The sequence below is a fragment of the Drosophila yakuba genome, unplaced genomic scaffold (assembly GCF_016746365.2).
Source record: "Drosophila yakuba strain Tai18E2 unplaced genomic scaffold, Prin_Dyak_Tai18E2_2.1 Segkk50_quiver_pilon_scaf, whole genome shotgun sequence".
NCBI classification, from domain to species: domain Eukaryota; kingdom Metazoa; phylum Arthropoda; class Insecta; order Diptera; family Drosophilidae; genus Drosophila; species Drosophila yakuba.
Window position 1 is genome coordinate 1,304,941 of NW_025048817.1, and position 288,358 is coordinate 1,593,298.

Consider the following 288,358-nt stretch of genomic DNA (forward strand, 5'->3'; position numbering starts at 1 on the left):
GCGAGTTCTTAAAACAAGAGACAACTTTCTTAGGACATGTTATTACTAAAGACGGGATTAAACCAAACCCGGATAAAATCAAAGCTATAGTTAAATATCCGTTACCAAGAAAAACTAAAGAAATTAAAGCCTTTTTAGGACTTACAGGATATTATAGGAAATTTATACCTAACTTTTCAGACATTGCCAAACCCCTGACCAAGTGCCTAAAGAAAGGAGCAACAATAAATATAAACAGTTTAGAATACTTAGAAGCATTCCAAAAGTTAAAATTATTAATCTCTGAAGATCCGATCCTAAAATTACCGAATTTCGAGAGGAAATTTACATTGACAACAGATGCCAGCAATGTAGCTTTAGGAGCTGTTTTATCACAAGACGGACACCCTATTAGTTACATCAGCAGAACACTAAATGAACATTTAATCAATTACAGCGCTATAGAAAAGGAATTATTAGCAATAGTTTGGGCAACCAAAACTTTCAGACATTATCTATTAGGGCGACACTTCGAAGTAGCTTCTGACCATCAACCATTGTGCTGGCTACACAAACTAAAAGAGCCTAACTCCAAGTTGACTAGATGGAAGATTAGACTATCGGAGTACGACTTCGACATAAGGTACATCAAAGGGAAAGAAAACCATGTCGCGGACGCACTGTCTAGAACCAAAATAGAACAGACATTTTTCGGAGAATCCACGCAACATAGCACGGAAGAAGATAGTAGCGGACTAATAGGACTATCTGAAAAAGCAATAAACTACCATAAAAGACAAATCATTTTTTCGAAAGGCCCCAATAATAATACAGAATATGAAACCTATTTCAAGAAACAAATAGTACGTATCTCCTATGCAGAAATGACCTTCGAAACAGCCAAACAATACTTACTCAACCACTTTTGTTCGAAGAATAGCGCCCTTTACATCGAAAGCGATGCAGACTTTGAAGTGATTCAAAGCGCGTACACAGAAACCATGAATCCAAAGTGTACAAAGATTTTCCGAAGTCTCGTCTTATTAAAAAACATTCCTACTTATGCAAAATTCAAAGAATTAATCCTAAAAACACACGAAAAGTTATTACACCCAGGAATTCAAAAAACTGTAAAACTCTTTAGCGAAACTTACTACTTTCCTAATAGCCAACTCCTTATTCAAAATATAATCAATGAATGTCAAGTTTGTAACTTAGCCAAGACAGAACACCGCAATACAAAAATGCCAATGAAAATTACCCCTAAACCCGAACATTGCCGCGATAAGTTTGTAATAGATATCTATTCTTCTGAAGGGAATCACTATTTGAGCTGTATCGATGTTTACTCCAAATTCGCCACTCTCGAACAGATAAAGACAAAGGACTGGATAGAATGTAAAAACGCCTTAATGCGTATATTTAATCAGTTGGGGAAACCTAGACTTCTTAAAGCAGACAGAGACGGCGCATTCTCCAGCCTAGCCCTTAAACGTTGGCTCGAAACCGAAGACGTAGAATTACAACTTAACACTACGAAAACAGGTGTCGCTGACATAGAGAGGCTACACAAGACTATAAATGAAAAAATTCGCATCATAAAAAATTCTGACGACAACGAGACCAAGTTAAGTAAAATAGAAACAATCCTTTACATCTACAATCACAAGACCAAACACGACACTACTGGACAAACCCCGCTCACATATTCATTTATGCCGGACAACCAATTCTAGATACACAACACGATAAGGAAGTTAGAATTAACGAAATAAACAAAAACAGAACCGAATACAATGTTGACACTAGATACAGAAAGGGACCATTACAAAAAGGAAAATTAGAAAACCCTTTTAAATTAACAAAAAACGTCGAACAAACTGACGAAGACCATTATAAAATCACCAATAGGAATAGAGAGACACATTACTACAAAACTCAATTTAAAAAACAGAAAAAAATTAATGAACTTCCCATTCTGCAGGCCCCTGGTTCATCATAATACTCCTCCTCACGTCTACAAAATTATGCCAAACCCAACAACTTCAAATCAACAACATTGACACTAACCACGGATACCTCCTATTTTCCGATAAATCGATTCAAATCCCTTCAGAATACGAACGTCATTGTCTTCGCGTAAACCTTTCCGATATAGATAACCTAACCCACTATTTTAACAATAAGATAACTAACTACACTAATATTCCCCAAATTGACCTTTTGTACAATAAAATGCGAAGAGAACTTAGCGGAATAACTTTACACCAGACAAATAGACAGAAACGAGGACTAATCAACATAGTAGGATCAGCGTTTAAATATTTATTTGGAACATTAGATAACAATGACCGAACAAAGATTGAAAAACAATTAGAATCAGTAGCAACAAGTTCAATAAATCTACATGAAATAAATGACATAATTCAACTCATTAACAGAAACATACAAAGAACAAAAGAATTCTTAGACGAACATAGTAACAGAGAACAGTTAATATACGAACTTATCCAATTTACCGAGTATATAGAAGACATTGCAATGGGAATGCAACTTTCACGACTAGGACTATTTAATCCCAAATTACTCAATTACGACAGACTAGAGAACGTTGACAACAGTAACATCTTACAAATTAAAACATCAACCTGGATTAGTACTAACCAAATACTTATCATAGCACATATCCCCATTAAGCAAAAAACTGTCCACACAATTAACATAATACCTTACCCAGATAATAACGGGTACCAACTCGATCACAACGAAAAAGATACTTATTTTGAAGAAAATGGAAAAATTTATAATCAAAATAGTAAAGAAATAAGTAACGAATGTATTAAGAACATTATAAAAAGAACTAAACCAATTTGCAATTTTGTCCCCACAACAGTTAACCAGATAATTAAATACGTTGAACCAAACAATATCCTTACTTGGAACATAAAGAATACTATTATAGAACAAGATTGCCTAGAAATAAATAAAAATGTAACAATTAACGGCAATAAAATAATAACAATAAAACAATGTAAAATTAAAATAGGAAAGATAACATTAAACGAAAACCAGCTAAATCCCGAAATAAATCTAACCCCATTGTACACACCCATTGAACTAATAAAAATAAAACCAATAGAACATAAGGACATTGTAAAACTAATATCAAATAATAATATTACAGTCTCTATTATTGTATCACTCATTAGCCTCACATTTTGTATAGTTTGTATCTACTTAAAACTAAAAACAACAAAAACAATTATGGAAACACAGGATACAAACCCAACTGCATTACCAAGATTATATACGTCAACCCCAATAGAAGCATAAGCTTCCTTTTAAGGGGAGGGAAGTAGCATAATATGCTTCTCATATTATGCTTACATAAACTTAAACCTAACAAAAACAATGCGCATACAATCTTGCGCGTGCATAAATACACAGCATAACGTAACGAAACTTGAATCCACAAAAAAGTAAAGCGCATGATTGTTGTATAACTTCATCATTCTTTTTGCATGCACTTAAACACAAATAAATAAAAATGCTGACAAACATATTTCCGTTTCTCGCGACTCACTTCGAGCCGATCAAAACTCTGTACATTCAGTCTTAAGCTGACAGTTTTAAAATAAAGACGCTCACCGAAATCGTTCGTGTTTTAATTTATACTTGGCTTCAGCGTTGATCTTAGTCTTCGTTACAGACGGATCATTTATTTGACTCAAGAAAATAGTAACTACGTAAGTATATATGGTCCGCCTACACCGCTAGTCTATATCATATAATGGTCTATAATTCTCAATAATAAAGCACATAAAATACAATTTTACTTGCAATATTTATAAAATGAATAAGAAAATTTTAAGTAAAATACTAAAATTATGGAATGGAAAGAAATCCGTACCATCTTTTTAGATATTAAAACAAGAGAGAACGCTATAGTCGAGTTCCCCGACTATCTGATACCCGTTACTCAGCTAGTGTAAGTGCGAAGGACAGTTTTTGGCGGTTTGTGGGCGTTAGAGTGGGCGTGGCCAAAAATTTTTTGGCGAATAGATAGAAATTTACAAGACTAATACAAAAATGAAAAAAATCAAAACATTTTTCAAAAGTGTGGGGGTGGCAGTTTTGGGCGGTTTGTGGGCGTTAGAGTGGGCGTGGCAAAAAGTTTTTTGGCAAATCGATAGAAATTTACAAGACCAATACAAAAATAAAAAAATATTAAAACATTTTTCAAAAATGTGGGTGTCGCAGTTTTGGGCGGTTTGTGGGCGTTAGAGTGGGCGTGGCAGCATGATTCGACAAACTTGCGCTGCGTCTATGTCCCTGGAGTCTGTATGCCTAATCTCAACTTTCTAGCTTTTGTAGTTCCTGAGATCTCGACGTTCATACGGACAGACAGACGGACAGACGGACAGACGGACGGACGGACAGACGGACAGACGGACAGACGGACGGACAGACGGACATGGCCAAATCGACTCCGCTATTGATCCTGATCAAGAATATATATACTTTATATGGTCGGAAACGCTTCCTTCTGCCTGTTACATACTTTTCAACGAATCTAGTATACCCTTTTACTCTACGAGTAACGGGTATAAAAAGCTTCGATAAATCTTATAAGTCATTAGCGCAAAGCAAACCAATTCAAAAAACAACTGTTAACCAACACGCTAGAGTACTAGAAGAATGCTTTAATGAAGCACGAATACTAATATTTGACCATAAGAGAAACCTAAAAACTAAGAACTGGTCAGAGGTATCTGTAGAAAACAGAGGCCCTGTATATTTTCCATATGATACAATGCGGGTTATGAAGTGTGACGTCAGGAGAGGTAACAGCAACGAACGTTCCAGAGGGTCATAGCTTTGTGGCCTTGGACAATAAGGCGTTAGCAACAATAACACTGAGTGTAAAGACATCTCAGTTGACCTACATCAAGAATTGCTCGACTGCTGTGGAGGCATGGAATAAATTGAGGGACGTACATAAGCCAAGCGGGCCTGTACGAAAGGTACAGTTGTACAAGAAGCTTCTTAACAAACGGATGGAGCAGGGTCAGAGCATGTCGACATACAAAAGCGATTTTGTCTAGCTGGAGTTGGAATAGAACTAAACGATGAGTTACGAACTATCGTTGTGCTGTCTAGCCTTCCTGAACAATTCGAACATTTCGTGGTGGCCATGAAAACACGAGATCAGTTGCCCACTTTCGAGATTCTGACCATAACGTTAAAGTAAGAGAGCGAACGAAAAGGAATTGCAGAAGAGCGAATTGACAATACTAAGGCATTCTCTGCAACACAGAGCCAAAATTGGCAGACAAAGACGTATGGGCAGAAGAAACGCAAAAATATCGTTTGTTTTAGGTGCGGTGAACAAGGGCACATTAGGTCCCAGTGTCGGAGTGCGTGCGAGCAATCGCACGGTGCCAAAAAATTTAGTGAATCGACAAAGCAGTCTGCTGCATGCTTGTGATGTCAACCACTTAAAGAACTCGATGTGGTGCTTATATAGCGGTGCAAGAAGCCATATGTGTTGTCCACGGGAGTTTGAGTCATAAAGTTTGAGAAGCACACAGAGCAGATCGGACTGGCCGATGCTGGATTTCTTCAAGCGAAAGGTATAGGTGACGTCAAGATTCAGATAGACCTATGCATGTTGACCCTCAAGAATGTTCTCTACGTGCCGAAGATGACAGGAAACTTCAGGTCCTTGAGCAGTGCTGTGCAGAACAGATGCAAGGTGACATTTGACCTAGAGAAAGCCATGGTGGTGCAAGATGGAGAACGCATCGTGAAAGCCAAAAAGATTGGCACTTTGTATTTGTTCGAAGATGGTCGAAGCAGGTGTTTCGCCATGTCAGCAGTTGATGGGATTTTAGTGTACAAAAGATACGGACACATTAATTTCTCCAGCATAAAAGAAATTGTATCAAAAGGGATGGTGCGCGGCATAGAAAATATTGGTTTGCCGGAAAATATTAATTGCAAAACGTGTATGGTTTGCTAACCATAGATCCATGTTCAACCATTCGCAAGGGCAACGTGTAATCGGGCTAAGGAGCTTTTGGATGTGATACACGCGGATGTGTGTGGACCTTTTCCAACACTGTCTCTGGGAGGTTCAAAATATTTTATACGCCGCAGCAAAATGACGTGGCGGAAAGGGCAATCGGACGCTAGTGGAAATGGCGAGATGTCTTTTGGTCCAGACGGGGCTAGGAGATAGTTATTGTGCAGAAGCTGTCAACTCTTCGGTTTATCTGCGTAACCGATCTCCTACTAGCGCGGTTAATAGTATGACCCATGTTGCTCTGGACAAGGGCCCGAGGAAGGGCGGCAAGTTCCAACCCTGTGGCAGCCAAAGGTTATCGGCCGTATGACTCAGCAGCTCGACAACTGGTCGAGAAACGGGATGTTTTGTTTGATGTATGTCGACACTGGCAGCTCGAATGAGAGTAAAGATCAGTATGAGAGTGCAGACGATAAGGAGGAGCAGGTCGAAGAAGAGTCACGCAGAGGTCCTGGTCATCCGAGGAATCAATATAACATCTTGGGCGCTCTTGTTTCGGATAACGTTTCGATCCCTTTGACTTGCAAAGAGGCGGTGGAAAGTTCGCATGCTTTGGAATGGCGCGAAGCTATGGCTAAGGAATATGATTCCCTGATTCAAACTTAGCAGATTACTGATTTACCGAAGAATCAGAGAGCAATTGGTTGCAAATGCGTTTTCAACGTGAAACAAGATAAGGATGGGCAAATAGAACGATTCAAATCTCGTCTAGTAGCAAAGGGATGCTCCCAGCAGTTTGCCGTAGATTACCTGGAAACTTTTTCACCGGTATGCCGACTGGATAGTGGGCGTATGATGATAGCACTGGCGGCGGAGCTTAAGCTATATCTTCATCAGATGGATGTATGCACGGCATATCGCAACAGTGATCTAAGAGAGACGGTTTACAGGAAGCAGCCGGAGGGATATATTGACGAGAAGAATCCTGACAAGGTATTGGTGCTGAGGAAAGCAATATACGGCTTAAAGCAGTCAGGAAGGGCCTGAAATGAAAAGCTAAATGGCGTTTTGGTGGATGTGGGATTTATTTCTTCCAACAACAAGCCATGTTTATACAAACAGAGCGGACAAGGTAACCTTTCACTAATTCTTGTAAATGTTGACGATATACTTATAGCTTGCCAATCGCACGAGGATTTGTTGGAAATTAAAAACAGCATTTTACAATCGTTTGAGTGCGTTGACAAGGGTCCGTTAAGCCACTTCCTGGGAATGGAAATCGAGCGAGAAGGCGACCTTGGAGCGAGCCATTGCTTTGGGGCATTCGCAATATATCAAGGATTTATTGCGAACCCATGGAAGCGAATCATGCAAGTCGGCAAAAACTCCCCTGGATGCAGGTTTCCAGTTAGATTGCATCAACAATTGCAAAAATGTGGATTCCACGGTCTATCAATCTGTGGTGGGAGAGCTTATGTGGCTAGCTCTGACAACAAGACCGGGCATACTGCATTCGGTGTCCAAATTGGCTCAACGAAACCAAAATCCGCATGCTGAGCACATGGCTGGCATAAAGCACATCCTAAGGTATCTCTCGTCCACGGTTGACATAAAATCACATTATCAGCAATGATGTCAATTGTTCTGTGGATACGTAGATGCTGATTGGGCAGGCGATAGGCATGACAGGAAGTCTTACACTGGCTACACCTACTTGTTGGCCGGTGAACCAATTTCTTGGCGTTCAGAAAAGCAGCGAAGCGTGACGTTAAGCAGTACCGAGGCGGCGTACATGGCACTGTCGGCGGCTTTTAAGGAGGCGACAGTAGTCATGCGAAATTGAGTGCGAGGAAGACAACACCCCGATCGTCGTGTAACTAAGAATCCTGGTAACCATTCCTGAACGAAGCATATTGATATACGTTTTTACAGATGTCGTAAAGGAAGGGAAAGTTTTGTTAAAATATAAATGTACAATGAAATGATAGCAATGATATTTTGACCAAGAAAGGCCCTGTATATTTTCTATACGATACAATGCACGCTTGTATTCGTTACCGATCATAGCCTATAGGTTTGTCCCTCTTTAACGAATCAGGAATAAGAAAATATATATAACCATTTTGTCACTTCTTTCATTCCTTACTCAGTCGCAAATAAAATTCCGCAGCAAACACACGTTGTTTTACTTAGCTCTCTTGGGATTCTGCCGCTTAATAGTATCAAAAGATAGTCAGATTTCGATTAAACTTAATTTCAATAAAGGGAAAATACAATTTCAAAATTAATATCCCAATAATATTGAACACCTCTTTAAAAATAGAAACATTTAAAAAACCTGAATGGATAGACCAGCAAGGGATCGACTCGGAAAACAATTCAGATACCGAAATCGAAGAAAAGGATCTAAACGATCAAACCATTCCAGCGGTCTTAACAATACCACCAACACAGGAAGAGGTATTAGAGTCGGACGAATCTGTTTCGTTAATAGGTTTACTACAATAGAAACCATCATAACAGAGAAAATACCAGGCAACAATAACACAACGGCACAAACAAATATTGACTTTATTAATGCCGCATCTAAGCTTATACCAGTTTTTGATGGTAAAGCCGAAAAGGTAAGATGATTCATAGATATATTGGAAATAATTCAGTCAGTTAAAGGCGAACACGAACAATTAACTATTTCACAGCTGTAAACAAAGCTAAAAGTTCGTATCGTTCGTGAGTCAGCAGTCCTCACTGCCCCCTTTTGGAAATCATTTTGTTGTAGTTAAAATAATAGCATAATTTTATTGAGTAATAAATTCTTGGCTAGTGCCACGTGTAATGTGTAATACAAAAATTAAAGGCTAGCATACAAATATTATGATAAGTTGACTATAATTGTTCTTAGCGAGGAGTATCGTATTCATCACCAAGCTACGGTGCGCACGTCAACAAAAATTGTTGGCTATTCACGGCTACAAACGTCGCTCTAAGGCTTTTGTTTTTGCATAACAAAAACAAGGCGGATACTCGCCGCTGATAAGTAATTTTTATTTCAAACAATATCGAACATAAAATATTTAATTCCTATCAATGAAATACATTGCCTGGAAGAGGGTAACAATAACATATTTTTCTTTAAACCTGACACCCTTCGGTTACCATTTTTACAAAAATACACTTATATTTACTAATTGTGGGAAAATAAAATAAGCACAAGAGTATATGCATATATAAAAATATAGAGAAAACTCGGGAACTGTGTTCCGTGAAACTTACCACTTTAATCTGGAGCGATGAGATCTCCACGCGTTGGATCCTGGGTGCTGCTATATAAATGATAATGGATTTATACATACATATACATTCGTGCATCAATAATTTGTATCCGAAAAATAAGAAAATATACACAAACAAATATAAAAAAAATATACACTAAAGAAGGTCATCTTTATTTTAGATATATATATGAATGATTGAATGAGTTGTTTTTCTGCGGCACGCTTCGGCTGCTATCCGACTCTCAGATTACTTGGATTAAGCACTTGTTTGGAAAGTCAACGCTGTTAATTTGTTTTTGCTGATATCCACATTAACAAAAATGCACCGATTCACTTGTTTTTTGTTTATTTTTTTGCCGTTTGCGGGATACGATTCTTTCCAGGGTATGGTGATGGTCCCGCCTCCGCTGTACTGATCTTTTGTACATTTTTACTAGCTTTAATAGTGCCAGCAATATTAATAGGATGGCGATGAACTCCAGGGTATGCTGCACGCCTGCTATTTCCTCTTTGTGCTCAACGACCTCCACGGTGTTGATCACATTGGCGGCTTTAGACTCCTTGCCGCCCATCTTGAGACTTCTATAGAATGAGAGTTTTCCTTCAAGCGTGTTTCTTGTATTGGTCCTGGATCCTTCAAAACTACGCCCGGTTATCCTGGGGTTTAATAGAGTCCTCGCTCCTCGACACTCTTCCTTTGACGGAAGTTATTCCGAATATTGGCTCAGTTCGGGTAGTCAGTCTTCCCGGATATTCACTTTCGGGTGTTCACTTTGAGTCTACCCGGCTATGGACTAACGGATATTCGCCCGGGTAGTGACTGGGGGTATTTACCCGGGTATTGACTGCGGGTATTATCCGGGTATTGACAGCGGGTATTCTCCCAGGTATTGACTATTTTATCGGTGGGCCACGGTGCTCCCACCTAGGAGTCATATTTTTACATTTTTCCTATTTTGGGTGAACTCGGTGAACTGTGCCCGTAACTGGAGTAGGTTTTTTTTTCTGCGACCTATTGCGACCGCAGAACTGGTCATCGGACACTCTTTTGTTATCGACTTGCATTTTCTTTGTCGCAATCCGTCTGACTCAACGTGATGATCGTACCCCTTCCCATGCTTTAGATTCTGGTTGTGAATCTTTAAAGTCTTATGATCTCACGAAAAGGGTGTACGTAACAAGGTTGAGCAGCTGAGAAAAGTTTTGGAGGGTGCATATATAACAGATGGTTTACCCATGGAGTTAGCCAGAAGTTATTCAACTCAACACGCAGTTAAAGCAGTTACCAAAAATTGAACAATATATAAGGTTATGTCCATATAAAAATTCGTAAATAGTTGCACAAAAGCAACTCGACAGTTAAAGTTACCACAACAGTTACCACAACAACTACAATAAGGCTGGAATAGGCCAATATAGAGGAAACCCTAAAGGCCGTGGCAACTCTAACCGAGGCCACGGGCAGAAACAACAACAACGATGGAAATGTAAGAGTAGCCCAAAATAACTCGGGAAACAACTCAACAATAAATAATTACAAGGTTCACACAATTAATGTGAGCTAAAACATATTTGTTAATGTTGTCAATGTAAAAACAAATGAAAAACTTGTCTTTTTAGGTGCAGATATTTCCCTTTTAAAAGAAAATTCTGATATCTTCAATGATATTCAAGAAAACAATAAAATTAATATCCAAGGAATAAGGCAAGAATAAATTCAAACCAAAGGATTAATTTCAATTGAGCTACAGACAGACAATTACATAACTCCACGTGTTTTTCATATAGTAGATCCACATTTCTTAATCCCATGTGATGGAATATTAGGCATTGATTTCATAAAAAATGCGATTGCCAATTAGATTTCAATCAAACAGAAGATTGGCTCAAGATGAGACCAAATAATTTAAATTTCCCAATTTATGTTCCAATAACATACAGTTCTGGTAATAACTCAATAATTATACCAGCAAGATCCCAGGTTGTCAGAAAAATACAACTATCCTCAAATGAAGACAGTGTTTTAATACCTAAAAAGAAAATTCCAAATGACATTTATGTTGCAAACACAGATGCAACAACCAAAAATGCATTTGATCAATTCCTAAATACAACGTAAAGATCAGATGTTAAATATAAAATATTTAAAATATGAATCACGTTCGAACTATGAAATAGTCTAAACCAATTCAAGCAAGAAATAAAACTCTCATATCTCAATTATCGAAAAATGTTCCACCACAATTCAAATCCACACCAATAGATTTATGCACAAAATATAGTGATGTATTCGGACTTGAAACCGAATCCAAGTCAAAGTGGCACCGTGGGAAAATACCTTAGAACATGTTTTAATTGATAATTCCAAAATAATGGGCAATAAAACATTAAATTCATTGAGAGTAGCGCTACTCAACGCGGTGACCCTAATAGAAAAATTAAAAGAAAAAAAAGCTATACTCTCTACATTTCATGACGATCCAATTCTGGAAAGGTATGTCTAAAGATATAACTGAGTACATTAAAAAATGTCAGAAATGCCAAAAATCAAAAGTGACAAGAAGTAAAACAACCCCCTTGTAATGGTTGACTTAAGCATGAGAAGCCGAGGGGTATAACAGTACCCAAACACTGGTGATTCGTGCTCTCACTCTTCTACTCGATTATGAATAATGGCGGGCGGAATCCTCTGGTGCCTTAGCTCCTTCGGCAAAGGGGTGGGTCGGATTGCCTTTCATAACGGTCCACACATATTTAATTGTTAGGATTCCTACGGAAACTATAAGTTACTAGGCTTGTACATTCCATACTAAAAGAAGAAAACTAAAAAATAAAACGGAACTCGCCATGTGAAAAAAAAGAAGAATGTTACAGACGACAGCAAGACTAAACGGTAGCAAGGTCTTTGGTGGAATTTGAACCTCGCTTTCTCTACCCAATCATAGATATATTGGAAATAATTCAGTCAGTTAAAGGCGAACACGAACAATTAACTATTTCACAGCTGTAAACAAAGCTAAAAGTTCGTATCGTTCGTGAGTCAGCAGTCCTCACTGCCCCCTTTTGGAAATCATTTTGTTGTAGTTAAAATAATAGCATAATTTTATTGAGTAATAAATTCTTGGCTAGTGCCACGTGTAATGTGTAATACAAAAATTAAAGTCTAGCATACAAATATTATGATAAGTTGACTATAATTGTTCTTAGCGAGGAGTATCGTATTCATCACCAAGCTACGGTGCGCACGTCAACAAAAATTGTTGGCTATTCACGGCTACAAACGTCGCTCTAAGGCTTTTGTTTTTGCATAACAAAAACAAGGCGGATACTCGCCGCTGATAAGTAATTTTTATTTCAAACAATATCGAACATAAAATATTTAATTCCTATCAATGAAATACATTGCCTGGAAGAGGGTAACAATAACATATTTTTCTTTAAACCTGACACCCTTCGGTTACCATTTTTACAAAAATACACTTATATTTACTAATTGTGGGAAAATAAAATAAGCACAAGAGTATATGCATATATAAAAATATAGAGAAAACTCGGGAACTGTGTTCCGTGAAACTTACCACTTTAATCTGGAGCGATGAGATCTCCACGCGTTGGATCCTGGGTGCTGCTATATAAATGATAATGGATTTATACATACATATACATTCGTGCATCAATAATTTGTATCCGAAAAATAAGAAAATATACACAAACAAATATAAAAAAAATATACACTAAAAGAAGGTCATCTTTATTTTAGATATATATATGAATGATTGAATGAGTTGTTTTTCTGCGGCACGCTTCGGCTGCTATCCGACTCTCAGATTACTTGGATTAAGCACTTGTTTGGAAAGTCAACGCTGTTAATTTGTTTTTGCTGATATCCACATTAACAAAAATGCACCGATTCACTTGTTTTTTGTTTATTTTTTTGCCGTTTGCGGGATACGATTCTTTCCAGGGTATGGTGATGGTCCCGCCTCCGCTGTACTGATCTTTTGTACATTTTTACTAGCTTTAATAGTGCCAGCAATATTAATAGGATGGCGATGAACTCCAGGGTATGCTGCACGCCTGCTATTTCCTCTTTGTGCTCAACGACCTCCACGGTGTTGATCACATTGGCGGCTTTAGACTCCTTGCCGCCCATCTTGAGACTTCTATAGAATGAGAGTTTTCCTTCAAGCGTGTTTCTTGTATTGGTCCTGGATCCTTCAAAACTACGCCCGGTTATCCTGGGGTTTAATAGAGTCCTCGCTCCTCGACACTCTTCCTTTGACGGAAGTTATTCCGAATATTGGCTCAGTTCGGGTAGTCAGTCTTCCCGGATATTCACTTTCGGGTGTTCACTTTGAGTCTACCCGGCTATGGACTAACGGATATTCGCCCGGGTAGTGACTGGGGGTATTTACCCGGGTATTGACTGCGGGTATTATCCGGGTATTGACAGCGGGTATTCTCCCAGGTATTGACTATTTTATCGGTGGGCCACGGTGCTCCCACCTAGGAGTCATATTTTTACATTTTTCCTATTTTGGGTGAACTCGGTGAACTGTGCCCGTAACTGGAGTAGGTTTTTTTTTCTGCGACCTATTGCGACCGCAGAACTGGTCATCGGACACTCTTTTGTTATCGACTTGCATTTTCTTTGTCGCAATCCGTCTGACTCAACGTGATGATCGTACCCCTTCCCATGCTTTAGATTCTGGTTGTGAATCTTTAAAGTCTTATGATCTCACGAAAAGGGTGTACGTAACAAGGTTGAGCAGCTGAGAAAAGTTTTGGAGGGTGCATATATAACAGATGGTTTACCCATGGAGTTAGCCAGAAGTTATTCAACTCAACACGCAGTTAAAGCAGTTACCAAAAATTGAACAATATATAAGGTTATGTCCATATAAAAATTCGTAAATAGTTGCACAAAAGCAACTCGACAGTTAAAGTTACCACAACAGTTACCACAACAACTACAATAAGGCTGGAATAGGCCAATATAGAGGAAACCCTAAAGGCCGTGGCAACTCTAACCGAGGCCACGGGCAGAAACAACAACAACGATGGAAATGTAAGAGTAGCCCAAAATAACTCGGGAAACAACTCAACAATAAATAATTACAAGGTTCACACAATTAATGTGAGCTAAAACATATTTGTTAATGTTGTCAATGTAAAAACAAATGAAAAACTTGTCTTTTTAGGTGCAGATATTTCCCTTTTAAAAGAAAATTCTGATATCTTCAATGATATTCAAGAAAACAATAAAATTAATATCCAAGGAATAAGGCAAGAATAAATTCAAACCAAAGGATTAATTTCAATTACAGACAATTACATAACTCCACGTGTTTTTCATATAGTAGATCCACATTTCTTAATCCCATGTGATGGAATATTAGGCATTGATTTCATAAAAAATGCGATTGCCAATTAGATTTCAATCAAACAGAAGATTGGCTCAAGATGAGACCAAATAATTTAAATTTCCCAATTTATGTTCCAATAACATACAGTTCTGGTAATAACTCAATAATTATACCAGCAAGATCCCAGGTTGTCAGAAAAATACAACTATCCTCAAATGAAGACAGTGTTTTAATACCTAAAAAGAAAATTCCAAATGACATTTATGTTGCAAACACAGATGCAACAACCAAAAATGCATTTGATCAATTCCTAAATACAACGTAAAGATCAGATGTTAAATATAAAATATTTAAAATATGAATCACGTTCGAACTATGAAATAGTCTAAACCAATTCAAGCAAGAAATAAAACTCTCATATCTCAATTATCGAAAAATGTTCCACCACAATTCAAATCCACACCAATAGATTTATGCACAAAATATAGTGATGTATTCGGACTTGAAACCGAATCCAAGTCAAAGTGGCACCGTGGGAAAATACCTTAGAACATGTTTTAATTGATAATTCCAAAATAATGGGCAATAAAACATTAAATTCATTGAGAGTAGCGCTACTCAACGCGGTGACCCTAATAGAAAAATTAAAAGAAAAAAAAGCTATACTCTCTACATTTCATGACGATCCAATTCTGGAAAGGTATGTCTAAAGATATAACTGAGTACATTAAAAAATGTCAGAAATGCCAAAAATCAAAAGTGACAAGAAGTAAAACAACCCCCTTGTAATGGTTGACTTAAGCATGAGAAGCCGAGGGGTATAACAGTACCCAAACACTGGTGATTCGTGCTCTCACTCTTCTACTCGATTATGAATAATGGCGGGCGGAATCCTCTGGTGCCTTAGCTCCTTCGGCAAAGGGGTGGGTCGGATTGCCTTTCATAACGGTCCACACATATTTAATTGTTAGGATTCCTACGGAAACTATAAGTTACTAGGCTTGTACATTCCATACTAAAAGAAGAAAACTAAAAAATAAAACGGAACTCGCCATGTGAAAAAAAAGAAGAATGTTACAGACGACAGCAAGACTAAACGGTAGCAAGGTCTTTGGTGGAATTTGAACCTCGCTTTCTCTACCCAACCCGACCATAATCTTCACGATAGCATCTTCGAAAATTCCCTATAGAGACTTCCGATTTTATTTAAGCTGCCATGTCAACTCAGGATAATTACAGGTTTAGCAATTCATGATTTTTTTTAAGCTCATATAATAAATTTATTTACAAAAGAGGCTGGATTGCCGAACAAATAAGAAGTAGTAATAGTATTCATTTATGCAACTTCACTGAGCGCTTACTCAAAACAAATTAAAAAAACTAAAAAAAATCTCCTTCATTTACTTAAATTACTATCAAAATTTTCATTCAGTACATTTCCTTAGATCTAAAAGTATTTCATTTAATTCATTTTGTGGTGTCTTATCTTAATATTTATGGTTAAATGTTGAGATTTTTATCAAACGAACTATGCATAAGGTAAGAAATATTTTTTTGAATAAGAATGCTAGGCCATATGGAGTCGCGTTATGGAAAAATAAAAATTAAAAAAATTTCCTTTCGTAACGGGCTCTCTAGTATTTAAATTTCGTTTAATTTCAAGGTTTAGATATATAACTTTTTTTTTTCTTTCTGTCACCCCCTAATCTTTATATTCATTTGAAATGTTCTTGTAAGAATGTAGGTATGGCATACTCTACGACAATACGAAATTACTCTTAGCTTTACGAACTCACATGTGTCCAGTTCCAGCGTTGAAAGGCCTTCCAGCGGTGAAATGATGGATGCTAGCGGAGATTAATTGAAGTATAAAAATTACGGGGCTACATGACGGCGGTTACGAAAAAACACTCTCGCAAGTCGACGCAAGTATGGTCTAGCAACCTGCACTACTTTTATCCTAATCCCTTATCCGCTGACGGTCCAGGTTTTGGTTTCCATAAATGATCCTGACTGGGAAAAGTAACTGGTGCGGCTAAGCTCATCCTGCGGTGCGAAGTTAGTTGTAGTTGTTCTACTGCGCACCGATCTATACATATCTAGATAGGTCGGGGTGTCCAATCAGTGATTAATCGAAGGGTAAGGCTTCGGGAACTTGGCGTAGCTCCCAGAAAGACAATTGCTTCAATTATCCGTAGCCAGGGGTTGTCCTACGCAGTATAATAACGCTAGTGGGTAGTCAGAATCCCTCCGACCGGCCAGTATTTGCAGAGGCCCGGTGGCCAGATGAAAACTTGATACTGCCAACAGAGCGGGTTTTAGTTGGGGGCACTAGTGCAAGTCGGCGACATACCTATTCTCTTGGGAGAATTCCCTCCGAGGGGGTTATGCGAATCACGTGGTTGGGGCTCCAAGGCGAGGCAACCACCGCGAAAACCCAGTTGTCACTTAAAATTTTGGGGCAGTTTCGTTTTTCCCTCCAGTATGTGATCAGATCACGTCACCGATCAGACGACGCTAGTAAGTAGTGGCGCTTAATCTTTAACTCTATTAAGAGGACTTGCACAATGATTTAGCCGGAATATGTTTCTGGTTACGAAAAGAGCGGGACTGTAGCCGCGTGGGCATTTATATACCACCAAATTCCAATAATTATAGCTGTGCTTCTATTGGAAAGTTGGAAGACGCTCTCAGTGTTGGGCAACGTTTTCGGACATGTTAATCGATAATTAGACTGAGGTTATCGACCACAGCCTAAAAGCATACCCACTGAATGAACTAACCCATCCCTAGAGTCAAGTTCTCAGTTGTAAGTGGCCAACATTTATAATTTTTTCTATTTGCAAATTCTTTTCGCTTACCATGCCGACCATTACACCACCCGATAATATTTCTTCGTTAGATGCAATATTAGCGGGAATTAGCTTCGAATGTCCTTTGCATGATACGTTCCTACCTCTTTTCCTTGTAAATTTTCAAGCTGGTAATAACAATTTCCTAGTTTCTTCTTGATTCGGGACTTTACAAATTGTGGGCCTAATTTCGAGTTAAAATTCTGCGCGAATTTGCTTTGGGCAAAATTTCGACGGAATACTTCCTGTCCTTCCTTAAAGGAAATTGGTTTCGCGCGTAGGTTATATTGCCGCACATTGCTATCATAGGCACGACAAATATTGGCCTGAATGTCTTTTCGAATGATGGCTAAATTGTCAGATCGGGAAATCGGTGTTATCGGTTCTTCCAATAGGGATAAATTTTTTAGCAGTTTATAATCAGATCCATGGGTAATCATATCTAATCCTAAGAAAGGCAGCTTTAAATTGGACTCCATTGTCGCTCACGATGGTTTCGGGAACACCTACACTATGAAAGACATGTTTTAAAAGAAAATCTATGATTGCCGTTGAGGTAAATCTTTTTAGGGGTTGTAACCAAGGATATTTGCTAAAGTGGTCTAATACTATAAGCAATCCCACATGTCCTTGCTTACTACGGGGATAGGGTCCGAGCAAGTCAATATATAGCCGTTGAAATGGTCGGTACGATGGACAATGCTCACCCATGGGTGGACGTAACGTATAATTCGGGGCTTTGTTCTCCTTACATGCGTCACAGGATCGAATGTAATCTCTAACATCTTTTGCTAACCCGGGCCAAAATAGATTCCGGCGTAGCCTTGCGATGGTCTTCTGCATTCCGGCATGGGAGGACGTAAGACTATCGTGTGCCTGTCGAAGCACTTTCGGTCTTAACGTTTCGGGAACCCAGAGTTTCCAGGACTGTTTGTCGTGAAACTCATTTCGGTCAGCGTGTTCTGTACGAATGTACAAAAATTTATCTACTATTTTGGATGTCGGGAAATTTTTCTTTGCTATTCGTAAATTTAGTTTTTAGCGTCGTGTAAGTGTCCTCGTTAAACGCTTCCGAGCTAATGTCGATTATAGGGGCCATGTCTAATGCATTTATTTCGTTCTCGAATAGTCTAGACAAAGCGTCAGGGACAACATGATCTTTTCCTTTTCGATGCGAGAATGAAAATTTGAACTGTTGCAATCTAAAAATCCACCTAGCCAGTCTTCCTGTTACATTCTGTTGGCGCATGAGCCATAATAAGCTAGAATGATCGGTAACTACTTCAAAGTCCTGCAGTTCTAAGTAGCAGCGAAACTTTTCAATGGCTAATACCACTGCTAAGCATTCTCGTTCGGTGACGCTATAATTACGTTGTGATCGACTTAATTTTTTTGACATATAGGCAATGGGCTTTTCAGCTTTATCTTCCGCTAGTTGAACCAACACTGCACCGATGCCGAAATCACTGGCGTCACAGTGAAGATAAAACTTCTTCTCAAAGTCTGGGTTTGTTAAAACCGGTGCAGAGGTCAATATGATTTTTAGTCTATCCATCGCTACTTGAGCTTCTGGAGGCCAAGCAAATTTTAACTTTTTAGAAAGCACATCTGTGATTGGACATGTGAGATCCGCGAAATTGGGTATGAACCGACGGTACCAGCCACAAACTCCAAGAAATCCCCTTACTTGTTTCAGATTTCTGGGAGCTGGCCAATTTACTATACAGATTTTAGCTGGGTCCGAACAAATACCTCCACTACCAATGACGTAACCCAAATAATTGATGCTTGTTACTCCAAACTGGCTTTTGTCCATGTTAAGAGTAAGATTGGCTTTGCGAAATTCCTCGGCCAATCGAATCAGTACTACGGAGTGAGACTCAAAATCTTCGGACACAACGCAAAGATCGTCTAAGTATCCAAAGACACAATAGCGCAGATCGGCTGGAATGATCTGATCCATTAAGCGACACATCGTAGATGGTGCATTACAAAGCCCGAATGGCATAACCTTAAACTGGTATAACGGTCGCCCTGGCAACGTGAATGCAGTTAAAGGTTTTGATTCAGCACTGAGCTGTATTTGCCAATAAGCATCTTTTAAATCGAGCTTAGATATGATGTTAGCTTTGGGCAATCGGGAAAATATTCCGTCAATGCTGGGCAACGGATAAGCATCCTTCTTGGTAGCATCGTTAAGCCTGCGTGCATCCAGGCAAAGTCGAATTTTATTAGGTTTGACGACCAGACGCAATGGAGAACTCCATGGGCTTACAGAAGGCTCAATAACATCTAATCGCAGCATTCGATCAGTTTCCGCATACAGTAATTTCTCTACTGCGGGACTGACTGGATAGAATCTCTGTTTAACGGGCTTTGCATTTCCGACGTCAATGCAATGTTCAATAAGTGAGGTGCGACCTAATCTCTCTGAAGCTTTTGGAAATAATTGCTTCACTACTGCTAGACGCTGACTTTCAGACGACGTTAAGGGATACATGTTTTCCCCGGCCAACTTATTGTCTTCGATTGGTACGTGTACGGATGATATAATATTTGGAGCAATTTGGAAAGTTCTCCAAAAGTCGTGGCCAAGAATAAGTCTTTGTTTGATACTGGGAATTATATACAACCGTAGGGGTTTCCTAACTTTATTATAGGTTAGTTCGATGTCTAGGAACCCTATTATGGTTTGATTTTCACCACTTGCTGTCTTAGCTCGCGATTTGATAGGTTTAAATTGAGGATGACTTAAAAAATCCTGTTGTGCTAGCTCTTCTCCGACAACTAATGTTCGCTCCTGTGTCCAACACACCAAGTTCTGTATACCCCATGAACGATACTTCAGCATAGCTTCGCAAGTCACACGATTTGTTAAAGATAGTGGAAATTTGTAATTGTTTATTTCTCCTAACCTCGGCATAAAATGACTTTAATCTAAGTGTGCGCCGATTGCGGTGCGGCTTTATATCCGGAAATAGTCGCTTCCTTACTTCAGCATAGTTTTTGACCCGTTCTTCATATGGGCGCAATCGCATCGGAATGCAGTTAGCCATCGTTGGCTTATGTAATGTGGCCTTTTCATTTAAATTTTCGGGGGCATTCGGTTCTTGTTGAATGCTCCCGTAGGTCGGTTTTCCGATTGCTTTTGAAGGCAATTTTGACATTGCGGCTTGTAGGTGTCTGGCCTGCCACAGCCGTAGCAAATTACTCGACGATCTGCTAAGCAGTTCTCCCAGATGTGACCTATTTCTTCGCAGTTCCAGCACTTTAGCTTTTCCGTAGATCTACGTAAAGCAGCAATTTCTGCACCCGTTGGAGAAATTTCTTCTACCTCCGAGCTATGATCTTCTAACGCAAAAACCTGTCGGCGATTTGGAATTGATTTTGTCTTAACTTGTTCTGTCCGGCAACGTTGACGGAGTGACGCACAAATGTTAGACCAAACTATTCCATCTACCTGCTTGTGGTATCTCCAATACCATGATCTAGCCTTACCGGTGAACAATACATGCATGTTCTTACACATACTTGTAAAGTCACTGCCCAAGGTTTCGTCTGTGAGCGCTTTAATTCTATATATAAATTCTTCAACGCCTAACCCGTCAGTAGATCCATCCAAATGTACTCCCCACTTTTGCATGATGTCGACTGTCTGCCGAGAACTTATTGAGGACGAACTGAAAGAGGCTTGCTCCCGAGTCATGTCCGGCCCTTGGGAGTTGCTTGGTGGTGGAAGGTGCTGTATGGATAAGGACGATAAAACCCTGGTAATGGTTTGCTCTATCATATCTTGAATTGTATTATAATCCACCGCTTGAGTTCGACGTGAGTCGATGGTTCTGACTGGTCGACCCGAACGGGGCCTTCCACGAGGGGGTCTAGCAATACCCTCACGATGCTCGGTACTTTGACTAGCATCCAATACAGAAGACGGAGCACCACTGGTATTCAAAGGAAGTGGTTCCGGTATGTTGGCCGGATTAGCTTCTTCTAACTGGGCTAGAGCTCTGGCTAAGTTTCTAGTAGTTACTCCACACTGAACCGGCGCTGTCGGCACAGGCAATGGTTGCGCTCGAAATGGCGAACAATTTCCAACCACTACTTTAATTTCTTTTTTATTAATTGGAGCATTACAAGAATAACAACACGAATTCTCGGTTAACCAGGCTTCTACACAATTTTTATGAAAGACATGCTTACACGCTAAATGATAACAAGGATTGGTGTTATCCATAACCGTTGAGCAAGGAGCGCAATTATTCTCCATATTACCTTCAGAAGAAGTTCTGGGAGGCGTATTCACTACTGGCATTGCTGGTCATCTTAATTTTTTTTTTCCTTTAGATTTTTATCCTGAATTTGACATTTGATGGCAATTTAATAAAATGGAGGTAATTGTATTAGCCTGCCGTATCTATAACTAGCGTTGAGGATTGGACTATTGAAAGTCTGATTTCCCGATTGAAATGAGTGCGTTGACTAACTTTCTACAGGTTTCTGTTCGGCAAGTGGAAGCATTAAGCTGCATCCTCACAAGTTCCAGACAACAGATACTTCTAGATCGTATTTTTACTGACAACTCGCAACTCACAGAGCTATCAGATGTGTTTTAAGGAATTTGCAGCAGTAGCGGCCTGTGGAAACAACACTCTACCAGCTGAGCGATCATTAAGTATTGATATTCGATCAGAGTCAATTCATCAATATTCTTTAAGTGCTCGTCCCTTTCGCTTGCAAATAAGCGACTGGGATTCTGCACAAACTCCTACCACTGAAGCATTGATAGTTAGGGACACAAGATTTCCGAATAGCTGATGTTTTGCTAAATTCATGGGTTGGTGTACACTTCAGGTTTCTCGGTTTGATATCCGCGTCCGAATAGCAACGTCGTAGGCCTTATTAATGGTCGCACTTCTCCTCTGAAATGCGATAGAAAGATCACGCCGATCTAACTACTTCCACACTTCAGTATCCTTGGGAAATCCATAAAGGACAATAAATTGGATTAGGAAATCTATACCACTGAACGTTGTAATCGTACCGTGGCCTGCCCCACGTTGGGCGCCAAAAGTTATGTAATGGTTGACTTAAGCATGAGAAGCCGAGGGGTATAACAGTACCCAACACTGGTGATTCGTGCTCTCACTCTTCTACTCGATTATGAATAATGGCGGCGGAATCCTCTGGTGCCTTAGCTCTTTCGGCGATGGGGTGGGTCGGATTGCCTTTCATAACGGTCCACACATATTTAATTGTTAGGATTCCTACGGAAACTATAAGTTACTAGGCTTGTACATTCCATACTAAAAGAAGAAAACTAAAAAATAAAACGGAACTCGCCATGTGAAAAAAAAGAAGAATGTTACAGACGACAGCAAGACTAAACGGTAGCAAGGTCTTTGGTGGAATTTGAACCTCGCATTCTCTACCCAACCCGACCATAATCTTCACGATAGCATCTTCGAAAATTCCCTATAGAGACTTCCGATTTTATTTAAGCTGCCATGTCAACTCAAGATAATTACAGGTTTAGCAATTCATGATTTTTTTTAAGTTCATATAATAAATTTATTTACAAAAGAGGCTGGATTGCCGAACAAATAAGAAGTAGTAATAGTATTCATTTATGCAACTTCATTGAGCGCTTACTCAAAACAAATTAAAAAAACTAAAAAAAATCTCCTTCATTTACTTAAATTACTATCAAAATTTTCATTCAGTACATTTCCTTAGATCTAAAAGTATTTCATTTAAATCATTTTGTGATGTCTTATCTTAATATTTATGGTTAAATGTTGAGATTTTTATCAAACGAACTATGCATAAGGTTAGAAATATTTTTTTGAATAAGAATGCTAGGCCATATGGAGTCGCGTTATGGAAAAATAAAAATTAAAAAAATTTCCTTTCGTAACGGGCTCTCTAGTATTTAAATTTCGTTTAATTTCAAGGTTTAGATATATAACTTTTTTTTTCTTTCTGTCACCCCCTAATCTTTATATTCATTTGAAATGTTCTTGTAAGAATGTAGGTATGGCATACTCTACGACAATACGAAATTACTCTTAGCTTTACGAACTCACATGTGTCCAGTTCCAGCGTTGAAAGGCCTTCCAGCGGTGAAATGATGGATGCTAGCGGAGATTAATTGAAGTATAAAAATTACGGGGCTACATGACGGCGGTTACGAAAAAACACTCTCGCAAGTCGACGCAAGTATGGTCTAGCAACCTGCACTACTTTTATCCTAATCCCTTATCCGCTGACGGTCCAGGTTTTGGTTTCCATAAATGATCCTGACTGGGAAAAGTAACTGGTGCGGCTAAGCTCATCCTGCGGTGCGAAGTTAGTTGTAGTTGTTCTACTGCGCACCGATCTATACATATCTAGATAGGTCGGGGTGTCCAATCAGTGATTAATCGAAGGGTAAGGCTTCGGGAACTTGGCGTAGCTCCCAGAAAGATAATTGCTTCAATTATCCGTAGCCAGGGGTTGTCCTACGCAGTATAATAACGCTAGTGGGTAGTCAGAATCCCTCCGACCGGCCAGTATTTGCAGAGGCCCGGTGGCCAGATGAAAACTTGATACTGCCAACAGAGCGGGTTTTAGTTGGGGGCACTAGTGCAAGTCGGCGACATACCTATTCTCTTGGGAGAATTCCCTCCGAGGGGGTTATGCGAATCACGTGGTTGGGGCTCCAAGGCGAGGCAACCACCGCGAAAACCCAGTTGTCACTTAAAATTTTGGGGCAGTTTCGTTTTTCCCTCCAGTATGTGATCAGATCACGTCACCGATCAGACGACGCTAGTAAGTAGTGGCGCTTAATCTTTAACTCTATTAAGAGGACTTGCACAATGATTTAGCCGGAATATGTTTCTGGTTACGAAAAGAGCGGGACTGTAGCCGCGTGGGCATTTATATACCACCAAATTCCAATAATTATAGCTGTGCTTCTATTGGAAAGTTGGAAGACGCTCTCAGTGTTGGGCAACGTTTTCGGACATGTTAATCGATAATTAGACTGAGGTTATCGACCACAGCCTAAAAGCATACCCACTGAATGAACTAACCCATCCCTAGAGTCAAGTTCTCAGTTGTAAGTGGCCAACATTTATAATTTTTTCTATTTGCAAATTCTTTTCGCTTACCATGCCGACCATTACACCACCCGATAATATTTCTTCGTTAGATGCAATATTAGCGGGAATTAGCTTCGAATGTCCTTTGCATGATACGTTCCTACCTCTTTTCCTTGTAAATTTTCAAGCTGGTAATAACAATTTCCTAGTTTCTTCTTGATTCGGGACTTTACAAATTGTGGGCCTAATTTTGAGTTAAAATTCTGCGCGAATTTGCTTTGGGCAAAATTTCGACGGAATACTTCCTGTCCTTCCTTAAAGGAAATTGGTTTCGCGCGTAGGTTATATTGCCGCACATTGCTATCATAGGCACGACAAATATTGGCCTGAATGTCTTTTCGAATGATGGCTAAATTGTCAGATCGGGAAATCGGTGTTATCGGTTCTTCCAATAGGGATAAATTTTTTAGCAGTTTATAATCAGATCCATGGGTAATCATATCTAATCCTAAGAAAGGCAGCTTTAAATTGGACTCCATTGTCGCTCACGATGGTTTCGGGAACACCTACACTATGAAAGACATGTTTTAAAAGAAAATCTATGATTGCCGTTGAGGTAAATCTTTTTAGGGGTTGTAACCAAGGATATTTGCTAAAGTGGTCTAATACTATAAGCAATCCCACATGTCCTTGCTTACTACGGGGATAGGGTCCGAGCAAGTCAATATATAGCCGTTGAAATGGTCGGTACGATGGACAATGCTCACCCATGGGTGGACGTAACGTATAATTCGGGGCTTTGTTCTCCTTACATGCGTCACAGGATCGAATGTAATCTCTAACATCTTTTGCTAACCCGGGCCAAAATAGATTCCGGCGTAGCCTTGCGATGGTCTTCTGCATTCCGGCATGGGAGGACGTAAGACTATCGTGTGCCTGTCGAAGCACTTTCGGTCTTAACGTTTCGGGAACCCAAGGTTTCCAGGACTGTTTGTCGTGAAACTCATTTCGGTCAGCGTGTTCTGTACGAATGTACAAAAATTTATCTACTATTTTGGATGTCGGGAAATTTTTCTTTGCTATTCGTAAATTTAGTTTTTAGCGTCGTGTAAGTGTCCTCGTTAAACGCTTCCGAGCTAATGTCGATTATAGGGGCCATGTCTAATGCATTTATTTCGTTCTCGAATAGTCTAGACAAAGCGTCAGGGACAACATGATCTTTTCCTTTTCGATGCGAGAATGAAAATTTGAACTGTTGCAATCTAAAAATCCACCTAGCCAGTCTTCCTGTTACATTCTGTTGGCGCATGAGCCATAATAAGCTAGAATGATCGGTAACTACTTCAAAGTCCTGCAGTTCTAAGTAGCAGCGAAACTTTTCAATGGCTAATACCATTGCTAAGCATTCTCGTTCGGTGACGCTATAATTACGTTGTGATCGACTTAATTTTTTTGACATATAGGCAATGGGCTTTTCAGCTTTATCTTCCGCTAGTTGAACCAACACTGCACCGATGCCGAAATCACTGGCGTCACAGTGAAGATAAAACTTCTTCTCAAAGTCTGGGTTTGTTAAAACCGGTGCAGAGGTCAATATGATTTTTAGTCTATCCATCGCTACTTGAGCTTCTGGAGGCCAAGCAAATTTTAACTTTTTAGAAAGCACATCTGTGATTGGACATGTGAGATCCGCGAAATTGGGTATGAACCGACGGTACCAGCCACAAACTCCAAGAAATCCCCTTACTTGTTTCAGATTTCTGGGAGCTGGCCAATTTACTATACACGAGATTTTAGCTGGGTCCGAACAAATACCTCCACTACCAATGACGTAACCCAAATAATTGATGCTTGTTACTCCAAACTGGCTTTTGTCCATGTTAAGAGTAAGATTGGCTTTGCGAAATTCCTCGGCCAATCGAATCAGTACTACGGAGTGAGACTCAAAATCTTCGGACACAACGCAAAGATCGTCTAAGTATCCAAAGACACAATAGCGCAGATCGGCTGGAATGATCTGATCCATTAAGCGACACATCGTAGATGGTGCATTACAAAGCCCGAATGGCATAACCTTAAACTGGTATAACGGTCGCCCTGGCAACGTGAATGCAGTTAAAGGTTTTGATTCAGCACTGAGCTGTATTTGCCAATAAGCATCTTTTAAATCGAGCTTAGATATGATGTTAGCTTTGGGCAATCGGGAAAATATTCCGTCAATGCTGGGCAACGGATAAGCATCCTTCTTGGTAGCATCGTTAAGCCTGCGTGCATCCAGGCAAAGTCGAATTTTATTAGGTTTGACGACCAGACGCAATGGAGAACTCCATGGGCTTACAGAAGGCTCAATAACATCTAATCGCAGCATTCGATCAGTTTCTGCATACAGTAATTTCTCTACTGCGGGACTGACTGGATAGAATCTCTGTTTAACGGGCTTTGCATTTCCGACGTCAATGCAATGTTCAATAAGTGAGGTGCGACCTAATCTCTCTGAAGCTTTTGGAAATAATTGCTTCACTACTGCTAGACGCTGACTTTCAGACGACGTTAAGGGATACATGTTTTCCCCGGCCAACTTATTGTCTTCGATTGGTACGTGTACGGATGATATAATATTTGGAGCAATTTGGAAAGTTCTCCAAAAGTCGTGGCCAAGAATAAGTCTTTGTTTGATACTGGGAATTATATACAACCGTAGGGGTTTCCTAACTTTATTATAGGTTAGTTCGATGTCTAGGAACCCTATTATGGTTTGATTTTCACCACTTGCTGTCTTAGCTCGCGATTTGATAGGTTTAAATTGAGGATGACTTAAAAAATCCTGTTGTGCTAGCTCTTCTCCGACAACTAATGTTCGCTCCTGTGTCCAACACACCAAGTTCTGTATACCCCATGAACGATACTTCAGCATAGCTTCGCAAGTCACACGATTTGTTAAAGATAGTGGAAATTTGTAATTGTTTATTTCTCCTAACCTCGGCATAAAATGACTTTAATCTAAGTGTGCGCCGATTGCGGTGCGGCTTTATATCCGGAAATAGTCGCTTCCTTACTTCAGCATAGTTTTTGACCCGTTCTTCATATGGGCGCAATCGCATCGGAATGCAGTTAGCCATCGTTGGCTTATGTAATGTGGCCTTTTCATTTAAATTTTCGGGGGCATTCGGTTCTTGTTGAATGCTCCCGTAGGTCGGTTTTCCGATTGCTTTTGAAGGCAATTTTGACATTGCGGCTTGTAGGTGTCTGGCCTGCCACAGCCGTAGCAAATTACTCGACGATCTGCTAAGCAGTTCTCCCAGATGTGACCTTTTTCTTCGCAGTTCCAGCACTTTAGCTTTTCCGTAGATCTACGTAAAGCAGCAATTTCTGCACCCGTTGGAGAAATTTCTTCTACCTCCGAGCTATGATCTTCTAACGCAAAAACCTGTCGGCGATTTGGAATTGATTTTGTCTTAACTTGTTCTGTCCGGCAACGTTGACGGAGTGACGCACAAATGTTAGACCAAACTATTCCATCTACCTGCTTGTGGTATCTCCAATACCATGATCTAGCCTTACCGGTGAACAATACATGCATGTTCTTACACATACTTGTAAAGTCACTGCCCAAGGTTTCGTCTGTGAGCGCTTTAATTCTATATATAAATTCTTCAACGCCTAACCCGTCAGTAGATCCATCAAAATGTACTCCCCACTTTTGCATGATGTCGACTGTCTGCCGAGAACTTATTGAGGACGAACTGAAAGAGGCTTGCTCACGAGTCATGTCCGGCCCTTGGGAGTTGCTTGGTGGTGGAAGGTGCTGTATGGATAAGGACGATAAAACCCTGGTAATGGTTTGCTCTATCATATCTTGAATTGTATTATAATCCACCGCTTGAGTTCGACGTGAGTCGATGGTTCTGACTGGTCGACCCGAACGGGGCCTTCCACGAGGGGGTCTAGCAATACCCTCACGATGCTCGGTACTTTGACTAGCATCCAATACAGAAGACGGAGCACCACTGGTATTCAAAGGAAGTGGTTCCGGTATGTTGGCCGGATTAGCTTCTTCTAACTGGGCTAGAGCTCTGGCTAAGTTTCTAGTAGTTACTCCACACTGAACCGTCGCTGTCGGCACAGGCAATGGTTGCGCTCGAAATGGCGAACAATTTCCAACCACTACTTTAATTTCTTTTTTATTAATTGGAGCATTACAAGAATAACAACACGAATTCTCGGTTAACCAGGCTTCTACACAATTTTTATGAAAGACATGCTTGCACGCTAAATGATAACAAGGATTGGTGTTATCCATAACCGTTGAGCAAGGAGCGCAATTATTCTCCATGTTACCTTCAGAAGAAGTTCTGGGAGGCGTATTCACTACTGGCATTGCTGGTCATCTTAATTTTTTTTTTCCTGAATTTGACATTTGATGGCAATTTAATAAAATGGAGGTAATTGTATTAGCCTGCCGTATCTATAACTAGCGTTGAGGATTGGACTATTGAAAGTCTGATTTCCCGATTGAAATGAGTGCGTTGACTAACTTTCTACAGGTTTCTGTTCGGCAAGTGGAAGCATTAAGCTGCATCCTCACAAGTTCCAGACAACAGATACTTCTAGATCGTATTTTTACTGACAACTCGCAACTCACAGAGCTATCAGATGTGTTTTAAGGAATTTGCAGCAGTAGCGGCCTGTGGAAACAACACTCTACCAGCTGAGCGATCATTAAGTATTGATATTCGATCAGAGTCAATTCATCAATATTCTTTAAGTGCTCGTCCCTTTCGCTTGCAAATAAGCGACTGGGATTCTGCACAAACTCCTACCACTGAACAGTAGAGCATTGATAGTTAGGGACACAAGATTTCCGAATAGCTGATGTTTTGCTAAATTCATGGGTTGGTGTACACTTCAGGTTTCTCGGTTTGATATCCGGGTCCGAATAGCAACGTCGTAGGCCTTATTAATGGTCGCACTTCTCCCTCTGAAATGCGATAGAAAGATCACGCCGATCTAACTACTTCCACACTTCAGTATCCTTGGGAAATCCCATAAAGGACAATAAATTGGATTAGGAAATCTATACCACTGAACGTTGTAATCGTACCGTGGCCTGCCCCACGTTGGGCGCCAAAAGTTATGTAATGGTTGACTTAAGCATGAGAAGCCGAGGGGTATAACAGTACCCAAGCACTGGTGATTCGTGCTCTCACTCTTCTACTCGATTATGAATAATGGCGGGCGGAATCCTCTGGTGCCTTAGCTCTTTCGGCGATGGGGTGGGTCGGATTGCCTTTCATAACGGTCCACACATATTTAATTGTTAGGATTCCTACGGAAACTATAAGTTACTAGGCTTGTACATTCCATACTAAAAGAAGAAAACTAAAAAATAAAACGGAACTCGCCATGTGAAAAAAAAGAAGAATGTTACAGACGACAGCAAGACTAAACGGTAGCAAGGTGTTTGGTGGAATTTGAACCTCGCTTTCTCTACCCAACCCGACCATAATCTTCACGATAGCATCTTCGAAAATTCCCTATAGAGACTTCCGATTTTATTTAAGCTGCCATGTCAACTCAGGATAATTACAGGTTTAGCAATTCATGATTTTTTTTAAGTTCATATAATAAATTTATTTACAAAAGAGGCTGGATTGCCGAACAAATAAGAAGTAGTAATAGTATTCATTTATGCAACTTCATTGAGCGCTTACTCAAAACAAATTAAAAAAACTAAAAAAAATCTCCTTCATTTACTTAAATTACTATCAAAATTTTCATTCAGTACATTTCCTTAGATCTAAAAGTATTTCATTTAATTCATTTTGTGATGTCTTATCTTAATATTTATGGTTAAATGTTGAGATTTTTATCAAACGAACTATGCATAAGGTTAGAAATATTTTTTTGAATAAGAATGCTAGGCCATATGGAGTCGCGTTATGGAAAAATAAAAATTAAAAAAATTTCCTTTCGTAACGGGCTCTCTAGTATTTAAATTTCGTTTAATTTCAAGGTTTAGATATATAACTTTTTTTTTCTTTCTGTCACCCCCTAATCTTTATATTCATTTGAAATGTTCTTGTAAGAATGTAGGTATGGCATACTCTACGACAATACGAAATTACTCTTAGCTTTACGAACTCACATGTGTCCAGTTCCAGCGTTGAAAGGCCTTCCAGCGGTGAAATGATGGATGCTAGCGGAGATTAATTGAAGTATAAAAATTACGGGGCTACATGACGGCGGTTACGAAAAAACACTCTCGCAAGTCGACGCAAGTATGGTCTAGCAACCTGCACTACTTTTATCCTAATCCCTTATCCGCTGACGGTCCAGGTTTTGGTTTCCATAAATGATCCTGACTGGGAAAAGTAACTGGTGCGGCTAAGCTCATCCTGCGGTGCGAAGTTAGTTGTAGTTGTTCTACTGCGCACCGATCTATACATATATAGATAGGTCGGGGTGTCCAATCAGTGATTAATCGAAGGGTAAGGCTTCGGGAACTTGGCGTAGCTCCCAGAAAGACAATTGCTTCAATTATCCGTAGCCAGGGGTTGTTCTACGCAGTATAATAACACTAGTGGGTAGTCAGAATCCCTCCGACCGGCCAGTATTTGCAGAGGCCCGGTGGCCAGATGAAAACTTGATACTGCCAACAGAGCGGGTTTTAGTTGGGGGCACTAGTGCAAGTCGGCGACATACCTATTCTCTTGGGAGAATTCCCTCCGAGGGGGTTATGCGAATCACGTGGTTGGGGCTCCAAGGCGAGGCAACCACCGCGAAAACCCAGTTGTCACTTAAAATTTTGGGGCAGTTTCGTTTTTCCCTCCAGTATGTGATCAGATCACGTCACCGATCAGACGACGCTAGTAAGTAGTGGCGCTTAATCTTTAACTCTATTAAGAGGACTTGCACAATGATTTAGCCGGAATATGTTTCTGGTTACGAAAAGAGCGGGACTGTAGCCGCGTGGGCATTTATATACCACCAAATTCCAATAATTATAGCTGTGCTTCTATTGGAAAGTATGAAGACGCTCTTAGTGTTGGACAACGTTTTCGGACATGTTAATCGATGATTAGACTGAGGTTATCGACCACAGCCTAAAAGCATACCCACTGAATGAACTAACCCATCCCTAGAGTCAAGTTCTCAGTTGTAAGTGGCCAACATTGCATTTATAATTTTTTCTATTTGCAAATTCTTTTCGCTTACCATGCCGACCATTACACATTTTACAATAAGAGAAACTCCAATAAAAGCTTTCGGCCGGGTAATAGTGGACACTATTGGTCCGCTACCAAAATGAGAAAATGGCAACGAACATGTAATCACACTAATATGTAATTTAACTAAATATATAGTTGCCATACCAGTCGCAATTAAAAGCGCAAATACTGTCGCTAAAGCTATTTATGAATCTTTTATTCTAAAGTACGCTCCAATAAAGAAGTTCATTACGGACATGGGAACAGAATATAATAATTCAGTTATAAATGACTTGTGCAAATGTCTTAAAACAGTTGGAACAGTAGAAAAAAGTCACCGTACGTTCAATTAATATATACGTTCATACATATCGGTTAATAAAACTGATTGGGACGTAGGCTTCAATATTTCGTATACTGTTTCAACACAACCCCATCAATGGCACATAACCATTGTCCATATGAAATTGTCTTTGGTAAAAAAAATAATTTACCAAAACATTTTATTAGCATAAGTAATATAGAACCCATATATAATATAGATGATTATGCTAAGGATTGTAAATATAGATTAGAAGTAGTCCATAAAAGAGCTAGAGTTATGATAGATGAACATAAAGAACAAATTAAGAATCTTTATGATCAGAAAGCAAAAAACTTAGATATATCAGTAGGAGATAAAGTTCTATTAAAAAACCAAACAGGACATAAGTTAGAATCTCAATATATAGCGGTCCATATAAAGTAACGGAAATAGGAGACTATAATAACATTATAACAGTTTACGTTTGGCAGCCGATGCGATCAGTTGTACATCTCTCCCAAATCAAACTTCTAAGCGTGTCAAGCTTAAGTGGCAAATAAACAACTTTCTATAAATAGATCGCGCTTATCAGTTAGGACACCAGTCGTTACAAGCTTACAACAAATTTAAGAAGCTTAAAACCCAACCGAAATGCGTCCTCCACCAGACATTTGGAAGGAAAAGCCTTCACCAACAAGCAAATTTCTGATAATAACCAGAACCGATGAAACAACTTTCGCAGGAGTCTCACCGTTCACGATCAAAAATGTAATTGACCTCACGGCCGAAGGTGCAGTCGTTAGTTGTAAGAGACTACGCGACGGAAACCTTCTCCTACAAACAAAGACAACCATTCTGCACATACCCGTAGCAGTCTCAGAGCACCGAACTCTGAACTACTCAAAGGGTGTAATATACTTCAACGATCTACGGGGAATTGAGGAAGAAGAGATTCTTCATCACCTGAAAAGCCAAAAAGTTTCCGCCGTAAGAAAAATTATGAAGACTCTTACAGTAGAGCCGACAGAAACTGGACTTATTACCCTGACATTCGAAAAACTAGACCTCCCGGAATACGTCTATATTGGATACGAAAGAGTCCAAGTTCGTCCTGATATACCAGCCCCAATGAGATGCAACAACTGTCTACGTCTAGGCCATCTCCAAAAATTCTGTAAGAACACAGAGACCTGCTTTATGTGCAGCCAACCTGCACATATCGACTTCACATCAGGGGAAAAATGCGAACGCGGAGTCTGCTGCATCAACTGTACCGGAAAAAGGATGCCGGATAATAAACACCATCCTAGAGACAGAAATTGCCCAGTATTTTTTAGCAATAAAGAAATACAAGCTATAAAAACCCTCCAAAAAGTGGACAACAGAACTGCCTGGTCGCTATACAGGAAGAGACACCATCATGATGGATCCCTTTACGCATCGGTGGCAATACACAACGATTGACACAGAATCCGCCCTCGACATCAGCATCAACCTCCCATCACACACCATCATTAGAAGACACTTGCAGACCCATCATAGGATATGACGACAAAGAAGATGAAATTATGCTATCGGGCTCATCCTCTACCGAGGAAAGAAACATTAAGGATAGGACAAACTGTAAAGTAAATATACTCCCTAGAAATATAAGTAACAGAACTAAAAGAAATCTTATTAATAGAGAAAAACCAAGTAGCACAATAATAACAAGATCAAAGCTTAAAAATATTACAGAATTAACTCAAAACTAATCGAAAAATCCAAATAAGCACAAAAACTAGATATAAATATGGCCCTTAAAGGAACATTAACGGCTACACAAACAATTATAATGAACTCTTAATTCTTATAAAACAACATAAACCCAAAGTTATTTCCCTTTAGGAAACACACATAACTCTCTCCCTACAATTCCCCATCCCTGTAAATTACATAATGTACAATACTACGTCAATCATAGGAAAATGTGGAGTCGCCTTGCTGATCCACAAATCTCCTCAACATAAACCAATTCCAGTAGGCTATACTTTCGATGCCATTGCGTTAGAAAATCACTCATAACAAAAATTTAACATCTTTTCTGCGTATATTCACCTTCACAAAAATTCACTACTTTGGATTTAGAAAACACACTACCTCAGTCACCAACTCCTTCGTTGATCACTGGTGACTTAAATGGTTGGCATACTCTCTGGGGTTCCCCCATGAGCAATCGCAGGGGTCGGATTCTCGGAGATTACATTCTTCAAAACAACTTCATCATTTTAAACAATGGCCAACCACACACAGCTCCTACACCCACATCGATATAGCCTTATGTTCACAAAGCCTCCAAAACCACTGTAAATTCAAAGTCATGGACTCACCCCAGGGTAGTGACCATTTCCCAATAACAATCAACCTTTTTACCCAATAAAACAGATATTTAATTACAAAAGAAGATTTATAACTAAAAGAGCAAATTGGACAAAATTTGAAAGCCTAACAAACTGTGTTAATAGCAAAATCCCGGCTTCAACCAACACAAACATAGAACATAGTAACATAAATAAAATCATACTAACTGGCGCTTACAGTAGTATTCCCCAATCTCAACCACCAAAAACTCAACACAATGTGCCATGGTGGAACAAAAAATTAAGTAAGTTGAAATTAAACAAAAACCGAGCCTGGAGATTGTTTAATAGAGATATGAGTCAAGAAAACTTAATACAATTTAAAAAAGCTAATGCGCAGCTCAGAAGAGAAATTCGACTTAGTAAGAAAGAAAGTTTACACGCACTGATTTCCACAATTTCAAGCCAATCCAAGAATGAATTGGTTTGGAACAACATTAGACAATTTTGCGGTATTAGACAATTTTTGCAGTATTAAAAACAAGAGAGAACGCTATAGTCGAGTTCCCCGACTATCTGATACCCGTTACTCAGCTAGTGGAAGTGTGAAGGAGAGTCTTCAACACTGACAGTTTTTGGAAGTTTGTGGGCGTTAGAGTGGGCGTGGCAAAAAGTTTTTTTGCAAATCAATAGAAATTTACAGGATTAATTCAAAAATGAAAAAATATTAAATTATTTTTCAAAAGTGTAGGCGTGGCAGTTTTGGGCGGTTTGTGGGCGTTAGAGTGGGCGTGGCAACATGAATCGACAAACTTGCGCTGCGTCTATGTCTCTGGAGTCTGTATGCCTAATCTCAACTTTCTAGCTTTTATAGTTCCTGAGATCTCGACGTTCATACGGACAGACAGACGGACGAACAGACGGACGGACAGACGGACATGGCCAGATCGACTTGGCTATTGATCCTGATCAAGAATATATATATGCTCGGAAACGCTTCCTTCTGCCTGTTACATACTTTTCAACGAATCTAGTATACCCTTTTACTCTACGAGTAACGGGTATAACAATAAAAACCCTACTTAATAACGCTCTTCGGACCGCGATAGGCGTCTTCTGCTCAACACCTCTTTATGATATCTACGTTGAATCCAATGTCACCCCTCTAGAAACCAGAATACAAAACCTTCAAGCTAAATTATCGAAAACAATAACCCAATCAACTGAAACAATCATCGGCAAAATCATAAAAAACAATATCACAAAATACAGAAACTCAGCCATACAGAATTCTATTACCGTTTGCGCTAACCTAGATTTCCCTGTCACCCCAATAAAACTCATAAAAAAATCAAAACCGCCCTGGCACTTACAATCAGAATCCATAGACACAGGATTAAGCAAATACAATAAAGATCAAACCAATATGAGAATATTCCCAAAAGAATTTTTAGAAATAAAAGCAAAAATGAACAACTATACAATTATTTATACCGACGGATCACAATGTAACCACATAACTGCTTATGCTATAACCACAGAAAACACTATTCTTAAAACGGCCATTCTCCCGATCTACTCATCAGTTTTTGCAGCAGAAATAGTCGCGATATTAGAAGCCCTTGAGATAGGTCGCTTAATTAAGGGAACAATTTGCATCTGCTCGGACTCACTGTCTGCCTTAAACGCAATAAAAACAAGAGAGAACGCTATAGTCGAGTTCCCCGACTATCTGATACCCGTTACTCAGCTAGTGTAAGTGCGAAGGACAGTTTTTGGCGGTTTGTGGGCGTTAGAGTGGGCGTGGCCAAAAGTTTTTTGGCAAATAGATAGAAATTTACAAGACTAATACAAAAATGAAAAAATATCAAAACATTTTTCAAAAGTGTGGGCGTGGCAGCTTTGGGCGGTTTGTGGGCGTTAGAGTGGGCGTGGCCAAAAGTTTTTTAGCAAATAGATAGAAATTTACAAGACTAATACAAATATGAAAAAATATCGAAACATTTTTCAAAAGTGTGGGCGTGGCAGCTTTGGGCGGTTTGTGGGCGTTAGAGTGGGCGTGGCAAAAAGTTTTTTTGCAAATCGATAGAAATTTACAAGACCAATACAAAAATGAAAAAATATTAAAACATTTTTCAAAAATGTGGGCGTGGCAGTTTTGGGCGGTTTGTGGGCGTTAGAGTGGGCGTGGCAACCTGAATCGACAAACTTGCGCTGCGCCTATGTCCCTGGAGTCTGTATACTTAATCTCAACTTTCTAGCTTTTGTAGTTCCTGAGATCTCGACGTTCATACGGACAGACGGACAGACGGACAGACGGACAGACGGACAGACGGACAGACGGACAGACGGACAGACGGACGGACAGACGGACATGGCCAGATCGACTCGGCTACTGATCCTGATCAAGAATATATATACTTTATATGGTCGGAAACGCTTCCTTCTGCCTGTTACATACTTTTCAACGAATCTAGTATACCCTTTTACTCTACGAGTAACGGGTATAAATATCGACAACTCCTCATATTACCCTACACTAATTCGAAGACTACTTACAAACCTCCAACCAATATTAAAAATCCTGTGGATCCCAAGCCATGTGGGAATCACAGGAAATGAATTTGCAGACGACTCCGCAAAATACGCAACTACAGCGCCTCTGATCACCACTTTAAATCTCAACCAGACCGATATAAACAGATGCATAAAGTCAGACAACTCCCTAAACCTATTACAACATGCTTCAAGCTGGTACCAATCTATAAACATACAAAAATTTAATATCAATGACTACTCAAAACACAAGGAAATCACTAGATTATCAAGACGTGATCAAACTAAGTTTATTCGACTACGTCTAGGCCACACAAGACTCACCAATCAATATAGATTATTGCAGGCAACATCTAACCCCTGCCATTTCTGCAACCAAAACACAATGACCTTGATTCACATACTTAATGAGTGTCCAGCATTTAATACAGCCCGCATCCACTTCCCTAATGGTAACCTCAACTCCTCCCTCTCCGAGCCTTCAACTACTAACATCCATAAAATCCTAAACTTCCTCGAAAATAAAAATATTATCAATTCTCTACAACAATTAAGCGTTAACTTTGACTAGCATTACAATTAGTAGACTCTAAAAATACAGAAAAATGAAATCATGCCAAAATTATTTAAATCCCGTTTAAAACAATTATACATACCATAGATACTAAGATTATTAATAAAAAAAAAAAAATAAATAAATAAACAAAAAGAGTGCCTAAAGCCTTAGTACTATAACTATATAATTATTAACAATCATAACATACAAACACATTGTAGCACTCTGTTGCAAAATGTACATAAACAGTCCAGCCCAAGTGCACGCGTAATACGAGCGTCTACTTGAAGGCCAACATACATAATTGCATAGTCAGCGTTCTCACACTGGCCAAACGCTGATCGCCTACTATGTGTGCCTACAGCACTCCCCCTCCTCCAGCGCCGTCGTATTCATATATATGTACATAAGATTTGCATATAAGCTCCTCGAATTCGGCTAAGAAACCTTTGTATGAAGAACTCAAGAAAATTGACAAATGTACTTTGAACGGAGCGGGACCTTTCCTGTTCCAAAAATAAAATAATCAAATCGAACAACAAATACAAAGAGGCCTTTTTACTTAATACAGACGTCTGATGAGTTTTCTTCACTCCTCCAAAATTGACCTCGGGATCGTCGTTCTCGAAGCGTCAAGTCCTTTCCCAAATTGCCAAGTTATTCGATCTAGCCGGCTGGCTAGACCCCTTCATTGCTCGAGCAGAGATGGTTATGCAGGACATTTGGCTCCATGATTTAGGCTGGGACGATGTCCTCCCCCAAGAATTCTGCAAGAGATGGGTTGACTTCCGGCAAATTTACTCGACGCTCGATCACATCCGCATTCCCCGCTGGGTCGCGTTCCGACCACACTTGAAAGTAGAATATCATGGGTTCTGTGACGCCACACAAAAGGCGTATGGCGCCGCCATTTACGTCCGAGTTGAGGTCTGGTCCACGGTAGCGGTGAACTTGCTAACGGCAAAGACACGGGTGTCCCCAGACAAGACGATGTCGCTCCCGCGGCTAGAGTTGTGCGGAGCCGATCTGTTGTCCGATATGGCCAACGCCATTCTTCCAAAGATGCCCGGGCCTGCGTCCGGCCTATATTGTTGGACAGATTCAACTATTGCTCTCGCCTGGTTGCACGGCCGACAACAATCGTGGCAAATCGGGTCACATGGATCACTTAGGTCACGGAGGTGGAGAAATTGGCACATGTCCGCTCCGAGCATAATTTGGCTGATCTCGCTAGCCGGGGGGTAGGGCTTTAAGACCTCGCGGACAGTCACCTGTGGTGGCATGGTCCAGACTGGCTCCCAGGGCAATGACTCAAGGCAATGACTCCCCCGAGACGGAACTCGAGAAGTGAGCAGGCCCCCCCGGAAGATATTCTTGAGCGTTTTTCCACCCCCGACAAGGCGTTGCGAGTCCTCACTTATGTTCGTCGCTTTATCAAGCGATCGCGAAAGATCAAAGCTTTGCTTGAGAACCACTTGATATCTAGTGAGATTGCGTCGCCCGAACGTCTTTTAATTTCCGTCACGCTACGCAAGCATTTCATCCATGAGATTGGCTGTTTAAGCCAACAGCGGCCAGTGCCTGAATCCAGTCCTGTTCAAAACTTGAACCCGTTTCTTGATTCTGAAGGTCTCATGAGAGCTTGCGTCCGGGTTACGGCCTCCGAACTTCTCCAACATGACGAACGGCATCCGGTAAACTTTTCGTACAGCGTACTGTCTTGAATCCTCGTTCATTTTACTCATCGTATTACGGTGCACGGCGGTAATCAATTGATGATCCGTCTGCTCCGTTCCAAATTTTAGATTCCGAAGGTGAGGAATTTGATCAAGTCCGTTATCTATTCGTGCAAGGTATGCGTCATTCACAAAAAGATGTTGCAAACTCAACTCATGGGAAGGGCCCAAGGAACGGGAGTCCCTCTCGCATCCCTTCACCCTTACCGGTATGGACTTTGCCGGACACGGGGGCTCATCAAACGTCCCATAGCAAAAGGTCATCCTTCTTCCGATGGCAGCAGCTGGCTGCCCTCAATAATCACTAGCCTGTCCACTCCAATGTTCGTCACTGTGCTGTTTTATGGCTAGTCTAATCCGTGGTTTTACCATTGCTGATTTCCGCTTATCATCCGTTACTGAAATGTCGCCGATTTCGCCAATCAGTACTCTCCCAGGTGTCTGGCCCACAAGTACTCCGATGGGACGACCCTCTGTCTAAGGCGTTGGTGTTCGGTTCTTTTATCATTGTGTCCAGCAAGCAGCTCGTGTGGTGTTATTCTTTTCCTCAGCGCCGTTAAAAATGCGCTTTGGTGTCGGTGCATATTCCTGCTCTCGTTGTTCTAGAGTCTTATGGGTTGGGTAAGTTTGCCTGTAATGGAGAGCATTTACGGGTTTGACAAGTTTCCGGTCCGCCTGGTTTTCCGTGCACCTACCGTCTTTACCTGACTTCTCTTAAAAACGACAGGTGACCTCGTGGAATCGAGACGCGCATGGATTCTTGTTGGTGTATCCAGACACATAGCAGACCATATCGCACAAAGGGTTTCAGCACCCAGGCTAGTCTGTTGGACTCGCGGCTGTCTCCCGGCTTGCGTTTGAATTCTTCTACAACGACACCATCGGGAATACGTCCTTGCACGTCTACGCATTGGATCCCATATACTGGTCTACTTCGCATCGGTTTCCCATGGGTTTCTAACCACCGATCCACTCTGAGCCCCTCCTTTTTATGCTCTGCCAGATATCTTGTTGGGGTCGTCAACAATAAACCACCCATTTGGAAGTTCATGTTGTCTTTTAAAAGCTCTACAAACTCATCTTCGGCGATCTTGTGTTTCAATTTAAAGTGCAAGTTGTGCATGTCGGAGACATAAGCTTTTACTTGGTTCCATATGTGAACTGGTCCACCTAAGACAGTGTATGTCCGAAAACCCCCTCCCGCCAGTCATCGGAAAATCAAACGGTTTGACCACAATCAGTTTCCACAACAGTTTTCCTATTTCCCTGGCCCCGAGCCTTACAAACGACCTGGCTACTTGGCCTAGTTCGTCGGCAGCGTGAACCAAAGAAACTAAAATCGTCCCCCGCAAAAAAGTAGTCATGGAAATTAATTAATTGCAAATAACGTGGATCCGCACTTAGTTGGTTAAAATTATAACAAGAAAATCTCCTATATTTTTGATTTAAGGAATTTTCACAAATCAATTTTTCTAATGACAAAACAAAGGACTTACGATTTTGAAAGGATGATAAACAATAGTGATCTCAAAGTCATACCTCTATGTGATCTCGGTTGCTGAAGCTGGGGACTTTAATTTATGATAAATAGTAAAAGAGTTAATAGGCGTGCACTGATTCTATAAATAGTCAAATTAATTATGACATTAAATGATGAAATGTATGCCTATTTAGGTGCCCTTATCTGTAGTCGTGAATAATGAATAATAAAAAAAAATTAATGAATGAATAAATTATTTGTTTTTCTGCGGCACGATTCAGCTCCTATCCGACTCTCAGACTACTTGGATTATGCACTTGTTTGAAAAGTCCACGCTGTTACTTTGCCTTTGCTGATATCAACATTAACAAAAATGCACTCTTTGTTTTGGGATTCTGGATACGATTCTTTCCAGGGTATGCTGATGGTCCCGTCTCCGCTGTACTGATCTTTTGTACATTTTTACTAGCTTTAAAAGCTTTATTAGGGCGACGATGAACTCCAGGGTATGCTGCACACCTGCCATTTCCTCTTTGTGCTCAACGACCTCCACGGTGTTGATCACATTGGCGGCGTTGTCGGAGGCTTTAGACTCCTTGCCGACAATCTTAAGACTTCTATAAAATTAGGGTTTTTCTTGAAGCGTGTTCCTCGTATTGGTCCTGGATCCTTCCAAACTACGCCCGGTTATCCTGGGGGATTGATGGAGTCCTCGCTTCTCGACACTTTTCCTTTGATTCAAGTTATTCTCGACTATTGGCTTTCGGGAAGTCAGTTCGAGTCTTCCCGGATATTCACTTTCGGGTATTCCCTTCGAGTCTTTTCGGTTATAGACTAACGGGTATTCACCCGGGTATTGACTTACGGGTATTCACCTGGGTATTGGTTCGGGTATTAACTATCTTATCGGTGAGCCACGGTCTTTTTATACAGGCTTAGAACTTTTCTGAGCTATCGGTCTTCTATGCCAAGTGTTCCCACCTAGGGGTCGTATTTCTAAATTTCCCCTATTTTGGAAGTCAACGCCTCCTTGCTGAACTGTGCCCGTAACTGGTAGGTTTTTTTTTCTGCGACCTATTGCAACCGCTGAACTGACACTTGTTTATTGTCGACTTGCGTTTTCGTTGTCGCTTTCCGTCTGACTCAACGCGATGATAGTACCCCTTCCCCTGCTTAATATTCTGTTTGTAAATTTTCAAAGTCTTAAGATCTTACAAAAAGAGTATACGTAACACGTATTTATTTCGCTAGTCCGCCCAATACTTGCGTATGAATCACCTGTTTGGAAGCCATAATAGATGGAGTTCACTCGGACCGACTGTTTGCCTAACGGCGCTTATTCCAGTAGACATTAACATTAGTTAATTAGGTTATTTTTCCTAACCCCACCGGAAAAGTTCATATAATACTGTAGGCGTGCGTCTGACTGTCCGTCTGGTGCTCCGTCTGACACTCCGTCTGACTGTCCGTCTGACACTCCGTCTGACTGTCCGTCTGTATAAACGCCTTGATCTCAGGAACTATAAACGCTAGAAAGTTGAGAGTAGATTCCAGGGACATTGACGCAGCACAAGTGTGTTTCCGGATGTTGCAACGCCCACAGTTTTACAAAATTTGTATTTTATTATTTTTTTTGCCAATTTCTATCGATATACAGAAAAATAGAAAAATCTATCGTTCGCACATCCACTATCTGAGTAACGGGTATTTCAAACGTTAGCGCTGATGCAAACAGGGTAAAAGTTTTAAGGCGCTTGCCATTTGTAAAAGAGTGGAACGTTGATCGAACATCCATTAAATTCGTGTGACGTCCGTTGTTCCAGTAAAATTGGATCTGATCGATAAGCATCAACAAACATTAAGACAAATTATCAATATGTTCGAAGAACGGAAATTAAAAATTAAATTCGAAGTAATTGGAGTGAGAAAATTTATGACTCTTTCGACAGACGAGAAATTGAATTAACGGATTACAAGAAAATTGGTAAGAAAATGGACTATTATAACAAAATAATAATAAATTTAATTTTCATTTGGTATGGGCGTGTCAGTGTTTTGCGGCATATTGGCACTAGAGTGGGCGGGGGCAAAATATATATGGCATATCGATAGAAACACATAAAAAATGAAAAAAAAGAATTATTGTAAAGGGTGTTACAGTTTTGAACATTTGAAACAGACTAACACAAAGTATTTTCATGTAAAAAATTCGAGGAGATTTTTTCCAAATAAAAAACGATTATTTAAATGCGACTCCAACTTAGCAGCCTAGCTGAGGATTTTCCAATATAAAAAAGCGGTTGCAAGTTGTCTTCAGATTTATTGCGCTGGCGCAGCTTCACTCCTCTATATATACGAAACGACTGCTTTAACAATTCAAATTTCAAGTATTTCTTTCTAAATTAACAACTGCTCCAACATTCCGACCCCGTTGAAGGCCACCGGCTCTTCAACCTTTTGGTCGCTGCTAATTGGCAGCAACGCGAGTTTGTGGATGGACCGTTTAATGACGTCCAGATGGGACGAGAATTGAGCAATGTCGAGGTATGGAAATCTTGTCTTACTCTATCAAATTCTGTTTCAACTGGTTTCAACTTTATGGGCACCGATTTATCCCAGTCCAGTTTTGGTCGCCACAGCTTCTCAAGCAAGATTTTTGGTCTTGTGATCAACGGGCACAACAACCCCAAAGAATCAAACAAACGTAATTCGACGAAAAAAATGTTGCGTTTAGTTGGTGGCAATAAATTAAATGAATCCTCCAATCTATAATAAAACACATCATTCTGAGGATTCTATATCATACCCTACGTTTTTATAAAAGCTAAAGAGTCAAATCTAAGCGACTTCTCTGGACTCTCTCTCTACTCGCCAGAGTTTTGGATGATTTGTGGCCCATTTGGCCGGATCAAAACCTCCTAAGGACCTCCTTAAGGACTAACAATTAGTATTCGAATCTTAATCTAGCTTAGTTACCATTACCTTGGTGATAGTGTTTGCGAATAATGCCCTAATTAGTTTATTGCTGGTCTGGGAGGTCGTTGCGGTGCAGCCGGCTTTGACTGCATACTCAAATTAGTTCTTTTGCGAGGGGACTTGTATAGGTGGTCAGCTTTTGTTGGTATTTACTTTTTTTCTCTGTTATTACTTCGATTACTAATTTGATTTTCAGGTCTCTGTGTATGTCATCGTGCCGAAGGTACCACGACGCTCCAGTGATAGTTCTCAGCCGTGTTTACTGTGCTCGCTGATTAATGTCTATGTTATTTCTGGATGCGTTACCCCATAGCTCGGAGCCATGAGTGTAGATGGGTTTTAAGACGGAATTGTATAGAAGGGCTTTAAACTCCAGACTAAGTGGAGAGCAAGCATTTATGAGCCAGTGGAGGTTCCTTGCTTGAAGTCTAAGTTTTATCGTCTTGGCTTGTATATAATTACGCCAAGTAAGCCACCTGTCCAGATGGACACCCAGATATGTTACCTTGTCGGCTTGTGGAATACATATGTTATTCAGGACCAGTGGTGAACATGTTTGTTTGGTTAAAGTAAAGGTTACTTGCTTGCATTTTTTACATTTATTGTAATTCTCCAGTCGGGAAGCCATCGTTTTACAGATGTTAAGTGTCGGGATTGGATTGGCTTTTGTGGGCATTTGGAGTGACTGAGTATCGCCGTATCATCAGAGAACGTGGAGGATGTTAGATTGTAGTCTGTGGGGAAATTCGCCGTATATAGGGTGTATAGGATAGGACCCAGACGCTGCCTTGTGGCACTTCAGCTTCGATTACGCAATCGCATGAGGTCCTTGTATTTCATCTTATGCAAACACTCTGTTGTATAGGTACGACTTCAGTATCTTATGTGTGTTTTGGGGCAACAGCTTGATTATTTTAAACAAAAGTCCTTCCAGCCACACTCTGTCAAATGCCTGCGTGACTTTTTCCATTTTTGCGGGAAGTATTCAAGCTTGGCAATTGCGTTGAACAACAAGCAGATGTGCAGAATAGCACACTTTGGGAGTGCATTTTTGAGCATTTTTGGAGTTATTAAGTCGAAGCCAGGTGATTTTTTTGGTATCAGTTGCTCTTTGATAACCTTTTCTAATTCACATGGTCGGAATTCAATGGGTTCTTGAGGTTCTACATTTGCAGCTATTAAAGGAGGGAGAATTTATGAGTTGGTAGCGAGATTTGGTCGGAATACATTTTGTATATGAGAATGAGGCTCTTTCCAAATCACTGCGAAACCAGGCGCTAGAGGGACTTCGTAGTGGCATTATTGACGCTGATGGAGTCTTTAGGTTTCTGTGAGTTCTCCACAAACCGACTCTAGAATATTTTTAAGAATGTCTGTTGACTGGTCTATATTCTCCTCAGTAGATAATGCCGGCGTTAGTTCTATGTGTGAACAGACATACTTTTTATATTTTGGACAGTTTGCTCAAAAGTTTGTGAGTCTATAGGGTGGGTCGACTATATGGGGCGATTTAGTATATTTAGAAGAACAGGTTTAGTGATCTGATGATAAATCTACTAGTGCTTTGGCGGTGACCATGCTGCGGAGGACTGCTTTAGTAATTGCAAAATCGATCAGGTCTAGGATTTTTCTTGGGTCTGCTGGCCAGTATGTCGGGCTACCCGGGGCTACATAGTATAACTTGTTTTTCGGCTTCAAAAGCGCATTTGGCGTCTCAAGTCGTGATCCCCAATGGGTGTGCTTGGCGTTATAGTAGCCCGCTGCGATGAATCTAATGTGTTAAAAAATTCCATGAATTGATCCTCGGAGATTGGAAAGCGTGCTGGGCAGTAGGCTGCGGCTAGAGTCATTAAACCATGATTTCGTTGTAATGCTATGGAAGTAGATTGTAAGTGGATTTTGCCTCCATGAGCCTTACCATCTGGATGATTTGTACCATAAAACAAGTAATACAATTGTATTTATTTGTGAGGTTCGTTTCTGATAGTAGCATTACGTCGATGTTTTTTTATTAACGGACTGTGTGTGCCATTAGGGGGATTTTGTAAATACACGGATATTTTGGTTTTCATGAGCTCTTGCAAAATATTTTGCATGAACGTCATGAAGTCTTTCATGCTTTGCTGTAGGAATAGCATTAGGGGGATTTTGTAAATACACTGATATTTTGGGTTTTTATCAGCTCTTGCAAAGTATTTTGCATGAACGTCATGAAGTAGTTCATGCTTTGCTGTGGGAATAGCATCATAGTTTCGTTGCAACTTTTTGGAGTCTGTTGGAGTTCTTGTTGGTGGGTCGGACATTTCTAGTCCGGATTTTAAGGCGCCAGCGAAAGAAATTCTAGGAGTAGTGCTTGGGACAGTTAAGGGTTGTTGAAATATTTTAACACGAACATACATAAATATGTAAACACATAGTGCACAGCGGTCCTCTTCATTTTTCCTACATTGACAAAAAGCACAAAAGTCCGATTTTAAAATGTGTGCATTGTGTTAAGAAATTTTAAAACTTTTGATAAAATTGATGATCACTTTTTCACTACGCTATCTACTATTGTTTTAATAAATTTCTTTGGATTTCCTTTCGGTATATCGTGCTTTTGTTTCCATGGACACTACAAAAAAAATTTTGCCATTGCATCTTTATCTTGAATATTGGATTTTCTTAATAAAAAAAAAAGAATTGAGAGAAATAATAATAAGCAAAGGAAAATAAACTCAAATGAAAGAGCACTTTAATAATAAAGGGTGGTTAAATTTCAAGGGCCGACTCCAGCATTGATGACGCGGTCGTGTGAAGTCGAACTGTTACACCTGATTGAGAACACTCTTTTGAAGAGATAAGATTCGAACACTTTGTGGGTATTCTGCGGAAGCAGTTTTGTTATCTTGTACATTAGTCCTTCCAGCCAGACTCGGTCAAATGCTTGTGCGACATCTAAAAATATTGCTGAGCAGTATTCCCGGTGCTCAAAACCAGTACGAATTTCGTTTGTGATGCGATTGACCTGTTCGATCGTTCCATGATTTTTGCGAAAACCAAATTGATGGGATGGTATTGTGTTTCGCATTCTTAAGTAGGGAGCTAGGTGTTTTAAGAATGCCTTTTCAAACAGTTTCGAGAGACACGATAGGAGACTGATTGGTCTGTAGGATGAGGGTTGCGTTTTGTCTTTGCCTGGTTTGGGAATCATCACTATGACCGCCTTTTTCCACCTTTGGGGATAGTATCCAAGTTTCGTAATAGCGTTAAAGAGATTGCATAAGGTCAGAACCGCACACGGTGGGAGTTCTATGATTATTTTTGGTGTCACCAAGTCGTGTCCAGGTGATTTTTTGGGCTCAAGATCTTTTATTATAGATGCTATCTCACGTTGACTCAATGTTATTGGATTTATTGGTGGCTGGATTTTAATTGCTACAGGTAGGACAAATGAGTTGCTAGCAGTATTTGGCTGGAATACGCCTTGAAGGTGATCGGCGAATGCACTTGCTCTATCTTGTTCGCTGCGTATCCAGCTTCCTGAGGGGCCTCGCAGTGGAACGACTGTTTCTGCTGGTGGCTGAATATTTTTGTGTGCGTTTCACAAAGGGTTCTTTTTGCTGGTGGGCGATAGTTGTTCGATATATAGATGCTGGGCGTTTGCTTCCTTAAGCTTAAGTGCCCTGGTTAGTCTACGTGTTGCTATTTTTAGCTGTACCTTAGCCTTTGGGGATCTGTGATTCTGCCATTCTCTTCTTAGTCTTCGTTTTTCAAGTACTAGCTGTTCGATTTCGCGAGTTGTCTTGGTATGATTTGTCATTTTGTGTGTGTCTAGAGGGGTAGAGGCCTTGGCTGCAGCAACAAGATTTTCCTCCATCGATTCGGTCAGGCGGTCAATATCCTCATGGGTAGACACTGTTTAAGTTGGTACCATGTGAGTACAAACATATTTCGTGTACCTTGCCCAGTTGGTCCTGTTGCCTGTCAGCCTGTCAGTTGTATGTGGTCGATGCCTGGTGAGTGATCTGATGATAGTTCTGCAGGTGACTCAGCCGTAATATTATTTCTAGGGATCTTTCTTATTATTGCGAAGTCAATGAGATCCGGGAGCTTATTTGGATCTGCTGGCCAGTATGTAGGCCTACCCGGAGTGACATAATCGAGCTTATTTCGAGGCTTAATGAGTTGTTTACCCTTTGGGTAAATCGCTCACCGAGTCAGTTGAAAAATTCCAAGAATTGGTCCCCAGAAACTGCAAAATGTGTAAATTAAATGGAAATAAAACTATATATGGAAATAAACAAAATTAAAAAAAAAAACAAGAGAGAACGCTATAGTCGAGTTCCCCGACTATCTGATACCCGTTACTCAGCTAGTGATAGTGCGAAGGAGATCTTCTGACAGTTTTTGGCGGTTTGTGGGCGTTAGAGTGGGCGTGGCAAAAAGTTTTTTGGCAAATCAATAGAAATTTACAACACCAATACAAAAATGAAAAAATATTAAAACATTTTTCAAAAGTGTGAACGTGGCAGCTTTGGGCGGTTTGTGGGCGTTAGAGTAGGCGTGGCAGCATGATTCGACAAACTTGCGCTGCGTCTATATCCCTGGAGTCTGTATGCCCAATCTCAACTTTCTAGCTTTTGTAGTTCCTGAGATCTCGACGTTCATACGGACAGACAGACGGACGGACAGACGGACATGGCCAAATCGACTCGGCTATTGATCCTGATCAAGAATATATATACTTTATATGGTCGGAAACGCTTCCTTCTGCCTGTTACATACTTTTCAACGAATCTAGTATACCCTTTTACTATACGAGTAACGGGTATAAATATGTCGGAGCGCTAAAAGTTGTTTTATGATTGTGTAGCGAGTCCCTTGATAGCTTTTTCAATTGTTCTTCCACTGCTTGTGTGTTTCTTCTTAACTTTTTCCTTAGAGAAGAACCACCACTCTAAACCAGGGCCACACTCGATCTTTTTGTATGTCAAGATCTCACAACCAATTACAAACCGTCCTATCGATTAGTATCGTAAGCAAGTTAACCATCGATAAGGCGCTCATTTCAAAATAACATTTCCTTCTCCGACACGGCCATTCTGATAAATTACACGCCCTCGTGTATGAGCTACGTCCTGCCATAAATCAGAGATTCACACACTGCATTCAGACTTCAGTTCTAATTTTAATGTGACAATCAACTTAGTCTTAGTCTTAGTCATTAACATCGTTGTTTTCCTTTAACATAATCTTTAGTTTACATTAACCAACGTTATACTTCATCATTTGTTCTAATACTTCAAGTTCTTAACTATTTCGTTTTACATCTTTCTCCTTAAATCCTTCGTTAAAGATTTTTTTTTTTTTGTAATTTTTCATATTTCAAATCAAAGTATTCCTTAACTTTTCATAATACAACTCAAATCTTTCTTTTAATAATTCTTTACATTTTTCTCTCCATAGTTCAACTAATTTGAATTCAATTCAATTCATTCGTTTCATTTCTTACTTAATTTCTCTCTTCTTTTATCTCAACTTTTAATCATTCTCTTTTTTTTTTTCTTTCCAAACAATAACATCATTATAATACCACTCTAGGGTCAGGTACCGCCACGTAGCCATCGACAACTGTGTACTTCCATACACCTTTCGCCATTCTACTCTCTATTTCAACATCTCGATTCACTTTCTCTTTCATCAACTTCCATACCGTCTCTTTCAACGGCTTCACTACTGTCTCTTTCAACAGCTTCCATACCGTCTCTTTCAACGGTTTCACTACTGTCTCTTTCAACAGCTTCCTCTGACGGGCTAACATCGATCTATATTCGACCTCTATATTTAGCATCTAATTTAGTCTGGTTTCTCTCACTATTATTAAGCAACACAAAATCTCCAACACTAAATTTTACTACCTTAGCTCTGCCTTTATCAAACCTTTCCTTCTCATACTTTGCCGATCTTTCTATATTTTCTAAAGCTTGAGTTCTTATTTTGGTCAGATCTATTTCTGTTTCTGGATCATGAATTGGAACAAGACCTAAAGGACGAGCAACCTTTCCCATTAATAATTCTAACGGGCTCGCTTTGGTTATCTTATTAGCAGTACAATTAATAGCTAACTGCACGTCACCCAATGCCTCTTGCCAAGATCTAGAACTTGCTTCAACATCTGTCAATAAATTTTTTAAGGTACTCATAACCCTCTCAACCTGGCCATTACCTCGGCTTGCTCCTGTTGCTATCAAATGTAGTTTTATGTTTTAGGAAGAGCAAAATTCAACAAACTTGGCACCTGTGAAACTTCTTCCCTGATCAGCCACAATACGAATAGGGACTCCAAACAAAGAAATTGATGATTTCAACGCCATTACACAACTTTCTGCACTTAATGTGAAAGTGTGGTAAAGATAAACGTACTTGGTAAATGCATCGATCTGTACAATTACATATTCCTTACGATCGCTTTTACCACTAAGCTTGCCTGTTATGTCTATGTGGATAGTATGCCATGGAACTTTTATTTTGGGAATAGGATGTAATTCCATTTGTACTTTCCCAGAGGATGATTTGGAAACTCTGCACGTTATGCAATTTTCAATAAATCTTCGAACGTATTTGGCCATGCCCTCAAACCAATAGTAATCGTATACCTTGTCGAGTGTTTTCTCCCAGCCCAGATGCATTATGGATTCATGTACTTGGTTAATAACCGACCATCTAAATCCGCGAGGCACTACTGGCAAACACAGCGTCTTGCCATTTCTTTGTATCACTCTATACAAAACTCCACCTCTCAAATCATATGTCTTAGACAGCTCGAATGGTAATTCATCATCGTTCAACTTGGTAATGATTTCTACAATATCTTGATCATTCTGTTGCTCTGCACGAATCCAATCCTCAGATACTTCAGTTAATTCGATTCGCTTCTCAACGATCTTTGCATATTCAGGGGAATTTTCCGGAGGAAGTGGATTTCTGGAAAAGAAATCAGCATGGGCCATACGCTTGCCTTCCCTATACTGTATATCAAAATAGAAGGACTGCAAATAAGCCCACCAGCGATAGACTCTAGGCAACAACTCAATCTTATTTCGTGATGATTTTAACGAATTACAGTCAGTGAATATTACAAACTTTCTGCCATGTAAGTAGTGCCGAAAATGCTTTACAGCATTAACCACGGCAAGTGTTTCCAACTCATATGAGGTATATTTGGATTCACATACACTTGTTGTCTTGCTATAATATTCCACTACATACGGTTTATTTTCAATTCTGTGTAAGAGTATAGCATAATATCCGACTGCACTGGCATCGGTATGCAATTCGATTGGATACTGCGGGTCAAAGATAATTAAGACAGGTTTATTTGTAAGAATGTGAATAATTTTTCTTCGAATTGCCTCGTGTTCTGTATTCCACTCAAACTTATTTTTCTCTGAGGTGAGAAAATATAAAGGCTTCATTAGCTGAGAAAATCCGGGAACAAACTGTCAAAAGTACGATGCTAGCCCAATAAACTGTCTCAATGTTGTTACAGACCTCGGAGGGGGCAAAGCATTCAGAGATTCTACCTTGCGATTATTTGGGCTAATCTCCCCTGCTCGTACTTCAAATCCTAAATATTGGACAGAAGTCCGTAAAAAGAAACATTTTTCAACATTAAATGAGAATCCAGCCTTTGATAAAATATCCAAAACAATTTTTAGTCTTTCAAGTGCCAATTCCTTGGTTGGAGCTACAATCATTATGTCGTCCATATACACAATGACATACGAATAGGCGAGATCACCCAAGGCCTTTATGACTGCTCTTTAAAAAACTGACGGTGCATTCTTGAGTCCGAATGGCATCGACAGGAACTCGTACTGTCCATCAGGGGTGACGAATGCCGTATATTCGACAGAGTTCGGATGCATAGGAACTTGGTAATATCCACTTGCCATGTCTAAGCAGGTGAAAAACTTTGCACCGCGCAGCCTGGCTATCTGATCAGATATTAAAGGCAAGGGAAACTTGTCGGCAACTGTATTGGAATTCAATTCTCTATAATCCACGCAAAGTCTGGCTGATCCATTCTTCTTCTTCACCAATAAAACAGGGCTCGCAAAAGGGGAGCTACTCGGTCTGATAACCTTGCAATCTAACAATTCTTGAACTTTTTGTCGAACTATATCTCTCTCGCTGGGACTCAATCTATATGGCCTTCTCTGTACCGTTTTGGTCTGATCAATCAATCGAATTTGCATTTCACCAGAATTGACGCGAGTCTGAGACGTACTCTGTATAAAAGAATCTGAGTAGGATTTTAACAATGTTATTTTTTCGTTTTTGTTTTCTCCATTTACATTGCTTTCTATTATATCAAATGAGTTGTCTATGAATTTAGAGCACGTTTTAACAATTTTTGTTTCATCCTTAATTATTTCAACCCCTTTACAAGATACTACTGCAGCATATCCCTGAGCCAACACTTCTCGTCCCAGTACAATATTATTTGACATACAGTCATCGGGTACAACATGAAATGTTACATTTAAACTATTTCCATTAATAAGAATATTGTTATCAATCTGCATTGTACTACAAACATTTGCATTTCCGATACCTTTTAAGCTAACTACGTTATTTACTTTTCTACCGCTTAGCTTCCTGCAAAACTCTCTTTAACCAAAGAGCACTCTGCTCCAAAATCGAAAAAGATTGGAAAGTCCTCACCTCGTAACAGCATACTTGTCTTCGGTTCATCCACCACGCACAGCTCAGCTCTCTTTTCGTTCCGCAATCCAGCTCCACCACCTGTCATATTTTTTGGGCATTGTAAGGCTATATGACCTTGCTCTCGGCCACGATAGCAAGTTATATTGTCTTTAAAATGCTGCTGAAATGGTTGGCTTCCTCGTTGATCCTGTCTCGACATGCCGGCGCTCTGCTTCTTGTTTCGGCGATCAATCATTTTGTGCCCCATCTTTCCGCAAAGATGGCACTTCAGTGACGCCAACTTAGCTCTCTTTGCTCCAGATTCCTCATTTCCAGAATGATGTGTGCGCTTGTCAAAAGCGAAGACCTGCAACTCAGCCTTTAGGTCACGTCTATTTTTGATCTCGGCAGTGTATGCAATTCTTTGCACTCGGCGGTCAAAGTTGGCCAAATGTCCCAAAACCACGGACACCGCAATCCTCTCAGCATCCAAGCCCTTCCACTTGTTAACAAGCGAAGTCACCATGCGACTAGCGTATATCGCAAGGCATTCACTGTTGCCGGGGCGACTGTTTAATAACTGCAAAAACATGGCGGCTGGCGTTTCAGTATTTGCATAGCGTTGTTGAAATAACTGTTTAAATTCCGGCCAAGTCACGCCTGCGTAGCACACTTCAGAAAGCCATTGGGACGCGCTTCCTTCCAACGATTTTGTTAAGGCCAATATTAAAGCACTGCCTTTCAGCGGTTTTTCAACCAAAATAATGTCAACCGTAGCACACCATTGAGTAGCGTCGGCGCCAGGAATGTCGGCGTTAAATTTCGGCAATGTGACGACGCAAGTTTGTGCCTGTTCTCGTACAGACGCTTGCAGAGTTTTTGCCAATTCCAGGAAACTTTGGCTTTGGTGCTCCATCAAGATGCGCAGTTGGTCTTCCATGATTAGTAGACGAAAGTACAATCCCACTTCTGATGTCGGAGTGCTAAAAGTTGTTTTATGATTGTGTAGCGAGTCCCTTGATAGCTTTTTCAATTGTTCTTTCACTGCTTGTGTGTTTCTTCTTAACTTTTTCCTTAGAGAAGAACCACCACGCTAAACCAGGGCCACACTCGATCTTTTTGTATGTCAAGATCTCACAACCAAATACAAACCGTCCTATCGATTAGTATCGTAAGCAAGTTAACGATCGATAGAAATTTACAAGACTAATACAAAAATAAAAAAATATTAAAACATTTTGGGCGTTAGAGTGGACTTGGAAAAAAGTTTTTTCGCACGATAATGAAAATGCTAAGTTTTTCCAGCTAATTTGCAACTTGCGATGGCGATAAAACAGTGTACCTTCACACATTTAGCTAACAAATCCTTTCACATTTAAACTAGTTCACAACATAATTCACTTAAAAATACTAACTATTGATTACAATGTTCAATCCGGGACATTCCCGACCTCGTGAAGAACCGCTACACCCAAATCCAAAACTGCAAGTTTAGAGACGGTTCGAATCATTGTCCTTGATAGATCATTGTCGTTCACTTGAACTTGAGCGCGTCTGACGACTCCATCAGCTCGGCTGTAGACCTCCTCCACGATGCCCTTGTACCACTCACGTCGGGGCAAGGCAGGATCGCAGACGAAGACCATATCACCCTGGTGGATGGGCTCCGTCCTTCGGCACCACTTCCCGCGGCGAACAAGCGTAGGCAGATACTCCAGGACCCACCTCCTCCAGAAACGGTCTCGGAGCAGCAATTCTCTACTGCTTTCTCCTAGAACCCTCCTTGGGCAGATCCGTATCCAATCCAGGCGTATCCGGCAGATTGTCCACTCCCTTGAGTAAATCTTTTGGCGTTAACGGCGCCTCTCAGCACTCTTTTAGTCTGTCCATAACACTAGGTCCGTGAAGACCACACTGTGCTCCTACTTAACAGTGTTCATCAGCCTGGTTCCAAGGACAGCTGCCTCGTCATCGTCATCGTTTTCATTGGGGCACACTTCGTCATCGCGCATACGAAGCTCACAAGCATGCCATCGTCCTCATACGTGAGGAACATGCACATGTCCAAAGTAATGGCGAGGGCATCGGAAATGTCCCACGGCGTCCACCTTTTTGTGCCAAGTCGCAAAGGCCATGCTAGTTCCTCCGGTAGCGGTTCGTCCCACTGGATCTCCCGCCTTCAAATCCCGCGCAACAGCAGCCATGAGTAAGTAACCATGAAATCAGTAACCATGAGGCAGCACAGGATCCCATGGGATCAAGCCTCGACATCACCTGGCTCAAATATTCCCTCTTCGTAGGGACTTGATCTCCACTCAGGACGCTGAGTGCTACCTGCCAAGGCATTCCGAGGATCTTCTGCTCAGCCTCAGCCCATCCGAAGCTCTTGACTTGCCCAGGTCCTAAAGCCTTCCCAGTGGGCAAGCTGGATGAAAACTGGCATAGCTTGAATCCAGCATCCGTGTGTATCTCCTTCACTATGGTAGAGCCGCGGATAGCCTTGCTCTCTGTAGCGAAGCTGTTCACGTAGTCGTCGACATATTGGTAGTCGGTGATGGCCTTGACTGCTCTCGGATCCGAATCTCAAAACTTCAGGGCATTCAGAGTCTTCACTTAAAGTGCAGCGCTCGGCAAAGATGCTGCTCCAAATGTCATTACCTCCATCTCGAATACATCCGAATCTCTCTTGTCGTCGCCATCTCTCCAGAGGATTCGTTGGGGACATCTATCTACGGTGGAACATCTCTTTGATGTCACCGCAGACTTCGACTGCTCTCTCTCTAAAGTGGAGGAATATCCTTTATGATTTCATCATATGCCAACGCCAACGGCTTATTGCGCTTCAATATCTTTTCAACGTTGACCAGCCTCTAGTATGCCAGCCTTTCGTAGCTCTGTGGCAACACAACGTCATCGTCCTTCCAGAGCAATCCCGTCTGGTAGCGACGCCCTACTCTCACCGTGGTGTCTCCGAGCTTCCTTTGTGCCCGCTCGTCGTCGCTGGGTGCCACCTGTGACGCGAGCTTCACTCCGTTGCGGCCGCGTGCGGTCTCTAGCGAACCGCCTCGTTCTGAGTGGCAATCCGAAATGGACATCCTATCGACTTAATGTCTGCATCGGCAGACTTAGGGTCGAAACAGAATAAACGTTCTTTAGCGCACGGACACCACGTTACCACGCGGAGCACTTGATCTCGTCCGCGTCATGTAGCAGACGATGATGCATTCTCCGGCATGGACTGATCTGGCACTCAGATGGCATATAACAAGATCTGGTAGCTTGCCCGCTTCGTAGGCATGTGAAGCACAGTCCGTGCCTCCTCACAAGGATCCACCTTCCAAGCGGCGAAGCTCCAACGTATTCGGGATTGTTCATCCTTTTTGCCATCGTATTAGTCGACGCTCGCATGCAGAACTCGACGGTTCGACACCATTCCTTCGACATCCAAGACAGTGCAACTGCGATTGGCGCGAAATTGGCTGTGCTCGCCCTTTCCCGGGCTCTGACTTTCTCTAGCTCCTTCTCCAACGCTGTGATCCTCTCCATTAGATCCAACGTGAGAGACTGGTTCATCCCTGCCGAGTACCCGTTCCACAACACGCCTGCTGCTGATCCGCTCTCGGTATAGGGGTGGCTTCCCCTCCATTCAGCCGGGCACTCTTTCCTTGGGATTGCTGCATCTTCTCCAGCTTCAATATGGCGGCGCCTGTGGGAGCTCCAAAATGGCGTCTCCGACGCTTTGTGACTTGGCCTTCACTGTGTCTCGTGATAGTCGTCTTCGGTCTCCGCAAATGCTCCACTGCGTCTCGTCGCCGCTGGCTGCGACCGGTTGTACCGCGCTCGGCAATGGCTGCGCCTTTCTATGTCGCTGGCGCGACTGACTAGTCGATTTGTCAAAAAATTTTTGCCACGCCTACTCTAACGCCCACAAACCGCCAAAGCTTCCACGCCCACACTTTTGAAAAATGTTTTGATATTTTTTTATTTTTGTATTGGTCTTATAAATTTCTATCGATTTGCCAAAAAACTTTTTGCCACGCCCACTCTAACGCTCACAAACCGCCTAAAGCTGCCACGCCCACACTTTTGAAAAATGTTTTGATATTTTTTGATTTTTGTATTGGTCTTGTAAATTTCTATCGATTGGCCAAAAAACTTTTTGCCACGCCCACTCTAACGCCCACAAACCGTCAAAAACTGTCAGTGTTGAAGACTCTCCTTCGCACTTCCACTAGCTTAGTAACGGGTATCAGATAGTCGGGGAACTCGACTATAGCGTTCTCTCTTGTTTTATACTTAGCAACTAAGCAAGAACAGGCGTTACCTTTAAAACTTGCAAATGAGGCTATAATTCTATCAGCATGATAACCCGTCGTCTTGGCAGGTTCTTTATTATTTGTTGTTAAATTGAAGGCTTTTTCTTGTTTATAGTTCGATATTTTATAAGTTTATAAAAATGATTTTCAGAGGATAAGTCTGAATCCATGTATATCATTTTCATTGAAGGACTTTTATGTAAATCAAAATTATAACATACCTCTAAGACAGCAACTCCAATTTAAATTGGGTTATCATAAGCAGTTTTAGATTGTATTGATTCAGTTGCAGGTAAATCTTTACCGAGATTTTTACATTGAAATCGTTGACTCAATTGCATGTAAATCTTTACCGAGATTTTTACGTTGAAATCGCTTTGGAAATCATGCCACCTATACGTTGCCTAAAGCCTGGAGAATCATATGGTTTTATAATAATGCATTTCTACGCTTTTCTATATTTTCCATAGTCTTACCGTAAACGGAATTCATTAACATTTTTTCAAATTAATTTTGGTCTATCTTTTTGGGATTAGTATTTAGTATTTAAGTATGGCTTTAACCAACAAGCTTGGGTAAAATATAAAACCGTATGTACGTTTTTATCGAGTAAATCTATAATGAATTTATTTTTTTTCGTCAAGTCTGCTATCACTCTGCATACCATCTCCAGGAGGAACTTTGTTTTCTGGACAAAAAGAAAGCCAATTATGGGAATCATAATGAACGAAAGGATATTCCAGGTCAACTTCAAGCATGTCAGAACCCTCTGAAAACGAGTTTTAATTAACAAAATTTTCCAATTTATTTATATTCAAAAATTTGAAATCTGATAGCGGTAAAGATCCACTCATAGCCCAGCCGTATAAATTGTTTGCATCCATATAACTTAAAAAATTATTGGACTTACTAAGATCGAAGTTATTAAGATATTTATTTTTTGCTATGAAAACATTTGATAATAAATATTTAGCAATATCATACAAACTGGTTATAGGATCTGAATATTCAAGCTACTGTAGTAAACATAGAATAAAAGTCTTAAAAATTAGAATAGGCTTGGGCAAATCTCTGATATTTTAGTGGGTGAAACGAAGGCACGTTATGCCGAAGAGGACGCTGCCAATGGACGCACTGGTATAAGAGCCGTCAGCTAAGGTTGAATGGGTTGCGTAATTTCCTTAAAAGATTTTCAAGCTTATTGAGAAATTTTCTAAATGTGACCCCTATTTCAATCAATATGCGGTGAACAAAGAGGGATTAATCAGCATTCAATGCTATCAGTCAAGCATTCGTGTACTGCAGTTTGATGTGATGTGTTCAGGATCAAACGCCTAAGATCCTTCAGCTTATTCCGAGCGACGTCGTCCGACCATATGCGCGCAGGCTTTCCACGAGTCAGTATAAATCGACGCAATGCATTTTGAAATGCAGAAGTGGAGAGATCCTGTACCAGGTCAAGGTGGACAGCCTTTGTAGAAAAGCAGATAAAAATGCAGATATAGCATGGGCCGCAAAAGTCCAGACCAGTGAAGGAATGTGATGCTGTTACGCGGTCCTCAGGAAGATCACCCATAGTATGACCTTCTTTATGTGGCTTGGCTCGAAAACATTTGATACATACGCTGACTGTACTTGCAGTTGTCTTGCGACCGACAATGAATCAGAACTTCAGTTGAATGGAAGCGAGTAGTTCGCGAGGTCCAGAATGCAGATTGCGACGATGATAGTCCAATAAGATGGCACAAGTCACTGGGTGCTGACGTGACTAAGTGCTTTAGTCCGACACCAACTGGCATGAGTCTAGAGTTGATGGGTGCGAGAAATGCAATTAAACTCAAGAGCAGATGTATCCAAAATTTGTTGCCAAATTTAAAACTGGTTAGGATCTGAAAGTGATGAAGGCCTTCTTTCTTAGCTCAGGGAGAACCTTTGGAGCGAGATAAGATTCTAGCCAGTGCGATTTGTCTTTTTTAAGATTGTCAGGACCTCTGGAAAGTATGTCCGCTGGATTGCAGGCTGTGGGAAAATAATGCCATTCTATGCCATTTAATAGCTCCTGGATTAAAGAGATGAGATTAGAATTTAAAATTTGAAAGCGTGACGACTTATTTTGAATCCAGGACGGCAACACAGCAGAATCTGACCATCAATAAACAGGGCATGAAAAAAAACGCATCAGTTGAGCCAGTAATACAATTTGGGAACCGTGACGGCCTTCAATGTGGCAACTCGAGATGTAGCGTAAAAAAGGTGGGCTACTTGTTGACTTTAAGACATGTAGACTTTGTAGATGCATCCTCCATAGTCGTCAATGCTGGCATCACTGAATCCATGGATTTCAACAACGCTATTGGGTACCAGTGCAAAACGAGGAAACTGCATCTTCTGGGTGAGGCAGATATCAGCCGAAAAATTTAGCCAAGCAGAATAAAGCGCCGAAGGTAAACTTTCGTCCCAGTCAAGTTTTTCTATTCATTTTCTGAAGCAGGATTTTGGCCTTCGTTATAGATAGGACCAAGAGGGTCGTAAGAGCGAGTAATTGTAGACAAGACAAAGCCCTTGCTGGGTTTTAGAACTGCTTTCATGGGCGATGTGAAGAATAGCAGAATATCCAAGATTGAATCCCAGGCGATACCAAGAGTTTTGGTAATGTCGCTGCCATCATCAAATTTTAGAAAGGAATCCTTTTCTGAATCGGGAATCTGCTTTAAAGTATTAGGATCATTTGCACCATTTTCTTAATTTAAAATGACCTTTATCTAATGGTCTGTAGCATGATCTCCAAGAAGACTTTGGTTGAGTGTCCTCCTGTGATGAGGTCATCAACATAAAATTCTCCTAGAAAAACTTTAGAGCCAATTGGAAACGTCTTCTACTAGCTGATGCATGGATCTGACAAATAGATAGATATGAAGCAGACTTTGTTTCATAGGTGACCGTATTGAGCTTAAATACTTGTACCTTTTCCTAGGGTGTGTCACGCCACAAAATGATTTGTAAATAGCTGTCCGGTTTCTTGACCCGGACACATCGATACATCTAACAGATGTCACCAGTTAATGCAACAGGGAAGGTTAAAAACTGTAACAAAGTGTAAAACAGTTTGGGCTGCAAAGTGGGACCTGACATGAGTACTGAAAGATACTGAAGGAGTATCCAGAAGAAGTTTTGGCAGATGCATTAAAGACAACATGTAGCTTAGTTGTTGTGCTGTCTTTCTTCAAAATGCAGTGATGACATGTGATTGAAAGATAAGTACTCATGAATAAAGGGTGAATACTTTTCTTTGAGCTGGCGATGGCGTTCAAGATGGTTTTCCAGATTTAAAAGTCGGCGATATTGCTGTTGATAGGAATCTCCCAATATTTCCTTGCTGTGCTTTGCAGGAAGTCGGCTTGAATATTCTCCAGATGGAAGCCTAGAAATGTAGACTTGAAGTGGGCCTCGCAGTCGAATTCTTTCTTTGTGCGCTTAGAGACATCCGTCTTAGCAGTGGTTTCTATCTCCCAAACATTGCACACCAGTTCCTCCAGACGGATGTCATTATCAGGCATTTAAGGCGCATTTGATTTAACAGTCAATGATGAAGCCTTTTTAGGGTTGGACATACCACCAGTGCCAATCCATCCAAATCGTTTTTTGGATAATGGAAAGTCCATCGGCCAATTTTATTTGGCCTACTCACAGCAGATCAAAGAATATACTAGCGCCTATTAGTAAGTCAGTTGTTTGGGCCCTGAAGAATTGGGGATCGGGCCGACGAAGATTAGCTGGTATTTTCAAGTCTTCAGAGTCTTGAGATTTGAGATTAATATTTACCATACATCCATTTAAGCTAAATCTGGCATCACCAATTCCAGAAACTGTAGCTGCAGACTTGTACTTGGGCAATTGTAAAGTGAGTGCCAGACGAGAGGTGATTATATGTAAGCGATCTTGGGACGACTGTCTTCTGAATTGTGGGCAATCAAAAAATAAGTGGTCTGCAGCATTGCAGACATTGCAGAGTAATTTATGATGTACAGTGACCTCCCAAGCACCAACGGCTTGTATAACATACTGCGTTTCAAAGACAATGTCTTTGAACTGGTCACCCAACTAACTTCCCATTTGATCGAGGTCCAGTTCCTCCAGAGAAACATGAGTCAAGGCGATCGAAGCCTCTGTTTGGTTTATTACATCCAGCTTTTAATGCAGACCATCATCATAAGGGGTAGTGGCCGATTCGGTGGTTAAACTTGTATAGCCTTGCTCTCTGTAGCGAAGCTGTTCACGTAGTCGTCGACATATTGGTAGTCGGTGATGGCCTTGACTGCTCTCGGATCCGAATCTCAAAACTTCAGGGCATTCAGAGTCTTCACGTAAAGTGCAGCGCTCGGCAAAGATGCTGCTCCAAATGTCATTACCTCCATCTCGAATACATCCGAATCTCTCTTGTCGTCGCCATCTTTCCAGAGGATTCGTTGGGGACATCTATCTACGGTGGAACATCTCTTTGATGTCACCGCAGACTTCGACTGCTCTCTCTCTAAAGTGGAGGAATATCCTTTATGATTTCATCATATGCCAACGCCAACGGCTTATTGCGCTTCAATATCTTTTCAACGTTGACCAGCCTCTAGTATGCCAGCCTTTCGTAGCTCTGTGGCAACACAACGTCATCGTCCTTCCAGAGCAATCCCGTCTGGTAGCGACGCCCTACTCTCACCGTGGTGTCTCCGAGCTTCCTTTGTGCCCGCTCGTCGTCGCTGGGTGCCACCTGTGACCTTCACTCCGTTGCGGCCGCGTGCGGTCTCTAGCGAACCGCCTCGTTCTGAGTGGCAATCCGAAATGGACATCCTATCGACTTAATGTCTGCATCGGCAGACTTAGGGTCGAAACAGAATAAACGTTCTTTAGCGCACGGACACCACGTTACCACGCGGAGCACTTGATCTCGTCCGCGTCATGTAGCAGACGATGATGCATTCTCCGGCATGGACTGATCTGGCACTCAGATGGCATATAACAAGATCTGGTAGCTTGCCCGCTTCGTAGGCATGTGAAGCACAGTCCGTGCCTCCTCACAAGGATCCACCTTCCAAGCGGCGAAGCTCCAACGTATTCGGGATTGTTCATCCTTTTTGCCATCGTATTAGTCGACGCTCGCATGCAGAACTCGACGGTTCGACACCATTCCTTCGACATCCAAGACAGTGCAACTGCGATTGGCGCGAAATTGGCTGTGCTCGCCCTTTCCCGGGCTCTGACTTTCTCTATCTCCTTCTCCAACGCTGTGATCCTCTCCATTAGATCCAACGTGAGAGACTGGTTCATCCCTGCCGAGTACCCGTTCCACAACACGCCTGCTGCTGATCCGCTCTCGGTATAGGGGTGGCTTCCCCTCCATTCAGCCGGGCACTCTTTCCTAGGGATTGCTGCATCTTCTCCAGCTTCAATATGGCGGCGCCTGTGGGAGCTCCAAAATGGCGTCTCCGACGCTTTGTGACTTGGCCTTCACTGTGTCTCGTGATAGTCGTCTTCGGTCTCCGCAAATGCTCCACTGCGTCTCGTCGCCGCTGGCTGCGACCGGTTGTACCGCGCTCGGCAATGGCTGCGCCTTTCTATGTCGCTGGCGCGACTGACTAGTCGATTTGTCAAAAAATTTTTGCCACGCCTACTCTAACGCCCACAAACCGCCAAAGCTTCCACGCCCACACTTTTGAAAAATGTTTTGATATTTTTTTATTTTTGTATTGGTCTTATAAATTTCTATCGATTTGCCAAAAAACTTTTTGCCACGCCCACTCTAACGCTCACAAACCGCCTAAAGCTGCCACGCCCACACTTTTGAAAAATGTTTTGATATTTTTTGATTTTTGTATTGGTCTTGTAAATTTCTATCGATTGGCCAAAAAACTTTTTGCCACGCCCACTCTAACGCCCACAAACCGTCAAAAACTGTCAGTGTTGAAGACTCTCCTTCGCACTTCCACTAGCTTAGTAACGGGTATCAGATAGTCGGGGAACTCGACTATAGCGTTCTCTCTTGTTTTATACTTAGCAACTAAGCAAGAACAGGCGTTACCTTTAAAACTTGCAAATGAGGCTATAATTCTATCAGCATGATAACCCGTCGTCTTGGCAGGTTCTTTATTATTTGTTGTTAAATTGAAGGCTTTTTCTTGTTTATAGTTCGATATTTTATAAGTTTATAAAAATGATTTTCAGAGGATAAGTCTGAATCCATGTATATCATTTTCATTGAAGGACTTTTATGTAAATCAAAATTATAACATACCTCTAAGACAGCAACTCCAATTTAAATTGGGTTATCATAAGCAGTTTTAGATTGTATTGATTCAGTTGCAGCTAAATCTTTACCGAGATTTTTACATTGAAATCGTTGACTCAATTGCATGTAAATCTTTACCGAGATTTTTACGTTGAAATCGCTTTGGAAATCATGCCACCTATACGTTGCCTAAAGCCTGGAGAATCATATGGTTTTATAATAATGCATTTCTACGCTTTTCTATATTTTCCATAGTCTTACCGTAAACGGAATTCATTAACATTTTTTCAAATTAATTTTGGTCTATCTTTTTGGGATTAGTATTTAGTATTTAAGTATGGCTTTAACCAACAAGCTTGGGTAAAATATAAAACCGTATGTACGTTTTTAACGAGTAAATCTATAATGAATTTATTTTTTTTCGTCAAGTCTGCTATCACTCTGCATACCATCTCCAGGAGGAACTTTGTTTTCTGGACAAAAAGAAAGCCAATTATGGGAATCATAATGAACGAAAGGATATTCCAGGTCAACTTCAAGCATGTCAGAACCCTCTGAAAACGAGTTTTAATTAACAAAATTTTCCAATTTATTTATATTCAAAAATTTGAAATCTGATAGCGGTAAAGATCCACTCATAGCCCAGCCGTATAAATTGTTTGCATCCATATAACTTAAAAAATTATTGGACTTACTAAGATCGAAGTTATTAAGATATTTATTTTTTGCTATGAAAACATTTGATAATAAATATTTAGCAATATCATACAAACCGGTTATAGGATCTGAATATTCAAGCTACTGTAGTAAACATAGAATAAAAGTCTTAAAAATTAGAATAGGCTTGGGCAAATCTCTGATATTTTAGTGGGTGAAACGAAGGCACGTTATGCCGAAGAGGACGCTGCCAATGGACGCACTGGTATAAGAGCCGTCAGCTAAGGTTGAATGGGTTGCGTAATTTCCTTAAAAGATTTTCAAGCTTATTGAGAAATTTTCTAAATGTGACCCCTATTTCAATCAATATGCGGTGAACAAAGAGGGATTAATCAGCATTCAATGCTATCAGTCAAGCATTCGTGTACTGCAGTTTGATGTGATGTGTTCAGGATCAAACGCCTAAGATCCTTCAGCTTATTCCGAGCGACGTCGTCCGACCATATGCGCGCAGGCTTTCCACGAGTCAGTATAAATCGACGCAATGCATTTTGAAATGCAGAAGTGGAGAGATCCTGTACCAGGTCAAGGTGGACAGCCTTTGTAGAAAAGCAGATAAAAATGCAGATATAGCATGGGCCGCAAAAGTCCAGACCAGTGAAGGAATGTGATGCTGTTACGCGGTCCTCAGGAAGATCACCCATAGTATGACCTTCTTTATGTGGCTTGGCTCGAAAACATTTGATACATACGCTGACTGTACTTGCAGTTGTCTTGCGACCGACAATGAATCAGAACTTCAGTTGAATGGAAGCGAGTAGTTCGCGAGGTCCAGAATGCAGATTGCGACGATGATAGTCCAATAAGATGGCACAAGTCACTGGGTGCTGACGTGACTAAGTGCTTTAGTCCGACACCAACTGGCATGAGTCTAGAGTTGATGGGTGCGAGAAATGCAATTAAACTCAAGAGCAGATGTATCCAAAATTTGTTGCCAAATTTAAAACTGGTTAGGATCTGAAAGTGATGAAGGCCTTCTTTCTTAGCTCAGGGAGAACCTTTGGAGCGAGATAAGATTCTAGCCAGTGCGATTTGTCTTTTTTAAGATTCTCAGGACCTCTGGAAAGTATGTCCGCTGGATTGCAGGCTGTGGGAAAATAATGCCATTCTATGCCATTTAATAGCTCCTGGATTAAAGAGATGAGATTAGAATTTAAAATTTGAAAGCGTGACGACTTATTTTGAATCCAGGACGGCAACACAGCAGAATCTGACCAACAATAAACAGGGCATGAAAAACAACGCATCAGTTGAGCCAGTAATACAATTTGGGAACCGTGACGGCCTTCAATGTGGCAACTCGAGATGTAGCTTTAAAAATGTGGGCTACTTGTTGACTTTAAGACATGTAGACTTTGTAGATGCATCCTCCATATTCGTCAATGCTGGCATCACTGAATCCATGGATTTCAACAACGCTATTGGGTACCAGTGCAAAACGAGGAAACTGCATCTTCTGGGTGAGGCAGATATCAGCCGAAAAATTTAGCCAAGCAGAATGAAGCGCCGAAGGTAAACTTTCGTCCCAGTCAAGTTTTTCTATTCATTTTCTGAAGCAGGATTTTGGCCTTCGTTATAGATAGGACCAAGAGGGTCGTAAGAGCGAGTAATTGTAGACAAGACAAAGCCCTTGCTGGGTTTTAGAACTGCTTTCATGGGCGATGTGAAGAATAGCAGAATATCCAAGATTGAATCCCAGGCGATACCAAGAGTTTTGGTAATGTCGCTGCCATCATCAAATTTTAGAAAGGAATCCTTTTCTGAATCGGGAATCTGCTTTAAAGTATTAGGATCATTTGCACCATTTTCTTAATTTAAAATGACCTTTATCTAATGGTCTGTAGCATGATCTCCAAGAAGACTTTGGTTGAGTGTCCTCCTGTGATGAGGTCATCAACATAAAATTCTCCTAGAAAAACTTTAGAGCCAATTGGAAACGTCTTCTACTAGCTGATGCATGGATCTGACAAATAGATAGATATGAAGCAGACTTTGTTTCATAGGTGACCGTATTGAGCTTAAATACTTGTACCTTTTCCTAGGGTGTGTCACGCCACAAAATGATTTGTAAATAGCTGTCCGGTTTCTTGACCCGGACACATCGATACATCTAACAGATGTCACCAGTTAATGCAACAGGGAAGGTTAAAAACTGTAACAAAGTGTAAAACAGTTTGGGCTGCAAAGTGGGACCTTTAGTCCGACACCAACTGGCATGAGTCTAGAGTTGATGGGTGCGAGAAATGCAATTAAACTCAAGAGCAGATGTATCCAAAATTTGTTGCCAAATTTAAAACTGGTTAGGATCTGAAAGTGATGAAGGCCTTCTTTCTTAGCTCAGGGAGAACCTTTGGAGCGAGATAAGATTCTAGCCAGTGCGATTTGTCTTTTTTAAGATTGTCAGGACCTCTGGAAAGTATGTCCGCTGGATTGCAGGCTGTGGGAAAATAATGCCATTCTATGCCATTTAATAGCTCCTGGATTAAAGAGATGAGATTAGAATTTAAAATTTGAAAGCGTGACGACTTATTTTGAATCCAGGACGGCAACACAGCAGAATCTGACCAACAATAAACAGGGCATGAAAAAAAACGCATCAGTTGAGCCAGTAATACAATTTGGGAACCGTGACGGCCTTCAATGTGGCAACTCGAGATGTAGCGTAAAAAAGGTGGGCTACTTGTTGACTTTAAGACATGTAGACTTTGTAGATGCATCCTCCATAGTCGTCAATGCTGGCATCACTGAATCCATGGATTTCAACAACGCTATTGGGTACCAGTGCAAAACGAGGAAACTGCATCTTCTGGGTGAGGCAGATATCAGCCGAAAAATTTAGCCAAGCAGAATAAAGCGCCGAAGGTAAACTTTCGTCCCAGTCAAGTTTTTCTATTCATTTTCTGAAGCAGGATTTTGGCCTTCGTTATAGATAGGACCAAGAGGGTCGTAAGAGCGAGTAATTGTAGACAAGACAAAGCCCTTGCTGGGTTTTAGAACTGCTTTCATGGGCGATGTGAAGAATAGCAGAATATCCAAGATTGAATCCCAGGCGATACCAAGAGTTTTGGTAATGTCGCTGCCATCATCAAATTTTAGAAAGGAATCCTTTTCTGAATCGGGAATCTGCTTTAAAGTATTAGGATCATTTGCACCATTTTCTTAATTTAAAATGACCTTTATCTAATGGTCTGTAGCATGATCTCCAAGAAGACTTTGGTTGAGTGTCCTCCTGTGATGAGGTCATCAACATAAAATTCTCCTAGAAAAACTTTAGAGCCAATTGGAAACGTCTTCTACTAGCTGATGCATGGATCTGACAAATAGATAGATATGAAGCAGACTTTGTTTCATAGGTGACCGTATTGAGCTTAAATACTTGTACCTTTTCCTAGGGTGTGTCACGCCACAAAATGATTTGTAAATAGCTGTCCGGTTTCTTGACCCGGACACATCGATACATCTAACAGATGTCACCAGTTAATGCAACAGGGAAGGTTAAAAACTGTAACAAAGTGTAAAACAGTTTGGGCTGCAAAGTGGGACCTGACATGAGTACTGAAAGATACTGAAGGAGTATCCAGAAGAAGTTTTGGCAGATGCATTAAAGACAACATGTAGCTTAGTTGTTGTGCTGTCTTTCTTCAAAATGCAGTGATGACATGTGATTGAAAGATAAGTACTCATGAATAAAGGGTGAATACTTTTCTTTGAGCTGGCGATGGCGTTCAAGATGGTTTTCCAGATTTAAAAGTCGGCGATATTGCTGTTGATAGGAATCTCCCAATATTTCCTTGCTGTGCTTTGCAGGAAGTCGGCTTGAATATTCTCCAGATGGAAGCCTAGAAATGTAGACTTGAAGTGGGCCTCGCAGTCGAATTCTTTCTTTGTGCGCTTAGAGACATCCGTCTTAGCAGTGGTTTCTATCTCCCAAACATTGCACACCAGTTCCTCCAGACGGATGTCATTATCAGGCATTTAAGGCGCATTTGATTTAACAGTCAATGATGAAGCCTTTTTAGGGTTGGACATACCACCAGTGCCAATCCATCCAAATCGTTTTTTGGATAATGGAAAGTCCATCGGCCAATTTTATTTGGCCTACTCACAGCAGATCAAAGAATATACTAGCGCCTATTAGTAAGTCAGTTGTTTGGGCCCTGAAGAATTGGGGATCGGGCCGACGAAGATTAGCTGGTATTTTCAAGTCTTCAGAGTCTTGAGATTTGAGATTAATATTTACCATACATCCATTTAAGCTAAATCTGGCATCACCAATTCCAGAAACTGTAGCTGCAGACTTGTACTTGGGCAATTGTAAAGTGAGTGCCAGACGAGAGGTGATTATATGTAAGCGATCTTGGGACGACTGTCTTCTGAATTGTGGGCAATCAAAAAATAAGTGGTCTGCAGCATTGCAGACATTGCAGAGTAATTTATGATGTACAGTGACCTCCCAAGCACCAACGGCTTGTATAACATACCGCATTTCAAAGACAATGTCTTTGAACTGGTCACCCAACTAACTTCCCATTTGATCGAGGTCCAGTTCCTCCAGAGAAACATGAGTCAAGGCGATCGAAGCCTCTGTTTGGTTTATTACATCCAGCTTTTAATGCAGACCATCATCATAAGGGGTAGTGGCCGATTCGGTGGTTAAACTTGCAGCAATTTTTTTTTTTTGCGTCATCAGATATGGACTTTGCCTTGCTCTTTAAAAATGCAATTCTGTCAGCTGGCAAAACGACATGAATTTGGCGGTAGGCAAAGAAGAAACCGAAAACGGGTGCGAGCTGCACGGGTAAAAATGCCGCTCCGCGTGAATGCTTATGTGCGTAGGCGCAACTGCCGCTACGCGAGAATGCTTACGGTAAATGAAAAGTACCTGGGGGCGAAAAAGTATAGCACAAAGTGTACACGCAAAAAATGCACCGAAATTAGTTTAACAGTTTTTAAGTTCACCATAAAGAAATGTTACCGACAAATCGGGGTCGATGACTTCCACGGTGTAAATGCTATTGGCTGGCTGGGACTCCTTGCCGCCCATCTTGAGACTTCTTTCATATCTCTTTGGATTGTAGGTCTTCCCTCAGAAGTATTCCCTTGAACCTTCCAGTTCAAGACCTGGTGGATATAATGAGCTGCGGGCTGCATAACCAAACAATATATATTAATACATACGTGAATATACATCGCCTTAGATCTTTAATAATTTAATTTTTGCCAACAACACTGCAATAAAATCGAAGGTATGCTGTACGCCCAGAATCTCGTCTCTGTCGTGGATGACTTCCACGGTGTTGATCCCATTGGCTGTATTGTCGGACGCCTTGGACTCCATGTCGCCCATCTTGAGACTTCTTTCATATTGTTCACGCCAGAAGAGCGCAAACAACTGAGCGGCAGTGTAAGCAGTGTAAAGCTCCTCCACGGCTCGCAAGCACCGCTCCTCGCGCTCTCCTTCTCTCCTCGCGCTCTCCCTCTCTCCTCTCGATCTATTCACCACTCCGCGGTCCCGCGGTACTCGAAATGTTAGTTTTAAGTTAGTCTTAATTTACAAGTGCGAGAATAAAGTGCAAAACTGAAGTCGAGCCCGTGACTTTTTTTCATTTCATTTCAGCAGCAGCCGCAACAGCAACAACAACCATTCAGAAGTCAACTTATCTTGGAAGTCAATCCGCCCACTCCTTTTCATGGTCCTTCGAGTCCGCGACACATCGTGATCCTGCCAGCGCTCCTTGCGGGAAAAATCAAGATAAGTACGGCTTTATATACTATTCCGTCCGTGGTCGCCATTTTCGTTTTTTCCAACGGCGTTATTCTTTCCGTTCATCCGAATCAAGTGAAAAGTGAAAATTAAGTGAAAATATATAAGTACATGCGCCCAGCCACCGTGATTACTTCTTTTTTAAGTGCATAAAAAAGCACTTTGCCAATACCGGCCCCCTACTTCGTCTCACGGTGATCCGCTGGTATCCAAGCGCATATACATATATATATATACATTTTTTTAAAACACTGTCCAAAATTCACTATTATCGTCCGCTGCTAAACTGCTGTTTTTTGTTTGCCTCAATATAAAATACAAACCACAAATTCAAATAAATTAAATCAAATATATATATACGTATTTAGCAAAATTTTACATACACATAAAATTATACATACCCATAAATACATATCCATACATATATATCCATTCACATATAAATATACATATCCATATAAATATACATATACATATTCCAATAAAATTTACATCTACATACATATATAAAAATCACTCCATATATTTAACCAGTTTAATACACAAATAAAACATATTTCCAAAATAATAAATAATATCGAATCCGAACTGAGAACAAATTTTATTTCTTGGCTCAAAATAAAACACAAATTTCGACATACAGAATAAAATAAAATCTGACTTTTTCTTCCGTTATTACATTACATATATATGTTTAAACTCCAAATAATACATACATACATACACACAGTCGCGACTTACATAGGCTTGCCAAGTGCAAGTTCTTTCGTCTCCTCTTTGTTCTTTATTGCCCTGACAAAAACCGGCGCATAGCGACGAAAGAATACTCTATAATCGAAACATAAAATAAAATAAATAAGTCCGACGACAAAATTTAAGAAAAAACTGACCCGATTATTTAATAATTATTTAAGCCAAATAATAATTTTTTACAAGCTATTTCTGGCTCCTATTTCTGGTTCCTAAATTAAAATAATTATTTATCAGTTCCACCCAAATTAATCAGCCACCCTACTTGGCTTTTTGGCGTGTTTGTTGGTTTTTTGGTGATTATGTTTCGCATCCGTTTGTCGCGATTTTTTTCGTTGTGGTCCTAAATCCGGTAGCTATTTTTATAAATTATTAGCTATCATCCGAACTCTATTCGGTAGCTATTATTTAGCTATTTTTCCACAAATTCAAATTTATAGCTATTTTCTATATATTAGCTATTTTTTTTTCGGGATTTCAAGTCGGTAGCGATTTTTTATAAATTATTGGCTATTACCCAGACTGCATCTGGTAGCTATTATTTAGCTATTTTTTTCCATAAATTCCAAATTATTGCTATTTTCTATATATTAGCTATTTTTTTTTTTTTCGGGATTTCCAGTCGGTAGCGATTTTTTATAAATCATTGGCTATTATCCAGACTCCAGCTGGTAGCTTTTTTTAGCTATTTTTTCTAGAAATTGCAATTCATAGTTTTTTTATAAAGTTGAGCTATTGTTTCCAGATCCCAATTGCTACTTTCTCCAGAATTCCGACGGGATTCTTGGTCCATCCAGATTTGGGCGCTCTCTGTGTCTGGTTCTTTTTCGATTCCACATTTTTTTGCGGCGGGCAGGCCTTCTTGACTTCCTTCTCCTAGGGCACAGCTGAGCATGCCCCTAGAGGGAGACAAGAAAAAGACACCCGCACCTGGAAAAGAACAAAAGTTCAACCCGCAATCTCCGCTATCCACTCGCGATAAGCCAGCACCCAAGTCCGTTAGTCCCAGGGTCAAAACCGCGACTCCCACTCCGAAAGCAAAGGTTTTGCCATCGACTAGTTCGAAGACAACTCCTAGGATTGTCATTTTCCGACCATACCGCGAGCGTCTAGTGAGTCTTCTCTATCGAGAAAATCCGAGAGTCCCTCCGCTGTCGGGACTGATTTCCTCCGCGTCACACGCTCTACCACAAAGAAAATGGCATCCTCTGAGCAGCCAACGCCCGCAACCGCAGCGTTGCATAAATTCATCGCCGTCAGCGATCGCGTAAGCCTTTTCGAAGCGAAGATCAACACTCCTGATCAAGCCTCTCCGTCCCTACACACGTTACAAGTCCGTCTGCAACAGGTGCGAGGCTTATGGGACAAAGTGGAAAGAGAGTACGAAACATGCTCTGACCTAATGGCCCAAGAAGGATCCCTCGACACAGTGTCTATTCTCCAGGCCAAATATGACTACTGCTACTCAGTATACGAGTCATGTGCAGCACAAATTGGCGAAAAAATCGACAGAGCAACGCCTCAAGTCGCGCAAGCACCCTCTCAGCCCTCTCATTCACGGCAATTTACGTAAACAACCCCAGGCTGACTCCGGTCGAGAAGCTATTCCATCTCCTAACGAAAACAAGTGGCGAAGCAAAAGCCATCGTGGCGAAATCTCCTCTCACGAATGATGGTTTTGCTTCAGCGTGGGAGGCGCTTCGAGATCGGTTCCAAAACAAGCGACTTTTAGTCAACAGCCAGCTCAAGCTCCTTTTTAACTTGAGTTCAATTTCGCAAGAATCTGGTCATGCTCTGAAAGAGCTACAATCCACGATTCAGGGGTGTTTAACAGCATTCCCAGGTATCCACAGAAAACTGGGATTGTCTCTTGGTTTTCCTTTGCGCTAGCAAACTGCCCAAGCAGACCCTGTCCTTATGGGAACAGTCGCTAACTGCCAAATCCGAGATCCCAGCTTGGGAAGAAATGAACGCCTTCCTGAGCGAAAGGTATCGGACATTGGAAGCCATCGAAGATATGAAACCGACTCAGGCAGTTCCAAAAAGGCTTCAATCCTTTGAGACAAAGGTCAGCACCAAACAGAAAGGGTGTGACTTATGTTCTAAGGAGAACCATCCGGTCAGATTGTGCCCGCGTTTTCTTCAACTGTCTGTTGACTCGCGCTCCGGCTATATAAAAAAGAAGCAGCTATGTCTGAATTGTTTTGCCAGAGGTCACCAGCTACGCGACTGCACAAGCACACACAGCTGCTTTTCAAGGGCAGGCACCATACGCTGCTGCTGCATTGCAGCCCCCCAAATTCCGAAAATGCGAGTTCCTCAACCTCGCCCCCTACACAGCAACCTCCGAGACCCTCCAGCAGAAATGCATCGGCAAGCACCTCAGCGGTGCAAACTTTTTTCGCGTCCGGCACTTCAGCCGTCCTACTGAGCACAGCGATCATTGACGTGTGCCATTTGGGGACGAACTACCGAGCCCGAGCCTTAATCGACTCGGGATCCGAGGCGACGTTCATTTCAGAACGCCTGTTCAACCTCATCAAGTTGCCATTCCGCAACACCCAGACCCAAGTCTCCGGGTTAAATCATTCGGTCTCCGCGAAATCTTCGAAGCTGTGTCACTTCGGGATTCGCTCTCCTACTAAGCCAGGTCTACAGTTAGACACTGAAGCGTACGTCCTTCCGGAGCTCTCAGGCAAACTGCCCTCCTATCCGATCCCTCGGACTTCTTTGAAGGACCTGCCCGCACTCCGCTGGGCAGATCCTACCTTTTTTGAGAGCTCTCAAATTGATGTACTGATCGGGGCTGACATTCTACCATCCATAATGATGGATGGCACCCGACAAAATATTTGCGGCTCGCTCCTGGGCCAAGAAACTATTTTCGGGTGGGTGCTAACGGGGCCGATTTCCAAGGGTAAGCCGAAACGGGTCGCATCCTTCACGGCCCAGGTGCACCAAATAGGCGACCCTGATTCGCTCGACACGTTTCTCAGCAAGTTCTGGGAGGTGGAGGATCTACCAGTAAAGATGGTAAAAGAGTCGGACTCCTATTGTGAAAGGAACTTCCTCCAAACAACAACAAAAGACGCAAGCGGGAGGTACGTGGTGACGCTCCCGTTCCGGGACCCCGAGAATACCGGATCCGATTTAGGATATTCAAGGTCCATTGCGTTAGCTCAGTTTCTTAGAAACGAAAATCGTTTAAAAAGAGACTTTCCCTTAAAAGAGCAATATGACAGCGTGATCCAGGAGTACCTGGATCTGGGTCATATGAAAGAAGTTTCGCCGACTCACAATTCTCCCTCGTATCATCTTCCTCATCACGCGGTAGTTAAGCCCGAAAGCACCACTACAAAGCTTCGCGTTGTATTCAACGCTTCAAGTCCGTCGGCAAATGGGACCAGCTTAAATGATATCCTTCATGCTGGTCCAGTCCTACAATCCGATCTAACGATCCAGGTCCTGAAATGGCGTTATTTTCAATACGTCTTCAGTGCAGACATTACGAAAATGTATCGTCAGATCTGGGTCGATCCAAAGCATACCCCGTTTCAAAGAATTCTGTTCCGAAACAAGGAAGGAGACATCCGAGACTTTGAACTAAAAACAGTTACCTTCGGGGTCAACTGCGCCCCCTTCCTCGCCATTCGAGTCTTGCAACAGCTGGCAGAGGATATCCAAGTGCCATTTCCAAATGCCAGCCGCATCATCCAGCAGCACATGTACGTCGACGACGTTCTGGCAGGGGCGAATTCCGTAAACGAAGCCCAAAGTTCGATTCGAGAGTTGCAAGCAGCCCTAAGTGCCTCCGGGTTTCCGCTAAGAAAGTGGACCTCGAACCACAAAAGCGTCCTTAAAGACGTCCCGGCCGAACACCTCCTTCATAGCGAGTTCCTCGACATCGATGCCGAAAGCACGGCCAAGACGCTCGGTATTCGGTGGAGGGCAAAGTCCGACGAATTCTATTTCGTTCCCCCCGAAATAGTTGCGGAACCCTCCTATACAAAGCGAGAAGTTTTGTCCCAAATCGCTAGGTTGTTCGATCCTGCCGGGTGGCTCGCGCCGTTCATAATCCGGTCAAAAATGTTCATGCAGGAGATTTGGTTGCAGAACTTAGGCTGGGACGATAAGCTTCCCACTGAAATGAGTCAGCGGTGGCAATCGTTTTTAGACGAGTATTCCGACCTCAACCAGATCCGCGTTCCGAGATGGATCTGGTACCAGCCTGAGGTAATCATAGAGCACCACGGTTTCTGTGACGCGTCTCAGAGAGCCTATGGAGCGGCTATATACATCCGCGTCGAGATGGGGCAAAAGATCCTGACTCGCCTGCTTACAGCCAAAACACGAGTGGCCCCGGTAAAAACCGTCTCTCTTCCTCGGCTAGAGCTCTGTGGTGCCGTGCTGTTAACCGAAATGGTGACAGCAATCCTTCCTCACATGCCCTCCGCCAATTCAGATATCCGCTGCTGGACAGATTCCACAATCGTCTTAGCCTGGCTACGAAAGCCTGCGTGCAACTGGACCACATTTGTGGCCAACAGAGTTGCCAAGATCACGCAGGCGACGCCAGTCGACTGTTGGGCACACGTTCGCTCAGAACAAAACTCCGCCGATCTAGCCAGTCGAGGCGTATCCCTACATGAATTGGCAGAAAACCATCTCTGGTGGCACGGACCAGAGTGGCTGCAAGGGCCACGAGAGCTATGGCCAGCACAAAGCGACACTCTTCCAGTGACAGAACTAGAACAGCGCGCGGTCAAAGTGCATTTTGTCAAGGCCCCGTCCATCGACTGTCTCGAACGTTTCTCCAAACTGGACAAGGCCCTGCGAGTTCTGGTCTATGTTCAACGCTTCCTTAAACGCTGCCGCAAAGGTTCGTTCTTGCCCAATTCACGCCCTACAAGTGAAGAGATCCGGGAGGCAGAACGAACTCTGACCTCCATTGCGCAGCGCAGAGCATATGGCCAAGAGCTTCAGCATTTGACCGAGAAAAGGCCTCTTCCAGTGTCAAGTCCTTTGGTGAATTTGTTCCCGTTCATTGACCAACACGGCCTTTTAAGGGCGTGCGGCCGTCTCACTGCCTCCAAAACCCTGCAATATGATGAACGTCATCCGATTATTCTCCCCTATGACTGTAGACTGTCGCGCCTCATCGTCCAATTTACCCACCAGATTACTCTTCATGGCGGTAGTCAATTGATCGTACGCCTGATCCGATCGAAGTATTGGATTCCTAAAATCAAGAATCTGGTGAAGGCTGTGGTCAATCCGTGTAAGATTTGCACGATTTACAAGAAGAGACTCCAAACACAGCTGATGGGCGATTTCCCGACAAATAGAGTCTCCTTCTCGAGGGCGTTCACCTACACGGGGGTCGACTATGCCGGCCCTTTCGAAATAAAAAATTATACAGGGAGAGCGTGTCTCATAACGAAGGGATACGTTTGTGTGTTTGTGTGTTTTTCCACGAAGGCTATCCATTTGGAACCCACTTCCGATCTAACAACCGAGAAATTTCTAGCGGCCTTTGCTCGTTTCGTAGCAAGGCGCCGTTGTCCTCAGCGGGTCCATTCGGATAATGGTAAGACCTTTGTGGGGGCGGCAACTTTGATTTCCAGGGACTTTCTCCAAGCTACCAAAGAGTCCGTGACTGATGCATATAGCCATCAGGGACTCGTATGGCGGTTCATCCCACCAGGGGCTCCACATATGGGGGGTTTGTGGGAAGCAGGGGTGAAAAGCTTCAAAACCCTGTTCCTTAAATCGACGTCAGCCCGCAAATACACATTTGAGGAGCTGGCGACGCTTCTCGCTAAGATTGAGGCTTGCCTCAACTCTAGACCCCTCTCCCCTATGTCCGAAGATCCCTCAGATTTGCTGGCCCTCACACCAGGCCATTTCCTCATTGGAGGGCCGTTAACAAATGGCAATTTCCGACCAGGAACCTCCAAGCCGACGATATGGTAGTTGTCAAGGAGGACAATCTACCACCGAACTAATGGCGGCTCGGCAGAATCGTTTCTGCCTTTCCAGGAGCCGACGACCGCATTCGAGTCGTTGAGATCCGTACGTCTCGCGGCACCATAAAACGCCCTATCCACAAGGTTATTCTTCTACGGATGGAGGACAAAGAGTCCTCCGTTCCTAGGGATTAGGGCACTTCCCCCATTCCGGGGCCCAAATAGTAGTCGGCTCATACTAAGCTTTTTATTTATTTTATTGGCAGACTTACTATTCACTTCCTACAATAATGGCTCCTCGTCCTCGTGCCACGCAGTCGTTGGAGAGCAGACGTACTCGAGGTATTAAATCCTACCGCTGCCGAGTCTGCTCTGGAATCCATCCTCTTCGGAAGTGCAAGAGGTTCCACAAACTGAGCGCTGAAAAGCGCCTTCGGGCAGTGCTTATTAATAAGTACTGCTCGAACTGCCTCGCCCATCAGCACTCAGGAGGAGACTGCCGCAGCCAAGACGGATGCAAGAAGTGTGGAGGAGACCACCACACACTACTCCACATGCACGAGGTCCTCCCCGCTCCGACCCCGGCAGCGCTACCAGCTCCGACGCGCAGAGAGCGCCATCCCGCTGCACCTCGTCCGGTCCAGATTTCCGGCACTCCGCCACCAGCCCCAGTCGCCAACAATCGCCCGCGTCCGAAGGTCTCCGTCGCGTCTCCGTCGGTGGCAACGGGGCAGCAGAAGGCTGTCCCCATCCTGCCTACAGCCGTCGTCGTGCTGGACACGGGCTCGAAGACTTTCGAGACCGGCGCCATGATCGACCCATGCATGCCGGTGAGCAGCATCGACCGGTCGTTGGCGGCTGCGTTCCGGCTGCCCATCACCCGGCTGGGAGACGACGAGGTCTGCTCGGTGACACTCCGGTCCCGAACAAGCACCTTCCGACTCAACGTCGTCCTGAAGATCGAACCCAGTCTAAGGATCCGGACACCCATCCGAGCTCTGAGCGACGCCGCAAGGGCCAAATTTGACGGTGTTCGTCTCGCGGACGAGCGCTTCCACCGGCCGGCCACCATCTCCCTCGTGTTGGGATCAGATGTATATGCCAATCTGATCCAACCGGGGTTCCTAAAGATTGAGGATGGGTTGCCCGTCGCGCAGAACACGGTGTTCGGATGGACCGTTTCTGGAGCGTGCACGGAATGAAGAGGCCGATCCTGCTGTCTAGCCGGCCAGGGATACCTTTGCCTACGCAAGGGGGGGGAGAATGTTCACGCCAGAAGGGCGCAAACAACTGAGCGGCAGTGTAAGCAGTGTAAAGCTCCTCCACGGCTCGCAAGCACCGCTGCTCGCGCTCTCCTTCTCTCCTCGCGCTCTCCCTCTCTCCTCTCGATCTATTCACCACTCCGCGGTCCCGCGGTACTCGAAATGTTAGTTTTAAGTTAGTCTTAATTTACAAGTGCGAGAATAAAGTGCAAAACTGAAGTCGAGCCCGTGACTTTTTTTCATTTCTGGAGGAAATTATCAGCAGCAGCCGCAACAGCAACAACAACCATTCAGAAGTCAACTTATCTTGGAAGTCAATCCGCCCACTCCTTTTCACATATCTCCTTGGATTGTAGGTCTTTCCTCGGGACTATTCCTTTTGCCGGCCCTTAATCCTTTCAGTTCAAGACCTGCTATCCTGGGATTTTGCGCAGGATTGGTTCTTCGATCCTCTCGACACTTTACTTTGGACCGAAGTCTTTGTTTCTTAAGACGGTCTTCACCCGAATATGACACCGCCTGAGAATAGAACTCCGGAGAATGGATTCCTGAGAATTGAACTACCGAGAATGATTGTTGATTGGGGGGCTGAGATCTTTTTATACCGGCTTAGAGCTATCTCTGGACAACTCCGGTCATCAGTCTTTGGTTGTACCCCTTCCCCTGTATTAGATTCTGGCAGGTTTTATATGTGAATATTCAAAGTCTTATGATCTTACAAATAGGGTGTACGTAACAAAATATAAAAAAACAAGAGAGAACGCATAGTCGATTTTTTCGACTATCTGATACCTGTTCCTCAGCTAGTGAAAGTGCGATGGAGGAATATCAGCACTGACAGTTTTTGGCGGTTTGTAGGTACGGCAAAAAGAATTTTGGCAATCAAAAGAAAATTTTCAAGATTAATAAAAATGTGCAAGAATATAAGCACATGTGGCATTTTGGGCGGCTTGTAGGCGTTAGAGTGGGCTTGGCAACATGGGTCAACAAACTTGCGCTGCGTCTATGTCTCTAAAGTCTGCATGCCTAATCTCAACTTTCTAGCTTTTATGGTTCCTGAGATCTCGACGTGCATACGGACGGACAGACAGACATGACCAGATCGTCTTGGCTGTTGATCCTGATCAAGAATATATATACTTTATATGGTCGGAAACGTTTTTTTCTGCCTGTTACACAACTTTTTACGAATTTATGTACCCCTTCAGTACCACTCCCTAAGAATTCTCTAAGGAATCCCTAGGAAGTCCCCAGGAATCCTCGAGGAACCCCGGGGAATTTTCCATACAAATCGGCGAAGAATTTCCATACATTTAAATCCAGAAAAATCTGTAATATTACATTTTTATTTTTTCTTATATTAGATTATTTTAAAAAATTTTCCAAACATTACTTTTCACGTTCTACAATTGAATGCAAATTTAAAAGAAAAATGGTGACGGATAGGCAAATAATTAAACACTGACGCATTGGCGTTGCCTATAGCGAAAGTTTAATTTTTTACAAATTTTAATTTCTTACAAATTTCTTACAACAAATATACTTTAAATTTACACTTAAAAATATATATAAATATCCCACTTATTATTAGAACGGTATTCAGAAATCTCACCTCTCACTCTCAACCGCAACCTTAATTTATTTGGTCAAAAAAATATACGCTATGGTGCACACGCTCTGAACCATGGTTTAACACGTCTTTGTCGAGGATGAATATCTCCTGTGAAGCGGGAAACGTTAGAAAAGATAGCTCATGAGCTTAATTTCTAACGTATCGAAGTCAACGTGAACCGTTTGTGACCGTACGAACAAAGTCCCACGAAGAATCGCCCTTTCCTTCCATTTCGAAATGGTTGCCAGTCAACAATTTTCCGATCTCAAGAAATTATATTTTCGGTGACTTAGCTTTCATCGACGGCGTGCATCAAGAGATCCAAATGGTCTTTTGCCGTATGAGAGTGCAAACCAATGTGGATTTCTAAGCACAGCCGGATAATAGTCCATCCAACGCTCAAAGGTAGCTGGCGCGTTGGTTATGCCGAAAAGTCACACGTCAAATTCAAAGAGTTCTCTCGCTGTGAGAACCAGTGGGTGCCATGAATCGTTGTCAAGATGTCATTTATCCTCGGTTGTGGGTAAGTATTCTTTACGGTGATGCCCACGGGCTAAAGCATAGATTAACGGTTTAATGTGTATCGTACACAGAAATAAGTTTTAGTATTTATTCACGGATTTACATAGACGGATTATATGAATCCTCCTAGAGAAGGCCTCTCTCGATCTCGATACTCGTGTAAGCTATCGAGTTCGATCACACTATAGTAAGCTGCTGGTAGTTGCCACAGTAACCCCTCCAAGAGTACCAGTTGGGAAAGGTATCTCGCTGGAATAAAGACTCGTCGTTCAGATCTCGATACCTGCGTGGCAGGTTGAGCGATTGGTGTTTTCCTTTGTTACTGTATTCGAGGAGGTGGAGCGGGATTCCATAGAGCGCGAACCAGCCAGAAATCAGTGCACTGGCAACTGACTATGCTGTGATGTAAATGGTGGGCCAACGATATTTATATTGATGTGCTTGAAGCGAGCGTCGCATGCTGCATACTGTCCAAGTGGCGATTTGGTGTGACGCTGGATATTGGTTTTTTGGCACGGGATACAAGAACGTACGATTTTGGCGACATCTTTTGCCATGCGAGGGCAAACACAGTGCTTGCTAAACAATTAGTTCGTTGCCTTAACTCCTGGATGGCATAACAAGTGCAGGCCTTGGACTACCGTTGGGCGTAGGCACCTGGACACGAACGGGCGTACCTGTTTATTGTTAACGTGGCAATACAATGGTCGGTGAAGATTTCTGCCCTGCAGTGCGTACTTGAAATGCAGAATGGCCTGATAAATAGCGGTGAGCTCTCTATCGTATGTGCTGTACTTCTTTTCCCCGATGAAAATTTCTTGGAGAAGAAACCCAGTGGCTGTGTTTGTCCGTTGACTATATTATGTAACACGGCACTCATAGCGCCGTCCGATGCATCGGTGGTCAACGTTACTTGAGACAAATGCTCAAGTGCCATGTAGTTCAGAAACGTACAGGGGTCGAATGAGTGATCGGCTTCTGTAGACCAGAGTATTGCAGTTTTGTCGTTATTTTTTTACCTTGGATTAATGTCTGGAGTATGTGTTGATTATCAGAAGCACGTGGGATAAACGGCCGATAGAAGTTGATCATACCCAGAAATTTTTTCAGATCCTTAGCGATAAACGGTTTTTAAAGTGACGAATGGCTTCCACTTTAGATTCAGATGGTTTTAAACTGTTCTGGCTGATGTCATGACCCAGGAACGTAAGTTCCGAGTTTCCGAACTGACACTTTTCGAAGATCACGGTGAGTTGTGCCTTTCGGAGGCGGTCGAGGACTATGCGGAGGTGCGTCTCGTGTTGCGCTGAAGCGATCAAAATGTCATCGATGTATGCGAAAGCAAAATCGAGGCCCTGTATGACGTCGTTTATGTACCGTTGAAAAGTGTGCGCTGCATTTCGCAAGCCGAACGTCATGTAGAAGAATTCGAATAACCTAAAAGGCGTGATAACGGCTGTTTGGGAATATCTTGCGGCTCGACAGGAATCTGATGATATGTTTTTGCTTGTCGATTTTAGAAAATATATTCTTACCGTATAGAATGCGGGGCCTCGTGGTGTAGTGGATAGCGCAACTACCTGCTGACCACAGGGTCGTCAGTTCAAACCCCACCCATGACGAGACCATGGCCATACAAAAACTTCCTCTCTGAAATGCTTTTCTTACACTTAGAAAGTATCCTTCCACATAAAAAAAAAAGCCTATTACAACAACTTCCGGCAACTTCCACTTGCCCCAACGCCCCACCCCCCCTCCTCACTACATGGGACATCCAGTATGTACGGAATCGGATATCGATCAGGCACTGTTAAGTTGTTTAGTGCTCGGTAGTCTCCGCATGGACGCATTCCTTACCATGTGTAAAGGGCTTGACCAGTTGCTTTTTGAGGGACGACATATTCCTTTATCCAAAAGATGGGAAAACTCGCTCTGCGCTGCTTTGGGTTTGTCTGCAGCCAGTCGTCGTGCACGAGCGTGAGTGGGAGGGCCGTTTGTCATGATAAAATGGATGTTATTAACAGCCTGTTTGAATTGATCGTTGCGAGATCTCGGTATTCGTGAAGTAGCTTGGCGTATTGCTTGGACGCATCGTAGGATAAAATCCTTTGGGGTGCTTGGGCCAAAACGGTGATATTTTTACAGCCACGCGGTTTATTGCAGTGTCGGGAACACAAGCAACGGGATCGTGGAAAAGGTCGGCGTCGTCTTCCATAGCGTCGTTGGTTGCCAAAATTTATGCAAATTTTCGAGTGTAGGTTTATAGTAAATCACGTCGGGGTCACCAATTAAATGTGTATCGTACACAGAAATAAGTTGTAGTATTTATTCACGGATTTACATAGACTGATTATATTATTTATAACAAATTGGCGCGTGTAAGAGGCAAACGCTAAGAAGCAGCGAAAGATGCCGTGGTCGTCGAGAATAGTGATGATAGATTCGCCCAGAGAAGGCCTTTCTCGATCTCGATACTCGTGTAAGCTATCGAGTTCGATCACACTATAGTAAGCTGCTGAGAGTTGCCACAACGGATACATTTGAGGGGTAATTTGACGACTTCGTCTCCATCTGGAAGAAGACTTCGTCGGTCGTTAAGCTGCTTACGAGCTTCTATCTGAGGTGAGGCAAGGCGTCTAGATCTTGCAATTGAATTTAGACACCCAGGTATGTGCAGTGAATGACTGAGTATGATCTATATTCTATATCGCATATTCTTTATTGCGTTTGGGTCCATACGATACACGCCACGGCGTCTCTACGGGGGTGTGCCCGTATTACCAGCGCACAAAATAAAAAACAAGAGAGAATGGTATGGCCGACTAACTGATACTCGTTACTCAGCTGGTGTAAGTGCGAACAAGATATTTCAACAAATGTTTTTGGCGGTTTGTGGACGATAGAGTGACCGTGGCAAACATTTTTTGGAAACGACAAACAAAAATGTTAAAAAATATTAACTTATTTCTTTAAAGTTTGGGCGGTTTGTGGGTGTGGCAAAATGATGTTTGGCAAATCGATAGAAACTTACAAGACTAATAACAAATGAAAAATTGAGAAGATAGTTTTCAAAAGTGTGGGCGTTTCAGTTTTGGACGGTTTGTGGGTGTTAGAGTGCGTCTACTAAATCTCTCTAGCTTCTATAGTTCCTGAGATCACGACGTTCAGTTGACTCGGTCAGACGGACATGGCCAGATAGACTCGGCTATTGATCCTTATCCATTATATATATAATTAATATAGTCGGAAACGCTTCATTCTGCCTGTTTTATACTTTTCAACGTATAAAACCTTTTACTCTACGAGAAACGGGCCAATTACAGATAAAGCTGAACGGTTTATTTTTTTCCGCTTTCGTTTCTGGTGAGAAACGATCGAGGAGAGTGGCTAGACCTGAGCAGGTCGCACTTACATTCATGTTTTTTATTCAAGTAAAGTACCAATTTTTTGCCGTCCCATGTCATCCCATAAATAATGTTATGACTACATTAAAGTCAACCTCTTTAAATGTTTTTTTTTTCATAAACTGAAAGCAGCAAAATGGACACACTATAATTATCGCTCACCGTTAACTTTTTACAAATTCAACATCTATATGTACACTAAATTTGGTTTGGCCGGCTGCTTAACATTACTATTTTCACCAATATCTCAACCATATCTCAATCAATATATGCATAATCAAACCCAGCCCAGATAATTGAAATTAGTCGCTATTTCACTATTCATTTTTATATGGTAAAAGAGCAAACTTGATCAGTTGATAGAATTTATCAAGTATGAACTCTGTGTTTTCAGGAACCACAATAGCTAGAATGTTGATTCCAGTGACGTCTACGCTGCGCAATTTTGTTTTAAACCGTTTCCACGCCCACTTTAACACTAACTATACTTTCCCCTTTAATGTGTCAAATTATTTTACTGTGTCAACATCATTTTAAATTACGTTAATGACACTTCTACTTGCTGAGTAACGCGAGAAAATTCAATACGAAATACAATACGAAATATTTAGAGTTCAGGCCTTTTTACAATTCCGTGTCTATATGATACTAAAGTTGACAGATTGGCATTGAATACTGTTCAAGCTGACCAAAAATATTGTGATCGATAGCATAAGAATCGTAGATTTTGCAAATGCCCCCTGCAGAGTCTGTTTAGTTTCTTGCTGTGGTACGTAAATCTCAAAGGAACTGGAGAGTCGAAATATTTCGTAGGTAATACCAAAAAATATATACATATTTCTCTATTAAGCTAGCGCTTGTACTTTTGACTCATTCTGCTGTTCAGTTGTTCTTCAGCGTGCGCACATTATACAGGTAACGGACTAATCGGTAATTTGTTTTGTGTTCATCTTCCCGCTGTTTTGGGGCGCTGGTAGATGTGATGTGATCGATGAACTTAAAGAAGCATCTAGAATAGATATTCTAAGAACGGAATTTTTACGAATTTAAAAGTAATTTGAGTGAGAAATGTGATCGATGAACTTAAAGAAGCATCTAGAATAGATATTCTAAGAACGGAATTCTTACGAATTTAAAAGTAATTTGAGTGAGAAATTTAATGAAATTGTCGTAACTTTTAAATCCTCACACCCGTGAAGATTTCTCCCTTTGAATTTTTCATTTGAATTTAACTGTTGTGGAAAGAACAGTGCTGGAAACAGCAGCGTGCGGACGGTCATCAGAAAAACATCGGGCTCGATCTCCTAAGACTGTTGGCTCCTAATATAAAATCAGCCATGCATCGAAGTGTTTTGGCTAACAAGACGTCGCACTATGGGAAATTTACCCACTTTTTCTGGCCAAAACCCTTTTTTTCTGAAAGTCCGAATATTACAATAATATTAAATGCTCGCATTCAAAATCTTTCAGTGCAGCATATTATAAATTTAAATAGACGGCGCCCCAACAAAGAAATCAGCTGTTAAAGCTTCTGCGCGTACAAAAAAACGACTACATGCTACGTTGTCTTTCTCCTTTACAAAAGATCTAATACCAAAGCGTTCATTCCCATTCTGTAAAAAGCAGTGTTTGAAAAGCTGCAGTCGAATTAGCAAAAGTCGCAATATTTTTGCTTTTCACTGCTTCTGCTGCGAGCGATATCAGAAAGTGAACAATTGCTTCTGCTTCTGAAAAATCAGAAGTCGCAGTCAAAGCATAAGTAAAAATCACGCAGCGACGAATATCAAAAATCAGCAGCAGTCGCCGTTTTTTGTTTTTTAGCTTTCTGCTTTGCTGTTGTTTTTGACGACTTTCGGAAGTCGTCAGCAGTCGCATAAGTCGGCGCCTTCGACTGTTTGCTGCTTTTGATTTTCGTTGCTATTGCTGCTGATCAACAGTCGCAAGAGTCGAGAAAGACTACCGACAACACATGAAAACATTGTTTGATGTACACAGCCTTGCTGAATTATTATTTCTAAAGTTATGGCTTGTCATAACTCTGATCGCCAATATTGTACATATGTATATATCTTTTGACATTCTGAAACATTTATTTTTAATTCTGTTTTTTTTGTTTAGATCATGTCTGGAAGAGGAAACTTGTTGAGTTTATTTAATAATAATGCTCGCAATATGGAAATATCAAATTCAAGTGAAGATTATGAAATCGACAGTGGCTTGGACTTTGAGAATTCTGAAACAAGTGGGGAATGTTTTCTGTCAGGCCATAATATTGAAACTGATCTTATAACCACTCTTCAACATGTAAACATTTCGGTCGGTCGGGGACGTGCTAAGCTTATACACACTTTAAAAAAAGATCGGCCTACATCAGAACAATTTATAACAACTGAATTGATAAACTCAAAGGAAAACATTATCGAAAACTCAAAGAAGTCCGAATTGGAAGCAATTGCTTTAAAAAATGGATTATTTTTTCCAGATATAGTTCACGGATCAAAAGGTACATTCCAAAAAGATATGGCCGTTATATTTACATTCCAGCGCAAATCAATCGAATCCAATTTAAGTTAAAACCCTTTGTCATTTTTAAATTAAGATAATTTACTTTCAATAAATTTTCAATGTTATTTCTTGGTTGATAAAGATAGAAATATTATATTTTCTAAATTAAAACAATTAAGTAAAAAAACAAAAGACCGCTATAATCGACTTCCTTGGATACCCGCTCTACTCATCCTGGCTGCGGTTCCATTTATGGTAATTTGTGTAATTAGACATATCGATTGACAAAAACATTTATAAGTAAAACAAGAAAGAACGCTGTAGTCGAGTTCCCCGATTATCTGATACCCGGTACTCAGCTAGTGGAAGTGCGGAAGAGACATTTTAACACTGAAAGTCGGCAGTTTGTGGGCTATAGATTGGGCGCCAATCGAGAGAAATTTACCAGACTAACAACAAAATGAAGAAATATCAACGTATTTTTTAAAAGTGTGGGCAAGACAGATTTGAGCGGATTGTGGGTGTAGCAACGAGTTTGAATGTTGAATCTCTTTCTGGCTTGTATAGTTCCAGAGATCTCGACGTTCATACGGACGGACAGACGGACATGGCCAGATCGAAAATGCTTTTTTTAACATACTATTTACTCAACAAGGATTCTTAATTCGCTTATTTATCCGTACCTTATCGTTTTACATAAAAATAAATAATTAAATCTATTTTTCAGGTTCGTCTGTTAATATTTATTGTAATTACTTGAAGCTAACAACGGATGTATCCAAGGGAATTTTTAATTACGAAGTGCGTTTTTTTCCTCCAATTGATTCGGTTCATTTAAGAATTAAATATTTAAACGAACATAAGGATAAGCTCGGAGGAACCAAAACATTTGACGGCACAACTCTATATTTACCTATTTTATTGCCAAATAAGATGACTGTATTTGTTTCAAAAGTCGAAGATGCTGAGTTACAGATTCGCATTTTATTCAAAAAAAAAGAGGATATGAGAAACTGCACGAAGTTATATAATATTTTATTCGATAGAGTTATGAAAACATTAAATTATGTTAAATTAGATCGCAAGCATTTTGATCCTTTGCGACCAAAAATAGTACCACTGGCAAAGTTAGAAGTTTGGCCTGGATATGTTACAGCCGTTGACGAATATAAAGGTGGTTTAATGCTATGCTGCGACGTTTCGCATCGTATACTTTGTCGAAAAACTGTTCTGGAAATGTTGGTCGATCTTTATCAGCAAAATATAGAGCATTACCAAGAATCCGCTAGAAAAATGTTGGTTGGAAATATTGTGTTAACTAGGTATAACAATCGTACGTATAAAATAAATGAGATTTGTTTTGATCAAAATCCAAAAAGTCAGTTTCAAATTAAAACTGTCTGCACAAGTTACGTTGAATATTATAGACAATATCACAACATAAACATAAAAGACGTTAATCAACCATTGCTTCATAGTATAAAGAAATCAAGAACAACTCCAGCCGAAAAGGAAAATGTTCAGTTTTGTTTAATTCCAGAATTATGTTATCTTACTGGGCTGCGGGATGAAGTACGGTCAGATAACAAGTTAATGCGCGAGATTGCTGCATTTACAAGAGTTTCGCCAAATCAACGACAAACGGCGTTAAATAAGTTTTACGAAAATGTTTCAAGGACACCCGCCGCAAAAGATGTCCTAAATAGCTGGGGACTTGGATTAACGAATAATTCCAACAAGATAGCTGGACGTCAAATGGACATAGAGCAGATATGTTTTTCAAAAATGACAGTGTCGGCCGGAAAAACTGCAGAGTTCTCCAAATATGCTGTGAGCAACGAAATGTTGGAAGTAGTTCATCTGAGTAAATGGATTATTATACATTTAAGAAATGATATGCGAGCTGCAAATAACTTGCTCGACAACATGAAGCAAAGTTGTAAGTCACTTGGTATGAACATTTCTATACCAACAATGATTTCTTTGGATCATGACCGAATAGATGCTTACATTCAAGCACTGCGACGAAATATAACAACGAATGCGCAAATAGTCGTATGCATTTGTCATAACAGTAGAGATGATCGTTATTCTGCAATAAAAAAAATATGTTGCTCGGAAATTCCCATACCATCACAGGTAAATTATTTTAATACTTATTACTTAAGAATTTAGTTCGCACTAAAAGTTGTGTCTAACATAAATAATATATAACTTCCTATGTAATACTTGTATACACACATAAATTTATTCTAAAATCACCATGTTTTACAAAAGTTTTAACCATAAAAAGTTTAATTTTAAAAAACTTAAAAACTTTTTAAATCTAAAAACTTCTGAATATTTTTTTATATGTCCACAAGCAAGACAAAACTAGCACGCCAACATTTTTATTTTAATATTTTTAACCAACATTCCACAAAATGTTAAAACTTTTCGTCCGCTTTTTCACTGCCTGATAGTCGGGGATCTCCACACATACCTTCTTGTTTTGGAATAGAGTTAAAGAGCAAGAAAATAGAGCGCAGTATGAAAGCTCAATAATCATCATAGGAGTTATTAGATCAAATCCTGGACATTTATTCAGATTAAGTTCTTTCTTTAAAATGTTTTGGTTATTTTGGTTTTGGTTTGACTTCCTCAAGCGTCTCAATCAACTTAAACGTCGCGCTCATCAGGTCGACTGCGTGTGTGGAAACATATATTCGCTTTTTATTCTAACATTTGCTGGTGGTGACTACAATACGAAGCATGCATGGTTGGGAAACTCAAGATCCTGCGCTAGGGGTAAAACGATACAAGAAGTCATTGCACATGGGCAATATTCAATACTAGTTAAGGGTGAGCCTACTTTTATTCCTACAACTCATTGATTACACCATCAGCCTTTGATTTCTTTGTAACCAGTGAACATGGTATTGGCAGGATAGATACACAAAGACAGACTTGTATAACTCAGACCATCTGTCTCTCCTAACTGTTTTGCATGCTACGCCTTTAAAAAAAACACAACGAGTACCACGGCCACTAGCCTTTAATGCTGACACAAAGGTTTTCAAAACGCATCTGGAACAATTGAGTGAGGTCAATATGCAAATCCGGGAGGCGGTGGATATTGACAATGCTACCAGCCTTTTCATGAGTAAAATATATGAAGCCGAGAGCTCCGCATTAAGAAGAGGCCCCCTGACTACTGAAACTTTGTCCCAGAATGTCCTATCGATTAGTATCGTAAGCAAGTTAACCATCGATAAGGCGCTCATTTCAAAATAACATTTTCTTCTCCGACACGGCCATTCTTAATCTTAGTCATAAACATCGTTGTTTTCCTTTAACATAATCTTTATTTTACATTAACCAACGTTAGACTTCATCATTTGTTCTAATACTTCAAGTTCTTTAAAGATCTTTTTTAATTTTTTTTTCATATTTCAAATCAAAGTATTCCTTAACTTTTCATAATACAACTCAAATCTTTCTTTAAATAATTCTTTAAATTTTTATCTCCATAGTTCAACTAATTTGAATTCAATTCACTTCATTCGTTTCATTTCTTACTTAATTTCTCTCTTCTTTAATCTCAACTTTTAATCATTCTCTTTTTTTTTTTATTTTCTTTCCAAACAATAACATCATTATAATACCACTCTAGGGTCAGGTACCGCCACGTAGCCATCGACAACTGTGTACTTCCATACACCTTCCGCCATTCTACTCTCTATTTCAACATCTCCATTCACTTTCTCTTTCATCAACCATACCGTCTCTTTCAACGGCTTCACTACTGTCTCTTTCAACAGCTTCCATACCGTCTCTTTCAACGGCTTCACTACTGTCTCTTTCAACAGCTTCCATACCGTCTCTTTCAACGGCTTCACTACTGTCTCTTTCAACAGCTTCCTCTGACGGGCTAACATCGATCTCCAGCTCGCTTGGCACCTGCCCATTTGGCAATCTTCTCAATCTTTCATGCGCATACTTATAACGTCTATTACCCTTCACACTTTTTAATGTATATCTGTCATTATCCAATACTTCTGTAATCTCAAATGGACCTCTATATTTAGCATCTAATTTAGTCTGGTTTCTCTCACTATTATTAAGCAACACAAAATCTCCAACACTAAATTTTACTACCTTAGCTCTGCCTTTATCAAATCTTTCCTTCTCATACTTTGCCGATCTCTCTATATTTTCTAAAGCTTGAGTTCTTATCTTGGTCAAATCTATTTCTGTTTCTGGATCATGAATTGGAACCAGACCTAAAGGACGAGCAACCTTTCCCAATAATAATTCTAACGGGCTCGCTTTGGTTATCTTATTAGCAGTACAATTAATAGCTAACTGCACGTCACCCAATGCCTCTTGCCAAGATCTAGAACTTGTTTCAACAGCTGTCAATAAATTTTTTAAGGTACTCATAACCCTTTCAACCTGGCCATTACCTCGGCTTGCTCCTGTTGCTATTAAATGTAGTTTTATGTTTTGGTAAGAGCAAAATTCAACAAACTTGGCGCCTGTGAAACTTCTTCCCTGATCAGCCACAATACGAATAGGGACTCCAAACAAAGAAATTGATGATTTCAACGCCATTACACAACTTTCTGCACTTAATGTGAAAGTGTGGTAAAGATAAACGTACTTGGTAAATGCATCGATCTGTACAATTACATATTCCTTACGATCGCTTTTACCACTAAGCTTGCCTGTTATGTCTATGTGGATAGTATGCCATGGAACGTTTATTTTGGGAATAGGATGTAATTCCATTTGTACTTTCCCAGAGGATGATTTGGAAACTCTGCACGTTATGCAATTTTCAACAAATCTTCGAACGTATTTGGCCATGCCCTCAAACCAATAGTAATCGTATACCTTGTCGAGTGTTTTCTCCCAGCCCAGATGCATTATGGATTCATGTACTTGGTTAATAACCGACCATCTAAATCCGCGAGGCACTACTGGCAAACACAGCGTCTTGCCATTTCTTTGTATCACTCTATACAAAACTCCACCTCTCAAATCATATGTCTTAGACAGCTCGAATGGTAATTCATCATCGTTCAACTTGGTAATGATTTCTACAATATCTTGATCTTTCTGTTGCTCTGCACGAATACAATCCTCAGATACTTCAGTTAATTCGATTCGCTTTTCAACGACCTTTGCATATTCAGGGGAATTTTCCGGAGGAAGTGGATTTCTGGAAAAGAAATCAGCGTGGGCCATACGCTTGCCTTTCCTATACTGTATATCAAAATCGAAGGTCTGCAAATAAGCCCACCAGCGATAGACTCTAGGCAACAACTCAATCTTATTTCGTGATGATTTTAACGAATTACAGTCAGTGTATATTACAAACTTTCTGCCATGTAAGTAGTGCCGAAAATGCTTAACAGCAATAACCACGGCAAGTGTTTCCAACTCATATGAGGTATATTTGGATTCACATACACTTGTTGTCTTGCTAAAATATTCCACTACATACGGTTTATTTTCAATTCTGTGTAAGAGTATAGCATAATATCCGACTGCACTGGCATCGGTATGCAATTCGATTGGATACTGCGGGTCAAAGATAATTAAGACTGGTTTATTTGTAAGAATGTGAATAATTTTTCTTCGAATTGCCTCGTGTTCTGTATTCCACTCAAACTTATTTTTCTCTGAGGTGAGAAAATATAAAGGCTTCATTAGCTGAGAAAATCCGGGAACAAACTGTCGAAAGTACGATGCTAGCCCAATAAACTGCCTCAATGTTGTTACAGACCTCGGAGGGGGCAAAGCATTCAGAGATTCCACCTTGCGAGTATTCAAATCCTAAATATTGGACAGAAGTCCGTAAAAAGAAACATTTTTCAACATTAAATGAGAATCCAGCCTTTGATAAAATATCCAAAACAATTTTTAGTCTTTCAAGTGCCAATTCCTTGGTTGGAGCTACAATCATTATGTCGTCCATATACACAATGACATACGAATAGGCGAGATCACCCAAGGCCTTTATGACCGCTTTTTGAAAAACTGACGGTGCATTCTTGAGTCCGAATGGCATCGACAGGAACTCGTACTGTCCATCAGGGGTGACGAATGCCGTATATTCGACAGAGTTCGGATGCATAGGAATTTGGTAATATCCACTTGCCATGTCTAAGCAGGTGAAAAACTTTGCACCGCGCAGCCTGGCTATCTGATCAGATATTAAAGGCAAGGGAAACTTGTCGGCAACTGTATTGGAATTCAATTCTCTATAATCCACGCAAAGTCTGGCTGATCCATTCTTCTTCTTCACCAATAAAACGGGGCTCGCAAAAGGGGAGCTACTCGGTCTGATAACCTTGCAATCTAACAATTCTTGAACTTCGTGTCGAACTACATCTCTCTCGCTGGGACTCAATCTATATGGTCTTCTCTGTACCGTTTTGGTCTGATCAATCAATCGAATTTGCTTTTTTACCAGAATTGACGCGAGTCTGAGACGTACCCTGTATAAAAGAATCTGAGTGGGATTTTAACAATAATATTATTTCGTTTATGTTTTCTCCATATACATTGCTTTCTATTATATCAAATGAGTTGTCTATGAATTTAGAGCACGTATTAACAGTTTTTGTTTTATCCTTAATTATTTCAACCCTTTTACAAGATACTACTGCAGCATATCCCTGAGCCAACACTTCTCGTCCCAGTACAATATTATTTGACATACAGTCATCGGGTACAACATGAAATGTTACACTTAAACTATTTCCATTAATAAGAATATTGTTATCAATCTGCATTGTACTACAAACATTTGCATTTCCAATACCTTTCAAGCTTACTACGTTATTTACTTTTTTACCGCTTAGCTTCTCTGCAAAACTCTCTTTAACCAAAGAGCACTCTGCTCCAGAATCGAAAAAGATTGGAAAGTCCTCACCTCGTAACAGCTACTTGTCTTCGGTTCATCCACCACGCACAGCTCAGCTCTCTTTTCGTTCCGCAATCCAGCTCCACCGCCTGTCATATTTTTAGGGCATTGTAAGGCTATATGACCTTGCTCCTGGCAACGATAGCAAGTTATATTGTCTTTAAAATGCTGCTGAAATGGTTGGCTTCCTCGTTGATCCTGTCTCGACATGCCGGCGCTCTGCTTCTTGTTTCGGCAATCAATCATTTTGTGCCCCATCTTTCCGCAAAGATGGCACATCAGTGACGCAAACTTAGCTCGCTTTGCTCCAGATTCCTCATTTCCAGAATGAAGTGTGCGCTTGTCAAAAGCGAAGACCTGCAACTCAGCCTGTAGGTCACGTCTATTTTTGATCTCGGCAGTGTATGCAATTCTTTGCACTCGGCGGTCACAGTTGGACAAATGTCCCAAAACCACGGACACCGCAATCCTCTCAGCATCCAAGCCCTTCCACTTGTTAACAAGCGAAGTCACCATGCGACTAGCGTACAGTGGCGTGCAAGTATGAGTACATGTTTGCAACTTTTGACTGTTCGCCTAAATAAAAAAGGTATTAGTTAAGCAAATGAACCCAAAATTTTACTGTTGATTCTTTGATTATTTATTTACAAATTCGTAAAAAAAAAATAACAATAATTTAATTCTTTTCGTTAGGAAAAAAATAAAATTTAAATTAACTCGCATGTACTCAATTATGCTCAATTTGAATTTTTCAACAAAAGTTGGACAGCTCATTCAACTGAAAGTTTAATTTTAGAATTTACCGTTTGTTTTTAAGAAAGTTTAATATAAAAGTATAAATATAAAAGCTTTCAACCAAAAAGGTACGAATCTCCACGTGTTTTTGGCTCTTAACTATTAATACAAATAATATGAAGAAATTGCCAATAAATGTTGAAGATTCAGTGATAAACTTACTGAAAATGGATTTTCGACGCGTATAATAGCTGGGAAGTTAAATATAAGCCAATCAGCAGCCATTCGTGTTCAAAAAAGGCAAAACGCGGTACCCAAAATTCAAAGAAGAAGTCCACGTCGATTGTTGACCGATGCAGATGCGCGGCTAATGATGCAAAATATTAAAAAGGATAACAATTGTAGACCCAAGGATGCGTCTGCAGCTATAGGCAAGCCTGTCAGCCAGTGGACAGCGTGTCGAGCACTTAAGCGTATTGGATTCGTTTCCGAATTAAAAAAAAAGAAACCGGCCTTGTCCGATAAAAATATAAAAGCACGGCTAAAATTTGCGAAGGCACATAAAAATTGGCAAGTGGACGACTGGAAAAAAGTTATATGGTCTGATGAATCAAAATTCAATCGATACCAGTCGGACGGAAAACAATATTGTTGGAAAAAGCCTGCAGAGTCGCTGCAAAGACGGCACCTACAGGAAACAGTAAAACAAGGAGGAGGAAATGTCATGGTCTGGAGCTCTTTTACCTGGTGGAGCATTGGACCAATAAAGAAAATAGAAGGAACTATGAAAAAAGAGGACTATTTAGATATTCTGCAGACCCATCTTTGCGATTTTGTTGACAAATGCGTTTATAATGAGATTCATATCACATTCCAGCAAGATGGAAATCCGAAACACACGTCCAAAATCGTGAAGGAATGGATCGGAAATCAAGATTTTAAGTTAATGGAGTGGCCAGCTCAGAGTCCTGATCTCAATCCAATCGAAAATTTGTGGTCGATTGTGAAAAGACGATTGGGACAATCCGAATCGGTTGCAGCAAACCAACACGAGTTGCGGCAACGAATCCAGCAAGAATGGAAAGCTATTCCGAAGGAAATTGTTCAAAATCTGGTGGAAAGTATTCCAAATCGAATAAAAAGTGTTATCAGAATTAAGGGTCTTCGGACTAAGTACTAAAAGATAAGCTTTTGTTGAAAAATTCAAATTGAGCATAAGTGAGTACATGCGAGTTAATTTAAATTTTATTTTTTTCCTAACGAAAAGAATTAAATTATTGTTATTTTTTTTTTACGAATTTGTAAATAAATAATCAAAGAATCAACAGTAAAATTTTGGGTTCATTTGCTTAACTAATACCTTTTTTATTTAGGCGAACAGTCAAAAGTTGCAAACATGTACTCATACTTGCACGCCACTGTATATCACAAGGCATTCACTGTTGCCGGGGCGTCTGTTTAATAACTGCAAAAACATGGCGGCTAGTCACGCTTGCATAGCACACTTCAGAAAGCCATTGGGACGCGCTTCCTTCCAACGATTTTGTTAAGGCCAATGTTAGAGCACTGCCTTCCAGCGGTTTTTCAACCAAAATAATGTCAACCGTAGCACACCATTGAGTAGCGTCGGCGCCAGGAATGTCGGCGTTAAATTTCGGCAATGTGACGACGCAAGTTTGTGCCTGTTCTCGTACCGACGCTTGCAGAGTTTTTGCCAATTCCAGGAAACTTTGGCTTTGGTGCTCCATCAAGATGCGCAGTTGGTCTTCCATGGTTAGTAGACGAAAGTACAATATCACTTCTGATGACGGAGTGCTAAAAGTTATTCTATAATTGTGTAGCGAGTCCCTTGGTAGCTTTTCCAATTGATCCGCTGCTCGTGTGTTTCTTCTTAACGTTTTTCTTAGAGAAGAACTACCACGCTAAACCAGGGCCACACTCGATCTTTTTGTATGTCAAGATCTCACAACCAAATACAAACCGTCCTATCGATTAGTATCGTAAGCAAGTTAACCATCGATAAGGCGCTCATTTTAAAATAACATTTCCTTCTCCGACATATATATTCTTGATCAGGATCTATACCCGAGTCGATCTGGCCATGTCCGTTCGTCTGTCCGTCCGTATGAACGTCGAGATCTCAGGAACTATTAGAGCTAGAATCTCAAATTAAGTATACATACATACTTCAGAGACATAGACGCAGCGCAAGTTTGTTGATTCATGTTGCCACGCCCACAAACCGCCCAAAGCTGCCATGCCCACACTTTTGGGAAATGTTTCGATATTTTTGTTAGTCTGGTAAATTTGTCTCGATTGACCACAAATTTTTTGCCACGCCCACTCTAACGCTATAGTCGAGTCCCCGACTATCTGATACCCCTTACTCAGTTAGTGAAAGTGCGAATGAGGCCCTTAAAAACTAACAGTTTTTGGCGGTTTGTGGGCGTTAGAGTGGGCGTGGCAAAAAGTTTTTAGGCAAACCGATAGAAATTTACAAGACTAATACAAAAATGAAAAAAAAAATTAAAACATTTTTCAAAAGTGTGGGCGTGGCAGCTTTGGGCGGTTTGTGGGTGTTAGAGTCTATATAGACTATAGCGTTCTCTCTTGTTTTTAAATAAAATGAAATTGATTTAATTTTTATATGACTACCATTTTGAAAAGCTTTAAAACATTTCCCAAATTCTTTTCATTTTTGAAAAAAAAAAATCAAAATTGAATCTGAAACTTTTTGTGTGTTTTAGGGACATTTTTCTATAATTTAAAAGAAAATTGTTTAAACAGGAATTCTAAAGGAAAGCGTATGGAATACGCGAGTAAATATCAAGGTATTCCCGGGATAAAATTTGGCATTTCCTCTAACATTTGTCGGTATATTTGGTATTCTCCAGAAATTCCTCGGGATACTCGTTTTTCCAATGTGTCCGGAATTTTAACTTATCTACCCTAATCAACAAAATATTTTGAAATTGGATTGTGTTATCAGAGTAACATATACATAGCTGCAATCGACTATGCCGGTCCTTTATAAAATTAAATTAGTACAGTAAAATGCTAAAGTATTTAAACACCAGTGGAAACCTTTTTTAAAGCTCCCAAATTTATTTTCAGGTTATAAATGCTACAACCTTACTAAATGAATCAAAAATTCGTTCCGTGGTTCAAAAAATTGTGCTACAAATGAACTGTAAAATTGGAGGCTCATTATGGACGGTAAAAATTCCATTCAAAAATGTAATGGTTTGCGGAATAGACTCATATCATGACCCATCTAATCGGGGAAAGTCAGTTGCTGGTAAGTATATTTGATCTTTTTATATATATAATTAAATAATCGCAATACTCATATGTAAAAAAAAAAATATAATTTTATTTAACTGAATGATTACAATATTTTTAGTTGAGAAGAACACCGACCGATTATAATTAGGTCTCAAACTGAACTCTGATAATTACTCTGATTTGATTGACGTTCAAGCCTCGGTTTCGAGCTTTTCTAATATGGACTTTAGACTTTAGGGTTCTGATCAAATGAAGAGAGAAAGCTTTGGAGTTGCAGACTTTAATAGTCTTCGCATTTCTCTTGGATTCAAGTGCATTCGCTCTTGGATACAAGTGCTCTTAGATTCTTATAATTTTGTTTATTGAAATCTAATACTTCTGTTTTTCGGGATTGCGAGTCCGAGCCTTGAACGTGGGAACGCAACGACGATGCGAGGGCTTAAGCATAGATTGTTTAAATTAGGCAACGGATGTTTAGTCTACCAGTGGGTGACTTATCAGGTATCTGGTATCTGTTGGGTACATCCAGAGTTGTGTTGGGTGTGTGGGTGTGTTTGGGTGTACATGTTGTATGTGTATTAGTGTGTTTCTCAAAGACTTTCTTTAGAGATAAAATATGTTCCTCCAATGAAGTGGAGTAAACAATAATATCGTCCAAATAGACTAAACAATCTTTGTAAATCAAATCTTCCAAAAGATTATTCATACATCTCTGAAATGTAGCTGGAGGGAGCATTCTTTAGGCCAAAAGGCATACGTGTATATTCGTAATGCCCATGCTTAGTTGAAAAAGCTGTTTTTGCAATAGAATTTTCGTCCATCTGGATTTGGTGAAAACCCTTAGCTAGATCAATGGTGGTAAAATATTGGCATCTACCCAATTTATCCAATATCTCATCCATTCGAGGAATGGGGAATTTGTCATTAACAGTTATCTCGTTTAGATTCCTGTAATCAACTACCAACCTAAATTTTTGTTTCCCAGAGGCGTCTGCCTTCTTGGGGACCACCCAAATAGGAGAACAATAAGGGGACTTCGATTTGCGAACGATCCCTTGCTCTTTCATTTCTTTAATTTGTTTGTTGACTTCTTGGTCAACACTTTGGGGGTACTTATAGGGTTTAAGGTATACTGGATCCTCAAGCTGAGTCTGAATGACATGTTTAATAGTACTGGTGAAGGTCAAATTTTCGCCTTCCTTGTAGTGAATGTCTCTATATTCGTATAAAACTTTCTTTAAACATTCAATTTCCTCTACATTTAGATGTTCGAGTCTGTACTCGTTACATTCGAGTAACTCATTGTTGATCGCGAAGTTGACTATATCGTTGTCAACGGACATGGGATCGAGATGTGTTACATCACTGTCCACTGTGTCACTAACAACTTTTGAAGTGAGGCATTTTGGTAATGCGGTCTCCTTCTTCTGTTGTTGATGCTTTGGTTTAAGGCACTTAGGTGCGGTCTTAACCTTTTGCATCTTTGGATTGATTTCCTCCACTGGAGTGGAATCATCCTTTTGCTGTGGGTCGAGGCATTTAGATGCGGTTCGCCCTTCTTTTCTCCATACACAAACTTAAAGGTTCTTGAACCTAAAGTTACCGTCTCGTTATCATAATCTATCTTAGCTTTCGTATCTTCTAGATATTTTCGACCTAACAGGAAATCATAATTGTCGGAAAATTTGTGGATACAGAATTTCTGAACAGACGGACATACTGAAGTGGGTTTCATGATTATGCTATTCTTTAATTTTATTGCCCCTTTAATGTTATACACTGTTAGATCTTCTTCATTTTCATCTAAATTTTCAAAATTTTCCCTTATGATATTGATGGATGAACCTGTGTCGATCATTCCCTTGTAAATTTTGTTATGATAACCTATTCTTACATGGGGACTGGTACGTCCTCCTGTGTCACTTGAGTGTCCGAGGCAGTTTGATGAAAATTTACATCCATTCTGCTTTGGCCACTTTGACTTTCGCGTTGTCTTTTTACCGGCATTTGACCGTTAGTATTATTTGAAGTTGAAGGTTGGAAATTAAGGGAATTGTTAAGAGGATTGTTTTGTTGGCCTTGTGTTAACTCCCTTCTAAACGTGTAATAATTTCCCCTTTGATTAACCGGTATGGGACGAGTGGAGTACTGATTTTGATTTATTGTAGGTTGATTTGAATTTTGATGTTGCGTATTGTTATTCTGATTCGTTCCAGGATAATAATTGCTGTGATTGTAATTTCTATTATTGTAATATCTTTGATTATTGCTTTGACTATGATTTCCCCTGTTCCTGCGTCTGTTCCCTTCTGACCTATTAAAACGCTGATTTTCTGGACTGGCGTCATAGAGGCCTAGCTCCATTGAAGCTTGTTTTAATTTATAAATAGTATCAATATCTTTGCGTGCCAATGACATATAAATTCTATCCGGCAGTTTTCGATCTATTACAGATTTAACAGTTCTTTTTAACATTTCAGTGTAATTTGACTTATCTACAGGGTCGCTTTCTAATTCTAACTTGTCAAACATAATCCAATATTGTGATTCGAGCTTCTCGATGAACTTACAGATGCTTCCGGGGTAGGATGTATCCTCCAGTTGTCTTATAAGTTTTATGTAGGGCCTGTGATCCTTGAATGCCATCGCCAGGACCGTCTTTGTATCCAGCCATGTGTTTACTCTTTCTTGGGTCACGACCTCCAATGCTGCATCCACTAGTAACCGTTTCACTGCTCCGTAGATAACGTGTGCTTGTCTGGCATCTTGGGTAGGGTATAAGTTGAGTAGCTGCTCGACCTGGTTAACAAACACAGACAGCTTGCCAGGTGTGCCATCGTAGTAGTTCAGTTCTTTAATTTGATTTAATAATTGATTTAGGTGGGTTTCCGAAAGTTGCGAAACTGCCATGTTGTATTTGTATAAGTACTTGGATACACGGTGTTTATTTAAATTCTTTGTTTTAAGTTACGGAATTAAAAATTTTAATTAATTTTGTTTCCGACCGCACGGGATTTTAAATTGTTTTGCAGATGTTACTGACCACACGGGATTTTTATACCCGTTACTCGTAGAGTAAAAGGGTATACTAGATTCGTTGAAAAGTATGTAACAGGCAGAAGGAAGCGTTTCCGACCATATAAAGTATATATATTCTTGATCAGGATCAATAGTCGAGTCGATTTGGCCATGTCCGTCTGTCCGTCCGTCTGTCTGTCTGTCCGTCTGTCTGTCTGTCCGTCCGTATGAACGCTGTGATCTCAGGAACTACAAAAGCTAGAAAGTTGAGATTAAGCATACAGACTCCAGAGACATAGAAGCAGCGCAAGTTTGTCGATTCATGTTGCCACGCCCACTCTAACGCCCACAAATCGCCCAAAACTGCCACGCCCACACTTTTGAAAAATGTTTTGATATTTTTTCATTTTTGTATTGGTCTTGTAAATTTCTATCGATTTGTCAAAAAACTTTTTGCCACGCCCACTCTAACGCCCACAAACCGCCCAAAGCTGCTACGCCCACACTTTTGAAAAATGTTTTGAAATTTTTTCATTTTTGTATTGGTCTTGTAAATTTCTATCGATTTGCCAAAAAACTTTTTGCCACGCCCACTCTAACGCCCACAAACCGCCCAAAGCTGCTACTCCCACACTTTTGAGAAATGTTTTTATATGTTTTCATTTTTTTTATTAGTCTTGTAAAATTCTATCGATTTGCCAAAAAACTTTCTGCCACGCCCACTATAACGCCTACAAACCGCCAAAAACTGTGTTTAAGACTCTCCTTCTCCCTTCCACTAGCTGAGTAACGGGTATCAGATAGTCGGGGAACTCGACTATAGCGTTCTCTCTTGTTTTTTCTTGAATACTACTTTCACGTAGATTCTTTTGCGGATCTCAAAATAATTTTAGAATCACTGTTTTAATTCGCCGATCCTGGATAGCTAGTTGTATAGCGTATCCTTCAATGGATCAGTACCGTACTAAAAGGACTCTTTATTTAACAGATCCTACCGACTGCGCCAATTAAATAATCGCAATACTCATATGTAAAAAAAAAGTATAATTTTATTTTACTGAATGATTACAATATTTTTAGTTGAGAAGAACACCGACCGATTATAATTAGGTCTCAAACTGAACTCTGATAATTACTCTGATTTGATTGACGTTCAAGCCTCGGTTTCGAGCTTTTCTAATATGGACTTTAGACTTTAGGGTTCTGATCAAATGAAGAGAGAAAGCTTTGGAGTTGCAGACTTTAATAGTCTTCGCATTTCTCTTGGATTCAAGTGCATTCGCTCTTGGATACAAGTGCTCTTAGATTCTTATAATTTTGTTTATTGAAATCTAATACTTCTGTTTTTCGGGATTGCGAGTCCGAGCTTTGAACGTGGGAACGCAACGACGATGCGAGGGCTTAAGCATAGATTGTTTAAATTAGGCAACGGATGTTTAGTCTACCAGGGGGTGACTTATCAGGTATCTGGTATCTGTTGGGTACATCCAGAGTTGTGTTGGGTGTGTGGGTGTGTTTGGGTGTACATGTTGTATGTGTATTAGTGTGTAGGCATGTGCTTAAGTCTTAGGGACTTATGGATATGTCACTCCCCCAATCATTGAATTTGGCCTGTCCTCAGGTCGTTGAATTTGGATATATCATAACATTGTTTTCTGGTTGAATATTTTCCTTGACATTAGTTTCAAGGTGCGGATGTTCTTCGTTTTGTTTACAATATTTGACAATAATTTTCTTAGGTATATTTTTAAACTTATATGCTAAATACAGAGTCAAACTAATTATCATGATGACAAAAGTTGTCATGCATATAATTTGGAAAAACTTGTAGTGTTTTACATGCAATTTTATCATTTCTTTTGTTTCTAAGTGATTTATTGGTTCTAAGCGTGTAACATTGTTGGTGATATAAATCGTTTGTGTAAAATCTGCTACATTATTAGAAATTAGGAATTCATCTATTTGCATGGTACAATTTTTAATTTTAATGATGTTGTTTCCTGATATTAATATTTTGTTGTTGATACAATTTTGGTTGACAACTGTTTCAGGAATATTCCATGTTAAAAGTATATTTGGTTCTATATAATTTATTTGGAAATTTCTTTGGGTTTTAATGTATTTGCATTGAGTTTGCTCTTGTTTAATAAGTCCAACAACACATTTGTCGAATATTAATTTATCTGTATCTTTATGAAATACTTGGTTATTGAATACATAAAACTTATCGAATATTTGCTCGGTTAGAATATAGTTATGTTCATCTGGGTACGGAACTATTTGAAATATCGGAACTTTCGTGACCTCGCTAGGAACGTGGGATATAATCAAAATTTCGTTCGTGTCTGTCTTGAGCCAAGTTGATGTTTATACCCGTTACTCGTAGAGTAAAAGGGTATACTAGATTCGTTGAAAAGTATGTAACAGGCAGAAGGAAGGGTTTCCGACCATATAAAGTATATATATTCTTGATCAGGACCAATAGCCGAGTCGATATGACCATGTCCGTCTGTCCGTCTGTCTGTCCGTCCGTATGAACGCTGTGATCTCAGGAACTACAAAAGCTAGAAAGTTGAGATTAAGCATACAGACTCCAGAGACATAGACGCAGCGCAAGTTTGTCGATTCATGTTGCCACGCCCACTCTAACGCCCACAAACCGCCCAAAGCTGCTACGCCCACACTTTTGAAAAATGTTTTGAAATTTTTTCATTTTTGTATTGGTCTTATAAATTTCTATCGATTTGCCAAAAAACTTTTTGCCACGCCCACTCTAACGCCCACAAACCGCCCAAAGCTGCTACTCCCACACTTTTGAAAAATGTTTTGATATGTTTTCATTTTTTTATTAGTCTTGTAAAATTCTATTGATTTGCCAAAAAACTTTCTGCCACGCCCACTATAACGCCTACAAACCGCCAAAAACTGTGTTTAAGACTCTCCTTCTCCCTTCCACTAGCTGAGTAACGGGTATCAGATAGTCGGGGAACTCGACTATAGCGTTCTCTCTTGTTTTATCTTTAGCATTTTCTCCGAATTTATGTGTTTCAAATAATCATGTTTTAGTAATTTTGGGTTAAAGATCCCTAATCTGGTTAATTGCATACCTAACTCGATGTCTTCTATGTATTCTGTAAACTGCTGTAGGTTGAATATCAGTATCGTTATTTGTTGGTTCTGTTCTTTTTCCACCTTGAGCCTATTAATTATGTCTATACCGCTGTTAATTATGTCGATAACCATGTTTAGATCATGGGTTTTACCGGAGTCTTCTGACATGTTATTAATTTTTTCCTCTAACTCCTCCCTGTCGTCTTCATCTAATGTACCAAATAAGTATTTATATGCCTTCCCTACTACGTTCAAGAGACCTCTTTTACTTCTGTTAATAATTCTTAATCCATTTATTTCCCGTTTTAGTTTATCGACTAAATATTGTATCTGAGGTACATTGGGATAGTCATTTGCTTCAGTTACTAGATTTTCGAACATAAGCATTGTCTTTGTTATGTTTACACTCAAATAGTGGTATTCGTAGCTGGTTGGAATTTCCATCGTTCCGGTTTGGAATATAAGGTATCCATTTTTCGCACTTATTGGGTTTACTTCGATGTTGCTGCATTTGACCATAGTGATAAGTGATAACATGCAACTAAGCATTATTAGAAATATATTGCGTACTTTGCGCTTCTCTGGCTGGTCTGGAATTATCGTATTTGCTCTTATTAATCTTTTTTTGTTTCTTGAATTTTGATTTATAATGAACGATTTTCCTGCCGCGGTTTGTTTCCTCAAAATGTTTACTGTCTACTTGTTCAATTCTTCCTGTCTTTTTAAATGGATTGGTGATTTTACTCTTCACGAGTGGAGCCTGTCTATATTTTATATCAACTTCAAAATCATGTCTATTCTTATTAAGATATTCGATCTTATCAATTTTGTTTTGTTGTACGTTAAAGTCTGGGCTGCCTGCATATAGAAAAATGTCTGCCGGAGATCGTTTTGTACTATTATGTTTAGTTTTATGATTATAGACGTATAAGATTGTTTCGAACCTTGTAAACCTATCTTCGATATTTTGTTCACTACCGATGATTCTTAGCTTTTCGTTTACGGTCTTGTGAAATCTTTCTATATCGGATACACCATTTTTGCTGGTTGTTACAGAAATTTGTACGCCTTCGGATCTTAACCAATTTTGCAAAGCTATGCACATAAAAGCTGAATCTTTGTCTGCTTTAATTTCTTGTGGCTTTCCCATATCATTGAATATTTTAGTAATGGCTCTTTTCGCTTCTAGCCAATCTCTACTTTTTACTTCAACTAGGGAGGCAATTTTGAATAAATATCAATACAAGATAAGAAGATCTGGTTACCCGTGAGATAAAAATCTATCACGTATTTTTCCCTTGTGTTAAATATTTCTGGTGTTGTTTCAAATGTCAATTTAGTGTCTCGATGTTCTGTTTTTGCTAGATTACAGATTTCACATTCATTAATAATGTTTTGAATTAGCTTTTGACTATCTGGGTAACAGTATTCTTTTTTAAACCAATTAATGGTTTTTTCTATACCTGGGTGTAAAACTTCCTTATGTCTCTTTAGGATTAAATCCTTAAATTCCGCATAAGTTAGTATATCAATTAGCTTCGTGGTACATCTCAATAGTTTTGTGAAATTGTTAGGGCTTATGATTTCGGTAAATGCCCTCTGGAAGATCAGAAAATCCTCATCATTAGGGAAGTAAATTGCGCTTTTCTTGGTGCACACATATTCCTTAATGAGGGTTTTGGCGAGTTCAGGTGTCATTTCTTTATAGATTATTTTAATCTTTAGTTTTTGCAAGTAGTGACTTACACTTGTTGTGTCACTGTCGCCTTTTTCTATCTCTATTTGTCTAGAAAAGAAATTGATTGGTCTCTCCGTTATGGATATATAATTTAAATTATCTTCATTAGCACTATGTATAGTTGCGTCTGCGCTGTTTGCGACTTCGCCAACCATGACTTCGTCTATTTTTGTGCGGGAAAGAGCATCCGCGACATAGTTTTCTTTGCCTGGAAGATATCTTATTTTATAATCGAATTCATTAAGTTTGATTTTCCACCTTTGTAATTTCATGTTCGGCTCTTTACCTAAGCCATACCAATGGCTTATTTCAAATGGCCTGCCGAATAAGTATGACCTGAAATATTTTGTCGCCCAAACTATAGCTAACAATTCTTTTTCAATGGTAGCGTAGTTGATTTCGTGTTCGTTCAGCGTTCTGCTGGCATAACAAACGGGCTTATGGTTCTGTGAGAGCACTGCACCAATAGCTACATTACTCGCGTCAGTTGTTAGAGAAAAAGGCTTCGAAAAATCGGGGTAGATTAATATCGGATCTGAAGTTATCAAAACCTTTAGTTTTTAAAATGATTCGATGTAGTCTTTACATTTAATATCTATTATAGCACCTTTCTTTAATTTGAGGGTCATGGTTTTAACTATCTTGGCAAAGTTAGGAATAAACTTGCGATAGAACCCACATAATCCAAAAAATGATTTTATCTGTTTAGGTGTCTTAGGTAACGGAAAATTTGTGATTGCAATGGTTTTGTTTGGGTTTGGTTTAATGCCATTTGTTGTGACAACATGTCCCAGGAATTCAGTTTCTTTTTTCATGAATTCACATTTGTCTAGCTGCAACTTCAAGTTGGCGTCTCTCAGTTTCTCAAAGACTTTCTTTAGAGATAAAATATGTTCCTCCAATGAAGTGGAGTAAACAATAATATCGTCCAAATAGACTAAACAATCTTTGTAAATCAAATCTTCCAAAAGATTATTCATACATCTCTGAAATGTAGCTGGAGGGAGCATTCTTTAGGCCAAAAGGCATACGTGTATATTCGTAATGCCCATGCTTAGTTGAAAAAGCTGTTTTTGCAATAGAATTTTCGTCCATCTGGATTTGGTGAAAACCCTTAGCTAGATCAATGGTGGTAAAATATTGGCATCTACCCAATTTATCCAATATCTCATCCATTCGAGGAATTGGGAATTTGTCATTAACAGTTATCTCGTTTAGATTCCTGTAATCAACTACCAACCTAAATTTTTGTTTCCCAGAGGCGTCTGCCTTCTTGGGGACCACCCAAATAGGAGAACAATAAGGGGACTTCGATTTGCGAACGATCCCTTGCTCTTTCATTTCTTTAATTTGTTTGTTGACTTCTTGGTCAACACTTTGGGGGTACTTATAGGGTTTAAGGTATACTGGATCCTCAAGCTGAGTCTGAATGACATGTTTAATAGTACTGGTGAAGGTCAAATTTTCGCCTTCCTTGTAGTGAATGTCTCTATATTCGTATAGAACTTTCTTTAAACATTCAATTTCCTCTACATTTAGATGTTCGAGTCTGTACTCGTTACATTCGAGTAACTCATTGTTGATCGCGAAGTTGACTATATCGTTGTCAACGGACATGGGATCGAGATGTGTTACATCACTGTCCACTGTGTCACTAACAACTTTTGAAGTGAGGCATTTTGGTAATGCGGTCTCCTTCTTCTGTTGTTGATGCTTTGGTTTAAGGCACTTAGGTGCGGTCTTAACCTTTCGCATCTTTGGATTGATTTCCTCCACTGGAGTGGAATCATCCTTTTGCTGTGGGTCGAGGCATTTAGATGCGGTTCGCCCTTCTTTTCTCCATACACAAACTTAAAGGTTCTTGAACCTAAAGTTACCGTCTCGTTATCATAATCTATCTTAGCTTTCGTATCTTCTAGATATTTTCGACCTAACAGGAAATCATAATTGTCGGAAAATTTGTGGATACAGAATTTCTGAACAGACGGACATACTGAAGTGGGTTTCATGATTATGCTATTCTTTAATTTTATTGCCCCTTTAATGTTATACACTGTTAGATCTTCTTCATTTTCTTCTAAATTTTCAAAATTTTCCCTTATGATATTGATGGATGAACCTGTGTCGATCATTCCCTTGTAAATTTTGTTATGATAACCTATTCTTACATGGGGACTGGTACGTCCTCCTGTGTCACTTGAGTGTCCGAGGCAGTTTGATGAAAATTTACATCCATTCTGCTTTGGCCACTTTGACTTTCGCGTTGTCTTTTTACCGGCATTTGACCGTTAGTATTATTTGAAGTTGAAGGTTGGAAATTAAGGGAATTGTTAAGAGGATTGTTTTGTTGGCCTTGTGTTAACTCCCTTCTAAACGTGTAATAATTTCCCCTTTGATTAACCGGTATGGGACGAGTGGAGTACTGATTTTGATTTATTGTAGGTTGATTTGAATTTTGATGTTGCGTATTGTTATTCTGATTCGTTCCAGGATAATAATTGCTGTGATTGTAATTTCTATTATTGTAATATCTTTGATTATTGCTTTGACTATGATTTCCCCTGTTCCTGCGTCTGTTCCCTTCTGACCTATTAAAACGCTGATTTTCTGGACTGGCGTCATAGAGGCCTAGCTCCATTGAAGCTTGTTTTAATTTATAAATAGTATCAATATCTTTGCGTGCCAATGACATATAAATTCTATCCGGCAGTTTTCGATCTATTACAGATTTAACAGTTCTTTTTAACATTTCAGTGTAATTTGACTTATCTACAGGGTCGCTTTCTAATTCTAACTTGTCAAACATAATCCAATATTGTGATTCGAGCTTCTCGATGAACTTACAGATGCTTCCGGGGTATGATGTATCCTCCAGTTGTCTTATAAGTTTTATGTAGGGCCTGTGATCCTTGAATGCCATCGCCAGGACCGTCTTTGTATCCAGCCATGTGTTTACTCTTTCTTGGGTCACGACCTCCAATGCTGCATCCACTAGTAACCGTTTCACTGCTCCGTAGATAACGTGTGCTTGTCTGGCATCTTGGGTAGGGTATAAGTTGAGTAGCTGCTCGACCTGGTTAACAAACACACAGCTTGCCAGGTGTGCCATCGTAGTAGTTCAGTTCTTTAATTTGATTTAATAATTGATTTAGGTGGGTTTCCGAAAGTTGCGAAACTGCCATGTTGTATTTGTATAAGTACTTGGATACACGGTGGTGTTTATTTAAATTCTTTGTTTTAAGTTACGGAATTAAAAATTTTAATTAATTTTGTTTCCGACCGCACGGGATTTTAAATTGTTTTGCAGATGTTACTGACCACACGGGATTTTTATACCCGTTACTCGTAGAGTAAAAGGGTATACTAGATTCGTTGAAAAGTATGTAACAGGCAGAAGGAAGCGTTTCCGACCATATAAAGTATATATATTCTTGATCAGGATCAATAGTCGAGTCGATTTGGCCATGTCCGTCTGTCCGTCCGTCTGTCTGTCCGTCTGTCCGTCTGTCTGTCTGTCCGTCCGTATGAACGCTGTGATCTCAGGAACTACAAAAGCTAGAAAGTTGAGATTAAGCATACAGACTCCAGAGACATAGAAGCAGCGCAAGTTTGTCGATTCATGTTGCCACGCCCACTCTAACGCCCACAAATCGCCCAAAACTGCCACGCCCACACTTTTGAAAAATGTTTTGATATTTTTTCATTTTTGTATTGGTCTTGTAAATTTCTATCGATTTGTCAAAAAACTTTTTGCCACGCCCACTCTAACGCCCACAAACCGCCCAAAGCTGCTACGCCCACACTTTTGAAAAATGTTTTGAAATTTTTTCATTTTTGTATTGGTCTTGTAAATTTCTATCGATTTGCCAAAAAACTTTTTGCCACGCCCACTCTAACGCCCACAAACCGCCCAAAGCTGCTACTCCCACACTTTTGAGAAATGTTTTTATATGTTTTCATTTTTTTTATTAGTCTTGTAAAATTCTATCGATTTGCCAAAAAACTTTCTGCCACGCCCACTATAACGCCTACAAACCGCCAAAAACTGTGTTTAAGACTCTCCTTCTCCCTTCCACTAGCTGAGTAACGGGTATCAGATAGTCGGGGAACTCGACTATAGCGTTCTCTCTTGTTTTTTCTTGAATACTACTTTCACGTAGATTCTTTTGCGGATCTCAAAATAATTTTAGAATCACTGTTTTAATTCGCCGATCCTGGATAGCTAGTTGTATAGCGTATCCTTCAATGGATCAGTACCGTACTAAAAGGACTCTTTATTTAACAGATCCTACCGACTGCGCCAATTAAATAATCGCAATACTCATATGTAAAAAAAAAGTATAATTTTATTTTACTGAATGATTACAATATTTTTAGTTGAGAAGAACACCGACCGATTATAATTAGGTCTCAAACTGAACTCTGATAATTACTCTGATTTGATTGACGTTCAAGCCTCGGTTTCGAGCTTTTCTAATATGGACTTTAGACTTTAGGGTTCTGATCAAATGAAGAGAGAAAGCTTTGGAGTTGCAGACTTTAATAGTCTTCGCATTTCTCTTGGATTCAAGTGCATTCGCTCTTGGATACAAGTGCTCTTAGATTCTTATAATTTTGTTTATTGAAATCTAATACTTCTGTTTTTCGGGATTGCGAGTCCGAGCTTTGAACGTGGGAACGCAACGACGATGCGAGGGCTTAAGCATAGATTGTTTAAATTAGGCAACGGATGTTTAGTCTACCAGTGGGTGACTTATCAGGTATCTGGTATCTGTTGGGTACATCCAGAGTTGTGTTGGGTGTGTGGGTGTGTTTGGGTGTACATGTTGTATGTGTATTAGTGTGTAGGCATGTGCTTAAGTCTTAGGGACTTATGGATATGTGACTATATACATATTTATAAATCAGTGTAATTTGTTGTTTAAACAATAACACCTATCCGAGAAACATAAATTATAGGCACGTCTATTAGAAATTCCATAAATATATAATGCGGCTCATTAGAAAGATCTTTAAAAATAGCTATACTATCATTACAAGCCGCTTCATTACTGCATGCTAATGGATTCACTTTTTTTGGATTCTCCCTTTGCTGTTTGCATATCTTCATATCCCTCGTACTTCCGAACAATAGAGTATGGAAGTCTTATATTTCGGTTTACTAAATTTCATAAGACTACAAATTATTCCTTATCAGCTTATTGCAAACGTCCTGGGTAGTGCATTATTATTACTTTAAAAGCGAGATCGCTATAGTCCAGTGCCTCTATTAATGCTCGACTAAAAAAAGTCCGACTGTGATAATATATTACCTGATACATTAATATACTTTTATTTAACGTTAAATAAACCAACATTAAACATTTTTATAACAAGAGAAAACGCTATAGTCAAGTTCATTATATTATTATATAATAATAATATCCGCATTTAGCGGATGCAGAAAGTGTTTTCTCTAAAGAATATATACATATTTGGTCATCTCCCACAAACCTCTATCTCTATCATAAGCCACGTCCAGCGGAGCGGCAAATTTTGATTGACCCAATTTAAGAGAACGACGCGGACGTGAATGAAACTCAATCAACTCCTTATCTATATCCTCCTTATCCTGAGAGGGCACCTAATTTTGTTAACAACGATTAAAGACCTGCAAAAAATATAATAATTAAAAAATCAGCTTTGTCATTCAATAACCCAGTATGGGTCATACATAAAGAGGCGTTATTGCACCCCGATGAACGCTGCCCCCAATGTCACCATCTCCCAAGACATTCTGAGTCTCCCTTATCCTTACCATTTGAGTAAATAAAACCAAAAGTACATCCAGATGTTTAGAGAGGAAATCAGCACTAATCGGAAACAGCCTAGCTACGAGAAGTAACAACAAACAAAGAGCAGAAGCTCAATAAAAGAGGGTAGTTCCCTTATAACAGTAACACTGTGACGGCCCCAACTCCCCCTTGCGATTTCTGGATATGCCTTTTGTCTGTGGCTATCCGAAAAGCATCGACAGCAGTTTGTGCACGGTCGCCTCCCGCTTTATGAAAACTGTACAGCGAGCTTCGGCTGCCCTTGACGTCGCAAGCGGCAGCGTTTCAGCGGCCGTTTTTCAACTTACCAGCTCAACGACCACCGACGAGAGTAGAATTCATATATATATATATGTCGTAACGAAATTAATGGGTATGAACATAGTCGTTATTTGCTTCTTATTGCGCTTATGGCAATGTAAGGGGTGTGCAAGTCTGTACTGCTTTATTTTTCTGCATATTTCATTTGATATCAATGTAAAAGAGGTAAAGCGACAAATTATATGAGAATGGGAATAAATGTGTTAGAGCGACACCGATAGAGCTGTTGCTGAACGTGGTGACTTGCGCTGGTTAGAGTGCAATATCGATACGACAAAAGGAAATATAACAAAACAAAAAGGAAATAAACCATGCTAGAGGCGAGAACGTTAGCTGTTTCGTAGAAGCAAATGCAGACAAGTGAACTCGTTGATGCGCGCAGCCTTTTAAAATCGATTAACTATGGAAGAACCGATGGACAACAACAACCCAAACCCTGACGTCTCGATATCAGTGGGATCTGTGCGGCACCTGCGTTTTTCAAGAAGCGTTGGCGTGCAGTTTTGGAAATGCAAAATCGGAAATTCGCTGAACTTGCGAAATCATGCAAGCAACGCCGACACGTGGGCAGCAATTTGAAGCTGCAAACGTAGAATCAGGAAAGTGGTATCCAACTACTAATAATTTTATCGGAACAGCCCCTTCAAGGTAGTAAATTGATCGTGGCACTGAGCGCATCCCAGTGGCTTACGCAAATTTCGTATGACTTGAAAGACTTCCAGCACTAATTTCACCAGCGCTTCGAAACCGAAGAGACGCCAGCCGCAATGTTTTTAGATTTACTCAACAGCCGCCCGACTGGTGCCGAATGTTTCGCTGTGTACGCGAGTCGGTTGGTGAGAACGCTCACTACGAAGTGGAGAAATATGGGATTACAACTGTTCTTGTGCATATGACAAACATTGACAGTCATTTGCAGCATTTTTACATTCAACATGCGCAGTAGGAGTAAACTTCAGGCGGAATTAAAAGCCTTTACGTTTGACAAAAAACGACATGCTCGTGATGACCATCTTGTACCTGACCATACGCACCGTAGAGTACCTACTTTGTGATACCTTTGTTTAAATTCGGGACATCGAATTTTTGAATGCCAAAGTAAAATGCGACAGGCTAGAGAGTCGAAACCTCAGCGTGACAAATCAAATATTATTTGTTATCGGTGCGGTTAACCGGGACATTTTTTCATTTAGTGCCCCAAAAACGGAAATGCATCCAAACAAGACGTGATTCAACAAAAGACCGTTAACCAATGTATTGGGGCAAAGCCAATGGGTTGTTTTGACTCTGGCGCAGAATGCTCCATGATTAAGGAGAAATTACTAAAACGTTATCTTGTAAACGCATAAACAAGATTGTAATGATAAAAGGCATTGGAGGTGGCAGTGTGCATAGTACATTGCAAGTCTTGAGCGAAGTCACCATTAACGAAAATACTATGGAAATATTATTTAATGTAGTCCCGAATGACCAATTGAAAAGTGATACCGAGGCAAGTCCGTAATAAACAAGTGTTCATGTGATCGAATACTTTAGCAAAACGACTACCTCTGTGGAATTCAGGTAAACCTTATATAAGCTGGAAGCCTTGGCAGTGGTATGGGCCTTTAAATATATTCGTCATTACTTGATCGGCCGCGAGTTTGTAGTCTACAAAGATTGTGGTTTATTAAAAGCTTCACAAAAGTTAATTTAGCCCTCAGGGTTCAACCCTGCGGTCCTACTTACAGTGATTTAATTTTGATGTTCAATATTGACAGGGTAAGCGTATGGCTCACGTAGATTTCCTGTCCAGAAATCCTTTGTTACCCAAACATGTTTCGTTATTGAAATAAATTCCCGAAAAACAAGTAAATGTGTTTGAAATTGCACTTACTAGGATGCTTACTGACCCCGAGATAACGGAAATTGTCAATAAAATGGATTCAGCTGAGTTGTATGCAAATTTGGCCAAAACCTATGATTTGCGAAAAGGTGTACTATATCGCAAAGTAAAAAGACTTGGTAAAACAACTTACCAGTTGTACCCAGAGCTTTCAAATGGTCGGCAATTAATAAAGTCCATGAGTCAACATGTAGATCTGTGAAACCAACTTCTGGAAAAGTTTAAGCGGAACTTCTTTTCCCTATCCTTTTTTAGTGCGTCACAGCGCATCATCGCCGATCAGGGCAGAAAATTAAACTGCATTTGAGTCATGCAAATGGGCAGGTTAACCGAGTGAAGAGTACGCTGAAAAATTAGTTGTCAGTGTTAGAATCGAGTCAAGGATCATAGCAGGATGCTCCTGGCGAAGTTCAACTTGCACTGAATTTTACCATTTGTCGTGCCTGAAGTATTTGAGGGTGATAGGTATACTCTAAAGTCATTGACAGATACCGAACGTTCAAGTATTGTCATGAAGATATAAGAAAAATACCAGATGTTGAAATTCCAAACGAGTTCCCCGACCCGATACCCGTTATTCAGCAGATAAATTTAAAAAACAATAAATATGCCTTCATATACATATGTACGTAACTTTTCGCCGCTCGAATTAGCTTCCGATTAAAATTTATAAATCGGTACCCAGGGAGCACCACGTGGAGGCCGTTGAGTTACAACGGGTTCTTTTAAACCAAAATAAATTTTGGGGCACCTACGAGTCGACTTGAGTTTTTAAACTGTGGAAAATTTATAAAACTCCATGTTCCTTAAAAATGTTGTTTGTCCGTAGCAGATATAGATATTGTTAGTATAAATTAAATAATTAAAAAATGAATTATAAAATTAAATTAAATAAAATTAGCAAATTTAAATTTTTATTCAAAAATATATACTTATTTAGTTTATATAAATAACTACAAAACCTAATCTGCCTCCCTAACGCTAACTAATATACCACTGTGGTAACTATATGTGGTCTCAAATGTGCGCGCAGTGGCCCGATTATCGAAAATATTTGAAAACGCCCAATCAATATGCGTATTGCTATTGGTTGTAGACGAATCCAAATCTAGCAACGAACTAAAACCCTTTACATCTACTAAAAAATCGAAAATTTGCTTGCAGCAGCCAGAGATGGAGTGGAGGAACAAGTTAAAATCTCCTAACACTTAACAATTACTATTTTAAAATGTGTGCTGCTGAAATAACTCCTTAAATTCAGTTTCAAACTTCTTTAAGGGATAGGTCGGACTTTTATATACAACAAGAATCCTTAAAGATCGGTACTTAAAGATAGCAAACTCAAACACTGGAGAGGCTAAATTAGAAAGATTTGAATAAAATCGACCAAGTGAGCAAAGACTAACATTCTCAAATAGTTCGTTTTGAATAAAAACGACATTTAATAATACTAGCCCTATTTTTTCTCTTATAAAGTCGCTTCCCTCTCGGAGCGGAAAATAAACATCTCCTAAAACGTTATTGCCTTCTCCAGTGTCATTGTCACTATTTGCCCTCTGACGAGTACTTCTACGGCTTTTAGACTCTTAATTTGCTGAAAAATCGGCTAAACACAGGCCTTAATGGAAATCTGGTCTTTGTTTGTATGTCAGTGGAATTCTGAGGCATATTTTGAAGGTCGCGTGTAGGTCTAAGCATACGAACTCGCTTCTCGCATTAACTTCGAAATACCCCGTTGGGATTTGTTAATATAATTAATAATGTAACTACAGCAAGCAAAAGGGTCCAAAATTAACTGGATATCCATATTTGCCCTTTGCATAGAAAGAATGTGTTTATTATAAGCATTAACTTGATTTTGAGTAAATGTTCTCTTCAGAAAAATCTGTGGCTTTTTCTAAATAGACCTAATAGCATAAATGCAGTCCTCGTAACTGAGGCTCACATGGTTGTGAGAAAGAAAATATTCAAATATGCTTAAATGGCTAATCATGTCATCATAACAGCTCTGGCCCCCTAGTTTCAGAGGCCGATAAAGTTATGAAAAAAGTTGGCAGCCCAAATTGGCGAATCATGGCTATGACCTTTTTCTTATCATCTTTCCAGTGAGCAGGAGACCAGCGAATATCCGTAAGGATCCTATAGCTCTCATCATGACAAATGAGGTTGCCCATAAAGTCTTCATTCAGGACGTTAGCAGCTGTAATGGCACTGGAGGCACTCTGCTTACGTAAGCAAGTTGAACTATTTTTTCGAATTTTTATTAATTCCAACTTCTTATAATTGAAGAACAACTTATCAGTTCGACAACCACGTCTATCTGCATTCCTAAGTTCTGATCTAACTATGGTTGTGTAACTTTCTGAACATGGTCTTTTAATGCCAGCATATATGCTAGGGAATGCCAGTTCTTCAGAATCAGCATCGAGAATTTCGTCGAGAGGCTTTTGGCCCTCACCTGGAGCTATTGTAATTCTCGTCATTCCTACAGTATGTGTCTGGTTATTCTTAAGCAATGTTTCTTGTTCTCCAGGATTTAGTTCTTCGGCTTCTTTATTCTGATCAGAATTACGCGCCTCCGAGTTTTTATCCTCCTGCTGGATGGCTAGCTGTCCCTGTACAAAGGCTACATCAGCTTGAGATGCTATAAATTGAACACTTTCGGATGTGAAGTCAGAGATCCACTGCTCGTTAACTGACACATTGTGCTTTCTATAAAGCTCCGTATTAACTAAATACCTTCTATAAAGCTCCGTATTAACTAAATACCTAATAGCGTCAGCAATTTTGGCGGGCCGTATGGTTTCTGCCATGAAATTATGTCCGTATTCCATTCTTCGTTTGAGGTGGAGCTGAATTAGTTCTGCTTCATTGAAAGCTCGTGGATCGTCGTCACGATATTGCTTACTGGAGTAGGGACATTAACAACTGCTCCTTTCATAGCACATTGACGCTCTTGACCTATTGACTTTATAATCATAAATTGAAGGCGAGGTGAAATCAGTCGTTCTTCCAAGGGAGTGGACCCCTCAAAGAGTTATGAATTTCTGGGAAATCTAAGCCATTAGCAATGGCCCCTTTGGGCTTTCGGTCGGCTTTAATATAGCTGTGACAAGTTTTGCAAAACTTGAAAAGATTACCAGCGAAAGCAAGATGTCTTGCATTTTGATATATCTCTTCCATGAACTCGCAATGTTCTTCCAAATAAGACCTAGAAAGCTTACTTATTTGCTTGGGGAACCACCATCCTTTGCAACAAAAGCAAATCTGATCTGGGCCAAGCTTAACATTTCTATTGAATGTGGCTATGTGAGCTTCTATTTCAATAGGTCTGATTCTAATAGTCCTATTTTCTTGAGCTATATCAAGTCTAATCTCCTGACTTCGAAGTGCATTCCGAAGATTTTCTGCTTCCCTATTTGCACTAAGGCTTCTATACTAACTAACTCTTTGACTAATATTTCTAATTGCATCGATCGTGGCTTGTCGAGCAGCTAATCGTGCGCTTTGTCGAGCAAGTATATTTCTCGCCTGCTCGACTGCCCTGCGATCCCTACCGGCCCTAGCCCTAGCTCTGTTAGCCCTATCACGCTCTCTTTCTAATAAGCGTTCCTGTGTGTCTCTTGCCAGTGCTCGACGCAGGGTATTTGCTTCTTGCTCATCCGCGCGATAGACGGTATCCAAGCGCCTTCTTCTATGGTTGGCGGTGTTTTGTTCCTGCTCCACAACCCTAATCTCGCTATTTTGTCGCCTTTCAGAACGACGTCGAGTATCGGCTGCTTGATCAACTGCGCGAAGAGCAGGATCCAAGCCCCTTTCCCTATGGCCAGCAGTATTTTGAACCTGCTCCACAGCTCGATTGTCGCTATTTTGTCGCCTTTCAGTACGACGTCGAGTATCGGCTGCTTGCTCAATTGCGCGAAGAGCGGGATCAAACCGTCTAATAGAACGACTCCGGTATTGGCTGCATGCTCAGCTGCGTTTTTGCACGTTGAGAAGCAGTTAATTTATTTAGACGAGGCATTGAACACAGAAAAAATACTTAACAGAAAAATAATAATATAAGAATGAGTATTTAAAAAGACTCAAGCTTATATTATTATTTTAAATAAATAAAATTTAATTTATAGTATTAAAGTATAAGTCTTTATAAAGACTAACGCTTGCAGCACTATTAAACAAATACGTGTAAATATGTAAAATATGTATGTATAAAAATATAAAAATAATTTAAAAAGTATAATTCTTATATTTTTATTTATTTATAGAATTTGTAAAATATATTAAAATTAACTGTGAAAAAAAGAGAAATAATATTAAGTTAAGAAAAAGTCTATAAAAAGACTTAAGCTTAAATTATTCTTATTAGAACCAACCTAACTAAATTAAGTACAAGTCTTTAAAAAGGTACTCATTTGGTACTATTAAAATTATATACGCTGAGTACGTATATGAATAAAAATATAAAAGTAAGCTTTTAAAAATGGGAAAATTTATAGAGTATATTAAAATTAAATGTGCAAAAAATAAATAATAATAAGTTAAGAAGTCTTTAAAAACACTTAAGTCTTAAATTATTATTATTTATAACAAAATATTATAGTATTAATAGTATTATAAGTGCAAGTTCTTAAAAAGATTAAAACTTTTAGTACTATTAAGTTTATATACGCTGAATACGTATAGGCGGGACTATAGCGTTCTCTATTGTTATACCCGTTACTCTTGGAGTTAAAGGGTATACTAGATTCGTTGAAAAGTATGTAACAGGCAGAAGGAAGAGTCTTCGACCATATAAAGTATATATATTCTTGATCAGGATCAATAGCCGAGTCGATCTGGCCATGTCCGTTTGTCCGTCCGTATGAACGTCGAGATCTCAGGAACTACAAAAGCTAGAAAGTTAAGATTAAGCATACAGACTCCAGAGACAGACGCAGCGCAAGTTTTTCGATTCATGTTGCCACGCCCACTCTAACGCCCACAAACCGCCCAAAGCTGCTGCGCACACACTTGAAAAATGTTTTGATATTTTTTCATTTATGTATGTCTTGTAAATTTTTATCGATTTGCCAAAAAACTTTCTGCCACGCCCATTCTAACGCCCACAAACCGCCAAAAGCTACCACGCCCACACTTTTGAAAAATGTTTTGATATTTTTGTATTGGTCTTGTATATTTCTATCGATTTGCCAAAAAACTTAATGCCACGCCCACTCTAACGCCCACAAACCGCCCAAAGCTGCCACGCCCAGACATTTGAAAAATGTTATAATATTTTCCCTTTTTTTATTAGTTTTGTAAATTTCTTTCGATTTGTCAAAAAAAATTTTTGCCACGCCCACTTTAACGCCCACAAACCGAACAAAACTGCCACGCCCACACTTTTGAAAAATGTTTTGATATTTTTTTATTCTTGTATTAGTCTTGTAAATTTCTATCGATTTGCCAAAAAACTTTTGTCCACGCCTACAAACCGCCCAAAGCTGCCACGCCCAGTCTTTTGAAAAATGTTCATATATTTTCTAATTTTTTTTATTAGTCTTGTAAAATTCTATCGATTTGTCAAAAACTTTTTGCAACGCCCACTCTAACGCCCACAAACCGCCAAAAACTGTCACTGTTGAAGACTCTTCTTCGCATTTCCACTAGCTGAGTAACACTTATCAGATAGTCGGGGAACTCGACTATAGCGTTCTCTCTAGTTTTTATGATTAATTATTTCATTTAATTTAAATTAAATTTATTAAATATGTATTTCAAGAATTACAATTTTGTAGTTAGTTTGTTAGTTATCCCGGGATGAATTGTATGAATTGGCTATATCGCAAAACGCCGTGGTATGGTATTTACCTCAGCAGCACTGTAGTACAGTGACTGTACATATAATTTGTTTGTTTGTTACTTTTGATGATGTCATGCATAATTTTAAATTTATTTTCTAATTTTAATATGTAATATTTATCATTTTTTTCATATTTTTTTATTATACAGCATTTGTGGCCTCAATAAATTCGTCATACTCACAGTGGTATAGTAAGGCTGTTCTACAAACAGATCGTGAAGAAATGGTTAATGGGCTCTCTGCATCTTTAGAAAATGCTTTACAAATTTATCATAAAAGGAATGGCAAACTCCCTGATAATGTTATAATATACAGGTAATGCACAAATAACGTTAAAATATTAATAGTATCCTAGAACATACAAATAATCTAAAAACCCAGTGGTGGTTTTAAATAGTTATATTTTGTAAAAAATATTTAAAACTCCGTTCTCTTCACGATTGTCTTTTGATTTGAGCACTATTTTAAACAATTTAATTAAACCTTTTGTTTTTTTTTTACATATATGTATGTACATATATGTTCTGTTTGCTCTCTCTAACGTACGTTGTGCGCAGTGCTGTTTGGTGATGTTTTTGTATGCACAAAAACTGCGCTGGGCACTCGCTCTTCCATACGAAATCCAAAGTTCTAGGCGTACTGACTGCGCTCCTGCTGTTCATTTAACAGCTCGCTTGCAAGTTTTAGTTTTGTATGTACATAACCTCTACCGTGCACCCGCTCTCCCACACATTTTCCGTACATTTTACAGCTCGTTTGCAAGTTTTAAATATGCATCTTTATAGAACTTGTCAAATGTCTGAATCAAAAAAATATGGAAACTAATGTCGTCTGATTTCAAAACAAATGCCGTCAGGTAAAAAATCCTAAGCAGCCAAAAATGACTTGTGGGCTGTGTGTTAAAATGGCGCATACTTTGTGTGCTGGTTTTAACGGATTCTGTTACTGCAAACTCTCGCTTTCTACAGATTCCGATTCTCCAAACTTTCCGTTTCGCTCTGTCATTACCACGCTTTGATTTGTTGCATAACAGGCAACTGGTAGGGCCTCCTTTCGCAGCTGACATCTGCGTTTGTGCGTCCCACCGTCTATCTCCAACAAACCTCCTTGTTTTAATAATATTTAATAAATACAAAATTTAAAGATACCTATTCTTAACCGTTCTTTTCTAATTATTTAAGTACTAGGTTACATTTTATGAGTGTAATGCTCAGTGTTACAAAAAAATAATTAAACCGTTGTAAGTTCTAGTTTGCACAGAATCCGAAATAGTTTTATATTTTCGTTAACAATTAGGGCAAAACATTTTCGTACTCTTCCTCGCTATATTTTAAAAATTCTATGTCGGGTCTCGCAGCCTCCAGCAGCACCTGAATTTATGTCCAGTTGCTGTCAGCATTGGAGAAAACAATAAGACCACAGATCGCGCTCTCTTGTACTCTCGCCTGCATCTTTGTCGTTGCGTTATACTGTTCGCTCTGTAAAATTCTCACCCGTTTTATTAAATTAAATCGCTTGAATTCCCTACCATAAAAATCGCCTTTTTTATAGAAATACTGTCTTATAGAAGAGGACGGGGAAATAGAACATAAAAAAACATTAGATCTACAATAATTTAAAATTAGGGGTGCGTAATTTCTAGTAAATCAGCTTGAAACAGAGAAGCTTAGCCGACTAACCAAGTCAGGACTAAGTATTAACTTCACCACGAGTAAGATTGAAAATAAAGACTGTTCTAAGCATCGTTCTATGTTTAGCTAGGGAGGGTAAGTTAATTAACATTAGTCTACTGAAATAAGGAGGTAATCTAAGGTTTTCATCCCAATTAAGGCCCCGTAAGGAAAAAAGTAAGAAGTTCTTTTGAACCGGTTCAATGCGGTCCGAGTAAACTTCGTATTGTGGACTCTACACAAGTGATCCATACACAAGAATCGGACGGACTAAAGATATGAATAAGGTTTTGGTCATGTAAGGATCATCAAATTCTTTTTTCCCCCGTTTTATAAAACCAAGCACACCCCTGGCCTTGCACCGTCGCTGCCCCCTATTAAGCTACCAAAATTCGCTGGAGGCTAACTGGCTGGATTTTTATTCTATGTTTACGACGATAATAGATAGCCATCCTGACTTCTTAAACATCGAAAAGCTGCAGCATTTACGATCCTGTTTGAGGGACACGGCGTTGGAAACCGTTTGATCACTGGAAATTTCGGAAGGCAACTAAGCTATAGCTTCAGAGTTGTTACAAAACAGATTTGGATAAATTCATACGTAGGTCAGTCTTTCTTTCCACAAATCGGGACACTCAATTTAGTATTGTCAGAGCTCTAAGAACCCAGCAACTCTATTCTGAGAAGCGAAAAGACTGACTCTTTGTATAAATTGCCTCAAGAGTGGCCATCAATTGAGACAGTGCAACTCCTGGCATTGCCATGATTGATCTACGCACCTCACTCTGCTTCACTGTGGGCCCTTAGCCTCGTTTTCGTCTCACATCTCTCTGCTTACTGAAACCGTGAAACTTAAACATCTACGTTTGTAATTGGAAACCTGGCGCCAGTCTATTTTACGACCTGCTATGCGTTGGTCAAGTCAGACTTCTGCTGGGATTGCCTCTAATTCAAAAGGCTGCAGGGCTTGGCTACTCAAGGCCAATGACAAGGCTTTAATATCGACGTGCGCGGTTGTTCCGCCCAATTAGGAAACCCAACTGAATCGTTTTGAGGTGATACTTTTGCGGTTTTGGGAGGTGGAGAGTTGCGCCGAGCCAATTGTCCGTGCTAGGGAAGAGCTTGAAGCGCATTTCGATAAAAACCTTACTTGCTTGCCGGCTGGAGATTACTCTGTTCGGTTGCAAGCCAAGTTCAGTTTAGATCTTTTGGAGGATTCCTACCAGCAAACTGTGAAAAGATTCTTATCTTTTGAGAGAAAACTAGAACATCGTCCAGCCGTCAAGAACCAATACGAGGCTTTCATTGGGGACTACTTGCAGATGGGACATATGTCAGAAGTTCCGACAGAAGGATCCAATTCCCGTTGGTATTTTTTGCCTCATCATTGTGTCTTGAAGAGGACAGCACCACCACAAAGTTCGCCCCGTTTTTGATGGATTGACGTCAACTTCTTCAGGATACTCCTAAAACGATTTTCTAATGGCTAATTCAGTGACCCAGCCAAAACTATTCCAGATTCTTCTTCGTTTTCGGTCGCATCCAGTTTCAATCACAGGAGATATCTGTTAAATAGGATAGCTACTTCCAGTACATTGTGTAGTGAGATTCTCTTCAAGATGATCTGTGCGTGCTTAAGCTGGATACTGTTACGTATGGTATGAAGCCTGCTTCTTACATAGCTGTGAGGTCTTTGCGTCAGTTGTCTATGGATGAGGAGGCGACATTTCCGGTGGGTGCTTAGATTCTTCGTCATGACTCTTATGTTGATGATTTGAAATCTGGCGTCAGCCCCAAAGAAGATGTCATCAAAATATAGCAGCAGACGTTCGCGCTCTTGTCCAGAGGCAATTTTAAACTAAGTTTTGGAAGTAGTTCAGTAGATGATTCTTAAAGATTGACGATGAAGGCGATTTTACAAAAACGATAGTTCTAGCCTGGGATCCGGTGTCTGATCAGCTGTCGATTTCATTTTCAATGCTTCTTTTAACATCGAAGACTTGTCGACGTTTAGTTTTATTCGCAATCTATCCCCTTCGTTTGGTTGGCCCAGTAAGTCCAAGATTTTTCTTCAGCTACTGGCAAGGAAAAGTTGTCCTGGGACGAAAGCCTTCCTTTGGCACAAGATTCAGAATGAAAAGATATATGCTGTAGTTTTGCGCAAATTCGGCATGCCTCATTCCCATACTGGACCTTTCTCTAAGCTTATTATAGATTTATGATTTTTGCGATGCCAGCATGGAAGCTTATGGAGCCTGTGTATATGCCGTGTCTAGGGGACAATCTCATCGTAATTGAACGTATTCGAAGGAAAACTCTACTGCTGGCGCGACTCAACTGTGGTGCTTTCTTGGATCCGGGAGAATGGTGTTGCATTCCGACTGCTTTAAATCCGGTAGATATTCTTTCGCGAGGAGCTCTTTCCAGCGAGTCCTCTATGTGGGCCCATGGACCGCCCTTTCTGAGTAGCCCCATAGCTGATTGCCAACTAACAGCAGTAACGGATAAGCCAATACTGGAACTTTGTCGAAGGGTCTTGCTTATAAAGTCTCTGTACACTGATATTGTTGCATGCTTCAAATATGCGAATTCATTTGATGCTCTGCAATGTACGTTTGGATACATCCATAAATTTTGCAAGCGCATTCGACATCTTGGGCTTACTGTCCCCGAAGTGGGACTTCCGGTTACTGCGTCTGGTTCAGCGTGCTCATTAATGGAATGATATTAAATCCTTGCCACCCAGTCATTCTACCAAAGAATCTTCCAGTTACTATGGCCATTATTAATCACGCAAATAACGAGTTTCTTGAACTGAGACGTTTTGTTCTTAATGACGATCACACTAAAGTAGTGTTGGATCTTGGCCTGGTGGAGAATATCGAGAATCATTCCGCCTCGATCGCCTCAATTCGGTAGTTTTTTGGAAGCTGCAGTGCAGACAGCATCACTTTTATCGTACTGTGGGTTCTTCCATTTTGACCCTCGATGAGTTGAGAACTCTTCTTTGCCAAATATCTTCCGTAGTTAATTCTCATCCTTAAGTATAAATTTCAGAAAACCTTGCCGATCTTGATTTTTAAACTCCACCACATTTTTTGATGGGGGGACCACCTTCATCACTTGGTAGTGAATAAGCTGTGTCTGCTTCCTCTTAAGGAAGCGGTTGAAAGCCACATTTTCAACGGGGTAGTATGTCGAGTCTCACAGCTCAATCCTCTTTTATTTGCGAAAAAGACTAATAAAAAGGCTTATTTTCTCAACATACTATCGATCTATTTCCGCTGTATTTTCAAAAAACATGGGCTCGACGTACCCGGGTATCGTGCGGTGGCGAGAGGCTAGGAAATGAAAAGAATAACAGACGCTCTCGGGCCTGGCGTTGTATGAGCGGTTAATTTTGGCCTGGGATGCGGCCAGGTCGTCCGCCAGCAGGTAATCCCAGCCTAGATCGGGGACCGCTAGGTCTGCCATGAGAGATAAAGTTGCCGGGGGATCGCTGGGTCAGCTGCAAGCGCAAGAGAAAGAATCCGCAAGGTAGAGAAAACCCTAATTCGGGACCATTAGTTCAGCTGCGCAAGAGAGAGAGTCTGATCGGTGGTCTGAATCCGACGCATTACCAGATCTACTGATCCGGAGTTACTAAAGAAGACTGCGCTGCTGACTACTGGATTCGTTCTACTAGGTAGGCTTACCTCATCCGATCGCTGTATAATGAGCATGGAATAAATTTCATTGAGTACCTTGCAAAAAGAAGGACCATTTACAGTGAATATCACATTCAGTTATAAGACCGTTTTAAGAACGAATCGGCAAGGAATGGCCGCCTTAGAATATAAAGAAAGTGATGTTTCACCAAGACAATGCACCGGTCACAAGTCAGTGAAAACGATGGCAAATTGCTTCCGCAATCAATCGTATTCTCCAGACCTGGCACCCAGCGTTTCCTGTTTTCTGATCTTTAAAGAATGCTCGCTGAAAATAAAATTTCGTCAAATAAAGAAGTGATCACCGAGACTTAGCTATATTTTAAGGAAAAAAGAGAAATAATACAAAAAAATTGTATCGGTTAATTGGAAGGTCGCTATACATAATCAAAAGGAAAGCTAGATTCACCGCGCGCCTACCTTTCTAGAAACTAGTGTGGGTTTTCACATTCTTAATACATACATATTAACACAACCGGTACCACAAATATACTTAGTTTCAGGAAGGGATGGGCTTTAGATAGCCAAAAATGTAGTATTTGCACTTAATGTATACCACTGTTCACACCAACAAAGTAATATTTTAATCGTAACGGAGACGAAGCCAGAAGAGAAGCGTTTCCGACCATATAAAGTATATATACTCTTAATCAGGATCAATAGCCGACTCAATCCGTCCGCATAAACGTCGATATCTTAGGAACTTTAAAAGCGAGAAAGTTGAGATTCAGCATGTCCACGGAGTCATGTCCATGGGAGTTGACCCATGTTGCCACGCCCACTCTAACACCCACAAGCCGCCTAAAACTGCCACACCGCCCAAACTTTTAAAACATTTTAAATTTGTTTTTATTTAATTCTCTTTTGTTTTTTTCTACTTCCTATTTCTATCGATATACCAGTAAATGTTGAAAATTTTTAGTTTGCTCTTCCACAAGCTGAGTAACGGATATGTGATAGTCAGGAAACTCAACTCGCGTTCTCTCTTGTTTTATTGTATAAAAGAAAAATATTTGAAATTCATATTTGTATGATATAGTTTTCCAAAATATTCAGTGTTGTGAATTCCTCTTTTCACAGAATTACTGAGCTCATAATCTTTATTCTTTCCCATCTGTTCTACTTGAATTAGTTAGGTGATTTGACTTTTAGCTCGTTTATTGAGCCTATCTTATTTGATTTTGGAGATAATGTTATGTTCATTCTAGCATAACTAGGTCATCGTGGTCTCCTGCCACAAGATGCCACTCATTTTAAATGAATAGATCGCCTCTGTCTATGGCCATAGGAATTCGTTGTTACATTATGATATTTTACTCGTTTTTATTGTAATAAGAAAGGATATTTAATGCGTATTCTCTTTGACGTAATAATAATTATTATATGGGTAATAGCTGTGGAAGAGATTTCCGTATTCCCTAGTTGATGTTTAGGGTTGCCGCGTAAGTGTAGTTCTTAATTTATACTGAACACAAAACAGTTCTTAACGTTGCTGTAAACAATCTGGTAAAAGGCATTTTGAATTACGGTAATAATCTCTGTTACGGTAGTATCCTTACCTTCCTTAACTTTATATATTGTTTGATTTTATAAAAGGGACATGAGTAGAAGATTCCAAAATATAAGACAGAGAGAAAACTACAGCAAAATCCTCCCTCACAGTTATCAAAGAGCTTGGCAGAAATCATAAGCACCTTTACAAGGATCCGAGCGGCATCAGTAGGTATACGTGCCGGAAAGCATCCATCGTAGCACGTTGTTCTGTGCTACTAGGCACCGTTCTTGCGGAATCAGGCAGCTCTCGGGCAGGAGTCCGCTTCCGAAGCTGCTTCTTGACGCGAAACACCACCTCCACACTTGGCGTCTCCGTATGAATCGGGATGAGAGTGGCCTTGCATACCCTCTCATCGCCAGCTGACGGCTGTCATAGCGGCTAAGGGTAGAGCATGCATCGAAGCGTTCAGCCCCGATGTCGAACCGTAGGTTGACGGTGGGCAGGATTGCTATCACAGTTTGGGAGAGCATAGTTTCAGTCCGCGCTAGTGGGCCTACTTCGCTTTTCTCGATGATGGAGATGCAGCTGAATGTGATGTGCGTCCCCACATACTCGGCAGCGATACCCACTTCGGCCCGACCCTTCGGAACAATTTGGGCAGTACTTATTAATGAGTACCGCCCGGAGCCGTTTTTACAGTTGTGGACACGGAACGCATAGACTCTGAACATGTTTGTCTTCAGGAAGAATTTTGTTTGTGGTGGATTCAGATGTAGCCCAAATGACTGGCATTCGTACTGAATCACTCGAAGTTAGGCGCGACCTCAGTTGCTCTTGACATCAAAGGGTCTTGCGAAGTCGAGCCCTGTTTGCGAAGAAGGTCGCTAAAAGGTAGCTCTGGGCTTAGGTATTCTACCCATTAGCTGAGCCTGCACTACAGTGAATGACGATCACCGTAGGGCAACGACCGCAATCCAGAAACGGATTAACGTTTACCTAATAAGCCAGAGTTAAATCTGTGCGATTTCTTAGGAGTCGTTAGGATAGGACGTAGATACATATCCGTAGCGGTTGATGATCCGCTGCACAAAGGCCATGACTCGCAGCATGCGGTAGAAATTTGAAAAACGTTTCAGGAGGTTCCAGGATGGGTACGCTAAATGGCATCGCACAGGTTTTTTTTTTAGTAAGACGCAGGCAAGGAGATTAGTGGCTGAGTTAGCCACGCAGGGCCATGCCCTGCTAGTACACTAGCCGAAAGGGATCTGGGAAGGAATTGCAGTACACAGGTCTGCTAGAAGAGCGGCATTACACAACTCTCAACGCGGGAGCGAGACGGTTTTAACAGGAGCGACTTTAGCCTGAGGAAAGTGCTTTCAGGAGTGTTCGCTGTTTACTTGCGTAGAGCTAAGATCAGAGCTGTTCTCGACTCCTGAATGGCTAAAATAGCTTCGATCTTTGTATACATATACATAAACGTACATAAAATTCGACCCACATAAGTTTTGCTTCCAGTCTGATAGAAGGACAGACAGAAGAAAAAGGTTAGTCTAGGAAGGTTGGAAAACTATTGGGTTCGCCAATGGAATATTCGGAAGTCTTCCGAGAATGCTGCGATCGATTGTACTCGTCGGCAGATTGCCATTCAGATTAGGCAGCACCTACGCAGTCGTATCGATCTTGAGCACTGGCTTTGCCGGAGTGTCCATTTAAAAGTTTGCGAGACACCTGAGTTGGCTTGGTTAAGCCCCGTGATTCTAGTTCTCACGGCTTAAAATGGAAGCTTAAATTGAGTCGCAAACTTATCGGAGATGAAAGTGCCTTTGGGTCCTGAGTCTATCAGAGCACGTGCGAGAAAGTTTTCTCACAGGTAACCGACTTGGAAAATAGCCATTTCTAAAAGGATCCTCTGCCGATTGAAGGCGAAAAGAACAGTAGTGTTCGTGAGGGGCTGTTCAAGATTGTAAGCATGCGCTGCGCTAATGGAAGTAGAAGGGGTTTCTTTATGAAGCAACGTATGTTGTCGTCTCCGGTAAGTAAAACAGATGTGTCTGCTCGTGCATTTCCGAAGATTATGTCCTCTAGCAAAACAATTGAGGCATAATCGCTTTTGCTTAATGTATGATGATGAGCTAACGGAACAGCTGCTTTCTTTTGACTCGCGTCTTTCGGAGTTGTCCGCTGTCCTCCCGCGCCTTCAAACATCAATATATTCGTTTGGGATTTAGCGAGGACCGAACACAAATAGCGGAATTGTGTAAATCTGCTGAATTGATTCTGAAATAATTATATTATAATTATAATTATATAATTTTATTATATTATTATATGCCGTATAATTGGATTAGCAAACATGTATCAATACTCAAGCCAGTAAATCGATATATGGGAATCTGAAACAATAATTGTTGAGATGTGTACCGTCAAACTGAATGGAATGTAGAAGTGCGGGTGGTACGTAAAGTTGAAATGTAGGAATCCGAAACAATAATTTGATCTGAGTAACGTCTAATCAAACTGAAACAGTGTGAATAACCTGTTGCTGTAGTTGAAGTGCAAGTGTCTGTAATTTAAATTTTGATTTAATTTCGAGTTCAGAAAATAATGCGTCTTTATTGTTTCTTTTTCGATTAAGAACTTTGATCAATAGCCGAGTCGATCTGTTCATGTCCATTCGTCTGTCTGTCCGTATGAACGTCTAGTTCTCAGGAACTATAAAAGCTTGAATGTTGGGATTAGGCATACAGACTCCAGAGACATAGACGCAGCGCAAGTTTGTTGATTCATGTTGCCACGCCCACAAACCGCCAAAAGCTGCCACGCCCACACTTTTGAAAAATGTTTTAAAATTTTTTATTTTTGTATTAAACTTGTTGATTTTTATCGATTTGCCAAAAAATGTATTGCCACGCCCACTCTAACGCCCACAAACCGCCAAAAACTGTCAGTATGGAAATTTCTTCTTTGCACTTCACCCTGCTCAATAAAGGGTATCAGATAGCCGGGAAACTCGACTATAGCGTTCTATCTTGTTTTTCTTTGGAATGGCCTAAGCCTTCTTAGGTTTGCCTCTGCCTTCGAGAGTTTGAATGCAAGGAATGGGTATAATAGATTAGTTGCTCCTATTTCGTTAACTTGGTTTGATAGGTTATGGAACACTGTTTCATATTTTTCCACGTTAAACACAAAAATGATCTTGAATGTGCCGTTTTGAAATGCTGCGATTCCTGTTTTGATAGGTAACAGCTGTGAGTGTAAATAGTCGTGAGGACTTGTTGTTAAGAAAAGTAACCTGGTAGAATTTCATGTTTCCTGAACAAGTTTTAATGGTTGTGCCTTTGCAACTATTTCTTTTCTGTATTTTGATCTAGTGCTTGAGGGCATGTGATTGGCCGGTTACCGAAAAATATGTCTATTGGTTTTGTTTTAGTGGTTGAGAGGACAGATGCATTGAAATCCTAAGCGTCATTGAAGCTTATTTCTTCGGATGTGGCTGCGCCAAAGTCTTTGCTTAAGGATCTCATAATCTCTGTTAGAGTCGAGTCGACACTCTCGACTCGGCCATTACTCGTAGAGGAATAGGGTGGTTTCGTGTAGAGAGTTGCTTTTAACTGTTCTTGCAGCAAAAATTTTATGTTGGCGGAGTTAAATGCTTTCTCGTTGGAAGGAAGAAGGAAGGAAGCGTTTCCGACCATATAAAGTATTTATATTACTGATCAGGATCAATCTGGCCATGTACGTCCGTATGAACGTCGAGACCTCAGGAACTAAAAAGCTAGAAAGTTGAGATTAAGCATACAGACTCCAGAGACATAGACGCATCGCAAGTTTGTCGATTCATGTTGCCACGCCCACTCTAACGTCCACAAACCGCCAAAATGTTTTGATATTTTTTCACTTTTTGCCACGCCCACAATCCGCTTAAAGCACCACTCCCACACTTTTGAAAAGTGTTATAATATTTTTCCATTTTTGTATTGGTCTTGTAAATTTCTATCGATTTGCCAAAAAACTTTTTGCCACGCCCACTCTAACGACCACAAACCGCCCAAAGCTGCCATGCCCACACTTTTGAAAAACGTTTTGATATTTTTTCATTTTTGTATTAGTCTTGTAAATTTCTATCGATTTGCAAAAAAAGTTTTTGCCACGTCCACTCTAACGCCCACTAACCGCCCAAAACTGTCAGTGTTGAAGACCTCCTTCTTCCTTCCACTAGCTGAGTAACGGCTATCAGATAGTCGGGGAACTCGACTATAGCGTTCTCTCTTGTTTTAACCTATCCATATGAACTTTTTGTTTCTTCTGCTTTTTATCTCTAATTATAATGTTATCTCTGACTTCTATGGTTTCTACTGTATAAGGACCTAAATATACTGGATCTAACTTATGACCCGCTTCGTTTCTTAGTGGAACTTTATCTTCTATTTTTAATTCAAAATCTGAAGTTTTCTTATCGTAATTATGTTTCCTATATTACTTAGTTTTTTCTAACAAAAGTCTAGCTTTTTGATACGCTATTTGTAATCTAAGTTTTATTTCCTTAAAGTAATCTTCTACATTATATAGTGGTTCTAGTCTATCTATTTTAATAAAATCTGCGAACTGTCTTGGTAATCTTCCAAAGACTAGTTCATATGGAGAGTATGACTGATGGTGTTGTGTTAAAACAATAGGTAAAATATTGTATCCAAGCGTCCCAATCAGTTTTGTCTGAAGAAATGTATGAACGAATGTATTCATTGAATGTTCTGTGACTTCGTTCTATTGTCCCTAAAGTCTGGTGATGATGTGCGGTGGATGTAAGATTTTCAATCTTCATGTATTTATACATATCTAAAATGTCCTTGTTTTTATACACGGTACCCATGTCCAAAATGAACGTCTTCATTGGACCGTACTGTACTATAAAGTTTTTGAATATAGCTTTCGCGACAGTATTTGCGCTCTTGTTTGCGAGAGGTATGGCTACTAGATATTTCGTTAAATCACATATTAGTGTGACGTTATATTCATTGCCATATTCTGATTTCGGTAGTGGACCAACGGTGTCCACTATATCAAAAGCATTTGTTGGGGTTTCTGTTTTGGTCATTGGGGTCTTTGTATGTGTCGTTGTTTTCGACATTTGGCATTTATGACATCTACGTATGTACTCTTTAATATGACGACTCATATTTTCCCAATAATAGTGTCTTTTTATTTTTGCTAGCGTTCTTATAATGCCCATATGACCTCCTTGAATTGGATCGTCATGATATGTAGACTGTATTGATTGTATCTCTTTTTCAGTTTTTATAATGGTCACCGGCTGGTGTAGCGCTACTCTTAATGATTTCAATTTTATATTGTCCATATGTTTAAAATTATCTATTGAAATGGTTTCAAAGGTTTTTTCACTCGGTGCCAATTTTAGTTGGCTGATTTTTAGTATACCGACTTACATTTCAAGCCTTTGGAAGAACTGACCTAAATCAAAAATTTCATTGGTATATAAATCGTCAACATCAGTTCTTGCAATAATTTTATTTTCTTGTCTTAGTAAACAAATAGATTCAGTTATTCGCAAGGTCACTACTTTTCGTAATTCATCATTTGTTATGACTTCGTGTACTTCGGGCTTAGATACATTTTGGATACTTTGCCTAGGCAATAGTTCCTTATTTGTTACTGTACAGTTTTTATCTTGTCTACTTTGTTGCCTGGTAGTGACTTTCAGGACTTTATATTGCATGTCTTTGAGTTCTGTTAAGTTCTGCGTCTGCTACAAAATAATCTTTCCCCTTCAGGTATTCTACTGTGAAGTCGTATTCTTCAAGCTCTAACCGAACTCGGATTAGTCATAGAAAATAGGTACGTTAATGGTCTGTGGTCCGTTTTAATGGTGAAATGTTTGCCATAAATGTATGGTCTAAAATGGGTAATTTCGCAATGAATTGCCGCTAGTTCTTGTTCCGTTGTACTCTTATTGCTTTCTCCTTTTGTAAATGAACGTGATGCATAAGCTATTGGGAGCTGAATCCCGTTACGGTTCTGAGTTAGAACCGCTCCGCAAGCTTGTTTACTAGCATCCGTTATAATGCAAAATTCTTTGCGAAAATCGGGATATTGTAATAATGCATAAGATTTTCTTTAAGGTATTCGAATGCGTTCTGACATTCGCTTGACCATTCAAAAGGGACATTCTTTTTATATAATCTAGTTATGTGCCGTGAATAGTCGGCGAAGTTCCTTATAAATCGACGATAATAGTTGCAGAATGCTACAAATCGTCTTCCGCTGTCCGGATCATGAGGGACAGGATAATTTTTGATGACGTCATATTTCTTGTCATCTGGCAATACTCCTTTGTCTGTGCATTTGTGACCTAGGAATGTCACTTCGTGCATAAAAAACAAACAGTTCTGGATGCAACTTTAGGTTATATTTCCTACATACATTAAAAACATCAGTTAAGTTTTTAATCATGTGTTTTTCGGAACATCCTATCACCATTTAGTCATTCATATAAAAGAATGCCTGAGAGAGGGTTCCTAACCCGAGAATGATATAGTCATCATCCTCTGAAATGAATTTGGTTCTATTTTAAGACCAAATGGTAATTTCGTGAAGCGATATGAGCCATTGCTCGTTGAAAAAGATGTTATATTCCTTGAGTTTTCCTCAAGTTCTATTTGGTGGAAACCTGACATCAAGTCAAGGCATGAAAAGTATTTAGCTCGACCTAGTTGATCTAAAATGTCATCAATTCTAGAAAGTGGAAACTTGTCAGAAAGTAGTTTTTTATTTATCTGACGATAGTCAATTACTAATCTCCATTTCTTCTCTTGTGAATTTGGTAATGATTTTTTCGGAACTAACAAGAGATACACGATTCGACGATTTTGTCGCTAATTAATTTCCCTACTTGTTATACCCGTTACTCGTAGAGTAAAAGGGTATACTAGATTCGTTGAAAAGTATGTAACAGGCAGAAGGAAGCGTTTCCGACCATATAAAGTATATATATTCTTGATCAGGATCAATAGCCGAGTCGATTTGGCCATGTCCGTCTGTCCGTCCGTCTGTCCGTCTGTCCGTCCTTATGAACGTCGAGATCTTAGGAACTACAAAAGCTAGAAAGTTGAGACTAAGCATACAGTCTCCAGGGATATAGACGCAGCGCAAGTTTGTCGAATCTTGCTGCCACGCCCACTATAACGCCCACAAACCGCTCAAAACTGCCACGCCCACACTTTTGAAAAATGTTTTAATATTTTTCCATTTTTGTATTGGTCTTGTAAATTTCTATCAATTTGCAAAAAAACTTTTTGCCACGCCCACTCTAACGCCCACAAACCGCCCAAAGCTGCCACGCCCACACTTTTGAAAAATGTTTCCATATTTTTTCATTTTTGTATTAGTCTTGTAAATTTCTATCTATTTGCCAAAAAACTTTTGGCTACGCCCACTCTAACGCCCACAAACCGCCAAAAACTGTTCTTCGCACTTACACTAGCTGAGTAACGGGTATCAGATAGACGGGGAACTCGACTATAGCGTTCTCTCTTGTTTTTAAATTGAATTTTAAATATTTTCAGTGTTGGTGCTATAAATGCCATAATATTTTAAATTTTCATATTGGATTTTGTTTACTTTGACCAATTGGTCGGAATTAGTTGTATTTAGAAGTCGAATGTATGCTTGGATGCTGCTATTGTATTTGCAACACAAATCCCCTGATTAGGAACAAATATGTAATCATTTACAGTATTGTCTATTTTCCGAATAACTTGTAATCTGACTGGCAGAAAAACTGTATTGTTGCCAGCGCTATATGTTATCGGAACATATATTGGATAATTTAAATTTTGGGGTCTAATTATAAACCAGTCTTAACTTGGTTTGAAATCTAGTTGACAATTGAATTTCTTTATAAAATCAATGTCTATTATTCCATCACATAGTATTGCAAAATTTGGGTCTACCAAATGAAATTCATGTGGAATAATATATATTTTGTTGATTGGAGTTCTATTGAGGTTGTTCCTCGAGACTTTATCATACCTTGGCCTATGCCTTTGATGTTTATTATTGTTTCTGTTTGTTATCATCTGTTTATTTCTGTTATGTATCTGTTATCAGAATTTACTTTCAAAAGTGAGATATCTGCACCAGTATCAATGAGAAATGTTAGTTTATTTTCAGTTGAATGATTATGGAAAGTTACGAATATATTAAGACTATAATTGATGGAATTACCTTTAACATTTATTGGTTGTTTCCTAAAGGGTTCTGTGAGTTTTCCGACGTATTTTGCGCGATTCTCACATTGCTATTATTATTATTATTATTACCCTGGTAGTAGTTTCTGCGGCCTCTCCCTTGGTTTTGGCCTCTTCTACCTCCACGCTTATTTAAGTTGTTGTTATTGCTGACTCGGTTGTAATTCTTGTGGTAGTTATTTCTTCCACGATTATAACCTCGGCCTCCTCTATTATTATTATTTTCACCTCGTCGATAATAGAGTACAGTGTTACTCTGACCTGTTATCTCTGTGCAACTGTTTACAAATTTGGAGATGGCATCATTCATGTTTGTGAATGTATCTGCTTGCATGATAAGTTTTACCTTATCAATGGAGCAATTCTTTGAGCTTTTACAGCTGTTGTAGTGCTGTATTTATTCGCTAAGGACTGGCTGAGACTCTCACTGATATAGGTACCTTCAAGGGCCTTTGTCAGTTTCTCAACCTCTTGGGTGTATTGGTTAGCCGTTTTATTTCACTGTTGCAGATTGAGAAGCTTGGCAGATATAACTTCTACCAATTCTCCTTTTACTGAACTTGACAGTAGGGTAATGATTTCAGCAATTGTCTGCTCATTACTTATATGATTCATTGCATGGCTTTTAAGTTTAGTTCTTAAAAGGCTTATCGCTGTCGTCTCATGCGTGCCTTTCAAGGTGTCTAATAGACTCAGAGCGTCTAAAAAACATTGTAAATTTTCGTGCCTACCATCAAACTCTGGTATCAGAGATGTGGCTAGATTGATAAATTCTGGCTTAACTTCAATTCGATCGCTTTCTTCTAGTTTTTTAATGTCACTATCGGATTCAGAGTCGCTTGATTGAACAGAATCGTCTAGTGCTTTGAATTGGTCGGTATCGAATTTCACCAATTGACTTAGACTTTCTGGTACATCTATCAAGCAGCGGTTTCCCACCTCGGCTTGGATTTAGAAATTAAAAATTAAGGCAAATGGGGGCATTGACATTTATGCAGCCCTATGCGTTGTTTCGCACCTTTGCGAAGCTTGTTCTCTAGGTCTTAAAGACGCTCTTTGTAGCGTTGTCAGGATGCCTCGTCCTGTTTTTTGGTGCCTTTTTTTCCTGTCTGGCCCCGTACTCAGCTATTGTCCATCAGCTGGATTTTCCTTCTGTTTGGTGGGCACAGCCTACCAAAATTGTGGCTCCTCTGCCATCAATAATTGTGTTTTATATTATTGGACCGATGATGTCTATGTAAGTGTACACAGTGAAACAATTGTTGCTTGGACGTCCTGTCACGGTCGCCATGAGATAATAGTTGTTTTAAAGTTCGATGGTATTGTTTTAGCAAGAGCATCTGCTCTGCTAGAATGACCAATGTTGGGTTTTTCTAACCCGCTCATGTAATGTTTATATCTATGTGTTCTTGTTACTAGATTTATTTTGTATGTAGTTTTGGTTGAATCCTTTATTAAGAATTTAAAAGTCTTTCCGTCCTCCGTACCACAATTGATGTAAGGTAACGAATAACTATTTAGTCTAAACAATTAATATCGGCTACATACTCCTGTTTATTCTATACTGTTAACACGCCCGTTAACTCCGCTGCCCCTTGCTGTTTTTGCTAAGCTTACTCGGACATTTCCGGTGGGTATGGCATATCAATCTCGGAATCCTAATCTGACTCTGGCTCTTCAGTGGTAACGTGAAATGGCCAGACTGGTCGGAGGAGGGGGACGTTTCCCAGATAATTTGTTACCCTGTAAGCCTAGTTAGTTAACTAACTAGGTTAACTTGGTGTCTCTTGGTGGTAAAGGTGGGGGTTGTCGTCTAATCTTCGGCGCAAATGAATTTCTTTGCTCCTGGCTCTCTACTAGACCACACAAATGGTCTGCGTGGCTCCTATTTTTCGGTTCCTTTATGGCTAATAGGCCTGGCAAGTCGCCATAATGGCCTCTCACGAAGTGCCTTGCCTCGGTTGTTATCGGTGAGCGCTCTAATGACTTCCGGTGACTCTTCACGGCCTCCGATTTGATTTAAAATAGACTGCCTGACAAAATTCATAAGTTGTCATGTGGCCTTTGTTAAGCAAGAACGTCTGATACTCGAGAGTTTTGAGATCTCATTTATTATGTAGTAGTTCATATAGCGAATGCACACTGTACGCAGTATTATGCATAAATACAAATAAATTAATGCACTTATTTTATAAGTCAAAGGCCTTGTTGTGCTGAGTCTGCATTCCTTACATGCGCGACTACACTGTCACTACGTGAACATAATACCTCCTCCCTACCTCAGCGACCCTTTGCCGTCTACCTCACCAACTACCTTGGTACGTACTGCTAAAGTCATCAAGTAGAATTTTTAGGATTCTTCTTGTCCTTTATAGATAGGCATACTCCTCGCGTTTTTTGCCTGTTTGGGTCCTATTAGTGGAATGCGTCTCTCTAATTAGGTCCATAATCACACTTTAGTTCGGTGGTAGTGGTAAGGGTGCTCGACCCCGGTTGTCTATTATCAACCGCTTGACTTGGGCCACAGGCTATACCTAGCCCTGCCATGGCATCGTTTAACACTTTATTTGGTCTGCTCGATACGAGATACGTGCGGCTAGCTCAGAAGATTTCTTCTGTAAGTCCTACCAAATTTATATTAAAATGTGATCACCCGGTTACCAGTAACAACACTTTGCAGTTTTCGTTTCTTTGATCCTTATTCTTGCCTAAATCTATACTGTGATTTGATTATCCGGTGACGTGTCCGATCTCTAGACCCTCGCCTGGTACTGCCGCGGCCACACTTGGTTGGTGGTGAGAAAAAAGGCTATGGCCTGTTCACCGTTCTCAGACTAGGGTGAACAAATGCTGGGCTCCCCAGGCGTACGCCATGATAGCCGCAACCTCCCTTGCTTTTTCCCGGCCGGTCCCGATAGACTGTTCAGTTCCTACCGACGCTCCGCGTAATCGGCCGGTGTACGCCGCAGTCCCTGTAGCAAGACGCCCAGCGAAAGACGAATGTGCCACCATACCCTCTCTCTAGCTGGTGCGGGCGGACCTGGATGGTCTGCTCAGCGGCTTTGTTCTGCTGTCTCGCCGCTCTCGTTGTCCTAAATGGTGCGTGTCGCTGGGTGCGTTACTTGGTCTACAGATTGTTCGCGTATGCGGAATCACGGTAGCTAACTGCTGCGATCCTTAAGGCAAACACCTGGTGGAACAACTACACGCCAACCCACGTCTGCTCTGACTGGTGGCTCCAGTACCACGGCTCTCCTTGTCCCGATCGTCTCGACGTATCGATCCTGTTCCTTGCTATCACGGCTGTAGCTTCCTTACTGACTTCGTTGCTTTACGTTGTTTACTTGTATCCTCGTTCTCCTTGACTGTCCAGCTTTTAGCGTTGGCCTGCTTATAAAGGCCTCCTTTAACGGTTTATCCCTCTTGTGTCCAGTCTCCGGATCCAAAGTCCACGGTTTTACCGTTGGCCCGGTCAAAACTCCAGCTTGGTCTGGTCCAAAGTCCAGCTGGACCTAAGTCCCTCTCGCTCTTCATGTTCACGCCTTTAAACCGTCTGTTCTCCAAACTCTCTTTCTACCGGTTCTGTTTCTCCAAGCGCCTTTTCTACCGGTTCAGTTTTTCCTCGGATTAGCACTGCCGTTACTAAGCGTTGACTTGTTGCGTAACTGGCAACCGCAGGCCCTCATCATGTAATCTTTATGTGCATTTGTGCGGAGTTTTAACTCCTCACAACCCGCCTGGCATTCTCGAACAAAATTTGAAGTACGAGGAAATATTCGCTTCGGAATCGGACAACTACTCTATTCAATTTGAGCGCAAAAAGTACTTTCTTATTTAAAAATTTTTGTTTTGTTTTTATCTACGATTGTTTTGCTTAAAAACCAGTGTATGGTTTATCCTGAAGGGTCGCTTAGGACTAGGACTCTCAGGATTGAAATGTATTATTTATGTTATATTATGTTATGTTTTACCACAGAGGTATAAACTATTAACGATTATTTACCTTTTACTTTACTATGCTCAGAGGAAAGGGGTGTATACTACCGAGTTTATTGTAAGATTGTGTATTGTAAATTTGTATGCCTTAATATCTATGGGTTTTTATTTAGTTTTTTTTTTTAAGTTATTGAATTGGTTCTTATTAGTTTCTAGGAAGATTTTTCTGTATTACTTAACAACTAACAACATAATCTGGAATGTTCGGACGCCAATTATACAATAAACTTAAAAAATAACAAACGAACTTTTTTTTATTAATTATTTATTAAGATTCAAACAAATTAATGAAATATGATGATTTTTTGTTTTGGCATAAGTATTTTGACAGGCCTTTATTACAATGAAAATAAGTTTTAATGAAGCTGAGCACCTTATTGAAACAATTAATAAAATATATATCCTCCTTTGGCATTAATAACTTTTTTCAGTCGGTCCTTTACTGAATCGATCAAATTGTGAAGGATCTCTGGTGTTATCTCATTCCAAGGAAAGTAAGCTCAGAAATCGTCTCCTCTCGAGTAGAGAGGATTTTTTTTAGTTCCCGTATAAGGATTTTGTCGTCAGCGATCGTTGTTTTGCGATTCGGACTTGTTCTTTTTAGGTTTGTTAAGTCATTATGTTTGTTAATCTTTTTAATTTGATAAAACACAGTTTGTCGCGACACATTAAACTCAATATCAATCTTTTTTACCAACGTTATTTCAACGTTAAACTGTTCTACCATTGATGATCTAATAAATAAACTCAACTCGAGTCTTTTTACCCATTGGTTATCAGCGTTAACAGCGTTTATTTTGTCAAAATATTTATGCCGACTAGTGTATAAATTAAACCAAATACGTTTGTACTATTAAATGGTTCTTTTATTTGAGACAACTGCTCTGAATTCTGGTATGTTACGAACTGAATATAAATCAAATTTCTTAAGCCCGGCAAGTCTTCGGTTCGAGGCAGCGGACCCAGCAGAGCCCTTAGTCAGCGCGCCGTGCCGTCTGGAGTTTCATGCCCTTGGCGGTCACCCAGCGCGCACATGCCCGCCTCGCATTATGCTGACCCTTGCACATCGCTTTCGCTAAACTAATCAAAAAAAGTCCGTTCCCTTGGTGAAGGAAGAAAACACAGGAGCTCTCTGCAACAAGCCTTGCTATAACCTATGGCGCTAGATGTTTTTCTCATCCGAATGTTTTACAGAACAAACGTCACAGTTGTTAAAAATATGCGTTCGGGAAAAAGTTCTATGCTCCGTAAATCGCTTCTGTCTCAACAACCGGGCCAAACTTGTTGTGGCGATTGTCATAAAATAAACTTATTTTTGTTTACAAAGAATCTTCCCCAACAATTCCACAAATCATGTGTCCACGCCACCTAGAGTGTAGTTATACCCGTTACTCGTAGAGTAATGATCGCTTAATGTATCGAACTTTCTACCGAATAGGTAGGATCTAAAATATTTTGTATTGGTCTTGTAAATTTCTATCGATTTGCGGAAAAACAACAAACAACAACAAACCGCCCAAAGCTGTTACGCCCTCACTTTTGAAAAATGTTTTGATATATTTTAATTATACCCGTTACTCGTAAAGTAAAAGGGTATACTAGATTCGTTGAAAAGTATGTAACAGGCAGAAGGAAGCGTTTCCGACCATATAAAGTATATATATTCTTGATCAGGATCAATAGCCGAGTCGATCTGGCCATGTCCGTCTGTCCGTCCGTCCGTCTGTCCGTCTGTCCGTTCGTATGAACGTCGAGATCTCAGGAACTACAAAAGCTAGAAAGTTGAGATTAAGCATACAGACTCCAGGGACATAGAAGCAGCGGAAGTTTGTCGATTTATGTTGCCACGCCCACTCTAACGCCCACAAAACGCCCAAAACTGCCACGCCCACACTTTTGAAAAATGTTTTGAAATTTTTTCATTTTTGTATTAGTCTTGTAATTTTCTATCGATTTACCAAAAAACTTATTGCCACGCCCACTCTAACGCCCTCAAACCGCCCAAAGCTGCTACGCCCACACTTTTGAAAAATGTTTTGATATTTTGTCATTTTTATATTGGTCTTGTAAATTTCTATCGATTTGCCAAAAAACTGTCTGCCACGCCCACTATAACGTCTACAAACCGCCAAAAACTGCGTTTAAGACTCTCCTTCTCTCTTCCACTAGCTGAGTAACGGGTATCAGATAGTCGGGGAACTCGACTATAGCGTTCTCTCTTGTTTTTAACTCCGTTCTTAATTTTATTCTGATTCGCATATATCGTCCCAATAATTGGCCAAACATCCACGCTTATCCAGCGTCCCACATCGACAATCATAGTCCAGCGTGATCCAGCGCCCTCATATCTTTTTTTCTCAATCGATAACAACATTTATTCCGATTATTGTGTATTCCGCGCTTTATCCAGCGACCCCAGGTTTTATATAAAACGATAACATAATTTGTTACGATTACCACTTTTTTTCAAGCGTAATCCGGCGTTCCTTACCTTTGTCTAAATTGATTAATTCCGATTATTCATTTTTTTTTTTTGATTTTGTCTCTCGCTCAATACAGCGACCCCGGTGTTTTTGTTCCGAATGTTACATCTTTTTCACGCGTTGTCCTGCGCCCCCACACCCTGCCTAAATTGATGCGATAATTTGGTTCTTAAATTACTTTTCGTGCGCTTTATCGAGCGACCCTGTATAACTCCAAATCAACAAACTTTAGCTTTCGATTATTTCTTTTATAGCAGCAAACCTCAAGAACCCATTGAATTCCGACCAGGAATTGGACTGGGTCCAATCCTATACACCCTGTATACGGCGAATTTCCCCACAGACTACAATGTAACATCCTCCACGTTCTCTGCTGATACGGCGATACTCAGTCACTCCAAGTGCCCACAAAAGCCACGGCACTCCAATCCCGACACTTAACATCTGCAAAACGATGGCTTGCCGACTGGAGAATTACAATAAATGTAAAAAATGCAAGCAAGTAACCTTTACTTTAACCAAATAAACATGTTCACCAATGTTCCTGAATAACATATGCATTCCACAAGCCGACGAGATAACATATCTGGGTGTCCATCTGGAAAGGTGGCTGACTTGGCGTAATCATATACAAGCCTACTTACTGTCAGAACTAGTCAAATAGTGTGCAAAGTCGCACCGAAGCTGCATCCCGTGTTTGCGGCACGTTCACAGGTGGAAAAACGAGGGTTCCACACTTCTTTTCGGTCAATTGTAAAATATATAAACCATTTTGGCGGGAGGCCCGGATGACAAAACAGCTGATAACGTTACCAACCGATCGCAGTGATCGCGTTGCGGACCAGCTGATAGTGCTGCCAACCGATCGAACAAACCGATTGGCGTTGCCAGACCAACTGTGCTGCCGCAGGCACCATCGCTCGACTACATATATTGTGTTCGAAATAGTATTTGCAAGTAGTTTTACATCTTTGAACAAAGGACCAACAGAAAAAATAAAAGCAAATTAAAAGAATCACTATGAGTCAGAAAGACACTCGCACTCAGCGTTAACGAGAGACAGACGATCGCCGGCTCTCATTGCAACGAAACAACGGGTACCCGATGAATTTACCTGTGCCAACAGATCAAGAAAGAGCGCGTTTTTGCTCTCCCTCATTACTTTCTTCGTCACAAAACCCGTAAGCTTCAAACACTTTCAAAATTTCTCTACGGTTACCTATGGTGACTGGTACTGTGACAACAACAACCACTGCAACTGCAATCACAACAACAACTGGAACAGTTTCGTCGGCTCGCTAAATTTCTTCGCAAGCACTTATTCGCACTGAGCCAGTGATCAAAATAAAAACACAACTAAACGGTTCTGTTGAGCTAATAGCAAACCAAAACATAAACAACAAGAGAGAACGCTATAGTCGAGTTCCCCGACTATCTGATACCCGTTACTCAGCTAGTGTAAGTGCGAAGGACAGTTTTTGGCGGTTTGTGGGCGTTAGAGTGGGCGTGGCAAAAAGATTTTTTGCAAATCGATAGAAATTTTCAAGACCAATACAAAAATGAAAAAATATTAAAACATTTTTCAAAAGTGTGGGCGTCGCAGTTTTGGGCGGTTTGTGGGCGTTAGAGTGGGCGTGGCGACATGAATCGACAAACTTGCGCTGCGTCTAAGTCTCTGGAGTCTGTGTGCTTAGTCTCAACTTTCTAGCTTTTGTAGTTCCTGAGATCTCGACGTTCATACGGACAGACAGACGGACAGACTGACGGACGGACAGACGGATAGACGGGCAGACGGACGGACAGACGGACATGGCCAGATCGACTTGGCTATGGATCCTGATCAAGAATATATATACTTTATATGGTCGGAAACGCTTCCTTCTGCCTGTTACATACTTTTCAACGAATCTAGTATACCCTTTTACTCTACGAGTAACGGGTATAAAAAGGCCGGGTTGACCATACAGACTGGAATAGATCGCTAAATAACAATAAAAAGAAAACTCAGCTCTCAAAATACTACAAATTAACAAAAAGAAAATAAGTCAAAAATTACACGCGACAATATTACTAATAAAACGCCAGCAAACACCAACAGAATTGAGCTTCTGGAAAAATTCTTCTTATGAAGTGTACAAACGGCAAAGTTATCCAAAGAGGAGCCTAAGAAGGCTAAGCCTCCTCCAATATACATTCGCAAAAAAATCTGAAGTGCCTAAGGGAACAAACAAGTCACATTTATTGGGAGGAAACTCATTCTACAAAAGTTCAAACTCACACCGAGGCTAGCCATCGTATCCTAACCAAATTCCTGGACGATGCAGGAAAAAACGTTTATACATATCAGCTCAAAAGCGCAAGGGGCCTACAGGTTGTTCTCAATGGGATTGATCAACTGTTTTGACCAGTGAAATCGTAAAAGCGCTCAAGGAAAAGAACTTAAACTTTTAACAAAAATTTGGAACCACAACCCATGTTTAAAATCGAGTTAGAGCCAGAGAGCCAGATACTGAAAAAAAAAATGAATTTCACCCAATTTACAAGCTACAGCTCCTACTGCATCGGCGTATCACAGTAGAAAAGCCATAAAAGCGTAATCGCCCAGTGTAGTGCACTAACTGCAAAAAATATATACCAAGACCTACTGAACACTAAAATCTATTTGCATAGTCTGTAGTGAAGCCCAAGTCTTAACGAACATGGAGAATCAACACTAGCTCAGGCCACACACATCAGTCAAACTCCGGCACAACGGGCCCCTCTTACACGGCACCCCTTCCTACATATCGTACCAATCCCAGCGTTTTTTTCGCTTGTGCCTTAACATCGGGAATTAAATCTGTGTTGAATCGAATCGGCTAAGTCCAGTGTAGGAAAGTCAGTACCACTACGATGACATCAAGACGATTCCGTTTTCCACCGTTCACATGGATCACCTGGGACCGTTCCCGAAAAGTTCACAGCAATATGAACATATTTTAGTCCTTGTCGACGCTTTCACCAATGTCACCATGGTTCGAGCAGTAAAAATTACAGCAACAAAACCTAGATGCCCTACAAGAAGTCACCAGCTACGTTAGAATGCCAGATAGAATTATTACCGATCGAGGTTTCGCATTCACATCCAAAGATTTTGAGAAATATTGCAATCTGAAGCATATACCCAACGCCGTATGAAAACCAAGAGCAACGGTAATGCAGAAAGGATAAACTATTATTACAAATAATTATTTTGTCAATGCCTTTGCCTTCAAATGAAAACGAGAAACGTTGGAACGAAATGCTGCTATCAATCCAGTGGAGCATCAATACACGCTTACGAGCATGATCCAGAATCAAGACCAAGACATGATGCTGAATTAGAGAAGCTCCGAGCTGACGCTGCGACCACAGAGCAGTTGCCAAGAAGAGATACGATGCCACCCATTCGAAGCCAACTGTCTATAGTCTTGGAGACGTTATCTCGGTCGAGAAAGACCCGTTTAAAAGCCGCGATACAAAAGGTCCTTTTATTGTATGTAAAGTGCTGCCCAACGACCGATATGAAGTTGAAGATATCCAACATGTACAACGAAAGCAGAGACACTATAAGTCAGTGTCAGTGTCAGTGTTCATCAGACAAGATGAAACGCTGGTGCGAAATTCCCCCAATTAGCCAGATGAGCGAGAGCGATAGTTTGTAATTGATAGTTAAGTGGTATTTCAATTTAGTGAATGTTACCCTCTTAGCCAACAACAAACACACCACCAATCTAGAGGCCAGCCATCCTGTCATTCATTCGCGATCGAGCTCTGCTAGAGAGCAGACGTGCCTCTAGCCGCGGAACTTTTTGGCATTGTTTCTTTCGCATCGTTTTCTTTTGCGTCGTTTCCTTTGCGTCGATATTCTCATCTGCCTAGTGCTCGAGCACATTTATTTGCGACATCGCGCGGTCTCCGCTATCTTTCTATGAAAACCACAACAAACGCAGAAGTTGCGAAAAAGGCGTTGCAAGCGCGATGGCTTGTCCTTGCCCTTGGGCAAGCTGTATACTTTGCTCTTGCTCTTGGAAGCGAAAATTCACAATAAAGAGAATTTCAACAAACAATTTCACAACTAATGCTGACAAGTTTAAGCTTGCAAAAACCATGGAAGATATTAATTTTTCTGGACCACAGGCTAACTGTAGTGTTACTGAGCAAATAGCTGGCGCTACTCCAGCAGAGCTTAGGACTCAACAATTAAACGAATTTAACCATAAGTGGTCAGTTTCTGAAGCAAATAAATTCCCCACTGCAACTATCGCTTGCACAACTGTTACGTTTACGCTGGCTTCGTCTATGACAACCAGTAGCGTTACCACATCCTTAACTGGCGGAGTTACTTCAGTCGGCAACATGATAGTTGATGAAAGTTCAGATTCAATTTCTTGCCGTTTTCAGCCCTCGTATGTATCGGTGGCTCCAGCTAAGAAGAAGAACCACAATTCGGTAACTAAAACGATCAAGAAAGGAAAGGCACAGACCGTCCCTGTCGCCAAAGCTCTGCCAAAATCGGCTACCTCCAGCAACCGTTTTTCCGTTCTAGCTCAGGATGAGATGGAAATTGACAACTTAGCTGCCGCTCATATTGAAACCGACTCAAGCTGCCTCAGATCCAACCTCCGGGACAGATCAGTCAGAACAATCCGTTGAAGACAAAAAGGCCTTTTCCAAAATGTGTGCCTTCCTGTAATAATATTGATGCCCTCGACCAAGCGTTGTGTGCAGTTATCAGCCTGTTTTCGTATTCTTTCAAAATGTCCAGATCTGGCGTAACAAGAATACTTACTACCGACCCTGCAGCCTATAGGGCAGCCGTCAAAGTACTAACTGATAACAACTGTCAGTTCTGCCATCACCATCTCGATGAGGAAAAACCTTTTCGTCTAGTAGTTCGAAAAATCAACCCAACTGTTGGTACAGAGCGAGTTAAAAATGTCTTTATCGACTATGGACATGAAGTATTAAATATTCATTGCCCAAGAAAGCCAGACTGGTCAAATGCATCTCCTAGTCAGGATACTCTTGAAGACATACGTACACGACAAGCATGCTTCTTCGTTAATCTCAAGAAGGCTCCTAATAACATGGATGCATTAAAAATTTCATAAATTGGCCCCCCGCCCAACCGACCGAGGGGCGCTGCCGTGTATCGTACGGCTCAAATCGCGGGAAGATAGACGCGATATAGAAGACAGTAAAGGACGAGGAAATATATGTATGCTAGTAGTAATATCTAAGAATTCGTTAATTATGTTAGTATTGATCGCTTTAAAAACGGCAGAGAGTCAGAATTAGAGATAATAGGATAGAATCTATTATAGTCAGAACATAATACTCTGTAGGGATCATGCAACTCATAGTTAGATCTACAATGATTTAAAATTAAAGGTACGTAATTTCTAGTAAATCTGCTTGGAACAGTGAAGTTAAGCCGACTAACCAAGTCGGGACTATCCACTTCACCACGAATAAGGTTAAAAATAAAGACTGTTCCAAGCATCGTTCTACGGTTAGCTAAGGAGGGTAAGTTAATTAACACTAATCTACTCGAATAAGGAGGTAATCTACGGTTTGCATCCCAATTAAGGCGCCGTAAGGCAAAAAGTAAGAAGTTCTTTTGAACCGATTCGATGCGGTCCGAGTAAACTTCATATTGTGGACTCCAAACAGGTGAGTTTAATATGGTATCACGGCACCAAGTTTGAAAGCAATCTAGATCGGATTTTAAGTCCAAATGGCGAGAAATGTCCTTATATTGCAAGCATAATTTTACATCATCAGCGTACATTAGTACACGCGAATGATTTATTATTAAGGGAAGGTCGTTAATAAATAAGGTAAAGAGGAGCGGAACTAGGTGGCTCCCTTGTGGGACACCGGATGTGACTTGGAGAATACAAGAAAGAGAATTTTGAAAGAGGACCCGTTGCGTCCTGCCATTCAGATAACTTAGAATTAAAGTTGGGAGATCAACAGGGAAACCTAATAAATCAAGTTTCATTACTAAAAGTGAATGATTAACAGAGTCGAATGCTTTAATGCTTCTCTGTGTTTCATGAACCCATGCTGACATGGTGATATTCTAGACCTAAAAAGGTGGTGCAAATGAGGAGTGATAAAGTTTTCAAAAAGCTTAGGGATAGCAGACAATTTGGAGATTCCTCTGTAATTGCTTGCCTGCTATTTGCTACCTTTTTTTGGAGAGGAATCACAAAGGACTCCTTCCATATATGGAGGAACTGTGAAGATTCCAGAGATTAGTTGAACATTTTCAGTAGACAAGGCTTCCGCACAGAGTCTATGCCAGGAATTTCGTCGGGACCTGACGAATAAACAGGCTTAACTCGCTAAAGATCATAAAGCAGTGAGCTTTCGTTTAAAGTGGGACAGAATATTAAATTTGACTTTGATACCGCTTAAGAGTAAGGTCGTTTGGAATGAGGTAACGTAGAATATGTGGTTTGAAATTACTTGGCAAATAGATCGGCTATTGCCTGATCGGATGTTACCGAAGTATTTTCAAAAAATAGCGAGGAAGGGTAACTAGTTGTTTTGCGCTTAGTGTTAACGAAATTATAAAACTGTTTGGGATCCTGTGCGAACTGGAACTTACAACGGTTTAAATAATTCTTATAACACTGAGAATTGCACGGTAAAATTTAACCGAGCACTTACATATTTAGAAAATATAGATTGAGAACCGGTATTTTTAAATTTTATATAAAGTCTGGACTTAACATTTCTTAGATGTGTCAACTCTTTATTAAACCAAGAAGGTTTGTTAGAGGTAGACGGATAGTACATCGGAACACAAGAGTTGAAAAATGATTTAATTGCAGTATAAAAAATATCTATGGCATCGGCCATTATGTTGCAAGAATATAGAGCGGACCAATTAAAGCCAGATATAAAAAGATTTAACCTCTGAAAGTTTGCCTTACGAAAACAATGAATTCGTTTGGTTGACTTATCTGGCCTCTCTTTTATTACGGTACCTGTGTCAATTGTCACCTCGAAAGTTGGATGGTATGGATCTTCTGGTTGACTAAGAGGTGCTTCTCTAGTCAGAAACACACTTTCAGGACTTGAAACAAAACATAGATCCAATAAACGACCAAGAGAATTTTGAATATAATTAACTTGCGACAACGATATGTCAAGCAAGCCGTCAATAAAGTCATGCTGTGCTATAGGCAGGAGAATATTTGACTGTACCTCTGTGGACCACTTAGTGCCTGGTATATTAAAGTCACCTAGGACAACTAGTTGGTCCCTATCGGACAGTCTGTTTGTAACGGATTGGATAGCGGACAAATGGTTAATATATTCAGGAAATTCAGAAGACGGCGGAATGTACGACCACGTAATATAAACATAGTTATCAGAAAATGACAGCTTTACGCATAAGAATTCTATGTTACCGGAACTCGTCAAAAAGTACCTCCTCTGACGTGAGGGTAGACCTATCAGCAATTAGGACTCCCCCTCCCCGCCTGGAGGGACGATCATGCCTGTATACTGTTTACATACCTGGGAGAACTTCGGAGTTAAGTATCTCCGGTTTTAACCAAGTCTCTGTAAACACAATAACATGGGATGCAAAGGAAAGACTATTAGAATACAAATTAGTTAGCTTACTACACAAGCCTCTTACATTTTGAAAACAGATAGTGAGACTAGATTTTAGTTTTTTGAAGATGAAGAAGTAGAAGTAGTAGAGGAGGATGGGGCAGTGATCTGGCCACTTGTGGGAAGTTTAATTCCCACGGGCCCTTTTTTTCTATTTTTAATCTTAGCTTCAAACTCTTTCACAATCATACTTTCCGGCCAAAAATCACCAGAACATATGGTTGAGAATAGCTCATTTGGGACAGTTATCTTGAAAGATGAGATGTCCCTAGCATAAGAAAAGTTAAATTTTTCCACTTTTATGTTGTCGGCTTTTGTTTTGTCTTGTATATAAGACAGTACATCAGATGATGTTTGATCAGGGGAAAGCCGAGAAACAACAATTTGTTTCTTTAGTGGAACCACCGAGAGGGGTTTTGGCACTGCAGGTTGTATTTCTGAAGTGCCAACTTGTACCGGCAGTCCGGACTCAATATTCCTTTGTGTTGGTAAACAATTTGGGACGGGTGGAATCACCGGTTGAGACATAGCGGAATCTGTAGCAATCCCAGTCTGGACTCCCTCCACAACCCATTGATCGGATTGCACCGAATCTTTTTTAGCTGCCGATCTAAGCAACATTTGAGGGTTTGCTGCGATCGTCAACTGATCCTGTTGATCACTTTCCGAAGGTTGCGGGGCATTCCCCTCAGGCAGCCTACCACCAGCGGCTTTCTTGCGCTTTGGAGATTCTTCTAATAGTTTGAGGCTATTAAATTGTGAATCAAGCCCAGAAAGAAGATCGTCAGCTCGACGAAAACTATCTCTAGCCACGCCAAAACTGCTGATCAGTCCTTTCAAGCCACCTTTAGTTTGGCGCATAAAGAGTTGCATTTCATTCGCAACTCCTAGGCAAGCATCACAACAGTATTTAAGATTAGGGCCTTTAGCTAGGTCATCACTTGTTCGGCCGTTAAAACCAGCGCACTTAGTGTGCACCATTCTATCACATAGCCAACAGGTCATTTTTGACTGATCAGGCTTTATTACCTGACGGCATTTGTTATGGAAGCAGACAACATTGGTTTCCATGTTTAATTGGGTTTTGACCACTGTACCAGAGGACAAAATCAGAAAATGTACCGCAAGAGCGCAGTGTGCACTTTAAGATTTTGTGTAGGAGAGCGAGAGAGCGGGTGCACCGTGCAGTTAAGTATAAAAACAACACCAAACAGCACTACGGACAACGCACGAAAAAGAGAGTAAACAAAACGCAAAGACAGAAAGAGAACAGATTGAATTAATTTATTAAAATAATGCACATATCACAAAAGATTCACTCGCGAAACGAACGGCACTTTAACTAGCACAGATAATGAAATTGAATTATTAAATAATTTGTTAAATTCCACCGCTGGATTTAGCAAAACAAAAATAAATTCGGAGCGCAGAAAAAAAACACGACCGTTCGCTTTGAAGCTCTCCTCGTTTGGGCACACGAAAAATTGTTTAAAGCGCCCAGTCTGTGGAAAATGTGGTGGTGAGCACCCTACCAACCACAAGGACTGCAACATTATCTCACCAGAGGCCTGTAAATGTGCTAACTGTGGGGAGGATCACCCAGCTAGCTATAAAGGATGCAAAGTTCGACAGCAAAAAATGAAGGCTCTTAAACCAGAACCACGTTTCCCACCACTTACAACAGCCAATGAGCACTTGTCCTCCATCCGTCAAAACTTCAGCGCTGCTCCTGCAAGAGACAGGTTTTCTCAAGCACAAGGTATTCAAAGAGTGCCTACGATTGCTGACATTCTCAGAGAGCCACGAAATGACTCGCAGATCCCTCTGATGACAACTAGAAACCTTGGACGTACTCAACATGTTCCTCAGAGAGATTTGCCAACTAATTATTCAAATTCATCAGAACATCTACCTGTTAACGCTAACAGAATAAATAAACTTGAAGATGCTTTGGTTAGCCTCTCCCCAAAAGTTGAACAGCTTTCCACATTGTTTGCCCAATCGGCTGAATCCATTAACTCCTTGAGCATCTTGATCACCAAACACTAAGCTAACATGATGCAGCAGGATATTCGCCTCGGATTATGGAACGCAGGGGGAATCGAGAGAAGCACAAATGAGCTTCATCTTTTCCTCTCTGCCAATCGCATAGATGTTATGCTCATTACAGAAACTCATCAAGGTCAAAGACGAATCTACATTCCAGGTTTTGTCTGCCACAAAGTTGATCATCCCTTGGGTGGTCGTCAGGGAGGAGCTGCCATCTTGGTCAGACATGATTTGGAGCACCACAAATTGGACGAAGCATCATCTACAAACATTCAGCTTGTCCAAATTCGTCTATTAACATCAACTGGACCTATCACAGTGGCTGCAGCTTATCTTCCCCCCAGGATGGGCTGGACGGCTATTCACGTTGAAATTATGCTTCAACGATTGGGTAGCAAATTTATCCTTGGAGGTGATTTTAATGCAAAGCATCCATGGTGGGGAAACCAAAGAACATGCACGCGTGGTAAACGACTACATGAAGCTATATGTAGTACCACATACCAAATACTAGCTACTGGAAATCCGAGCTTTTACTCCTATAACACGCAATTAAATCCCTAAGCCCTGGACTTTTTTGTGACAAATGGTATAGCACAAAACAGAACATCTGTGGAGAATATCTACGAGCTGTCATCAGACCATATTCCGATTGTGGCCACACTGTTTGAAGCACCTCAACATATCCAGACTAGGACGCGTTTTCTTCCCCCTGGCGCTAACATTAAAAAGTTTCAAAATGAGCTCGAAAAGTCCGTCTTGCTTAATTTAGAAATCAACTCGACTGAGGATGTTGATCACGGTATTGACGTTTTAATGGCCAAAATTAAAACTACCGGAATTGTCGCTGCTCCCTCTAATGCGCATCGCCCACACGCTCGTCCTTCTAGCCTATCATCTGCTGCTGCTGCGCTACTAAACCTTAAGAGAAGAGTAGGAAGAGAATTCGTGTGAACAAGGGACCCTAGAGTAGATAGGATCTTCAAACGGCTGGCGAATCGTTTGCATAAAGTCTTGGCTGTTGACAAGCAAAATGAGAACGATAACCACTAAGGACCTCCTGTTTATCACACTGATCTTTAACTGCTGCCTAAGACTCAGCTATTTCCCAAAGGCCTTGCAAAATGTCACCCTTGTGCACAAAGCATTCCACAAATATCTTGGACTGGTTTTGGATCGACACCACACATTTAGCCGCCACACTACCATGGTCAAGCAGGCTTTGATCTAAAAAGCTAGACGAATGGACTGGCTACTCAGACAGCGTAAACTCTCGCTACCCAATAAAGTGAGGATATACAAAAATATCCTTGCTCCAGTCTGGATGTATGGTATCCAAATCTATGGGATAACTGCCAAGTCCCATTTGGCGAAAATTCGCGTAGCACAAGCAATGATTTTGCGTAGGCTTTCAAATTCGCCGTGGTATCTGAGGACAAGGAACATTGAACGTGACCTGAAAGTTACTCCCATTGGCGACGCTATTAATAAAATATCTGAAAGATACGGAAATCGGCTCCGATGCCATCCTAACCAACCAGCGAGCTGTTTATCTACCCCACGTGTCCCTGTTCATCGTCGCAGAAGAGGTCCACTGAGGAGATTCCCCATTGATCTCACATATCGAAAAATATCATAAAATAATTCTATAGGAAATAAAAATAAAATTAGTTCTAAGATATAATAAATGTTAGATTAAGCGCCCCATTTTGTAATCAATTTGATCAAGCTGTCTATAGTAATAATGGTAGCAATAAGCAAATTTAAAATCCAATTAATAAAAAGATAATCCAATTAAAAAAAAAAAAAATCCTGTCATTTGCAAAAAATGCATTCTTATAGTGAATTCTTAAACGGGATCACACGAGGTGACTACTTTACAAAAACTTAAAAAAGAATTATAATCATGATGATACTAAAGAAAGGAAGAGATCATACGATACCAGTTTCGTACAGACCAATAAGATTGCTCTCGTCTCTAGCTAAACTTTTCGAAGAATACCCGTTGGTGCGCATAATCCCATGTCTAAGTGCCCAGAGAAGGTTCTGCTCCCTTTGAAGAATAATTGTTGAATGTATTTATAAATCGGTCGTGGCTGCTTATGTGTAACATATCTATACTCACTTATACATAGAGCGTGAGCGCGACAAAAGTTGTATATGCATGCATCGCCTGTGTGCTCCGATTATGGGAATTCGCTGACACTTTCACTTCACACACATTTTACGAGCCTATTAGATTTATGGTCAGGCCTTCTATTTACGTAGATAAAGTGTAACAAAATATTGTGGTTTTTACAGTGTGTACTTGCTACAGAGATATATGCATATTACCGAGCCTTTATCGAGCAAAGCAACAGAATAACAACAGAAATATAAACGGCATTCGAAAATCAGGAATTATTAAGTGGGTTATAACCTGATATTGCAAAGTCTTTTAACAGAGTCTGGCTTGGCGACCAAATGAGTAAAATCAGTTCTCATCTTCATAAAAACAAGTTACTTGATTCGCATCTCTACAACAGCGTTTTCGATGTCATCTAGGTGTTACTAGAATCTGCATGCTTAATCTGAAATTTCTTTCAGATATAAAATTTATGTGAATGGAATTTTCCATCGTTGTTTTATTGCAATTTAAAGTTTTATACCTCCTAAAAGAACACCCTTTACATACCTTATTGAGTCAAAAATACTTAATTCTACCTATACATAGTTTTCAACGAATGTAGTATATGTATATTACGAATATGAGTATAAAAATAAATGAATTCAACGACTTTATTTGATTGGCATTGAAACAGCCAACGCATGCGTTATGCATGAATCAAAAAAAAGTGCATACACAGCGTAAATGAAGTTCGCTCCATCTCTGATACTTAAGAAATATGTATATCAGTTAGCCGTTACAAATTATTTGAAAAGGTACCTGATAGCATACAAATTTTCTTGTGCTTGGTGCCTTTAAAGTTCAAGTCGACAATGTATTACTTAAAATGTATCAATGTTAATCCGTATTTTAATTGTTCACTAATAAAGTATTACTTATTTCGCGATATAGTAAAGGCTACTAAAACTGTCACGCATGTAAATTTTTAATATGTTTTCAAATATTTTGATTATGTTATTTTGATTTTTATTAGAAAAGTAAAATTTCAACTCAATTTCAATCAAATTGTACAATCATGCAAATTAACTAAAATGTCGATTGTTCCTGTGGACGTTTTTGTTCAACGGTGCTAAAAAATTTAACAATATTTTAACGGTTAACAATCCGAAATAATTTTACCGGCTTATTTCGAAATTTTTTCACTTGAAATAATCCTATTAATTCTTATTAGTTTGCCTAAATCATACAATTGTATCACGATATAAGGTTGCAATAAGGTTGTATAGTGATATTTACGGTACCTATAAGTTTCTCTGTGTACAGCTATTTAGCTTACTTATATTTATACCCGTTACTCTTAGAGTATAAGGGTGTGTCCGTCTGTCTGTCCGTCTGTCTGTCCGTCCGTATGAACGCTGAGATCTCGAACTATAAAAGCTAGAAAGTTGAGATTAGGCACACAGACTCCAGAGACATAGACGCAGCGCAAGTTTGTCGATTCATGTTGCCACGCCCACTCTAACGCCCACAAACCGCCAAAAAAGGTCTTCGCACTTTCACTGAGTAACGGGTATCAGATAGTTGGTGAATTCGACTATAGCGCTCTCTCTGGTTTTTATTCTAAAAGCCGAATTCAAGCCATAAAAAAAGCATGTAAATATTTTAAACAAATTAAAATTTGATAAAATAATCTTTGTTTTTAAAACTTATTTTTTCTTCATTTTATTTTTATATAATATTTCAGAGATGGAATTGGAGATGGAGAGCTTAATACTTGTCTGAATTACGAAATTCCACAATTTGAAATGGTGTGTGGAAATCGCATCAAAATTTCATTTGTTGTAGTCCAAAAACGGGTCAGCACTCGCATATTTTCGGTAAGTTAAACAATAATTCTCTCATTAACTTTAAATTATTAAGAGTTAAGCATCCGACCCTCTATACCCCTTTGGAACGCAAACTGGACAGGTGGTTTTGTTATTTTCTATTTAATGCAACAATTGTATAGAGTGAGAGGGTAATCTCGATTGGTTAAAAATTAAATAAGCGGTAGAGCAAAGCGTTACCAAAGAATGTATATATCTCCTAGCTCAAGGTCACGAATCAATTTAGTCACATACCGTCACGTCTGTCTATGTTATTGTCGATAACTCGGGCTTGCATTAAGAGAAAACCAGTTTAGGAAACCGAAATTACAGATTTTTAAAAAAATTTGTGTAAACTTTAGATGCTTAGTAGATGTTTAGTAGATGCTTTTTTGCCATAGAAGTTAACTAATTGTAAGAAACATAAAAATGTCAGTTTACATTAAATCTGTTACTTGCACTTTTAAAGGACACCATTAGCTTGCAACGGTCGTGCAATGCTTTTCATAGTACAGTCAAATAATTGGAAAACTATTGATGTTAAAACACAGAATACAATTACAGTTACACACGAGAAGTATGTTTTGCCGTTTACCTTTTCAATTTGTATTTTGACGATGGTAAAAGTACTTAGACATCAAATTTAATTAATTCGCATTGATCTGTTGTTCAAAGAATATCAAATTGTTGTCTTTTTTTAGATCAATTGAACATTTGTTTTTGATAACGTGCTACTACCTACTTGTATTTCATTCATAAATTTGTTAAACATGGGAAAAACAAAGAAACTGAGCGAATGGAAAAAAACATGGGAAAAACAAAAAAACTGAGCGAATGGAAAAAGTGATATAATAATTAAGTATAACTCTGGTATTTTGGTACAAAATATCATTGATTTACACAAAATTCCGCGGGCAATATATATATAAAAAAAACACACACGACCAAAAACGTTGCCCGTACACTCTAAAAATGCTGACCCGAAACCGCCCTAAAAATCACGCTTCGCCTGTACATTAAAAAAAAAGACCTAAAAAGGACCCATTACCCACTTGCACTCAATTTTAGAAAAATTAACCTTAAAAAAGGAAAAATAATACTGCCTTCTTTGAAGGTGAATTTTCTGGAGTTAAGAAAAAAGTTCTTAATTTAATGGTGATTTGTCCTAAATATGAGGAGAGCCTTTTTTAATTCTAGTGACCTTTTTTATGAAATTAAGAAAAATTTGTCTTTGTTTTAGGATAGGTGGACTTTAAACTAGGAAAGAATTTTCTAAAATTTCCATTAAAGTTAAGGTACTCTTTTCTAAAAGTGTAGAGACTAGCGTCAAGAAAGCGAGTGCAAGGCGTACGAAGAGCACAAGATTGGGATTGTGTAGATAGAGTCAAGTTGTGAAGTAGGAAAAGAGCATAGAAGTTGGTGTGTCGGAAGGTCAATCGTTATCAATTCATCAAGTAGTTAAGTCTAAAACTACTACTGAAATTCGAACTATATTAATAAATTCGAATACGAAAGAAAAATTACAGAATGATATCACTAAAATTTTTTGCCGTTTCTCCAGAATATCTCATTTCTCATCGTGACTGCGAAAAAGGGAAAAAGCGAAAGAATATGTAACCTTAAGTTAATTTGCTAGTTAACTTCGCAAAACTTGCAATATAAAACCAAAATGCGAGCAACATAGGTGCGAATGCACCCAGCGGCCCGACAACGGCGTTTGCTTACCTAGCGGCTGCACCATTCCTTCAGCAAGGCGAATTGGTAAGAATTTGAACGGCAAGCGATCACACCACTAACTTCAGCTGCGCTGCCGACCTCGCTGCCGCTGTCTCTTCAAAATTGAAGCTTTCGGTAGGGTAGAATTGATTTAAGCAGATTAGTCTCAAAAACAAGAGAAACCGCTATAGTCGAGTTCCCCGACTATCTGATACCCGTCCGTCAGCTAGTGGAAGTACAAAGGAGTAATTTACACACTGACAGTTTTTGGTGGTTTGTGCAAAATCGAGAAAAAATGTACAAAAGTAACATAAATGTGAAATAATATTAAAATATTTCAAAAGTGTGGGCGTGGCCGTTTTTGTCGGTTTGTGGACGTTAGAGTGGGCGTGGCAACATGAATTGCGCTGCGTATATATCACTGGAGTCTGCATGCGAAATCTTTCTAGCTTTTAGGGTTCCTAATATCTCGACATTCATACGAACGGGCAGACAGACATGGCCAGATCGACTCGGCTATTGGTCCTGATCAAGAATATATATACTTTATATGGTCGGAAACGCTTCCTTCTAGCGTCTACATACTTTTCAACGAATCTAGTATACCCATTTACTCTACGAGTAACGGGTATAATAATCTTCCGAAAAAACGTAACAGCTAAAACAACTGAATAACTTCGCGCGATGCCGCACAGTGGCGCCTTAGATACTTTTGGGTTACAAAAATCATAACTCTTGAACCAGTTGAGATATTTTCATAATTTTTTTTAATGAAAGGTAATTTTGGTACTTTTTGATTAAGTGGTCATACAATATGGTGTGATAAATGTTAGATTTTATACTCGAAAATTAATGTTTTTGGAGGAAGTTTTTCAATTTTTATCCCATTTCGACAATTACTTTTCATCTGTTTTCTGCTGATATGGTACATACATATGGTACATGGTACAAACGAAAAATAAGTAAATTGTAAAAAAAAAATATTTTTTTTTTTTGTAATTTTTTCATCTATTTTTAATTTTTTTGTTTTTTACAAATATGTTTTAAAAACGAAAAATAAATAAATTGTAAAGAAAAATTTATTTATTTATTTTTTAATTTCATCTATTTTTACTTTTTTTTTTTACAAATAATTAATAATAATCATTTAATTTTAACTAATTTAATATTTTTGAAGAATAGTTAATCATTATACATTCATTTAAAATCATTACAAAGTCAGGGATAGAGAAACAAGTCGGTAATACAGGAAAAATGTAAGTGTATGCCCGTCATACAATTTCGTACTGCGCAGCGACTGCGCTTAAGAACATATAACAACAACATAACAACAGCTCATACTCCAAACCCAACTCCATCAAAGTTGAAAAATATGTGAAAATTACTACTTCGGTAAATTAGGTATTCCTGCACTTTCAAAGAATATTATACATTTATTCTAACTTGGTTTTACCGAGATATACATATTTTATCTAAAAATCGACTGCAAAATTCAAATTTTCTACAAAAAATACCTGCATTTTTTCCAACCCAAAAAAGGTTTAACTTTGAACACGAGTAACTTCTAAAATACTAAACCGATTTGAATAATTTTTTGGATTCAACCCTTTTAAAGTCTATTACCTGTCGATTGCGATATTCCATGCATGCGATCCGTTGTCATCAAAAAGAGTTAATTAAAGAAAACAAATTAATGAGCAAGCAATATAAGAAGAAAAATATAAATCTAATAAATAAAAATTAGTTATTATACCCGTTACTCGTAGAGTAAAAGGGTATACTAGATTCGTTGAAAAGTATGTAACAGGCAGAAGGAAGCGTTTCCGACCATATAAATTATATATATTCTTGATCAGGAACAACAGCCGAGTCGACTTGGCCATGTCCGTCTGTCCGTCCGTCTGTCCGTCTGTCCGTCCGTATGAACGTCGAAATCTCAAGAACTACAAAAGCTACAAAGTTGATATTAAGCATACAGACTGCAGGAACATAGAAGCAGCGCAAGTTTGTCGATTCATGTTGCCACGCCCACTCTAACGCCCACAAACCGCCCAAATTGCCACGCCCACACTTTTGAAAAATGTTTTGATATTTTTTCATTTCTGTATTGGTCTTGTAAATTTCTATCGATTTGCAAAAAAACCGCCAAAAACTGTCAGTGTTGAAGACCTCCTTCGCACTTTCACTAGCTGAGTAACGGGTATCAGATAGTCGGGAACTCGACTATAGCGTTCAATAGTAGGCAGTGATTCAACGTTTGACCACAACACTAGCGAACTTCACACACTCTGTAACCAGAGACTAGACCCGCAACCCATCAGAATTTTGTTCCTGTAAAAAAAGAGTAAATAGATACTAGAGGCCTACACAGGTCAGATAGGCACACCCAAATATTTCAGTATACTACACACCATACGGAATAATATTTTGGGAACAGATACTGCTCTTGAGTCCTACAATGTTCCATCGGGGGGCCATCTCGAGATACCTAATTTCGCTGACAAGCGAGACCTTGATACTCTCTAATACCAAATGACTACCATAATTCACATGTTCCATCGGGAGGCCATCTCGAGATGCCTAACACTTCATTTCACTGACAAGCGAGACCTTGGTAATCTCGAATACCAAATGACTACCATAATTCAGAGTGGTCAACAATCGGTAAGAAGCAGAAATGGTCATGTCAAAGTCCTACAGAGACAAAGCCTTTTATACCTTTATACGCGGATTGCGAGGCGATTTGAATCGACTGCCTGGTATCAAGGAGCCCTCAGATTTGCCGTCTGCGCTCCATTTGTGTCTTAAACTATAAAACCATACCTATCGTACTGGACACGCCACAGGTAGATCACATAATATTAACTTTAAGAACAGTCGTGGAGTCCGAGTCGTTCCTTCGCACCCTAGCCACATCGACGACCCGAACCAATGGGAGTGGATCATAGCATTCGATCAGGAAGGTTCAATTATGTATTCATATTATGAATTGGGGAAAAGACCACCTTTTCAAACGACCAATCCAATAGAAAAAAAAAGGACATTCAATATTCAAACCGCTACAGTTTTCCCAAGGGAAGACGATCGAGAAGCAACGGGCGTTTACACGACCGAAACTGAGTATGAATAAGTTACGGCTAAATACAAGAAAGAAGGCAATCCAGACGAGAGCTGGGAAGAGTACCTCAACCACATAGAGACGCAAGAATAAACACCTCTCTACCTTATGTTAGGTGTAAATTGGGAGGTGAAAAAATAATCGAAATACCAATAGATACAGGATCCGAAAGAAATTATAAAAAACCAAACAAATTAAATTAAATCTCTTTGTTAATGTGAGGGGCCACTGAGGGGCTTTTGCTCTCGTATGCGCTCGCCCCTCTTGTCCGCCATTACGCTCTCATCCGAGCTCGCGCTCTCCAAGCTCCGCGGTCGGCCGCCGTCGATCACCCGAGCCCGCTTTAGCAATGTAAAGCGGGTAAGAGCGCCGCTCTAGTTGTTAGCTACATTTAGTCTCATGTATGCACCGGAATAAACAACTCATGACCAAGACGCCCCCGCTTCTCCGTACTTATTTCCGGTGGTGGTTATTTTCAACTTTCACTCTGCGCGTTGGGAAATTTTCCGATATCGACAAGCTTGCATCGACTTATCTCCGGAGGACGACGCCCCCCTACAACAACTCTTCAAGGACTCTTTGACTTTCTACCTTCTCCCCACATTAAGATCGTTTGACGCAATATTGTGTTGGGACAGTTTTAAAAATTTGCAATTAGTACCACTGGGGTTTATGGTAATTAAAGGAAAGACAACCATACCCATGAAAGAAAAATAGTATTAGGAGTAGAACAATTGAATAAAGAACGGAAGCAGACTTTTTGACGACCCGAATGAAAAACTCACTTACGCTACAAGAGTGGAAGCTGAAATTAGAACTTCAACAGACTACCCCGTCTACTTAAAATTTTATCAGTTTTCCGTGACGAAGACGAAGTTAGTAAACAAATAGAAGAATTATTGGATAACGAAATAATTCGCCTTCACGATCTCCGTATAATCCTCCAGCGTGGGTCGTCCCCAAAAAATAGACGCTTCAGGACATAACAAATTTCGGATGGTCATTGACTACCGTAAACTTAACAAGGACATCAACGAAGTGCCACCCCAATTGGGAAACAACAAGCTATTATATTAGTGGATTCCACCAAATCCCACATAAAACTTTGGACATTAAAAATAGAGCTCTTTCCGCCAACAATGCCAAATATGACTTTACACTCCCATTTTTTCTAAAAAACGCACCTTCAATTTTCCAAATGAGTGGCAAAATGGCAAAGCCACTTACCTTCCTTTTAAGGGGGACACTCTACGGTTTGCCTCAAAAAAAGGCCGGAAATATTTTTAAACAAGATAGAATGCGGTCCGTCCGTATGAACGTCAAGATCTCAGGAACTATAAAAGCTACAAAATTGAGTTTAAGTATACAGACTCCAGAGACATAGACGCATCGCAAGTTTGTCGATTCATGTTGCCACGCCCACCCTAACGCCCACAAACCGCCCAAAACTGCCACGCCCACACATTTGAAAAATGTTTTGATATTTTTTTATTTTCTTATTAGAATTGTAAATTTCTATCGATCTGCAGAAAAACTTTTTGCCACGCCCACTCTAACGCCCACAAACCGCCAAAAGCGGTCAGTGTTGTAATTTCTTTTCGCACTTTCACTAGCTGAGTAGTGTCAGATCGTCAGAACCCGACTATAGCGTTCTCTCTCGTTTGAATTTATTTAGATACATGTCTGAACTTTAATATTTCATTTTACACATACAAAAGTTTTTCAAAATGTGGCAGCCATCTTTCATATGCATTTTGTTAAATTTTCTTTTGCAGTAATAACGCTGCAGTCCAGATCAACCATCTGAAACACAGGAAACTTTTTTTTGTAATAGTCATTTATTATGTGGAAGAATACTTTCTACAAGTTAGAAAAGCATTTCAGAGAGGAAGTTTTTGTGTGGCCATACTCTCGTCATGGGTGGGGTTTGAACCCAAGATCCCGTGGTTAGCAGGAAGTTGCGCTATCCACTACACCACGAGGTGTAGGGAAGGTGGCTACAAAAAAAAAACCGTTTTAGAAAATCGATCTTATGTCAGGAAATACAATTTTCATGACGCGTAGCCATTGTTCTTAGGGTGGGAGGTCCTAAATTTATGGATCCTAGTTATCTATCCTTCCCTTTCCTTACATAAAACAGTTGCCTTTTACAATCAACCAATTATCGCACTTGATTACCGAAGAAACGCAAACATCTACAAAATTATAATCTTTTTTCAAAAGTCTAAGATAATCTGTGAAATATAATATTATATATTTAGTGTGCTCTCTGTGACAGTTCAGCGATGACTGACTCTTCATTTATTCAGCAAGTGTGTGTAAGTTAACAACTCATAACAGATTAACTCATAGCAACTAAGTAGCTCTATATAAAGAATGCTGACGCGCCAAAATTGAGTTCAGCGCTCTGCGCAAAGAACGTCCGGCAACGGAAAGCTGACATTTCTTATTCGGAGTGTTGCTTCACGCTGCAAGGAATGCTGAGTCGGCTTTGCCGACTCGTCTTGGTGGCGCGATGCATTGCTGTTAGTCTCTTCAGTCTCAGTTGTGTATCCAAATAAATCAGAACGTACTCCGGCTTACAGCCGCAAATATAAATTGTATTTATTATCTACATTGCTACGCCACAAGGCTAGTCAATAAACCTAAGGGGGCGAAGTCAAGCCCTCCAACGTAATCTTTAGAAGAAGACTCTACAGACGCGAACGTCTAACCACCGCTACCGACCGTGAGAACAGTCTCTGGATCAACACGGGAACACCCAACTTCATAATTGGCGCCCAGCTACAATTCGAACTCAACAACTGATTTAACAGGGTAAGATTTACATTTGACTTCTTCGACACGACTCAAGAAATCTCATAAAATATAGAATTCGTTTAACTGGCCACGTAATAGTTGTGCTTTGTGTAAATCAGTTTCAAAAGCATTGCACATTTTCGGCATTTTTTTTTTTTTTATTGATATCTATTTATTAATTGGATTTTAAATTTGCTTATTGCTACCATTATAACTATAGACAGCTTGATCAAATTAATTACAAAATGGGGCGCTTAATCTAACATTTATTGTATCTTATAACTAATTTTATTTTTATTTCCTATAGAATTATTTTATGATATTTTTCGATATGTGAGATCAATGGGGAATCTCCTCAGTGGACCTCTTCTGCGACGATGTACAGGGACACGTGGGGTAGACACGTGGGCATCGGAGCCGATTTCCGTATCTTTCAGATATTTTATTAATAGCGTCGCCAATGGGAGTAACTTTCAGGTCACGTTCAATGTTCCTTGTCCTCAGATACCACGGCGAATTTGAAAGCCTACGCAAAATCATTGCTTGTGTTACGCGAATTTTCGCCAAATGGGACTTGGCAGTTATCCCATAGATTTGGATACCATACATCCAGACTGGAGCAAGGATATTTTTGTATATCCTCACTTTATTGGGTAGCGAGAGTTTACGCTGTCTGAGTAGCCAGTCCATTCGTCTAGCTTTTTAGATCAAAGCCTGCTTGACCATGGTAGTGTGGCGGCTAAATGTGTGGTGTCGATCCAAAACCAGTCCAAGATATTTGTGGAATGCTTTGTGCACAAGGGTGACATTTTGCAAGGCCTTTGGGAAATAGCTGAGTCTTAGGCAGCAGTTAAAGTTCAGTGTGATAAACAGGAGGTCCTTAGTGGTTATCGTTCTCATTTTGCTTGTCAACAGCCAAGACTTTATGCAAACGATTCGCCAGCCGTTTGAAGATCCTATCTACTCTAGGGTTCCTTGTTCGCACGAATTCTCTTCTTACTCTTCTCTTAAGGTTTAGTAGCGCAGCAGCAGCAGATGATAGGCTAGAAGGACGAGCGTGTGGGCGATGCGCATTAGAGGGAGCAGCGACAATTCCGGCAGTTTTAATTTTGGCCATTAAAACGTCAATACCGTGATCAACATCCTCAGTCGAGTTGATTTCTAAATTAAGGAAGACGGACTTTTCGAGCTCATTTTGAAACTTTTTAATGTTAGCGCCAGGGGGGAGAAAACGCGTCCTAGTCTGGCTATGTTGAGGTGCTTCAAACAGTGTGGCCGGAATATGGTCTGATGACAGCTCGTAGATATTCTCCACAGATGTTCTGTTTTGTGCTATACCATTTGTCACAAAAAAGTCCAGGGCTGAGGGATTTAATTGCGTGTTATAGGAGTAAAAGCTCGGATTTCCAGTAGCTAGTATTTGGTATGTGGTACTACATATAGCTTCATGTAGTCGTTTACCACGCGTGCATGTTCTTTGGTTTCCCCACCATGGATGCTTTGCATTAAAATCACCTTCAAGGATAAATTTGCTACCCAATCGTTGAAGCATAATTTCAACGTGAATAGCCGTCCAGCCCATCCTGGGGGGAAGATAAGCTGCAGCCACTGTGATAGGTCCAGTTGATGTTAATAGACGAATTTGGACAAGCTGAATGTTTGTAGATGATGCTTCGTCCAATTTGTGGTGCTCCAAATCATGTCTGACCAAGATGGCAGCTCCTCCCTGACGACCACCCAAGGGATGATCAACTTTGTGGCAGACAAAACCTGGAATGTAGATTCGTCTTTGACCTTGATGAGTTTCTGTAATGAGCATAACATCTATGCGATTGGCAGAGAGGAAAAGATGAAGCTCATTTGTGCTTCTCTCGATTCCCCCTGCGTTCCATAATCCGAGGCGAATATCCTGCTGCATCATGTTAGCTTAGTGTTTGGTGATCAAGATGCTCAAGGAGTTAATGGATTCAGCCGATTGGGCAAACAATGTGGAAAGCTGTTCAACTTTTGGGGAGAGGCTAACCAAAGCATCTTCAAGTTTATTTATTCTGTTAGCGTTAACAGGTAGATGTTCTGATGAATTTGAATAATTAGTTGGCAAATCTCTCTGAGGAACATGTTGAGTACGTCCAAGGTTTCTAGTTGTCATCAGAGGGATCTGCGAGTCATTTCGTGGCTCTCTGAGAATGTCAGCAATCGTAGGCACTCTTTGAATACCTTGTGCTTGAGAAAACCTGTCTCTTGCAGGAGCAGCGCTGAAGTTTTGACGGATGGAGGACAAGTGCTCATTGGCTGTTGTAAGTGGTGGGAAACGTGGTTCTGGTTTAAGAGCCTTAATTTTTTGCTGTCGAACTTTGCATCCTTTATAGCTAGCTGGGTGATCTTCCCCACAGTTAGCACATTTACAGGCCTCTGGTGAGATAATGTTGCAGTCCTTGTGGTTGGTAGGGTGCTCACCACCACATTTTTCACAGACTGGGCGCTTTAAACAATAATTTTTCGTGTGCCCAAAATCTTGACACCTAAAACATTGTACAAGCTCCATATTTTTTCTGGCCCTTTCCACTATAACATTGTGGGGGCCAATTTTTGAAATTTTTAAAGTATCCATGTTATTAGCCTTCTTGAGATTAACGAAGAAGCATGCTTGTCGTGTACGTATGTCTTCAAGAGTATCCTGACCAGGAGATGCATTTGACCAGTCTGGCTTTCTTGGGCAATGAATATTTAATATTTCATGTCCATAGTCGATAAAGGCATTTTTAACTCGCTCTGTACCAACAGTTGGGTTGATTTTTCGAACTACTAGACGAAAAGGTTTTTCCTCATCGAGTTGGTGATGCCAGAACTGACAGTTGTTATCAGTTAGTACTTTGACGGCTGCCCTATAGGCTGCAGGGTCGGTAGTAAGTATTCTTGTTACGCCAGATCTGGACATTTTGAAAGAATACGAAAACAGGCTGATAACTGCACACAAAGCTTGGTCAAGGGCATCAATATTATTACAGGAACGCACACATATTGGAGAAGGCCTTTTTGTCTTCAACGGATTGTTGGTTGTTTGTGACTGATCTGTCCGGGAGGTTGGATTTGAGGCAGCTTGAGTCTGGGCTACGGTTTCAGTATGAGCGGCAGCTAAGTTGTCAAATTTCCATCTCATCCTGAGCTAGAACGGAAAAACGGTTGCTGGAGGTAGCCGATTTTGGCAGAGCTTTGGCAGAGCAAATTCTTATTGCATACCTTATATAAAAATAAGTGTTGCATACTTTTGTAAAACCAAAAATTTTCATTGCATACCCCTTTTAATATAAACCATTGCATACCTTTTATCAAAATATTATTGCATACTTTTAACAAATAAATAATTTTTGCATACCCAATAAATAATTATTGCATACTTTGGTATAATTTTATTGCATACTTTTTCTTGCCACAATCACTTAGCCCATCAATTGTGCTCGGCAACAGTATATTTGTAGTGTGCCAACCAACAACCAATGAGTTGGGCACATAATTACAGAAGTATTAAGGTCGAACCCCGATGTTAGGTGTGAAATTCCCTTTGACATAATAAAGTCTGTACCGGAGTTCTCCGGTACCCAAGACGAGAATGTGGCCTGGAGGCAATCGGCCATATACGCCTACGAGCTTTTCAAACCATACAATGGCAGCAGTGCCCATTATCAGGCTATTGCCATATTAAGGAATAAAATCCGTTGCGCAGCCGGACCTTTACTCGTATCCCATTATGCGGTATTGAACTTCGATGCCGTGTTGGCCAGATTAGACTGCACTTACTCGGACAAAACATCCTTACGCCTGTTGAGGCAAGGATTGGAAATGGTTAGGCAAGGAGTCTTAATAACGTACCTACCAATAATGCAATACTGCGATGAAGTTGAAAAGAAGCTAACTCTTGTCACAAACAAAATCGTACTGACGCATGAACAAGAGGGTGCTGGCCTGCTTAACGCTGAGGTCAGAGCCGACGCCCTGCTTGCTTTTATTTCAGGGCTCAAAAAGGCCCTTAGAGCTGTGGTCTTCCCGGCCCAACCAAAAGATTTGCCATCTGCACTGGCTTTAGATAGAAAAGCAGAGGCAAGCATAGAGAGAAGCATGTTTGCTAACTCCTACGCCAAGGCCGTAGGGGAGCGAACGCATTCGGCGCAAACGGCAAAAGCCATTTCCAGGGGAAATCAAAAAAAGAAGAACAGGGACAGGACAGAAATCCCCACTTCATGAAACGACAGGAAAACAACGGACAAACCAACAAGGACACTCAGGCGCAAGCGCCCCAGCCTATGGAGGTCGATTCATCCTCATCCAGATTCAGGCATCGCACTGAATATAATCAGAATCATCCTAATGAATCGAACGCGTTTAAGAGGAGAAATTCCTCAGAACGCTTGACAGGACCGAGACGACAACGTCTTAACAACGTTGTCCAAGAGGCTCCTAAGCAAAAAGAGACCAAAGAAGAGTATGAAAAGGCAGCAAAGGCTGCAGTCCAGGAAATCGACAGCGAAAATGAGTACGCTCCCAGTGACGACTCGTTGAATTTTTTAGGGGTCGCTCCCGGTTGCCGTTCATTGAACGACGGCTGGCTGGGAGAACCTTAAAGATGCTAATCGATACCGGCGCGGCAAAAAACTACATTTTTCAGCTCCTTTACGGGCCTAATGTAAAGTCGGTCGCCAGCCTTTTCTCGGTGAGCTCAATACACGGCTCCACCGAAATCCAACACAAATGCTTGATGAAAGTCTTTAAGCACACCTCCCCATTTTTTCTTTTGGATTCTCTCAATGCGTTCGACGCTATCATAGGCTTGGACCTGTAAACACAGGCCGGGGTAAAACTCAACCTTGCAGAGGACTCCCTAGATACCAGGGCATCGGTGAAAGGCTTCACTATTTCAGCTGCCCCAGAGTAAATTTCACTGATGTAAACGATATTGTTGTACCTGACTCCGTTAAAAAGAAGTTCAAGGACACAATAATAAGGAGGAAGACAGCTTTCTTCACGACAAATGAAGCTCTTCCTTTTAACACCGCTGTCACTGCCACAATTCGGACAGTTGATAATGAACCGGTGTACTCAAGAGCGTACCCAAATCTAATGGGTGTCTCCGGCTTTTGTGAACAACGAGGTCAAACAACTGCTGAAAGACGGCATTATCAGGCCCTCAAGGTCTCTCTATAACAGCCCGACATGGGTTGTTGACAAAAAGGGAACCGACGCCTTCGAAAACGATGTGCTGAGAGAGCAAATCGGGAAAATATGTTACGTCTATGTAGATGACGTCATAATTTTCTCAGAAAACTAGTCCGACCATGTCCGCCACATCGATACTGTGCTGAAATGCCTGATCGAGGCGAATATGAGGGTGAGCCAGGAAAAGACAAAATTCTTTAAAGAAAGTGTTGAGTACCTCGGCTTCATCGTAAGCAAGGATGGGACTAAGTCCGACCCAGAAAAGGTAATGGCCATTCAGGAATATCCTGAACCCAAAAGTGTCTACAGTGTTAGATCGTTCCTCGGTTTTGGCCAGCTATTACACAGTCTTCATTAAAGACTTTGCAGCCATAGCTCGTCCGATAACTGACATCCTGAAAGGGGAAAACGGTTCGGTGAGTAGGCATATGTCTAAGAAGATTTTTGTTAAGTTTAATGAAACTCAACGCAGCGCATTTCAAAGGCTTCGTAACATTCTGGCATCAGAGGATGTCATATTCAAGTACCCCGACTTTCAAAAGCCAATCACCATGATATCCCGACAGGCTGAGCAAAATTATGCCACAAACGAAAGGGAATTGCTAGTCATTGTATGGGCCTTAGGTAAACTACAAAACTTTCAATACGGCTCTAGGGAAATCAACATATTCACCGACCACCAGCCTCTCACGTTCGCTGTTGCCGACAAAAACACGAACGCTAAGATTAAAAGATGGAAATCCTATATAGACCAACACAATGCCAAGGTTTTCTACAAACCTGGCAAGAAAAATTTAGTGGCAGATGCCCTGTCCAGGCAAAATCTTAATGCCTTAATGCCTAACGAACCCCAGTCAGACGCTGCGACTACTCACAGTGAGCTGTCCCTGACCTACACGGTCGAAACCACAGATAAACCTTTAAATTGCTTTAGGAACCAAATCATTCTGGAGGCAGCACGTTTCCCGCTTAAGCGAAGCCTAGTGCTGTTCCGAAACAAAACTCGCATCGTGATCAGTTACTGACAAGAGTCACCTGTTAAAAACTCTCAAAGAAGTCGTTAACCCTGACGTCGTGAATGCTATTCATTGCGACTTGCTACACTGGCAAGCTTCCAACACGAGCTCATACCCATTTCCCAGCCACTCAATTCCGTCACTGCAAGAATGTCGTGTCAGATATAACTGATAAAAACGAACAGTATGAAATTGTCAATGCAGAGCACAACCGTGCACACAGAGCCGCGCAGGAAAATATCAAACAAGTCCTTTGAGACTACTATTTTCCAAAAATGGGCAGCATGACAAAGGAAGGGTATGTACCCAAGCAAACTACGACAGGCACCCGAAGAAGCAAGAGCTCGGGGAAACGCCCATCCCCAGTTTTACTGGCGAAATGGTGAACATTGACATATTTTCAACCGACAGGAAGCTGTTCTCGACGTGCATTGACAAATTCTCTAAGTTTGCAGTAGTGCAACCGGTTACATCTAGGACAATAGTGGACATCACAGGCCCCCTATTGCAGATTATTAACCTTTTCCCCAACATCAAAACAATCTATTGCGACAATGAGCCCGCATTCAACTCAGAGACAATCAGGTCATTGCTCAAAAACAACTACGGCATCGACATTGTGAACGCGCCTCCTCTGCACAGCGTGTCCAATGGCCAATTTGAACGATTCCAAAGCACCTTGGCAGAAATGCCCAGATGCCTGAAGTTGGACAAAAAGACAAATGACACAGTAGAGCTAATCTTGAGAGCCATGGTGGAATACAACAAAACCGTGCACTCAGTTACTCGTGAGAGACCAATTGCGGTTCTTCACTCAGGGGCCCACGAGCGCTGCCTGGAAATCAAGTCAAGATTAGCTAAGGCTCAGCAAGAAAGCGTCGGAAGATGCAACCCTTCCCGTCAAAACCGTGTGTTTGAGGTAGGAGAACACGTGTTTGTAAAGAATAGCAAGAGGTTAGGAAATAAACTAACCCCGTTATGCACGGAACAAAAAGTGCAAGCAGACCTAGGAATGTCTGTTCTTATTAAGGGGAGGGTGTTCCACAAGGACAACCTTAAGTAGGCATTCCCCTTGCAGTTAGTTAGTAGGTTAGTTTAAGAAAGCCCGAGCACTACAGTCTCACCCTGTATCTAAATTCCAGGTTCACCCTCACGATGTTCATTACACTGGCACTAGCGAATGCACGGATTACCGACGTTTCGCATGCCAACTACATCCCTGTCGTAGATGATGATGTGCTGGTTTTTGAACAGCGTGACCTCTTAAAGCACTCAAGCAACTTGTCCGAATTCGAGACAGAAAAATTATCCGAGTCTTTTCCCCAATCGCATATGCGTAAGTTACTAGAGGTCGATACGGACCATCTTAGAACTTTGTTGTCCGTCCTTAAGGTCCATCATAGGATTGCCAGGAGTAGGAGTCTAGATTTCCTTGGTACAGCTTTAAAGGTAGTGGCGGGTACTCCCGATGCCACGGACCTTCTAAAGATAAAGATCACAGAGGCTAAACTAGTTGAGTCTAATTCCCGGCAGATAACCATAAATTCCGAAACCCAGAAACAGATTAACAAGTTAACTGACACCATCAATAAGGTGATCAGTGCCCGTAAAAGCGACTTGGTTGACACTCCCCATCTATATGAAGCGTTATTGGCAAGAAATAGGATGCTTTCTACTGAAATTCAAAATTTAATTCTCACTATTACTTTGGCCAAATCAAACATTGTAAATCCCACGATTCTTGACCATGCCGACTTGAAGTGTCTTGTAGAACAGGACACCCCTATCGTCAGCTTAATAGAAGCATCCAAGATTAGAGTCCACCAGTCCGAGAACAGCATTAATGTTTTAATTGCCTATCCCAGAGTCAAGTTCAGTTGCAAGAAAGTCGCCGTTTACCCTGTATCTCACCAACACATCATTTTACGCCTCGACGAGGACAGGATGCACAGATACCACACACTTCACGTTCTGCGAGCGGTCTCGGCGCGAATCTTGTGCATGCTCACTCCACGCAGGAAGCGGAGCCCAATGCCACACTCAACACAGCCACTTGCAGGAAGTAACTCCCGTAGATGACGGCGTTGTGATTATCAACGAAGCATCAGTTCGCGTTAGCACCGATGGCAGCCCAGAAATACTGGTCGAGGAAACCCACCTGATGACCTTCGAGAGAACGGCGACCATCAATGGCTCCGAGTTCGTAAACCTACGGAAAGCATTAAGCAAGCAGCCAGGCATTGTGCGCTCCCCATTACTTAACATCGTCGGGCACGACCCCGTGCTCAGCATCCCTCTGCTACACCGGATGAATAACGAGAACCTACTCTCCATCCAAAGCTTTAAGGATGACGTGGAATCTGAAGGTTCGCCTAAACTCTGGTTCGTAGCTGGTGTGATCCTAAACATTGGTTTAATTGGCTCCTTCGCACTTTATCTGACATTAAGGAGAAGAGCCTCCATGAAGATTCAGCGTACCATTGACACATTCAACATGACCAAGGACGGTCATGAACTTGAGGGGGGAGTAGTTAACAACTCATAACATAATAACTCATAGCAACTAAGTAGCTCTATATAAAGAATGCTGACGCGCCAAAATTGAGTTCAGCGCTCTGCGCAAAGAACGTCCGGCAACGGCAAGCTGACATTTCTTATTCGGAGTGTTGCTTCACGCTGCAGTGCATGCTGAGTCGGCTTTGCCGACTCGTCTTGGTGGCGCGATGCATTGCTGTTAGTCTCTTCAGTCTCAGTTTTGTATCCAAATAAATCAGAACGTGCTCCGGCTTACAGCCGCAAATAATAATTGTATTTATTATCTACATTGCTACGCCACAAGGCTAGTCAATAACCGTAAGGGGGCGAAGTCAAGCCCTCCAACGTAATCTTCAGAAGAAGACTCTACAGACGCGAACGTCTAACCACCGCTACAGACCGTGAGAGAAGTCTCTGGATCAACGCGGGAACACCCAACTTCATAATTTGTATACTGTTTACATTCGCGACTCTTTAATTAGTTCTTACATTTTAATATTGCTATTACTACTACTACTACTACTACTACCACAGCTCGGCCATCCTGATAATTAAGATCTTCTTGTAATCATTACATTTTCGTTACTTATTTTAGTGGTTTTTACATTTGGTTTGGTTTTCTTCTTTACATTTACTTTAGACTTTTGTTTTTCTTTACCATTTTCCTTATCTGCATTTTTATTATTTGATACCGAATTCTTTTCTCGAAGCCATGGTTTAATATTATGAGCCGCCCATATTCCACCGTATGGTTTTTGTGTCAACTGAAAACCTTCCACATCTTTAATACAATACATTATCTAGTACTTTGGCGATTTCATAGGGGCCTTTATATTTGGTTAATAATTTCCTAGGCGCTCCAACTGTTGAATCAAAATTCTTGACCACAACGTAGTCTCCTAATTTGTATTTATTTGCTTCTAGTCGTTTAGCGTCAACATATTTCTGGTTATAGTTCTGTACTTTTTCCTGCAAACCTTCTGTACTTTGTCTAATTTTTTCTAAATTCTAAATTCCAAAAATTCTTCAAACATATCTGATGTAAAACATGTCCCTCTGTCTGAAACAATGGTCGTTGGTCTGCTATACGCTCTAAAATAATCACTTAAGGCTTCCTTTGCTTCCTTTGAGTTTGTTGATTTCCCTGGATACAATCTCACAAACTTTGTGCATCCATCAACAATTACTAATACATGTTTTTTCGTAGAATTCTTTTGATTTACCTGACCATAGTGATCTATATGTATGACTTCGAATGGTGTATTTCCCTTTGGTGCAATATTAATAGTTCCTTCTTGCTTACCATTTCTTCCTTGAAAAGCTATACATTTTAGGCAGTTTTTAACATGTTCATCTGCTTTACTTCTAACATTTGGAAACAAATAACTTTTAGAGACCATTGTACAATGCCAATATAGACGTTTTTAACAGCTTGCTTTTTAATTCATCAAATTCTTCTAATTGCGTTGGGCCAAACTCAAACTTTTTGTCTTTCTTTGTAAAATCATGGAGCTATTGTTGAAAAATTCTGTATAAATCTTCTGAAATACGAGCACATCCCCAAAAAACTTTGAGCATCATGAACTTTTTGAGGCACGGGAAAATTTTCAATTGCTTTCACACCGTCGTCATCTGCTTCAATACCCTTTTCTGATATTATATATCCTAAATATTTCACCTCACTTCGGAAAAACATACATTTATCGATTCGCAGCTCTTATTTGTTTTTAACTAATTGCTAAAATACTTCTTTTAATATAGCTTGGTGATCTTCTATATTCTTTGTCGCTATCATTATGTCATCGAGATAAACTATCACTTTCATTTCCCTAATCATGTAGTCAAATACTTTGTTGATGAACCTTTGAAAAACAGACGGAGCATTTGTCAGCCCAAAAGGCATTCTTGTGAACTCATACTATCCTAGTGGCGTGGTAAATGATGTATACTTTAGACTCACTTTGTCGTATAATACCATCTTTTAAATAATCATCAAGGATTCCTTGTATTTTTTCTTTCTCTACATATGCAAGGCGCCTTGGCGAAAAACTAAACGGCTTGTCTTCTTCTAACCCTAGCTTCATTTCACATTTTATATTCGGTTCACTCGGTCTTTTTGGTTTAATATAATATTCTTCAACAACATTTATAAATTCGCACCTTTGTTTAAAATTTAATTGTGAACCTATCTCATATACCTTTTCATTATCATTGTAATCAATTAATAATAGTTGTTTTTCAAAATTATTTTGTTCGTCTGCGTTTGTCTTATGATGACTTTTAAATTCTTTATTATACCCGTTACTCGTAGAGTAAAAGGGTATACTAGATTCGTTGAAAAGTATGTAAGAGGCAGAAGGAAGCGTTTCCGACCATATAAAGTATATATATTCTTGATCAGGATCAGTAGCCGAGTCGATCTGGCCATGTCCGTCTGTCCGTCCGTCTGTCCGTCCGTCTGTCCGTCCGTCTGTCCGTCCGTCTGTCCGTCCGTCTGTCCGTCTGTCCGTCCGTATGAACGTCGAGATCTCAGGAACTACAAAAGCTAGAAAGTTGAGATTAAGTATACAGACTCCAGGGACATAGACGCAGCGCAAGTTTGTCGATTCAGGTTGCCACGCCCACTCTAACGCCCACAAACCGCCCAAAACTGCCACGCCCACATTTTTGAAAAATGTTTTAATATTTTTCCATTTTTGCATTGGTCTTGTAAATTTCTATCTATTTGCCAAAAAACTTTTGGCCACGCCCACTCTAACGCCCACAAACCGCCAAAAAACTGTCCTTCGCACTTACACTAGCTGAGTAACGGGTATCAGATAGTCGGGGAACTCGACTATAGCGTTCTCTCTGGTTTTTATTTTGATTTTCTTCAACTATCGAATCTTTTTTTATTTCATATATTTTGTCATGTTCATTTTCAATTACAATTTTTGCCTTTACTCTTGCTCAAAAATCCCTTCCCTATAACATAGCATATCCCATAGATTCATCATCCACGACATATAGTAACATAGGAGTATCTTTATTTGAGAATTTAACTGAATTACGCTTCCATGTATTTGTAATTTACTAAAATTTAATCCAACGTAACTTAAAGAGGTAATCTTTTCCTTTTATTTGACTTGGTATAAAACGTTTTTTAATAATACTTATCGGGCTGCCAGAATCTATGAGACATTCTATAAAAATGGGGTTCAGCATATTATTCTTTGTACAAAATGTTAATTCAATATAACTTACATAATCATTGTCCCCGCTCTTCGACTTCTTGTATTGGTTGCACTCCTTAGCCAAATGTCCTTGCAAGCCACATGCGTAACAAGCCCCATATTTTCTCTTAGGCTTGCGGCACTCTTTGGTCAGGTGGCCCCGACTGTGGCAATTGTAGCACTCTGCATTACATCGTGGCTTCTGACAATCTCCTGCTCTATGGTCTTCTGGTAACTTGGGCTTATCCGCCAGCTCCCACTTCTCGTTGTAGTACTTGGAGAACTCCTCACCTTTAATCCAGTCGCAGTTCTGTAGTTTCTCCCGCATACTCAACTTTGACTCTTTCGACATTACGAACATTTTCTACAGGTGGCTTAACATTTTATCCGCTGTATCCATGGTAGCGCTTGTGCTTGAATACAGGCTTATTTCAGCATCGCCCTTAACTTTGTAGTGAATCAGTGCACGCATCATATCGTCGCCGACCTTGAAATTTTTCTGGACATTCAAAAGTTGAGATAGCCAAACATTGAAATTGTATTCGCCATCATATACCTTAACGATCTCCTTTAAAATTTCGAAAGAAATGCTTGAGTCTGTGCCGTTACTTCGTTGTTGTTTATTTTTTAACTGGTCGATCTCATTTTGCAGCTTCAATATTTTCAACTCATTTTCCAGTCTTTGAATATCGCTGCCTTGCATAGTTACATTGTTGCGCATCATTTGGTTTCCAAAACATTGTTCCGGCTCCTTGTTGCCGCCATTTGCATCTCAGGATCATTGTTGATAGCCATCGGGATCGCGAAACATTTGTTGGACGCATTGTTGCTGGCGCAAACGTCGCTGACGTTGCTGACGCAAAACGTCATCGTGTCGCCGTCGTTGTCTTGCTATCTCTTTTTCGCTACTTTGTTCTTCGCCGTTGCCGTTGTTTTCATCCCTGTCTATTTTACCGGTTTGTTCTGTGGCGTTGATTTTTTTCATTGCTGTTTTATTTTTATCATAGCTTTTAGTTCTTTTAATGTATAAATGCCACGATTACAATTCATAAATGCCTATTTTTATTATACCCGTTACTCGTAGAGTAAAAGGGTATACTAGATTCGTTGAAAAGTATGTAACAGGCAGAAGGAAGCGTTTCCGATCATATAAAGTATATATATTCTTGATCAGGACCAATAGCCGAGTCGATATGACCATGTCCGTCTGTCCGTCTGTCTGTCCGTCCGTATGAACGCTGTGATCTCAGGAACTACAAAAGCTAGAAAGTTGAGATTAGGCATACAGAATCCAGAGACATAGACGCAGCACAAACCGCCCAAAACTGCCACGCCCACACTTTTGAAAAATTTTTTGATATTTTTTCATTTTTGTATTAGTCTTGTAAATTTAAGACTCTGCTTCTCCCTTCCACTAGCTGAGTACCGGGTATCAGATAGTCGGGGAACTCGACTATAGCGATCTCTTTTGTTTTTCTTTTGCACTGAGCTTTAGTGTGCGCTCTGTGACAGTTCAGCGACGACTGACTCTTCATTTATTCAGCAAGTGTGTGTATACTGTTTACATTCGCGACTCTTATAATTAGTTCTTACATTGTAATATTGCAATGGGGCTCATACTACTATACTTATATGCAATTACTACCTACTATTACTACTACATTTATAAATTAAATAAGTAAATTTTGTTTTATTTTCTCACACAATGTATAAACCATTGTCACCGTAGACGAGCGGACGGCCTTAGCTGCTAATTCTCGTAGATCTTGAAGTAAAATAAATCAATATAATATTTCGAATTTTTATATACTCGTATTTTATAAAAATTGTTTGTTCTGTAAATTTGATTGATGTCTCGAGAATATTTAGGTGCCGCCATACAATATGTCATAATGTTGCGAAAAATTAAAAGTGTGATCGATTCACTCGGAAACCGGATACAGCTGATAATGTCTTTAAATTTATAAGAATTGGTGTAAACTTTGAAATGCAAAACAGTCCATTGATTTATAAATGCAAACTACCATCTCTGTCTTTAATTAGAAGCGTAATAATTTTGTTTGTTTTGTATTTTTAGGGGAGTGGTATTCAACTTGAAAACCCATTACCAGGAACTGTCATTGACCAACATATAACAAAATCAAAAATGTACGATTTTTTTTTGGTTTCACAATTTGTACGACAGGGTACTGTAACCCCAACACATTATGTTGTTTTACGAGATGACTGCAATTATGGACCGGATATAATTCAAAAGTTAAGTTATAAACTTTGTTTCTTATATTACAATTGGGCTGGTACATTACGAATTCCAGCTTGTTGTATGGTAAGTAATACACCACCTGATTATCTATAAATCCAAAAAGATAACTTACGATACTACTAACGACTTTTATACGGTGTCTAGATTTGCATTATCTTTTGTGTAATGCGTTTGCAACAATATTATCATATCGAGTACAGTGTCGTTAGGTCATTTCACAGCTTATACACATATTCATATAAGTGAGATTAGAGAAAAGGAATTGCTGCGACTATTATATGTTATAAGTTGTGTAAATAAATTAAAAAAATTTTCTAAGATTGAATCACGAAGACCGTTTAAATGGTCAAATTAAAAATATTTTTTAAATGGAGAACAGATAAGTTAAAAAATGTTTAACATTTAAATATATGTCGGAGCGCGTCCCCAGGAATTTTGGGAACCGTTACTATGATTTCACAATCTGATGAAATTGTAGCATTGTGGTGAAATTCTGAGAAGCACTGCAGCAGAGGCGCAGACGGCCTCTGCAGCTGAGTGAGGTCCGATCTAGTTGTCATAAATAGTGTGTTAGAGAGGAATGACAATATAGTGAACGCCAGTGTTGTGTATAGACCGAATAGAAGATGAGGAGGATTAGAAAAAGGAGAAAATCACCTCAGTGAAGTTTAGCTGGTGGAATAAATCGGAACTTGCTGTGCTGCTGTACCAAAATTGTGAAATTTACGAATAAAACGGATAAGACTCCCCTATTGCCGACATCAGAAGTGGGATCGCCTTCGCCACAAGAGCCCAGCGCTGATCAGTATATGGCTGCGTTGGAAACACAAAACCGTAACCTCATGGAAATAATAAAAACCATGCACGCCACAAGAGCACCGGCGTCAGATGAAAAGGCTTTGCACGTCACACTGCCAAAATTCTGCGCTGATAGCGCTGGAGCGGATCCATCTGCATGGTGCACCACGGTGGACTTAATCTTTGCAGATAATGCGCTTGTAGGCAGTGCGCTCGTAATAGCGTTGAGCAAAGCGCTAGAAGGCAGTGCGTCGCAATGGCTGTCGCAGATATGCTTCGCTGGAATCACATGGCCGCAGTTCAAGGAACTGTTCATACAGCGATTCGTTGGGATTGAGACGACGGCTGCCATTCTCATGAACGTTTTGAATGGACGTCCAAAACCTGGAGAGAGCTTTGCCCAGTATGGAAGTCGCATTGTCACCTTGTTGCTGTCTAAGTGGAAGGCCAAGGATCTGGAGGAGATTGCGGTATCGGTAGCGGTGGCTCACATGGCACAAATCGATAATAATTTGTTGCGTTGGGTGTTTACGACAAATGTGGCTACGCGCAATGAGCTTCAACAACAGCGCAAGCTTACGCCTTCAAGAAACGTAACAACGAAGATGATTCTGCCCCAGAAAAGAAGAAGTCGAGGATGCAGTCGCAGACTAAGTGCCATTTTTGTGCAAAAGTTGGCCACAAATTCGCCGAATGCCGCGCTCGAATGGAAGGTACATCAAACACCAAAGGAAGAAGCCACAGCGGAAGCAACACGTCTGGGTCAAGAGATCGTTCAAACATAAGATGTTTTAAATGCGACGAAATGGGACACGTGGCTTCTGTATGTCCCAAAGGCAACAACAAATACATCGAAAAGCGAGTTGACGTATGCAAATTAAGCGAGCCAAGTGGATTATTCTTTCAATCGGGTGAGCCCTTTCCATTCTTCTTCGATTCGGGAGCCGAATGTTCTTTGGTAAAAGAAAAATTAAGCAACAAATTGGCTGGCAAGAGAAGTAATAATCTAGTTATTTTAAGAGGAATTGGTGATAATATAGTTAAGAGCCACTTGCAAATACTGTCAACAGTCCAAATGTCAAAATTTAATTTAGAAATTTTGTTTCATGTTGTAATGGATAACTATTTAAAGCACGACATAATGATTGGCCAAGACATATTAAAGCTTGGTTTCGGTGTAATGATTGAATCTGATAAATTTAGTATTTACAAATCCAAAATTATTAATGCCGTTCAAAATGATGCACCTGAGAACACCTTGGAAATGCTTTTTGACACCAATACAGATTTAAGTGATAATGATAAAAGTAAATTAAGAAATATATTGGAAAAGTATGCCGATAGTTTTGTAATTGGGATACCAAATAAGCGTGTAACCACAGGAGCATTGGAAATTCGTTTAATCGATAAGAATAAAACTGTTCAAAGGCGCCCATATCGACTCAGTGCAGATGAGAAACTGTTGGTCAGAGAAAAGATAGAACAAATGCTTGAATCTAATGTAATTCGTCTTAGCAGTTCTCCATTTGCAAGTCCAATGTTATTAGTTAAGAAGAAGGACGGCAGTGATAGGTTGTGTATCGATTTTCGTGAGCTAAACTTAAATACGATTTCTGATAAGTTTCCGTTGCCACTGATTTCGGTGATAGATCGTTTGCGGGGTGGTAAATATTTTTCCATCCTAGACATGGCCAGCGGATTTTATCAAATACCGATTCATCCAGATTCTATAGAAAAAACAGCATTTGTGACTACAGAGGGTCAGTATGAGTTTCTTGCCATGCCATTTGGTCTAAAAAATGCGTCGTCTATTTTTCAACGTGCCATTGTTCAAGCTTTGGGGGACTTAGCCTATTCTTACGCAGTTGTTTACATAGACGATGTGCTAGTAGTTGCGAATACAAAGGAGGAAGCATATGAGAGGTTGAATACAGTGTTAAAAGCATTGTCAGAGGCAGGGTTCTCGTTTAATATAAAAAAATGTAATTTTCTTTGTACAGGAATAGAGTACCTAGGATTCTATATCAAGGATGGAGAAATTAAACCAAATCCTCGTAAGATAGAAGCTCTTTCTGTTTTATCTCAGCCAACCTCGACAACACAGTTAAGGCAGTTTATAGGTCTGGCATCGTATTTCAGACAATTTGTTCCACGATTCTCAGAGAAGATGAAGCCACTGTATCAGTTAACCTCTAAGCTGAATGCTTTTGTTTGGAAGGAGGAACACGAGAAGATACGGCAGGATATTATACAAGTGCTTACATGTGACCCTGTATTGACCATATTCGACCCTGAGCTTCCAATTGAATTGCATACTGATGCCAGTGCAGATGGCTATGGGGCTATGCTCATGCATAAAATAGAAGGGAAACACAGAGTAGTCGAATATTAAAGCAAATGCACGTCAATATCAGAAGCCAAATATCACTCGTATGAGTTAGAGACGCTAGCTGTCTATAATGCAGTAAGACATTTTAGACATTATTTGCACGGTAGAAAATTTGTTGTGTATACTGATTGCAACTCATTGAAAGCTAGTCGTACAAAGGCTGAGTTGACACCAAGAGTACACCGCTGGTGGGCGTACTTACAGGCATTTGACTTTAGTGTAGAATATCGCAAGGGCAGCCAAATGGCTCACGTGGATTTTTTATCACGAAATCCGATTCCCACAGTTTCAAATGCCATAAGCAAAGTAGATGAAGTTCGTGTTGATCTGGCGACAATAACAGATAATTGGCTATTAGCCGAACAGCAACGAGATGAGGGCATAAATAAAATCTTGGCTCAATTGAATAATGAGGACATGGAGGCAAATATCGATAACACATATGAGGTTCGAACTGGATTATTATATCGCAAAATACAGCGTAATGGCAAGACTCGTTGCCTACCAGTAATCCCTAAAGCGTTTAGGTGGTCCGTCATTAACCACGTACACGAAGCTGTAATGCATTTGGGGTGGCAGAAAACTTTAGACAAAGTCTACGAGAAATATTGGTTTGAGCACATGACCAAATATGTAAGAAAATTTGTTGAAAATTGCATGACTAAGCCTTCATCAGGTAAAATGCAAATTGAAATGCACCCAATTCCCAAGATTGACATACCTTGGCATACCGTACACGTAGATATAAGTGGGAAGCTTAGTGGAAAGAACGATCTAAAGGAATATATTATAGTTCAGATAGATGCATTCACTAAGTTTGTTCACTTGTATCATACTCTAAATCTTGACTCGGAAAATTGTATTAAAGCTATAAAGTCAAGTATGTCTTTCTTTGGAGTTCCCAGTCGTATTATAGCGGATCAGGGCAGAAGTTTTGCCAGCAACAAGTTCCGTGAGTTTTGTTCAACAAACAGGATTAAGTTGCACTTAATAGCTACAGGTGCCAGTAGAGCAAATGGGCAGGTTGAAAGGGTGATGAGCACTCTTAAGACCATGCTCACTGCGGTGGAAACGAGTCAGCGATCATGGCAAGATGCATTGGCAGAAATCCAACTAGCCATGAATTGCACCACAAATCGAGTCACTAAGGCAAGTGCCTTGGAATTGCTGATAGGAAGAGAAGCTAGGCCTTTTGGGTTGTTGCCAGTCGATGTAGAAGAAAGTGTAGTCGATAGAGAACAGATGAGGGCACAAGCCAAAGAAAACATGCAAAAGAATGCACAGTATGATAAACAAAGGTTTGATAAAAACAAGGCAAAAATAGTTCCGTATAAGGTAGGAGATCATGTGTTACTGAAAAGCGAGGAGCGGCATCAAACGAAGCTTGACCCCAAATTTAAGGGCCCATTTCAGGTAATTAATGTACTAGATGGTGATCGATACGAGTTGAAGTCGTTAGTTAATAAGCGAACATACAAATATTCGCATGAATGGCTAAGAGCTCTACCAGACAGACGATTGACAACAGAATGTAATGGTGACACCCAAGAGGGAGAAAAGTTGAAAGATGTCACTAGTGAACGTGCATCTGTGTCCCAAGAGGGGAAAGATTTGATAAACGGCACGAATGAAATGGCGTGCGTTCAAAAAGAGTAATGACCGCACTATAACAGCTATCTCGCTGGGACGAGAAGTGTTATGGCGGGGGTCAAGAGATTGGGTGTGATAGAAGACACGCCAATGTTGATATGTGAAAGTAAAGTTATGGAAAATATGAATAGTTTGAAGTTTTGATACGTAAATTGGAGATGTCTTTATAATTAAGTTTGTAAAAGAAAAATCAATCATGAGATGAGTTGTCAATCAATGTTTGTGTAAGCGGCTCTATAAGTTAATAAATGTAAGAGAGAAATACATTGAAGTTTGTTAAATAAATTGGAATTAAGTTGATGAAATATTGTGAGTATGACTTGCATGGTGGATTAGACACACGAGGACGTGTGATAGGTCAGGAAGGCCGTGTCAGAGCGCGTCCCCAGGAATTTTGGGAACCATTACTATGATTTCACAATCTGATGAAATTGTAGCATTGTGGTGAAATTCTGAGAAGCACTGCAGCAGAGGCGCAGACGGCCTCTGCAGCTGAGTGAGGTCCGATCTAGTTGTCATAAATAGTGTGTTAGAGAGGGATGACAATATAGTGAACGCCAGTGTTGTGTATAGACCGAATAGAAGATGAGGAGGATTAGAAAAAGGAGAAAATCACCTCAGTGAAGTTTAGCTGGTGGAATAAATCGGAACTTGCTGTGCTGCTGTACCAAAATTGTGAAATTAACGAATAAAATGGATAAGACTCCCCTATTGCCGACATATATGTAAATAAACGCCGTGAAAACAATTGGGAAAGTATAAATAGCCGAGTCAATATTGCTACTTACGTAATCGCTGTAACCACAGTCAGTAACGTGTTGACATGGGCCGATGGTTTGATGTTCATTCTGAAACGCACTTACCACGGACTCATAGTTTTTTATGCTATTTAGGATTCCCGTATATTATATATTTGACGTTCACGCTGAGAGTTTTTATTTCAATTTTTTTTAGATACATTGTCCGTAAATTTTAATAAGATTTATTTCTTTGTATTTAGGCAATCGTGTTTCTATTATTATTCTTTATTACCTTACTATTGAATCTTCTTGTATAAGAACTAACAATAAGTTTTAAAATCGTAACAATAACAAATTTTTGAACAGATATTTAATTTTTCCAACTGTTCTTCGATTATATGACCCTATACATTTCTTCGCTGGGATGGTAGGTCTTTAGGCTTTAAGTTGATTTTTTTGGCTTTAATGTGCTTGCGCCAAGTGTGTCTTCTCTCGAGATGTACTCCCAGGTACATTACCTCATCTGCTCCCGGGTGTGGTATGTTGTTCAGCAAAAGTGGTGGGCAGTCTTGTCTGTTACAGTTGCGGTAACAATATTAGCACCATAAGCACATTTCGTCTTTGTTTCAGCGTTTCTGTATTTTCTGACACTTTTATCATTTTACTCACTAAACTTAAATACTACAATGATTTTCAATCGAAATAACAAAATTAGTAACAGATCTAATGCATATTTTAAAAATAATTGGCAGAACAACCTTCAAATTTAGGCGGTAACAAGAATATTACTGTTTCTTGTAGTTTGCTAAAACTAAATAAAAAAATAAATAATTCTTAGGATATAATCCATTTGTTGAACTATGTTTAAAGAATCTTAATATTTGGTTGCGTGAACTTTGTTGGCGATCGTCTTGGCATAGAGTCCACCAAGTCCTAGCACCGTTTTAGGGATATTTTACTTCAGGACTCCTTCATTATACCCAAAGTCATTCGTTGTTAGATGGCTTTGAAGCTGCAACTGCTTTTCTCATATCTCATATCATATCATACCAAGAATTTTTGATTGGATTACGGCCTGGGGACTGTGCAGGCCAATCCAAACCAGGAACAGATTTATTTTGGAACGAATCCTTGGCTTTCCTGCTGGTCTACTTGGGATCATAGTCTTGTAGTTGTATTCGGCAAAGGGTATCATCATCGTCACTAAAATATCCACAAACACATGTTAATCCATGATGGTTTTTAAACATGGTATATTATGGTATAGCCCCAACTACATAATACGAGAAACAAGCCCATACCATTACACTGGATCCTCCGTGTTTAATTGCTTCTACTGTGTAGGTGTTCTTAGGTCGCCTTACATACGATTAAGATCCATTGCCACCAAAAAAAACCGCCTTGCTCTCATCTGACCATAAAAAGTTCGTCCATTCTTCGCATGGCCAATTTAAATGTTCCTTGACGAACTAAATGCGCTTGGGTATGTGTCTCCCTTTTAAAAGAGGGACTTTCCTTGCACTGTTTGCACTGTTTGCACTGTTGCGGATATGTTGAGATCCTTTTTCAGGTCGGTAGCAGCTCTCGGGCACTAGCATTTTGAAGAGATGGGTGCCCAATGATTGTTTTCTCCCACGTTTTTCGGGATTCTCGTTGTATGTGATTGCATTTCCTATCATTTTGTTTGAGCATTGAAAGATTTGACCAATATTTCTGTGTGATTTTCCTTCACAAATTGGTTTTATTAATCATGTCATAATCATTTTTTTAATCATGTCGTTTATCTAAAGTGCAATGCTTTTCTCATCCTATTTGAATAATTTTTTTTAGGGTATGTTTCAAAAATAATGTTAAAAATAGGAATACAAATGTCAAGTTTTATAACCATGTGCTTTTTACCAAAACAAACCGCCGACCAGTATTGAATAATTAAAAAAATCGATAGTGGTGCTATTTTTGTTTCCGCCTCATTTTAGACCTTGCCGCCCAAAAAAAATTATAAACAAGAGAGAACGCTATAGTCGAGTTCCCCGACTATCTGATACCCGTTACTCAGCTAGTGGAAGTGCGAAGGAGAGTCTTCAACACTGACAGTTTTTGGCGGTTTACGGGCGTTAGAGTGGGCGTGGCAAAAAGTTTTTTGGCAAATCGATAAAAATTTACTAAACTAATAAAAAACAAGAGAGAACGCTATAGTCGAGTTCCCCGACTATCTGATACCCGTTACTCAGCTAGTGTAAGTGCGAAGGACAGTTTTTGGCGGTTTGTGGGCGTTAGAGTGGGCGTGGCCAAAAGTTTTTTGGCGAATAGATAGAAATTTACAAGACTAATACAAAAATGAAAAAATATCAAAACATTTTTCAAAAGTGTGGGCGTGGCAGCTTTTGGCGGTTTGTGGGCGTTAGAGTGGGCGTGGCAAAAAGTTTTTTTTGCAAATCGATAGAAATTTTCAAGACCAATACAAAAATGAAAAAATATTAAAACATTTTTCAAAAGTGTGGGCGTGGCAGTTTTGGGCGGTTTGTGGGCGTTAGAGTGGGCGTGGCAGCATGATTCGACAAACTTGCGCTGCGTCTATGTCCCTGGAGTCTGTATACTTAATCTCAACTTTCTAGCTTTTGTAGTTCCTGAGATCTCGACGTTCATACGGACAGACGGACAGACGGACAGACGGACAGACGGACGGACAGACGGACATGGCCAAATCGACTCGGCTATTGATCCTGATCAAGAATATATATACTTTATATGGTCGGAAACGCTTCCTTCTCCCTGTTACATACTTTTCAACGAATCTAGTATACCCTTTTACTCTACGAGTAACGGGTATAATGAAAAAATATCTAAACATTTCTTAAAAGTGTGGGCGTGGCAGCTTCGGGCGGTTTGTGGGCGTTAGAGTGGGCGTGGCAAAAAGTGTTTTGGCAAATCAATAGAAATTTACAAGACTAATACAAAAATGAAAAAAGGTCTACACATTTTTCAAAAGTGTGGGCGTGGCAGCTTCGGTCGGTTTGTAGGCGTTAGAGTGGGCGTGGCAAAACGTTTTTTGGCAAATCGATAGAAATTTACAAGACCAATACAAAAATGAAAAAATATCAAAACATTTTTCAAAAGTGTGGGCGTGGCAGTTTTGGGCGGTTTTTGGGCGTTAGAGTGGGCGTGGCAACGTGAATCGACAAACTTGCGCTGCGTCTATGTCTCTGGAGTCTGTATGCCTAATCTAAACTTTCTAGCTTTTGTAGTTCCTGAGATCTCAGCGTTCATACGGACGGACAGACAGACAGACGGACAGACGGACAGACAGACGGACGGACAGACGGACATGGCCAGATCGACTCGACTATTGATCCTGATCAAGAATATATATACTTTATATGGTCGGAAACGCTTCCTTCTGCCTGTTACATACTTTTCAACGAATCTAGTATACCCTTTTACTCTACGAGTAACGGGTATAAAAATAAAGGTATGGACAATTCAAATTTTTTTTTCATTTTTGGATGGGAAAAATATCTAGCAAAAAATATCGGTACCTCAACCGTAATTTATTTGGTCGAGAACAAAATACGATATTGTGGTGCTATTATTTTAACCGCAGCTGTAAGTGTAAACGTCACGTGCTTGCATTTTTGCTCGTTTACTGTAGAGAGCCACTTTTCAATGTATATGAGGTGCAATGTCAGCTGTGCTGTAGCTTGGATCGGGGACCTTAGGATAGCTGTGCCGTCGGCAAACGTGGATACCGTAAGGCGACTATTTATAGGAATGTCGGCTTTAGATGAGGTATAAAGTGGGACCAAGGACGCTGTCTTGGGGGACTCCAGCCTCAATTTTAGGGCAGCGGAAATGGCAGTGTTACACCGCACTGCAAAAGTTTGGTGATGGCGTTGAAGTGCTGGGTTATGTATTGAACTGCAGATTATGGAAGTTCGATGATCATTTCCGGTGTTATAAGGTCGCAGCCAGGAGATTTTTTCAGACTGAGATTGTCTTCAATAATTTTGGTTATTTCTTTTGGACGGAATACAATTGACGTGTGTTGCTGGTGGGAGCTAACGGGTGAAAAAGTGAAAAGTTTCGCAAAGGTGCTAGAAGCCTCGTTTGGGGTAAATACATTTTAAAGGTGAGCAGCAAATGTGGTGGCTCTGTCTGCGTCGCTACGGGCCCAGCCGCCTGAGGGATTCCTTATCGGAAAAACGGTTTAGTCGGTGGACGAAGAGTCAAATGGGCTCTCCACAGTGACTTGTGCTTTGTGCCTGTTGGAGAAAGTTGCTCGGTGCCGAACGTGTTCCTCTTCTTGTTTTGCAGATGGATATCTGAACGATTGTCATTTTCTACGTTAGCGTCGTTTTTCGTGAACGAGTTGCTCGATTTGTACGTTAGTATTATTCTCGGGTTACGTGTAACGTTCGTGATTTTAGGTGTTGCAGTACAAGCTGCTGCCGTAAGAGCAAGTGCTCCTCATGTAGAAATGGAGCTTGGTGTTCCACATAGCTATGCGTAAGGTAAGCATTATTTATTTAGATTGTTGGGATACAAGTATTTGTATTTAAAGGTTTTTAATTACGCATCATGTCTTGAATGGTGGTACTTCATAAATTCCATCATGCTCTGTTGTAAGGCTTGAATCCTAGCTTCAGTTTTTGTTTCGTGTTGCTCAGATGGCCTATAGTTTTGTTGTGTGCACTGTGGTGGTTGAGAATTTTGAGTTGCATTTTGTTTGTTAGCTTGGCAGTGTTTGGGGTCGTGGAGATCTCCACACAATACGAACACGGTGCGAAGTGAGCACTACGATCTCGTATTCTTGGCAATTAATACATTGTACAGGAGCTTTACGTGTATGCGACTTATCTACTATAATCTTACGGTGCAGAAGGAGGTGAAGTTTATAAATTGGGTGTACCTCGTTTTTTCTAAGATGCTCGTTTTCTGTTTCAAAATGTATCTTAAAGAGTGGTTGCGGCTTCCTGTTTCTCTTTTTGATATTGAACACACTTTTGGAGCACAATCCCTTTTTTCTTTAGCGCCTCAGTTATCTCTTCGGGTGTAACATCAGACTCAATGCCCTTTAATAATACTTGAAGGCCTTTGCTGATTTTAAGCTGGTAGGTGTAGAAGTATATTTGGTTTTCATTATGGTAGCTTTTGACCTTTCTGTAGTTTTCCTCCGTTTTCGTTTAAAGCTTGATTTCATTATCAACAAGTGGCGGGAAAAGTTCAATAATCGAAAGGAATCAAACCCCAACAGCGTGAAGCTGGTTTTTCACGTGGTCACTAGGATGAGGAAGAGCAAGCAGGACACTGGCGACCGCGGAGGAGGGTGAGCATTATGAGTGCGACAGGGATAGATATGGCTAAGCAAGGACCAATAAAACAATGAAAAATTTTGTGCTAACTACGATTGTGCCGCCTGCAGTGTAAGCGGCGACGGTGCCGTCTGCGTGTAACCGGGCCCGTTCGCATTAGCCACCAGTGTAGCTGCGATTATGCCGCCTGCGAGTACATAGTTTTCCTCAAAAGTCGTGGAAGTTTTCCTAAGTGTGGGCCGTGAACGTACCCTTTTTTGCAATACCGAGTCTCGGCGACCCAAGCTAGCATTTACGAAATATAACATTATAATACCCCACCTCAACTGTCTCAAGATAATAAATTAATCTGAAGATTTGTTAGCAAAAATCGATAAGTACCCGATTAAACCAGGTTGGAAAGTATGTATGTGTGCAACAGTCATGTTGCTTACATATACCTGCATAGCAGAGAGTAGGATAGAGAGCAGATGAATTGCTTATCTTTACTGTCTTTTTAGCTTTGTGGTATGTGGTTTTGTATGTGTACCTATGATTTGCGCGTCTGTCGATTGATGAAAGCGAGCGTGTGCAGTTCTTACAATAAACGGGCGCAAACATTAAAACATTAAAGTTCCTATTTATTTCATGCTAGTCTGACAATAATTCAATCTATAATTGAAATCCACAATATTATTAGCATAATACCATAGTATAATATATACAATTGTTGCGGGAGACCCGGATGAGTAAAGAGCTGATAGCGCTGCCAAACGACAGCAATGAACGCGGGGGTGGCTCAGCTAATAGTGCTGCCAACCGACCAACAGACCTGTATGGATCGCTACATCCAGATTAAGCGAAAGCTTAGTCCTCTAAACACGGTTGGTATTACCGCAAGGATCAACCGTACCAACAAACTAGGAATCTCAATGATAACCGTTTTTCCATCTTAGAAGAGGCGGAGAACAATCCAAAAGAGTTGAGCAGGAGACCCAAAAGAAACCAAAGCCCCCCCTATTATAAAGAAAAAGAGCGCAAACGCACTGGTCAACAAAATTGTTGCGCTGGTCGGGGACGATAATTTCCATGTTGTTTTGTTTATTAAAGGGAACATCCCCGAAACCAAAGTTCAAACGAAATCCAAAGAACACTTCCGAGCTGTGTCTAAGTACCCTCTCCTATGTTGTACTATCTCCTATGTTGAAGCACTACGAACAGACAGGTCCCAAGGCAGCCGCAAAGCTATTTGGAAACTATGCTGGTCACCATGCAACAAAGTAAAACAGAACTCATGTCGTTTATAAAATTCACTATGTAAACTCTTCTTTAGAACCAGAACATGGTGATTCAGTTGATTATAGCGCAACAGTCCAAATAATGAATGGCTACACACATGTGGAATGCCAACGGCATTTCTCGGCAAAAATTTGAAATAACTGGTTGAAACCTACCTCACTGGGCTATATAACTTCCATATAAGAGGTTAGACCTTCTACCGCACAGATCATCGGGATGGTGAAGTCCACGCCGGAACCGACATCTTAATCAGAGAACGCATCAAACACCACTTTCACAAAAGGCTTACAACAAATTACTTGTAAGCCACGTCCATAAAAGTGCAGTCGTGAAACGGTAACATTTGCATTGCCGTTGTCTACTGTCCACCTCGCTTTGCAATATTTGAAGGTCAGTTTATGGACTTCTACAACACACTGGGGATCACTTCATAGCTGCAGGAGGCTACAATACTAAACGCTCTGGGGATTACGCCTTGTGAATCCCAAGGGAAGGCAACCTTATAATGCACTTATAAAAATGAGCAATAAACTGGTAGCTCAATATATTGGACCTCAGGAAGCTCTCAGATCTAATTGCTTTCGCGGTGACCAAAAACAACCCACAAAATCTAATAAGCGCCATGGCACTACCAGATCTCTCATCTGACCACTCGCCTTTGATGATAACCCTTCTTCAAAGCCCAGAAATTACGGACCACCCTTATAGGCTGACGTCGGACAACAACAACTGAATGAAATACAAAAAGTATGTGAGTTTCTACATAGAGCTAACTCCTCAACTAAATATAGAAGCCGACATCGACTGCTCTACCGCCGCTCTGAAAGAGGTAGAGCAGGCAGAATTTCAAAACCAAAACGGAAGGATGTGGAAATTAAGATGCTTGCTAATTGAACAGCTGGTTCTGGAAAAAAAGCGTCTGGGCTCACCCAAAACTAAGCTCTCCGATTGAAACCGCCATCCCGATAAGAAATTTTTCAGTTTGCTGGGCCTTCAGCGACAAAGACAGACCCGAAACATTTGCCTTACATCTCAGATGCCTCTTTGACCGAACCCCTCAGCAAATGCTTATGTTCTTCCTCAAATCAAATGCAAACCAATAAGTTCATTATCATGTCTGTCCAAATTTTTCAAAAAATGCCCTCTAACGCGCATAATATTATTTATGGGAGCACACAACATTATCCCAGCCCATTAATTTGGATTCAGTAAAAAAACAAATAGATCGATAGAGTTAACAGAATAACATCAAAGATTCGCACAGTCTTCGTGTTTGGAGAGAATATTGCTGCGCGATATTCCTCAATGTATATCAAGCATTCGACCGCGTCTGCCTCGAAGGACTTATGCATAAAATTAAAACACACTTGCATGGGAGCACTCATAAACTCCTTGATTCTTACCTCTACAACAGAGCCTTCGCAGTGAGGTGAAATACAACACAAGGCAGCGCACTTGGGAGTGACCGACTAACAATACCCACCTCTGATATACCTAAGACTGAAAGCCAGCAGCCTCCACTGGATCATAAACGCCCAATCGCCCTTGTATCTGGACTTCAAGGTCCTGCTCTACACCTCCACTCTTAAGCCAATCTGGACTCCCAGCTTTTGGGGAACGCGAGCAAAACAAGAAAAGACATCATACAGCGCGCTCAATCCACGATCCCGCGAACCACGGTATATTTGTAACCAAAACATCCACATGGACCTCGGCATTCTCGTTGTAAAAGATTAAATAGACAAGCAAAAAACGTCCTAAAATGAAAAACTCTCTGCTCACTCCCATCCCCTCGCAAGGGTTTTGATTCGGGTTTCGAACCCAATTCGCCTGCAACGTACCGACCTTCCAACCCACCCATAATTCGTCAGGACCATTTCTACTCACTAGTTAGGTTATAGTAAAAAATTCCAAAATCTTATTGCTAGTCTCAAAAATAAGAAGATTCAATAAATAAAGGCAAAGTAGACAAACAAAAAAGTAGTCAAGGGCAGCCAGGTCAAACGGTACCGTGCTGGACCTTGGACTTCCACTAGCTAAGTAACAGGTATCAGATACTCTGGGAACTCGACTACAGAGATCTCTCTTGTTTCGAACTGCATACGCACAGGTCTAAAAATATTAAGGAGTTTCGGGCGACACTATTACTTACTAGCTGTTGAAAATATCGAACATGTTTTCAGGTGGCAACGCTGTTTCGAACTTTTTTCATAGCTGCCCGCAATATGCCCATTTCTGAACTATTTTCAGAATACTCGATAAATACAAGTTTTTTTATGAATGATGAAAAAAAGTAAATAAAAACAAATCGATTGAAAAGCTTAGGCTTCTTTCGAGTCTTTCTCTCATTTATAGTTGCTGAGATCTCGGGGTATACTAGATTCATTTAAAAGTATGTAACAGTCAGAAGAAAGCGTTTCCGACGATGTATACATACATATATGGCCTTGTTCGTCCGACCGTCGTATATCCGTATGAATCAGGAATTATAACACGCTAACAATTGCCATATTTGATATTTTTTAATTTTTTTATTAGTCTTGTAAATTTCTATCAATTTGCAAAAGAAACTTTTTGCCACGCCCATTTAAACGTCACTTACATTTTTGGAAACACTTTTAACATTTTTTCATTTGATATATATAAAATAATTCTATAGATTTGGCAAAAACTTTTTGCCACGCTCGTTTTAACGCCCACACGCCGCTCAAAACTGTCACGTCCAATCATCTGGGAAATTTTTGATATTCCCAATTTCTACCGATATTCCAGAAAATGTTTAAATTTCTTGTTCGCACCTTCACTACCTGAGTAACGGGTATCTGATAGTCGGGGAACTCGACTGTAGTATTCTCTCTTACATATATTGGTATCCAATCTTTGCAGAAGTTAGACTTTGCTTTGGACTTAGCTAGATTTTGCACAGCTAAATCATCGAGGCTAGACCATTTAACCGGTCTTCAGACATTGTCGACCTGAGGTACGTTTTGAGACGACGTAATGTTGAAATTTGCAACTAACTGGCTGAGAGTTTGGTGAACTGTCGAGCACAAAAAATCACACAATATTTGCAGAATGCGCCGCCTTCTTTTTCCGAGTACGCCAGCAATTAGTATTTATGAAGCCAATGACGTTGAAACTTTAAATTTCTAGGGCCCGATGCGGGAAAATTGTAGCTTTCAGGGGGAGTCCAAATCTTTTTTTGCAATCCAGGGATCAAGTTTATTCCATGAGCTGAAGATTTTTGTACGAATAATCCAATATCGTATGAACTCAGATTCTGATTTAGAGAACAAACTGTCGAATATGAGCTTTTCGAATTATCGGGATATATATCCATATCTGTAGAACTCTGAAAAAAAGGTTATGTTACACTCCACAATATTAATTGTGAAAGTTATTCGATGCAAACTAAAAATTTTTACTGCGTTTCCAGTCAAGCTTTCTGTCCTTTCTGAAACATTTTTTTCTGCGATGTTAGGCTGCGTTTGGCCACCGTCCTATCGACAAAAAAAACTCTATAAATACTATATTCACTCATTCATTGTACAATAAACCTGCACATCCTCGCTGTGTTTTATATTCTATTAAATTTGATATGATAGTATTTCATACTCACATTTTCGTTTTCAATACGTGGTTTTTTGCACAGAAAGCGACGAATATCTATCATTAAATTTGATAGGATCGACTCATCATTAAATATGAACTCTCAAATCAATATCAAATCTCATCGAATATCATTAAATGTCAACAAACATGAACAGCTGACTTGTCACTTGTTCAGCTGGCATTGTCAGATAGAAGGTGGAGAAGGCGCGAAAATTTGAAAAAAAGTGCGTCATAGAGATTAAAACCACAAATTTGGAATATAATATCGAAATAAATTTTTTTTCAATATTAATTGCTGTCCATATTACAAAATGTTGGCACTGAAAAAGCAAATTCTGACAATTAAGTATGAATTAACAAGTTATTTGCACTTTTATATAAAAAGTGCTATATTGTTCATAAAAATTTATGTGGAAAAATTCTCCATGGGGGGGGTTACAACCCCCAAAACTCCCCCCTGCGCACGGGCCTGGATATGCTTCATGTCCATTTCCTGTTATGTAAGTATCCCATCCCTATTAGGAAACAATTATTTTACACATCGTGTTGATTTCACGTGAGTCTAGGAATATTCTACTTATATTATTTTTTGCAAAAAAGCTGTTACTGTCCCACGGGCTATTTGAAGTTTTCTTTGCTTTTTCCAGAACTCTCTTCATCTTATTTTGGTTCGTTTCACTTCGATCCGTTTATTGAGATTTTTCTTCTATCCCCCTATCTGTTAAGATATTGGACACATTGTGACTTCCAAATTTAAATCGAGGATAAGCGTTATTATTTTCTATACAAATATTGTCAAGCTGAGAATACTTCAGTTCGCTGCAATCCTTAATTATACCCGTTACTCGTAGAGTAAAAGAGAGTATTCTAGATTTGTTGAAAAGTATGAACAGGCAGAAGGAACCGTTTCCGACCAATTTTCTTGATCAGGATCAATAGCCGAGTCAATCTGGCCATGTCCGTCTGTCCGTGCGTCTGTCCGTCTGTTTGAACGTCGAGATCTCTGGAACTACAAATGCTTGAAATTTGAGATTAAGCATACAGACTCCAGTGATATAGACGCAGCGCAAGTTTGTCGATTCGTGATGACACGCCCACTCTAACGCCCACAAACCGCCCAATGCTGCCACGCCCACACTTGAAAAATGTTTTAATATCTTTTCATTTTTTTATTGGTCTTCTAAGTTTCTATCGATTTGCCAAAGAACTTTTTGCCACGCCCACTCTAACGCCGACAATACGCCAAAAACTGTCAGTGTTGAAGACTCTCCTTCGCACTTCAACTAGCTGAGTAACGGGTATATGATAGTCGGGGACCTTGACTATAGCGTTCTCTGCTCGTTTTTCTTATGCCGTTCAGACTTTCTCCTTAAAAAATACGTTGTGGGGTTATTATTTAATTGGTTAAAAAAATGTTATATGGATTGCTATTATTTTATAAAATTTTACGTTGTAGAATTATTATGAGTCACACAGGTGACACTCATAGAAGAGTATATCACAATTAATATTGTGAGGACCCTTAAAACTCCCCACAAATCGAGGTGCAGGAGAACTGCCTAGCAAAAGTGAAGAAGAATAAAAGTACGGCGCAAGCGCAGCTCGTGGCAAGTAAGTTATGGGATTGGGGAGTCAGTGGTTGGTGGCCTGTGACAAATGCGAAACCGCAGCAGTTTCTTATTGAACTGAATAAAACTTAAGAAAACGTAATGTCTATCCCGTCTACCTGACACAAAAATTTTTAGCCGGCTAACTTAGTCGGGACTATCTAAATAATCAGAAATTAAATTACAAATAATGACTGCTTCAAGCATCGTTCTACTTTGGCTGGGAACGAGATGTTAATTAACTTCTGGATTCAGGAGGTTAGGGTTGCTCCCAATTTAGGCGAATTAGGGAAAACAGTAAAAAGTTTTTTTTATTGATGCAAGTGTACTTCAATAATTGTAGACTCCAAATAGGTTACCCATGATCAAGAATCGGATGGACTGCGATATGAATAAGGTTTAAATTTCTTTAACCACATCTTATAAAAGCAAACATTATATAGCTTTATTAACAATAGACGCAACACCAAGATCGTGTTATTCTATTCAAAGATCACCCAATTGAAAAATGATAACTGATAAATGATGATAAATGATAATATGACAAAATGGAATTAGTGGTCTAATTGACGTACCCATCCTCTTATTTTTTATACTATGTTCATTGCGTTGCAAACGTCTGACTGAAATCAAAATACTCTTTTAAAGGGTATACAAATTTAATATTTATTTATTTGTCTTTGTTTACATCACTGAAATTGTTTCAATTGATGATGGAAACCCACGGTCCGCGATATGAGGTTTTGAGGGAAGGTTTCTTAGTTATCATTATGTCAATATTACGTTGAACGCCAAAAAAAAGTATATACGATTTGTGCAGTAACAAAAGCGCGTTCTCACTCACTGGTCCCGAGGATTCCAGAATTCTTCGCTTTTCTGGGCCGCACCTTTGATTTTATATATTAAGTTAAGCGAGACTATTTCTCGCAGTGTAGCTAAGACTCTCGTAGCCGCATAGCTTACCTAGTAACTATGAACAGCATTCCAAATGGTTTAGCAAATCGATGCCTGGTCGATGGCCGATGTAGAGAAGAGTGGAAGAGTTCGTAGTAACATCGTTATAATTTTAATTAGTTCAACTTAAGTTTTATGTTTTACAAGAGAAAATAATTGGAATTGAATTTGAATTGTTCGCTGAGGTTTTCTAGTTGCAAGATCGGGCGTACGTCGAAGACTGACTTCTACTGTTGGCGCTGGTTCTCATCAGGGCTCCGGCTCGTGCAGAGTGGGGCGTTTTGCAGCCAGGGCAGGGTGAGGGGCAACCCCGCATAGCTGTTGGGCAGTGGCCGAAATGCGTGCCAGGCTATGTTAGCGGTTGCTTACCCAACATCCTACGGCTGTGCTGCTCACAGCAACAAAGTGTCGCCTGCGGACGCAGCACATTGTAGTCGACGCGGCCGTCGAATATATCGTCGTCGAGTTAGTGGGCAAGGCGGGTGGCGAAGTAAGCGTTTTGGCTGCCGAATACGTCGTCGAGTTAGTGGGCAACGCGGTGGCCACAGGTGGCCGTTTGTAGGTTAAGACAATTAATAAGTAAACTTAAGTCGGTATAAGTCTTGGGTGATTATTGAATCACCCTAGTGTCTTTATATGCAGATTCAAGATAAACGCCTTTAGGGGCACCATTGGTTCCCGGTATGGTGAGATATTTCAAAATCAGTTTAACACTGAATTTATAGTTTTCATTTTATTCTATTGTGGCCACAAATGGGCTTTTGTAAGGTAAGACAATTAATGAGTATAAGTCTTGGGTGATAATTGGATCACCCTAGTGTCTTTATATGCAGATTCGGCATAAACGCCTTTAGGGCACCATTGGTTCTCGGTATGGTGAGTTATGCTGGTTTTGCTAGTGTCAGCACTTTGCTGGACGAACGGTCGGCTTGCCAGCCGCGGTTAGCTCTAGTACAGTTGAATAATTTTTAGTTCGGTTTAACCACTGATTCAATAAAAAGCACAAGCTCACAAAACGAAACTCGGCGATTCGCCGTTTATCTTTTAATTATCACGCTATCTGAGTCTCTAGGCCAGAAGTCTTCGTAATCATCCTAATTCTACACTTGGGTCTACAACCTGCTATCCCGTGAAAAGACAGATGCGTGGGAAACCATAACTCCCTTATAATCGCCAGGCCTGCCATTTACACATACATAATGAATGTGTACCAAATTGATATCTTAGTTTAGGCCCATTAATCAAAAATTAAAAAATTTGCGTGCAGAACCGCCAGAGGTAAAAACTTACCAGATGGTAGCCGTAAAGCCGGGAGCAACACCGTGCGATACACCTTTACACATAGTAAAGTCTATTAAAGATTTTACTGGCATTCAGGATGAATACTTGGAATGGAGGCAATTGGTCACTGATGCTTTTGAATTGTTCAAAAATTATCCGGGCAGTAGCGGTCATTTCCAAGACGTTATAATTATTAGAAACAAAATTAAAGGACCAGCGCGTGCGCACAACACAGTGCTTAATTTTAAAGCCATTTTGGCTAGAATAGACTGCTCCTATGCAGATGAAACATACCTGGGCCTATTACGAAAGGGACTTGAGTCGGTCCGTCAAGGCGACCAAACTACAACTCTGGTATTAGCAAGAGAGGCAGAATGCTGATTTCAACAAGAGCCATATCTGCGCGCCTAAAAAACAAGGCGAATATTCCGATGCCGTCCGCGGCCCAGAAAAAAGCCCCATTATTTCAAAAAGCCAAACAAGAATCGAAATACCGGTTCATGGCGCAAACAGGACGACTGGGTCTCTGTCTTACTAAAACAAGATCAATCCTCAGAACTAATGGAATTAGATCCATCGTCTTCAAAGTTTAGACATGCCACGAGCTTTGGGCAGAGATGTCATAAAAATTCTCATAGATACTGGAGCGGCAAAAAATTATGTAAAGCCCCATAAAGAGCTGAGAAACATAACTCTTGTCGACTCCCCATTCACTGTGAGTTCCATTTACGGCCCCAGTAAAGTAAAAGAAAAGTGCTTAATGCACATATTTGGCCTAACGGCTTAAATACCACTAAATAAAAACGTCGTTAACACCTCAATCATTGCCACAATACGTACGGAGACTAACGAACCCATATATGCCAAGCTATATACTTAACCCATGGGAGCAGCGGATTTTGTTAACACTGAAATTAAACAGCTGTTAAAGGATAGCCTTCTAGGTCATTCAACAGCCCCATATGCCAAGGGAAACATGAAAAAGAGTTTTAAGTGAACTTCCTGTAGACTACAGATCTCAACAACACGGATGTAATCGGACTCAAAATCATACGGACGGACTGGGTTATTAAAGCTGATCAAGAATGTCACCAAAGGTAAGGGTGGCTTGGTGTTGTTCGCCCTTTTTTTGTACCCTCCCTACCATGAGGGACGCGCGTAAGAATTGATTGACGGTTATTCCTTAATCAAAGTTTATTCACAAATTCACATATTTCCTTTTAAGTTAAATTCATATTGGGCTAGCATCGTTTCTCTTTCACGGAACTAATTCTTTAAACTCTATCTAAACATAATCAATGAATCCACATTTTTTTTTACCGTCGTATATCCGTATGAATCAGGAATTATAACACGCTAACAATTGCCATATTTGATATTTTTTAATTTTTTTATTAGTCTTGTAAATTTCTATCAATTTGCAAAAGAAACTTTTTGCCACGCCCATTTAAACGTCACTTACATTTTTGGAAACACTTTTAACATTTTTTCATTTGATATATATAAAATATTTCTATAGATTTGGCAAAATCTTTTTGCCACGCTCGTTTTAACGCCCACACGCCGCTCAAAACTGTCACGTCCAATCATCTGGGAAATTTTTGATATTCCCAATTTCTACCGATATTCCAGAAAATGTTTAAATTTCTTGTTCGCACCTTCACTACCTGAGTAACGGTTATCTGATAGTCGGGGAACTCGACTGTAGTATTCTCTCTTACATATATTGGTATCCAATCTTTGCAGAAGTTAGACTTTGCTTTGGACTTAGCTAGATTTTGCACAGCTAAATCATCGAGGCTAGACCATTTAGCCGGTCTTCAGACATTGTCGACCTGAGGTACGTTTTGAGACGACGTAATGTTGAAATTTGCAACTAACTGGCCGAGAGTTTGGTGAACTGTCGAGCACAAAAAATCACACAATATTTGCAGAATGCGCCGCCTTCTTTTTCCGAGTACGCCAGCAATTAGTATTTATGAAGCCAATGACGTTGAAACTTTAAATTTCTAGGGCCCGATGCGGGAAAATTGTAGCTTTCAGGGGGAGTCCAAATCTTTTTTTGCAATCCAGGGATCAAGTTTATTCCATGAGCTGAAGGTTTTTGTACGAATAATCCAATATCGTATGAACTCAGATTCTGATTTAGAGAACCAACTGTCGAATATGAGCTTTTTGAATTATCGGGATATATATCCATATCTGTAGAACTCTGAAAAAAAGGTTATGTTACACTCCACAATATTAATTGTGAAAGTTATTCGATGCAAACTAAAAATTTTTACTGCGTTTCCAGTCAAGCTTTCTGTCTTTTCTGAAACATTTTTTTCTGCGATGTTAGGCTGCGTTTGGCCACCGTCCTATCGACAAAAAAACTCTATAAATACTATATTCACTCATTCATTGTACAATAAACCTGCACATCCTCGCTGTGTTTTATATTCTATTAAATTTGATATGATAGTATTTCATACTCACATTTTCGTTTTCAATACGTGGTTTTTTGCACAGAAAGCGATGAATATCTATCATTAAATTTGATAGGATCGACTCATCATTAAATATGAACTCTCAAATCAATATCAAATCTCATCGAATATCATTAAATGTCAACAGACATGAACAGCTGACTTGTCACTTGTTCAGCTGGCATTGTCAGATAGAAGGTGGAGAAGGCGCGAAAATTTGAAAAAAAGTGCGTCATAGAGATTAAAACCACAAATTTGGAATATAATATCGAAATAAATTTTTTTTCAATATTAATTGCTGTCCATATTTCAAAATGTTGGCACTGAAAAAGCAAATTCTGACAATTAAGTATGAATTAACAAGTTATTTGCACTTTTATATAAAAAGTGCTATATTGTTCATAAAAATTTATGTGGAAAAATTCTCCATGGGGGGGGGGGTTACAAGCCCCAAAACTCCCCCCTGCGCACGGGCCATGATATGCTTCATGTCCATTTCCTGTTATGTAAGTATCTCATCCTTATTAGGAAACAATTATTTTACACATCGTGTTGATTTCACGTGAGTCTAGAAATATTTTTTGCAAAAAAGCTGTTACTGTCCCACGGGCTATTTGAAGTTTTTTTTGCTTTTTCCAGAACTCTCTTCATCTTATTTTGGTTCGTTTCACTTCGATCCGTTTATTGAGATTTTTCTTCTATCCCCTATCTGTTAAGATATTGGACACATTGTGACTTCCAAATTTAATTCGAGGATAAGCGTTATTATTTTCTATACAAATATTGTCAAGCTGAGAATACTTCAGTTCGCTGCAATCCTTAATTATACCCGTTACTCGTAGAGTAAAAGAGAGTATTCTAGATTTGTTGAAAAGTATGAACAGGCAGAAGGAACCGTTTCCGACCAATTTTCTTGATCAGGATCAATAGCCGAGTCAATCTGGCCATGTCCGTCTGTCCGTGCGTCTGTCCGTCTGTTTGAACGTCGAGATCTCTGGAACTACAAATGCTTGAAATTTGAGATTAAGCATACAGACTCCAGTGATATAGACGCAGCGCAAGTTTGTCGATTCGTGATGACACGCCCACTCTAACGCCCACAAACCGCCCAATGCTGCCACGCCCACACTTGAAAAATGTTTTAATATCTTTTCATTTTTTTATTGGTCTTCTAAGTTTCTATCGATTTGCCAAAAAACTTTTTGCCACGCCCACTCTAACGCCGACAATACGCCAAAAACTGTCAGTGTTGAAGACTCTCCTTCGCACTTCAACTAGCTGAGTAACGGGTATATGATAGTCGGGGACCTTGACTATAGCGTTCTCTGCTCGTTTTTCTTATGCCGTTCAGACTTTCTCCTTAAAAATTACGTTGTGGGGTTATTATTTAATTGGTTAAAAAAATGTTTAATGGATTGCTATTATTTTATAAAATTTTACGTTGTAGAATTATTATGAGTCACACAGGTGACACTCATAGAAGAGTATATCACAATTAATATTGTGAGGACCCTTAAAACTCCCCACAAATCGAGGTGCAGGAGAACTGCCTAGCAAAAGTGAAGAAGAATAAAAGTACGGCGCAAGCGCAGCTCGTGGCAAGTCAGTTATGGGATTGGGGAGTCAGTGGTTGGTGGCCTGTGACAAATGCGAAACCGCAGCAGTTTCTTATTGAACTGAATAAAACTTAAGAAAACGTAATGTCTATCCCGTCTACCTGACACAAAAATTTTTAGCCGGCTAACTTAGTCGGGACTATCTAAATAATCAGAAATTAAATTACAAATAATGACTGCTTCAAGCATCGTTCTACTTTGGCTGGGAACGAGATGTTAATTAACTTCTGGATTCAGGAGGTTAGGGTTGCTCCCAATTTAGGCGAATTAGGGAAAACAGTAAAAAGTTTTTTTTATTGATGCAAGTGTACTTCAATAATTGTAGACTCCAAATAGGTTACCCATGATCAAGAATCGGATGGACTGCGATATGAATAAGGTTTAAATTTCTTTAACCACATCTTATAAAAGCAAACATTATATAGCTTTATTAACAATAGACGCAACACCAAGATCGTGTTATTCTATTCAAAGATCACCCAATTGAAAAATGATAACTGATAAATGATGATAAATGATAATATGACAAAATGGAATTAGTGGTCTAATTGACGTACCCATCCTCTTATTTTTTATACTATGTTCATTGCGTTGCAAACGTCTGACTGAAATCAAAATACTCTTTTAAAGGGTATACAAATTTAATATTTATTTATTTGTCTTTGTTTACATCATTGAAATTGTTTCAATTGATGATGGAAACCCACGGTCCGCGATATGAGGTTTTGAGGGAAGGTTTCTTAGTTATCATTATGTCAATATTACGTTGAACGCCAAAAAAAAGTATATACGATTTGTGCAGTAACAAAAGCGCGTTCTCACTCACTGGTCCCGAGGATTCCAGAATTCTTCGCTTTTCTGGGCCGCACCTTTGATTTTATATATTAAGTTAAGCGAGACTATTTCTCGCAGTGTAGCTAAGACTCTCGTAGCCGCATAGCTTACCTAGTAACTATGAACAGCATTCCAAATGGTTTAGCAAATCGATGCCTGGTCGATGGCCGATGTAGAGAAGAGTGGAAGAGTTCGTAGTAACATCGTTATAATTTTAATTAGTTCAACTTAAGTTTTATGTTTTACAAGAGAAAATAATTGGAATTGAATTTGAATTGTTCGCTGAGGTTTTCTAGTTGCAAGATCGGGCGTACGTCGAAGACTGACTTCTAGTGTTGGCGCTGGTTCTCATCAGGGCTCCGGCTCGTGCAGAGTGGGGCGTTTTGCAGCCAGGGCAGGGTGAGGGGCAACCCCGCATAGCTGTTGGGCAGTGGCCGAAATGCGTGCCAGGCTATGTTAGCGGTTGCTTACCCAACATCCTACGGCTGTGCTGCTCACAGCAACAAAGTGTCGCCTGCGGACGCAGCACATTGTAGTCGACGCGGCCGTCGAATATATCGCCGTCGAGTTAGTGGGCAAGGCGGGTGGCGAAGTAAGCGTTTTGGCTGCCGAATACGTCGTCGAGTTAGTGGGCAATGCGGTGGCCACAGGTGGCCGTTTGTAGGCTAAGACAATTAATAAGTAAACTTAAGTCGGTATAAGTCTTGGGTGATTATTGAATCACCCTAGTGTCTTTATATGCAGATTCAAGATAAACGCCTTTAGGGGCACCATTGGTTCCCGGTATGGTGAGATATTTCAAAATCAGTTTAACACTGAATTTATAGTTTTCATTTTATTCTATTGTGGCCACAAATGGGCTTTTGTAAGGTAAGACAATTAATGAGTATAAGTCTTGGGTGATAATTGGATCACCCTAGTGTCTTTATATGCAGATTCGGCATAAACGCCTTTAGGGCACTATTGGTTATCGGTATGGTGAGTTATGCTGGTTTTGCTAGTGTCAGCACTTTGCTGGACGAACGGTCGGCTTGCCAGCCGCGGTTAGCTCTAGTACAGTTGAATAATTTTTAGTTCGGTTTAACCACTGATTCAATAAAAAGCACAAGCTCACAAAACGAAACTCGGCGATTCGCCGTATATCTTTTAATTATCACGCTATCTGAGTCTCTAGGCCAGAAGTCTTCGTAATCATCCTAATTCTACACTTGGGTCTACAACCTGCTATCCCGTGAAAAGACAGATGCGTGGGAAACCATAACTCCCTTATAATCGCCAGGCCTGCCATTTACACATACACAATGAATGTGTACCAAATTGATATCTTAGTTTAGGCCCATTAATCAAAAATTAAAAAATTTGCGTGCAGAACCGCCAGAGGTAAAAACTTACCAGATGGTAGCCGTAAAGCCGGGAGCAACACCGTGCGATACACCTTTACACATAGTAAAGTCTATTAAAGATTTTACTGGCATTCAGGATGAATACTTGGAATGGAGGCAATTGGTCACTGATGCTTTTGAATTGTTCAAAAATTATCCGGGCAGTAGCGGTCATTTCCAAGACGTTATAATTATTAGAAACAAAATTAAAGGACCAGCGCGTGCGCACAACACAGTGCTTAATTTTAAAGCCATTTTGGCTAGAATAGACTGCTCCTATGCAGATGAAACATACCTGGGCCTATTACGAAAGGGACTTGAGTCGGTCCGTCAAGGCGACCAAACTACAACTCTGGTATTAGCAAGAGAGGCAGAATGCTGATTTCAACAAGAGCCATATCTGCGCGCCTAAAAAACAAGGCGAATATTCCGATGCCGTCCGCGGCCCAGAAAAAAGCCCCATTATTTCAAAAAGCCAAACAAGAATCGAAATACCGGTTCATGGCGCAAACAGGACGACTGGGTCTCTGACTTACTAAAACAAGATCAATCCTCAGAACTAATGGAATTAGATCCATCGTCTTCAAAGTTTAGACATGCCACGAGCTTTGGGCAGAGATGTCATAAAAATTCTCATAGATACTGGAGCGGCAAAAAATTATGTAAAGCCCCATAAAGAGCTGAGAAACATAACTCTTGTCGACTCCCCATTCACTGTGAGTTCCATTTACGGCCCCAGTAAAGTAAAAGAAAAGTGCTTAATGCACATATTTGGCCTAACGGCTTAAATACCACTAAATGAAAACGTCGTTAACACCTCAATCATTGCCACAATACGTACGGAGACTAACGAACCCATATATGCCAAGCTATATACTTAACCCATGGGAGCAGCGGATTTTGTTAACACTGAAATTAAACAGCTGTTAAAGGATAGCCTTCTAGGTCATTCAACAGCCCCATATGCCGAAGGAAACATGAAAAAGAGTTTTAAGTGAACTTCCTGTAGACTACAGATCTCAACAACACGGATGTAATCGGACTCAAAATCATACGGACGGACTGGGTTATTAAAGCTGATCAAGAATGTCACCAAAGGTAAGGGTGGCTTGGTGTTGTTCGCCCTTTTTTTGTACCCTCCCTACCATGAGGGACGCGCGTAAGAATTGATTGACGGTTATTCCTTAATCAAAGTTTATTCACAAATTCACATATTTCCTTTTAAGTTAAATTCATATTGGGCTAGCATCGTTTCTCTTTCACGGAACTAATTCTTTAAACTCTATCTAAACATAATCAATGAATCCACATTTTTTTTTACCGTCGTATATCCGTATGAATCAGGAATTATAACACGCTAACAATTGCCATATTTGATATTTTTTAATTTTTTTATTAGTCTTGTAAATTTCTATCAATTTGCAAAAGAAACTTTTTGCCACGCCCATTTAAACGTCACTTACATTTTTGGAAACACTTTTAACATTTTTTCATTTGATATATATAAAATATTTCTATAGATTTGGCAAAATCTTTTTGCCACGCTCGTTTTAACGCCCACACGCCGCTCAAAACTGTCACGTCCAATCATCTGGGAAATTTTTGATATTCCCAATTTCTACCGATATTCCAGAAAATGTTTAAATTTCTTGTTCGCACCTTCACTACCTGAGTAACGGTTATCTGATAGTCGGGGAACTCGACTGTAGTATTCTCTCTTACATATATTGGTATCCAATCTTTGCAGAAGTTAGACTTTGCTTTGGACTTAGCTAGATTTTGCACAGCTAAATCATCGAGGCTAGACCATTTAGCCGGTCTTCAGACATTGTCGACCTGAGGTACGTTTTGAGACGACGTAATGTTGAAATTTGCAACTAACTGGCCGAGAGTTTGGTGAACTGTCGAGCACAAAAAATCACACAATATTTGCAGAATGCGCCGCCTTCTTTTTCCGAGTACGCCAGCAATTAGTATTTATGAAGCCAATGACGTTGAAACTTTAAATTTCTAGGGCCCGATGCGGGAAAATTGTAGCTTTCAGGGGGAGTCCAAATCTTTTTTTGCAATCCAGGGATCAAGTTTATTCCATGAGCTGAAGGTTTTTGTACGAATAATCCAATATCGTATGAACTCAGATTCTGATTTAGAGAACCAACTGTCGAATATGAGCTTTTTGAATTATCGGGATATATATCCATATCTGTAGAACTCTGAAAAAAAGGTTATGTTACACTCCACAATATTAATTGTGAAAGTTATTCGATGCAAACTAAAAATTTTTACTGCGTTTCCAGTCAAGCTTTCTGTCTTTTCTGAAACATTTTTTTCTGCGATGTTAGGCTGCGTTTGGCCACCGTCCTATCGACAAAAAAACTCTATAAATACTATATTCACTCATTCATTGTACAATAAACCTGCACATCCTCGCTGTGTTTTATATTCTATTAAATTTGATATGATAGTATTTCTACTCACATTTTCGTTTTCAATACGTGGTTTTTTGCACAGAAAGCGATGAATATCTATCATTAAATTTGATAGGATCGACTCATCATTAAATATGAACTCTCAAATCAATATCAAATCTCATCGAATATCATTAAATGTCAACAAACATGAACAGCTGACTTGTCACTTGTTCAGCTGGCATTGTCAGATAGAAGGTGGAGAAGGCGCGAAAATTTGAAAAAAAGTGCGTCATAGAGATTAAAACCACAAATTTGGAATATAATATCGAAATAAATTTTTTTTCAATATTAATTGCTGTCCATATTTCAAAATGTTGGCACTGAAAAAGCAAATTCTGACAATTAAGTATGAATTAACAAGTTATTTGCACTTTTATATAAAAAGTGCTATATTGTTCATAAAAATTTATGTGGAAAAATTCTCCATGGGGGGGGGGGTTACAAGCCCCAAAACTCCCCCCTGCGCACGGGCCTGGATATGCTTCATGTCCATTTCCTGTTATGTAAGTATCTCATCCTTATTAGGAAACAATTATTTTACACATCGTGTTGATTTCACGTGAGTCTAGGAATATTCTACTTATATTATTTTTTGCAAAAAAGCTGTTACTGTCCCACGGGCTATTTGAAGTTTTTTTTTGCTTTTTCCAGAACTCTCTTCATCTTATTTTGGTTCGTTTCACTTCGATCCGTTTATTGAGATTTTTCTTCTATCCCCTATCTGTTAAGATATTGGACACATTGTGACTTCCAAATTTAATTCGAGGATAAGCGTTATTATTTTCTATACAAATATTGTCAAGCTGAGAATACTTCAGTTCGATGCAATCCTTAATTATACCCGTTACTCGTAGAGTAAAAGAGAGTATTCTAGATTTGTTGAAAAGTATGAACAGGCAGAAGGAACCGTTTCCGACCAATTTTCTTGATCAGGATCAATAGCCGAGTCAATCTGGCCATGTCCGTCTGTCCGTGCGTCTGTCCCTCTGTTTGAACGTCGAGATCTCTGGAACTACAAATGCTTGAAATTTGAGATTAAGCATACAGACTCCAGTGATATAGACGCAGCGCAAGTTTGTCGATTCGTGATGACACGCCCACTCTAACGCCCACAAACCGCCCAATGCTGCCACGCCCACACTTGAAAAATGTTTTAATATCTTTTCATTTTTTTATTGGTCTTCTAAGTTTCTATCGATTTGCCAAAGAACTTTTTACCACGCCCACTCTAACGCCGACAATACGCCAAAAACTGTCAGTGTTGAAGACTCTCCTTCGCACTTCAACTAGCTGAGTAACGGGTATATGATAGTCGGGGACCTTGACTATAGCGTTCTCTGCTCGTTTTTCTTATGCCGTTCAGACTTTCTCCTTAAAAATTACGTTGTGGGGTTATTATTTAATTGGTTAAAAAAATGTTATATGGATTGCTATTATTTTATAAAATTTTACGTTGTAGAATTATTATGAGTCACACAGGTGACACTCATAGAAGAGTATATCACAATTAATATTGTGAGGACCCTTAAAACTCCCCACAAATCGAGGTGCAGGAGAACTGCCTAGCAAAAGTGAAGAAGAATAAAAGTACGGCGCAAGCGCAGCTCGTGGCAAGTCAGTTATGGGATTGGGGAGTCAGTGGTTGGTGGCCTGTGACAAATGCGAAACCGCAGCAGTTTCTTATTGAACTGAATAAAACTTAAGAAAACGTAATGTCTATCCCGTCTACCTGACACAAAAATTTTTAGCCGGCTAACTTAGTCGGGACTATCTAAATAATCAGAAATTAAATTACAAATAATGACTGCTTCAAGCATCGTTCTACTTTGGCTGGGAACGAGATGTTAATTAACTTCTGGATTCAGGAGGTTAGGGTTGCTCCCAATTTAGGCGAATTAGGGAAAACAGTAAAAAGTTTTTTTTATTGATGCAAGTGTACTTCAATAATTGTAGACTCCAAATAGGTTACCCATGATCAAGAATCGGATGGACTGCGATATGAATAAGGTTTAAATTTCTTTAACCACATCTTATAAAAGCAAACATTATATAGCTTTATTAACAATAGACGCAACACCAAGATCGTGTTATTCTATTCAAAGATCACCCAATTGAAAAATGATAACTGATAAATGATGATAAATGATAATATGATAAAATGGAATTAGTGGTCTAATTGACGTACCCATCCTCTTATTTTTTATACTATGTTCATTGCGTTGCAAACGTCTGACTGAAATCAAAATACTCTTTTAAAGGGTATACAAATTTAATATTTATTTATTTGTCTTTGTTTACATCACTTGTGAGGAGTTAAAACTCCGCACAAATGCGAATAGTGATCGCATAAGGAGGGCCTGCCGTTGCCAGTTACGCAACAAGGCAAAGCGTAGTAACGGCAGTGCGAAGCCCAGAGAGAGAGAGAGTTTGGAGACTCTGGGCTGGAGAAAGAGAGTTTGGAGACTCTAGAGGAAGGGAGTTTGGAGACTCGGGAAATGGAGAGAGAGAGAATGGAGACTCCGGACTTGCTGAAAAGAGAGTTTGGAGAGTCAGCAGGCTTAAAGGCAATTAACGGGACAAATCGAACTTTGGACCGGCCAACGGTAAAATCTTGGACTTTGGATCTGGAGACTGGAGACCAAAGGGATAAACCGTTAGAGGTGGCCGAGCGCTGGAAGCGGGACCGACAGTCAAGGAAAGCAAGTGTACGAGTCAGCAACGTAGAACGAAGTCAGCAGAGGAGCTACGACCGTGATAGTCACCAAGGAGCAAGATCGCTACGTCAAGACGTTCGGGACGAGAAGGTCTCCGAACTGAGACGCAGGTAGCTGAGGTCCAAACGACGAAGCACGAGTAGCCAGGAGGCAAACGACAGGAGAGGCCAGATCTAAGCGGGCACCAGAGGAAGCGGCAGGGATTGTGGTGTAGACCCGGTGGACTGTGTAGGAGATCGCGTGCTTGAACCAGGCGATAGCCTGGTGTGTCCGTGCAATCCAAGCAGGCGTGGTACCGGCGCCGCCAGTCCGAACCAGACGTGGGGTTGACGCGTTGCTGTTCCACAGGCGTATGCCTTGGGGATCACAGCCGTGAGCTTCCGTGAGTCTGCGTACGACAACAATTCTCAGCCCACGCGACAAGCGCCCATAACGAAGATCCGCACCACCCAGGACGACGAAAGCAGCAAGACAGGGGAACCAGGCCGCCGAGCAGGACATCCAGGTCCGACCGCGCCGACAGGAGAGAAAGGTAGGGTGGAACGTTCGGCTTTCACTGGGCGTCTTGCTACAGGGACTGCGGCGTATCCGGGCGATAGCGCGGTGCGTCGGAAGGAACTGAACAAGCGTCTGGCGGGACCGGCCGGGACAGAGCAAGGGACAAGAGGTTGTGGCTAGCGAGGCGTATGCCTTTGAGAGCCCGCCAATTGTTCACCCTAGTCTGAGAACGGTGACGCTTCCCTAAGCCCTCGACCTTCCTTCTCGCGCGTCAGCGGCAATACCAGGCGAAGGTCCGACGCTACGACGAGAGATCAGAGGCGTCCGGACAATTAAAGTGCATTGTAAACTGAGCTCAAATAAAGACCCGAGAACGAAACTGCGAGTGTTATTACTGGTAACCGGGTGATCACGTTATTATATAAATTTGGTGGGACGAACGCACAAACTGTACTGAGCTAGCCGAACGTATTCCGTAGCGAGCAGATAAATAAAATCAGTTCGTTACATCTGGCGCCCAAATAACGTGATTATCCCGGCAGTAAACACAAATAAAGCAGTATGGGTAGAAGTTGGATCTACCGTCTCAAAAAGGAAGATTTCGCGTATGTCGCACAGAGGTTGCGCATATCGCTGTCCGGAAGGACAGAGGACATGCGGAAAGCCCTAGCGGAGTACTACGCAGAGACAGAGAACGACCCAAAACTCGCAGCAATCTGGACAGAATTGGAGGCAACATATCCGGACAGACCAGGTCCAAGCATAAAGCTTACGAACCCCGAGGGTGAAGACTTAATCGCAAGTCTGAACATGGAGGAGATGTTTCAAGAAGGGCAACGGAGAGAGACAAGCAGGGAAAGGAGGCCAAGTCCAGAAAGACCCAGGCTCAGCCCGCCAGACTACGCGAAAGTAGCGAAGCAAGTAAGAGAGTGGTCTTTTCGCTTCGACGGAGAAGAAAAACCACTCGAATTCCTGGAGCAGGTGGAATGGTCCGCAAACACATACGGGTTGGACCTGAACATGATTCCCCGAGCCATGCCGGAATTAATGCAGGGAAAGGCTCTGAAGTGGTACATAGCCAACAACAAGCACTGGAGGACTTGTGCCGAGTTCATAGACAGTTTCCAGACGTATTTCCTGCCCAGGGGATACTTCACGAAGCTCGCGGACAAGGTGAGACAAAGGAAGCAAAGGTACAGGGAGGCATTCAAGGACTACATGGTCGAGATGCAGACCCTAATAAGACCCCTTGGGTATGGGAAGAAAGAAACGCTGGAGCTCATCAAGGAGAACTGCACGCCAGACCTCCGAATAGCGTTGAGATCCTACCACGTGGACGACCTAGAGGCTCTCATGATACTGGCAGATGAATACGAGGAACTGCACAGGGAACGGGAGGCATTTGCGGAAGAGCACAAATACAGCCGCAACAAAGCCCCTGCCGCAACACACGTCACGTGCAGAAGGTGTGAGGACTCAGGAAATCCAGGCACGCATACCCGGGAACAGTGGGCACAATATACCCCGGTCCAGGCCAGGCGACAAAACACGACCCTATGGAGGCCGCCAGTCACTGCACAGAGACACACCGGAACAACGTCAGGGGGCAACCCGGGTCAGAACCCAACCCATATTGCCAATCCACAGGAAGCGTGTCGCAGGTGCGGCGGACACGGCCATTGGGCAAGAGGCTGCCGAGAACAGAGGCTGCTGTTCTGCTGGATGTGCTGTCCGAAGCACAGAATGCTGCCAGAGAGCGGGAAATGGCCAGCGATCCCAGCCGCAGAGAGACGGGCCGGGGTCGCAAGATGCCGCCTCTCCAAACTAACCGGAAAACTAATCGAGGAGGAGCAGCAGTTGTCCGCAGCGGTAAAGAACGGCAGGGACACGTACAAGGCCACGATCGACACCGGGGCAACAGCAAGCTTCATAAGTGAAGAGCTGGCGGACAAGCTGACTGCCCAGGGAGCGATTACAAGGACACGACGGCAGGTTAGGTTGGCAGATGGAAGGTGTGGCGAAATCAACGCAAAGCTCGAAATAGGAGTGGAGTTCGGCAACAGGCGACTCGTCATGAGCCTGCTAGTATTACCAGGGATAGTGGATGCGTTGGTGCTGGGGTGGAATTTCCTCACGCAAGTCGGGGCCGAGATCAAGTGCGCCGGTCATGAAATCCGAATACCGGCCAGAGGCAGACACAACGGGTGGCTCGAGGAGAAGTTGTCCAAAAGGACGGCGAATAGGACCACGTGAACAAATTCCTGGAAACAGAGCTCGCGGAGTTTCAAGCCATGACCGGAACGTCGAGTATAGCCGAGCACACGATAACCATGAAGGACGATAAGCCAATCAAGCAGAGATACTACCCCAAGAATCCAAAGATTCAAGGGGAGATCAACGCGAAGGTGGACGAACTGCTGAAGATGGGGATGATAGAGCATTCAAGGAGCCCGTACAGCTCACCCATAGTCATGGTGAAGAAGAAAACGGCGCGATTTATAAGCAGCCTGGACCTAAAGGATGGGTATTGGCAAATACCACTGGAAGAGTCAAGCCGGGGCTTCACGGCCTTCACGGTCCCAGGGAAAGGGCTGTTCCAATGGAAGGTGATGCCATTTGGGTTACACTCCGCGTCGGCCACATTTCAACGGGCCCTGGATCAGGTGATTGGACCGGAAATGTCGCCGCATGCATTTGCGTATCAGGACGACATCATCGTGATTGGCCGCACCCTAGAGGAACACAAGAGAAACCTCAGGGAGGTATTTAGTCGCCTGAAGAAAGCGAACCTGAAAATAAACCCGGAAAAATGCCAGTTCTTCAAACAAGAACTTCTGTACCTAGGACACCGCGTCACCAGCCAAGGGATAGGCACGGACCCAGAGAAGGTAGCAGCGATAGCCCAGCTAGAACCACCGTCATCGGTCCGAGAACTGAGGCAATACCTTGGAGTCGCATCGTGGTACCGACGTTTCGTGCCTGACTTCGCGCGCATCGTAAGGCCACTCAACGACCTCCTCCGCAAGGATACCAAGTGGACATGGTCACAGGACCACCAGCAAGCCTTCGAGGAGGTAAAAGCCAGATTGGTTACCGACCCAGTCTTGGCGTGCCCCGACTTCGGGAGAACGTTCATCCTGCAAACGGACGCCAGTGACTACGGGATTGGGGCAATTCTCACGCAGGATACAGAAGATGGCGAAAGGGTCATTTCATACTCTAGCCGGACCCTAAACGGAGCCGAGAAAAACTACTCGACAACGGAGAAGGAATGCTTGGCAATTGTGTGGGCTATTCGGAAGCTAAGGCCGTACCTTGAGGGATACCACTTTAAGGTGGTGACGGATCATATGGCGCTGAAGTGGCTGAACAGCATAGAAAGCCCTTCGGGAAGAATTGCCAGATGGGCGTTGGAGCTGCAGCAGTATGACTTCAAGGTAGCATATAGGAAAGGCCGGTTGAACGTGGTAGCAGACGCATTGTCGAGGCAGCCACTGCCAGAGTCGGTCTCAGCAGAACCCGACATGCTGAGAAGAACACAGGACAAGGAGGCCGAAGCGGAGTGCAGCTGGATCAAGGAAATGCGAGAAAAACTAAAAGCACAGCCTCAAAAGTTCCCAGACTACGTGTGGGAGGGTAGCACCCTTTACAGGCAGATTCCGCATAGAGCAGGGAACGAAGATGTAATGACCTGGAAGCTATGTGTTCCGCGGCAGCTGAGAGAAACGGTCTTGCGTGAAAACCACGACGCCTTAGCAGCCGGTCATGTAGGCAGTCGGAAGACGATTGCACGGCTTGCAGCCCGGTACTACTGGCCAGGAATGCAGAGAGACGCAAGGGCCTACGTTCGGAAGTGCGAGGACTGCGCCAGGTTCAAACCGAATCAGCGACAGGCGGCGGGAAAGATGCTAACACAGATTCCGGAGGAGCCCTGGGCGACAGTGTGCGCCGATTTCGTTGGACCACTACCGAGGTCGAAACACGGAAACAGTATGTTGTTGCTACTGATCGACAGGTTTTCGAAGTGGACGGAGTTGGTGCCTTTGCGAACAGCCACGGCGGAAACGTTGCAGAAAGCGTTCAGGGAACGCATTGTTTCACGATTTGGAGTACCGAAGGTGGTGATCACGGACAACGGCGTGCAGTTCACGAGCCGGGTTTTTAAGAAGTTCCTCAACGACATGGGGATAAAGCAGCAGTTTACGGCACCGTATACCCCACAGGAGAATCCGACAGAGAGAGCAAACCGCACGGTGAAGACAATGATAGCGCAGTTTGCCGGACAGAACCAGAGGAATTGGGATGAAAGGTGGCCCGAAATCATGCTGGCCGTGAACTCCAGTGTTTCGGAGTCCACAGGATACTCACCGGCATTTTTGACACAGGGCCGCGAGCCAAGACTACCGAACGCACTCTATGACAGAGAAACGCTAGGTACGGGAAGGCAACCAGAGTCACCGGAAGGAAACGCTGAGAAGATGAGAGAGGTCTTCGAGATTGTGCGCAGGAACCTAGAGAGGGTGTCCCAGGACCAAGCAAGGCATTACAACCTGCGGAGAAGGCAGTGGAAGCCAAGCGTCGGTGAAGTGGTGTGGGCCAAGGAGCACCATTTGTCTAGCTCCGAGGTTCGATGGACCGTACCAAATTGTGGATTTCATATCGCCGGTGATATGTAAGATTCGCCACCGGACGAACAAAAAGGAACGCACGGTACATGTCAGCGACCTAAAACAGCAGGATCAGGAGGAGAAGGGTGGCCAGAACGTGGAGTCGGATCCATCGGAAGGCATGCAGGAGAACGACAACACCTGAGAACGGACTGGGTTCGGCAGCCGTTCTAGCGTCAGGCCGAGGCGAGAGTCAACGGAGGCAGACTGCGAGTCTGACAACCATTACAGCGTCAGGCCAAGGCGAGAGTCAACGGCTGCGGACCGCGAGCGAACCAGAGTGTTGCCGCGACAACCACCACCAGGGAAGAGTAGGGCTCCGATTCCAGAAAAGTTGAAGATGACAGTACCTGAGAGCGGACGAGGCTCGACAACCGTTCTAGCGTCAGGCAGAGGCGAGAGTCAACGGAACAGACGGCGAGTCCGACAACCGTTTTAGCGTCAGGCCAAGGCGAGAGTCAACGGAGGCGGACCACGAGCGGACCAGAATATTGCCTCAACAACCAAACCAGGGGATAATAAGGCCACTAACGGCGGGAAGCGGAGAAACAACGGAACCTGAGAACGGACGAGGGTCGCCAACCGTTCTAGCGTCAGGCCAAGGCGAGAGTCAACGAAGGCAAGCCACGAGCGAACCAGAGCACCAGTGAACATTCCCGACGGAAGCGGGACAGAAGGAGACCCGATCCGACTCCAACAAAAAAAAAACCCACGAAGGAAGTAGCAGACTACGGGGCCAGGACTTAGAGACAAAGAGGCCATGCAACCGGGCAATAAGCTCGTTGAATATCCCGAAGAAAGAAGAGAGACGGTACGAGAGTCAAGGAAACAGTACCGTAAGAACGAGCGTCTGGAGTCGGAGACCGACAAAGTCAGACTAAAGGCCGGGCCAGAAACGCCAGCACCAGAGAGCAGATTTCTATCTGCTGGTGGGAAGAGATCGACGCCGACGTAGGCCACCGTGGGACATAACGGTAAAAGTCTAAAAGGGAGAAGCGAAACCGAGGTGTAATGGGAGGCCGAGCGAAGGGCCCAAGTCACAAGAAGTTCGACAACCAAAATGAGCGCAACTACCGTGATGCACCACACGACGAGGCTGGCCGCTAGGGGTCAGAAGATCAAAGGACCCGTCGAGGGGCAAGGACGGTCGGGGGGTAGGCGTATGCCTAATCCTCGGCCCACCCGAACTCCAAGGCGCGGTGCCGAGGACGAGCGGGGAGAGGACCCGGAGCCCGTGGTCACATCAGACGAAAGCGAGCTGGAGTGGGAGGAGGACCCGAAGGAGGAAATGAGGACCTGGCGGCTGAAGAGGGCCAGGAGCGGGGCCGATAACCGGATCCTTCCGGGGACCGCGCCGGCGTTCGAGGAGGCCAGACAGAACCCTAGAGGGAGCGGGGGGACGTCAGCGGCGATGGCAAACGCCATCGTGAAGATGCGGAAGCTGGAGGCCGACCGAGTGGCGGCCAGGGGAGCCCCACAGTCGGAACGGATGGCAGCGAGGGAGGAGTATGAGGCCGCCAAGGCAGCGCGCGTCCGCATGCAGCAACGGGCGGCCATGGCGGCCAGGCACGAAATCCAGCAGAGAGCGAAGACCAAGGAGGAGGAGGAGAAGAAGTGGCTCAAGGAGCTCGAAAGAGCAGAGAAGGAGGAGTGCGCGGCGTGGGAGCTGGTTCCCTGGCACGAGGGGGAAGAAGCCGGTGGCAAAGGGGGAGAGGTACCCGCCACTCCGCGGTACATTCATTCGGAGGAGATGGTAAAGGAAGGAACCCCGGAGCCGTCCCCACCCCCGCCACCCATAGCCTCAACAAGGATCCCACCTACGCCCCGGCCACGGCACTGGCCACCCAGCCCCCCACCCAACCCGGTGCCGACCGTCCGTCCACCCACGGCTCCGCCAACCCACCCGGAACCCCAGGACCCCGTGGGAGACCAGGACCCTCCGATCCCGCACGCCAGGGTGTCGCACCAAGTGAGGGAGTATACGGAAGGAGGCAGACGATGGCGGCAACAAGTCGTCACTTGGACCTGGCCGGTTACCCCCGAAGGACCTAAGGAAGGAGAGGCGCCGGTCCATGGCGGTGGGGCTCCGCCAACCCCGGACACGACGGCCGAGCTGGAGAAGGGGCCATGGGTGTGGCCATCACCCAAGGACACCCCAAGGCCCGGACTCCAGCGACAGTCATCCGCTCCAGCGGTTGGTCACACACGAACGCGCACAACACATAGGGTATATTTTGGCATAGGATTTACAGCATGTCAAAAGAATTTCATATGGGCGAAATCTGGAGGAGAAGAGGAGTAAAAGTTAGTGAGCACTTGAAAGAGGTGAAAAGCACCGGCAGGAACTCACGTGTGGGTCGAAGGGCGGCCAGAAAAGGAGTCCTTCCGCGAGTGCCGGTCCTCCTCCAGGAAAAGGGGGTCCATGTCGAGGCCATCTGCAGCAAGGAAGAGCAGGAGGTCAGCAGGCGCAAACACAAGAGAAGGAAAACGTATATAGAGCACTCACGTGTATGCCGAAGGCGAAATCCCGAAGAGAAAGCAGTCATCCGCGGCATCGGGTCCGTCGAGGGGGGGGGGTCCGAAGAGAGTCCTAAGCTGCCAAGAGAAAGTGAAGGAGAATGAAGGAAGGGAAAAGGGAAATTTCGAAGAGAAAAACTTACCTAAAATTCCTTCTGTTGTCAGCATTTGCGGAGTCACCATGTGCTTAGGGAAGGGGGCGCCTCGATCACAAGGCGGTCGATCGGCACTCGATAGTGTCAATCGATGTGCAAAAACATCGGAAAAGGCAGCACATGACGGGTCACACTACGGAAATACCAGGGTCACCAAGTGGCAACGCCGCCCCAACGGGAGTTATCGGGATCTATCGGTGACAATCGATCAACGGCGAATGGTGTGACCAGATGACGAGAAGACGAAAATGTGGAATGCGGGAAGAAGAGCGTAGAACGAAGAAGCATCACGGAAGTACGTATGAGCGGCAAGTTTGAAACTAGGAACGAGGAATACACTCAAAGGAGATCGGCGCTGTGGAACTCGAGACGGAGCTGTGAGCGTTGACGGAATCCCAAGAGTGTTCAGCGGTAACCGCAGGACCGGATTTTAAATTTTCCCGAAGAAAGGGGGAGGTGTGAGGAGTTAAAACTCCGCACAAATGCGAATAGTGATCGCATAAGGAGGGCCTGCCGTTGCCAGTTACGCAACAAGGCAAAGCGTAGTAACGGCAGTGCGAAGAGAGTTTGGAGACTCTAGGCTGGAGAAAGAGAGTTTGGAGACTCTAGAGGAAGGGAGTTTGGAGACTCGGGAAATGGAGAGAGAGAGAATGGAGACTCCGGACTTGCTGAAAAGAGAGTTTGGAGAGTCAGCAGGCTTAAAGGCAATTAACGGGACAAATCGAACTTTGGACCGGCCAACGGTAAAATCTTGGACTTTGGATCCGGAGACTGGAGACCAAAGGGATAAACCGTTAGAGGTGGCCTATATAAACAGGCCGAGCGCTGGAAGCGGGACCGACAGTCAAGGAAAGCAAGTGTACGAGTCAGCAACGTAGAACGAAGTCAGCAGAGGAGCTACGACCGTGATAGTCACCAAGGAGCAAGATCGCTACGTCAAGACGTTCGGGACGAGAAGGTCTCCGAACTGAGACGCAGGTAGCTGAGGTCCAAACGACGAAGCACGAGTAGCCAGGAGGCAAACGACAGGAGAGGCCAGATCTAAGCGGGCACCAGAGGAAGCGGCAGGGATTGTGGTGTAGACCCGGTGGACTGTGTAGGAGATCGCGTGCTTGAACCAGGCGATAGCCTGGTGTGTCACAACAATTCTCAGCCCGGGCGACAAGCGCCCATAACGAAGATCCGCACCACCCAGGACGACGAAAGCAGCAAGACAGGGGAACCAGGCCGCCGAGCAGGACATCCAGGTCCGACCGCGCCGACAGGAGAGAAAGGTAGGGTGGAACGTTCGGCTTTCACTGGGCGTCTTGCTACAGGGACTGCGGCGTATCCGGGCGATAGCGCGGTGCGTCGGAAGGAACTGAACAAGCGTCTGGCGGGACCGGCCGGGACAGAGCAAGGGACAAGAGGTTGTGGCTAGCGAGGCGTATGCCTTTGAGAGCCCGCCAATTGTTCACCCTAGTCTGAGAACGGTGACGCTTCCCTAAGCCCTCGACCTTCCTTCTCGCGCGTCAGCGGCAATACCAGGCGAAGGTCCGACGCTACGACGAGAGATCAGAGGCGTCCGGACAATTAAAGTGCATTGTAAACTGAGCTCAAATAAAGACCCGAGAACGAAACTGCGAGTGTTATTACTGGTAACCGGGTGATCACGTTATTATATAAATTTGGTGGGACGAACGCACAAACTCTACTGAGCTAGCCGCACGTATTCCGTAACGAGCAGATAAATAAAATCAGTTCGTTACACACTGAAATTAATAATTATAAGAAACGTTTTCTACGTTACGAAAAATTTCAACTGTTTGGCTAAGATTTTAGGATTTAGAATAGGAATAAAAGGAAATGATCAGATGTGAACTGTGAAAAAGTTCCTGCGTTGATTTTTTCTTATCTATGCCTAAGAGGACTGTATCTGAAAATTATAATTTAAAACTTTTATCATGCAACATCTGTCTGTTCTGTATTACGTAGTTTTTACTGACTTGAAACTTGAAATAAACTCAAGCTGTATCTGTATGTTTTATTTGGATGCAAAAGTTCTGATTGCTTTCTACAGTTTCATTCAGTACGGAAGGCTAACACAGTGATCGTAATTTGAACCATTTCTTTATTGAAATATTATATCAAATAACTTATCTATATATAAACATATATTCACCGAAGTTTGTTTTTTTTTGCCATTTACTACGAGTCATTAATAGAATTTTAAATATTTTTTAGTACGCTCACAAATTGGCTTATTTGATTGGACAAAGTATTCAAAGAGATGTGGCTGGAGCACTTTTGGAAAAGCTGTTTTATCTTTAAGTTATAAAATAAAAACATGTTTCAAACAATACATAGAATAACATTAAAAAAAAAAAATAAATATTTTTGAAAACAAAAATTAATTTTAAAAACTTTGTACTTTTCTATAATGCGCAAACTGTTGTTGAAGTAGTTAAAATTAAAAATACATTCTTTGATGTCATATTATTCGACAGCATCCTAAAGGCGTTGCAAAGACAACTAGTTCACTAACCGACGAACTGTGAGAAATAGCAACAAAAACGTTGAAAAACAGCCCGTTACGAGGTAAGAGGATAAAAAGTTGTTCTCTTTATATTAACAACGCGTCTGCCTTTCTGGTTGTAGGCAGGTAACAAAAACATTTCAGCATATTTTCGACCTCTGTCATCTTTTAAAGCTCCTTAAAACGGCTGATATTCTGGAACCCTGGTGTATGTTAAGTTAATGGCCACTTCCTTGGACCTGGTGCGCGATATCAAACCGCCAACAAGAAACTCAATATTTTTTCAATTCAAGATTCAATCAATAAAGTTCGTAAAGTCTTTTAATAACGCAATGACAAATTCTACCGGCTGGGACTAGTATTATCTGCAGGACCCTCACAGTTCAATGGGATTGGGGTAACATTAGAAATCACGACAGTCAAGAACACATTCGTCGTTAGCCGACACGAGCAATTTCGAATATGAAGATATACTCGTACTTGTAAGAGAGGCTTGTTTCAATTGATGATGGAAACCCACGGTCCGCGATATGAGGTTTTGAGGGAAGGTTTCTTAGTTATCATTATGTCAATATTACGTTGAACGCCAAAAAAAAAGTATATACGATTTGTGCAGTAACAAAAGCGCGTTCTCACTCACTGGTCCCGAGGATTCCAGAATTCTTCGCTTTTCTGGGCCGCACCTTTGATTTTATATATTAAGTTAAGGGAGACTATTTCTCGCAAGACTCTCGTAGCCGCATAGCTTACCTAGTAACTATAAACAGCATTCCAAATGGTTTAGCAAATCGATGCCTGGTCGATGGCCGATGTAGAGAAGAGTGGAAGAGTTCGTAGTAACATCGTTATAATTTTAATTAGTTCAACTTAAGTTTTATGTTTTACAAGAGAAAATAATTGGAATTGAATTTGAATTGTTCGCTGAGGTTTTCTAGTTGCAAGATCGGGCGTACGTCGAAGACTGACTTCTAGTGTTGGCGCTGGTTCTCATCAGGGCTCAAGCTCTCGTGCAGAGTGGGGCGTTTTGCAGCCAGGGCAGGGTGAGGGGCAACCCCGCATAGCTGTTGGGCAGTGGCCGAAATGCGTGCCAGGCTATGTTAGCGGTTGCTTACCCAACATCCTACGGCTGTGCTGGTCACAGCAACAAAGTGTCGCCTGCGGACGCAGCACATTGTAGCCGACGCGGCCGTCGAATATATCGTCGAGTTAGTGGGCAAGGCGGGTGGCGAAGTAAGCGTTTTGGCCTCCGAATACGTCGTCGAGTTAGTGGGCAATGCGGTGGCCACAGGTGGCCGTTTGTAGGTTAAGACAATTAATAAGTAAACTTAAGTCGGTATAAGTCTTGGGTGATTATTGAATCACCCTAGTGTCTTTATATGCAGATTCAAGATAAACGCCTTTAGGGGTACCATTGGTTCCCGGTATGGTGAGATATTTCAAAATCGGTTTAACACTGAATTTATAGTTTTCATTTTATTCTATTGTGGCCAAAAATGGGCTATTGTAAGGTAAGACAATTAATGAGTATAAGTCTTGGGTGATAATTGGATCACCCTAGTGTCTTTATATGCAGATTCGGCATAAACGCCTTTAGGGCACCATTAGTTCTCGGTATGGTGAGTTATGCTGGTTTTGCTAGTGTCAGCACTTTGCTGGACGAACGGTCGGCTTGCCAGCCGCGGTTAGCTCTAGTACAGTTGAATAATTTTTAGTTCGGTTTAACCACTGATTCAATAAAAAGCACAAGCGCACAAAACGAAACTCGGCGATTCGCCGTATATCTTTTAATTATCACGCTATCTGAGTCTCTAGGCCAGAAGTCTTCGTAATCATCCTAATTCTACACTTGGGTCTACAACCTGCTATCCCGTGAAAAGACAGATGCGTGGGAAACCATAACTCCCTTATAATCGCCAGGCCTGCCATTTACATATACACAATGAATGTGTACCAAATTGATATCTTAGTTCAGGCCCATTAATCAAAAATTAAAAAATTTGCGTGCAGAACCGCCAGAGGTAAAAACTTACCAGATGGTAGCCGTAAAGCCGGGAGCAACACCGTGCGATACACCTTTACACATAGTAAAGTCAATTAAAGATTTTACTGGCATTTAGGATGAATACGTGGAATGGAAGAAATTGGTCACTGATGCTTTTGAATTGTTCAAAAATTATCCGGGCAGTAGCGGTCATTTCCAAGACGTTATAATTATTAGAAACAAAATTAAAGGACCAGCGCGTGCGCACAACACAGTGCTTAATTTTAAAGCCATTTTGGCTAGAATAGACTGCTCCTATGCAGATGAAACATACCTGGGCCTATTACGAAAGGGACTTGAGTCGGTCCGTCAAGGCGACCAAACTACAACTCTGGTATTAGCAAGAGAGGCAGAATGCTGATTTCAACAAGAGCCATATCTGCGCGCCTAAAAAACAAGGCGAATATTCCGATGCCGTCCGCGGCCCAGAAAAAAGCCCCATTATTTCAAAAAGCCAAACAAGAATCGAAATACCGGTTCATGGCGCAAACAGGACGACTGGGTCTCTGACTTACTAAAACAAGATCAATCCTCAGAACTAATGGAATTAGATCCATCGTCTTCAAAGTTTAGACATGCCACGAGCTTTGGGCAGAGATGTCATAAAAATTCTCATAGATACTGGAGCGGCAAAAAATTATGTAAAGCCCCATAAAGAGCTGAGAAACATAACTCTTGTCGACTCCCCATTCACTGTGAGTTCCATTTACGGCCCCAGTAAAGTAAAAGAAAAGTGCTTAATGCACATATTTGGCCTAACGGCTTAAATACCACTAAATAAAAACGTCCTTAACACCTCAATCATTGCCACAATACGTACGGAGACTAACGAACCCATATATGCCAAGCTATATACTTATCCCATGGGAGCAGCGGATTTTGTTAACACTGAAATTAAACAGCTGTTAAAGGATAGCCTTCTAGGTCATTCAACAGCCCCATATGCCGAAGGAAACATGAAAAATAGGTTTTAAGTGAACTTCCTGTAGACTACAGATATCAACAACACGGATGTAATCGGACTCAAAATCATACGGACGGACTGGGTTATTAAAGCTGATCAAGAAAGTCACAAAAGGTAAGGGTGGCTTGGTGTTGTTCGCCCTTTTTTTGTACCCTCCCTACCATGAGGGACGCGCGTAAGAATTGATTGACGGTTATTCCTTAATCAAAGTTTATTCACAAATTCACATATTTCCTTTTAAGTTAAATTCATATTGCGCTAGCATCGTTTCTCTTTCACGGAACTAATTCTTTAAACTCTATCTAAACATAATCAATGAATCCAAATTTTTTTTGTATTTAAGTATTTCAAAAGTTCAATTATATCGGAAAACTGTTGGTGATCGAAACAAGATATTTTAAAATCTTATAGTCATAGTTTTTAGTCTTATTAAGTTCTATATCTCTAAGATATACATTCTTTCCTGTTTAACACTTAATTAAAGAAGTAATTTGAAAATTTAAAGAATTTTAAATTTAATTTAATTAAGATATATACGTTTGGGTTGCGTAACATATTCTTTTTTTTTCGTATCGAATTATTAGATCTCTAATTGGTCATATGATCAGCCACACACAAAAATAATGATAATTTAAATAAAGTTCAGAAGTTAGAGGTTCTCAATTACGGAAAATTCCGGCGAAGCAGGTTCGGTGGGCCCATCGAAGACGCTGTGCTAGGATGCATATTCAAAAATATATTGTTAACTGCTGAATAAAAATAAAATTTGTGTTGCTCTTTGGCCATTTTCAAAAATTAATTCAGAATTCACCATAAATGAGCACGCAGGCCCGTGAATTCACAACAATTCAATTATCATTACTCTACCAAATTAAAAAAAAAATCGAGTTTACAAATTTCTCCATCAAGTATGCAAAAAAAAAAAACTGTGCTGCGGCTCACGCCTTCGCATGCCAGACGGCAGGTCTGTCCTCTCGTCGTTCAATGCCTATGCCAGGCTATGGCGCCGCACGTAGCACGTGCGCGAAAAGTCTGCCGCAGTCACCTCTTTGAATCCTTCTTCAAATCGGCCGCTTTATCGATGCCTCCGATTTTGAAATAATAGGCAGGTGGTAATTAACACAAAAACCCAAAATAAAACAAGAGAGAACGCTATAGAGAACTACCGGCATCTGGTACGCGGTCGGCGTGGGATACAGCGTCCTCATTAGCTGCTATATCCTACTCGTTTTATTACTGAGGCGGAGACGAGATGCGCGAGAGGTACGACAAGTCGTTGACAAGTTCCAGATGACCGCGGACATACATCTAGGGGGGCGTAGTTAAGACAATTAATGAGTAAACTTAAGATGGTATAAGTCTTGGGTGATTATTGGACCACCCTAGTGTCTTTATATGCAGATTGAGCATAAACGCCATTAGGGGTTGTGCCTGGTTCCCATTGGTGGGACCTTCCAGAAGTCATCCAATTTGGCTATCCAATCTATAGGATTGTACTAATAACATAATTTGTATACTGGCAGCAGCATGTACATAAGCTGCTTTAACATTTTATATGGGAGCTGGCCAGCATGTGATATGCTGACCTAGCGACAATTGTGGTTGCGCGTGTAGCCACAGTGGAGCGGATGAGAGTGCAGCAACGGAATTCGCTGGCAGCTCTGGCTGATTGGCGGGCTACCTTATGGTTATTGAAGTCTTTTCACCTCCCTTAAAAAAAAATCTTATCCTTCTATTGGAGTTGATGAATATAGTCGTTGGATTAGTTACCTGCCCTTCTATTGTTGATTTATTATTAAATTTCCAGACGATGTAAGCAATGCAAATTAAGAAACTTATGATTAATTTCATTATACCGGTTGTGATATTATTATTTGATATTATTAAGTGTGCGAAAGTTATGAGAACAAATTGCATATTGACTTGGTTTTATGTGTGATACTTTTAATGCATTTATTATTTACTTTTTTGAATCCTCGATAAAATATTGTATTGTTTTCTGTGAAATATCTATCATTATCAAAGTTATCTAATTGATCGCCATTGTTGTCGGGGTAGGGTTTAATGTTAGTGGTGTGAATAATTTTCTGTTTAGCAGGGATATGTGTTATTAAATGTATTTGGTTCGCGTCAGTCCAGGTCCAACTGAAATATGCTGTTGCTAATTTTTTTCTAATTTGTCATAATTAAGAAGTTTTGTGTTGAAAAGTCCTAGTCGGGAAACTTGTATTCCCATCGCAATGACCGCCATATTCTGTAAATTGAATTAGTTCATATTCAAATTGTTCTTGGTGGCTGCGTTCGTCTTGTGATTCTTTTGTCTTTTGTATGTTATCGTTGATCAGCTTTATTATGTCGTTTACTTCATGTAAGTTAATAGTGTTTGTCGTTGTCGACTCTAGTTGGTTTTGAATTTGTGTTCTTCTAGAGTCTCATAAATGTTTGAATTTGAATGTCGTCCCTATTATGATGATTAGCCCTCTTTTTTTTGTTTTTTGCTCTCTGTACGGTCATACTGCTGAGCTCTTTAAGGAGGAGTTTGATTTGGTGAATGGATGTGTAATTGTTAGTTTTGTCATTGAAGTAATGACTTTTGAGACTATTTATTAATACGGAGGCAGTGATGCTCATATTCTGAAAGGACTGGTTTGTCCGAGAATAGGAGTTATCCGTAGTCGGTGTCGATGTTATTTATGAATTCGGCGGTGGCATTGTGGTATTATCAAAAGGAGATGCCTATCCTGCATCGTTATTTTGTAAATTAGGTAGGTCAGTGATTTGTTATGCTTTCTTAAACTGACTCTTATGATATTTTGTAGCTATACCTCTATTAGTTATATCGTAATGATTTGGTAAAACTTGCTGTATGGTTTTATTATTATGTCTATGCAGCACAAGTAGTGTTTGTCTTCGACCAAATAAATTTCTATAACGAATTTACCTTTACGTAATTCTATACTCGGGGTGGGTTTAAAAAAAAAACTGTGATTTCTATGCTCTGATCTTGATAGATAACAAACGTTACATTCGTGTATAATGTTCTAAATTAGTAATTGGCCATTTGGAAATAAGTAGTTCTCGCCAAATTATTTCTTAATATTTTGGATACCGGGATGCAATAGCTTAGCATGGGACTGAAGAATTAGCTCCTTGAATTTTGAATACGACTTAATATTTTTTAATAAAGTTAGGTTTCTGAGTACTTTTGTGAAACTTCTTGGGTTAATATTTTTTTTTTTTAAACTTCCTGTATTGTTTCTAAATCAGAGTCGCTGTCTATGTATAAAACACTGTGTTTATTTACAAAAAAATATATAAAATGCTGCTTTTTTATGAGTTAGAACTTCATAAGAAATGTGGATGATCTGTATAAAATAATTCTCCTAAATTTATGAGTTAGAATTTCATAAGAAATGTGTATGATCTGTATATAATAATTCTCCTGGTTTTTTTTCTGGTCCCTCAATGAAAATTACTTGTCTGTTGTGATTTTTACTGGCTTTTTCGTTATAAATATTAGTTTCTTGTTATCTTCTTGAGCGCTGTGCTTCGTAGCTTCAGCAAAGAAAGCTTCCCCTATATTAATCCTGGATAGAGCATCTGCTACATAATTTTCTTTGCCTTTGACGTATTTAATATATAAATTGTATTTAGCTAGTCTGAATTTCCACCTCGTTAATTTGGCGTTGGGTTCTTTCATTTTTCGATCGTACTGTAGATTGGTTCATGATCATTAAGTGTTCTACTGATATAGCTTATGGGATGACGTTCTTGAGAAAGCACTGCTCCTAAAGCTACGCTACGAGCGTCTGTTGTGAGAACAAATTTTTTCTTGAAGTCTGGTGATCGAAGTCATTTCAAATGAGGAGTTCTAAGCTTTTTTATCCAATTGGAGTTTTAGATTAGCTTTAGATAATGCTTGAAAGACTGCTTTAAGAGATTAAAGGTCTTCCTCTAAAAAGGTTGAAAAACAATAATGTCGTCATACATATTCCATTGTTGAAAGGTAGCGAGGTAGCGTTTTTCAGCCCAAATGGCATACGAGTATACACGTAGTCCCCTTCGGGGTTCATTTCTATTTGGCGAAACCCTTTAATTAAATCAATTGTAGAAAAATAATTACATCCTCCCAACTTGCTTAAGTTTCATCCATATTTATTCCATATTGTTATCTCATTAAGGTTACTGTCATTCTATTCTATGTTTCTTCTGTCCGGAGGCGTCTGCTTTTTTAGGTACTACTAGAATGGGGCTACAATAAGGGGAATTGCTTTCCCGGATTATTCCCAGATCTAACATTCCTTTTGTTGACTTTCTACTTCTGTATCTAGTCCGGGAGCGTAGCCGTAAGGTTTTCTTTATACTAGATCATTATGGTCTGTTTAATAGTGTGTTTTACGTGTACGTAACGGGTGGCTAAACACTGTCCTACTGTCGTTTTTTTCTCGGTGCTGGGTTAACGGCCGAAGTATTTTCTATTTCTTATTTTTTTTTTTTTTTTTTTTTTTTGTATCGCCTTACGGTAGGAAAATTAAAATCTTCTAAAGATACCACCTACCGTCCGTAGGTGGCATGCACGATTCATAACCCCTGGTGGGATTATGCCTACGTACTAAAACAAAAACCTCCGTATGCTCCTCTGTCCTATAAACGCTCACCGAAACTGCCAGTCAAGGTAAGACTTCGATGAGCAGGATGTGAAGCCAGGTCGCTCTCCCTTCCTGATGCATTGGCCATGTAGCGCTCCTCCTTTCCACCCTTTAGTCGCCACCTCACAGGAACACTCCTTCTGTGTTTTAATTGCCAGCTCTGTTGGCCGTCTCGTCGGCACGGACTCGTTTCATCATATTTATGATGATGCGGTGTCCCAGCTCCCATTTATTTACATTCGCTGTCATCGCCGTGATCAATCCATTTGGACTAAGCGGGTCTCCAGATAACGCTTTCAGCTGTTCCCTCTCCGCCGAGAACCTAGAACAGTGCATTAGCACATGTTCCGCGGTTTCCACCGCATCAATGCAGTATAGGCATTGGGCTGAGTCTACATGGCGGAAACGATGTAGGTAGGTCCGGAAGCAGCCATGGTCCGTGAGGAATTGGGACATGTGGTAGTCCAAGGTTTTATGGCTGCACTGCGTCCATGCGTCTATCTCCGGGATGAGTTGGTAGGTCCACCTTCCCCGTTGCGACATTTGCCATCTCGTCTGCCACTCTCCAACCACCTGTTCGTAGGCCTCGTCCCGTGTAGCACCATTGCTGATGAGAACAAGAGCCTTGATCTCCAGATCGGCTGGTGGCATGCCTGCTAGAACTAATGCTGCATCCTGAGATATCGTTCTAAAGCCTCTTATTAGCCTAAGGGCCATCGACCTTATCACCATCCGCGCTCCATTTAAGTATGAGCCTTTCTTTGTGGCGTCACTCCAAATTGGCGCAGCGTATAAAAGCGTTGCCTTTGCTACGGTTACCAATAGCCTCCTGGCTGGGTCTCTGGGGCCTCCCACGTTGGGCATAAGTCGAGATAAGGCTGCCGATGTGATGGCTGCCTTTCTGCTAGCGTATTTAGCATGGTCCTTGAAAGATAGCCTGTGGTCTATAAGGAATCCGAGGTACTTCAAGGACTCAGCTGAAGACACCTGGGTTCCGCTGACTGAGACTTGCATGCTCTCCACCTTTTTCCTGCTGCTTAATAGGACAGCTTCCGTTTTATGTGCCGCTATTGCTAGTCCAGCTTTCTCAAACCAGTCGATGGCCGCTCGAATTGTTGAGTAACACTTCTCCTGGGTTTCCATAATCGTTTTGGCGACTGCAGTTATAGACACGTCATCTGCGAAGCAGTGCAGCTCAGCTCCTGAGGGCTTCCTGATTGCCAGTAAACCATCGTACATGATGTTCCACAGGATCGGTCCAAGTACAGATCCTTGTGGAACACCAGCTGAGACTCGGTAGCTTTTTGGTCCATCTTCCGTATCATACCAGAGGATACGATTTCTGAAATAGCTGCCTACAGCGATCCTGAGGTAATCCGGGATACCCATCGTGTACATAGCATCGAGGATTAGAGGCCATCTTGCCGTATTAAATGCGTTTTTAACGTCCAGCGTGACAATCGCACAGTATTCTTTTTTGCCACCTAGCCATCTGTCGCCCTCGAGCGCGTTCGTGGCAATGTTTCTCACTGCCGTGAGTGCGTTGAGGGTACTCTTTCCCTTTCGAAAGCCATATTGGTGGCTGCTTAGACCGTGTGTGGTCTCGGTTACCGCCTCTATTCGGGCATATAGGATGCGCTCAAATAGCTTTCCTACTATGTCCAGAAGGCATAGTGGGCGGTAGCTGACTGCAACTTGTGCTGGACCTTTCCCTTTAGGTAAAAGTACCAGCTTCTGGCTTTTCCACCTTGCCGGAAAGACTCCGTCCAGAAGGCACTGCTGAAAAGTGTCCCTGAAGATGTCCGGTCTAGACAACGCCACTGCTTTGACGACTACTCCCGGAATGCCATCAAGTCCAGGGGCTTTGTTAGCCTTCATGCGCCTTGCTGCCTCCACAACCTCCCATGCTTGCCCCAGTGATCTTCTCGGTTGACTTCTGGTTGTGCCAGTCAAAGAGACGCTAAAGGTGATCAGAGCGTGATCGCTCAGCGTTACCACGTCCAGTACCGTCCAGCTTGAGTTAGCAACTAGGCCTCTGCTGACAAAGGTGACGTCAATAAATGAGGTTCCCCTGTCATTATTAAACGTGGGCACGCGGCCGTCGTTCAGCAAGGTCAGGTCCAGCATCATCATAGCATCTATCACCGCTCTGCCTCTGGGATTGGATACCCTGCTGCCCCATTCGACTGCCCAGGCATTAAAGTCCCCAGCAATAATTGTCGGACAGCGCCCTCTCGCATGATTGACAAGAGTGTCCAGCATCTCCTCGAATTGGTCAGTGCTGTCGCTAGGCGGGGCGTAGCAGCTATAAATATGCACATATGCATAAATATAAATATGTATTTCCTATTGGCGGAAAATGGCCGTGTTCATTTGCGGATCTCGGTTCAAAACTGTTCTTGTTAAATACTGGTACAACTCAGATGCCATGTCCGTCTGTCCGTATGAACGCTGAGATCTACTACGCAGGAACTACTAAAGCTAGAAGGTTGAGATTAAGCACATAGACTCCAGAGACATAGACGCAGCGCAAGTTTGTTGATTCATGTTGCCACGCCCACTCTAACGCCCACAAACCGCCCAAAGCTGCCACGCCCAGACTTTTGAAAAAAGTTCTAATATTTTCTCATTTTTTTATTAGTCTGGTAAATTTCTATCGATTCGTAAAAAACTTTTTTCCACAATCACTCTAACGCCCACAAACCGCCAAAAACTGTTAGTTTTGAAGGGCCCCATTCGCACTTTCACTAACTGAGTAAGGGGTATCAGATAGTCGGGGAACTCGACTATAGCGTTCTTTCTTGTTTTTAAATGTATATGAAATGGCAATCTTAGAATTAAGGTTTCTATATTAGTTTGTATTAGTTCGTTATACAAAGTGGTTTCTGCGATATCATTTTCTTACTCTGCCATCTTCGTTCGGCCTCTTCAAAAAATTCTCGAACGTGACCTCGAAATTGGGTTCTAGAAGTCCTCCAATAGTAGATGAATCGGTCCCTGGGGCTTGTAGTTCAGGATCAGTTGAGTCCTGGTTTCAGTCCAGTTCGTGATCCAGGGTGCGGATGGCATCTCCACCAATCTTGCGCTCAAAATGACCGAAAATTATGAGCTTCAGCCGTTCGTCGGTTGTTTTATATAATGCCAGAATGAAATCGATGCGGCTGACGGTATACAGGTATACAGGGTGTTGGGATTTGCATTTATTCGTCGCTTGGCATGAACCATGTTCGAGTCGGACAGCATTATTTGTATTGATGCTGCTCCCGTCTACTCAGTCGTCAAACAGCGGTTTTGGCGGCTTGTGGGCGTTAGAGTGGACGTGGAAAGTCGTTAAAAATGTACAAGATTAACAAAACTGTGAAAAGTATAATTTTTCAAAAGTGTGGCCGTGGCAGCTTTAGGCGGTGTTTGGGAACGAGAAACACTGTATGCACGTGAACATGGCACCCTTTATCTTTGATCAGTGAATGCAAGCATTCCACCGCTGAGCGAGCTTGTCCAGTACATTTCCATAACTTCAGACTCCTAACTGTAACTTGTTTACATCTTAAGTTAGCATAATCGTATGGCGATCCAAAGCTTAGTTTAAACACATATTGCCTCTCAATAAAAACTTACGCATCGGTGTCGACATAATCATTTCAAGTGTTTGAAATTATCCAATAAATAAACTAAAGGGTAACACTGGCGGTTTCATTTATAACACAAAAAAAAAATATTCCTTCGAGCCGGATAACCGGAACTTCGTTTTTTTTTCGGACATTCGATTTTGTTTGCTTGTTTTTTCTCAATCTATAGAGTGTGAATCGGGCTCTTTTTTCTCGACCACCATGCGGAGTGTGATTCAACAACGAGCTTCTGCAAAGGCTAAATTACTCGTGCGCATAATAAACTTTGTTGATGACATTTATTCAGTGGAAACGATAGTTGTTTGCCTACCGCAACTACAGGAAAATTATTTGCGGTTTGTACGGTTCTCACAAGAGCTTTATGCCTTTCAATCGGAATCCGATTGGGAGAACCTTGATGACGATCTGGATGCATATGATGAAAAAACACCACGGTACACACGCTATTCTGAGCAAAAGGCTGAAGGAGTTGAGACGGGAGGACACGTCAAACAGTATCGTGGTCACTGCTCAAGTCGCAGACACATCCCAGAGAAGTCATGTGGATTTTCCATTTGAGCGAATCAAACTTCCGACCTTTTTGCGGGAATTATGAGGACTGGAAACATTTTTCGGACATATTTATTGGATCGATTGCTTCCAATTCGAGCCTGACGGATTGCTAACGATATTATTATTTAAAATTGTACCTTGCCGGAGACGCGCTCGAATTAATAGAATATATTCCAGTTGCGAATGAAAACTATCGGGAAGCAAATCAATTACCATTACAAAAGCATATAGAAGACATAGACTGTGGTGATGAATTTGGCAACGAGTTGGAAGAACTTTGTATAGTGACCAAAACAAAAATAATGTCTCTGGTATCTCAACCATTTTAAAACATTGGTTCATAAACGCGCTAGCATTTCAATTATTGAAAATTGTAACCATTTAATTTCTTGTCTCTTTGGTGGATCTTTTGGAACAATTAAATCTAACCAAGTCACCGAGAGCAATTACAAATAGGCACTAGCCAGTCTAAAAGAGATTTACGATAACGAATGTCTAATCTTTAGGAATAAGATTTTACACTGTTTAGTCTTTCGAAAATATCGCATCAGTTCGCATCCTCCTTGAGCAACCTTATCGATACTGTTTCGTCGATTTATGGTTCTCTATTATTTGGATATATTGGGTATTAATTAAAGACGACCCTGTGACCAAACAATAGTGGGAGGAACATCTCGATTATGACACCTTTCCGCTTTCGTCCGATATCGAAAAAATTGTATATCGTCGATATTAGCATTTATCGACAAAGCAAGACAAATTATTGTTAATCAAGCCACATAATAGTAGCTTCTTTTCGTATTCCTCCTCCAACAGCAAGTCCCAGCAAACTTGTAGCTTATCCAATGCAGCAAATTATTTACTATAGAACTGTGGCCCGTTTGGGCGTTTCTCAATGATGCAAAGGCTTGAGTTTTTTAAGTCTGCTTCCTTAAGTATTAATTGTCTGCCAAAAGGCCTTGTTTAGCTATTGAGCTTTTTCAATAGCTGTTGCGAATAATAAGTAGCCGAAGAAAGTTTGTTTATTTTTCGGTACTGTTTATTTTGCGAATTGTTTACGGCAGCTAGGGCCGACAAAGAGCGATATCAAATGCCCAAGTTGAGTCTTTGCCGAAAAACGAAGAAGTGACAATTGGCGGGACAGACAGCCGAAATGCAGCGCCCAAGCTTAACGTAGGTAGATAACAAAGAGAACAAGGAATGAGCGCCGTACAGATAAATGCGTGCGAGAACAGCGGTTTGCACTATGGGCATCGCAACTGCTACCACTGACTACTTCGGCTTACAATATTAAAGAGTATAAGATTAGTCTACTGCACAGTTTTGGCGGCTGCGTGACCCAACATCCTCCCCCCGTTGGAAGCTTGGCTTCCAACAGAGTCCTCAAGGGGAAGCAGACACAGTTGTTCACTGCCCGCCTTATTACTCCAGACGCGGTCCTCAATTGTGCAACTCGAGCGACGCCGTCTCTGCCAGGAATCAACTGCATGACTCTCGCCAAAGGCCATCTCATTGGGGGTAGATTCTCATCCCTAACAAGAACGACGTTGTCCACGGCTACTCCAGGCTTTGGGGTGCGCCACTTGGAGCGCTGCTGGAGCAACATCAAGTACTCTTCCTTCCATCGCTACCAAAATATTTGCTGAAGAAAGGAGATGCAATGCCAAAAGTCAAGCCGATTATAGTTTAGGCCTGTTATATCTGGATCGTCAAACGACGAAAGCGGACCACCATTGCGAAAATGCGCCGAAGTGAGGACGTCCAGATCGGCAGGGTTCTCCACAGCGCGGTAGAAATGATGTTTGGCCGTTTTCACCGCTGCTTCCCAAAGTCCACCGAACTGGGGCGACCGTGGAGGGATGAACCGCCAGTCAATCGTCTCCGAAAGGCAAAAATTCTGAACGGAACCTTGATGCTTGCTGCTGAGAAATAACCTTCGAAGTTTCAGAAGTTCGTTTTTGGCGCCGACAAGGTTGGTGGCGTTGTTTGACCAAATTTGCTTCGGCCGGGTGCATATGAACCTCTTGAGTCCGCACAGAAACGCAACTGTCGAGAGATCCTTGATCAGCTCCAGGTGCACTGCCTTGGTTGCAAAGCATATAAATTTAACCGCGGGCTTGTTGCGAGTATCCGACTTGTGAAAGAAGACTCCACAGAAGTCTATACCAGCAACCTCAAAAGCGTGAGGTCCTTCCGAGCGCTCCTTGGGAAGGTGCGCCATTATGTGCTCTATCAGCCGCGGCTTAATCCGAAAACATCTGATGCTTTTGTTCACGGCCTTGGTAACCGTCTTCCTCCCCCCAATACGCCAATATTGGGATCGAATTGCACCCAGAAGAGCTCGAGGTCTGGCATGAAGATTGCTTTCATGGTAATGCAAAATAATTGCCAGAGTTTCCGGATGGGACCTTGGAAGGCTTTTCGGGTGGCGGCCATCAAAGTCCAATGACGAATTCCGGAGGCGACCGCCTACTCTAAGAAGTCCAACTTGATCCCGAAACGGCGAAAGCGAGGATATGGGACTAGACGAGGAAACTCTTCCCAGCGTTTTTAGGGACTGCATGTCCATGTCCTCCCATAACTGCACGCGCTGCACCAACCGCAGCATCATCTGAGTACCCTCTTGAATGTGTGCGACGGTGAGCCCAGGATGACGGATTCCAGAGTGCTTTGTAAGCTTCCTTTCCAGCGACAAGAATCTCCGCAAAGCCTGAGGATAGGAATCTCCTAAAGAGTCCAAATGGAGTTTTAGCGGCAACCGTACCGAGTAATCGCCAGTTGGCAATCGGGTGTAATTTTTAACAAAGTGGGCCTCGCAATCTAGCTCCTCCTTAGTGGCTTGAGCTATTGGGCCGGGACAATTTTTAACCTCCCAAAAGCGCTGCAGAAGTGAATCAAGTTCAACATCAATGCCGTTTTCCTTGCTGGCTGAAGAACAAACGCGTGAAGCTATGAAGGCGCTACCGCAAGGGCGCGCGCAGCCTCCAGACACAACCCAGCCCAGACGAGTTTTTTGAAGCAGTGGCAGTCCTGGCAACAACTTTATCTGACCTACGCACAGCAGCTCATAAAACAGGCTAGCTCCTATTAACAGGTGAACACGCTGAGCTTTATGAAATTCCGGGTCGGCGAGCTGCAGGTTTTCTGGAATCTTCCAGTCCCCAATGTCCACATTTAAACTTGGCTGGCGATCCGTGATATTGGGAGCGATAACTGCTGTTATGCTCGTTGAGAAATTCGAAGTGACAGACCGCATCGCAATTCATACCGAGAATCCATCAGTCGCGAAATTGGAATCCCCGATTCCAGTGACGGAGCCGGGCGACCTTGACCTCTTAAGTTGCAGTTGATTTGCAAACCGAGAGGTGACCAAGTGCAGTTGAGAGCCAGAATCTAACAAGGCCCTGCAGGGAACGAACAGTCCCGACCGATTCTGCACTAGAACGGTTGCAGTGGCTAGCAGCACAAGGTCACTACCGAGATCCTGGGAAATTAGAGTAGAAGAAGTCGAAAGCGGGGCAGAAGGCTCAGTGTGGGAGCTTGAAGACACCGGAACATGTGGCTGCGAGGAAGGCGGACCATCTAGATGGAGCAGAGTATGATGCCTGATTCCACAGGTGCGGCAGCGGCTCGAGCTGCATTGCCGTAGCTGATGACCTGCCTTTAGGCAATTTAGGCAAAGTGCTAGCCTCTTTGCCTCGCGCAGACGATCTACTGGCGCTAAGTCTCCAAATTGCGGGCAATAACATATGGCATGCTCTGCACTATGGCAAAGCATGCAACCAAGAGAATTTTGGGTGGTAGCAACTAGCGTCGAACGATAACTGCCCACCTGAACGCCTGGCGCATAGGTTGCCATGGCGCAATCCACGGCCTCCAAAGTCTTGCATCGCTGCTCCAGGAATGCCGCCATCGATTCCCACGAAGGAATAAGGTTGACAAGGACCTTATCCTCCAAGCGCTCCTCCCACTTAACTTGGCTTGCCGCATCCAATTTTTGCAGCAGCACTTGCACTATGATGCAGCCAGCGATTTGCTCAGTGGTGCCCAAGCCCTTCAACGCACGAATGTGAGCGTTAAACTTGTCCGACAATTCCCGAAGCGATGCTACTGAACCATTCCGTACTACCTTAGAGCCAGAATATCGGTGATGTGCGCCTGAAACACGAGACGCCGAATATCAAACCTTTTTTGAAGCAACTCTAAAGCCGCTTCGTAATTGCTGTTTGAGATCTCCAATGATCGGATAGTTTCCAGCGCTGAATCCCTCAAACATAACCGCAGATGTTACAATTTCTCAATGTTGGAGAGGTCCGGATGGCTGTCGATTATGCTCGTGAACACGGAGTAAAAATCCGCCCAGTTTGCGTAGCCTCCGCCAAACGTTGGCAGCTGCACAGGCGGCAACGGCATCGGCCTCGGCCGCGGCTGCGTTTGATGACCACTACACTGGTGGGGCACAACACCTTCCGCAAGCGTTGAGTGCGGCGCGAAATGCACATTGCGTTTAGCTATTTCCGCGCGCACACTAGCCTTGAATTCAACGATGAATTCATCGAAACTCTCGCTCATTTCACTGCCAATTTAGTCGAAATCCAATTCCTCCAGTTCTGTATGCAGAACATTGAAGGCACTTTGCAGCTCATCAATCTGCTCCAGCCTCACCGTAAGAGTGGGTTCGTCGTATCCGCTTAGCGTCTCATTAGACAGCGACGTTTGTAGCCTCTGCAACCTGCTGAACAGCGCATTGGCTTTGCGCTTTAAAAAGGTCACCCTGTTTTTGTCACTTTCAGCGGGCATAGCAACAAATCGCTTTTAATTCGGTTCAGCGGGAAGATGAGCACAAAATAAATGCCGAAAATGCAAGCGGAGTCAATGCACGTAACGATATATGTAGCAATGTATGTATGTATATATGTAATGCTAGCTCGCTTAGACATAGTCACTATCACCGAAATCACCACTCACTTGTCCAACCAATTGCTATTTAATGTATTTATATTAATTTAATATTATTTATATTAACGGGATAAGTGCATTAATTAATGCATGCAAATTAACACTATCACGTCGGGGTCACCAATGTTTAGCTATTGAGCTTTTTCAATAGCTGTTGCGAATAATAAGTAGCCGAAGAAAGTTTGTTTATTTTTCGATACTGTTTATTTTGCGAATTGTTTACGGCAGCTAGGGCCGACAAAGAGCGATATCAAATGCCCAAGTTGAGTCTTTGCCGAAAAACGAAGAAGTGACAATTGGCGGGACAGACAGCCGAAATGCAGCGCCCAAGCTTAACGTAGGTAGATAACAAAGAGAACAAGGAATGAGCGCCGTACAGATAAATGCGTGCGAGAACAGCGGTTTGCACTATGGGCATCGCAACTGCTACCACTGACTACTTCGGCTTACAATATTAAAGAGTATGAGATTAGTCTACTGCTCAGTTTTGCCGGCTGCGTGACCCAACAGGCCTACTGTTTCAAAATGCAAAGGCCAAAAGTGTCGAGCTTATGACCGCTCACATTACATTTTTCTACATAAATGCACTGTGCATTGCCACTCCCAAAGGCAGCATTTCTTCACCAAGATCAGCTTTTCCCGTCACATGTTTTGCATCCCACGTCATTGGACAGGGTGATGTTTGCTACGTCAATCGTAACCGTCCACACGAAGAACGCTGAATACGTTGAATGAAGACAGCTCTGTTAAAATGTGCAGCAACTGCGGTGGAAGTCACACAGCGAATTGGTGTGGCTGTGTAGTATATAAGGAACTAAAGAACCGTCTTAACAAACACGGAGAATCAACACGAGCACAGGCCACACACATCAGTCACACTCCGCCACAATCGGGCCCCTCTTACACGGCACCCCTTCCTACACATCGTACCAATCCTAACGTTTCCTTCGCTACTGCCTTAAGATCGGGAATTAAAAGCGTAAATCTAATAACACAAAAGTCAACTACTACGCGGGAAGAACAGGAAATAACTACTTCGAACGATTTAACGCAGCATATATCAACTGGCATTGAAACGATGATGATCTCACTCCAGCAAACCCTAAAAGAATTTATGACATTCATGCAAACCACAATGCAAGAGCTTATGCGAAACCAAAATGTGCTGATACAGCTTCTCGGGTCATCAAAATCAACATAATGTCTCCACTTTACATATCTATGTGGAACGCGAATGGCGTTTCACGGCATAAACTCGAACTTGCCCAGTTCCTATCCGAAAAAAATATTGACGTCATGCTCCTCTCCGAGACACATCTAACAGACAAGCACAACTTCCATGTTCCAGGATACCTATTCTACGCCACTAACCATCCGGACGGCACTGGCATACTTATCAGAGGTCGCATCAAACACCACCTTCATAATAGAACTGAGACGGACTACCTGCAATCCACTTCCATAAGCATGCAATCTAGCATCGGCCCCGTCACTCTGACCGCAGTCTACTGCCCACCTCGTTTTGCAGTTTCTGAGGACCAATTCTTGGAATTTTTCAACTCGGTGAGCGATTTATAGCGGCTGGTGACTACAATGCCAAGCATACGCACTGGGTAAACAACTTTACAACGCGCTCATTAAGCCTCGAAAAAAAACTCGATTATGTCACTCCGCGTAGGCCTACATACTGGCCAGCAGATCCAAATAAGCTCCCGGATCTCATTGACTTCGCAATAATAAGAAAGATCCCTAGAAATAATATTACGGCTGATTCACTTGCAGAACTATCATCAGATCACTCACCAGTTTTACTTACTCTCAGGCATCGACCACATACAACTGAGCACACCTACAGGCTGACAGGCAACAGGACCAACTGCGCAAGGTACACGAAATATGTTTGTACTCACATGGTACCAACTCAAACAGTGTCTACCCATGAGGATATTGACCGCCTGACCGAATCGATGGAGGAAAATCTTGTTGCTGCAGCCAAGGGGTCTACCCCTCCAGACACAGACAAAATGACAAATCATACTAAGACAACTCGCGAAATCGAACAGCTAGTACTTGAAAAACGAAGACTAAGAATAGAATGGCAGAATCACAGCTCCCCAAAGGCTAAGGAACAGCTAAAAAAATCGCAACACGTCGACTAACCAGGGCACTTAAGCTTGAGGAAGCAAACGCCCAGCATCTATATATCGAACAACTATCGCCCACCAGCAAGAAGAACCCTTTGTGGAAAGCACACAAAAATATTCAGCCACCAGCAGAAACAGTCGTTCCACTGCGAGGCCCCTCAGGAAGCTGGATACGCAGCGAACAAGATAGAGCAAGTGCATTCGCCGATCACCTTCAAGGCGTATTCCAACCAAATACTGCTAGCAACTCATTTGTCCTACCTGTAGGACAATTCGTACTGCTTTTGAGCACCGGGAATACTGCTCAGCAATATTCTTAGATGTCGCACAAGCATTTGACCGAGTCTGGCTGGAAGGCCTAATGTACAAGATAACAAAACTGCATCTGCAGAATACCCACAAAGTGTTCGAATCTTATCTCTTCAAAAGAGTGTTCTCAATCAGGTGTAACAGTTCGACTTCACACGACCGCGTAATCAATGCTGGAGTTCCCCAAGGAAGTGTGCTGGGCCCCGTTCTTTACACTTTATATACAGCAGACATGCCTACAAATTATCAGCTCACAACCTCTACGTTTGCTGACGATACCGTAATACTCAGTCGATCCAAATGCCCATCAAAGGCAACAGAAAAACTTGACTGTCATCTTAAAACAGTGGAATGATGGTTTGCGGACTGGCGCATTAAGATAAACGAGACCAAAAGCAGACATGAAACATTCACACTGAATAGACAAACCTGCCCACCATGTACCCTAAACAATACACTCATCCCACAATCAGACGTAGTAACATATCTCGGGGTTCACCTAGATAGACGCCTCACCTGGCGGCGACATATAGAATCTAAAAGGACTCATATAAAGCTTAAAGCAGGCAATCTCCACTGGCTTATTAATTGCAACTCTCCGCTTAGTCTGGAATACAAAGTACTTCTCTACAATACCGTGCTGAAACCCATTTGGACATACGGCTGTGAATTATGGGGAAACGCGTCCAAAACCAACATTGAAATTATACAGCGAGCTCAGTCAGCGATTCTGCGAACTATCACTGGGGCACCATGGTACCTACGCAGCGAAAGCGTCCATAGAGACCTCAACATAAACCTCGTCAACGAGGAAATCCAGATGAGACAGAGTAAACATCAAGCAAAGCTCGCCGCACACGAAAATCCTCTCGCGAAGTCGCTCACGCGTGTATGTAGTCACAGCAGACTGAAGGGCAAAGATTCTCCAGCCCAGCAAAGAAATCCTAGTTCCGTCTCTAACTAATACAACTATTTAATATTGTACTTAAACTAATTTAAATAATAAGATTTTAATAATTATTGTTAGTCTCATAATAAGAGAATTTCCAATAAATAACGCAATAAGTTCAAAAAAAAAAAAAAAAAAAAAACGTTTTAACTCGAGCTCTGCTGCTCAAATTAACAGAAAAACTGGCGAACCGCTTACATATTCGTAGAGAGGAATTCTCAAGTCAAAAAAAATTTATACACAGTCGTGAAGTTGAGAATAAATGGTAGTGAGTTTTCGTTTGATTTACGGATCTTGGAATCGATATCTGGTTATCATCCTGATCAATCGGTGAACGTCGTTTAAGTCCGATCCAAATTGGTTTGCCAACGGCGGTTTTATGTCGCGTGAGCGAAGGTTGTCTCGAGATCCTAACATGAAGACCACGTACTTGGAATTAATGTAAGAATATCTCGCCCGAGGTCATATGTCGCCTACAGACAATAAAATTCCTTCCACTCCACATTATGTTATTTCAAATCAATGCGTGTTAAGGCCCCAGTGTAGTGTAGCGAACAGCTTTTCTTGTTTCTCTTCGCTACGCATTGAAACGGCTAGCTCAAAGTTATTTTGTTCGTCCCACCAAATTTATGATTTGTGTAATTGCCTGTCCAAAGAAAAGACAGAGTTTCAGATTAGAGTAGCTTTTTTTAATACCCCTTCGAAATAGACTCCTACAGTCCATACGCCGTCGGATGCGCGGCGTCGCTCCTTCATCGTCCTTCTTTCGTTGTCCCGCGTCGTCCTTGGCAGCGTACCCGTGCCGGCACGAATGAGGCTTAGGATGTTATAGGGAAGGATGTTTCGTCCGGGAGGTCAAAGCTCTTCCCCGAACCACTTTTGCCGACCAATGACTCAACTGTCCCTTCTGACTACGCCAGGCCTTTGTCGTCTCTGCCAACTAACCACCTGCCGGCTCAAATGGGGGTTAAGATGTTATGGGGCAGGATGTATCGTCCGTGTCCCCGAACCACCTTTGCCGACCTATGACTCCACTGTGCCTTCTGACCACGGCAAGTCCTTGTCCTTGCTCCGTTTTTCAGTGATCCTCCTTGGGTGTCCGTTTCGACACTCACTGGCTGCGTATTTCTGCGCCCTGCGTGTTCTCTCTGATTGTTCACTTATCGCGCCTTTATCACTTTCTCACTCGCGGATCTCTTGTTGACGCCCCGAGCTCCGCTTGCGCCGTCCCTTTATAGGATCCCGTTATTTCCCCTTTTGGGCTCGGGTTTAAGGTCCAACCCATGTCCCGTTAGTTCACGGTACATTCTTCTTATACTTGTCCAGAGTTCACACCGTTACCGTTTGACCTCTGTGCCCTTGGCTGACTCGAGTCCTCACGGTCTCTCCGCTTTGCCGGGGTCCAAGATCTATTTTTTCCCGTTCGACCTGGCTCCTCTCGCATTCCAGCCCTTCTTGCTGTTGCTAGGCCGCTTCCCTGCACACGGATTTGTGGGGAGTTTTAAGACTCCTCACATCTCCCCTGTCCTTCGGAAGTTCTCCACTTCAGTGATTCTCCTCGCATAGGCAGCTTCCTCGTTTCTGCTCTCTTCGACCCTGTGCGCCTTGTTCTCAGCCTAGTAGACTCTGTCGTTTGGCGTCTTGACCTCGCGCGTACCCGTACTTCGTCGGAACAAGTCGTCACTTCCAGGCTCTTCGCGGGCAGATCGAGGAGCAGGGTCATCCAATTCACACCCCCTCGGGTTCCACACATTGGCGGACTATGGGAGTCAGGTGTAAAAACTGCCAAGCACCTACACCTACGAGCAATGGCAGCGAGCTCCTCAACGCGAAAGAGCTGGAAACAGTCCTCATCGGAAACAAGGCCAATAGGAACTCAGAGATCTCAGTTAGGACCCAAGGAATATGTCCTGGGCCTACAAGTTCGGGGCAAATGGCACCACCAGCAAGACAACGTCGAGGAGGGACAGATCGTCGTGGCAGAGAACAACCTGCAGCCTCAACAGTGGCTTCTGAGAAGGGTAATCGCGACGCACGCAAGGGAGGACGGCATGGTTAGAGCCGTTGATTTTAGAAAGAGCGACGGATCAGTGTTTCGGAGGGCGATCGACAACCTGGCGCCGGTGCCAATTTGTTGAATCCGTGCAGGCGTTCAACGGGGCAGGTGTTGGACTAAGTTTAAGGATGTATTATTTGTATTATTTATTGTGTTTTTGTATGGAGTAAATTTTAAAGTCTAGTATAAGTTGGTGTAGGGCGAGGGCGGGAGCATTATAAATCTCTCTTTAGCTCTTTGCGAATTCGGCCCGCCTTCGCCAACCTTCGATAAGCTAGGTTGCTAGCTAGCTAAAATTAATTAATAAGCGGTAGTGTTGGTGTTTCTGACAATATTGCAGCGGCGTGGTGACCATCACCATACATTGGATTGTATCCAGCATCCCGCAGCCACAATAATTTATATCGTAAAAGGCGGAGTCCGCTTAAAAAATATAAGCAATGCTGTGATATTCATCAATTTAAACTCTTATAATTACGGCCCAACATAAAACAGTCGGCAAAAGAAACAAACAAAAATAGTGCACCTATGCATTTTTTTTACAAATGCCAGCAAAAACAAAATAACAACAACAACGTTCAACAAAAGTGAGGGATTCAAGTAAGATGTTGATGTCGTTTTTGTTGGGGCTCTTGATTATTATAACCGTTACTCGTAAAGTAAATAGATAAATTCGTTGAAATGTATGTAACAGGCTGAAGAAAGCGTTTCCGACCATATATATATTTGCGATCAGGATCAATAGCTCTGGCTAAGATCTGGCCAAGTCCGTCTGATTGTCCGTATGAAGGTTGAGATCTCAATAACTTAAAAAGCTTGATAGTTAAAATTATGCATGCAGACTCAAGAGACATATGCGCAGCGCAAGTTTATTCACCCATTTTGCTGCGCACGATCGATTTTGTGATTAATGGGGGTATGTGAAATTAGTAATAATTCATTATTTTCGTTGTGAATCCAAGTTGATGTTTTGATTAAAAGTATATTCTGGTTGTTAATGTTTCCCAACTTGTCGTAATTGACTAATTTTTTGTTTCAAAATTCAAGACGTAAAAGTTGCATGCCCATTTTTATGTCTTCCATGTATTTAATAATTTGCATGAGTTCATTATCGAGTGTGCCAAGACTATTCCGGGATATTTTTGTAAGTTATTTTCAGTAGTCCTTCATTCACAAACTCTACGACACCATTTCATTTGTGAAGTTCTTGCGGCCTCCTTCTCTTTTTTTTTATGGGACGTTATAATATTTACCTATATTGCAAACTTATATTAGTTAACATTTTCTTTCATATTCCTTCAGATTTTCCTGCCTAAATGGACCTCCAAAGAGGATCAGGAGCTGAGACGGGTCATGTTGCTTAAGAAAGGTTCACACCCTAACACAAGACCGGCCTTGTCTTCTCGCGGATGTTGTATATTTAGGATTTAGGTTTTAATTTTCTTGGACTAATGCTTGTATTACATATTTGTTATTGTTTTGAGTTTTATATTTCGTATGTATTTACGTATATTTATACCCGTTACTCATAGAGTACAAGGGTATACTAGATTCGTTAAAAAATATGTTACAGGCAGAAGGAAGCGTTTCCGACCATATAAGATATATATATTCTTGATCAGGATCAATAGCCGAGTCGATTTGGCCATGTCCGTCTGTCCGTCCGTCTGTCTGTCCGCTTGTCCGTCCGTCTGTCTGTCCGTCCGTATGAACGCTGAGCTCTCAGGAACAACTAAAGCTAGAAAGTTGAGATAAAGCACACAGACTCCAGAGACATAGACGCAGCGCAAGTTTACCGATTCATGTTGCCACGCCCACTCTAACGCCCACAAACCTCCCAAAACTGCTACGCCCACACTTTTAAAAAATAATTTAATATTTTTTCAATTTTTTATTAGTATGTAAATTTCTATCGATTTGCCAAAAAACTTTTTGCCACGCCCACTCTAACGCCGAAATTTTGGCCGAACTTCTTCTGGGCGGGTTTGCTGGCTTCCGAGTGGGGCTTGAGGTTGGAATCGATCTACAAGGTCACGGGTCCAAGAAAAGGATCTCGTATCCAAGAAAAATGATCTCGGACCCAACATAAAGGTCTCCCCGGGTCCAGGATGAGGATATCCCGGGGCCGAGAAAATGCGTTTCCGCCCTTCTAAAACCCAGATATATTTATACCCGTTACTCGTAGAGTAAAAGGGTATACTAGATTCGTTGAAAAGTATGTAACAGGCAGAAGGAAGCGTTTCCGACCATATAAAGTATATATATTCCTGATCAGGACCAATAGCCGAGTCGATATGACCATCTCCGTCTGTCCGTCTGTCTGTCCGTCCGTATGAACGCTGTGATCTCAGGAAATACAAAAGCTAGAAAGTTGAGATTAAGCATACAGACTCCAGAGACATAGACGCAGCGCAAGTTATTCGATTGACGTTGCCAAGCCCACAAACTGCCCAAAACTGCCACGCCCACACTTTTGAAAAATGTTTTGATATTTTTTCATTTTTGTATTAGTCTTGTAATTTTCTATCGATTTACCAAAACTTTTTGCCACGCCCACTCTAACGCCCACAAACCGCCCAAAGCTTCTACGCCCACACTTTTGAAAAATGTTTTGATATTTTTTAATTTTTGTATTAATCTTGTAAATTTCTATCGATTTGCCAAAAAACTTTCTGCCACGCCCACTATAACGCCTACAAACCGCCAAAAACTGTGTTTAAGACTCTCCTTCTCCTTTCCACTAGCTGAGTAACGGGTATCAGATAGTCGGGGAACTCGACTATAGCGTTCTCTCTTGTTTATTCCTAATTTTGTTCCCTTTTGGAACGGACTCACTTTTCATTCCTTCCTCCTGGCTGGTATCTTTCTGTTCCTGCCTTCTTCTCCTCGTCGATCTCCGGATCGGATTTTTCTTTCCTGAATAATTTCCCTAAAAACATAAAACATCATTAACGATTATATTGGAGCTTTCACCTCCGACTTTAAGGCCATTGCTTTGTCCCATATTAGTGTGCGTGGATGCACTCTATCCGTGTTCTCCCTCTCCCCACATACATACACACTTCGCCTTTTCTTGGGTGTAGACGGTAGAGGGCGCTCTAATTTCCTTTCCCCTCCTCCTCGTGGGACTATTTCAAATTTCCCCTTCGGCTCTGCCAACCCACTTTCGGTGCTCATTAGAGACGATATTTTGGTTTCGCCTGCGGCGAAATGCGATCACCGTCAGAATGCAACACCACCGGAAATTAAAGACGAAAAACCTCGGACACGCTCCGCGGTGCTTACCCGGCGGTCGGCCCTTGCCCTGTATCTCCTGAGTTACCCCAACGTAGGCCACACCCACGGTACGTATCCTAAATATTCCCTATTTTCAGCGTGTCGTTCCTTCTTACAGCCGTAAATCTTAAGCATGATAGATGCCAATAGGCTTCTCCGCCAGGTCTCCCAGTTCGAACATGTTGTTCCCGACTGGCCTTTAGACTCGGCCTCTCGTGAATTTCCGGGCGTTGTAATTCTTTCCAAAATCGCTCAAGGTAAATTTTCGCCGGAATACTTCCTGGCCTGGTTTCACGTGGAATTCACGGGCGCGCTTGTTGTATTGCCGCTCGTAGGCCTGATGTAGGGGTCCGCTGATGCATTAACGGATTAGGAATGGTCCGTTATTGTCCGCAGTTTCCAGGCCAATTGGTAGCAGCTGCCGTGGGGGTACATCTGCTGCCCGAATACCGCGAGGAACTGCGTCACGCCCGTCGCTTCGTGAACGGATTTCCGTAACGCGATGTCATGACGTCGGTTTGTCGTAAGCGATCAGAGCAGCTGTGAATGAGGCTGGGATCCACAGCTTCCAAGTCCCTCCTTCGACTTCATCCTCCAACCTGTCGGATCCGCTGCGTTTGAAAACGATACTACCTTCCACTCGGACATCCGGTAGACGATCCTGATTTTCTAGTATCTCATCACGTATCTCTTTATACTCCTCAGATTCGAACTCCGTCGTGGCGAACCCGAGAGCATCGTCGACGTCCAGCTTCAGCTCCTCTACGCATCTGGAAAGCGTGTCGGCCACCACATTTTCGGATCCCTTCCGGTGCGCTATCTGGAAGTCGAAGCTCTGCAACCTTAAAGACCATGGTACGAGGCGCCCACTAAGATCTTTCATGGTCATCAGCCACTTCAGACTGGCGTGGTCGGTGATGACCGTGAACTGCATCAGTTCCACGTACGGTCGGAATTTCTCTTTGGCAAGTACTGCTGCTCTTAACCTATTATTCTGATTGATAATTTTATTATTTTCTAATCTAGGTATAATTGTTGGTGGCTTCGGCGGAAGGCTTATAAGCGGTTGGGCCTGTACTTCGAGCGCGGGTCTCCCACCTTTCCGGCGCTCGTCCTCGGTAGCAGAAGATCTTCCGCTCCGACGATGCGCAGTCACGGAATCCGTGGTCCGGCTGCCCGCAGTTCCAGCAACTAATTCTCGGCAGAGAAACTTCCTTAATGCACGGATCCTGCCCTCCCACTTGTCAACCGGTCGTCGGAAATTTGGCCGGCCCGCGGTATGCGGCTACCCTGTCTCGCTCACGCTTCATGAATGCCTCCTCCACTTCGAGGCACTCCTCCTGACCCACGCTGCACACCCTCAGGGCGTACCACCAGTCTGTTTCCGAGTCGCCGCATCGCTCGGAAATAATCCCCCACGGACTCGCCTTGCTGCTGTCGTCAATCCTGGAGGGCCCGTCTGCGTTCGAACTCGCCGCCGATGCCCCAGAACCTCGCCACCAGCCTCTCTTATAAGTCTTCCCAAGTCTGCGGAGGGCTCTCGCGGATGTATTGCCAGTACCACTCGGCGGCCTGGCCTCGCATCAGCTGGTAGAGCTACCGAGCACCTGGTCCCAAGAACACCTAGACTGCCGCTGTAGGTATTCTACCCGGAAGACGAAATCCTATACGGCGAGTTTGTTCTAGTCGCCGTCGAAGAAGATTTCCCACTTTTCGATCTTGACGCCTCTCACCGCCTCTTTTCTCCTTTCAGGAGCTCGGAGACCTTCCGTGCTGCCTCATTGAGCTTCGTACTCCGATCGGAAATGGTGCTGCTTTCCGCCACTTCTGCGCTGCTGCTCTCTCGGATATCCACCGGCGTCGCCATCCCTCTCCGTGGATACTTCGCGTGCCCTTGGAGATTTAGATGGAGTCAAAGGGTTCTCTCCCTCTGGCTTGGACTTGGGATCCTCCCTGCCCGTGACCACCTCCGGATTCGCCTTGCGCCGCCTGCACGGCGGCTGCTGTTTATTTCAGCGGCTGGACAAACTCATTTATTATGGTCATCATCTCGAGGAAACCGCGTCAAATCTCCTTCTGCAATGAAAGACTTGCCGACGACGCGATATCGCTCGGGATTCCATGACGTGGGGGAGAAATTTCCCAGTACCTGCACCGCCTGCCGCGCCATCTTCATCTGTGTTTCGCTGACCTTCGGGCGGGGGAGTTCTCGTTGTCATCTTTTAGCTTTTGACCGCAAGTTTTAAATTCTAAACATTAAACTACTCTAATTCTATCTGCTAAATTAAATTCCTAACACTACACACGTTTTTAACTTTCTTTTTCTAGACAAAAACAACCAACAACAAAAACTCTATTGGACAACAAAGGAGGGAACAGGAGTGATGCCTAACCAGAGCCAACTTCCACATGCTTTCCTGCGTCTTCTACCTACGTCTGCGATCTATTTGTTATGGCGAGCTCCATCGGAAGCCAACGGACACATGCTAGGGAGATCCCAACATAGAACGAGTCCGGATCTCAGGCAGGGAGCCCACGTTCAAAAGATCGAAGTTCGTGTTAGTTTTGTCGTATTTCAGTTGTAATTATTCCTTGTTTGATGACCTTGGCCGGCCTTGCCCCATCAAAAAAAGCAGGCCGCAACAAAGTTGAATTGAAATGTATGCAATTAGATATATTTTATTGTTAATTTATACCCTATCATTTTCATCAAGTGTGCCAAACCGAAATTTAAAAGATGAACTTATTATATCGAATAGTCAACGTTTCTGCCTATTTATGATGATACCATTTAATTCTTTAAATAGTTTATCGTACAAACACTTCATTCCGGGCGTGTCTATGATTTTGTTACCAAAAGATTGTGATGACATCGAATTCCGTTAAATAAATTTTTAGACAGTGATCTTTATATGATACCGGTATTGGAATTTGATTGCTTGAGAATAGTAAATAGCCAAGGTCGGAATCTGGGTTGGTTTTTTAATTTGTTAAGTGCGGTGCGTAGTAAATAATTAAAACAGCATCATTATACACATGGTTCCTGTGGAAGTTTAACGGTATTAGTTTTCTTTTGTTTCTTAAATTGTGTTTTGTAGTCCCTATTCGACTAGTAATTTTGTAATGGTCTTCGTCTATTCTTTCTACATTTTTATTAGCTTTAAATGGATTTTCGTATTTTCCTTTTTGAATTGGACCTTTTTTGAATGTAGCTGTCAATATTAAATACCATTCTATCTTCATTTTTTATCTATTTTCCTTTCTTTTTGAGTGTCTAATATCGGATGGCTCTCTCACGAGCGATCTCACTCCTAAAAATGTGTTGCGATGAAAGGGGAATGCGCTTAATAATATTGATGAACTAGTGATGATATTTCAAACATAATCATACAATTTTTATTTCATAGCTAGTGCAAAGCCGTCGCTCTCAGAATCATTAAATCTGTGACATGCAAAGACAAATTATGTGTGTAGTAGGGACAGAGACGAGTAAATGGAAAATAACAATAACAACTTTTCCTAATTTGCAATTCAATTTTTGTAAGAAGCAGACGCCATTTTTATTTAGCGTTTAGTTTTAAACAAATGGTAATGGTAAGTAAATAATTATAAATATAAAGTGATAATTTAACGTAAATTTCGTATTTTCGTATACATCATATTTTTTTATTCGTATTTTTAGGTTAATTGAACATATAGTCCCATTTGCCAAAGCAACTGAATCGAAGCTGGCCCGAAGTCGTTAGGACAAGAAGACACAGAAGACTCCACAATTTTATAGATTTTTTATATGTATTCTTGCTTACACTTAAGTCCTATGCATAATTTTAAAAACAAGTCAAATTAAAATAAAATAAATATTTTGTAATATAAAATTGATTAAATACAATCGATGCTTCATTTATTACATTTTGATGTAAATAGGGCAAGAAAAATCCCTAAAGAATCAATGAAACCTGAAGAAATCACTTAAAAAGCGGTGATTTAACGCTCTTTTAGCGGTGTTTATGTGATATTTTTAATAGCGTTGATTTCCTAGTATATGCCAATATAAAAATCATCACTTGCTGCTATACAAATTGAGCGGTGATCAAGCGCTCGATATTTTTATTGTTGGGTTATTCACTGGTGTAATATTGCTGAATAAAACTGCAGGGCACATGACATTTCTGGACATACAAAAACTGTATTACCATTACCAGTAATGGTAAAAACTAACTATATTGAGACAGACTAACTGTTATATCATAAAGACCCAATAGAATGTACCCAAACTCCGACGTCTCAAAATTCCTCAACCTTCCTACAAAACCTCAACGTAGAAAATCTTTCCACTAAACCGCTGAGCTTTATCACACACTGAATCAACATGATGAAGACTTTGAATTTATTCAAAGAGCACATAGAAAAGCGAGAGAGAACGCTATAGTCGTGTTCCCCGACTATCTTATACCCGTTACTCAGATAGTGGAAGTGCGAAGGAGAGTCTTCAACACTGACAGATTTTTACGTTTTGTGGGAGTTAGAGTGGGCGTGGCAAAAAGTTTTTTGGCAAATCGATAGAAATTTACAAGACTAATACAAAAATGAAAAAATATCAAAACATTTTTCAAAAGTGTGGCGTGGCAGCTTTGGGCGGTTTGTGGGCGTGGCAAAGTCTTTTGGCAAATCGATAGAAATTTACAATACAAAAATGAAAAAGTATCAAAACATTTTTCAGAAGTGTGGGCGTGGCACGAAAGATTACGGTAGCCAACTATTCATAGTCACACACACAAAAGTAAATACTCTGCTGAAAGCTACTGACATAGCGCATCTTTACCAGTATTTGACATTTCCTTATTGTCTTCATATCAATTGTTGTGCAGTATCAAACATGTATAAGTTTGTGCCTGAAAAATCGTTTTTGCGGGGATTCTTACTTTATTATTTTAACGTTGCTCGATGAAGACCCGTGCCAAACACTTCTGGAGTTGTCGACATCACTTGGAGTCGACTTTTTGACGGTCAGAAAACTCCTCAAAAACCCGGGAACAGTGTTTCGTAAACCTTTTTTTTTTATTCCTTCTATTCCTCTCAGGAACTTAGGGTTTCTACGAGAGCTTTCCATCTAACTCTATTTTGAGCTGTCTGTTTTGCACTTACACATGTGGTGTTTTTTTGGGCTAGTTCTTGGTGAGCGGTTCTTCTCCAGGTTGCTCTTGGCCTTCCTACTCGCCTGCTTCCTTGGGGGTTCCAGTCTAGTGCCATCCTCACTATGCTACTCGGGTTTCTTCTGAGAGCGTGCCCTATCCACATCCATTTTTTCTTCCTTATTTGTATGTGAATCGGGGACTCGTCTGTAACGCGCCACAGTTCTGTGTTAGCTATTCTGTTTGGCCAGAATACCCCACATATGACTCTCAGGCATTTGTTGCTGAAAGCCTGTAGCTTTTGCGATATTTTCTTCGTGGCGAGCCATGTCTCACTTCCGTATAGCAGTATGGATTTCACACACGCATTGTAGATCCTGAGCTTTGTTCGTCGGCTGATTTGTCGGTCTCTCCATATGCGGTATAGTCTCCCAAATGCTGAGCGGGCTTTGCCAAGACGACTGGAGACATCATTATCCACTCCACCACTGTTGGATATGATGGTGCCAAGGTATGGGAAACTGGTAATGAACTCGATTGGGTTCCCATCTATGTTGATGTTTCCTTGGCTGGAGTGGTTGAAGCGCATAGCTGCTGGCTATCCTGACAAGGTCTTCACTTTTCCTCTGTATGTCGCCGAGTCTGTGCGATATTAGACAGATGTCGTCTGCGTGGTCCAAGTCCTCAAGGTGTCTGGTGAGGTTCCACGTAATTCCGCTTTTGGAAGAGCATACTTCGCTCATTAACTCGCCGACTTCGATGTTGAAGAGGAGTGGTGACAGCGGGCATCCTTGCCGAATTCCGGTGTTCGTCTGGAAAGGGTCACTAGTTTTTCCGTTGTGCAGTACCGCCAGGTTGGCATCGTCATACATCGATTTGATGATGGCGATGAGATTTGCAGGTACTCCTTTTCTTGCAAGTGCTCGCCATATTGCTGCTCTTTTAACTGAGTCGAATGCCTTCTTGAAGGTGATGAAGAGGAGGTAAAGCGGGGCTCTTCATTCCCCAGCTTGCTCGGTTATTATGCGTAGTGTATTTGTCTGGTCTACGCAACTCCTGTGTGGTCTGAAGCCTGCCTGTTCGTCTCGGATTGTTGGCTCAATTTTTTCCTGGAGGCGTTCGTTCAGAAGTGTAGCTAAGAACTTGTAGCTGGTGTTGAGCAGCTCAACTTAAACTTACTCCACTTTAAAACGGAGCGATGAGATCTCGACGAGTTGGATCTGGCAAAAAAATTCAATGAAAACTCACTCGCCTACTACCGAACATAACATGAAAAACGGCCAAAAAAATAAACAAAGAATAATTGTATATATTGTATTTTGTATATATTACGTTACTGTTTATTTCAGAAATTATTGGTGCACGAATGTAGGCGTATGTACAATTTCATTAGTATATATAGCACCTGGGTGTTGCTCATTGAATTTTTTTTCCCGATACACTGCTTATATCTGAATGATGGCGATGAACTCAAGGGTATGCTGCACACCTAATATCTCATCTTTGTGGTCGATGACTTCCACAGTGACTTGTTCACGTCGGCGGGGTTGTCGGATGCCTTGGACTCCTTGCCGCCCATCTTGAGACTTCTGTAGGATTGCAGCTTTTCTTCAAGAATATTCCTTATGCTGGTCCTTGATCCTTCCAGTCTAAGTCCTTTCATACTGGGGGTTGGTGTAGGATTGAGTCCTCGCTCTGCTCGGCAGTTTTCTTTTGACCGAAGTTCTTGGCGTTTAAAACAGTCTTCACTTGAGTAGTGTAGCGCCCGAGGATAGACTTCCCGAGAGTAGAATCGCTAGGATAAAATCTCGAAAAGGGAATCTTGAGCACCGACTACTGACTCTCGAATATTGGCTTTCGAAAGCTAACTCTCCAGTCTCGACTCTCGGGTATTGACTTCTTTATCGGTGGGCCACGGTCTTTTTATACCGGCTTAGAGCTTTTTTGAGCTACTCCGAGCATCGGTCTTCTATGCCAAGTGTTCCCACCTAGGAGTCATATTTATAGATTTCGCCTATTTTGGGAGTCTACACCCCCTCAGTAAACTGTGCCCGTAACTTAAGTAGGTGTTTCTCTGCGACCTATTGCGGCCGCTGACCTGGTCATCGGACACTCGTTTATTGTCGACTTGCATTTTCTTTGTCGCGTTCCTTCTGACTTAACCTTTCTCATGCTTTAGATTCTGGTTGTGGGCGTTAGAGTGGGCGTGGCAAAGAGATTTTAGGCAAATCGAGAGAAACTTAGAAGACTAACCAAAATACGAAAAAAAATCAAATCACTTTTTAAAAGTGAGGACGTAGAAGTTTCGGGCGGTCTGATACCCGTTACTCAGCTAGTGTAAGGGAGAAGGAGAGTCTTAAACACAGTTTTTGGTGGTTTGTAGGCGTTATAGTGGGCGTGGCAGAAAAATTTTTGGCAAATCGATAGCAATTAACACGACTAATACAAAAATGAAAAAATATCAAAACATTTTTCAAAAGTGTCAGTGTAGCAGCTCTGGGCGGTTTTTGGGCGTAATACAAAAATTAAAAAATATCAAAACATTTTTCAAAAGTGTGGGCGTGGCAGTTTTGGGCGGTTTGTGGGCGTTAGAGTGGGCGTGGCAACATGAATCGAAAAACTTTCAACTTTTTAGCTTTTGTATTTCCTGAGATCACAGCGTTCATACGGACGGACAGACTGACATGGTCATATGGACTCGACTATTGGTCGTGATCAAGAATATATATACTTTATATGGTCGGAAACGCTTTCTTCTGCCTGTTACTTACTTTTCAACGAATCTAGTATACCCCTTTACTCTACGAGTAACGGGTATAAAAATTCCCGACGGAAGACGCCTAGGACGACACCAAGGACGACTTCTACACTCCACAAATACTCCTGGACATCTCCTAGTGGTAACACGCGCAACCAGATCGACCAGTTTTGCATTAGCAAGAAATGGAGACACTCACTACTGGACGTTCGGAACAAAGGGGGAGCATTTATAGACAGTGATCATGAGTTGGTCATTGGAGAACTTGAAATAAAGTTGAACCGCAACTACTCAAGAAACACTGATAACAGCCAACACCGACGAGCGCCCCTCCTGAACCTGCACCTCCTTCTATTCCTCTCAGGAACTTAGGGTTTCTACGAGAGCTTTCCATCTAACTCTATTTTGAGCTGTCTGTTTTGCACTTACACCTGTGGTGTTTTTTTGGGCTAGTTCTTGGTGAGCGGTTCTTCTCCAGGTTGCTCTTGGCCTTCCTACTCGCCTGCTTCCTTGGGGGTTCCAGTCTAGTGCCATCCTCACTATGCTACTCGGGTTTCTTCTGAGAGCGTGCCCTATCCACATCCATTTTTTCTTCCTTATTTGTATGTGAATCGGGGACTCGTCTGTAACGCGCCACAGTTCTGTGTTAGCTATTCTGTTTGGCCAGAATACCCCACATATGACTCTCAGGCATTTGTTGCTGAAAGCCTGTAGCTTTTGCGATATTTTCTTCGTGGCGAGCCATGTCTCACTTCCGTATAGCAGTATGGATTTCACACACGCATTGTAGATCCTGAGCTTTGTTCGTCGGCTGATTTGTCGGTCTCTCCATATGCGGTATAGTCTCCCAAATGCTGAGCGGGCTTTGCCAAGACGACTGGAGACATCATTATCCACTCCACCACTGTTGGATATGATGGTGCCAAGGTATGGGAAACTGGTAATGAACTCGATTGGGTTCCCATCTATGTTGATGTTTCCTTGGCTGGAGTGGTTGAAGCGCATAGCTGCTGGCTATCCTGACAAGGTCTTCACTTTTCCTCTGTATGTCGCCGAGTCTGTGCGATATTAGACAGATGTCGTCTGCGTGGTCCAAGTCCTCAAGGTGTCTGGTGAGGTTCCACGTAATTCCGCTTTTGGAAGAGCATACTTCGCTCATTAACTCGCCGACTTCGATGTTGAAGAGGAGTGGTGACAGCGGGCATCCTTGCCGAATTCCGGTGTTCGTCTGGAAAGGGTCACTAGTTTTTCCGTTGTGCAGTACCGCCAGGTTGGCATCGTCATACATCGATTTGATGATGGCGATGAGATTTGCAGGTACTCCTTTTCTTGCAAGTGCTCGCCATATTGCTGCTCTTTTAACTGAGTCGAATGCCTTCTTGAAGGTGATGAAGAGGAGGTAAAGCGGGGCTCTTCATTCCCCAGCTTGCTCGGTTATTATGCGTAGTGTATTTGTCTGGTCTACGCAACTCCTGTGTGGTCTGAAGCCTGCCTGTTCGTCTCGGATTGTTGGCTCAATTTTTTCCTGGAGGCGTTCGTTCAGAAGTGTAGCTAAGAACTTGTAGCTGGTGTTGAGCAGCTCAACTTAAACTTACTCCACTTTAAAACGGAGCGATGAGATCTCGACGAGTTGGATCTGGCAAAAAAATTCAATGAAAACTCACTCGCCTACTACCGAACATAACATGAAAAACGGCCAAAAAAATAAACAAAGAATAATTGTATATATTGTATTTTGTATATATTACGTTACTGTTTATTTCAGAAATTATTGGTGCACGAATGTAGGCGTATGTACAATTTCATTAGTATATATAGCACCTGGGTGTTGCTCATTGAATTTTTTTTCCCGATACACTGCTTATATCTGAATGATGGCGATGAACTCAAGGGTATGCTGCACACCTAATATCTCATCTTTGTGGTCGATGACTTCCACAGTGACTTGTTCACGTCGGCGGGGTTGTCGGATGCCTTGGACTCCTTGCCGCCCATCTTGAGACTTCTGTAGGATTGCAGCTTTTCTTCAAGAATATTCCTTATGCTGGTCCTTGATCCTTCCAGTCTAAGTCCTTTCATACTGGGGGTTGGTGTAGGATTGAGTCCTCGCTCTGCTCGGCAGTTTTCTTTTGACCGAAGTTCTTGGCGTTTAAAACAGTCTTCACTTGAGTAGTGTAGCGCCCGAGGATAGACTTCCCGAGAGTAGAATCGCTAGGATAAAATCTCGAAAAGGGAATCTTGAGCACCGACTACTGACTCTCGAATATTGGCTTTCGAAAGCTAACTCTCCAGTCTCGACTCTCGGGTATTGACTTCTTTATCGGTGGGCCACGGTCTTTTTATACCGGCTTAGAGCTTTTTTGAGCTACTCCGAGCATCGGTCTTCTATGCCAAGTGTTCCCACCTAGGAGTCATATTTATAGATTTCGCCTATTTTGGGAGTCTACACCCCCTCAGTAAACTGTGCCCGTAACTTAAGTAGGTGTTTCTCTGCGACCTATTGCGGCCGCTGACCTGGTCATCGGACACTCGTTTATTGTCGACTTGCATTTTCTTTGTCGCGTTCCTTCTGACTTAACCTTTCTCATGCTTTAGATTCTGGTTGTGGGCGTTAGAGTGGGCGTGGCAAAGAGATTTTAGGCAAATCGAGAGAAACTTAGAAGACTAACCAAAATACGAAAAAAAATCAAATCACTTTTTAAAAGTGAGGACGTAGAAGTTTCGGGCGGTCTGATACCCGTTACTCAGCTAGTGTAAGGGAGAAGGAGAGTCTTAAACACAGTTTTTTGTGGTTTGTAGGCGTTATAGTGGGCGTGGCAGAAAAATTTTTGGCAAATCGATAGCAATTAACACGACTAATACAAAAATGAAAAAATATCAAAACATTTTTCAAAAGTGTCAGTGTAGCAGCTCTGGGCGGTTTTTGGGCGTAATACAAAAATTAAAAAATATCAAAACATTTTTCAAAAGTGTGGGCGTGGCAGTTTTGGGCGGTTTGTGGGCGTTAGAGTGGGCGTGGCAACATGAATCGAAAAACTTTCAACTTTTTAGCTTTTGTATTTCCTGAGATCACAGCGTTCATACGGACGGACAGACGGACATGGTCATATGGACTCGACTATTGGTCGTGATCAAGAATATATATACTTTATATGGTCGGAAACGCTTTCTTCTGCCTGTTACTTACTTTTCAACGAATCTAGTATACCCCTTTACTCTACGAGTAACGGGTATAAAAATTCCCGACGGAAGACGCCTAGGACGACACCAAGGACGACTTCTACACTCCACAAATACTCCTGGACATCTCCTAGTGGTAACACGCGCAACCAGATCGACCAGTTTTGCATTAGCAAGAAATGGAGACACTCACTACTGGACGTTCGGAACAAAAGGGGAGCATTTATAGACAGTGATCATGAGTTGGTCATTGGAGAACTTGAAATAAAGTTGAACCGCAACTACTCAAGAAACACTGATAACAGCCAACACCGACGAGCGCCCCTCCTGAACCTGCACCTCCTTAGCGACTCCACTCTGAGGACGAGAATGACGTCCACATTGCGGGAACAACTGATCCCCCTAGAAGACCACCATTGGGAGCGCACCTGCAGACAGCTAAGGACTGTGGAAGAGATGACTGGATATCTGAAGGGACCTGGGACCTGATTAGAAGGAGAAACAATCTAAAGCCTTTGGCGGACCAGCTCACACAGAACCACCGAACCAGCCAGTCAGAGATCTAGAAGGCAACCTCTTATCCAATGATGATGCACAAATCCGGAGATGGCGCCAACACTTTATGGGAATTAGCCACACCACCAAACGTGGCTACGGACTATAGAAGCATTGCGCCACCAATTGGGAATACCAGGATACCCTCTACACCCCCGCATGTAAGAGAGATTGTGAATGCAATACAGAGGCTAAAGCGCAACAGGGCAGCCTGCGAGGACAACATACCAGCCGAACTGCTTCAAGTTGACACCGAGCTGATGGCTGATACGCTGCATCCACATTTCGCACGCATATGGGAAGGCGAGACTGTACCTGACCTGAAAAGCGGAATCATCGTGAAGCTCCCCAAGAAAGGCGACCTTAGCGACTGCAACACCTGGAGAGGGATAATACTGCTCAACACTAGCTATAAAATCCTAGCTACACTGCTAAACGAACGCCTCCAGGAAAAAATCGAGCCAACAATCCGAGACGAACAGGCGAGCTTCAGACCACACAGGAGTTGCGTAGACCAGACAAACACATTACGCATAATTACCGAGCAAGCTGTGGAATGGAGAGCCCCGCTTTATCTCCTGTTCATCGACTTCAAGAAGGCGTTCGACTCAGTTTAAAGGGCAACAATATGGCGTTTGGGAGACTATACCGCATTTGGAAAAACAGAGAAATAAGCCGGCGAACAAAGCTCCGGATCTACAATGCGTGTGAAATCCATACTGCTATACGGAAGTGAGACATGGCTCGCAACGAAGAAAGTAACGCAGAAACTGCAGGTTTCCAGCAAAAGAATCATATGTGGGATATTCTGGCCAAACAGAAAATCCAACACAGAGCTGTGGCGCGTTACGAGCGAGCCCCCGATACACACCCAAATAAGGAAGAAGAAATGGATGTGGATAAGGCACGCTCTCAGGAGAAACCCTAGTAGCATAGTAAGGATGGCACTGGACTGCCCCCAAGGAAGCAGGAGGGTAGGAAGGCCAAGAGCAACATGGAGAAGAACCGCTCAACAAGAACTTGCCCATATAAACATCACATTGGAAAATGCTAAACAGACAGCACAAAACAGAGTTAGATGAAAGGCTCTCGTAGAGGCCCTAAGTTCCCGAGAGGAATAAGATGGAATTAAAAAAAAAAAATTAAAATAAAAAAAAATCTTAATGTTATGTTACTACTTTAATATTATGTTATTACTTTACTTGAAGGTTTAGCTGTTTGGACCCCCAATGTGCTGTCGATTTGAAGGACCTCCTGGGCTTATGCAGGGGGAGGTCAAGTTGATTGATGTAGCTATTTCAAAATCCGCCGCCAAAATAGGTTTTGAGATAGGTAGAATGGTAGCCGATCTCCATGTATGTGGGTATTTTTATTTTGATTAAAGATATCCAAAAGCTTTGTTTTTAGGAGGTGAGATAGGTTTTTGAGCATAGAGTAAGATACTCCGTCCGCCCAGGTATTTTTCCTTTTGCTTTTACTACTGAATTTTCTATTTCAAGCAATGTGAATTTAGAATTTAAGCATACAGCGGATGGGGAAAGTGAATCGATTTACTCTGTTAAAAATTGTTGGTCAGAAGAGTATTCAGGCAAAGATAAGGCAAACTCGTCGGCGATATTAAAGGATCCAGTTAGAGTACCTGATTTGGATTTTATATATTTGATCGATGAGGGAGGGATGCCGGCTAGGCGTTGTATATCAAACCAGACTTTTTTTGTGGAGGATAATGAGGAGATTTTAGAAGTACATTTTTCAAGGAAGTTACGCTTGGCCGAAAGTACGTCCTTTTTTGAAATGGGCGTTTACTTTGTTGTATCTGATAAGGTTTATATCATTCATTGGCTTTGTGTATCCCTCTTTTCGTTTGGGGAATGCTGCAGTTTGCAGCTGCTCGTATGACTCGTCATTTGTGCGATTTGCTGATTTAAGTAACCGTCAGTCCAATTTGCTGCTGATATTTCGCAATTTTCAAAAAGCGTTCCAGTTTGCTAAGTCTCTCTTGAATTTAAAAAGGAGTAAAGTATTATCGGGGCGGGTAGGTGTGTTTATGTGGATGTGTATGGGAAAGTGGATTTTATATGCACTTATTGGGAAACCGTCGCGGGTAAGATTTTGTAAAATTTCTGATATGTCGGATGAGGAAAAATATTGACTCGGTGGGATGAAAGCATTAACAACATTAATACCCTGTACCCTATGTCATGGTATATAGAAAGTTCCTTTTAATAGGAACACCAATGCCTTGTTTGGCTGAGGTGTTATGAGAAAAGTTGTGGAAGTATTCAGTATATTCTTTGGGCCAAATAAAATGTTGTAAAGAGTGGGCGTGGCAAAAAGTTTTTTAGCTAATCGATAGAAATTTACACAAATAAACTATGAAAAAAAAATCAAAACATTTTCAAAAATGTGGGCGTGACAGTTTTGGGCGGGTTTTTGTGATAAGAACAGCGGAAGCTGGGTGTTGGTTTGTTACGGTCCAGTAAGTAAGCGTGGAATTAGTTGTTGTACCTTATTGCAAGCTTCACGAAAACTGCTCCTTTTTTTGCTTGTTTTGATTTGAAGAAGTTGTTTTTGTGTTTAATATTGTGAACATTAGGGTGTGAAAGCTGGGTGCAGTTTGCACAGAAAATGCAAGTGCAGGGCACGGAACGATTGGGAGTGAGATTGCATGATACACAGGCGGCTGGGTTCTTGCAGTGCTTTGATGTGTGCCCTAATAATTGACAAGATTTACATTAGTTACTGGGAAAAGTGAATCGGTCAAACGTTACAAGAATTTTTACAAATGGTTTGAGGGTGCCATTTTGGTGAACTTAAAGACGCTGTGTACATTCTGAAATTTTAGATCCTCTACAATTTCATTTTCTTGAATGTTAATAAGGCTGGGTGCGTAATGGGTGCCTTATACAATGTTAAGAGTGTTGTGGAGCTGGCACTCGATTTCGCATAAACCGGGTAAAGAGGTCACCTTAGTGAATTTTTCACTAATTTCCCTGGAGTTGACCAGCAGGAGAAGGTAACCATCGCGAAAATTAGAGATGGATGTGAGTTCTTTGCTGATGTACTTAAGAGCTCTATGGACCGCAAAGCAGTTATACTCGGATATGGTTTTTGGAGAGACTACTAAAATTCTCGGAATCTTGCTCTGTGTTCCAGGGAGGTCGGGGAAATCAATTTGTAATTTATAAAAAGCTCTTTTTTTCTTAGCTTTTGCGTAAACGCTGAGGCTGGCAAAGCGATTATCCACTAAATTGGGTGGCTAGGGGGCCATGGTTCAAAAGTTGATTGATATTAAATCCGTAATTCTATGCGTTAGGGACGTTTACTGGTGTTAACTGATGTTTACGGTCGAACATTCTGTCACAAAACTAGAATCGCCTTAGAAGAAATGTTTAGAGTACTCGAATAGAAGGAATAAGTGAATGCAGAGGAAATGTTTAGAGTACTCGAATACAATTTTGGCAATTTCGTCGTTCATGGCTTGCATAGGCAATGGTGAGAATGCTGAGCTCGAACGAAAGCTTAAGTACTCAGTAAATTTCGTACATATGTACAACATAATATATGTACATACATATTATATGTGTAAATAGAATAACACATTAACAATAGAGCATTTTCAGATGCTAGAAATTTAATTAATTTAACAATTCTGATACTATAACAAAATTATGATTCTCCATTCAGTATAATATATATATATAATAGTTAATCCATATCTTTCTATTCTATTTTTCTATGTCTTTTTTAAAAACCATGACAAAACCGTAAGAACAAATACGCAATAAATTTGACGTCGCGCACAGTTAACCGTCTCGGTTATTCCGAGTACTCGGTCGCGAGTACTCAATTTTTTACTCATGCCTTTACCACATTTGCTAAATCCGTTTTACTCAATGTCTCACTCAGTCAGTCAGAACTTTGAGTGAGAGTACAAATTGCTGCTTTGATTGTATTCATGGAGACCTCTAGTCAGAAGCAAACGTTTCTCAAGGCTGTGATCAATTATGTTGTGAAGGCGAGGCCAAGATTCCCAGATTAAGTGCTTAAATTTAAATGCACGGCAATTGCTAAAATTGCACTGCCTTAGTTGATGCCCAATCTTGAGGCAATTTATGTGCGAGTCGTTTTGCTTCTCTGAATCGATTAGATGGGGTCAGGTTTTCAAAGCAATTGAAAATGGACAATTGAGTGTCCAGAATTATTACAGTGTTATTTCAGGTATTTACTTTAATAAATTCTAAATGTGAAATTCATTGAATTGATTTATCATATTTGGTGAATATTTGATGGATTATACCTTTTTTGTGTATTATGTGCACGTAATTTTCCTAGTTTAAGTAAACATTTAAATATATTGCCCCCCGATCCCCCCTTAATGATTTCGTCGTAGTGTGTTTGTGTAGTGTGATTCGTTTGGTAGCAGAAACCATTAAAAACAAGGGCTACGTAGTTGAGTTTACGATTCTTGAAAACTATTTGAATTACATTTGCAAAAAAATTATTGCTTATTGGGCTAAATACAAACCCAATAAAGGTTTAATTGTTAAATTTCAATCCGAATGGCTGAACACTTGTGAAACCATGATAATTGAGCCTCTTTAAGCAAAGGTTTCAAGTGCGGAACGTGGACGTCCCAAAACTAACTTTGCTGAGTTCTCAAAAAGGACGAAATGTCGTCGGATAGCGCTGCTGGAAAAACATGATGAGTCTGCAGCTTCTGTGTTACGCTTATCCGACACTCCACCGACCCTAAGGTCTTCCGAACCAGATATTGAAAAGGTTTTATCGCTGATAATTCGAGAATTTGTGAATAATGAAGCTTCGTGCAATATATTGCCTAGCATTTTTATACCCGTTACTCGTAGGGTAAAAGGGTATACTAGATTCGTTTAAAAGTATGTAACAGGCAGAAGGAAGCGTTTCCGACCATATAAAGTATATATATACCTGATCAGGATCAATAGCCGAGTTGATCTGGCCATGTTCGTCTGTCCGTCCGTCTGTCTGTCCGTCCGTATGAACGTCGTGATCTCAGGAACTAAAAAAGCTAGAATGTTGAGATTTGGCATACAGACTCCAGAGACATAGAAGCAGCGCAAGTTTCTCGATTCATGTTGCCACGCCCACTTTAACGCCCACAAACCGCCCAAAACTGCCACGCCCACACTTTTGAAAAATGTTTTAATATTTTTTCATTTTTGTATTGGTCTTGTAAATTTCTATCAATTTGCCAAAAAAAATTTTGCCACGCCCACTCTAACGCCCACAAATCGCCAAAAACTGTTGAAGACTCTCCTTCGCACTTCCACTAGCTGAGTAACGGGTATCAGATAGTCGGGGAACTCGACTATAGCGTTCTCTCTTGTTTCTTATATATGATTGAAAGAACTGGAGATTTTTAATTTGTTTATATTTATAGGAGGGGGTTGGGCAGGAGAGGGTCAGGAGTTACACTTTCATAAATGTATACAGAAAATAACTTAAATATTCTACATATCATAGTAGCCAATAATAAAAGTTTAGCCCTGCAACTCTACTGGAAGTGTTTCTGCACACCATCGGCATATTACCAATACTATGGGATCTATAAAATAACGTCGTCCGATTTGGCAAATTTTTGTACTACATGTTCAAACATTTTTTTAGATTTTTGGAAAAAATTTCATAACGATATCTCAACGGAACTATTTATGGCCGCGGTTCCCTACAAGTCCAACCACAGTGCAGCGGTAACGTTTCCAGAATTTCCAGCAACCATGGCAACAGCAACAACAAACCCTCGCACTATATATTGTTTATGCATAGGTCACTTCGGGGTCACCAAAATGTGTTTCGAGAAACGAGAGAATTAAATGCAGACTTAATTGCAAAGCGAAAAGTAGAACGCTAAGCCAAAGGTGTAGGTCCGAGAGTAATAAAAAAAGAAGGATAGCGCAAGAGGGAAGAGCTTAGATGCTCACGCTGCTGATCTGCATAGATAAAAAAGTTATTGCTGTTGAACTGTGTTGGCATGTTTACAAATTGCAGATTTAGGAATTTCCGGCAGCTGCTGACTTACCATTTACCATACCCGACACTTACCATTTCTTAAAATCTGGTACTCAATAAAAATCGGGTCTGCTCCTCCCCGCCTCTAACTGGGCCCCAGCCAACGAGCAACAAAAATATCCGGCCGAATGCTGATACCGCTGTCTGAAGGCGGCTACGAACACTTGAAAACTATAAGAATCCATGTACTCGCCCACTTCTCGGACCCACAACTGATAACACAGTTGGGTTGTCCTGTCAGTTTATCTTCACATAATGTAGGTAAGGAAAGAGGATAGAAACGAAGTATAAATTGTAATGTCGGCAATTATTTAACTTTAATTTTGGAGAAGCCATGTGATACACAAATGAAAATGTGAGAAATCAATTAAAATGAGATTTATACATGTGAAACAAAAAAAAACGAAAATGTCAAACTTCAAGTTCAAAGTTATCATCACGTTTTCGTCGTGCTCATGTATCAGCAAATGCACTCCATTAATCGTTTACATATTAATGTGTTCAATAGTGCAGCGATGGCGTGAAATCAAATCATCGCGGCACCGTCGCATAGATACATCACTCTAATATTCGCGTAATACAACTTCGCGTAAATCATAACTTCCACAGTGGCGTGAAATATGGCGTTACGGAATCAAACTTTCATACTTCATAACTATTAAACGTATTACTTTATGTGCCACAGTGTCAGCAAGGTTAGATGTGTGTGTGCTGCTACGTATGGGAAGCTGACCTAGGGGGCAAACTGTGGGTGTCAAGTTGCTTAACCAACGCTATGTACACTTGTGTATTAAACAAATAGCGAATCATAATAACAAAAAAATTAACATGTAAATGCTTTTTCCTTTCTCTAATTCATTTGGAAATTCCAGAATGGATTCAGGAATCGACTCCGCAAACCCCACGCCATCTCCCGTAGCACCATCTGTTTTTTCAGCTCTTCGATACTAACTAATTTTTAACCGAAAGACATAATGACTTTTGTTTAAGATTGCCAACGTTTAATGGTACTCCCCGAAAATTAGATAGATTCATGACAAGCGTTGCGGAAATCTTGATGTTTTTCAAGAAAGCATATCAAAAACGTTATGGTCTGCTTACCTTAAGGACTGGAACAAATCGAAAGGGTAACAAATCAGGATCGAAACCTTAGTATGGGACGAGATTAAAACGCAATATTATTCGCCTCAGTTCCAGTAAGAAGAGTGAAGCCAAAGACAGGCTCTTTGGGACAACTGTTCTCCGGAATATCAAAAGTAAGAAGTCAACCTTTTTTGGTATTAAAGAACACTAAGCATATAAACCTTCATAGCAGCAAATAAATTTCTCTATAATAGGGTACGCCTAAATACTTTGTATACCGGTCTAAGGGGACTCTTTTAAAAATTTTATCAGGCTGAAAGCCCAAACGAACATAGAACAATGCCAAATATGGCAATCCTTTACAAACCACAAGCCAATCGGCTTAATAATCAGAGTCGGAACTCCAACGAATCGAATGGCGGAGACAACCGAGGTAACAATTATAACAACATAACAGAACGAATTGGAAGGAATGATTATGGCTACCATAGGACATCTTATTTTACGTTAATCGGGCTAGGTCGTCTACTTACTTTATCTTGCATCTGACACTTAGAAACTTTAAATTTACAGCAACTTTCGGCGACAATGTTCTTGTGACAGTGTAGTTGACATGGTTTTTATTCATCTTAGCCGAGAGGAAATGCCTTTTGAAATCCGCGTAAACCAGGACCTGTGCGCTCGTCAGGGCCAACTTCAGATCGTCTACTGCTCGTGCTGCGCTGGGACTCAAGGCCAACTTTGTGTTTTTGCTTTTCTTCTCAGCTTCGGAGAGTTAAGCTGCCAGTGTAGCGAAGTTCTTCACGATTTCGTCCTTGTGCTCCGGTCCTGGTTCGTCCTGGTGACCCTGCACAACTGGGCCCAGGTGTCCACTATAGACTTGCGAACGTGTCTTCCTGTTAGGAGGGCATGAAACTTCCTCCAAACCACATCCAATGGACACCGTTGCTGACGCTACAGAATCTCCAGTCGGAACAAAAATTCGTCCACAGAACTGCGATCGTTCTCGCCATCAAACATCACACACCATGGCTCCTGGTCGTCCTGAGCCGACTACCGCGTGCGTGGTCATCGCTTCTACCGGCCATCTGGAATTCCGGTTACCACCTCCCGCTGCTTTCAACCTCCGGAGGAACTAGGACTGGTGGTCGATGCCGCTGGCTGGGTGTCAACTTCGGTGGCCCGTAATACCCACTAACCATCTTTGGTGGACAGACATCGGTGGACTTCAGTCGATCCTGGAAACCGCGATCCTTGCCCAGCTTGTCCGCTTTGAGCCTCAGCTTGGCAATCGAGGTCCTTCGGCAGCGGCCTTACCAACACAAGACTCCTGCGATGCGCGGTAGTGGCGCGCCGCTTGTGCAGGGGCAGCCCTTACAGCCGATTCCACTGCGGAAATTTAATTTTTTTTATTTTCCTCTTTTAATATGTCTTGCGCATTTTCCCAAAACTCAAACTTCCCGTCGCTCACTGGGCTAGCTGACTCAGAGCCCCTCTTGGATTTTCTTCTCTTCTGCATTTCCTCTTACAAATCGCGGAGACCATGCACCAGTTTCCCGACAGACAATGAAAAACCCACAAGCGAAGAAAACCCCTGCAACTCCACATTACGAATTTCAATCTTGAGATATTTTCACTGAAACTGTTATTCAGGCGCCTTGTGCATGGTGTTGGGTTCCCACTGTAGAACATTATACACGGCGTGTTGCTGACTCCAGCCTGATTCAAGCAACCGGCGTTGTGCAACGTCTGCAGGTAATGCTGCATAGATCTTAGGGAATTTACTTCGCATATTTCAAACACGTTGCAATTTAAATACTCTAATGATAATTAACCTAATATAAAGTAATGTATGAAATTGATTATGTATTTGAATTATAGTCATGTTAAGGCTATACAAAATAAGAGTGAAAGGCATATTTTGTCAAATGTACAAGTTCTAGTTCTTGAACAAAAATTAAAGAGAGCCTGGAGAAGTTTCAATACCAGCCCGAATTTATCGTGAGGTGTTTCGCATCTTTATACCCGTTACTCGTAGAGTAAAAGGGTATACTAGATTCGTTGAAAAGTATGTAACAGGCAGAAGGAAGCGTTTCCGACCATATAAAGTACATATATTCTTGATCAGGATCAATAGCCGAGTCGATTTGGCCATGTCCGTCTGTCCGTCCGTCTGTCTGTCCGTATGAACGTAGAGGTCTCAGGAACAACAAAAGCTAGAAAGTTGAGATTAAGCATACAGACTCCAGGGACATAGACGCAGCGCAAGTTTGTCGAATCATGCTGCCACGCCCACTGTAACGACCACAAACCGCCCAAAACTGCCACGCCCACACTTTTGAAAAATGTTTTAATATTTTTTTTAATTTTTGTATTGGTGTTGTAAATTTCTTTCGATTTGTCAAAAAACTTTTTGCCACGCCCACTCTAACGCCCACAAACCGCCGAAAACTGTCAGTGTTGAAGACTCTCATTCGCAATTCCACTAGCTGAGTAACTGGTATCAGATAGTCGGGAAACTCGAGTATAGCGGTTTCTCTTGTTTTATTTTGATGTCTTTAATAGTACTCTGGAGGGGTCATGCATCTCATAGTTAAATCAAGGTTATGTAATTTCTGTGAATCTTCTTTAAAAGTCGGAACAATCAATTTCACCATAAATAAGATTACGAATAAAGGCTTCAAGCATCGTTCTACGGTTGGTTCTACGGACAATGGCAAACTAATTAACATTGGTATATTGGTATAGGGAGGCAATATAAAGTTTTGCAAAACAAAACCTTAAAGATTTTTTGAAATGATTAAATGCGATCCTAAGGTGGAGGAATCCAGTAAAATCCTCCACCCGCGTTATTCTGTCCAAAGAGCAAAGTTGACAAGACAAAAAGTCATGATCTTACACTTGGGCCATTTACGACTGGTTATCATGGATCTATTTTTCAAAGCTGTCTAGATCCGTAAATCCGTATACCAAGAAATATTCACCTGCGAACAAAGGTACACGAAAATGTGTGATAACGAAGGGAAGACATTAATAAATTGGGTAAAAAGGAGCGTACCAAGGTGGCTTCCTTGTGGGGGCAGAATGTTACTAGGAGAATACAAGAAACTCATTTTTAAAGATGACCCTTTGCGTCCTGCCACTCAAATAACTTAAAATCCAATTTAAAGTGTCAACCGGAAAATCTAATTAATCAAGTTTCCTTACCAAAAATACATATTTAACACAGTCAAAATTCTTTTCTAGGGTCAGTGTAGATGGCTAGGTAAACGTGCGCAAAGAAAAGAATAAATCTAACATGAATAACATATTTGTATGCGTTGATGGAAATAACTGAGCCATTCAAGCTAGGCGAAAAAAGCTATATAGGTAAATAAAATTATGTTATACCAGGCTAAGACGCTTGAGAAACTAATGGATCAAATCAAAGTCAATAAGAGAGTGCGCGGCACATACGATGAGTCATAAAAGAACGAACAGCGTACAGTTGAAACAAATGGTACCAAAAGCTCTGATTCCAAACCAGAGTTTTCGTTGGGATTTGTCCCATAAAAAAAAGAATTGCAAGAAGGATTATACTATAAATGCAATCGTTGCAGGCAGCCAGATCATCGTGCTGGCAACAGAACGCTTAGGCTGACGGCAGAGTGCGCGCGAGATGCGAAGCGAGAAGCTATGAGAAAAGCGAGAAGATGACAGAGTGAGAGCGAGGCGAGAAGCGAGCTACATTGCTCTCTTTTATTTATAAATGTGAAAAGGATTCGGACGAAAAATTTTTCGCATCAAGTGCAACTATAAACTTTATATTAAAAAAAAAACTGGCGTCCACCCCCTTAACACCAAGATTCTATTATGATAGATCTTGCTCTTTTGATCCCATATTATTTCGTCAATTAATTTTTCAACGTTTATCTCCATTTCGTTCAGTTGTTTTCTCACAAATGCCACCAAATGAAAACCTTAAAAACGCATGCTTTGAAAGCGAACGGTAAATAAAGCACAGAACGTAACAAAACAATCGAACGCTCTGAGCGAGTTAAGGCGATAAAGCAGGTTGCAAACTGCTTTCTCGCTTTGCTCTCGCTTTATCGCTTGAGCTCGCTACTCGCCTCGCTCTCACTCTGACATATTTCGAGCGATTTCACTCAAAAATGCTTGCAGAGCTTTATCGCTCGTTCTCGCCCAATATTATCGCATCGCTTCGCTTCGCTTCTCGCGCGCACTCTGCCGTCAGCCTTATACACCAAAACGAATCTAGAAATATCGACGATGAGCAGAAACCGTTATGAGGGATTTAAGAGTATGTGTGCATTTTCAGCTTCTATTGACTTTGTCCCATTTAAATCAATCCCAGAATGTCTAGGTCCAATGTTTGATTGAAGAGTTAACAATCAAGTTAATGAGTGGCTTGCTGAGAAGAACTCGACCGAGGACATTTAAGTACTCATCGCCAGACTACGGAAAGCTTTCCGTAATTTCGAAATTAATTTTTGAAGAGCAAAAAAAAGGGCTCTAGAAATAGTTTGCGCATTAAGGATTAAGTGTCAAATACTACACAGCAAGGTACAGTTTTCAGGTCTTCAAAAAAATTCAAGCTATAAAATAATTTTTGGAACCACTTGACAAAAAGAAAATTCTGTGAGTATAAAGACTCACTTCCTGTTTCCAAAAATTCATAAACGGGAACGCATCCATTGCTAGGCCTTTATCCGGTTTTCTAAGAGGTGATTCAATGTATTAATTCGGGGGAGACACAACAATAAGCATTCGAAAAGCTATAGACTACTTTTATCTTATTGTACAACCCCAACTTACAGACAAATCCAAAAAAGCGCGGCCAAGTACGATTTTAACGCAGTCCTACTGTAAAAGTTTTATCCAGTCCAATATATGTATAAGGCGGAAGACTTCACCGTTTATAGAAGTCCAATTTTTGGGAGCTCAAAGTGTTAGGTATTATTGGTGCTTTAGTCAAATGTCGCGTTTAAAACTGTGAATTACCAATTAGCTTGTTTGGCTTGATTTTTGCCAAGCTGAAACTGTGTTATAACCGATTTGCTGATGTTCTGACATTAGACTCATTCCCAAGTAACATTCCCAAGTAACAAACAAAACACGGCGAATCGTCGAAAGCTATCGTAAATGCTAAAGCGTTCAAGAAGGAAAGGTTTCTTACATAAATTGGCAAAGGTGATTTACCCCTATACATACGTACTTAACCGATCACGTCAATGAAGACATCCAAGCGCTACAATCACATATTTTTCGTGAATGGCTCTTCGAGAAGCCAGTATGACGATTACGATGAGCACTATCCTAAAAAAACAAGAGAAAACGCAATAGTGAAAGTGCGAAGAGAAATTTCAACACTGACTGTTGTTAGCGGTTTGTGGGCGTAAGTGTGGGCGTGGCAAAAAGTTTTTCTGCAGATCGATAGAAATTGACTTTTCTAATAAGAACATGAAGAAAATATCAAAACATTTTTCAAAAGGGCGGGCGTGGCAATTTTGGGCGTTAGAGTAGACGTTCTACTATCAACGAATCTAGTATACCCTTTTACTCTAAGAGTAACGGATATAAATATGCTTAATCTTAATAAAACAATATTAGAACCTACATGTTATTATAAATAGGTAAGCGTACGAAAACATTAAAGCAGGAATGCTTCAATTGTCAATATTCATTTCGTAAAATTGTAGCAATGGCTACTGTTTTGGATCAACGTGTTAAGAAATCACATTGTTATTGAGAAGGTATACTGAGGTATTAAAGCTCAAGATCATTGTTCAGCTGATCGCATACCTCCAAATGGCAATAGCATAGATAAACGGCAGCTATCTATAATTATGGTATAGTAAAACAAACTTGCGCTGCGTCTATGTCACCGGAGTCTGCATGTCTGGATATCAACTTTCTTACTTCTATAGATCATGAGATCTCGACGTTCATACGGAAAGATAGACGGACAGACGGACATGGGCACATCAACTCGGCTATTGATCGTGATCAAGAATACATATACTTTATATGGTCGGAAACGCTTCCTTTTGCCTGTTACATAACAGGTTGTTGTCCAGCCGTTAAACGTAGAAACGCTCTGGATGAAGCAAGTCACCGAATTGACAAACAGATAGCTGAAGTCGTCGAAGGAATAAGGCGTCTAAGTTTAAACTCCTTAATAAAACCGAAACCAGATCTTAGCGTTGACGCGACCAGTGCCGATAGTGCGACAGTAAGGACCCGGAAGACCGTTTTGAGGCTTGCGCGGCGTAAGCTTGTCGTGAGCCCGAAACGTTTGTAAAAACTGAGCAGGCCTGTTATCGGCGCGATTTCTAGGCGCATTCGTCTGGCGAGACAGGCCGGGACAGCACAGTGGTCTGGAACGGTGACCTTTTCCTAAGCCCCAGCTACCCATTTCCTCGCCACCAGTACCAAAGTGGCCTAGTGAGGCGACCATTACTAACCAGAGAAGAGTCCCGCATCGATCACATTGTTATAAGTGCACCACAAAATAAAAGTGCTTACAATTGAATTTTAGTATTTTATGTTGATGTTCTGAGTGCAATTTCCAATTGTTTTACTCTCTAATCATAAAACAGATTTTAAACCTCGATATTGCGAGTGAGTGCAATAAAAACGATCAATTATGCACTCATTTTCATTGAAAATAAAAAATAGCTTATGCTAAACACATACCTGTGGTACAGCTGAGACCTCTGACAAATGTGAATTTTCTTTTTCACAAAGAACCATTTATTACTTTACATGTGCCAATGCATTAATCCAGCATTTTTTTTTTATTTTGTCTATCAACTCATATAAAATTTTTAATTTTTTATCAAGCGAAGATTTCTATCGCCTTCAAGCCGGGTCTTATTTTGTTATTTGCAATATTATGGACTATGCACTGGATAGGTTCTTGACGCGCCACTGTGAGAAATGCATATAATTTTTGTTAATATGTAAACGTAAACATTCCAAATCAATTTTAAGTAGTTCATTGACTTGTTACCGTTTTCTTAGCCTATGAAAAAAATAAAGTTATTGATTGAATGCACCAAATGTAAATAGTGGAATCTGACAGTATTTAAATGGCGGACGATTTGCAAAATTACAAACTACAGTTGCAACAAGTGAGTAAAATTATAGGTATTTATACTTCCTTCTTTTTGAAATTAGTCTATTCTAAAAAAGAATAGTTTTTTTGTGCTATTGAATGTACAACAATAGTTACAATATATTTACAGAGATTTACAATTGGGGGATGACGGAGATTTGCAATTGGTACTACAAAAGAATTTTTACAGTAGATGATTTATAACTATTATTATTATTAACTTCACTCACAAAAAATATTGATCAATATTAGTTGAAAATATGCAACATAAACAACATGTAGTCGATGTTTTTTATCTTCATATATGAAAATAGAAATTGACTATTTTTCGATTGGTTCTTGTTACACGTTATTTATTAATGAATCCACGCTGCGGGTAATGCTATAATTGTTGTTTTCAGTTTACACAGCCCTGTTACTCAGGTACTTCTTTTCTGGGAGTCTTTAAAACAGCAAACTATTCACCAAATTTGGATCTTGTCTGTTAAAAGTTAAAAATGGCTAAAGTGTACTTAGTTTTGTAGCTAATGATGACTTCAAAACCACCAGATAGTTTTTATATCAAAAGAATCCATTATATTACAGATTAAATTAGCCATATGCATATTATTTGGGTCAGTCATGTAGCCGCTCTATTAACAAAGTTTGGATAATTACTAATACTTAAAAACTCTTAGCTTGGACATGTTTTGGCTTGTTAATGGTTATGGTCTAGTTATGGTATTATTTTATACATACCTATACTGAATCTAAAATTGGGAAGTTAATTGTGATTTATAAAACTTGTGGTATTAAAAAAATGTGATACCTAAAAATTTTAAATTACATGATATAAGGAAATTTTAATAAAATTTTTAGGTAGAGGCTGCTCTTCAAACTGATCCAGAAAATGAAGAGCTATTAAAACTCAGAAGTGATCTTGGCGAAGTTATTACTCTTACTCGTGATTTGATACAAACTCAACTTGAAGAACAGCATAAATCTTCCTATGTGGAGCCATCCTCAACTAAAAGAGATTCCTCTAACTATTTCGACGAAATCGAAGCTGCTTTGTTAGAAGCAGAAAAATTAGTTTCAGCTGCAAAGATTTGGAAAAAAGGAGACAAGTGCCAAGCAAAATGGAAGGAAGATCGTCAGTACTACGATGCAACTATTGAAGACATATCAAGTACAGGAGAAGTTAATGTAATATTTGATGCTTATCAAAATCGTTCTACGACCCAAATCAACGAGTTGCGAGAACGCAATACTCGCAACGAAGTTTTTCCGTCAAACAAGTATATTTTTTTTCACAGCAAGTCATACGTTTTTAACACAATTTTTTTCAGACGTCACAGGCCCAATCAAAAAGAATATTTAAAAAAACGTAAACAAAAAAAACAACAGCGCTTCAAGGACTTGGAAGAGGAACGTGAATCAGACAAAAACAAATGGCTTAATTTTAATAACAAAAATCAAAAAAAGAACGGAGTGAAAGCAAGAAGTATATTTGCCTCTCCGGATAATGTAAGCGGCAGAGTAGGAGTCGGCACTTGTGGAACTGCAGGAAAGGGCATGACCGATTTTACTGTAGGCGAAAAATATAGAAAAGGACTTTAGAATATTGTTAATTACACGGTACAATAAAAATATAAGAAAAAAGAATATATGGAAATTTATTAAAGTTTTTAATTACACGGTACAATAAAAATATAAGAAAAAAGAATATATGGAAATTTATTAAAGTTTTTATAAATCAACGTAGAACTAATGGAACTTGTTTTGACGATTACTCTTATTTAGAGACAAAGGGTATTATAAATTTTGTAATGGCGCATTATTGAGCATTTCACTAAACCGCCCATTTATGATTTTCGCTTTATATGCTTTTACCTATTTTGTATTCTTTATATTGTAATTTAAGCATTAAGAAGTGTGTAAAGCAGTGGACAGTTTCCGCTATGTCCGTTATCCAAGTTCAATTAATTCATTTTTTTTAAAACCCAAATTGTTTTTTGTTTTTTATGAAGTATGGGTTGTATTGTGTTTATATTCTGCAGTCCGGTTAGATTTACTACAAAGACAGCAAAAAAATCAGATTTAATATTAATATAGCGATCATACATATATAAATAAAAGACAAATTATAATGCCGTCAGTAAAAAAGATTTATGTTTTTATACCCGTTACTCGTAGAGTAAAAGAGTATACTAGATTCGTTGAAAAGTATGTAACAGGCAGAAGGAAGCGTTTCCGACCATATAAAGTACATGTATTTTTGATACGGATCAATAGCCGATGCCGTCTGTCCGTTTGTCTGTCTGTCTGTCCGTCCGTATGAACGTCGAGATCTCAGGAACTACAAAAGCTAGAAAGTTGAGATTAAGCATACAGACTTCAGAGACTAGACGCAGCGCGTTTGTCGATTCATGTTGCCACGCCCGCTCTAACGCCCACAAACCGCCCAAAACTGCCACGTCCTCACTTCTAAAAAATGTTTTGACACTTTTTTTTATTAATTTGGTACATTTTTTTAGATTTGCAAAATTTTTTTTTCCACGCCCAAAAATCGCCCAAAGCTGCCACGCCCACACTTTTGAAAAATGTTTTAATATGTATTAGTCTTGTAAATTTCTATCGATTTGCCAAAAAACTTTTTGCCACGCCCACTCTAACGCCCACAAACCGCCAAAAACTGTCAGTGTTGAAGACTCTCATTCGCACTCCCACTAGCTGAATAACGGGTATCAGATAGTCGGGGAACTCGACTATAGCGTTCTTTCTTGTTTTGTACAGAATTTAGTAAATTTGTTGGGAACTTCCTTTTAAAAATAAAATAAGGGAAAACGCTAAGTCTAGATCTGGCATATTGATAGAAATAGGAAAAAAATAAAAAAGGGGTTCAAAAGTGTGGTCGTGGAACTTTTTTGGAGCATGTTCTATGCCACCGCGAGATCCTCATATTGGTTTCGTGCAATCTATCAAAGACCATGAGCACATCGTCGATTGCTTATTGAAAAATACTAGGTGAATTTTTCCTTCCCAAAAGGAAGTCTGCAAAGCTCATACTTCCCGTTTCAGTTTTTCTGTATGTGCTTTTATATACAAGGTGTTAAAGTATTGTGCCCTTCCTAAGTTTGCCACAATAAAAACCACGTTGGGGACTGGATATTTGTTATGGCTTAAATTAAGTTTTTTAAAGTCGATTACCAAACGTATCTTTGTATTTCCTTGCTCGTCCGTCCCTTTTTTATATACAACCCAAATTGGGTTGTTTTATGGTGGCCAAGATGGTAGGATGATACCATCTCTAAGCATAGCTTGTGTTTCTGAATTTAGAAAATCGGGGACGCCCATCGGGACCATGGGGTCCTCGTTCTCTGTCTGGATAGTAGCAATGATATTGGTATTGTATGGTAAAGGTTGGTTCTGAAAATACGCCTGTAACGTTTCCTAAAATTAAGTAACATTTTTCCTTATTATCTTGAGGTACTTCTATATCTTCAACATTAGTAAAATTTAAGTTCGAGCATTTGAGAAATTTTATTATTTCATAGCCAACCAACTAACCGTAGTTATAAGATTTTTGTTTTTTATGTCGAGTACAACGACGGCTTGTTTAAGTAAGTCAAGTCCAATTATTCCGTCAAATGCTGTGAGGTTTGGTAATAAGAAATATGTCGTATTTGGGTCTATGCCTACAAAATTAGATCGGATGGTCTAGTTGATGGTTTTAGTTTCCGAAATAAAAACGCGTAGCGCATCTGCTCTATACTTTTTATTCAATGGTGCGGCTACAGTGGTAGGTCATAATATTGTAGCAGAATCAAATTTCCTTGGCGGAGTATTGACATTTCCGGCTTTTTCAAATACACTGGTCGTTTATCAGCGTATGTGAAATCTAAGCGGTTGATTATGGCCCTAAATTGAGGGGAGTATCAAAAGATTAGAGAATCATGTCAGCTCAACCTTTTATTTTGTTCCTCATTATGCCAAGGGCTTGATAATGTTTGGAACTACTTTCGTAGCTTTCGCACACTTTATATGCTGTTTGTGCTGCGTCCTCTACAATAGCTTTTAGTTGTTCATTGGTCTTTGCCACGTTGAGCGAGCTTTGATTTTTACACTGATTTTCAGATTTTTTTAAGTATCTAGTAGGTCTTCTAATTCGCTATCGGACAAATGTCTTGTGGCGACCGGAATTGCTAGCGCACCAGGGCTAAGCCCACCGACGAAAACAAATAACTACAAAATCCTCATCGACCATCTATATAATCACTTCTCACCGAAGCAGAACTCAACGTTTAAGAGACATCTATTGCTGACGGAGTCGCAGCAAGAAATTCGCAAAGCTCTCTTTCAAGAGCGACTCCTGGAAGCCCGATACATTAACAAACCTCTATCCGTTTCCTAACGAGCTTTCAGCGGTTGGCACGCTTCTGTTGAGGGAAAACGGTATATTCATTCCAACATCTTTGAGAGTAAGAATATTGGACGAAGGCCGGCATTTGTCTTTTCTTTGCAAAGATTTTCCAAATGGGAAATTGTTACATTTTGTATTATGTTGCAATTGTTTACGAGCTTAGAGGTTTTTTGAGCATTGTAAATTTTTTTTATAACGGTAAAAAGCTGATCGACAACAAAATAATGGGTTTAAGCAAAGACATTAGAATAACAAGATGCGTAACGCCATACGATTTTTTTGCACACAATTTTTTCGTGGCGGCTTTAGAACTGGCTCCAGGCTCTCTCGAAATTTTGTTCAAAAGCCAAAGAGCGGAGGGCCCTAGAGCCAGCAGCTCTCTTGTACGCATGCAGCGAGAGCTGACCACTGTATTGGTGCACACGTATGGACATGCATTGTAAAAATGACAAAATATGCCCTTCATTTTAGAAGTTCTTAGACTTTAAATCTATATTATTTTTTATAAATTGCCACCACTTAAAAAGACTAGTTTTACATTTACATTACCGTTACACAACAATTATTCAAATTCAACATAGAAATAGTAATAGTACAATCTATGTACATAATAAATCATAATAATTTTCAAATATGACTTTTTATTAGAATAATTGTCATTAGAGTATTCACTGCGACGTGTGAAAAATATAATTTGACAATGATTCCTCGGTGCCTATGTCCGCACTTCGTGCTTCAAGAAATCAATTTTGCAATAAACAGTTTCCATATTTTTATTTATTTCATAAATAATATTTTTGTTTTTGCATTATTTTTATGAAATATTTATTTTTTTAATGTAATTTCTTTTTTTCGAAATTCTTTGTTTTAAATTACAGTAGTTATAGTAATTTACTTTGTATACGTAATAATTATTTACTATACATAGTTATTTAGTTGAATTACTAGTATGAAAATGACCCATTTTCAGTATTTAAAATGCAAATAAGATTCAGTTTAATTATTTTGTTATATTTTATTTTGATATTTAAAAAAAAAACGCGCAATTATGGGTGGTAAGAAAAGCTCTACCAGTAACGGGTATAAAAAACTTCTTTCAAACCATAATAGTTACGAATCGAAATTGACCAAAACATTAATCAAATTTGTTTCTTTGATCAAAATTGATTTCGGCCCTAAAATCGTCTTCTAGCACAAGCGCGCACACATACATACGATCTCCTTTATTGCTTTTACTCAGACAAGCAAGACAATTCTATTTTTAGATTTTAACGCTCTCGATTTTCGATGAATTGTTTTTTTTTAATTACATTATATATTTATGTTTTTTTCTATCATATTCTATTAAATATTACAATTGGTCAAGTTTATTATTATATATGTTGACAGACAAAATGTCTCAGTTTATTGATACCAATCTTGAAGCACGACTTCCGGCAACTTAGGTGAGATTTTTTTTGGTCTAGAAGAGAGATCCGATTTAGGACTGCAAGATTCGGAAGTCCCGATAGGTTGTCGAGTTTGTTCTGGGCGAAAAACTCTTAGAAGTTTTACATCCGACCTGAGAAAGAGATCCTACAAAGTAGCCCATATCTTAAACAGATAAAAAATGGAGTTCGGCGGAAGTTTAGATAGTATTAGCGTTGACAATTTTATTTGTCGGGTTCAGGCTCTCACAGTAACGACAGACTGTTGTTCAAAGTAAAAGCTAGGGAATTTTATTGAAAATGTCAACAGCAAAGATCTCCAATGTGGGAGATCCCTTGCTCTAAGGTCGCTTAGTTGCCCGAGGAGTGGAAAGATTGCAGTGTTTTCCGAGGATATAGGCAGCTGGGTTGGAGCCGTGGCGCACATATGCTAAAACTGCCACAAGGAGGCCCTTAGATATCAAGATTGCGGATCTAATAGAAAAACAAGAGGGAACGCTATAGTCGAGTTCCCCGACTATCTGATACCCGTTACTCAGCTAGTGGAAGTGCGAAGGAGAGTCTTTAACACTTTTTTTGGCGGTTTGTGGGTGTTAGAGTGGACGAAAGTGGGAAAGTGGGAAAAAGTTTTTTGGCAAATTGATAGAAATTTACAAGACTAATACAAAAATGAAAAATATCAAAACATTTTTTAAATCGGTTTTCGATTTCCCCAGGCATTGAGATAGACAACCACGATAATGCGTCAGGCAAGTTCGGAGCCTTTAAGATGAACAATGCTGGTGGAAAATTGGGATATATTGCTAAGATGTCGAATTTGATAAGATGATGCCTATTCTGGTCGCTGTTTGGAGGAATAAGTCCTTCAAGGAAGTGCTAGAATTTTTTTCAACTTTTTTTACTTTTATTAAAGTATCGGAACTATCACACATAATTGCAATATTAGAGCCTGGTTAAGGATAACATAGCCGTCATCTTTTTGCAATCTTCGCAGGTACGACTGAGTTCTGGCTTTCAATCGACGTTTCGTTGTGTGATTAATGCGGGAAGAAGCGATACATCGACGATACTCATTTAATTTCATTAACTTTACCAATTTTCGCAAAAACCTTCAAGCATGAATAACGTGGACATAATCTGTTGGTGGTTTAATTGCATTACTATTAATGGCAGTGTCTGTGAAGATTTTTGGAACGTTGCGAAATTGTTCTTCATGTTGGGTAATTGAATCTGGCATAACTAAAATTTTGTTGAAGTAACAATGAAGCTTGCCTAGCGGAGATACGGTTCGGAGTTTCCGAAAAGGTGAAAAAAGCTCATCGTTGCTTGAGGTTTTTTTTCGGCAATTATTTTTTTATTTGGCCAACGCGGTATTCATTATTTAATGACAAATTAATATGGAAAAAAAATTATGAGTGTGAGCTGCTCGGACTGAAACTATATATTTACGGTTATAACCCTTTAAATCTTTATAAAGAAAATGGAAGAAATAAAGATGCCCATATTATAATAAATAAAATATAAACATATCTATAAAATTTTTTTTTTTTTATTTTGTTTTATGATGATGATGCGATACAAAAATTAAGCGAGAAATTCAGTGAAAATGATGAGCAAAGACAAAGTCGAGAAAGAAAGTGGTTTTCATGTGCTGGAGTGGTTTTTTTCTTTTACTTCTTTTATACCCGTTACTCGTAGTATACCCCTTCGATTTCTTGTAAAGAATTTAACAGGCAGAAGGAAGCGTTTGTAAGACATTTTCAAACACCATCTAGCGCCGGTTACATTTATTACTCATGACTTCCTGATTATTAACCATGGCACTCCTTAAAATATTTTAAAACTTCTAAAGTAATGGAAATAGTTTTTGCGAGAAGTTTAATCATCTATGCCTTAAAATTTCCCAGATCTTAACGGTTATACGAATAGTATAGTATTTGTTCAAGGTATGTACATGTTACATACTGTTCAAACAATCAGGTATATCATTAAGTGGCGAGCGCACAAAAAGAGGACTTTCTTGCCATATCATTGGTGTCAAGTAAGTACAAAACCGCTGTGCTGTTTTAATTAATGTTTATTTATAGCTTATAATAAAATAAAAGTTTAGTCTAAAATATAGTTAAGACGCTCAGAACATTCTACTAATGACAAATTTAGTTTAACGTTCAGCCGTGTTCGCCTATTAAACACTATTTGAAATCATATTTGATAAATGTAAGTACTACATCTATTTGAAAGCGTTGTCTAAAATTACACTTGCAAAACCAAAAGCCAATAAACATCAGTAGACAGCTGGTAAGTAAAATAGCATAAATAATATTTTCATTTAAGCTTGAATTATTAATTATTAAGGTATTTTCAATAGAATTATTTTTCTCTAAAAAATATCCAGTTGGTGCCAAACGCCTTAGAAAGCATAGCGTTTTACCTTTACTATTTTCGAAATGGTTTAGCATACTTTTACCATCGATAAAACTTTCATAGTTCCAGTATTTACAGGAACCTGACGTATTTGCCTCCTTGTTCTGAGATTTGCGAAAGATAATTGGCACAGGTACAGGAAGATTTGAACTATACCCAGGTATTGATATAGATACTATTCGACTTAATAGTATTAAAGATCTAATAGACTGTTGGAATAGTTGGTCATTTGAGTATACCTTAATAACAACAGTAACGTCACTTAACTTATTCGTTGAAGCTTTCAAGGTGCCTATTAGATCTATTGGCAAGTATACACCAAGTTCTAAGTCAGGCTCATCAACAACATCATTAATGTTATGATTTACTTGAAGAAAACGGTAATGTTCGTTTTTAAATGCTCCCTTTAGTTTTTTTTGTTTATTTCTTTTCTTATTATTTGCAAACAATGCTATTCCCGAAACATTGGCAATACTTGGGTTGATTGAGAAATATAAAATATATTTTGAAATATATACTGATACTCCAATATCATCATAGTCAATTGTTTCACTTTGCAACTCAGAGACAAGCTGTTCTTCACCATTACCTATTTTAGTAAAAGGCAAGTTAGTTGATAAAGTGTCAACATACCTTTCAAATGATCTTAATAACTTGTTTGTAGCGTTTAGCTCAGAAGACTTCTTTATAACATTAGAGTCAATCTCTATTAATATATTGTATATATCAAAAATGTTAGAAAATGCATTCTTCCATTTAGTTGACTCTTCATTTGTCTGTCGAAGTGTTAAATTTGATGAATAAGTTTTAAGCACTAATTGAATAATTTTAGAAATAAAGAAGATGTCAGCTGGAACTATACTATTTTTACTATTTGCAATTATGTCTTTCACATTTTGTAAAGCTTTTTCTGGTAAGGACTTAACAATTTTGGCTTTAATCAAATTATGCAATACTTTTGTATTATACTTAGGACTTTCACATACGACTGGTTGTGTAAACTCTTTCCAATATGCTCCATGAACAAAATCGCCTAAACATAATCGCGTGTAAGGCATACCATTTTTTTTAATACACAATTTCTTTGTCGTAGCGATTTCTCCAATACGCGTTGTAGTCCACTGTAGTCCATCGTTTGAAAATGAACGCTCTGATGAACAATAATCTTTACTACGTATGAGATAAGTTGAGTTTTTAATGAAACTAAAAAAAAAAATGTTCAGTGTAATTTTAATTTGCATAAAGGCAAATGAGTTCTTTGTTATTATGGGGGCATTGTCCCCAAAGGCAAGTTCATGGACATCATATTCTGCTGTTATTTTGAGAGCCGCAAATATATGAATCCAAAAAACAACATATATATTTTTGATCCATTCCATATTCATTATTCGAACATCGTGTATGAAAAGATGACCTAGATCGCTGCTTCCGTATATGCTTTCTGAAAGGTTTCTTAAATGTTTACCGGTTACTTCATCACACAAATTAAATGCAAAACTTGCATTTATACATGAGACGTTCCAACGTATAACAAAACTATGCGCAGTGTTTCTGTTATAATCTACCAGCAACCGGGTGGAAACCAGCTGAAACTCAAAAATGCTGTGACCTTCACACCAATATTCGGTGCGATAGCTTGAAAATAAATTGACATTAAGAATTGAATAAGATTGTTCTTGATTCTCCCAAACGAGGTCCAAGTTGGCTTTTTTTAGAGTTCCATATTCTAAAAATGCAAAACATTGGGCACCAACATAAGAGTTGTTATTTACCCATAAATACTTTCGATTATAAATCACCAGCCTAAGCGCTTTAGAGACGTCATCTATTTCCAATACCATTTCAATAGCACTACTTGGCTTTACAATTTTTTTGCTTAAAGTGGGAATCCATTTCAAGCCATTGCTAACAATTTGGAAATTTTCAGATAGATTCATTAGTATAACATATTTTTCTGTCAAGTGATGAGAAAGAAAATCAATTTTAAAATATTCGTTTTGATTTTTCTTTGAGACATACTTTGCTAAAATTCGCCTTAGCCAATTTCGTTTTTTTAAGTACTCTTTTAGATCAACGTGTTCATACGTGGTATTTTTCCAGGCCATACCATAACATACTGACGGGTGATAGACTAAAGCTCCAAAGCCGCTCGGACATCCCGCATTAGATATCAGTTCCGACTTAAAAATGCACACTGCATTTAAGAAAGTATTGCAGTCTACAGATACTATTTGGTTTTTAAAGTCAGTTGCTGTTTTATTAATTATAGTATGCTTTAGGCAGTGCTCATTGGGTTTTTTTTTTAAGTGTATTAAACTCTCATTTATTTCCTTTCTCCAAGAATTTCCTGGCAAACGTACTTCATAAGGCATTACTTCGTTTTTTCGACGAATTGGCAGCCAATAATCATAAATATTATTCTTTATCAAGAACTTGGATACTGTAGAAATTTCTGTGTTTGTTAAATCAATAGGAATAATAATATTTGAGCCGTAGAAAAATTTTTCATTGAACGCTTGAGGTTTAGTAGAAATTTTTAAGCAAAGTGGAACGTTACCAACGTCTCGAATTTCAAAAAGATCATCAGGGCAGTGCATGTTTTTGTTCATACTCATTTTGCACTCTATCAAATCCGGCATCCAATGACCAGATTTTGTATCGCACACGCGCAATAAAATTTGATGGTTTGATTTTAGGCACAGTAGGTCTTCAGATATTGCATAAGGAATGCCTTTATACTTCCAATATGCCGTGCCTGATGTTGTCTTAGTAAACTCGTCAAGACATTTTATCTAAAATATATTAATTCGAATAATTCATTACTTAATTTAAATTTTGCTTTAAGCTACACTAAATTTTTTACCTTTGTCAAATTTTGGGAAAGTATAGAATTAGGTAATAGGCACATAAATAGTACTGTAGAGATAATCTTACTACGCATGATTGTCATATACGAAATAAGACTCTGATATTTTTGTTAGCAATTTCCTATCTAAAAACAAATAATCTTTTTTATCTTTGTTATTATAAATTGTTTTATAACTTATAAGGTGGACTTAAAAAGATTGTCTCCCACCATTTACCATCTAATATAGCTTCCATTTTGGTCAGAGCAAATTCGATTTATTATCTAAGTAAGTTTAGTGAATAATAACCTTTAAATTGCAATGCTGTCACTAAAAAAATGTCGCCTTCTTTTAGTGAGTATTTATATTTAGGAAAGGTCAAAGCTCTTAGCGGAAATATGATTTTTGTTAACAGGCGAAAATATTATGGGACTAATGGTTCTTCAGCCTGTACCGTTAAATATTGGTTTCGAGACTTTAATAGTGGCAAAATTATCTACTGAAGTCATCAGTGGGATGCCCTCTTATGCGGTAACAGTGGAACACGTAATAAAAATACATGAAATTATGTGGCGGATCGGAAATGACTAATCACAGAGATATCAGATTTGGGTAATAGGTAATTGGTTGATGACAACTGGTACCTATACTACACACCATAGAACTGAATAAGAAGCAAACAGTGGACCAAAGCCGGCGCAGATGCAGCAAGGAGACGCTCAATGGTTTAGAAAGAAAATAGATTCGGTTTTCTGGGAAAGCCAAGAAATATTCTTCATGTACTATCTCGAAAATAGAATAACTTTTAGCAGCAATTGTCACTGAACATTGTTGGAGCGATTAATGCGCGATATCGCTCTTGTTTTTGCAGGATACCAAAACGACTTGTTAATGATAACAATCGTTATAATCCCTAAAAGTGTCGCCTGGTTGACTTCGATGGGGAGTGTCCAGGTGGTATTCCCAAATCGTACCTGTGTCCTAAAAATCTCATTAAAAACTGACGCTAAAGAAAAATGTTTGATATTTTGCATAATTGCTAAATAATGATTATACCCCAACTAGACATTGTCAATTTAGCAGGATATGTCTTGAACCAGTAAGTTGTTCACGATATAACGCTTCTGATCGCTTGACCTGATAATTAATACTATATTAAACTAAGGTACACACATTGCTATGACTAAACAAAAAGAGACATACCTCACACAATATCCTTATCTCTAAAGCTTTATCTCAACTTTATAGCTTTAATAGTTCCTGACATCGAAGCATTTATACGTCTGATAGACGGACAAGAAAATCCTAATGAAGAATATACATTCTGTATAGGGTCGGAAACGCTTCCTTCTACCTGTTACATACTTTTCAGGCGTACTTCAAAATTTATTGGACTTATAAAAAAATTAAATAGTCCTTTTCCTGCGCTTTTAAGGCATATACACTGACGAGCAAAACTGTAACACGAATTGCATATTCTAACTTCAACGGTCAGTATCTTCTCTCCTATTTTATGTACGATAATAAATATGAAACGATTTGACCGTTTGGAATAAATATGCCAAAGCAAAATGTAAAAAAAGTCAATTGTTACAGTTATGCACTGGGGTTATATATTAAACGAAAATTTTATTTGCTATTATTTTAATAATGAGTTCACAGCCCATTTGAATTTTTAGCTTCAATATATATTCGTTGCATATTTTAACTTCAACGGTCAGTATCTTCTCTCCTATTTTATGTACGATAATAATCTTTGTCTTGTTTTGTTGCTACTATACTCGACTATCGCTTGTGAAAATATGAAGCGATTTGACCGTTTGGAATAAATATGCCGAAGCAAAATGTAAAAAAACTCAATTGTTACAGTTAGGCACTGGGGTTATATGCTTAGGATATTTATTGTATAGCACAATTGTTTATCTTAGTAATATTTTGATATTATAATAGTTATATTATATTATATTTGGTATTTAATAAAAATATGACTCATGCCACCACTTCTTGATCTCCGGACATACGACGACAACTTTGCCTTACTCCGGACACGACAACTTTCGGCTTGACGATCTTTTTACTGCACAAATTTCAACTCGCTTTGTTCTTCTTCGACTCACTCTATGCTTGTCCTTTTTCTTATGACTCCTTCTTCCTCTTCTTCCTGCGCTCACGACGCTACCCTTTGCGATGTTTATCGATCATCGCATATCGATAACTATCGTTACATTTGGCCTTCCTGATCACTGTCGTCTGACCCAGACGACCATAGATCTTCATTTGTAGACGAGTACTTCCATAGCTTCATATTTTCTGCACATGTTGCAGCTTTCCGTACATCTTATCGGCCGTTTCTTTTTACCTTAGTTTCTTCATATAGCCCGAGAAAACTGCTTGCTAGTTTTTTGCCAGTCTCAAACTGAGTTCGTTTAATAGCCACCAGATCTCCTTCTTTATATGTACGCTCGCCCTTGCGATTCCAGGCCGCTCGCTCTTCCGCCTCTGCTCTCTGGAGCTCCTGCCTCCACCTGTTCTCGGCCTCCTCCTTTCTCCTGGCTTGACTCTGCAGCTCGTGCATGGCCGCCATCGCCGCCCGCTGCTGCATCCGGATGCGTGCCGCCTTGGCGGCTTCGTACTCCTCGCGGGCCGCCACCCGTGCCGCTCGCGGAGCTTTGACGGCCACCAGCCGGTCAGCCTCCAACTTCCACATCTTCACGACTGTGACCGCCATCGCTGCCGACGTCTCCCCGCTGCCTCTGGGGTTCCGCTTCGCCTCCTCAAAGACCGGCACGATCCCCGGAAGGATCCGGTCGCCTGCCGCGCTCCTGGCTCTCCTGAGTCTCCAGGTCCTCCTTTCTTTCTCCCACTCCAGCTCACTCTCGTCGGAGGTGAAAACTGGTTCTGGGTCTTCGCCTGTATCGTCCTCGGCACCTCGCCTTGGAGTTCGGGTGGGCCGCGGGTTAGGCAATCGCCTACCCCCCGACCGCCCTTGCAACTCAGCGGGCGCTTCGGGACTCTGACCCATAGTGGCCAGCCTTGAGTACTGCTCCTTTGTAAATGTGTTCATGGTGGTTGTCGAACTTTTTGTGTTTCGACCGCTCTGCCAACGGCTCCACTATACCTCGGTTTCGCGCCTCCTCTTTGGCGGTCACCGTTATGTCCCTCGGCGTTCTTGTATCTTCCCACTCTTTCCGCCTGACTTTACGGTACCGTTCCATTGGGTTGAACCGTCTCTCCTCTTTCGTCAGGAACATTTTAGGCGTGCTTCCTACCGAACGGTTGCGCCGTTTTATTGTCTCCTCTGCCCTGAGCCGGATCGGATCCTCGTTCCCCTCTGTCCCGCTTCGCTCGGTTTGTCCATTGGCGCAATATTCCGGTTCGCTCGTTGTCTGCCTCCGTTGACTCTAGCCTTGGCCTGACGCTATAACGATCGCCGGACTCTCTGTCTGCACCCGTTGACTTTCGCCTTGGCCTGACGCTGGAACGGTTGCCGGGTCTCGTCCGCTCTCAGGTATTGCAATCATTCTACATCCTACTACTGGTGACCTTCCCTACCCTTGGCGGTGGTTGCTGTGGCAGGATTCTGGTTCGCTCGGGTTCCGCTTCCGCTGACTCTCGCCTAGGCCTGACGCTAGAACGGTTTTTAGATTCGCCATCTGCACCCGTTGACTCTCCCCCTGCCCTGACGCTAGAACGGTTTTCGAGCCTAGTACTTTCTCAGGTGCTGCCATCCTCAACCTTTCCGCCGTTCGTGACCTTATTCCTCCCTGGTGGTGGCTCCCGAGGCAACGCTCTGGTCCGTTCGCGGTCCGCATCCGTTGACTCTCGCCTTGGCCTGACGCTAGAACGGCTGCCGACCCCGTCCGCTCTCAGGTGCTGTCGTTTCCTTTTCCTTCCTGCATGCCTTTCCTGATTTCCTCCGAGGGATCTGCATCCACGTTCCCCTCCTCCATCTCCTCTTGACCCTGCTGTTTCAGGTCGCTGACGTGTACCGAGCGTTCCTTTTTACTCCTAAGGTGGCGAATCTTACATATCACTGGCGATACGAAATCCACAATTTGGTACGGCCCATCGAACCTCGGAGCTAGTTTGGCCGCGAACCCTTCAGCCGCCTTTGACAGATGGTGCTCCTTGGACCACACCATTTCACCAATCCTCGGCTTCCACTGCCTCCTCCGCAGGTTGTATTACCTTGCCTGGTCTTGGGACACCTTCTCTAGGTTCCTCCGCACAATCTCGAAGACCTCTCTCATCTTTTCAGCGTTTCCTTCTGGTGACTCTGGTTGCCTTCCCGTACCTAGTGTTTCTCTGTCATAGAATGCCGGTGAGTAGCTTGTGGAATCTGAAATACTGGAATTCACCGCCAGCATATGATCTCGGGCCATCTTTCATCCCAATTCCTCTGGTTCTGTCCGGCAAACTGCGCTATCATTGTCTTCACAGTGCGGTTGGCTCTCTCCGTCGGATTCTCCTGGGGGGTATACAGTGCCGTAAATTGCTGCTTTATCCCCATGTCGTTGAGGAACTTCTTAAAGGCCTGGCTCGTGAACTGCACACCGTTGTCCGTGATCACCACCTTCGGTACTCCAAATCGTGAGACTATGCGCTCCCTGAACGCTTTCTGCAATGTTTCCGCCGTGGCTGTTCGCAAAGGCACCAACTCCGTTCACTTCGAAAACCTGTCGATCAGTACCAACAACATACTGTTTCCGTGCTCTGATCTTGGTAGTGGTCCAACGAAATCGGCGCACACTGTCGCCCAGGGTTCCTCCGGGATCTGTGTCAACATCTTTCCCGCCGCCTGCCGCTGATTCGGTTTGAACCTCGCGCAGTCCTCGCATTTCCGCACGTAGGCCCTTGCGTCTCTCTGCATTCCTGGCCAGTAGTACCGGGCTGCAAGCCGTGCAATCGTCTTCCGACTCGTGGTTTTCGCGCAAGACAGTTTCTTTCAGCTGCCGCGGAACACATAGCTTCCAGGTCACTACATCTTTGTTCCCTGCTCTATGCGGAATCTGCCTGTAAAGGGTGCTACCCTCCCAAACATTTATCTTTTCTCGCATTTCCTTGATCCAGCTGCACTCTGATTCGGCCCCTTGTCCTGCGTTCTTCTCAGCATATCGGGTTCTGCTGAGACCGACTCTGGCAGTGGCTGCCTCGACAACGCGTCTGCTACCACGTTCAATTGGCCTTTCCTGTATGCTACCTCGAAGTCGTACTGCTGCAGCTCCAGCGCCCATCTGGCAATTCTTCGCAAAGGGCTTTCTATGCTGTTCAGCCACTTCAGCGCCATGTGATCCGTCACTACCTTAAAGTGGTAGCCCTCAAGGTACGGCTTAAGCTTCCGAACAATTGCCAAGCACTCCATTTCCGTTGTCGAGTAGTTCTTCTCGGCTCCGTTTAGGGTCCGGCTGGAGTATGAAATGACCCTTTCGCCCTCTTCGTCAATCCCGTAGTCACTGGCGTCCGTTTGCAAGATGAACGTTTTCCCGAAGTCGGGGCACGCCAAGACTGGGTCGGTAACCAATCTGGCTTTTACCTCCTCGAAGGCTTGCTGGTGGTCCTGTGACCATGTCCACTTGGTACCCTTGCGGAGGAGGTCGTTGAGTGGCCTTACAATGCGCGCGAGGTCAGACACGAAACGTCGGTACCATGATGCGACTCTAAGGTATTGCCTCAGCTCTCGGACCGATGACGGTGGTTCTAGCTGGGCTATGGCTTCTACCTTTTCTGGGTCCGTGCCTATCCCTTGGCTTGTGACGCGGTGCCCTACGTACAGAAGTTCTTGTTTGAAGAACTGGCATTTCTCCGGGTTTATCTTCAGGTTTGCTTTCTTCAAGGGGCGGAAAACCTCCCTGAGGTTTCTCTATGGTGCGGCCAATCACGATGATATCGTCTTGATACGCAAATGCATGCGGCGACATTTCCGGTCCAATCACCTGATCCAGGACCCGCTGAAAAGTGGCCGACGCGGAGTGTAAACCAAATGGCATCACTTTCCATTGGAACAGCCCTTTCCCTGGGACCGTGAAGGCCGTGAAGCCCCGGCTTGACTCTTCCAGCGGTAGTTGCCAATACCCATCCTTTAGGTCCAGACTGCTTATGAAGCGCGCCTCCCTTAGTTGGTCGAGGATGTAGTTAATCCGTGGCATCGGGTAGGCATCCTTTATGGATCTCGCGTTTATCTGCCTGAAGTCCACGCATAGTCTCCATTTTCCCGTTTTCTTCTTTACCATGACTATGGGTGAGCTGTACGGGCTCCTTAAATGCTCTATCATCCCCCTCTCCAGCAGTTCGTCCACCTTCGCGTTGATCTCCCCTTGAATATTTGAGTTCTTGGGGTAGTATATCTGCTTAATCGGTTTATCGTCCTTCATGGTTATCGTGTGCTGGGCTATACTCGATGTTCCGGGCATGGCGTGAAACTCCGCGAGCTCTGCTTCCAGGAATTCGTTCATGTCTTATTCTTCGCCGCCCTTTTGGACTACTGCGAACGACAATTTTTCCTCGAGCCACCCCTTGCGTCTGCCTCTGAGGTTGATTTCGCCGCACCTTCCATCTGCCAACCAAACCTGCCGTCGTATCCTTGTAATCGCTCCACGAGCAGCCAGCTTGTCCGCCAGCTCTTCACTTATAAAGCTTGCTGTTACCCCGGTGTCGATCGAGGCCTTTTACGTGTCTCCACCGTTCGTTACCGCTGCGGACAACTGCTGCTCCTCCTCGATCAATTTTCCAGTTAGTTTGGAGAGGCGGCACTCTGCGACCCCTGCTCGCATCTCTGCGGCTGAGATCGCTGCCCCTTTTCCGCTCTCTGGCAGCATTCTGTACTTCGGACTCCTATTTTTCCGCATATCCAGCAGAACAGCAGCCTCTGTTGTCGGCAGCCTCTTGCCCAATGGTCGTGTCCACCGCACCTGCGACAAGCTTCTTGTGGATTGGCCACATGGGTTGGGTGTTGACCCGAGTTGCCCGCAAGAGTCGTTCCAGTGTGTCTCTGGGTGGTGACTGGCGGCCTCCATAAGGTTGTGTTATGACGCCCAGACTGACCCGGGGTATATCGTGCCCACTGTCCCTGGGACTGCGTGCCTAGCTCTCCTGAGTCCTCACACCTTCTACACGTGACGTGTGTTGCGGCAGTGGCTTTGTCGCGGCTGTATTTGTGCTCTTCCGCAAAGGCTTCCCGTTCCCTGTGCAGTTCCTCGTACTTATCTGCCAGGATCATGAGAGCCTCTAGGTCGTCCACGTGGTAGGATCTCAACGCTATTCGGAGGTCAGGCGTGTAGTTCTCCTTGATGAGCTCCAGCATTTCCTTCTTCCCATACCCAAGGGGTCTTATCAGGGTCTGCATCTCGACCATGTAGTCCTTGAATGCCTCCCTAAACCCTTGCTTCCTTTGTCTCGCTTTGTCCGCGAGCTTCGTGAAGTATCCCCTGGGCAGGAAATACTGTCTATGAACTCGGCCCAAGTCCTCTGTCCTTCCCGACAGCGATATGCGCAACCTCTGTGCGACATATGTGAAATCTTCCTTTTTAAGACGGTAGATCCAACTTCTAACCATATTGCTTAATTTGTGTCTACTGCCGGGATAATCACGTTATTTGGGCGCCAGATGTAACGAACTCTTTTGTTTTGTCTGCTCGTGATCACCCCGTTACCAATAATAACACTTGCAGTTTCGTTCTTGGATCTTTAATTGTGCTTGGACTTTTTTTTTTTTACTTTGCTTTTATTTATTAAATCTTCTTGTATAAGAACTAACAATAAGTTTAAAAATCTTAACTATAACATGTATTTTTTGAACAGTTGTATTAATTTTCCAACTGTTCTATGATTAAACGGCCCTAATAATTTATTCGCTGGGTTGGTAGGTCCTTTCACCGGAGACGGGAACGGCTGCTGAGCTGGATTAGACATCTCGCTAGGTGGTTGGGGTGCGAGTAAAGCTTGCTATGGTATTTTTCCTTAAGTTCCGTGATTGCATTGGTAACTGATGGGATATTTAAGTCTCTTTGGATGTTTTCACTCCGAACGTACCACGGTGCCCCAGTGTTGGTTCTCAGAATCTTTGATTGTGCTCGCTGTATGATGTCAATATTACTATTGCTGGCATTGCCCCATAACTGTGAGCCATAGGTCCAGATAGGTTTCAATATAGAATTGTAGAGAAAGACCTTGTGATCTAGGCTGAGCGGAGAACTAGAGTTGATAAGCCAGTGTAAGTTGTTGGCTTTGAGTTTAAGTTGGGTTTTTTCGGCTTCAATGTGCCTGCTCAATGTGAGTCTTCTGTCAAGGTGTACTCCTAGGTACACTACCTCATCTGCTTTCGGGAGTGGTATGTTGTTCAACAAGAGCGGTGGGCAGTCTTGTCTGTTTAGCGTAAGCGTCACGTGCTTGCATTTTTGCTCGTTTACTTTTATTCGCCAGTCAGAGAGCCACTTCTCAACGTCGATGAGGTGCATTGCCAGCTGTGCTGTAGCTTGGATAGGGGACCTTGAACGGCTAAGGATAGCTGTATCGTCAGCAAATGTGGATACCGTTAAGCGACTATTTGTAGGGATGTCGGCTGTATAGATGAGGTATAAGCTTGGCCCAAGAACGCTGCCTTGGGGGACTCCAGCCTCAAGTATAGTATACGTAGTTGTATACGACCGCTAGTGTGAGGAGAGTGTTCTCCTCCAGCTGAATGTTGATAGATGTGGCCTGAAGATGATTTTCCGCAAATTCTTTGTAAAAGTGGTGCTTCATACGGTTCCTTATGAGTATGGCGGTGCCACCGTTTGCTTTTCCGTCGGGATGATTTGTACCATAGAAATGGTAGTCTCTTATTTGAAAATTGTATTTGCTTGTGAGATGAGTTTCCGAAAGAAGCATTACGTCGATGTGCTTCTCATGTAGGAATTTGCGCTGTGGTACGCCATTGGCGTTCCACGTAGCTATGCGTAAGGTAGCCATTATTTATTTGATTGTTGGGCTACAAGGATTTGTATCAAAAGGTTTTGATTACGCATCATGTCTTGAATGGTGGTCTTCATAAATGCCATAAATTCCATTATGCTCTCTTGT

At 41.1% G+C, this 288,358-nt stretch overlaps 6 protein-coding genes across 18 annotated transcripts; 3 read left to right on the top strand and 3 right to left on the bottom strand.

Moving 5' to 3' along the window:
- Positions 1 to 32,742: 32,742 nt before the first annotated feature.
- Positions 32,743 to 33,555, top strand: LOC122319674. Its single transcript, XM_043207269.1, has one exon. The coding sequence runs from the start codon at positions 32,743 to 32,745 to the stop codon at positions 33,553 to 33,555; it is 813 nt and encodes a 270-aa protein (XP_043063204.1).
- Positions 33,556 to 52,129: 18,574 nt separating this feature from the next.
- On the bottom strand, positions 52,130 to 53,604 carry LOC120322285. The gene has a single exon (XM_039377342.1). The coding sequence runs from the start codon at positions 53,363 to 53,365 to the stop codon at positions 52,370 to 52,372; it is 996 nt and encodes a 331-aa protein (XP_039233276.1). The 5' UTR covers positions 53,366 to 53,604; the 3' UTR covers positions 52,130 to 52,369.
- Positions 53,605 to 83,483: 29,879 nt separating this feature from the next.
- LOC26535169 (protein argonaute-3) lies at positions 83,484 to 240,533 on the top strand. Of its 12 annotated transcripts, none has more exons than XM_039377347.2 (8): positions 83,484 to 83,824; positions 85,134 to 85,518; positions 86,248 to 87,659; positions 96,283 to 96,466; positions 118,334 to 118,499; positions 153,353 to 153,485; positions 175,158 to 175,406; positions 240,353 to 240,533. In XM_039377347.2, the coding sequence occupies exons 2-8, from the start codon at positions 85,137 to 85,139 to the stop codon at positions 240,479 to 240,481; spliced, it is 2,655 nt and encodes an 884-aa protein (XP_039233281.1). In that variant the 5' UTR covers positions 83,484 to 83,824; positions 85,134 to 85,136; the 3' UTR covers positions 240,482 to 240,533. The 12 variants fall into 12 exon arrangements, 11 of the variants coding, with proteins under 11 accessions (XP_039233281.1, XP_039233283.1, XP_039233279.1 ...); XM_039377349.2 differs by having other exon boundaries at positions 83,484 to 83,784; XM_039377345.2 differs by having other exon boundaries at positions 83,485 to 83,828.
- LOC120322290 lies at positions 94,502 to 95,054 on the bottom strand. Its single transcript, XM_039377357.1, has one exon. It carries the CDS (start codon positions 94,938 to 94,940, stop codon positions 94,605 to 94,607), a length of 336 nt encoding a protein of 111 aa, XP_039233291.1. The 5' UTR covers positions 94,941 to 95,054; the 3' UTR covers positions 94,502 to 94,604.
- A 27,535-nt stretch (positions 240,534 to 268,068) lies between the features above and the next one.
- Positions 268,069 to 270,347, top strand: LOC26534636 (survival of motor neuron-related-splicing factor 30). 2 transcript variants are annotated; one of them, XM_039377356.2, is made up of 3 exons: positions 268,069 to 268,218; positions 269,061 to 269,479; positions 269,531 to 270,347. In XM_039377356.2, the coding sequence occupies exons 1-3, from the start codon at positions 268,177 to 268,179 to the stop codon at positions 269,799 to 269,801; spliced, it is 732 nt and encodes a 243-aa protein (XP_039233290.1). In that variant the 5' UTR covers positions 268,069 to 268,176; the 3' UTR covers positions 269,802 to 270,347. The 2 variants fall into 2 exon arrangements, with proteins under 2 accessions (XP_039233290.1, XP_039233289.1); XM_039377355.2 differs by having other exon boundaries at positions 269,061 to 270,347.
- Positions 270,348 to 275,565: 5,218 nt separating this feature from the next.
- LOC26535320 lies at positions 275,566 to 281,049 on the bottom strand. The gene is made up of 2 exons (XM_015195618.2): positions 279,319 to 281,049; positions 275,566 to 279,247 (listed from the first exon to the last, which is right to left on the bottom strand). Exons 1-2 carry the CDS (start codon positions 279,403 to 279,405, stop codon positions 276,224 to 276,226), a joined length of 3,111 nt encoding a protein of 1,036 aa, XP_015051104.2. The 5' UTR covers positions 279,406 to 281,049; the 3' UTR covers positions 275,566 to 276,223.
- Between the last annotated feature and the right edge of the window lie 7,309 nt (positions 281,050 to 288,358).

Bases quoted from the DNA above. Each gene is read 5' to 3' on its own strand.
- LOC26534636 (XM_039377355.2), top strand. From the start codon at position 268,177: ATGGCGGACGATTTGCAAAATTACAAACTACAGTTGCAACAA. The intron at 268,219-269,060 runs GTGAGTAAAATT...TAAAATTTTTAG, and splicing joins ACAAACTACAGTTGCAACAA to GTAGAGGCTGCTCTTCAAAC.
- LOC26535169 (XM_039377344.2), top strand. From the start codon at position 85,038: ATGGCTTGTCATAACTCTGATCGCCAATATTGTACATAT. The intron at 85,077-85,133 runs GTATATATCTTT...TTTTTTGTTTAG, and splicing joins ATCGCCAATATTGTACATAT to ATCATGTCTGGAAGAGGAAA. The intron at 153,486-175,157 runs GTAAGTTAAACA...TTGTATTTTTAG, and splicing joins TCAGCACTCGCATATTTTCG to GGGAGTGGTATTCAACTTGA.
- LOC122319674 (XM_043207269.1), top strand. From the start codon at position 32,743: ATGCGTCCTCCACCAGACATTTGGAAGGAAAAGCCTTCACCAACAAGC.
- LOC120322290 (XM_039377357.1), bottom strand. From the start codon at position 94,940: ATGGAAGACCAACTGCGCATCTTGATGGAGCACCAAAGCCAAAGTTTC.
- LOC26535320 (XM_015195618.2), bottom strand. From the start codon at position 279,405: ATGACAATCATGCGTAGTAAGATTATCTCTACAGTACTATTTATGTGC. The intron at 279,248-279,318 runs GTAAAAAATTTA...AATATATTTTAG, and splicing joins TTTCCCAAAATTTGACAAAG to ATAAAATGTCTTGACGAGTT.
- LOC120322285 (XM_039377342.1), bottom strand. From the start codon at position 53,365: ATGGAAGACCAACTGCGCATCTTGATGGAGCACCAAAGCCAAAGTTTC.